The 288,358-nt window shown below is 40.3% G+C and overlaps 6 protein-coding genes and 3 long non-coding RNA genes across 13 annotated transcripts; 6 read left to right on the top strand and 3 right to left on the bottom strand.

Annotated features, from left to right (window-relative positions):
• Positions 1-12,266: 12,266 nt before the first annotated feature.
• LOC131737062 (uncharacterized) lies at positions 12,267-13,124 on the bottom strand. The gene is made up of 3 exons (XR_009328627.1): positions 12,988-13,124; positions 12,582-12,669; positions 12,267-12,425 (listed from the first exon to the last, which is right to left on the bottom strand). It is a non-coding gene; the product is annotated as an uncharacterized LOC131737062 (long non-coding RNA).
• Positions 13,125-19,253: 6,129 nt separating this feature from the next.
• LOC131737061 (uncharacterized) lies at positions 19,254-22,148 on the top strand. The gene is made up of 3 exons (XR_009328626.1): positions 19,254-19,336; positions 20,251-20,379; positions 21,359-22,148. It is a non-coding gene; the product is annotated as an uncharacterized LOC131737061 (long non-coding RNA).
• A 24,969-nt stretch (positions 22,149-47,117) lies between these two features.
• Positions 47,118-52,858, top strand: LOC131736939 (uncharacterized). Its single transcript, XR_009328530.1, has 6 exons — positions 47,118-47,536; positions 48,818-49,034; positions 49,501-50,555; positions 51,081-51,249; positions 51,964-52,107; positions 52,691-52,858. It is a non-coding gene; the product is annotated as an uncharacterized LOC131736939 (long non-coding RNA).
• A 28,022-nt stretch (positions 52,859-80,880) lies between these two features.
• On the top strand, positions 80,881-84,783 carry LOC117400131 (protein Mis18-alpha-like). Its single transcript, XM_059022772.1, has 5 exons — positions 80,881-81,202; positions 82,261-82,327; positions 82,727-82,849; positions 84,271-84,370; positions 84,654-84,783. Exons 1-5 carry the CDS (start codon positions 80,995-80,997, stop codon positions 84,726-84,728), a joined length of 573 nt encoding a protein of 190 aa, XP_058878755.1. The 5' UTR covers positions 80,881-80,994; the 3' UTR covers positions 84,729-84,783.
• A 6,250-nt stretch (positions 84,784-91,033) lies between these two features.
• Positions 91,034-209,894, bottom strand: LOC117400205 (neurobeachin-like protein 2). 4 transcript variants are annotated; one of them, XM_059022770.1, is made up of 55 exons: positions 209,829-209,894; positions 176,031-176,119; positions 169,359-169,568; positions 164,050-164,131; positions 161,538-161,650; positions 159,723-159,805; positions 152,077-152,162; positions 149,287-149,617; positions 148,692-148,798; positions 147,552-147,638; positions 144,196-144,279; positions 141,745-141,843; positions 140,536-141,134; positions 138,447-138,579; positions 137,338-137,457; positions 136,390-136,714; positions 134,229-134,311; positions 133,673-133,765; positions 130,019-130,190; positions 128,550-128,683; positions 123,579-123,738; positions 122,998-123,100; positions 122,478-122,631; positions 121,870-122,028; positions 120,227-120,386; positions 119,520-119,608; positions 118,665-119,363; positions 118,155-118,333; positions 114,668-114,827; positions 114,035-114,172; positions 113,356-113,664; positions 112,693-112,842; positions 111,319-111,476; positions 109,942-110,066; positions 109,414-109,534; positions 108,721-108,878; positions 106,776-106,909; positions 105,509-105,616; positions 105,105-105,200; positions 104,572-104,696; positions 103,343-103,483; positions 103,076-103,206; positions 102,291-102,400; positions 101,651-101,768; positions 99,085-99,182; positions 98,607-98,720; positions 98,071-98,160; positions 97,518-97,627; positions 97,063-97,235; positions 96,127-96,221; positions 95,734-95,850; positions 95,203-95,364; positions 94,785-94,933; positions 94,356-94,491; positions 91,034-93,611 (listed from the first exon to the last, which is right to left on the bottom strand). In XM_059022770.1, the coding sequence occupies exons 1-55, from the start codon at positions 209,841-209,843 to the stop codon at positions 93,504-93,506; spliced, it is 8,382 nt and encodes a 2,793-aa protein (XP_058878753.1). In that variant the 5' UTR covers positions 209,844-209,894; the 3' UTR covers positions 91,034-93,503. The 4 variants fall into 4 exon arrangements, with proteins under 4 accessions (XP_058878753.1, XP_058878751.1, XP_058878752.1 ...); XM_059022768.1 differs by lacking the exon at positions 209,829-209,894 and adding an exon at positions 205,777-206,383; XM_059022769.1 differs by lacking the exon at positions 209,829-209,894 and adding an exon at positions 178,041-178,112.
• Positions 209,869-230,140, top strand: ccdc12 (coiled-coil domain containing 12). Its single transcript, XM_033999073.2, has 7 exons — positions 209,869-209,999; positions 219,662-219,732; positions 225,215-225,294; positions 226,164-226,225; positions 227,820-227,854; positions 228,156-228,232; positions 229,015-230,140. The coding sequence occupies exons 1-7, from the start codon at positions 209,916-209,918 to the stop codon at positions 229,092-229,094; spliced, it is 489 nt and encodes a 162-aa protein (XP_033854964.1). The 5' UTR covers positions 209,869-209,915; the 3' UTR covers positions 229,095-230,140.
• A 19-nt stretch (positions 230,141-230,159) lies between these two features.
• Positions 230,160-252,148, bottom strand: LOC117399356 (cyclic nucleotide-binding domain-containing protein 2-like). The gene is made up of 14 exons (XM_059023435.1): positions 252,049-252,148; positions 249,444-249,479; positions 248,731-248,862; positions 247,633-247,710; positions 245,105-245,268; positions 244,534-244,690; positions 243,836-243,987; positions 243,196-243,304; positions 241,456-241,567; positions 240,819-241,044; positions 240,376-240,517; positions 234,114-234,343; positions 231,877-232,075; positions 230,160-231,163 (listed from the first exon to the last, which is right to left on the bottom strand). Exons 1-14 carry the CDS (start codon positions 252,109-252,111, stop codon positions 231,020-231,022), a joined length of 1,944 nt encoding a protein of 647 aa, XP_058879418.1. The 5' UTR covers positions 252,112-252,148; the 3' UTR covers positions 230,160-231,019.
• A 2,735-nt stretch (positions 252,149-254,883) lies between these two features.
• On the top strand, positions 254,884-261,857 carry LOC131736938 (calcium-binding tyrosine phosphorylation-regulated protein-like). 2 transcript variants are annotated; one of them, XM_059022767.1, is made up of 6 exons: positions 254,884-254,998; positions 256,876-257,046; positions 257,168-257,221; positions 258,391-258,996; positions 260,389-260,823; positions 261,449-261,857. In XM_059022767.1, exons 2-6 carry the CDS (start codon positions 256,899-256,901, stop codon positions 261,475-261,477), a joined length of 1,272 nt encoding a protein of 423 aa, XP_058878750.1. In that variant the 5' UTR covers positions 254,884-254,998; positions 256,876-256,898; the 3' UTR covers positions 261,478-261,857. The 2 variants fall into 2 exon arrangements, with proteins under 2 accessions (XP_058878750.1, XP_058878749.1); XM_059022766.1 differs by having other exon boundaries at positions 260,389-261,508.
• Positions 261,858-267,572: 5,715 nt separating this feature from the next.
• LOC117399713 (FAST kinase domain-containing protein 4-like) lies at positions 267,573-284,748 on the top strand. The gene is made up of 11 exons (XM_033999062.3): positions 267,573-267,723; positions 269,412-269,894; positions 270,378-270,701; positions 273,185-273,359; positions 273,607-273,764; positions 273,844-273,954; positions 275,373-275,517; positions 277,717-277,962; positions 278,106-278,217; positions 278,486-278,600; positions 284,575-284,748. The coding sequence occupies exons 2-11, from the start codon at positions 269,463-269,465 to the stop codon at positions 284,674-284,676; spliced, it is 1,920 nt and encodes a 639-aa protein (XP_033854953.3). The 5' UTR covers positions 267,573-267,723; positions 269,412-269,462; the 3' UTR covers positions 284,677-284,748.
• The last annotated feature ends 3,610 nt before the right edge of the window (positions 284,749-288,358 follow it).

The raw sequence follows: 288,358 nt of genomic DNA, 5'->3' as shown, positions 1-288,358 counted from the left end.
GTTGGAGCAGCAGGACAAGCTCGCCATCCCGCCCGCTGCTTTCCTGCTCACCAAAACACAACGCACCCAGGGGAGAGATACCATGGTAAATAGGTAACCTATTTACCATGGTATCCCTCCCCTGCGGCGGCTGCTCTTGATCTCCGTGAACGCACCCGCTGTCACATTGAAGCGCTTGAAAACACAGCACAACATTCCCTAATAACACTTGCAATGCATTATGACTTCAAAGGTATGACTTTAAGTCTATGACATTATTATTTATTGATTTTATTTTGTTTTATTTCTTTGATCACCAACTGCCACGACAACACACTCGTTTTTTTTTTTTTATGCAGTACTCCTGACGAACTTCACCCATTGCCCGCATCGTACCGGCTCTTAAGGTAGCTTGTGTTGGAGCAGCACGACAAGCTCGCCATCCCGCCCGCTGCTTTCCTGCTCACCAAAACACAACGCACCCAGGGGAGAGATACCATGGTAAATAGGTAACCTATTTACCATGGTATCCCTCCCCTGCGGCGGCTGCTCTTGATCTCCGTGAACGCACCCGCTGTCACATTGAAGCGCTTGAAAACACAGCACAACATTCCCTAATAACACTTGCAATGCATTATGACTTCAAAGGTATGACTTTAAGTCTATGACATTATTATTTATTGATTTTATTTTGTTTTATTTCTTTGATCACCAACTGCCACGACAACACACTCGTTTTTTTTTTTTTATGCAGTACTCCTGACGAACTTCACCCATTGACCGCATCGTACCGGCTCTTAAGGTTGCTTGTGTTGGAGCAGCAGGACAAGCTCGCCATCCCGCCCGCTGCTTTCCTGCTCACCAAAACACAACGCACCCAGGGGAGAGATACCATGGTAAATAGGTAACCTATTTACCATGGTATCCCTCCCCTGCGGCGGCTGCTCTTGATCTCCGTGAACGCACCCGCTGTCACATTGAAGCGCTTGAAAACACAGCACAACATTCCCTAATAACACTTGCAATGCATTATGACTTCAAAGGTATGACTTTAAGTCTATGACATTATTATTTATTGATTTTATTTTGTTTTATTTCTTTGATCACCAACTGCCACGACAACACACTCGTTTTTTTTTATGCAGTACTCCTGACGAACTTCACCCATTGACCGCATCGTACCGGCTCTTAAGGTAGCTTGTGTTGGAGCAGCAGGACAAGCTCGCCATCCCGCCCGCTGCTTTCCTGCTCACCAAAACACAACGCACCCAGGGGAGAGATACCATGGTAAATAGGTAACCTATTTACCATGGTATCCCTCCCCTGCGGCGGCTGCTCTTGATCTCCGTGAACGCACCCGCTGTCACATTGAAGCGCTTGAAAACACAGCACAACATTCCCTAATAACACTTGCAATGCATTATGACTTCAAAGGTATGACTTTAAGTCTATGACATTATTATTTATTGATTTTATTTTGTTTTATTTCTTTGATCACCAACTGCCACGACAACACACTCGTTTTTTTTTATGCAGTACTCCTGACGAACTTCACCCATTGCCCGCATCGTACCGGCTCTTAAGGTAGCTTGTGTTGGAGCAGCAGGACAAGCTCGCCATCCCGCCCGCTGCTTTCCTGCTCACCAAAACACAACGCACCCAGGGGAGAGATACCATGGTAAATAGGTAACCTATTTACCATGGTATCCCTCCCCTGCGGCGGCTGCTCTTGATCTCCGTGAACGCACCCGCTGTCACATTGAAGCGCTTGAAAACACAGCACAACATTCCCTAATAACACTTGCAATGCATTATGACTTCAAAGGTATGACTTTAAGTCTATGACATTATTATTTATTGATTTTATTTTGTTTTATTTGTTTGATCACCAACTGCCACGACAACACACTCGTTTTTTTTTTTTTCATGCAGTACTCCTGACGAACTTCACCCATTGACCGCATCGTACCGGCTCTTAAGGTAGCTTGTGTTGGAGCAGCAGGACAAGCTCGCCATCCCGCCCGCTGCTTTCCTGCTCACCAAAACACAACGCACCCAGGGGAGAGATACCATGGTAAATAGGTAACCTATTTACCATGGTATCCCTCCCCTGCGGCGGCTGCTCTTGATCTCCGGCTGCTCTTGATCTCCGTGAACGCACCCGCTGTCACATTGAAGCGCTTGAAAACACAGCACAACATTCCCTAATAACACTTGCAATGCATTATGACTTCAAAGGTATGACTTTAAGTCTATGACATTATTATTTATTGATTTTATTTTGTTTTATTTCTTTGATCACCAACTGCCACGACAACACACTCGTTTTTTTTTTATTCAGTACTCCTGACAAACTTCACCCATTGACCGCATCGTACCGGCTCTTAAGGTAGCTTGTGTTGGAGCAGCAGGACAAGCTCGCCATCCCGCCCGCTGCTTTCCTGCTCACCAAAACACAACGCACCCAGGGGAGAGATACCATGGTAAATAGGTAACCTATTTACCATGGTATCCCTCCCCTGCGGCGGCTGCTCTTGATCTCCGTGAACGCACCCGCTGTCACATTGAAGCGCTTGAAAACACAGCACAACATTCCCTAATAACACTTGCAATGCATTATGACTTCAAAGGTATGACTTTAAGTCTATGACATTATTATTTATTGATTTTATTTTGTTTTATTTCTTTGATCACCAACTGCCACGACAACACACTCGTTTTTTTTTATGCAGTACTCCTGACGAACTTCACCCATTGACCGCATCGTACCGGCTCTTAAGGTAGCTTGTGTTGGAGCAGCAGGACAAGCTCGCCATCCCGCCCGCTGCTTTCCTGCTCACCAAAACACAACGCACCCAGGGGAGAGATACCATGGTAAATAGGTAACCTATTTACCATGGTATCCCTCCCCTGCGGCGGCTGCTCTTGATCTCCGTGAACGCACCCGCTGTCACATTGAAGCGCTTGAAAACACAGCACAACATTCCCTAATAACACTTGCAATGCATTATGACTTCAAAGGTATGACTTTAAGTCTATGACATTATTATTTATTGATTTTATTTTGTTTTATTTCTTTGATCACCAACTGCCACGACAACACACTCGTTTTTTTTTATGCAGTACTCCTGACGAACTTCACCCATTGACCGCATCGTACCGGCTCTTAAGGTAGCTTGTGTTGGAGCAGCAGGACAAGCTCGCCATCCCGCCCGCTGCTTTCCTGCTCACCAAAACACAACGCACCCAGGGGAGAGATACCATGGTAAATAGGTAACCTATTTACCATGGTATCCCTCCCCTGCGGCGGCTGCTCTTGATCTCCGTGAACGCACCCGCTGTCACATTGAAGCGCTTGAAAACACAGCACAACATTCCCTAATAACACTTGCAATGCATTATGACTTCAAAGGTATGACTTTAAGTCTATGACATTATTATTTATTGATTTTATTTTGTTTTATTTCTTTGATCACCAACTGCCACGACAACACACTCGTTTTTTTTTTATGCAGTACTCCTGACGAACTTCACCCATTGCCCGCATCGTACCGGCTCTTAAGGTAGCTTGTGTTGGAGCAGCAGGACAAGCTCGCCATCCCGCCCGCTGCTTTCCTGCTCACCAAAACACAACGCACCCAGGGGAGAGATACCATGGTAAATAGGTAACCTATTTACCATGGTATCCCTCCCCTGCGGCGGCTGCTCTTGATCTCCGTGAACGCACCCGCTGTCACATTGAAGCGCTTGAAAACACAGCACAACATTCCCTAATAACACTTGCAATGCATTATGACTTCAAAGGTATGACTTTAAGTCTATGACATTATTATTTATTGATTTTATTTTGTTTTATTTGTTTGATCACCAACTGCCACGACAACACACTCGTTTTTTTTTTTTTCATGCAGTACTCCTGACGAACTTCACCCATTGACCGCATCGTACCGGCTCTTAAGGTAGCTTGTGTTGGAGCAGCAGGACAAGCTCGCCATCCCGCCCGCTGCTTTCCTGCTCACCAAAACACAACGCACCCAGGGGAGAGATGCCATGGTAAATAGGTAACCTATTTACCATGGTATCCCTCCCCTGCGGCGGCTGCTCTTGATCTCCGGCTGCTCTTGATCTCCGTGAACGCACCCGCTGTCACATTGAAGCGCTTGAAAACACAGCACAACATTCCCTAATAACACTTGCAATGCATTATGACTTCAAAGGTATGACTTTAAGTCTATGACATTATTATTTATTGATTTTATTTTGTTTTATTTCTTTGATCACCAACTGCCACGACAACACACTCGTTTTTTTTTTATTCAGTACTCCTGACGAACTTCACCCATTGACCGCATCGTACCGGCTCTTAAGGTAGCTTGTGTTGGAGCAGCAGGACAAGCTCGCCATCCCGCCCGCTGCTTTCCTGCTCACCAAAACACAACGCACCCAGGGGAGAGATACCATGGTAAATAGGTAACCTATTTACCATGGTATCCCTCCCCTGCGGCGGCTGCTCTTGATCTCCGTGAACGCACCCGCTGTCACATTGAAGCGCTTGAAAACACAGCACAACATTCCCTAATAACACTTGCAATGCATTATGACTTCAAAGGTATGACTTTAAGTCTATGACATTATTATTTATTGATTTTATTTTGTTTTATTTCTTTGATCACCAACTGCCACGACAACACACTCGTTTTTTTTTATGCAGTACTCCTGACGAACTTCACCCATTGACCGCATCGTACCGGCTCTTAAGGTAGCTTGTGTTGGAGCAGCAGGACAAGCTCGCCATCCCGCCCGCTGCTTTCCTGCTCACCAAAACACAACGCACCCAGGGGAGAGATAGGTAACCTATTTACCATGGTATCCCTCCCCTGCGGCGGCTGCTCTTGATCTCCGTGAACGCACCCGCTGTCACATTGAAGCGCTTGAAAACACAGCACAACATTCCCTAATAACACTTGCAATGCATTATGACTTCAAAGGTATGACTTTAAGTCTATGACATTATTATTTATTGATTTTATTTTGTTTTATTTCTTTGATCACCAACTGCCACGACAACACACTCGTTTTTTTTTATGCAGTACTCCTGACGAACTTCACCCATTGACCGCATCGTACCGGCTCTTAAGGTAGCTTGTGTTGGAGCAGCAGGACAAGCTCGCCATCCCGCCCGCTGCTTTCCTGCTCACCAAAACACAACGCACCCAGGGGAGAGATACCATGGTAAATAGGTAACCTATTTACCATGGTATCCCTCCCCTGCGGCGGCTGCTCTTGATCTCCGGCTGCTCTTGATCTCCGTGAACGCACCCGCTGTCACATTGAAGCGCTTGAAAACACAGCACAACATTCCCTAATAACACTTGCAATGCATTATGACTTCAACGGTATGACTTTAAGTCTATGACATTATTATTTATTGATTTTATTTTGTTTTATTTCTTTGATCACCAACTGCCACGACAACACACTCGTTTTTTTTTTTTTATGCAGTACTCCTGACGAACTTCACCCATTGACCGCATCGTACCGGCTCTTAAGGTAGCTTGTGTTGGAGCAGCAGGACAAGCTCGCCATCCCGCCCGCTGCTTTCCTGCTCACCAAAACACAACGCACCCAGGGGAGAGATACCATGGTAAATAGGTAACCTATTTACCATGGTATCCCTCCCCTGCGGCGGCTGCTCTTGATCTCCGTGAACGCACCCGCTGTCACATTGAAGCGCTTGAAAACACAGCACAACATTCCCTAATAACACTTGCAATGCATTATGACTTCAAAGGTATGACTTTAAGTCTATGACATTATTATTTATTGATTTTATTTTGTTTTATTTCTTTGATCACCAACTGCCACGACAACACACTCGTTTTTTTTTTATGCAGTACTCCTGACGAACTTCACCCATTGACCGCATCGTACCGGCTCTTAAGGTAGCTTGTGTTGGAGCAGCAGGACAAGCTCGCCATCCCGCCCGCTGCTTTCCTGCTCACCAAAACACAACGCACCCAGGGGAGAGATACCATGGTAAATAGGTAACCTATTTACCATGGTATCCCTCCCCTGCGGCGGCTGCTCTTGATCTCCGGCTGCTCTTGATCTCCGTGAACGCACCCGCTGTCACATTGAAGCGCTTGAAAACACAGCACAACATTCCCTAATAACACTTGCAATGCATTATGACTTCAAAGGTATGACTTTAAGTCTATGACATTATTATTTATTGATTTTATTTTGTTTTATTTCTTTGATCACCAACTGCCACGACAACACACTCGTTTTTTTTTTATGCAGTACTCCTGACGAACTTCACCCATTGACCGCATCGTACCGGCTCTTAAGGTAGCTTGTGTTGGAGCAGCAGGACAAGCTCGCCATCCCGCCCGCTGCTTTCCTGCTCACCAAAACACAACGCACCCAGGGGAGAGATACCATGGTAAATAGGTAACCTATTTACCATGGTATCCCTCCCCTGCGGCGGCTGCTCTTGATCTCCGTGAACGCACCCGCTGTCACATTGAAGCGCTTGAAAACACAGCACAACATTCCCTAATAACACTTGCAATGCATTATGACTTCAAAGGTATGACTTTAAGTCTATGACATTATTATTTATTGATTTTATTTTGTTTTATTTCTTTGATCACCAACTGCCACGACAACACACTCGTTTTTTTTATGCAGTACTCCTGACGAACTTCACCCATTGACCGCATCGTACCGGCTCTTAAGGTAGCTTGTGTTGGAGCAGCAGGACAAGCTCGCCATCCCGCCCGCTGCTTTCCTGCTCACCAAAACACAACGCACCCAGGGGAGAGATACCATGGTAAATAGGTAACCTATTTACCATGGTATCCCTCCCCTGCGGCGGCTGCTCTTGATCTCCGTGAACGCACCCGCTGTCACATTGAAGCGCTTGAAAACACAGCACAACATTCCCTAATAACACTTGCAATGCATTATGACTTCAAAGGTATGACTTTAAGTCTATGACATTATTATTTATTGATTTTATTTTGTTTTATTTGTTTGATCACCAACTGCCACGACAACACACTCGGTTTTTTTTTATTCAGTACTCTGACGAACTTCACCCATTGACCGCATCGTACCGGCTCTTAAGGTAGCTTGTGTTGGAGCAGCAGGACAAGCTCGCCATCCCGCCCGCTGCTTTCCTGCTCACCAAAACACAACGCACCCAGGGGAGAGATACCATGGTAAATAGGTAACCTATTTACCATGGTATCCCTCCCCTGCGGCGGCTGCTCTTGATCTCCGTGAACGCACCCGCTGTCACATTGAAGCGCTTGAAAACACAGCACAACATTCCCTAATAACACTTGCAATGCATTATGACTTCAAAGGTATGACTTTAAGTCTATGACATTATTATTTATTGATTTTATTTTGTTTTATTTCTTTGATCACCAACTGCCACGACAACACACTCGTTTTTTTTTTATGCAGTACTCCTGACGAACTTCACCCATTGACCGCATCGTACCGGCTCTTAAGGTAGCTTGTGTTGGAGCAGCAGGACAAGCTCGCCATCCCGCCCGCTGCTTTCCTGCTCACCAAAACACAACGCACCCAGGGGAGAGATACCATGGTAAATAGGTAACCTATTTACCATGGTATCCCTCCCCTGCGGCGGCTGCTCTTGATCTCCGTGAACGCACCCGCTGTCACATTGAAGCGCTTGAAAACACAGCACAACATTCCCTAATAACACTTGCAATGCATTATGACTTCAAAGGTATGACTTTAAGTCTATGACATTATTATTTATTGATTTTATTTTGTTTTATTTCTTTGATCACCAACTGCCACGACAACACACTCGTTTTTTTTTTTTATGCAGTACTCCTGACGAACTTCACCCATTGACCGCATCGTACCGGCTCTTAAGGTAGCTTGTGTTGGAGCAGCAGGACAAGCTCGCCATCCCGCCCGCTGCTTTCCTGCTCACCAAAACACAACGCACCCAGGGGAGAGATACCATGGTAAATAGGTAACCTATTTACCATGGTATCCCTCCCCTGCGGCGGCTGCTCTTGATCTCCGGCTGCTCTTGATCTCCGTGAACGCACCCGCTGTCACATTGAAGCGCTTGAAAACACAGCACAACATTCCCTAATAACACTTGCAATGCATTATGACTTCAAAGGTATGACTTTAAGTCTATGACATTATTATTTATTGATTTTATTTTGTTTTATTTCTTTGATCACCAACTGCCACGACAACACACTCGTTTTTTTTTTTATGCAGTACTCCTGACGAACTTCACCCATTGCCCGCATCGTACCGGCTCTTAAGGTAGCTTGTGTTGGAGCAGCAGGACAAGCTCGCCATCCCGCCCGCTGCTTTCCTGCTCACCAAAACACAACGCACCCAGGGGAGAGATACCATGGTAAATAGGTAACCTATTTACCATGGTATCCCTCCCCTGCGGCGGCTGCTCTTGATCTCCGTGAACGCACCCGCTGTCACATTGAAGCGCTTGAAAACACAGCACAACATTCCCTAATAACACTTGCAATGCATTATGACTTCAAAGGTATGACTTTAAGTCTATGACATTATTATTTATTGATTTTATTTTGTTTTATTTCTTTGATCACCAACTGCCACGACAACACACTCGTTTTTTTTTTTTATGCAGTACTCCTGACGAACTTCACCCATTGACCACATCGTACCGGCTCTTAAGGTAGCTTGTGTTGGAGCAGCAGGACAAGCTCGCCATCCCGCCCGCTGCTTTCCTGCTCACCAAAACACAACGCACCCAGGGGAGAGATACCATGGTAAATAGGTAACCTATTTACCATGGTATCCCTCCCCTGCGGCGGCTGCTCTTGATCTCCGTGAACGCACCCGCTGTCACATTGAAGCGCTTGAAAACACAGCACAACATTCCCTAATAACACTTGCAATGCATTATGACTTCAAAGGTATGACTTTAAGTCTATGACATTATTATTTATTGATTTTATTTTGTTTTATTTCTTTGATCACCAACTGCCACGACAACACACTCGTTTTTTTTTTTTATGCAGTACTCCTGACGAACTTCACCCATTGACCGCATCGTACCGGCTCTTAAGGTAGCTTGTGTTGGAGCAGCAGGACAAGCTCGCCATCCCGCCCGCTGCTTTCCTGCTCACCAAAACACAACCGTTAAGAGCTCTTCACATCCTTTAGAATCCCCCAACCTCAGAAGTGTAAGTGCTTTGATAAATCACTCAATTCAGGATGCCAACAATTTATTTATTAAACATTTATATAACAATTTATTGTTTTTACAGGTTAAACCATTAGAGTAGTTTCAGGTTTAGTTATATACAGTTTTACACCGTTTTATTCAACCTGTGTGTTTTTAATAATTAAACCATATTATTTACACAGTGAAAAAAAGGGTCTCGCAGCAAACTGGAAAATAAATCTATGCATCCCACAGATTTTCCTGAAACTTACACAAAATACATTTTCAAGAACATGTAATAGACCTTGAAAAAGCTGAGATAAAATGTATATTGAAACTGATGAACGTGGGTTTCTTTTTTCTTATTCATTTTTTGGTGGCACAAATTAGAAGAGCTACAGTACAGTATTTTGATCAGAGCTTATTATGAGTTTATGATATCTATAAATTAAGACTGAATGTTTATTAGTTTTTTGAGATCAAAACTTCTATTAAAAACAATTTACATTTGTTATAAACAATTAATTTTCTAATCAGCCATTTACATTTAAAATAAATACTTTTTTTTGATATGTACAATTACATTTTTATATCAAATATTCTGTTTTTGTAATCAAATTAAATAGTTGACACAATAAATTCATTTAATTTCAGATTAAATGTTAAAATGGCATTCCATCAGATCAATATAATTATTCCCCAAGTAAAAGTGCAGTTATTTGACTGTACCTCTTTAACACTGGCAAAGGTACTTTGTCAGAGATACTCGGCTTCATGAAGTACCTTTCCATGAAAGTCAGACCATTTTTTAGAGCTTTAGGATACTCAATGCCCAAGGAAAAATAAAGAGAAAAAATACATTCAACAGCAAGGGTGATATCCATTCCTGGATAATCACTGAGTATCTCAATTCCATCAACACAAACAGAGATGTCATCTGCTGCCAATGGGCTTGTTGTTCCCTTGAAAACGATAGTTGGCGTAGGTGATGGTGGTACCTGTATAGATTTTAAAATAATAATTAATAACTTTATTCAACAATAAATTATGTGAAATTGTACTTCAGCAGCATCTCACCATACCTACAAGCAGTGGCGGCTCGTGTGGTGGGGCTGCGGCTACTTTAAAGGGATTTCGTAATATTCCTCCCTTTAAAAACATTTTAACTGTCGGATCTCACTTAAAACAGCGAGGAACGTCTTAAACTCCTGTTAATTGCCTACAAGTCTCCCTCATAATTCATTAAGTACACATTTATGGCAAGCCAAATTAAGAGATACCTTTAAATATTTAACAGATATCTTTAAATATTTCAAAATATCCTTAAATCAGTTGAATATATCTTAAAATATTTTTAAATAATTAGAGATATCTTAACATATTTTAAGATATCTCAAAATGGTTTACAGATATCAGGAATTAATTTGGAGATATCTCAAACTCATTTTGAGATATCTCTAAATGATAATTTGACTTTGTATTTAACATTGAAAACATCAATTCAGTTAAGCTACATTTAAAAAGTAGAGCTCAATTAACTTACTTGGTCAACAACAAACAACAGATTTTCCCTCTCTCGAAACAAAGCTGGCAACAGCAACAATGCAGCATTCATTCTCAGTCCTACAAATAGGGTATCAGATCATATACAAAGTACAAAGCAAACGGAAGAATGTTGAGCAACCCTGGTCTGAGAGGTACAGGATCTTTGGCTTTGCATTCCACCAGTGCTCTCAGTTACATTCATGAATTCATTATTTGCTAAACTGCACAGATAAAGAATAGTTTAAATGATTTAAAGGTACCTAAAAAAAAAACACACACACGACTGTAGCTCTCCAGGACCAGGACTGACCACCACTGATACAAACGTTATTGTGGATTGGAGCAAAAAAATGTTAAGAACATTATCAACAAAGTTTCTAAAAATCTGTTCATGCAGGTTTTTCGCATTGGTTTTTATGCCCCTGTGAGAGTTAAATACCAGCTATCTTCCCCATGAAATATTATGCTCCAAGTGTATGAAATGAAGTTGCATCATTTTCTGTTTAATAGTTATTTATAGATCCTATTCTGAGATAGGTCAAAACAATTTGATGTACAATAAATATTTCTTATACATTACCATTTCCCTGTGTCTTATCTGAAGCATCTTCAATGTAGGACATCACAGTAGTTAGAAGATGCCCACTAGAAAGTCTGAAAATAGCATCTACCATTCTGGATAGGCCACTCATTAGGTTCCGTTCCAAGTTTACTCCAAAACGTAGTTCTACTTCGTGCAACAGCTAAAATACAGATGCTAAAGTTATTATTATATTTATTTATTTATTTATCATATGCCTTTATCCAAGGCGATATACACAGCTGTAAAAAAGAGTTGAATACTTACAAATAATGTAGTAGTTAAAAAAATCAATAAATAAAACAAAATCAAACTAAACTGAATGCGAGCAGAAAGAAGTTGCATGGGAAAAACCAGGAGCAGTGGAGTTTTGTAAAAGCTGGAGCAGGTGGATTGCTGATGCAGAAAGGTCACCTAGGAGGACTAATTAAAGTGATTATACATGCTTATAACTAAAAATATTAATTTCTGATCAATCACCATAGTAGAATAAAAACTAGTACCTACCAGTTTAGGATGCTTTAGGAATGGAAACAGACCAAGGACTTCTTCAGTGGACTTCTTCTCCATCATTCTTTCCCGAGTGTGTACAGTTCTATTCATGCTGTCACATATGGCTTCAATGTTCGGCCTCAATTTCGTTATTTCTTTTCTTATGGAGTCCAAGTGTTTGGCAATACTATGCTCGTCTTCTCCTGGGAACTCCTCACTTTGCATCTGCAATATGTATCATAACGTTAAGTAATTCAATACTTATGATCAGGCATTTACTGCATGTATTCTCTGTGCTTTTCTTTACTCTGGAAAAATGCTAAAGATCAAGTACTCTCCATGAAAGCCAATTAGCTAATAAACTACACAATCGCATGTATGTACATATATAAAGTATGTAATTCTATTTCAATCTATTTCTGTCAATGCAGATCCAAGAGTTAGGCTTACAGATTCTCTTCTCTTTTTCATGAGCGGTTGCTGTTGCTCTGGTGCACGCTTCCTTCCTCGACCCACAGCACCAAACTTTTTTTTCATGTCTTCTACAGTCTCCACTGAAATAAGTGTCTTTCTCTCTTTTTTGAATTTATTTCTCAGTATTTCAAGTAGAGTAGCCTGAAACAATGATAGAAAGTTAAACCTATGTCCATTATCTGGCTATAAAAAATACATATCAACTAGTAAAAATATATTTAACGCTGCATAATTTTGACAAATTAATGTTTATTCGACTATTTCTTTTATGAATATAACTACTAAATGTATACTCACATATCCATTTTGGCTGTCATCCCTTAGAAATCTGTACTTACAGCACAAAGTACTTAGCACAGTACTGTACATTATGTGGTCTGGATACCTAAATATACAGATTAGAAAATAATATAGGCATATGAATTGTAAGTGAATTGTAAGAAAAATATATATTTGAGAAATAATGTCATGAAATACAGTTGCATTTTACAATTGCTTTAATTTACAAAAAAAACATGCTGAAAAGCATTATCAAAATGAATTTAATAAAACTTTTTCTCTTGAATAAAATATTGCTGTTATGATAGATTTTAAAAAAAAATAGTAATCATTTTAAAAATGAATATGCTATTTTATGTTATGTAATTATTCTAAAATTGGTTGCCTATGTATCTAAAACAAACACCGAAATCTCAGTTCTTACAGCGTATATTTGCTGAGGTCATCAAACAGAGTCTGTATTAGAGCTGCACGAAGGGCAGATTTGTCTTTTGATTTGAAACCAATGTCCTTTCTATCAAGGGCCATCTGTACAACTGGAGGAAATATAGGCAATGTATAACATGCGGTCCAAACATGAACACTTGTTGAGGTTTGTGGCACTTCTCTGCATTCTACTGGTAGCACCTTCTCTGAAACAATATGCTCATTTGCTTTTGTTCTATGAAAATACAAAAAACAACAAAAAAAACAATATTTCATAATTTTAATCACCTGAAAATATCTAAAGACTTGATATTTAAACAGAGCCTTATAATATAACAGCCATATTAATTTTCTACACAGAAGTTTAAAACCATACATTCCCAGTCCTCATTTTCAGGAATTAAACTAGTGAAAATACCTCTCTCTCTCTCTCTCTCTCTCTCTCTCTCTCTCTCTCTCTCTCTCTCTCTCTCTCTCTCTCTCTCTCTCTCTCTCTCTCTCTCTGTGTTTCCATAAAGAAATGTACTCCCATAATATACATCTTTCTTACAATACAACATTACAATACAAAAAGCGTACTGGTAGTAGTAATTTATACTTTTCAAAGTGATTCCTGTATAGTATGTGGTATTTAAATGTAAATACTAAAACACAACAATAGACTAACATAATGTATAATATATTTGTCATTACATACCTTTTAAGGTTCTCGAGAGCCTTTAAAAATTTGACTTGGTCCTTCATAGTTCGGAAGATCTTTCCAATCATATGTTCTGTCAGACCTAAAAGAGTCTCACCATCTATTTCTTCACCTAATGAACAAAAAAACATAACATTAATCAGAAAAATAAGCACCAATGTTAACCTGCCATTGTAATTAATATCACAGTTTTAAATGCAAGCAGTACCTTATACACAGTATGATGAGGTGCAATATATAAACATCCATCACTGTCTTCATAAGCATCTAGTGCATGGTAGTCAACTTCATTGCCAGGTGTTAATGTACACCACTCATGCAAAGCCTCTATTTTGAAGGCATGAAGGTGAGAATTAAATTCCAGAGCAAAATACAGTTTCCCACACAAAATCCATGTACACCTAAACTGAATGATATGCAAGATTTTGAAAAAAATGGGTAAATCCTCATGGACTACATCGACAATGAAGTAATCCTTGACTTCGTATTTCACGTGATCCACAGTTAGTTTCTTTACTTTCAGTATGGTTTCATCAGCTTCAAGTTCACTGGCTTGAATATTGCATTTTTCAAGAATAATGTCTTTCAAAGATGTAGATGATAGCTGAACAACACAAGACCCTTCTTGCTCATATGACTGATGCAAAGCATCTGCACAACAAAAATCCCAACACTGTCTTTGTTGATGTCTTTTTGCTAAAGTAAAGCAGATGTTCCAGAAGTTGCACACATTTCTTGCAAGCCGCTTAAAGTACTGGTGCTTTCCTTCAAAACGTAAGCACCAAAGTGATCGAAGTGGTCCAAATTCAGCTAGCAATCTGGGGTAGTGTACCAAGTAATGCAATTTTGGTATAAAATTACCAGGATACAGTCTATTAAATTCGCTGAGAAATTCTCCAATTAAAATCTGCAAATGTGAAAGTGACGACTTTTTCACAACAGGAGACATTACAAAGTCTACTATTTCACGCACCGGCGTAGATTTAGCTAGGGACGGTAGGGACATGTCCCTACCAATGTCAAGGGACCGTTGAATTGTCCCTACCAATAATTTTGATAAATCTTAAACGTCTTTTGTCAAGTCATTTTATCTGCTCCACAAAGGGTTAACTCTCTCAAGCCCCCCGCCCCTCCCCCTCGTTAGTCCTCCCTCCTCCAAAAAAAACAAAACAAAAAAAAACGCTAATTTGATTGACTTTGGCCCTTCCATACTGCATCACTGTAACACGGACTCAGTGCGTGGCTGACGTCAGGGACCAGCAGTGTGTGTTGTTTTCATTGAAGTGCGAAAGTGCACAATGACTCGGGAGTGAAAGGTAAATCTCCGGGTTTAAAATAAAAAAAAAAATTCTAGTCATTCTTAAACGGTGTACATTGTGCCACAATTTTCACATTTATTTTAAAAAATAAGAATAAATATAATCAGTTTAATTCGATGTTTGTGTTTGTTGGTTAATGCGTTGTCATATTATTTCAATCCTCCTTCCTCCCTTTGTAACTAACTTACTCCTTGCTTGATATTTTTGTATCGTGTGTGTAAAAAGCGAACACGAACATATGTATTTGATTGAATGGACAGTGTGACTATCCAGGCGGCTAAATAAATGCACTATATTATATAGGCAGTAATAAAAAATATATAAAAAGTCAAATTAATGGGGGGGGGGGGGACAACGACAGATATACAAATAAATTTCAGTGTGGCGTGAGTAAAAAAAAGGTTGAGAACCGCTGGTTTAGGCTGGACTCTGGAAAGACGCTCATCTGAAGTTGCCGCTTGCCGGTCAGGCTGATATGAGTGTGAGCCACTGACTGAATGAAAGCCAGGTGCCGCGGCTGAAGGTATTGTCAGCTCGTCAGCAACATAGTTTGAGAGAATAAAGCTACCTACCTACCTACCTATTACGTTAGCGACCCATTGCTAGCTGCTAACCCAACGTCCTTGGTGGCTAGCTAGCTTGTTTCACAACTAAATCATTATGTGTGTGTGTGTGTGTGTGTGTGTGTGTGTGTGTGTGTGTGTGTGTGTGTGTGTGAGAGAGAGAGAGAGAGAGAGAGAGTGCGTGAGCATGTTTTGATATCGTCATTCAACTAACGTTAGCTAATCACTTCAATTTGGCTTTAGGTGACTAAAGCATAATAGCAACCAAAAAAATAAAGATGGACATAAGGAAGTTTTTTTTACAAAAAGTCAAAGTGTAAGTAGGAAGATGTTATTAAAGTAATAAACACAATTGATAATGATTCTCATAGCAAATGAAAAAATAATTTACTAATGAAGTTAACAGAGTCATACTTTCTCTCTAAACAGCATGCATCAATTTATCATTTTATCAGGCGAGTGAAGCAGTGCAGCCTGGTAAAAGCAGTACAGAGGCAGGTGGAGCAACAGGGTCGCAGGTGGGGTCTGTAATGGCTTAGTGATTATAACAGTGAAAGTGTTAGACTCAGTTTTGAGATATATTATTGTTTGAGGCACATTGTGATATAATAGTAGGCTAATGCTGTATAGTAATACTCAGCAAATAAAGTTAGCATAGCCATATATTTTCTCTCTATATGGCATGCATCAATTTATTATTTTATCAGGTGAATGAAGCAATGCACCCAGGTACGAGCAGCAGCACAGACACAGGAGAGGCAGGCAGAGCACGTGAGCGTGCATGTGCTCATGCTTGTAGCGCCAGGGGTATTGGTACGTTACAGTAAGGCTGGGATAGGTTATAATTCAGGTTATTAGTAATTCTACAGCAGGGATGTCAAACCAGCTTCCAGGAGGGACACTTTATCATAGTGTTTTAAGTGTATACCAGCCAACTTCATGTCAATCAAGCTGTCCTCGATTCATGTCCAGCATTCATTTCAAGCCACCAGAAGTTACCATTTAATAGCTGTCTACTAAAAAATTTCTTCACGGGGGGGCATGCCCCCGAACCCCACTAGCGACCGTGACTCCGCCCCCCTACAAAATTGTGTCCCCACCAATGTTCAAACCAAACCTACACCCTTGAACTCCGGAATGAAGCAACCGGAGGTGGATGGAAAGACTCAATATTGCAGCTACCGGGGCATGCAAGACTCCATATCGTAGATACCGGGCATGCAATTATATATATATATATATATATATATATATATATATATATATATATATATATATATATATATATATATTCATGTTATTTTTTTTTTTTTTTTTGGATGTTTGGAGTTTTACTCGCGCATAGTTTTGTATGTTATTTCCGAATTTCTCCTTAGACATGTCTGAAGGGGACACTGTATTACTTAAAACGTGAATTAACGTATTAAAACGTGTTAACTGTGAGCAGTTACTTTGGGATTACACACCAGGTTCAGACGCATTGATTGGACTAATGTATCTGCAGGCGACCTAAGACTCACCGTTTCAACGGTGTCAGTAGTGCTCAACAGAAAATAATGCATACAGAAAAATATTGTATACTGGCCATGGGCTTTGGTTAGCATACAGTGTCCCCTTCAGACACTAAACAGTGGCCTACAGTTTTATGTTTGTCTGAAAAAAACAACTACAATTGGTATTTTTAATAATCATTAACATGTTCATTATTTCAATATACAAACATGCAGTATTTTGCAATTATTTAAATCCAATCTTCTCCACTGCAGTTAAACTATGGTTGTTTTTCCTATGCACTTGATAGTGGTGGTGGGTGTTTTTGCCAAAAACTGCTTTAAGTGTGTGATGCAGTCTTGTAAGATTTATTGACATTATGTTGATAATCAGAACAACAGGGTTCACCAACCTCGACTAGGTCAGGGTTAACACAGTTGAGCTCAGATGAAACAGCCCATTTGCAATGTACAGTACTGGGTGGCTATTGGTCATTCAGCAGTGTGATGCAAATACCTGCAGTTACCACAAAGCGCTGACCTGAGCACACTTGCTCATTTGCTATTCTAGTTTTCTCCCTGGGATGCTCGTACTTAAATATTTAATATAAATGGACTTTAGTTGGTATATAGGGGGCTGGTGTCTATAGAGTTAACACAAACTGTTTTACAATTTCTGAAAATGAAATTAAGAAGTTGTGAGCGATGTGGATATAAATAGGCCCAATTAATCCCACACCTGCCGCACACCTTCTGTGAATGATGCAATTGTCAGCAAATGATTTACTGACCATCCCAATATAATTTAGGAGCAAAAGAAACTGTAATTGGCGTAATTACAGGGATTAATTATAGCATTGTTTCTTTACCGAATATCTCAATCGTCCTGCCTGGGGACAGACGTGAAGTTATGTATATATACATTTAGTGTGCCCAATTATTTTACCCCCGATTTTCTCCCCAATTTGGAATGTCCAATTATTTTTTCTCCTCATCGCAGCAATTCCTTACACAGCTCAGGAGATCCAAAGGTTCAGTGGGCGTCCTCCGATCCCACAACCAAACTATTATCCTCTTTTACACCCAGGAACTCGAGAGCGGATGTCAGCGAGCTACTGACCTCTGGAGGACAAAGGCCAGCCCTGCAGGTGTCCGCTTTTGAGCTCACAGGGCGCCTGGCCAGCAGGGTTCACTGTAGCGCAATGAGGAGAAACAGTCCCTTTTGTTTTTGCTTCCCTAACCCACGGGAGTGCCAGAGCCAATGTTACGCTCCCTTTGGAATTCACAGCGAAGACCGACAACTTTGCACAGCCAGGACGCGAACCTGTGCTGTATGACCACACAACCACGCTTTTACCAGGTGAGCCACTCGAGGACCCCCTGATAGTGTTTTTGAGGTTAAGATTCATTTAAAAGTTATAACTAGCTCTTTATTTTATATATATATATATATATATATATATATATATATATATTGCACCAGGATGACTGAACAAAAGGAAAAGTGAAACGAAGAAACTGTAAAAAATGACGACTGGACACCAACCACTAAAAGCTGGTAATTTTAAACTTTAAAGAGATAGTTTATACCCTCTAAGCGGGCAATTTCTAATCTCTTTATTCATGCCACTGTCTGGTGCTCCAAGGGAGACTACAGTTGGATTTTTATACCAGCTCTGTTATCCCCAGCTGGGGATGAAATCCATTGCGAAGGGGATGAAGTGGAGGTGGCTGTACACACACACACACAATTTGTTACAAACTGTTTATCCAATTGACAGGAAACTTAGCATCAACATTATAGAGTATACATTAATGATAATATACAAGATTGTGAATGTCACACAGTTTTACATACATCTGGATAATCCCTCATCAGACTGTGATTAAACATTTCATTGCTAATTCTTATTCTATCCTGTACATACTGTTGATATGTCATGTTCATCGTTTAGAGTTTACGTGGCAGGAGATGTATATGTATACATAAGCATGGGCAAATTGTAAGCATGGCAAATTCTTTGTTGAGATTTAGTAATGTCTTTCTCAAAGAGACCCAAGTGTAAATGTTTGTCGTAATCACCATGGATAATAGCATTTACATAATGTCCCGTGACAAGAAATTACATCTAAAATACAAATGTATTTTTTTCAGATTTGTAAAAAAAGACCTGCTTCTCCTGGTGTTGTATCCTTGCTGGACGGAGATGGTGAAGATGCTGGAGGCGGCCAAGCCAGCACAGTATGGGGTAGATTTGACAAGGGACAAGAAAAGGTAATTAGAATTACAACGTGATGTTTAGGAACCCGCATTAGAGAGACAGATAGATTCAAATTATTATTTTTCTCTGTCCCCTTACATTTGTATGTTGTTTGAAATCATATTTTTGTAATAATCTGTGTTCAGGATATGCCATAGACCTAGGTTAGATGAGCCAAAATGTCTTTATATCAGTAGTAACTGTGTATAGCCAGGTATACAATCGGAAACTTAATTCACTTTTGAGTTATTGTCTATGTTTGGTACACAGCTTATCTTCCTGATTTTATTTTTTTTTTTTTTAACTTAGGTTCCATTACCAGTGCTGTCCCATAAAAATAAACCATTTTCCTGCCACATTGTTTCACCCTCTGGACATATCAATGATTCAGATCTTTTACACATATCCATCTTATATGGATGTTTTGTGTTTTGTTTATAAAAAATGTGTAAATGTGTAAAGGACTAGGGGTTGTGGTGTTTGTCTGAAGTAAGAGAGTGGTGGTGTAACATCAAATCATTTGCAGCACGAATAAGTCACAGTCACTGGCCATGTCATGCACACTTATTTCTAACTCATTGGTTGATCGAAAATAAGTTTAACAGGCAATGGAGTAGTTCATTGGTTTTATACGCTCCCTTTAAAGATGTAATAAACAATCTCATCCAGTGGGATCTCTTTTCAGAGTGTGCAGTAGCAGAAGGGGATTGTGGGAATGTGTGGAGCTAAGGAAGGTAGAAGGAGATGCGCAGTAGAAACCCTGGGATATGTTTACACAATGAACTAATTTGTGGATGAATATCGTTGGTGTTAATTAAAGTTAATAAGACAAAATATTTTAGTGTAAAATTATACTTGATGGTGGGGTACTGCCTTTTTTAATTTTTACAGAGATGTCATTTTTTAAATCTTATTGCTATCTTACCAGAAGGCCACCTCCCCTCCAGACATTCCGATCAGACAAAAGAGACAATTCGAAGCCAACCCAAAGAGACGTCCAAGACCTTGTCTGGGCTGCCTATCTGTAATATCAGCTAAAAAGGAGGCTCCTGTAACAGTAAGTTATCTTTCCTGTAGCCATTCCCTAAACTGCAGTGTTATGTGGCACTTCATTACCAAATCAATCAGAAAACATGTCACCTTCAGTTAGTCCATTTTTTTTATTTGTTTTTTAAAAATCAATTAAAAGATATTTAAACTTGTCAGTTTTTGTTTACATTGCATTATTTTGGAACTCTTAATACAATTATTGATAATAGAAACAACTTTGCAAATGCCATTACTATTTTTCAGATTCCTAGGATGAAACCGTTGGCCATAGCAACAGGAAAAACTGATTTAGCACACTTTGAAAAACAATATTGAAAATATTAAAACAATCAGCTCTATCACAATGACCTCAGTGAAACCCAGCGTGGTTGCGGGATGATACAAAATCCATTGTAATGAACAATAAGTGAAATGCCGGGGGTCCCGAGTGGCGGATCCAGTAAAGGCACTCCACGTGCAGTGCAGGATGTGCCCTATAGTCTGGACATCGCGAGTTCGAGTCCAGGCTATTCCTTTGCCGACCGAGGATGGGAGCTCCCAGGGGGCGGCGCTCAATTGGCCCACGCTTCGGAGGACAGCGTGTGTTTGTCTTCGCCCTCCAGAGTCAGCCCTGGGGTGGTAGCGGTGAGCTGAGCATAATAAAATAATTGGCCATTCCAAATTGGGGAGAAAATAATAAAAAATAATTGGCAACGACTAAATTTATAAAAAAAAAAAAAAAGTGAAATGCTTCAGTTTTTACAAGCTTGATTAATATGCCCCTATTTACCAGATAGAGGGGTCTACTATTCAATGGTTCTATAGAATGTTGACACACGCTGATGAAAAAATAGCACCATCTAGATTTCTTCCTTATCAAGCAACTAAATCAGACACCATATATCTTGTGATCGTAGCAGATTTTGCCCATTTTGAGGATAAGTGATACCAAACATTAAACAAACTACATGGGAAGTTTTATTAAAAGGATTCTCACCTTTCCCCAGCATACAGCTGATCCTGTCCTAATGTGAAGGTGGATCCAACAAGTGACGTCGTGATCCTGCCAGTCGAAGTGCAGAAAAATCACAGTCAAATGCATGTTGGCCTGATAACCAAATATTGTTCTTTTTTTTTTTTTTTTAAATCCTGCGCTAGTAAATCATGTATCTGTGTCAGGATAGCATATACAGCATGCTCATGCCTAAGTAAACAAACATTTTAAGAACATAAGAAAGTTTACAAACGAGAGGAGGCCATTCGGCCCATCTTGCTCTTTTGGTTGTTAGTAGCTTATTGATCCCAGAATCTCATCAAGCAGCTTCTTGAAGGATCCCAGGGTGTCGGCTTCAACAACATTACTGGGGAGCGGGTTCCAGACCCTCACAATTCTCTGTGTAGAAAAGTGCCTCCTATTTTCTGTTCTGAATGCCCCTTTATCTAATCTCCATTTGTGACTCCTGGTCCTTGTCGAAAAAGTCCCCTGGGTCGACATTGTCAATACCTTTTAGCATTTTGAATGCTTGAATCAGATCACCGCGTAGTCTTCTTTGTTCGAGACTGAATAGATTCAATTCTTTTAGCCTGTCTGCATATGACATGCCTTTTAAACCCGGGATAATTCTGGTCGCTCTTCTTTGCACTCTTTCTTGAGCAGCAATATCCTTTTTGTAACGAGGTGACCAGAACTGAACACAATATTCTAGATGAGGTCTTACTAATGCATTGTAAAGTTTTAACATTACTTCCCTTGATTTAAATTCAACACTTATCACAATATATCCGAGCATCTTGTTGGCCTTTTTTTATAGCTTCCCCACATTGTCTAGATGAAGACATTTTAATAAAGAACAAAAATAAAAAACACTTTGTTCTTGAGTTTATTTTGGTATCTTTTGAAATTGGTATTCTTCTTGTGTGTGTTTGTGTATATGCATGTGTGTGAAGGATGTGGGTTGGTGGGAGGGTGTTCATTTTAATGGATTTATGTCTTTTTAAGACAGAATGCTTTTGACAGCTGTTTTGTTGAGTTCACAAAGCTTTAACACTTGAGTAAGTCCTTGAGAATTTCATGCAATCTTTTAAAGGTTTTCTGACCTGTAAATTAGTCCTACAACCACACAATGTCAGTGGAGTACACCTAATATGTGTAATTAACAATAATTAAACATTACCAATTTTGGCATGATGAATTAACACACAGAAAAGGCTAATGACTAATCAAGCTTTAAATCCAATTTCTTAAAGGCTTAAAAAAATTAGAGTGGTTATCTTCTTTCTTGGATTTGGGATTTCTATTATAATATTTTTATTTAAGTATTTCTTCAAGATATAGGCAGTGCCATTTACAGTGTGGCCCTGAATCTTGGATTACTAGCCTCCTTGAGGATCTTTAAAATACATATTCCTGCTCGAGCAATATTTTAAAAAAATATATCTCTGGTTGCAATTTGGTTTTTAACATCAGGGAAATGATTCATCTATATGCTAAGGGTTGCAACTTTAAGATCTCTTTTTTCAGTAATTTCAAATGTCTGTCTACTAAAGCCTTTCTATAATGTTCTAAAGATAAATGGCAGATTATGAAAAATATATTGTCGTCACAGTGCATGACTGCAAATGGGTACTGATGTACATTTTGTAATCTGGCACAGTCATGTTTTTTTTCTTTTTCTAAAACCAAAAGCCTTGATTGCCTCAATTTCTATAGCTATAATTACTCATTAGCCAATAGTTAATGTGTTAATAACTTATTTATTCTTTAGATCAGTTTATGGGGAATTTGTATTTGGTCATGTGGACATCTGGAGGTTATAGGAAGGACAGACTTATCATTATATATATATATATATATATATATATATATATATATATATATATATATATATATATATACACACACACAGTGACACTCAAAAGTATTCACCCCCCTTGGACTTTTCCACATTTTATTGTGTTACAAATGGAATCAAAATGGATTTAATTAGGAGTTTTTGCTACTGATCAACACAAAAAGTGAAAAGTGAAAAATAAAATCTACAAATTGTTCTAAATTAATTACAAATATAAAACTGAAAATAATTGATTGCATAAGTATTCACTCCCTTTGCTATGACACACCTAAATAAGCTCTGGTGCAACCAATTGTCTTTAGAAGTCACATAATTAGTTGAATGGTGTCCACCTGTGTGCAATTAAGGTGTTTCACATGATTTCAGGTTAAATACACCTGTCTCTGGGAGGTCCCACAGTTGGTTAGTACATTTCCTAACAAAAACTACATCATGAAGATGAAGGAACATTCAAAGCAAATCCGGAATAAGGTTCTTCAAAAGCACCAATCGGGTAGGATATAAGAACATTTCCAAGGCATTGAATATCCCCCGGAGCACAGTAAAGTCCATTATTAAGAAATGGAGAGAATATGGCACAACTGTGAATCTGTCTAGAAAAGGCTGTCCTCAAAAACTGAGTATCCGGGCGAGAAGGGCACTAGCCAGGGAGGCCACCAAGAGGCCTATGGCAACTCTAAAGGAGTTACAGTCTTCCACGGCTGAGCTGGGAGACACTGTGCATACGGCAACAATAGCCCGGGTGCTTTACAAAACTGGCCTTTATGGGAGAGTGGCAAAAAGAAAGCCATTGTTGAAAAAAACTTGCATCAAATCTCGGCTAGAGTTTGCCAGAAGGCATGTGGGAGACTCTGAGACCAAGTGGAAGAAGATTCTATGGTGTGATGAGACCAAAATAGAGCTTTTTGGCCACAACGCTAAGCGCTATGTTTGGTATTATTAAGTATTATTTAATCCATCAATACTTCAACATTCGTAAAAGATCTTCACTCCAAATCTCACTTTATAGGCTTTACAGTACACCAAACTGCTATATCATTCTCTTGCTGTTTTGTGAGGTTTTTGAAATTGAGAGGAGCCCTAAGCTAAACTGCTATATAACATCCTGCAACATGCTTGTGGTTCAGTGTTGAGCTCTGAAGATGAGGTCACTGCTGCTTGTCTGCCTGCTTGTGGTCACACTGACTGTGGCTATTCCTGCCCCTATGTATAGGGGTCTGAAACAGACAAAACAATGAAGGTTGGTAGAAATAGATAAAATTGTATTCTTAAAACTATGTATTTATTTGCATTACTTATTATTTAAACTGAACAAAATTAACTCTAATGAAACTCGTATTTCTAACTTGAGACATAGTATCCATTGAAAGTTAATTTCTGCAAATATATGGTAGTTCCATTCAAGGTGAAACAACTTCTAACGTAAGAAAGAAAAACATTTTACTCACTTGCAGGCAATATTCCCATATTCTAGATATTTATCTTCTAGGGTAAAACCACAAAAAACTAATCCAGGTAGACCAGAATTTTAACTGAAGTCCTTATCAACCTTGCCTATATGTTGCTGCAGGTCTTCAAAGGATGTTGGGTAATGATTACTGTGAAAAACGTTTTCTCATTTCACAGGAAGAGCAATTCCATTCTACCCAGTGTAGGGACTGTGAGCATGTGTTAATGCCATTCATGCAATCTTATTAGGTGTGGCTGAAACACTGAAATAATAAGGAACTTGCAGCACTCTCCTCTCCCAGATCACCAAAGATGTTTTACTTTCTTTTTTTGTGTGTGCTGAAAGTCAATTTCAATTTCTTATGTATATTATACTGTATCTGGATAATCATTTAAACAAATCTTGTTATATCATGATATTTTAATATATTTTATATAAATGTTTTATTAGGCTGTGTGGTCCAGTGGTTAAAGAACAGGGCTTGTAACCAGGTTCCCGGTTCAAATCCCACCTCAGCCACTGACTCATTGTGTGATCCTGAGCAAGTCACTTAACCTCCTTGTGCTCTGTCTTTTGGGTGAGACGTAATTGTAAGTGACTCTGCAGCTGATGCATAGTTCACACACCCTAGTCTCTGTAAGTCGCCTTGGATAAAGGCGTCTGCTAAAATAAACAAATAATAATACTATTCTTTTCTTACCCAAGTGTGAACTATTTAAATAATATCCCTGATACCGATATAGTAAATGGAAGTGCACAACAAGTAAGGTTTATGAAATGATGTGGTTAACCCCACCCACTTTAAATGGTTTGGTTAGCCCCACCCACTTTAAATTATTTGGTTAACCCCACCCATTGGCGACTCATGGCTTCTTCTTTTTTTTTTTGATGTTAGGAGTTAGAATGGTATTTATCGTTTCAACGGTGTCAGTAGTGCTCAACAGAAAATAATGCATACAGAAAAATATTGTATACTGGCCATGGGCTTTGGTTTTGCCCAGCGCCGTAACTAAGCATTTAGCTACCGGGGTATGCATAGCCACGGATGAACGCCTCCATCGCCAGGTCTTCTTGTACAGCCGGAGGTAAACCAGGATACCCCCTCCGTGCCAAGTATTTAGTGTCTGCGGCCAGTATCCCGAGTTTCTCGACACTGACTCTCTCTATATATATATATATTATTGTTATTATTTTATTATTTTTGGGATGTTAGGAGTTAGGATGGTATTTACTCGCGCATAGTTTTAAATGTTATTTCCGAATCTCTCCTTTAACATGTCTGAAGGGGATACTGTATTACTTAAAACGTGAATTAACGTATTAAAACGTGTTAACAATGAGCAGTTACCTTGGGATTACACACCAGGTTCAGACGCATTGATTGGACTAATGTATCCGCAGGCGACCTAAGACTCGCCGTTTCAACGGTGTCAGTAGTGCTCAACAGAAAATAATGCATACAGAAAAATATTGTATACTGGCCAAAGGCTTTGGTTTTGCCCAGCGCCGTAACTAAGTATTTAGCTACCGGGTATTGGCGACTCATTGCTTGAAAAACTGGTGGGGCACAGCACCCCCATCCCCCCCCCCCCCCCGAAAAAAAAAAAAAAAACGTGCTCAAACCCGATGCCCGATTTTAACCATTTTTATGTAAACATTAAGCTAGCTTTCTAACATTACCAGATATTTCATCACAAACAGTTCTACGCCAGATTGTCACAATCAAGAGAGCTGCAAACAACACTTTACAGGCAAAAGTCTCTTATCGACAGACATCTACACCTGCACTAACCTGAGCGTTTGAAATGGAAGGATCGTCACACTCTTGTGCTGTTCGTAACATTCTGAACTACAGAAGAGTCAGGTTCGGTTTCTGTTGATGTCTCTGGCGTTGGAGGTTTAGCTTTTTTGTTGTAGAAAAACTCCAAACGTAGCTTTCTTTTTGCCATTTTAACAGGGCTCAAATTCACTCCGTTTTAGCACATATTTTCGCTGACTGAAAAAGTGAAAGTCTCACACGAGAACAAATATAACGGTGAAGGGTCTTAGACACTCTTTGTTATGTTATTATGTTTTGAAAGTTTGAAATAAACTGCGCATTTTTAAATAATAAACCCTGGCAACAGTGGCGTAGCCAGGATTTTTTTTCGGGAGAGGGTGGCAATGGTAACTTTTTTAAGGTGAATAGTCACAGTGGTGAAATTGGCAACCTGATTTCTTATTAGTGCATTGACGTTTTATTTTCGAAAAATAAAGAACTTTTTTTTTTTTAACAGAAGATCCAATAACCAAATACACTGTTGTGCAAAATAGTTAAAACGAGAGATTCAGTTCAGAACACTTCCGTTTAAAAACTAAAAAGGAAATACGAAGCAAAGGACTTGAACTTTTATGGTTGTTCATTTAACATTTGGTGTTCAAAGCAAAGCAAACCATTTTATTTAATTTCACAAATCCTGACTAATGTAATTACTCTTTGACTGACGCAGGACTGCCGATGGTACCTAATCTTCTGGAGGTTCGGGGGAGGAGGGACGTGTACACAGTTGCATTAACTACATTGTATAACTACAGCGCCTTTAAACACAAAAACATGTACAAACAGCTGATCCAAAAAAAAACTTGGGTTGATTGACAGCAAATCCAACCACTCATTTTTTTTGGTATCACACTGCACTGACATTCGCTAGTTGAGCTGACGGACACGCTGTAGCCTAAACAAATAATCAGAATGAAAACAAGTAGGTAACCGAACTCAGGAATTGAAACAGTTTTGCCGGTTTTCTCTCAGCAGCGTCCAGAACTGTTTTCATTCTGATTTATTTCTTTAGTTATTCAATTAATAACAGGTTGTACATTTACCACCACTCCATCTCCAAGACCTGGATGGACTTGGTTACCGTCCCTTGATGAAGCTGGCTGCACAATCCGTGAAAAATAATAATCTTATTAGTAGGCTGGCTGCTGGAGAGGTCAGCTGGCAATAAGATATGTCATGAGGCGAGTGCATTCTATGTAAATACATAGGCTACTCATTACATAGTAGATGTCCTCTACCACATCTATGTGTGTAGTAGCTAGGCTACATAGCATATACAGTAATGATAGCCTATATGTTTCATGCATCTGTGTTTGGGGTTGAGCAAGTACAGCTTGCTTATGTATTCTCATTGGTTGATAGCAACGCGGTAAATAAAAAAGTTCTTTCCGTGAGCGAAAAGAAAAATCAGCGCCGCCCATGCCACGTCCGCCCCGCTATAATGGGAAGCGAAAAATATAACAATATTGCAATTTCTTACACATGTTTCAGTGTGAACGATCCTAACACAGTGGCTAAGCCACTCCCTGGCAGAAATCTGGGGGGGGGGGGGGGGCAACGGTGTCAGTAGTGCTCAACAGAAAAGAATGCATACAGAAAAATATTGTATACTGGCCATAGGCTTTGGTTTTGCCCAGCGCCGTAACTAAGCATTTAGCTACCGGGGCATATATATATATATATATCCCGGGCATGCAAGACTCCATATCGTAGCTACCGGGGCATGCAATTATATATATATATATATCCCGGGCATGCAAGACTCCATATCGTAGCTACCGGGGCATGCAATTTTATATATATATATATATATATATATATATTATTACTATTATTATTATTTATTTCTTAGCAGACGCCCTTATCCAGGGCGACTTACAATTGTTACAAGATATCACAGTATTTTTACTACAATTACCCATTTATACAGTTGGGTTTTTACTGGAGCAATCTAGGTAATGTACCTTGCTCAATTGTACAGCAGCAGTGTCCTACACCGGTGATTGAACCCATGACCCTCCGGTCAAGAGTCCAGAGCTCTAACCACTACTCCACTACTTGTTATTTTTTTTTTTTTTGGATGTTAGGAGTTAGGATGGTATTTACTCGCGCATGCAGGTTCAGACGCATTGATTGGACTAATGTATCCATAGGCGACCTAAGACTCACCCTTTCAACGGTGTCAGTAGTGCTCAACAGAAAAGAATGCATACAGAAAAATATTGTATACTGGCCATGGGCTTTGGTTTTGCCCAGCGCCGTAACTAAGCATTTAGCTGCCGGGGCATGCATATATATATCATTGCATGCACCTCCGGTTGAAGCAACCTGAGGTGGATGGTAAGACTCCATTTCGTAGCTACCGGGGCATGCAAGACTCCATATCGCAATTATATATATATATATATATATATATATATATATATATATATATATATATATATATATATATATATATATATATATTGTAGCGAGCACAGGGATTAACGGAGACACGCACACAATAGCTCTTTTAGGTAATGCAGTTTATTAAGCAGCTAACAGCAAGTCAGCGCCCTCTATGAACACACACACACAGCCCTTCCCCACACCAGAGCACTACTCTGCCTCTCAGGGTGACATTCACATATATATCAAACAACACCGGAAGGGTAATAACAATTACAGGGAAATGCATAGAACAGTACGCAAACTTTTACAGTAACAACAAATAAACACAACAACAATAATTCCGTTTCTCCCCTACCATAGTTCGTACTCCTAGCATCCACGGCTGCACATTAACCAAATGTAGGGGACTGGCTCCGGGCACAGCGCCCTATTCGACGACAGGTGGCAACGGCGAGTCAGTCCAGCCGTGCCCGTTACACAGCCCCCATCTTAGGGCCGAACGTCCCGCTGGCCCAACACTTAATGTCTCACAAAGTCAGAGAGTCCCGGGGGTGGTCGACGGATACGCTGGCCGCGCTGGAGCACAGGTGCAGCGGGCTGGGAGTCAGCTGGAGCCGGAATGCTCCTACCTGGGCCACCAGCTGGTGAACTATTCGGTGGTTGCAAGGGGGAAGCGCTTTCCCTGTCCTGGGAGCTGGCCTCCGGGCTGGCTGCAGGGACAACCGAGTTTGTTCCGGGGCGGTAGGGGGCCAAGCGGTCTTGGTGGAGCACAACCGCCCGGCTACGGGTCCGCAGCCGCACTCGATAAGTCACCTCGGAGAGCCTCTCCAGAACAACACAGGGGCCCTCCCAGTTACTGGCCAGCTTGGGGCAGAGTCCCTTTCTTCGCCGAGGGCAGTGAACCCAGACCTGCTGCCCAGCTTGAAATCCCCGGCCCTTGCAGTGAGTATCGTATGCCCGTTTCTGACGCTGGCCAGCTGAGGTGAGGTGCTTCCGAGCGTAAGCATGGGCAGTGTCCAATCGGTCCTGTAGCTGCTGGAGGTATTCCGGGCCGGTAGGTTCCGGAGTGTGGAGCTGAGGTGGCCGGCCAAACACAAGGTCCACTGGGGTGCGGAGCTCTCTCCCAAACATAAGAGCCGCTGGCGTGCACCCTGTAGATTCATGCACTGCAGTCCGGTAGGCCATTAGGACCAAGGGCAAGCATTGATCCCAGTCACGCTGGTGCTGGGAGGTCCACATGGTCAGCTGGGTGGCAAGGGTGCGGTTAAACCGCTCCACCAATCCATCGCTCTGTGGGTGTAGTGGGGTCGTCCTGGTTTTCTTAATACCCAGCCGCCTGCACACCTCACCAAACACCTGCGCTTCAAAGTTACGCCCCTGGTCACTGTGTAGCTCCTCGGGAACCCCAAACCGGCAGAACATGCCTTCCAGCAGTGCCTCCGCGCAGGTAGTCGCGCTCTGATCGGGGACTGCGTACGCCTCGGGCCATTTAGTAAAGTAATCCATGGCCACCAGGACGTACCGGTTGCCCCCCTCCGTCCGTGGAAACGGCCCTAAGATGTCCACACCGACGCGCTCTAATGGTGCCCCCACCTGGTACTGCTGGAGCGGGGCATGAGAGCGGTCCAAGGGGCCCTTCCGGGCGGTGCACTGGTCACAGCGTCGCACATAAGTCTCCACATCACGTCGGCACCGTCCCCAGTAGAACCGCTCCCGAAGCCGACCCAGGGTCTTGGCAACGCCGAAGTGTCCAGTGGCTGGTCCGCCATGCACGGCTCGCAGGACGGTCTCTCGGAGAGCTTGAGGAACCACCACTTGTAGCCGCTTGCGCCCTGTCGCAGGGTCTGTCCAGAAACGGTACAGCACACTTTCCCGGAGGCTCAAACATTCCCATTGCGCCAACAGCACTTTTACCTCCAGGGAGAGGGCTGACACCGCACGTCTGGCTGGGCGCTGACCCGCCGATAACCAGCGGATCAGCGGTGCCAGCTCAGCGTCCAGACCCTGCTGACGCTGGATCTCCCCCGCTGGCAACTCAAGGGGGGTCTCCACAGCTACAGTGGCAGCACTTACTCGCTCCTCCATCCGATGGCAGTGCTTACAGTCCTCAGAGAAGCAGGGGCGACGGGACAGGGCATCTGCATTATTGTGTAGGCATACCCTTGCAGTGTCTCTATCCAGCGAGCCACCTGTCCTTCGGGCTCGCAGAAGTTGAGCAGCCACCGCAGTTAGGCGTGATCCGTGCGCAGCTTGAATCTTCACCCGTAGAGATAGGGACGAAAGTGGTGCACGGCCCGTACTACAGCCAACAGTTCCCGGCGAGTCACACAATAGTTCCGCTCTGTTTTACTAAGAGCTTGGCTGTAGTACGCGACCACTTGTTCTCCGTCCGAGCCTTCCTGGGCTAGCACTGCTCCGATCCCCACATCGCTCGCGTCCGTGTCCAGGATGAACGATTTTTGGGGGTCAGGGAACGCCAAGACTGGGGCCTTCACAAGGGCCTCTCGCAATTCCCCAAAGGCAGCTGCGCAGTCGGTGTCCCAGCTGAACCAGCCCCCTTTCTCAGTCAGGCGGTGCAGGGGCCTGGCGATCTGAGCAAAGTCCTTCACAAAGCGGTGGTAATAAGACACCAGGCCCAGAAAGCTACACACCTCTGTCACAGTCCTGGGGACCGGCCAGTCCTTTACAGCAGTCACTTTAGCAGGGTCTGTGGCAATGCCGTCTGCCCCGACAACATGTCCGAGGAAGTGTGTTTCTCTTCTCAGCAGGTTGCACTTCCCAGGGTGGAGTTTTAAGCGAGCTCCACAGATGCGCTCGAACACAGTCCGCAAGTTCTGCAGTGCCGCCGAAAAGGTGGTGGCGTGAACCAGTAAGTCATCCAGGTATACAACACAATGGGTCCGTGGAACTCCGGTGAGCACCCGCTCCATCAGGCGCTCGAACGTTGCTGGGGCATTGCACAGTCCAAAGGGCATCACTGAAAACTGCCACAGACCCTGGCCAATGGAGAATGCAGTTTTCTGTCATGCCTCAGGGGCCAGCTCAACCTGCCAGTATCCGCTGCGCAGGTCGAGGGAGCTGAACCAGCGGGAGCCTGTGATGTAGTCCAGAGCTTCATCGATTCTGGGGAGGGGGTACGAGTCCTTGTGTGTCACTGCATTCAGTTTGCGATAATCCACACAGAACCGCAGTGACCCGTCTTTTTTTTTACTAGCAGGGCTGGCGCGGCCCAGGGGCTAGCCGATGGTTCAATTACCCCGGCAGTGGCCATTTCCAGAATCATGCCCTCGGCCGCTTCCCGCTTTGCCAAGGGTAGCCGCCGTGGCTGCTCCCGGATCGGAGCTGCGTCTCCCGTGTTAATGCTGTGCTGAACTAATCCAGTCCGCCCACAGTCCTCTATGTTTGCAGCAAAAATGTCCAAGTACCCCCTTAATAGTTCCCATAACTGGTCCCGCTGGCCCTGAGATAGACCCTCCTTACTCCTCTGCCACAGCGCTTTCACCGCATCAGTTATCCTGCAGTCCTGTGTTCCACCGGTTGTGGTTGCAGGGGGCGGTGAAAGTTCTGCAGGAGAGGGGGCGGAGACAGTTGAAGCCCTTGCAAACTCCGTCGCCGATGTCCTGTCCTCTGCTTCTGGGAGAGGCCGGGTCCTGCCCCCCTGCGTCCGACAAACCTCCCTCATCTGGCTATGCCGCACGGTGGTTCTGGTGCGGCGTTGCTCCCCTTCCTTCTCCCGACCCGGAATCAGGCGCAGTTGGCTCTGGCCAAGGCACAAGGTTCCCTCAGCCAAGTCGATGGTAGCTCCTACTTTGTTCAGGAGGTCCAGGCCCAGAATGCAGCGATCCTGTATCTCCGCCAGCCAGAATTCGTGTTGGATCGTGCAGTCTCCGAGCTGGATCTCCAGATGCCGTCGTCCCAGCATGGACGCGACCTGGCCGCTGACAGTGCGGAGGCGAACCGTGGTGGGCGTCCAGCCTTCCAGCCATCCGTCACTTTCTCTGGGGAGGACCCCGGGCTGCAGGATGGAGATGGTGGAGCCTGTGTCGACCAAGGCCTTGCACTGCACCCATTTAAGAGGCAGGGTGCATGCAGACTGTTGCCCCGGCCAACACGGCCCACCATTGCCACGCGTCGTTCTCTTTGTCTCTATGGGTGGGGGAAGGAAGGTGAAGGAGCTGCGGTCCCCCGTTTACGCCGCTCCTTTTTCGTTTCCCGCCCATGACGTCTCTTCTTCAGATGGTACTGGGTGACGGCGGCGGCGGCATTGTGCATGCAGGTGACCCGGGCTTCCGCAGTTCCAGCAGCGCCTTACAGGAGTGGTCTGCCTGACAGCGGCGGTATCCTCGTCTCCATCGCTATCTTCCTTTCCTCTGACCGCGCAGACTTTGGGGATCCGGACTCTCTCGCCCTCCTCGAGCACGGCCTCAATCCTTAGGGCATGGGTTAAAGCCTGCTCTAGGGAGGTTGGGGCAACGAGCCGAACCTGTTGTCAGAGCGCGGTGGGCTTCAAGCCACGGATGAACGCCTCCATCGCCAGGTCTTCTTGTACAGCCGGAGGTAAACCAGGATACCCCCTCCGTGCCAAGTATTTAGTGTCTGCGGCCAGTATCCCGAGTTTCTCGACACTGACTCTCTCTATATATATATATATTATTGTTATTATTATTTATTTTTTTGGATGTTAGGAGTTAGGATGGTATTTACTCGCGCATAGTTTTGTATGTTATTTCCGAATTTCTCCTTTAACATGTCTGAAGGGGACACTGTATTACTTAAAACGTGAATTAACGTATTAAAACGTGTTAAAAGTGAGCAGTTACCTTGGGATTACACACCAGGTTCAGACGCATTGATTGGACTAATGTATCCGAAGGCGACCTGTAAGACTCGCCGTTTCAACGGTGTCAGTAGTGCTCAACAGAAAATAATGCATACAGAAAAATATTGTATACTGGCCATGGGCTTTGGTTTTGCCCAGCGCCGTAACTAAGCATTTAGCTACCGGGGCATGCAAATACATAAATCTGTCTATTAAAACGTGTTAACTGTGAGCAGTTACCTTGGGATTACACACCAGGTTCAGACGCATTGATTGGACTAATGTATCCGCAGGCGACCTAAGACTCACCGTTTCAACGGTGTCAGTAGTGCTCAACAGAAAATAATGCATACAGAAAAATATTGTATACTGGCCATGGGCTTTGGTTTTGCCCAGCGCCGTAACTAAACATTTAGCTACCGGGGCATGCATATATATAATTGTTATTTTTTTTTCTTTTTTTTTTTTGGATGTTAGGAGTTAGGATGGTATTTACTCGCGCATAGTTTTGTATGTTATTTCCGAATTTCTCCTTTAACATGTCTGAAGGGGACACTGTATTACTTAAAACGTGAATTAACTATTAAAACGTGTTAACTGTGAGCAGTTACCTTGGGATTACACACCAGGTTCAGGCGCATTGATTGGACTAATGTATCCGCAGGCGACCTAAGACTCACCGTTTCAACGGTGTCAGTAGTGCTCAACAGAAAATAATGCATACAGAAAAATATTGTATACTGGCCATGGGCTTTGGTTTTGCCCACCGCCGTAACTAAGCATTTAGCTACCGGGGCATGCAAATATATATATTTGTGGCACACTCTACAACCCGGTTTCTCAGAGACGTCGGATTCAGCAGCGAAGAGTTGCGTCGCACAGTGAAGAACTTATCTGAAGCAGCAGAGAGGAGCAGCAACTGGCTGTGGTTGAGACGGAAAGATTCTGGCTGGGGATCCCAAGCACAATAGAAAGAAAGAAATGCTGATGTACAGGTAAGTAAGCTGGGCTGAGTTGAGTGGGGGACGGAGGGGGGTCATGCTGGGACGCCAGAATCACCGTCGAGCCCTCTTGAAGTGTCGTGGGCTAGTCGGCGAAACACTGAGGATGGAAGGTGCCCACTTGAAAACCCCAGAGATGTACCCTACTTAGCTCAATCCAGACGGTTGTCATGCTGATGCGCTGGGGAGGCCGCACTTTGGTTGATCCCCGGAACCAGCATCGCAGCCGTCGTGTGTGCTGATGCGCCAGGGAGGCAAAATAAGCTGATCCCTGGAGCCAGCATTACACTTCAGCCATTAACACCAGACAGAAGGAAACGTAAATGGATGGAGACACATATGGATCACATTAGTTTACTGTAAAGCTACGTCTTAGTTGGTGCTTATCTTGGCGAGAGCCGAGTTCAAATCAGCATGAAGTTTTAACATCTACTCTTGTGTAATGGAAATCATATATATATATATATATATATATATATATATATATATATATATATATATATATATATATATATATATATATAAATTGCATGGACCTCCGGAATGAAGCAACCGGAGGTGGATGGAAAGACTCAATATTGCAGCTACCGGGGCATGCAAGTCTCCATATCGTAGATACCGGGACATGCAATTATATATATATATATATATATATATATATATATATATATATATATATATATATATATATATATATATGATGGAGAGGCATATTCCCATTCCCTTAATAGTTAGGATGGTATTTACTCGCGCATACACTCTAAATCTGGGGTTGATACTGTGGAGGAAGCTTTTAAGGTGCTTCGAAGAACCTTTTTACTAGGGTTCCATGAGGAACCTTACAAATAAGGATCTTTTAAGAACCTCAAGGTTCTACTTGGAACCTTTTATGTTTATTTACAAACTTACATGCATAATATTATATATATATATATATATATATATATATATATATATATATATATATATATATATATATATATATATATATAATATGCGTGTCTGCATAATTTGTCTGGTTAAATAACATGCTAGGAATTACTGGTTTGCAATATCAATAAAAACAAAGAAATACTTTTTATAGAAACCCTTTATTACGGGTAGAGCAATAAAATAAATAAATACAGTATAGGAGTTATACTTTTAATTATAACACATAAATGCATACAAATAAAACAGTCTGTATATGTTTCATTACCCTTAGAATAACAAATACACAAATAAGTGAAAGGCTGACAACATTTCTTGACAGGTAGATATATAAATATATTAATTATAACTAATCATAATATATTATCCATAATGTAATTAATTTAATTACAAACAAAACAAGCAAAAACCTAACTTTAGTCACAAGTATTTTATAAAACAAGTATTATAAAAAATATTAACACATTTATTTATTTTTATTTATTTATTTATTGCATTTATATAGCGCTTTTTATACAAAAGTATCGCAAAGCACTGTATAGTACATAGCAGGACAAAAATCACAATCCGTTTGTATAGCAGGTCACACATATAACTGCTACACTCAGCCCATTTAAATACAGATTTAAACAGTATACAAAATACAAAAGCACCAATTTTAAAGTTACATTAAAACCCACTAAGATAAGCGAGCCATTTTATAAAAGTGTGTTTTTAGTCTTGACTTGAAAACTGTAATGGACCCAGATTTCCTGATAAACGAAGGCTGAGCATTCCAGAAAAAAGCCCTGCCTCCCGTGTTGTTTTGTTGACCCTAGGAATAACCAGCAGCCCCACATCCTGTGATTTCAGAGTGTGGTTTGGAAGATACGGTGTCAGTAACTCCTGTAAATAATGAGGTGCTAATCCATTCAGGGCCTTATAAGTTAACAGCAAAATCACCATTTAAAAAAGTACATTACAATAATCAATTCTAGATGAAACAAAGACATGTATTATTCTCTCGGCATCAGATACAGAAATAATTAGAACATAAGAAGGTTGTTTCTTTTATTATTTATTTCTTATTTCTGTTTGTTGTTAGTAGCTTATTGATCCCAGAATCTCATCAAGCAGCTTCTTGAAGAATCCCAGGATGTCAGCTTCAACAACATTATTGGGGAGTTGGTCTAAGTTTGGCTATATTTCTCAAATGGTAAAAATATACTTTAGTAACTTCCCTAGTATGAGTCTAAAATGATAGATCAGACTCAAAGATTACCCTCAAACTCTTAATTTCGACTTTAAATTTTGATGAGAGACTGCAAGGGTCGTGCTCATGTAATCCTACATTTCCTTTTAGTTGGTTCTGTGAGCCCACTAGCATAACCTCTGTTTTATCTCAATTCAACATTAGGAGATTCTGTGACATCCAATGCTTGATGTCTGTAAGGCAAGTAGCTAATAACACCCAGGCAGAAGAATGTCCTTGCTTTAGGGACAGATAACAGGTGGTTATCATCAGCATAGCTGTATACAACTGTAAGTTGCCCTGGGTAAGGGTGTCTGCTCAAAAGAAAAAAAAAAAAAATAGTAATCCCTGAGCCTGTGGTTATTATAGCACAACCAACACCCTTATTGCTTTCCCGACCTGGCGCCTGACAAAAGAAAGTTTACTATTCCCACTATACTAGGTGGAGTTTTCTGATCTTTTTGGAGTACCCAAAATACATTTCTCAATATAATATTAGGCTGTTTTTTCTCTGTGGGTATTTGATATTGTACACAAAATACAAGGAAAAAAGAAGCCCAAATCTCTGGGTGAGGGCCTCAGGTTATTATTATTTGTTTATTTAGCAGACACCTTTATCCAAGGCTTACAGAGACTAGGGAGTGTGAACTATGCATCAGCTGCAGAGTCACTTACAATTATGTCTCACCCGAAAGACGGAGCACAAGGAGGTTAAGTGGCTTGCTCAAGGTCACACAATGAGTCAGTTTGGCGAGGTGGGATTTGAACCGTGGACTTCCTGGTTACGAACCCTTTTCTTTAACCACTGGACCACACAGCCTCCTCAGCAAGTAAATGTTGTCCATTCATTCTCAGACCAATTTTTGTATCAAGATGGAAGGGGTTTCCCCAGATAATGACAGGTGTGGGAGTTGTAGGGTCCTTAAAAAATAAAAAATAAAAAAATAAAAAACAGAAAAATAAATCACTTACACTGTATTTTAAAAATAAAATGCTGACGCAGCATCTTACGTTATATTGTGATCATCTTTATTTGCATATTCCCATTCCCTTAATTCTTCAATTTCAACACCATCCCTCTCCCCTGATGTAATAATTTATAGCTGTTAGTTTTTAATACTTTTCATGTATTGTATTTGATGCCATGGGCTAGAAGAATTGGAGGTAATTCTATTTATAAATTCACTGTTTGGCAACAGCAGTTCAAAATATATATATATATATATATATATATATATATATATATATATATATATATATATATATATATTCCGAATGTTTTCGTTAGAGACAAAAATCCAAAGTTTTTAATACAGGTGATTTATTTATTTACTTATTTATTTATTTATTAATCATTTTCAGCATCTTTAAACAGCTTGTTCAGTGGTAACCACGCACTGGATACTGAAGTAAACTGCAGCTACGTTCCAGCATGAATGAGACACGGACAGTGCACCACGTTCAACCTTGACCTCTGTACACCAGAAGCAGTTTAAAGTAGATTTATGTACATTTAAAGCAACATTGTCTTTGTTCATGATGATATATGATAAGTGTATTAGTTTGGTTCTCAAACAAACAAACAAAAAAATCCTTGCATGTTTTTTGCCCCGCCCCAAGTGTAAAACCAAATATTCTCTGACAGCATATAGACAGTACGTGTTTTCCGCAGCAAACAGATTCTTACGGTCTCTGTTCATGATGACAAAGAGTTTAACTGAGTGCATTGTTTCGATATGTTTGATTGGTCTCGCAGCAGTATGGGTAAAAATAGACTGAATGGCCTTGCCCTGCTAATATGTGCGGACATGTCCCAGGAGGAAGTGTTACAGCGTTTCGATAGATCAGGCCATAGGAGGATTAGCAAACCCTGATTTAAAGTAAAGTCTTCTAAATCAGTTTTTAATTGTGGCATCATACAGTCTCAGCAGTCCGATCAGTCTTAGCATTAGTATCAGCAATCTTACCAGTCCCAGCAGTGTCAGCACCGGTCTTACCAGTTTCAGCACCAGTCTTACCAGTCCCAGCAGTAGCAGCACCAGTCCCAGCAGTGGCAGCACCAGTCTTACCAGTCCCAGCAGTGGCAGCACCAGTCTTACCAGTTCCAGCAGTAGAAGCACCACTCTTACCAGTCCCAGCAGTAGCAGCACCAGTCTTACCAGTCCCAGCAGCACCAGTCTTACCAGTTTCAGCAGTAGCAGCACCAGTCTTACCAGTCCCAGCAGTAGCAGAACCACTTACCAGTCCCAGCAGCACCAGTCTTACCAGTTCCAGCAGTAGCAGCACCAGTCTTACCAGTTCCAGCAGTAGCAGCACCAGTCTTACCAGTTCCAGCAGTAGGAGCACCAGTCTTACCAGTTCCAGCAGTAGCAGCACCAGTCCTGCCAGTTCCAGCAGTAGCAGCACCAGTCTAACCAGTTCCAGCAGTAGGAGCACCAGTCTTACCAGTTCCAGCAGTAGCAGCACCAGTGTCAGCATCAGTTCCAGAAGTAGCAGCACCAGTCTTACCAGCTCCAGTTGTAGCATCAGTGTCATCAGTGTCAGCATTAACTTCAATAGCAGTGAACCAAACACATGTCTCTCAATGAAGGTATAAACCCATCTACGTGTTCATATCTATAACTTCTATTCTTCTTGTCCTTTTAATATCACATATTTCTAACAGTGTGAATAGGGTAATTTTAGGAATTTGTTGTATCGCTTTGCAGTTTGCATTAATAGTCTCCAGGCTTTAAAATATGATATATTTCACCTTCGTAACATGAACAGGATATGCACAGGGTTTTGTTTTTTTTTTTAGACAAAAATTTGATTTTTGCCTCAGTAAAAATCTATTCCTAGCTAAGCCCCAGGTAACATTAAACTGGTAAGATGGACCATGTCTAGGCAAAATGATCACATGCTTGACATGATAAAACAAGCCCCACCTTGCCCAGACTTAGAGCCAAAGGATTGTATGAACATGTGCCCATACTCACCTTGCCCAGTCAAGCAAAAGGATCAGCTGTTTAATATCATACAGCATAATGCATCTTGACCAAACAACATGGTCAATAAAGTCTGCTATGTGAGCCAATTAATATATATATATATATATATATATATATATATATGTTTCTCTACAGCAGTTGAATTGACAGTAGAAAGTTATGTAAAATAGTTTTTTAAAGAAAACCTTTTTTTCATGAAAGAATATTTGTCTGTTAGTTAAAAGGACAGCTTGAAATTGTGTTTAGTTTTTCCTGAAGCTTACAGTACTCCCGAAAACATTTGTGGATCACTCACTTTTTTCCTTTGCACTTTAAGATATATGCTGTTTGTTGGCAACTGAAACTGCCCCTCCTCTAAAGTGATCAGATTGATTAGAGGTACAGTACTTGTGTCTCCCAATACCAATGCATCAAATTAACTTCATATGCAGAATTACATTGATTTTTTTCTATCATGTAATTGAAAAACTCTGTTAGAAATAATATGTAGTGCCTCTTTTTCTTATTAAATCTGTTTGTGTGTTTAATGCCTGGTGACATACGAACAGAAAAATAGCTAAGCTTTTCTCGGCAGGCAAATGTTTATGTTTATAATGTTGTGTGCGAGCAGGAAGGCGTGGCCACTGGACTGCGTGTGTGCGTGCGCGCTTTGTGATTTGTGATTTGGTGTTTAATGTTATGTTAATGTTCTGTTGTTAGGCACACTGGACCTGCAAGGCGGTGTAGCCTACATCCTAGCCCGCGAAAGAACGCTTACTCAACTGTTCAAGTGATGCGCACCATTTCAGACGCTGTCATATATTGACACCGTAAACTACAATACTTAATGCTTTGTCACACAATTACCAGGAATTATTATTCAGTACTGTATTTTAAAGTTGTTTTTTTTATTTTTTAAAGTAGTACTAAAATAAAATTGTTTTCAGTTTGCATGAGTGACAAATTATATTAAACACCATGGTTTTAAAAGAACGTCGATAAAAAAGTCTCATTTAATCAAGAGAAAAAGATAGTAATTTGTGTTTTATTATTTTCGTACCAGAACCGCCCGAGAAATCGTAGCAGTGAAGCAAATCTTATGTTTACCTCATACTTAATACTCATGTATCCTAGAAATCGTCATTAAACAATAGACTTAATGAAACATTTTACGTCAGAAAGTTCCCAGAAGTATCATAAGTATTACCCTTTTCCTCTCTCAGTTCAGCCCAATTGATTATCGTCATCAAGTTTAGTAAAAAAAAAATAAAAAAAAAAAAATTACCTCAGAAATTCTATCATTGACCCGCATCATTAACAAAAGCAAAATAACCTTTTTTTATTTTACTCGTGGATGTTGTAGAGCTGTCTGTACGTCTTTAGTTTATATTTTTTCATTCATTCACACAAATAAAGATAATTAGCGTTATTAAAAGGTTTTACTCACCTCTCAGTGAAGAAAGCTCTCCCGCCTGTGAAGAAACGTTGAACACCTGCCTCTCGCTGTGGGTTGCGATGGCAGCTGATTGGTTGAGAGGGCAACCGCTGTTGCTGGGGCATTTCTTCGTCGACCGCGCTTTTTCTACTTTTAGTAGTTAAAAAATTTCAAACAGCCTTTTGCCAGCGATAGCATAATGCATTTATTTATTTATTTATTTATTTATTTATTTATGTTGTATTGTGTTGTGCAGGGGCATCTTGCCCTGAGGTTTTATTATTGTGTTGAATGTCGTATGGGTGTCTCCTACATATTTATCCAATTAAAGGTTCTTTTCAAGATGGATACAAATGGAAATAAACTACAATACACATGTTATACATACATATACTATTATAAATTCTAGTTAAATATTTGGAAGTAGCAGCACCAGTCTTACCAGCTCCAGTTGTAGCATCAGTGTCATCAGTGTCAGCATTAACTTCAATAGCAGTGAACCAAACGCATGTCTCTCAATGAAGGTATAAACCCATCTACGTGTTCATATCTATAACTTCTATTCTTCTTGTCCTTTTAATATCACATATTTCTAACAGTGTGAATAGGGTAATTTTAGGAATATGTTGTATCGCTTTGCAGTTTGCATTAATAGTCTCCGGGCTTTAAAATATGATAAATTTCACCTTCGTAACATGAACAGGATATGCACAGGGTTTTGGGGTTTATTTAGACAAAAATTTGATTTTTGCCTCAGTAAAAATCTATTCCTAGCTAAGCCCCTGGTAACATTAAACTGGTAAGATGGACCATGTCTAGGCAAAATGATCACATGCTTGACATGATTAAACAAGCCCCACCTTGCCCAGACTTAGAGCCAAAGGATTGTATGAACATGTGCCCATACTCACCTTGCCCAGTCAAGCAAAAGGATCAGCTGTTTAATATCATACAGCATAATGCATCTTGACCAAACAACATGGTCAATAAAGTCTGCTATGTGAGCCAATTAATATATATATATATATATATATATATATATATATATATATATATATATATGTTTCTCTACAGCAGTTGAATTGACAGTAGAAAGTTATGTAAAATAGTTTTTGAAAGAAAACCTTTTTTTCATGAAAGAATATTTGTCTGTTATTTAAAAGGACGGCTTGAAATTGTGTTTAGTTTTTCCTGAAGCTTACAGTACTCCCGAAAACATTTGTGGATCACTCACTTTTTTCCTTTGCACTTTAAGATATATGCTGTTTGTTGGCAACTGAAACTGCCCCTCCTCTAAAGTGATCAGATTGATTAGAGGTACAGTATTTATAATGTATTTATTTATTTATTTATTTATTTATTTATTTATTTATTTATTTATGTTGTATTGGGTTGTGCAGGGGAGTTTTCCCTTCTCGTCGGGTCAGGCAGCATCCTCTGGCTGCTGGGCAACGTAGAGAGGGAGACATGAGAAGAGCAAAGGATTAGATATAAACACTTTCCGCCGGGTCAGACAGCATCCTCCGACTGCTGGGTGACGTAAAAGTGAGAGAGAGAGCAAAGTTTAGACATATAACATACAACAAACTGACTCTCGCTCCCGACGGGTCAGGCAGCATCCTCTGGCTGCTGGGCGTTTAGTGGAGCAAGAGACAGGAAGGGGACGAACAGGACAAAAGGACAGATCCTTCGCAACTCAGTGCAGCATCCTCAGGCAGCTAAGCTGGCAGCTGGGCGGCGTGGAGAGCTTAGGAAAAAGTGTCTCGTGTCCGTTTAGGAGAGATGAAAACAGAGAACCCCCCCCCCCCTCGGTCGGGGCCCGCTCGGCAGGTGGAGGCACGGCCTACTGCATGAGGGGGCTGAAATGGTCCTGGACTTGAAATAGAAGAGAGGAGATGGGACAGCAAGGTTGAGGCCTGGAAGGCTTAGCGCATAAGCAGCAGAAGAATAGGATGTGGCCGGGGGTCCCCTCAGGCCGGCGAGGAACAGCCGGGCGGCAGTGGTTGAGACGAGAGGCCGACCCGGACAGCCGGGGGAGTGAGACTCACTTCCCCCCCTGAGGGAGTCCTGTGTGGACAGTGCGATATGGAAAGGAGCAGAGGTGGGGAGGAGGAGGAACAAAAAACAAACACAGACAAGGAAGCGGAAATAGTGCTGGGTTAAAGTAGAAAAAGAGAGCGAGATAGACAGGAGGGGCAGCCAATAACACATATGTGGAGCAGTGCTGGCCATGCCCTAATAATTGACGAGGCGAGCGCTGCATTGTGCGATTGGCTGGAAATACTAAATGAGGCTGAACTGGGATCAGCTTCCACCCGGAAGAGATCGCGGACGCTACCGGGCAGGATGCCACGGAGGGAAGGTAAGATAGGCTAAAGAAAAGGAAATAGGATAAGAAGAAAAAAGGAGCGCAAAGCGGGAGAGCGCCCTCTACGACATCCCCCGAATTACGCCTAAAGGCTAACATTAAACTACAATACACATGTTATACATACATATACTATTATAAATTCTATTTAAATATTTGGCAAAATATTATCTGCCCTTTGATTTCCTCTCAATACCGTGTACACAATTATAACCATTTATGGTGTTTACCTTTTTATGACAGACTTTTTCTCTCATCATGTATTGTGTATTAAAAATTGCGATTTGCACATCAATATTGTAGAGCACAATTTACAATGTATTGATATAAAGAGTTCTAAGATGAACCCTTTGCAATATTATATTAGACACAGCAACCAGAGGTTCCCAAACGAACCCTTACTGTGAAAAAAAACTTGCAATAGAACCCTAAGGTTCCCTGAGGAACCCTCAAAGAACCCTTACTTTTTAGAGTGTAGTTTTGAATGTTATTTCCGAATCTCTCCTTTAACATGTCTGAAGGGGACACTGTATTAATAAAAACGTGAATTAACGTCTTAAAACGTGTTAACAGTGAGCAGTTACCTTGGGATTACACACTAGGTTCAGACGCATTGATTGGATTAATGTATCCGCAGGCGACCTAAGACTCGCCGTTTCAACGGTGTCAGTAGTGCTCAACAGAAAAGAATGCATACAGAAAAATATTGTATACTGGCCATGGGCTTTGGTTTTGCCCAGAGCCGTAACTAAGCATTTAGCTACCGGGGCATGCAAATACATATATGTGCTGTTCGTAACATTCTGAACTACAGAAGAGTCAGGTTCGGTTTCTGTTGATGTCTCTGGCGTTGGAGGTTTAGCTTTTTTGTTGTAGAAAAACTCCAAACGTAGCTGTCTTTTTGCCATTTTAACAGGGCTCAAATTCACTCCGTTTTAGCACATATTTTCGCTGACTGAAAAAGTGAAAGTCTCACACGAGAACAAATATAACGGTGAAGGGTCTTAGACACTCTTTGTTATGTTATTATGTTTTGAAAGTTTGAAATAAACTGCGCATTTTTAAATAATAAACCCTGGCAACAGTGGCGTAGCCAGGATTTTTTTTCGGGAGAGGGTGGCAATGGTAACTTTTTTAAGGTGAATAGTCACAGTGGTGAAATTGGCAACCTGATTTCTTATTAGTGCATTGACGTTTTATTGTCGAAAAATAAAGAACTTTTTTTAAAAAAAAGAAGATCCAATAACCAAATACACTGTTGTGCAAAATAGTTAAAAAGAGAGATTCAGTTCAGAACACTTCCGTTTAAAAACAAAAAAGGAAATACGAAGCAAAGGACTTGAACTTTTAACATGCGCATCAGATTTCAAATTCACATTATGATAATAAGTAACTATATATAATTTCATTCGTACTTATGGTTGTTTATTTCACATTTGGTGTTCAAAGCAAAGCAACCCATTTTATTTAATTTCACAAATCCTGAATAATGTAATTACTCTTTGACTGACGCAGGACTGCCGATGGTACCTAATCTTCTGGAGGTTCGGGGGAGGAGGGACTTGTGCACACAGTTGCATTAACTACATTGTATAACTACAGCGCCTTTAAACACAAAAAAAATGTACAAACAGCTGATCCAACAAAAAACTTGGGTTGATTGACAGCAAATCCAACCACTCATTTTTTTTTGGTATCACACTGCACTGACATTCGCTGACGGACACGTTGTAGCCTAAATAATCAGAATGAAAACAAGTAGGTAACCGAACTCAGGAATTGAAACAGTTTTGCCGGTTTTCTCTCAGTAGTGTCCAGAACTGTTTTCATTCTGATTTATTTCTTTAGTTATTCAATTAATAACAGGTTGTACATTTACCACCACTCCATCTCCAAGACCTGGATGGACTTGGTTACCGTCCCTTGATGAAGCTGGCTGCACAATCCGTGAAAAATGATAATCTTATTAGTAGGCTGGCTGCTGGAGAGGTCAGCTGGCAATAAGATATGTCATGAGGCGAGTGCATTCTATGTAAATACATAGGCTACTCATTACATAGTAGATGTCCTCTACCACATCTAAGTGTGTAGTAGCTAGCATATACAGTAATCATAGCCTATATGTTTCATGCATCTGTGTTTGGGGTTGAGCAAGTACAGCTTGCTTATGTATTCTCATTTCGTTGATAGCAACGCGGTAAATAAAAAGTTCTTTCCGTGAGCGAAAAGAAAAATCAGCGCCGCCCATGCCACGTCCGCCCCGCTATAATGGGAAGCGAAAAATATAACAATATTGGAATTTCTTACACATGTTTCAGTGTGAACGATCCTAACACAGTGGCTAAGCGACTGACTGGCAGAAATCTGGGGGGGCACGTGACCAGGCGTGCCCCCCCTATGCGTCGCCACTGGTTAGACGTATCAGAGTGTTGGGAATAATGTTTTAGTTTCACTAATTGCAAGACACAGTACAGTTCCACTTGTGCAATTACGATACATACTCCTAACAAGAACACACACCCTTCATGTACAGTAATACAAAACAGCTCACGTCTTAACCACGATCATTCTTCATTGCAAGTACACATTTACTATCAACTGCAGCTTCAATACACTGTAAAAAAAAATGCTGTATTTTTAGGTGGGATTAACCTTAATTTTTACATACATTTTTCAGTTTTTTTAATTAAATGCAAAACATTTCAATATTACTGCAAAATACTTTTTTTAAAAATATGTACTATTAATTTTACGGAAATATACACTGAAAAACATGTACGTATGTAATTTGCTTACAAAATGATAAATTCCGTTAAATTAAAGAAGATAACTTTTAAAAAACCGCACAAGCTGTATTTATAACGACACAAACTTTAATGTTAATGTATGTAACTGTTATTTAAAAAACTGTAAATTACTGCTAAATTAATTATTTAACAGGCTTATCTGAGTTGAATTAAATAATGAAAAAAGCTAAAATTGTTTACTTTTTAATGTCGTTCAGATTTGTTAAAATGAGTTGTGCTGTAGTTTTCTTCTTAAAATAATAGGCCTACTTAATTTCAATGACTGGAAATAAACAAGAAAAGCTGCACATTTCAAACTCAATTCCCGGAGGCCGTGTGTAGACTACGCTTTTCGTTCCACCCAAGTCCTCAATTACATAATTTGATTAATTATTAAATTAGCTAGATACATTTAACACCTATCCAGGCCCCAAACTAGTATATGAGGATCGGCAACTGTACCTTGAATCAAATGCACGTTTCAACCATCAATTTAAAATACCTCGCAATTTAAAAACAATGTGTCTAATGTGTGTGTGTGTATGTATATATATATATATATATATATATATATATATATATATATATATATATATATATATATATATATATATATATATATATATATATATATATGTTAAATCGAATGAATAATTAGATCAATTAAGTAATTGAGGACTTGTGTGAAATGAAAACTGAGTTTGACACTCCTCTTTTAAACCCTTCTCTCAAATATGGTTTGTGGTCGCTGTGGTCATTTTATATCGATTTAAAAATCGTTGCATTGATAACAAGCCAGCACTGCTGCACAGCCTCTCTGACAAAGCCGACGAGCTGACGAAGCTCTGTTCACCACCACCATGTTATCAGTAAACTTTTTTTTTTTTTTTTAAATGTCATATTGATGATTCATGCATTCATTTCTAATATTAATTGTACCTGAATTATTCATTTAAATATAAATGTTAACTTAAGTTTTTAGAAAAACTTGGACTTTCTAAAATCTCGCGATACTATCAAGCCTGGATGACGAAATGTCCTGGACATTACCTCGTGTGAAGGAGAAACAACGTTTGTGAGAAGCCATTTTATTTTTACCGATGCAAAACTCTGCTCGACAGAAAAACTTGAAAGGTGAGTTTGTGTTTGTCAACACAAAATGTTGTATGAATGATATTTTAATTGTACCGAAATGAAAAAAAAAAGTCTGTATTTTAATTACAGCATGTCAGGAAATATGAATTAAAAATAGTGGGAGATTTAGGGATAGCCATTATTCACACATTTTATACAACTAAAGACAGTGTCCGTGCTTAGACGTGGTGTGTGTGTGTGTGTGTGTACATATACATATATACATATACATATATATATATATATATATATATATATATATATATAGTTGTATTACTTGAACACTTATAAGAGAAGGACATATTTTAAACTGTATCCCTCTACAAAGCGGAGCATGTGCTCCCTTTGCCAGACTACTAAGTACAGGCCTAAGCAATTTTATTTGTTGTATCAGATCTACATTAATGTAAGTGTGAAAGACTGACTAACAAGCGGCATGTGTGGAAGTAAGACTTAACTGCACATTTTTATTTTTCTTGTGTACAAAATGTTAATGTACGAATAATACTGTAAGCCCAGGAATATTTGCTAGCCTTTTATTACACGAATTTGACATATGAAACATTTTTGGCGCGAATAATACTATTGTAAATGCTTTCAGGATAACACAGGTCGTCTTGTGTAATTCACCAGATATTTTGGCCACGATATTTCTGGACTTACAGTATTTAAATTTTACCCAATGAAGAAAAAAATACTACTGTGTAGGGCATGTTAAGAATTCTTGCATATTTAAAAAAAAAAAAAAAAAATCCTAATTTTAGGGAAATTATTTTTAGAATTTAAAGTGGTCAAACTTAGCTAAGTATATTGCCATGTCGTTGTAATGTGGGTGAACAATAAATAGTAAATATGAAAATGTGCTCCATTTTGTGGGCATATTAGGAATTAAACTCTTATGGAGGTAATTATTCGAACATTTAAAGAGTCCACGCCTATATGTGTGTGTGTGTGTGCATATATATATATAGATATATATAGATATATATAGATATATATATATAGATAGATAGATAGATAGATGCATAGATAGATAGATGCATAGATAGATAGATAGATCTCCCTCCATTTGGTTGTATTGTTTTATGAACGATTACATAGTTAGGCACCCACTAAATGGCATAACCAAACATTTGAAATATAAATTGGTAGAAAATGATATACTGTAAAATGTAGACAGCTAATATGTTTATTTATTACAGAATAGATATTTTTCAATCAAAATGCAGACGGTAATATACCCCACACACACTTGCTTCTGTATTTTATTTTAATTGACAGATGGAACAGGAAAGCACTGGGGATTCTGTTTTAAACTCCCACATTAGTTCTGTGTTGCCAAACCTCACCACCTGTGTGCTGAATTCTGTTTTGGACACACTCAAAAACCTGGGTGTAGAAACCCTGGATGATTTCAGATTTGTAAAAGATGATGATCTCCTGATGATCCTCAAGCCAATAGAAGTTCGAAAACTCCTAGCCAGCTTTACAGTCACATGTGAGTATATTACAGTTTAGTCAATTGTCTTCAAGTGCTTAATTGGCAGTAAACCTATTTATTTTTTATATATATATATCTATATATTGTGTATATATACATACATAAAACCTGCATTTTGTATTTTGTCTCTTGCCTATATCATTGTCTATACTTTTATTTAGAATTGTTGAATGAGAGAAAATAATGTGGCAATTACATCACATAATCCTTTAACAAATGACAGAAATGTTTACTGTTTGGATGTACATACATTGCTTATTGCTAATTTAATTAATAAAAAGCCAGTTAAAATCAACTAATTGTGTATTACGGACAAACTTAACCAATTACAAAACCTCTAAGATAATTTTGTAATTTTAAAAAAATCTGGAATGTGTGTGGGGTGTGGGGTGTGTGGGGGGGGGAAACAAAAACAAAAAAAAAATGAAATAATAACTTAATGTTTTTTTCTGTAATTCTGAAGGTGAAACCACGATTTCCAGCAGTCCGTGCTCATCCAGAACAGAGACCTCAACAGTCTCCAGCCCAGGGTGCTCTTTTGCCCAGAGTTGTATTGAGTTGGATGAATCACTTTCACCTTTGGAAGCTGACTGGTTCCTTCGGTTTGAGATACCATGGGAAAAACTCCCTACTGACCTCCTTTACAAGTTAGAAAGGCAAGAAAAAACATCGCCAAAGCAACGCAGAGAAATGATACGACTCATTATTAATGAAGTCACAGGGGTCTGCAAGAGGCCTTCAAAGAAACATCTTACAGATATAGCAAGAAGAATTGTGGCAAAATATCCTAAATCTTTGCAGGATGTTATCGAAGGCCACATAGTTGGCAGTGGATATGATTCCTTGGTAAAACAGCTGCAGAGCAGATAATGTGAAGCGTACACAGTTTTCTACCCCCAAAAGACAGTTTCAACACAGTAGTGGGAGTGACACGGAAGAAGTTCCTGCAAAGGAACGAGCTTTACCTCAAGACACTTACGGTTGCATAAACTGGGATTCCGAGCACCTGCCAATCACAGAGACACTTGCAAGTCAAAAACAGCAACAAGAAGAAATGAAAACCATGTTCAGAGAAAGAAACTGGGATACACAGATCATCACCAAAAAAATGATGGCAACGTACTACACTCAGAGAAAAGACATCATCCGAGGTATGGAAACTGAAAAAATAAGGAGGGAGTGGCCATTTCTGTTTGAAATGCCAGGATTACAAGCACACTTCAGGGCACGTACAGGTGTACAATTAGAAGGGACATTTTTTGAGACCATAAACAAATCGCACAGAATTCTGGCCTACATGGACACTCAACAAAGAGAAACTGCAAGAGTTTTGGCACAGATCGAAGTTGCAAAGAAGGACACAGTCTAAATTACCGGAGATGCCAGGGTTGGTTTTGCTGCTGCTTGCTTACTTTGGTGAAGACGACAAGCAAATGTTTTTCCAGGTGGATGACACTTGCTTACCTTCTGAAGTGCCAACATCTGATCTGCCTGCATCACCTTGCATTATTTTCTGTGGTATGTGTTTTGGTAATCCATGCATTTGTTTGACATATGCTGAATAGTTTTATTTTATTTACTTTTGGCTGAGGAATAAGGGGACGAAGTATAATCTGAATTTAATCAGCATTTTTAGTATCCCAGAGAAATGACTGAAGAGAAATGCTTTGTGAACAATCTGCTTACATCCAAATTACATTTTAAATAATTGTGTAAGGTTCATGAGCAGTTTTGAGTGTTTTAATTTAGTTTCTTCTCGAATAACTAAATAACTAAATAAATCATATCCAGGTTCTTTTAAATACGTAAGTGTTTTGTACACAACTCTCTTGCTAGAATTGCCTGGGCATTATGTAAACTGCTAAGGAATGATTTAATATGAAATTTCAGCAGCCCTAAGGCTTTCTGTAAATTATATGATTAATTGTAGCGGGTTTGAGTGTTTATGTACGTATGTTTGAAAATGTTTGTCTTCAGAATGAAAATAATGCAGTCAATTTAACAAACGTCTTGAATTTTATTTTTATATTTTTCCTGCTGCAGGAGATTCCCTTCTGACTGCATCCCGCTTAATGCTGAGCATTGATAAAGTTGTCGTTACAGAACAACAAACTAACTTTGTGGAAGCTTTGCTTATGATGTTTGCATCCTACTACTGCTTGAACATCCATTACCCATCAGAGTTGGGAGCAACACTTGAATTCCTTCAAAGGTACAGTATATAACGCATGGATATGTACCTTGTTTTCGCTTTAACCTGTTTATAGTGGAGCGATTTAAACTTCTCAAACATTTGTGACACCAGTAATGATCAGTCTAATACAATGGTAATTTTCATATTTTGTATTTGAATGTTAAATTACCCACAGTTGACACTTCAAAGAGCATTTTAAGCATGTGTAAAATAAAAAAAAATATATAGATTAAGCTATTCATTGTAAATACTATGCCCATGTTTTATCTTTTGTTATGGGTGTTTTAAAAGATAATGAATGTTCCCATATGTTGCTTCAACTGTTTAAGGTGTTAATTGTGTGGTGTGTGTTTTATTATTTTTTTTTTTTTTTACATCTCAACCACTTTACACTTTTGAATTGCAGCGTTCTCTTGTTCTGTTTCCAAGATGTCTTTGCATGTATTTCAGAACTACATTTCCACATCATCCTCCCAATCACTGGTAAATCCATCTCATTCACATTTTTTCTGAAATACATGCGAGGCCATACAAAGCCATCTTGGAAACGAAACAAGAGAACGCTGCAATTCAAAAGTGTAAAGTGGTTGAGATGTTAACATAATACACACACCTTACCTAAACAGCTGTAGCAACACATGGGAACATGTAACACACACACACAAATAAAATACACTTTGTTACCCTTTAAGAATATATAAAATATTTGCATTTTTTTTTCCTTTCTAATAGATGCATCTTCAAAATAAATCCAGACAAAGGGACGAAGGTCGAACGGAAGCCACATAAGAGGCAATATGCTGTGAATCAGAGTTCTTTCCCTCATTTCTGCAATTGCTGATTTTGAATGGAGAGAATAAAATGCAATTGTCAAAAGTAAGTAATCTTGCAGTAAGCTGTAATGCTAGGTATGTCTTATTTATAGGTCATATAAGCACTCTGAAATATGGGCTCCTGAGTGGCATATCTGGTAAAGGCCTCAACCTTGAGTGCAGGATAGGAGAGAGCGAGGTGGTCTCCTGTGCCATTGTCCAACATGGCAGAGAGTTTGCAGTGGGGGTGGCACACAATTAGTAGAGCATCGCTGGGGTAGGGAGGGTTTGAATCAACTAGGGCTCCCTCAATTCACAGAGCTCGAGCAACTCCTGTAGGTTCAGGGTGTTAGCAGTTTCCAGCTACATTGAATCCTTCGATCAAAGTGTTAGTTGGGCTGTGGCAGCTCTGGGCTTGCGGTGCGAAAAATAGGTATGGCTTTGACGTATGTACCGGAGGACACATGCTTTGTCTCATCCCTCATGAGTGGCACAGAGTAGTTGAATTGGTAATTCCAAATTAGGGTGAAAAGAGGGAGAACAAAAATTGCCGGTTATTTAGAAAAAAATATATATATATTATTATTTATTTATTTATTTTAAATCTAAGCCTGTTTCATTGGTTTTTTTTTTATCTTTTTATACAGGTTTTCAGTCACCAGCATGTCAACTGCAGCACAAAGCAGCTTCTCCACATTTCACTCCTAGGCTGGGACCTGATCAAAACTTTGATGACCCACCAATCGCACTTTACAAAACGGAATGTTATCGCTTTTTGGTTTTACGAGTAGGAGAAATTGGATATTTACGAAAACAAAAAAAAGCGATAACATTCTGTTTTGTAAAGTGCGATTGGCGGGTCGTCGCAGGTTTTTTTTTTTTTTTTGAGCAGGTCCCAGGCCCTAGCCTGCTCAATCAAAAAACAGCAGTTTGAACACTATTTAAAAACAAAAACATCTGTTGTGCTACTGACTCCACTATTACGGCTGTGAAAAAACCATGGACTTGTTTGTGAGAACTGTCCAACAAGGCCTGGATCAACATTATTGCGGAAAACACTTGGTATCTGTTAATAGTTGATTTGTCTGTAGAAATATGCTAAGAGAAAGCGAGGGCACAGTTCGGTAGCCAGTTTTAGTATATTTAATATGGTTTTATTGTTTTACTGTGTACTAGGCTTATCATTGTTGGTGTCCTAGCAGCTGGTATGTTAACATTTAAAATAATAACTCAGCTTGAGGAGTGATTGAGCATTTTTTGTTAATTCCTGCATTTTTCGAAAAGGTTGTATAGGGGCTCCATGACACAGAAGCTATCATGCCTAATGAATATGTATATTTTGTATTTGCTCAGTAAAATGCTCAATGAAAAGTTGTAAATTCTGAAAGCTTAAGGAATACTTGTTAATGTTTTTCATTATTTTCTGCTGTTTAACACTTGGTGTAAATTAACTAATAATTAAGCACATATTTGAGCTTTTACAAATCGTACAGACACTATCCTGAAAATGAATGTATTCCATAGTAAAATGACTAAACTTAACATTAATTATAATGTATAAACCATCATTCCACAGTAGAAAACTGCTAAATAAAAGTATGCAACTTATTTAATAACTACATTTAACATTAATTACAACATGTATAAACCATCATTCCACAGTAGAAAACTGCTAATTTAAAGTGCATAACCTATTTATTAATGAAGATTGAAGTAAAATGAAAGGGAAAAAACATTTATTTTAGTTTTTTCTCAATTCATTAACAATATAAGTATGTATAACTAGGGTGAGGTAATGTTATATGAATGTTTAAAGCAAGTAGAACCACAGAGAATTATATTTTGTTTTTTTACAATACATTTACGGTTGTAAACTATAGTGTTTCAATGAAAATAACCATTTATTTTACAAATGAAACCGTAATTCAATTTACGGTTCGGATTATTATTTTACAGTTATTCACCGTGCAGCTCGGCTGCCAGACAATTACCGTAAAATTACGGGGTTTTTTTACAGTGTATATTCCACTTTCGTTTTTTTTCTTCAGTAAACAACCTCTGAATCCCGTAACTTGAGAGAGCACTTATAAATGAATAACACTTCTCTTGGTTCTTACCTCATTCACTTACAGAAACGTCTTCTTCATTGTCGTAATACTAGAAGCTTCGTGTTGTCGTAATACTAGAAACTTCGTATGAACTTTGTGCTCCTCAATGTTTCACAACGGCAGTTTAAACTTGTTCCCCGTGCTATGGTGACAGTTTAGTTCAATGGACTTGTTTTATCTCCTCTTTGACGATGGTTTTGTTTATGCATTTCCTTTGGGTGGGTTATTTAAAGGGTCTTCCTTATTACAAACCTGTTTCTTCGTTCCTTGCTGATAGTGTTTGTGTAATCCCAGACACCACTGACCTTAGTGGCAAACAATTACAACAGTGAGCAGTTAGTTAGTGCTCAACAGAAAAGAATGCATACAGAAAAATATTGTATACTGGCCATGGGCTTTGGTTTTGCCGAGAGCCGTAACTAAGCATTTAGCTACCGGGGCATGCAAATATATATATATATATATATAAATATATATATAATATAAATTGCATGCACCTCCGGAATGAAGCAACCAGAGGTGGATGGAAAGACTCCAGATCGTAGCAACCGGGGCATGCAAGACTCCATATCGTAGATACCGGGGCATGCAATTATATATATATATTGTTATTTTTTTTCCTTTTTTTTTTTTTTTTTTTTTTGGATGTTAGGAGTTAGGATGGTATTTACTCGCGCATAGTTTTGAAGGTTATTTCCGAATCTCTCCTTTAACATGTCTGAAGGGGACACTGTATTACTTAAAACGTGAATTAACGTCTTAAAACGTGTTAACAGTGAGCAGTTACCTTGGGATTACACACCAGGTTCAGACGCATTGATTGGACAATGTATCCGTAGGCGACCTAAGACTCACCGTTTCAACGGTGTCAGTAGTGCTCAACAGAAAAGAATGCATACAGAAAAATATTGTATACTGGCCATGGGCTTTGGTTTTGCCCAGAGCTGTAACTAAGCATTTAGCTACCGGGGCATGCAAATATATATATTTTATTGGGTTTTTTTTTTTTTTTTTTTTTTGGATGTTGGGAGTTAGGATGGTATTTACTCGCGCATACACTCTAAAAAGTAAAGGTTCTAGTAAGAACCTTTTAGGGTTCCTGGGGTTGATACTGTGGAGGAACCTTTTAAGGTGCTTCGAAGAACCTTTTTACTAGGGTTCCATGAGGAACCTTACAAATAAGGATCTTTTAAGAACCTCAAGGTTCTACTTGGAACCTTTTATGTTTATTTACAAACTTACATGCATAATATTTTATATATATATATATATATATATATATATTATATAATATGCGTGTCTGCATAATTTGTCTGGTTAAATAACATGCTAGGAATTACTGGTTTGCAATATCAATAAAAACAAAGAAATACTTTTTATAGAAACCCTTTATTACAGGTAGAGCAATAAAATAAATAAATACAGTATAGGAGTTATACTTTTAATTATAACACATAAATAAATGCATACAAATAAAACTGTCTGTATTTGTTTCGTTACTCTTAGAATAACAAATACACAAATAAGTGAAAGGCTGACAACATTTCTTGACAGGTAGATATATAAATATATTAATTATAACTAATCATAATATATTATCCATAATGTAATTAATTTAATTACAAACAAAACAAGCAAAAACCTAACTTTAGTCACAAGTATTTTATAAAACAAGTATTATAAAAAATATTAACACATTTATTTATTTTTATTTATTTATTTATTGCATTTATATAGCGCTTTTTATACAAAAGTATCGCAAAGCACTGTATAGTACATAGCAGGACAAAAATCACAATCCGTTTGTATAGCAGGTCACACATATAACTGCTACACTCAGCCCATTTAAATACAGATTTAAACAGTATACACAATACAAAAGCACCAATGTTAAAGTTACATTAAAACCCACTAAGATAAGCAAGCCATTTTATAAAAGTGTGTTTTTAGTCTTGACATGAAAACTGTAATGGACCCAGATTTCCTGATAAACGAAGGCTGAGCATTCCAGAAAAAAGCCCTGCCTCCCGTGTTGTTTTGTTGACCCTAGGAATAACCAGCAGCCCCACATCCTGTGATTTCAGAGTGTGGTTTGGAAGATACGGTGTCAGTAACTCCTGTAAATAATGAGGTGCTAATCCATTCAGGGCCTTATAAGTTAACAGCAAAATCACCATTTAAAAAAGTACATTACAATCAATTCTAGATGAAACAAAGACATGTATTATTCTCTCGGCATCAGATACAGAAATAATTAGAACATAAGAAAGTTGTTTGTTTGGTTGTTAGTAGCTTATTGATCCCAGAATCTCATCAAGCAGCTTCTTGAAGGATCCCAGGGTGTCAGCTTCAACAACATTACTGGGGAGTTGGTCTAAGTTTGGCTATATTTCTCAAGTGGTAAAAATATACTTTAGTAACTTCCCTAGTATGAGTCTAAAATGATAGATCAGACTCAAAGATTACCCTCAAACTCTTAATTTCGAGTTTAAATTTTGATGAGAGACTGCAAGGGTCGTGCTCATGTAATCCTACATTTCCTTTTAGTTGGTTCTGTGAGCCCACTAGCATAACCTCTGTTTTATCTCAATTCAACATTAGGAGAATCTGTGACATCCAATGCTTGATGTCTGTAAGGCAAGTAGCTAATAACACCCAGGCAGAAGAATGTCCTTGCTTTAGGGACAGATAATAGCTGGTTATCATCAGCATAGCTGTATACAACTGTAAATTGCCCTGGGTAAGGGTGTCTGCTAAAAAAAAAAAAAAAAAATAGTAATCCCTGGGCCTGTGGTTATTATAGCACAACCAACACCCTTATTGCTTTCCCGACCTGGCGCCTGACAAAAGAAAGTTTACTATTCCCACTATACTAGGTGGAGTTTTCTGATCTTTTTGAGTACCCAAAATACATTTCTCAATATAATATTAGGCTGTTTTTTCTCTGTGGGTATTTGATATTGTACACAAAATACAAGGAAAAAAGAAGCCCAAATCTCTGGGTGAGGGCCTCAGGTTATTATTATTTGTTTATTTAGCAGACACCTTTATCCAAGGCTTACAGAGCCTAGGGAGTGTGAACTATGCATCAGCTGCAGAGTCACTTACAATTATGTCTCACCCGAAAGACGGAGCACAAGGAGGTTAAGTGGCTTGCTCAAGGTCACACAATGAGTCAGTTTGCTGAGGTGGGATTTGAACAGTGGACTTCCTGGTTACGAACCCTTTTCTTTAACCACTGGACCACACAGCCTCCTCAGCAAGTAGATGTTCATTCATTCTCAGACCAATTTTTGTATCAAGATGGAAGGGGTTTCCCCGGATAATGACAGGTGTGGAAGTTGTAGGGTCCTTAAAAAAAAAAAAAAAACCAGAAAAATAAATCACTTACACTGTATTTTACAAATAAAATGCTGACTCAGCGTCTTACGTTATATTGTGATCATCTTTATTTGCATATTCCCATTCCCTTAATTCTTCAATTTCAACACCATCCCTCTCCCCTGATGTAATAATTCATAGCTGTTAGTTTTTAATACTTTTCATGTATTGTATTTGATGCCATGGGCTAGAAGAATTGGAGGTAATTCTATTTATAAATTCACTGTTTGGCAACAGCAGTTTAAAAAAAAAATATATATATATATATATTCAGAATGTTTTCGTTACAGAAAAAAATACAAAGTTTTTAATACAGGTGATTTATTTATTTATTTATTTATTTATTTATTTATTAATTAATCATTTTCAGCATCTTTAAACAGCTTGTTCAGTGGTAACCACGCACTGGATAGTGAAGTAAACTGCAGCTACGTTCCAGCATGAATGAGACACGGACAGTGCGCCACGTTCAACCTTGACCTCTGTACACCAGAAGCAGTTTAAAGTAGATTTATGTACATTTAAAGCAACATTGTCTTTGTTCATGATTATATATGATAAGTGTATTAGTTTGGTTCTCAAACAAACAAACAAAAAAATCCTTGCATGTTTTTTGCCCCTCCCCAAGTGTAAAACCAAATATTCTCTGACAGCATATAGACAGTACGTGTTTTCCGCAGCAAACAGATTCTTACGGTCTCTGTTCATGATGAGAAAGAGTTTAACTGAGTGCACTGTTTCGATATGTTTGATTGGTCTCGCAGCAGTATGGGTAAAAATAGACTGAATGGCCTTGCCCTGCTAATATGTCCGGACATGTCCCAGGAGGAAGTGTTACAGCGTTTCGATAGATCAGGCCATAGGAGGATTAGCAAACCCTGATTTAAAGTAAAGTCTTCTAAATCAGTTTTTAATTGTGGCATGATACAGTCTCAGCAGTCCGATCAGTCTTAGCATTAGTATCAGCAATCTTACCAGTCCCAGCAGTGTCAGCACCGGTCTTACCAGTTTCAGCACCAGTCTTACCAGTCCCAGCAGTAGCAGCACCAGTCCCAGCAGTGGCAGCACCAGTCTTACCAGTCCCAGCAGTGGCAGCACCAGTCTTACCAGTTCCAGCAGTAGAAGCACCACTCTTACCAGTCCCAGCAGTAGCACCACCAGTCTTACCAGTCCCAGCAGTAGCAGAACCACTTACCAGTCCCAGCAGCACCAGTCTTACTAGTTCCAGCAGTAGCAGCACCAGTCTTACCAGTTCCAGCAGTAGCAGCACCAGTCCTGCCAGTCCCAGCAGTGTCAGCATCAGTTCCAGAAGTAGCAGCACCAGTCTTACCAGTTCCAGTTGTAGCATCAGTGTCATCAGTGTCAGCATTAACTTCAATAGCAGTGAACCAAACGCATGTCTCTCAATGAAGGTATAAACCCATCTACGTGTTCATATCTATAACTTCTATTCTTCTTGTCCTTTTAATATCACATATTTCTAACAGTGTGAATAGGGTAATTTTAGGAATTTGTTGTATCGCTTTGCAGTTTGCATTAATAGTCTCCAGGCTTTAAAATATGATAAATTTCACCTTCGTAACATGAACAGGATATGCACAGGGTTTTTTTTTTTTTTTTTTTAGACAAAAATTTGATTTTTGCCTCAGTAAAAATCTATTCCTAGCTAAGCCCCTGGTAACATTAAACTGGTAAGATGGACCATGTCTAGACAAAATGATCACATGCTTGACATGATAAAACAAGCCCCACCTTGCCCAGACTTAGAGCCAAAGGATTGTATGAACATGTGCCCATACTCACCTTGCCCAGTCAAGCAAAAGGATCAGCTGTTTAATATCATACAGCATAATGCATCTTGACCAAACAACATGGTCAATAAAGTCTGCTATGTGAGCCAATTAATATATATATATATATATATATATATATATATATGTTTCTCTACAGCAGTTGAATTGACAGTAGAAAGTTATGTAAAATAGTTTTTGAAAGAAAACCTTTTTTTTCATGAAAGAATATTTGTCTGTTAGTTAAAAGGACGGCTTGAAATTGTGTTTAGTTTTTCCTGAAGCTTACAGTACTCCCGAAAACATTTGTGGATCACTCACTTTTTTCCTTTGCACTTTAAGATATATGCTGTTTGTTGGCAACTGAAACTGCCCCTCCTCTAAAGTGATCAGATTGATTAGAGGTACAGTACTTGTGTCTCCCAATAACAATGCACCAAATTAACTTCATATGCAGAATTACATTGATTTTTTTCTATCATGTAATTGAAAAACTCTGTTAGAAATAATATGTAGTGCCTCTTTTTCTTATTAAATCTGTTTGTGTGTTTACGTCTTTGTCTACATGCCTGGTGACATACGAACAGAAAAATAGCTAAGCTTTTCTCGGCAGGCAAATGTTTATGTTTATAATGTTGTGTGCGAGCAGGAAGGCGTGGCCACTGGACTGCGTGTGTGCGTGCGCTTTGTGATTTGTGATTTGGTGTTTAATGTTATGTTAATGTTCTGTTGTTAGGCACACTGGACCTGCAAGGCGGTGTAGCCTACATCCTAGCCCGCGAAAGAACGCTTACACAACTGTTCAAGTGATGCGCACCATTTCAGACGCTGTCATATATTGACACCGTAAACTACAATACTTAATGCTTTGTCACACAATTACCAGGAATTATTATTCAGTACTGTATTTTAACGTTGTTTTTTTTTTTTACAGTAGTACTAAAATAAAATTGTTTTCAGTTTGCATGAGTGACAAATTATATTAAACACCATGGTTTTAAAAGAACGTCGTTAAAAAAAGTCTCATTTAGTCAAGAGAAAAAGATACAGTAATTTGTGTTTTATTATTTTCGTACCAGAACCGCCCGAGAAATCGTAGCAGTGAAGCAAATCTTATATTTACCTCATACTTAATACTCATTTATCCTTGAAATCGTCATTAAACAATAGACTTAATGAAACATTTTACGTCAGAAAGTTCCCAGAGGTATCATAAGTATTACCTTTATCCTCTCTCAGTTCAGGCCAATTGATTATCGTCATCAGGTTTAGTAAAAAAAAAAAAAAAAAAAAAAAATTACCTCAGAAATTCTATCATTGACCCGCATCATTAACAAAAGCAAAATAACCTTTTTTTTTATTTTACTCGTGGATGTTGTACAGCTGTCTGTAGGTCTTTAGTTTTTATTTTTTCATTCATTCACACAAATAAAGATAATTAGCGTTATTAAAAGGTTTTACTCACCTCTCAGTGAAGAAAGCTCTCCCTCCTGTGAAGAAACGTTGAATACCTGCCTCGCGCTGTGGGATGCGATTTATTTATTTATTTATTTATTTATTTATTTATTTATTTATGTTGTATTGTGTTGTGCAGGGGCATCTTGCTCTGAGGTTTTATTATTGTGTTGAACGTCGTATGGGTTTCTCCTACATATTTATCCAATTAAAGGTTCTGTTCAAGATGGATGCAAATGGAAATAAACTACAATACACATGTTATACATACATATACTATTATAAATTCTAGTTAAATATTTGGCAAAATATTATCTGCTCTTTGATTTCCTCTCAATACCGTGTACAAAATTATAACCATTTATGGTGTTTACCTTTTTATGACAGACTTTTTCTCTCATCATGTATTGTGTTTTAAAAATTGCGATTTGCACATCAATATTGTAGAGCACAATTTACAATGTATTGATATAAAGAGTTCTAAGATGAACCCTTTGCAATATTATATTAGACAGAGCAACCAGAGGTTCCCAAACGAACCCTTACTGAGAAAAAAAACTTGCAATAGAACCCTAAGGTTCCCTGAGGAACCCTCAAAGAACCCTTACTTTTTAGAGTGTAGTTTTGAATGTTATTTCCGAATCTCTCCTTTAACATGTCTGAAGGGGACACTGTATTACTTAAAACGTGAATTAACGTCTTAAAACGTGTTAACTGTGAGCAGTTACCTTGGGATTACACACCAGGTTCAGACGCATTGAATGGACTAATGTATCCGCAGGCGACCTAAGACTCACTGTTTCAAAGGTGTCAGTAGTGCTCAACAGAAAATAATGCATACAGAAAAATATTGTATACTGGCCATGGGCTTTGGTATTGCCCAGAGCCGTAACTAAGCATTTAGCTATCGGGGCATGCAAATATATATATATATATATATATATATATATATATATATATATATATATATATATATATATATATATATATATATATATACAGTACTGTGCAAAAGTTTTAGGCAGGTGTGAAAAAATGCTGTAAAGTAAGAATGCTTTCAAAAATAGACATGTTAATAGTTTATATTTATCAATTAACAAAATGCAAAGTGAGTGAACAGAAGAAAAATCTACATCAAATCAATATTTGGTGTGACCACCCTTTGCCTTCAAAACAGCATCAGTTCTTCTAGGTACACTTGCACACAGTTTTTGAAGGAACTCGGCAGGTAGGTTGGCCCAAACATCTTGGAGAACTAACCACAGTTCTTCTGTGGATTTAGGCAGCCTCAGTTGCTTCTCTCTCTTCATCTAATCCCAGACAGACTCGATGATGTTGAGATCAGGGCTCTGTGGGGGCCATACCATCACTTCCAGGACTCCTTGTTCTTCTTTACGCTGAAGATAGTTCTTAATGACTTTCGCTGTATGTTTGGGGTCGTTGTCATGCTGCAGAATAAATTTGGGGCCAATCAGATGCCTCCCTGATGGTATTGCATGATGGATAAGTATCTGCCTGTACTTCTCAGCATTGAGGAGACCATTAATTCTGACCAAATCCCCAACTCCATTTGCAGAAATGCAGCCCCAAACTTGCAAGGAACCTTCACCATGCTTCATTGTTGCCTGCAGACACTCATTCGTGTACCGCTCTCCAGCCCTTCGGCGAACAAACTGCCTTCTGCTACATCCAAATATTTCAAATTTTGACTCATCAGTCCAGAGCACCTGCTGCCATTTTTCTGCACCCCAGTTCCTGTGTTTTCGTGCATAGTTGAGTCGCTTGGCCTTGTTTCCACGTCGGAGGTATGGCTTTTTGGCCGCAAGTCTTCCATGAAGGCCACTTCTGACCAGACTTCTCCGGACAGTAGATGGGTGTACCAGGGTCCCACTGTTTTCTGCCAATTCTGAGCTGATGGCACTGCTGGACATCTTCCGATTACGAAGGGAAGTAAGCATGATGTGCCTTTCATCTGCTGCAGTAAGTTTCCTTGGCCGACCACTGCGTCTACGGTCCTCAACGTTGCCAGTTTCTTTGTGCTTCTTCAAAAGAGCTTGGACAGCACATCTGGAAACCCCTGTCTGCCTTGAAATTTCTGCCTGGGAGAGACCTTGCTGATGCAGTATAAATACCTTGTGTCTTGTTGCTGTGCTCAGTTTTGCCATGTTGTATGACTTTTGACAGTAAACTGTCTTCAGCAACCTCACCTTGTTAGCTGAGTTTGGCTGTTCCTCACCCAGCTTTATTCCTCCTACACAGCTGTTTCTGTTTCAGTTAATGATTGTCTTTCAACCTACATATTGAATTGATGATCATTAGCACCTGTTTGGTATAATTGTTTAATTATACACCTGACTATATGCCTACAAAATCCCTTACTTTGTGCAAGTGTACCTAGAAGAATTGATGCTGTTTTGAAGGCAAAGGGTGGTCACACCAAATATGGATTTGCTTTAGATTTTTCTTCTGTTCACTCACTTTGCATTTAGTTAATTGATAAATATAATCTATTAACATGTCTATTTTCAAAAGCATTCTTACTTTACAGTATTTTCTCACACCTGCCTAAAACAGTACTGTATATATATATATAGGAGAGATTCGGAATATATATATATATATATATATATATATATATATATATATATATATATATATATATATATATTATTGTTATTTAATTTTTTTTTTTTTTTGGATGTTACGAGTTAGGATGGTATTTACTCGCGCATACACTCTAAAAAGTAAAGGTTCTAGTAAGAACCTTTTAGGGTTCCTGGGGTTGATACTGTGGAGGAACCTTTTAAGGTCCTTCGAAGAACCTTTGTACTAGGGTTCCATGAGGAACCTTACAAATAAGGATCTTTTAAGAACCTCAAGGTTCTACTTGGAACCTTTTATGTTTATTTACAAACTTACATGCATAATATTATATATATATATATATATATATATATATATATATATATATATATATATATATATATATATATATATCTATATATATAATATGCGTGTCTGCATAATTTGTCTGGTTAAATAACATGCTAGGAATTACTGGTTTGCAATATCAATAAAAACAAAGAAATACTTTTTATAGAAACCCTTTATTACAGGTAGAGCAATAAAATAAATAAATACAGTATAGGAGTTATACTTTTAATTATAACACATAAATAAATGCATACAAATAAAACAGTCTGTATATGTTTCGTTACTCTTAGAATAACAAATACACAAATAAGTGAAAGGCTGACAACATTTCTTGACAGGTAGATATATAAATATATTAATTATAACTAATCATAATATATTATCCATAATGTAATTAATTTAATTACAAACAAAACAAGCAAAAACCTAACTTTAGTCACAAGTATTTTATAAAACAAGTATTATAAAAAAATATTAACACATTTATTTTTATTTATTTATTTATTGCATTTATATAGCGCTTTTTATACAAAAGTATCGCAAAGCACTGTATAGTACATAGCAGGGCAAAAAATCACAATCCGTTTGTATAGCAGGTCACACATATAACTGCTACACTCAGCCCATTTAAATACAGATTTAAACAGTATACACAATACAAAAGCACCAATTTTAAAGTTACATTAAAACCCACTAAGATAAGCGAGCCATTTTATAAAAGTGTGTTTTTAGTCTTGACTTGAAAACTGTAATGGACCCAGATTTCCTGATAAACGAAGGCTGAGCATTCCAGAAAAAAGCCCTGCCTCCCGTGTTGTTTTGTTGACCCTAGGAATAACCAGCAGCCCCACATCCTGTGATTTCAGAGTGTGGTTTGGAAGATACGGTGTCAGTAACTCCTGTAAATAATGAGGTGCTAATCCATTCAGGGCCTTATAAGTTAACAGCAAAATCACCATTTAAAAAAGTACATTACAATAATCAATTCTAGATGAAACAAAGACATGTATTATTCTCTCGGCATCAGATACAGAAATAATTAGAACATAAGAAAGTTGTTTGTTTGCTTGTTAGTAGCTTATTGATCCCAGAATCTCATCAAGCAGCTTCTTGAAGGATCCCAGGGTGTCAGCTTCAACAACATTACTGGGGAGTTGGTCTAAGTTTGGCTATATTTCTCAAGTGGTAAAAATATACTTTAGTAACTTCCCTAGTATGAGTCTAAAATGATAGATCAGACTCAAAGATTACCTTCAAACTCTTAATTTCGAGTTTAAATTTTGATGAGAGACTGCAAGGGTCGTGCTCATGTAATCCTACATTTCCTTTTAGTTGGTTCTGTGAGCCCACTAGCATAACCTCTGTTTTATCTCAATTCAACATTAGGAGATTCTGTGACATCCAATGCTTGATGTCTGTAAGGCAAGTAGCTAATAACACCCAGGCAGAAGAATGTCCTTGCTTTAGGGACAGATAATAGCTGGTTATCATCAGCATAGCTGTATACAACTGTAAGTTGCCCTGGGTAAGGGTGTCTGCTAAAAAAAAATAATAATAATAAAAAAATAGTAATCCCTGGGCCTGTGGTTATTATAGCACAACCAACACCCTTATTGCTTTCCCGACCTGGCGCCTGACAAAAGAAAGTTTACTATTCCCACTATACTAGGTGGAGTTTTCTGATCTTTTTGAGTACCCAAAATACATTTCTCAATATAATATTAGGCTGTTTTTTCTCTGTGGGTATTTGATATTGTACACAAAATACAAGGAAAAAAGAAGCCCAAATCTCTGGGTGAGGGCCTCAGGTTATTATTATTTGTTTATTTAGCAGACACCTTTATCCAAGGCTTACAGAGACTAGGGAGTGTGAACTATGCATCAGCTGCAGAGTCACTTACAATTATGTCTCACCCGAAAGACGGAGCACAAGGAGGTTAAGTGGCTTGCTCAAGGTCACACAATGAGTCAGTTTGCTGAGGTGGGATTTGAACCGTGGACTTCCTGGTTACGAACCCTTTTCTTTAACCACTGGACCACACAGCCTCCTCAGCAAGTAGATGTTGTCCATTCATTCTCAGACCAATTTTTGTATCAAGATGAAAGGGGTTTCCCCGGATAATGACAGGTGTGGGAGTTGTAGGGTCCTTAAAAAAAAAAAAAAAAACAGAAAAATAAATCACTTACACTGTATTTTAAAAATAAAATGCTGACGCAGCGTCTTACATTATATTGTGATCATCTTTATTTGCATATTCCCATTCCCTTAATTCTTCAATTTCAACACCATCCCTCTCCCCTGATGTAATAATTCATAGCTGTTAGTTTTTAATACTTTTCATGTATTGTATTTGATGCCATGGGCTAGAAGAATTGGAGGTAATTCTATTTATAAATTCACTGTTTGGCAACAGCAGTTTAAAAAAAATATATATATATATATATATATATATATATATATATATATATATATTCCGAATGTTTTCGTTAGAGACAAAAATCCAAAGTTTTTAATACAGGTGATTTATTTATTTATTTATTTATTTATTTATTAATCATTTTCAGCATCTTTAAACAGCTTGTTCAGTGGTAACCACGCACTGGATACTGAAGTAAACTGCAGCTACGTTCCAGCATGAATGAGACACGGACAGTGCGCCACGTTCAACCTTGACCTCTGTACACCAGAAGCAGTTTAAAGTAGATTTATGTACATTTAAAGCAACATTGTCTTTGTTCATGATGATATATGATAAGTGTATTAGTTTGGTTCTCAAACAAACAAACAAAAAAATCCTTGCATGTTTTTTGCCCCGCCCCAAGTGTAAAACCAAATATTCTCTGACAGCATATAGACAGTACGTGTTTTCCGCAGCAAACAGATTCTTACGGTCTCTGTTCATGATGAGAAAGAGTTTAACTGAGTGCACTGTTTCGATATGTTTGATTGGTCTCGCAGCAGTATGGGTAAAAATAGACTGAATGGCCTTGCCCTGCTAATATGTGCGGACATGTCCCAGGAGGAAGTGTTACAGCGTTTCGATAGATCAGGCCATAGGAGGATTAGCAAACCCTGATTTAAAGTAAAGTCTTCTAAATCAGTTTTTAATTGTGGCATCATACAGTCTCAGCAGTCCGATCAGTCTTAGCATTAGTATCAGCAATCTTACCAGTCCCAGCAGTGTCAGCACCGGTCTTACCAGTTTCAGCACCAGTCTTACCAGTCCCAGCAGTAGCAGCACCAGTCCCAGCAGTGGCAGCACCAGTCTTACCAGTCCCAGCAGTGGCAGCACCAGTCTTACCAGTTCCAGCAGTAGAAGCACCACTCTTACCAGTCCCAGCAGTAGCAGCACCAGTCTTACCAGTCCCAGCAGCACCAGTCTTACCAGTTTCAGCAGTAGCACCACCAGTCTTACCAGTCCCAGCAGTAGCAGAACCACTTACCAGTCCCAGCAGCACCAGTCTTAACAGTTCCAGCAGTAGCAGCACCAGTCTTACCAGTTCCAGCAGTAGCAGCACCAGTCCTGCCAGTCCCAGCAGTGTCAGCATCAGTTCCAGAAGTAGCAGCACCAGTCTTACCAGTTCCAGTTGTAGCATCAGTGTCATCAGTGTCAGCATTAACTTCAATAGCAGTGAACCAAACGCATGTCTCTCAATGAAGGTATAAACCCATCTACGTGTTCATATCTATAACTTCTATTATTCTTGTCCTTTTAATATCACATATTTCTAACAGTGTGAATAGGGTAATTTTAGGAATTTGTTGTATCGCTTTGCAGTTTGCATTAATAGTCTCCAGGCTTTAAAATATGACAAATTTCACCTTCGTAACATGAACAGGATATGCACAGGGTTTTGTTTTTTTTTTAGACAAAAATTTGATTTTTGCCTCAGTAAAAATCTATTCCTAGCTAAGCCCCTGGTAACATTAAACTGGTAAGATGGACCATGTCTAGGCAAAATGATCGCATGCTTGACATGATAAAACAAGCCCCACCTTGCCCAGACTGAGAGCCAAAGGATTGTATGAACATGTGCCCATACTCACCTTGCCCAGTCAAGCAAAAGGATCAGCTGTTTAATATCATACAGCATAACGCATCTTGACCAAACAACATGGTCAATAAAGTCTGCTATGTGAGCCAATTAATATATATATGTTTCTCTACAGCAGTTGAATTGACAGTAGAAAGTTATGTAAAATAGTTTTTGAAAGAAAACCTTTTTTTCATGAAAGAATATTTGTCTGTTAGTTAAAAGGACGGCTTGAAATTGTGTTTAGTTTTTCCTGAAGCTTACAGTACTCCCGAAAACATTTGTGGATCACTCACTTTTTTCCTTTGCACTTTAAAATATATGCTGTTTGTTGGCAACTGAAACTGCCCCTCCTCTAAAGTGATCAGATTGATTAGAGGTACAGTACTTGTGTCTCCCAATAACAATGCACCAAATTAACTTCATATGCAGAATTACATTGATTTTTTCTATCATGTAATTGAAAACCCCTGTTAGAAATAATATGTAGTGCCTCTTTTTCTTATTAAATCTGTTTGTGTGTTTACGTCTTTGTCTACATGCCTGGTGACATACGAACAGAAAAATAGCTAATCTTTTCTCGGCAGCCAAATGTTTATGTTTATAATGTTGTGTGCGAGCAGGAAGGCGTGGCCACTGGACTGCGTGTGTGCGTGCGCTTTGTGATTTGGGATTTGGTGTTTAATGTTATGTTAATGTTCTGTTGTTAGGCACACTGGACCTGCAAGGCGGTGTAGCCTACATCCTAGCCCGCGAAAGAACGCTTACACAACTGTTCAAGTGATGCGCACCATTTCAGACGCTGTCATATATTGACACCGTAAACTACAATACTTAATGCTTTGTCACACAATTACCAGGAATTATTATTCAGTACTGTATTTTAACGTTGTTGTTTTTTTTACAGTAGTACTAAAATAAAATTGTTTTCAGTTTGCATGAGTGACAAATTATATTAAACACCATGGTTTTAAAAGAACGTCGTTAAAAAAAGTCTCATTTAGTCAAGAGAAAAAGTACAGTAATTTGTGTTTTATTATTTTCGTACCAGAACCGCCCGAGAAATCGTAGCAGTGAAGCAAATCTTATATTTACCTCATACTTAATACTCATGTATCCTAGAAATCGTCATTAAACAATAGACTTAATGAAACATTTTACGTCAGAAAGTTCCCAGAAGTGTCATAATTTTTCCTCTCTCAGTTCAGGCCAATTGATTATCGTCATCAGATTTAGTAAAAAAAAAAAAAAAGAAAATTACCTCAGAAATTCTATCATTGACCCGCATTATTAACAAAAGCAAAATAACCTTTTTTTATTTTACTAGTGGATGTTGTACAGCTGTCTGTACGTCTTTAGTTTATATTTTTTCATTCATTCACACAAATAAAGATAATTAGCGTTATTAAGAGGTTTTACTCACCTCTCAGGAGGTATGACACCGGCACGGTTTTTGGGATGGAACCGCATAACAGTCTCTCTTTTTGATTGGTCCATGTCTGTCACATGAATAAGTCGTCACACGAGTGGAAAAGCTTGCAGGCATTTTTAACATTGTGATCAGAGAGAGAGAGAGTGATCTGCTTTCCACAGCCTTGTCATTATAATATAATGTGGTATTACGCTGTACTGATATAACAAACTATGGGTGATTACTTTATATGAATTATCATGTTATGCACAAATGTAAGAAATGGCTTTCTGTGGTGGTGTACTTTTTTCTTTCAAATAGCATATATCTATAATCGTTTTTGCGATATATTTTAATATAAAATGTATACACTATTGCAGTTTTGTTAGAGGATACATTAGTTTATCGCTAATGTAATAACAGTTGTAGATATAGACTGCCCCTGTTTTAATTTACGTCGCAAATTCTGGGCCGCTTTGCTTTTCAGATAATGTCCCAAATTCTAGGCCGATTTGGTTTTTAGATAACGTCCCAAATTCTGGGCCGCTTTGGTTTGCAGATAACGTCCCAAATTCTGGGCCGCTTTGGTTTTTAGATAACGTCCCAAATTCTGGGCCGCTTTGGTTTGCAGATAACGTCCCAAATTCTGGGCTGCTTTGGTTTTTAGATAACGTCCCAAATTCTGGGCCGCTTTGGTTTTTAGATAACGTCCCAAATTTTGGGCCGCTTTGGTTTTTAGATAACGTGCCAAATTCTGGGCCGCTTTGGTTTGCAGATAACGTCCCAAATTCTGCATTTTCGAATTTAGGCCAGTTTTTGAGATATTCTGCTCAGCTGACAGCCGAGTTTCTAAGTCATGCATGCACAATTTACCATAAACTGGACCGTTAATTCATTTAATAGTAACCCTTAGTACATTAATCAAAGTTAATGTATTTTTACTCTCCCCAGAAAACATTTAGGAACATGGTATACCAAAAAAAAAAAAGTACATCTCATTTGCTTATGTAATGTCCATAAATACATAGTGAGGCATTGGGGTTTATCAGAACTTCTGGGTTTAAGAGACCAGTGCCCTTCAACAACTTCAAATAAATCCTATTGTATTGTATTAGTCAACATTTCCCTTATCTATTCCTGATAGTTTATACTGAAGGTCAGGGGTTTTCAACCTTTTTTTGAAACTGTACACCTTCTATCTGGAGGTTTCAGCTCGAGTACCCCTTTACAATTTTCGCTCAACTGAATGGTACCTCAGTTACAATAAAATGGAGAATAATCTGATGACCCCCCCCCCCCCTGTTTATTTAATACATTTGGGTGACAAACTGCTGGTTTAGGACAGAACAACAAAGAGTAGGCTTAATTCTTAAAACTTTTAACTACAAGTATTTGGATGCACAGAATTTAAAAAACAAACAAATATTGGGTTAGGAGCACACCTATTTTTTTGTAACTTTGACGGCCTTTTTTAAATTCTGACAGCCTTTTGTAAAAGTGAAGGCCTTTTGATACCCAGCATACACTGCAATACCCAGCAGTTATACACTGATATTCTGATAGCACAGCAATTCAAATGAAGTTTGTAATTGGTTGTGTCCCTCAAATACACAATAAAATTGATATTTATAGGGTATACAGTTATACAGCGATACAGTGGTTTCGGACATCTAAGAACAGGTACTGCGAGCATCTGGATTCATACCCAGAGGTTCTCTGTAGCCTCCTAGGACATTCACAGCTTGTTTGATACCCTCTTGTAGTTGCCCGTTTCTGTATATAAAGCAAAATGCTGTTTGTTAATCTCTCTTTTTTCTTATAAATCAGTCTTTGCAGGAATCATTCCAAAAACACTTGAATCAGTTAGGGACTACCAGTCTGACACTACAGGCCTTTAAATTGCAGTACCAATTTGCAAGTTGCTAAGTGGTTGTGTTCCTCAAATTTGCACTGCAAAGTGATATTTTAAAGAATAGGGTATATAGTGCTTTTTTTCGCCTCTGCTCGCTTTTGGTGCAAATCTATACTCCTATACACTCAAGCTGATACTGTGATCACAAAACACTTGGAATGGACTTAAATTGGTGCTTCTGTTGCATAAATACACTACAAAATGTGCACATTTCAGGTCTTATATGTAATGGACATTGTTTGTATGTATTTTGCTATAGGAAATCGTGGTCGGGGGGGGGGGGGGGGTCCTTCTGTGGTACCCCATGAGTCCACAAATCCTGGGCCAACAAACTCGCTAGTACTCTCTTTAGATGCACAACAGTCTTAGCTAAAGAAAATGGGTTCCTTTGAGTTCATACGACCCACGACCGCCATTGGCCGAGCGTTACCCCAATGGTGTTTTTATAATGGAATTTCCCATAGGGAAGGTGGTGGTCTCTTATTGTATCCGTATCTCCACGACCCCTGGGCCAACGAACTCAGAAGGGCACTCTTTGCGTGCACAAGAGTCTTAGCTAAAGAAAGACATCAGCCACGGGTTCGTACGCCACCCCACCGCTAGATGGTGGGCTTTGCCCCAAAGGGGTTTTATAATGGGATTTCCCATAGACATTTTTCAGGGTGCTATATATCGGGTTCCAGGGGTCCCCGAAACTTGAAAATCGATACCGAGGTCCACCTCGGGGCCCCTTTTGATCCCTCCAAGCGAAGTGTCCCCAGCTAGAAAAGACACCAGTTTAAACTTTTTTTGCCAACCTGGAGCTCAAAAGCTATTGGAAATGCAACCTTGACATGCCATCATGCTGAAAATGTGTAAATTTGTTGAAAATGTAGCATTTGAAAACGGGTGGCTCCCTGTGAAAGAGGGCCCCCATTCATGACCCTAGGAAGTTCAACCCGGTTTCTAGGCCCCAGGGTCATGGAGATATGACCCCGAAAAGGGTAGTTTTTGGACATTTTTGACAGGGTGTATCTCGGGTTCTGTGGGGGTTAGGAACTCGGGTTGCCTGAAATGTGTTTTTCAACCCTGCTATAGACATGAATGAGGCTGAACACCCTGAACGCCCTAAAAATATTTTTTGCAAAGAATTGCTACGAAACTGGGCATATTACATTCAGGCTGGTCTAGAACCCTTCGAACGGTGGTTATAGGTGCTCTGGTTCGAGAGATATGACTGAAAATGTGTTTTTTAACACTTCCATAGACATGAATGGGGCTGAATACCCGAAAAAATATTTTGCAAAGAATTGCTACGGTGGGTGTATGCGTGCAGGTGTTGCATGGTGGTGTCTGCGTGCAGGGATTGCATGGTGGTGTGTGCATGTAGGGGTTGCATGGTGGTGTGTGCGTGCAGGGGTTGCATGGTGGTGTGTGCGTGCAGGGGTTGCATGGTGGTGTGTGTGTGCAGTGGTTGCATGGTGGTGTGCATGCAGGGGTTGCATATTGGTGTGTGCATGCAGGGGTTGCATATTGGTGTGTGCATGCAGGGGTTGCATATTGGTGTGTGCATGCAGGGGTTGCATGGTGATGTGTGCATGTAGGGGTTGCATGGTGGTGTGTGTGTGCAGGGGTCTTATGGCGGTGTGTGCGTGCAGGGGTTGCATGGTGGGTGTATGCCTGCAGGGATTGCATGGTGGTACACGTGTGTGGAGGGGAATTGGAGTTCAGGTTTTGCGCAAAAGAGGGGCGGGAAAAGACTGGGAAGGGTAGGGTAAAAGAAAAATTACTACAATCATTTATTTTCACTTTCGACTCCCAGTCTCCTTTCCCTCACTTTATGATTTTATTTTGTGATTATTTAATTATTGTCAAAATAAACGGCCTTCATCTACTCACAGTTGCAGTCTCATTTCTGTCCAAAAATAACCTGAAACACTACAATATATTGATGGACGTTACATTAGAAAATGAGATGTCCTTTTTTCGGAATACCATGTTCCTTCCCAAAAATGTGTTTTAATATTAGCCTTTAATAAAGGAAAACGACTGCTTTAATTAATTTTCATGTATCTATTTCAGTGCAATGTAGTTTCTTCACGTAATAAGAAATACGTGTTTTTTTTTTAAACATTTACATTTTATTTGTTTTTTCATAAAAAAAAAAAAAGATTTCTGGGGAGAGTAAAAAATACTTTAACTTTGATTCATGTACTAAGGGTTACTCTCAAATGAATTCACGATCCAGTTTATGGTAAACTGTGCATGGAAACTCGCTGTCAGTTGAGTCCCCAAAACTGGGCTGAATTCGAAAATGCAAAGCGGCCCAGAATTTGGGACGTTATCTAAAAACCAAAGCAGCCCAGAATTTGGGACGTTATCTGCAAACCAAATCGGCCCAGAATTTGGGACGTTATCTAAAAACTAAAGCGGCCCAGAATTTGGGACGTTATCTAAAAACCAAGGCGGCCCAGAATTTGGGACGTAAATGAAAACAGGGGCAGTCTATATGTACAACTGTGATTACATTAGCGATAAACGAATGTATCCTCTAACAAAACTGCAATAGTGTATACATTTTATATTAAAATCGCAAAAACGATTATAGATACATGCTACTTGAAAGAAAAAAGTACACCACCACAGAAAGCCAATTCTTACATTCGTGCATAACATGTTAATTCATATAAAGTAATTACCCATAGTTTGTTATATCAGTACAGCGTAATACCACATTATATTTTAATGGTAAGGTTGTGGAAAGCAGATCACTCTCTCTCTCTCTGGTTACAATGTTAAAAATGCCTGCAAGCTTTTACACTCGTGTGAAGACGTATTCATGTGACAGACATGGACCAATCAAAACGCGAGACTGTTATGCGGTTCCATCCCAAAAACCGGGCCGGTGTCATACCTCCCTCTCAGTGAAGAAAGCTCTCCCGCCTGTGAAGAAACGTTGAACACCTGCCTCGCGCTGTGGGTTGCGATGGCAGCTGATTGGTTGAGAGGGCAACCGCTGTTGCTGGGGCATTTCTTCGTGGACCGCGCTTTTTCTACATTTAGTAGTTAAAACATTTCAAACAGCCTTTTGCCAGCGATAGCATAATGTATTTATTTATTTATGTTGTATTGTGTTGGGCAGGGGCATCTTGCCCTGAGGTTTTATTATTGTGTTGAACGTCGTATGGGTTTCTCCTACATATTTATCCAATTATAGGTTCTGTTCAAGATGGATACAAACGGAAATAAACTACAATACACATGTTATACATACATATACTATTATAAATTCTAGTTAAATATTTGGCAAAATATTATCTGCTCTTTGATTTCCTCTCAATACCGTGTACAAAATTATAACCATTTATGGTGTTTACCTTTTTATGACAGACTTTTTCTCTCATCATGTATTGTGTATTAAAAATTGCGATTTGCACATCAATATTGTAGAGCACAATTTACAATGTATTGATATAAAGAGTTCTAAGATGAACCCTTTGCAATATTATATTAGACAGAGCAACCAGAGGTTCCCAAACGAACCCTTACTGAGAAAAAAGAAAACTTGCAATAGAACCCTAAGGTTCCCCGAGGAACCCTCAAAGAACCCTTACTTTTTAGAGTGTAGTTTTGAATGTTATTTCCGAATCTCTCCTTTAAACATGTCTGAAGGGGACACTGTATTACTTAAAACGTGAATTAACGTCTTAAAAACGTGTTAACAGTGAGCAGTTACCTTGGGATTACACACCAGGTTCTGACGCATTGATTGGACTAATGTATCCGCAGGCGTCCAAAGACTCACCGTTTCAACGGTGTCAGTAGTGCTCAACAGAAAAGAATGCATACAGAAAAATATTGTATACTGGCCATGGGCTTTGGTTTTGCCGAGAGCCGTAACTAAGCATTTAGCTACCGGGGCATGCAAATTATATATATATTATAGTGAACAATCTGTTCTGTATTTTAGTGTGGTAGCCAACTGGCAGCATGAGAGGTGACACCGAGGCACTTGGTAGGGTTGAAGAATAGGCATTTTTATTATTTTCTTAAACAAAAGTTCAAAGTCTCAACAGAACGTTTATGAAAATAAACAAAACAAAAGAAACCCTGCCCACTAATCTCACTTCTTCAACCCTCTCTACTGCTTGCACGAGCTGTCCTCGTTGCAAGGAAAAACATGTTGCTTTAGCATAGAGACCAGTCCAAGTTCCATCCCGACGCTGCTGGTAACAGTGAACCTGGTCTCGGAACAAAAGTCTCGCCAGGTAAGGGTCAATGATTCTTTATAATCCACAAGGGCTGCTGGGAAATGTAGTTTGTAATCCTTTTCCAGGTGAACAGGTAAATCTTCCAAGTAATCTGTCCCTTGGTCGCTCTCTGCTGGTGAACTCCGACACTGACAGCCTGCTGCTTGGCTGGATCCTGACGAACTAAAACAAACAAATAAAACCCAACTACCACCGTCCGTGTGGTTGGTTTCCTTCCTGGGTATATTATTAAGCACAGTTCATTAAACCAAACAGTCCTGGTTCAATAGACAAAACAAAACACCAGTCTGGGTCTTCACTTTAAATCCCAGACAATTACAGCGATTTCAGGGTCACACTGCTTTTAGAATTAAATGGCGTTTCTATACCTGAAATTAAGCAGCCAGCCTCACTCAAATAAAACACAGTCCATGAAAAGAATGTAGTTGCTTAAAAGAACACGTAAAATAACAGTCCACAAAGCACAGGCTTTTATAAATTCAGCGCGTGCACCCTATACGCGCTGGTATAAAACTTATTCAGTTTGGCAACAATTAATACAGCTGTAGAAAACGGGTTGAACGCTGCATACAGCAGGCAAGTAAGCAGGTGAGTAACAGTCCACTTCATACGGTGACTTTCTTTTAAAACAGGTAGACACAGAACGCTGTCTTTCTTTTCAAAGAAACCAAGCACAAATGGATCCCGCAAGTCTGCGGTCTCGGTTACCTCACTGGAGAGATCTGTTTGGCGAGTGCACCAGCTTCACTTCATTCCAGGCTGCAGACGCGTTGCAGCTTCCTCCGGCCAGACCTAAATATAAGCCCTACTCGCTTTTTATTTTGGAGTCACTCCACACAGGTACCTTCGGTTCTGGAATAAAGTAATCCTTTCTGGTCACCAACACTGTCGCCCTTTTTAATCTCTGTTCCCGTACTTCTGCACAACGAAGCACGCTGCTCTTGTCTCTGTTCCACACCACTTAAACAGTTGCTGTACAATCTGTACCCAGCTAATGAAACGGACCGACAACACCACTCGGTCTTTCAAAACTGCTGCTATACAAAAAAATACCTTTCACAATTACCTCCCCCTTTCTAATTGCTGACCTGCCTTTTAAACCCCCTGGATTCCCGCGGACATGTCACCTGACTACTGACCTTCAGAATCATGGGAGTTGAAGTTTCTTTATTTATTATTCCGTTCTGCCAACGTAACGCCCGTCTTTTTAGTTTTGAGCTTTGGGGGAAGATATCAGCATCCCCACGTTTCTGATACCTTCCTCGTGCGCTCAACACTGACGGTCTGTTACAATATATATATATATATATATATATATATATATATATATATATATATATATATATATATATATATATATATATATATACAGGCCCGTATTAAGGTATTTGGGGGCCCAGGGCTACTGACATTTCAGGGGCCCCCTTGGAGAACCCCCCCCCCCCCCCAAGCACAAACTCATACAATACCAACACAATAATGTCATTCGAATAGGCAGTGGACAGCATTACCACTCACATCACAGTAGCTATGGCATGCAAAATAGTATGGTAGTCAGTACCACTAGCTCTCATTACCGACCGCATCGTTTCGAATTAAATCAACGCTGACATTAGACAAAAACATAGTGTAATCGGCGCTACTCTCAAGCCTCCTTAACATTGCAAAGTATAAAGACACATTTGACTTACCATTGCTAGATCTTATGCTTTCTTGCCTTAAAACTTAAAAAATAATTCCTTACTAATGTCCGTGAAGTCCAGTTGGCGAAGCAGGTCATGTTCAGTGAACATGAGAGTTAAATGATTGAGTCATTAAATTCAGTAATTCATTAAATTCTCTCTGAGGCGGAAAAATTACTGTCTTACTGGCAAATAAGGGGACACTTGCTCACCTAGTGCGACCTCACCTCCTCAGTTATCGGACCCCAACATGCCGTATCAGAGCTAGCAATAGCATTATCTGTTTCGTCAGTTTCTCTCGCCTTAAAAGGCAGTTCAATGGCTGGCTCTCGTTTTTCTCCTCTGCTGTAGTGGCTGTGCACCCAGCGCTAACCGACTCGCTGCTCTCTGCTTGCTCCTCTGACTCATGTGGCTCTTCCTCACTTTCATTCTTCTGACACTGACTTTTAAAGAGTTTAGTGAGTTTTGGGGTACTATTTATAACCTCCTCGGATTTAGCTAGTTTGAGTTTAGTGATTTTTCTTTTTTTTCGCACCGCTACTCATCTTTTCTTATTTCAGTTAGCATAAGATTTTTTTTATTTCGTCAAATAACTACGGCATGCCAAAAGGACACAAAAATGTTTTAAAAAAATAGGCAAATTGTTTAGTTTAGTACGTGCTTTTTTATTTGCCAACCGTTATAGTTTGACTTTACAGCAGTGGTCCTCAAAGTAATTTGGGCACGGGCATAAATTGATCTTACTTGGCTGTTTGCGGGCACGCTGACTATTGCATAGGTTCTTATAGTATAACGTTATATAGAGAGTTTTAGTGGGAGTTATTCTTTGTTTACTGTGATAAGGCCAAGTCTCAGGCAGTAATTGTGCGTGCTGCGTTTATTTTTTAAATAATTCATATAAAATACGCAATGCAAATATTTTTAAATAACATGTTTACATAGATAACCATGAATAAACTAAAAGTAAAATAAGAGGATAGATAGCGTCTCGCTTTGTGTCAATTTGTCAAATCTGTCAACACTACTCTGTTTTAAAGATCGCTTATCTCCCAGTGCAATTATTCAGAGAAAGTGGATTTGTAACTAAATCTACTACGGTGTTTCCCTTGTCTGGTGAAATTAAAAAATATGTATAGAGAAAATTAAATTCTAAATACTGAAATGTATTATTTTTCTCAATAACAGTCGGCGAAATTCAGTGGTTACCCGGCATATTAACAGCCCGCCTCTGCTCACGAATGATTGGACAGCTGTCGGATCTTTCACTTTCCCATTGGCTACTAACTCGCCTTCAATTTTCATGCAGAATACCGTGAACGGCCTCTGCTTAATTATGATTGGACAACTGCGTAAACTTGGCAGATATTTGACTCTCCTATTGGTTAAACTTACTGTCAGTACCTGCAACTGAAACAGACACAGTTAATGTCCCACCCAGCTAATTTATGATTGGGCTACCGCAGAGAAAATGCAGATATTCCGTTGGATGATCGTATCGCAGAGGTCCTTCAGGAAAAAAAAATATATGTCGAGTACGTACAAGCACAGCATAAGCGAGCAGCACTGAATTTGCCAGCGGGCACCACTTTGAGGACCACTGCTTTACAGGGACGGCGGGGGCCCCCCTAGGAGGCGGGGCCCTGGGCTTCAGCCCATGTAGCCCATTGGCTTAACACGGCCCTGTATATATATATATATATATATATATATATATATATATATATATATATATATATATATATATATATATATATATATAAATTGCATGCACCTCCGGTTGAAGCAAACAGAGGTGGATGGAAAGACTCCAGTAGCTACCGGGGCATGCAAGACTCCATATCGTAGCTACCGGGGAATGCAATTATATATATATATATATATATATATATATATATATATATATATATATATATATATATATATATATATATATATATATAATTGTTATTTTTTTCCTTTTTTTTTTGGGATGTTAGGAGTTAGGATGGTATTTACTCGCGCATAGTTTTGAAGGTTATTTCCGAATCTCTCCTTTAACATGTCTGAAGGGGACACTGTATTACTTAAAACGTGAATTAACGTCTTAAAACGTGTTAACAGTGAGCAGTTACCTTGGGATTACACACCAGGTTCAGACGCATTGATTGGACTAATGTATCCGCAGGCGACCTAAGACTCACCGTTTCAACGGTGTCAGTAGTGCTCAACAGAAAATAATGCATACAGAAAAATATTGTATACTGGCCATGGGCTTTGGTTTTGCCCAGAGCCGTAACTAAGCATTTAGCTACCGGGCATTGGCGAGTCATGGCTTGAAAAACTGATGGGGCAAAAACTCCAAACGTAGCTGTCTTTTTGCCATTTTAACAGTGCTCAAATTCACTCCGTTTTAGCACATATTTTCGCTGACTGAAAAAGTGAAAGTCTCACACGAGAACAAATATAACGGCGAAGGGTCTTAGTCACTCTTTGTTATGTTATTATGTTTTGAAAGTTTGAAATAAACTGCGCATTTTTAAATAATAAACCCTGGCAACAGTGGCGTAGCCAGGATTTTTTTTCGGGAGAGGGTGGCAATGGTAACTTTTTTAAGGTGAATAGTCACAGTGGTGAAATTGGCAACCTGATTTCTTATTAGTGCATTGACGTTTTATTTTCGAAAAATAAAGAACTTTTTTTTTTTAACAGAAGATCCAATAAGCAAATACACTGTTGTGCAAAATAGTTAAAAAGAGAGATTCAGTTCAGAACACTTCCGTTTAAAAACAAAAAAGGAAATACGAAGCACAGGACTTGAACTTTTAACATGCGCATCAGATTTCAATTTCACATTGTGATAATAAATAAAAATAATTATATATAATTTCATTCGTACTTATGGTTGTTCATGTCACATTTGGTGTTCAAAGCAAAGCAAACCATTATATTTAATTTCACAAATCCTGACTAATGTAATTACTCTTTGACTGACGCAGGACTGCCGATGGTACCTAATCTTCTGGAGGTTCGGGGGAGGAGGGACTTGCACACAGTTGCATTAACTACATTGTATAACTACAGCGCCTTTAAAAACAAAAAAAAATGTACAAACAGCTGATCCAACAAAAAACTTGGGTTGATTGACAGCAAATCCAACCACTCATTTTTTTTGGTATCACACTGCACTGCCATTCGCTAGTTGAGCAGACGGACACGCTGTAGCCTAAACAAATAATCAGAATGAAAACAAGTAGGTAACCGAACTCAGGAATTGAAACAGTTTTGCCGGTTTTCTCTCAGCAGCGTCCAGAACTGTTTTCATTCTGATTTATTTCTTTAGTTATTCAATTAATAACAGGTTGTACATTTACCACTCCATCTCCAAGACCTGGAAGGACTTGGTTACCGTCCCTTGATGAAGCTGGCTGCACAATCCGTGAAAAATGATAATCTTATTAGTAGGCTGGCCGCTGGAGAGGTCAGCTGGCAATAAGATATGTCATGAGGCGAGTGCATTCTATGTAAATACATAGGCTACTCATTACATAGTAGATGTCCTCTACCACATCTAAGTGTGTAGTAGCTAGGCTACATAGCATATACAGTAATCATAGCCTATATGTTTCATGCATCTGTGTTTGGGGTTGAGCAAGTACAGCTTGCTTATGTATTCTCATTGGTTGATAGCAACGCGGTAAATAAAAAGTTCTTTCCGTGAGCGAAAAGAAAAATCAGCGCCGCCCATGCCACGTCCGCCCCGCTATAATGGGAAGCGAAAAATATAACAATATTGCAATTTCTTACACACGTTTCAGTGTGAACGATCCTAACACAGTGGCTAAGCCACTACCTGGCAGAAATCTGGGGGGGGGGGGCACGTGACCAGGCGTGCCCCCCCCTATGCGTCGCCACTGGTCCTAGTATATGTGCTTCCGGTGTAAACCTCGGGTGAATGTTTACGTTTTGGAGTTTCAAACAGGGCGGGAGATTTGCTGTGACGGGTGATTCGGTACCATGGAGTCTCCAAAGAAACTTTATGCTGGACATGAGCTCGAGGATGAGAGCAGGACATTGATAGGGACTTCGCAAGAGGGGGGCGATGACTGCGAGGAAGACGGAGGACCTCCCGCCGTGTTTCTGTGCGTTAATTGCAAGGTACCCATCGGGGACTCCTTGGCCTGGCTCGGGAGTGAAGATGAGACGGGCACTATATGGCTGAAAAGTTCGTATCTGGCAGTGTTTATTTTTGTGTGGGCTAACAGTACTTGAATTGGTAACGCTGTATGGATTCTGTTTCATGTTAATGCATTACTGTTTACAACATGGTGTCACCTAGTATCATTAACCAGTATTAGCAACATAACGCATTATTATTATGAGCATAATATTTTAAATAAATACACTCTTTCTTGTAGCTGTACAGTCAATTCTCGTTAACACGAATTTCAGTCTCCAGGAATTGAGTCTAGATTAAATGCATACTGTCGGTTTTTATTGAAGTTACAGTAAAACTGAAATCAAATTATACAGAACAATTAAAAGTCTTATACATTAAAAGTACTGTGAATTTTATTTGAAAACACGGCTATATGTGAATACGTGTTCACGGGAACGTATTGTAATCTGCAGCAGGGAATCAATGAATTATCCACCGCTTTCAACACTGTTTTTTTCCTCTGTTTTGTAAGGGTAGTGCACGTTTTTGCGTGAGCATAGCGGGCAACTCGAAATGCATCATAGGGTCTGTAGTCCCTAAACAGCACTAACATACAGTACAGAAGAGCTAATGTGGATGAAAGTTAATACATTTCCCGACCAAACATTAGTGATTCGTTTTAGTTCAAATTTTCTTCCCTGGGATGGATCCAAAGTAATTCGCACTAACAGGAAATTCGGGTTAAGCGAAATAAGTCACTTACAATAAGCAGCTGCTGAATTTATCAGGGACCTTGTAGAAAATTCGTACTATCAGGAAATTCGTCTAATCCGAGTACATTTTAAGGAGAATTGATTCAGTACTGTTGTGCTTAATCACATAATCATTAAGTGTTGCAGGTTTTTTGGAATACCTATAAAAGAGCCTATACATGGCACATGATCTATCTCCTGCACAGCCCTAAATTGAAAAACGGTTATTATTTTATATTGTGACACAACATACAAAGTAGCCCACCAGTCAAACATATCTTGCTGTGCATCACCTTGTTAATACATATACTTTGTTTATTGTCCACAGTATGTATTTGATTTTTGTAATCCTTTTTTTTTTCTTGTTTTCAGCAACCACCAACAATGTTGTTGTCAGTAATGAGAAGCTTGTTTCTACAAAATTGAATGAATGTGACTGGTAGGTATATCTTTACACAGCAGATGCATGTAAGTAGTGGAAAAGTTTTACAAAGCTAGTCCTGCTCTTGTACATCCAGTCAGAAGCTCTGATGCAGTTCTACAGATATGCAGGTGTAATAAAACAACTGAGACATTTCCAGGTTAAATCCACTTGTACCCTATTCACCTTACCTAAATGAAGTGTGTGGAACATTGAAACCACGGGACTGCTATTCAGTTCATTCAGTCATATTTTTAAAACATTATCTGTTTTTTTTAGGGTTGTGTGAATAGGGTATAATAATGTTGTTCAAATTCACACCCAAATTATGACTTGAATTTTGCCGAATTGTTGCACACCTGCCCATTTACTTTTTACTTCAGTCGTATTAGTTTGTTATTTCTGTATTTCTTTCAGTATATATTCATTGTTGTCTTGTGGTGGCTGCTATTCTGAACTGGGCAAGATCTACACATGTACACCGAAGAATCTGGACTACAAAAGAGATGTGTTCTGTTTAAATGTCATGTCTGTTGCAAGGTATGGGCTGCTTACTTTTCAATCTTAAGCTTGTACTGTAGCTGCTGCACATTAGTCAATAAAACAAGGCTTGTGTTTTTTGCTTAGCACGGATATTGTAAATGTTTGCAACATTCTTCCACAGATTAATCATCTGTGCAGTTCATGTGTGTCCAGTTTGTTTGTTTGCGTACTCAGATGTGTTGAGTATTTAAATGTACAACTTGCAGGATGTGATGGGGTCAGCTAGGGAAGTGGTGTACTATAGGTCAGTAGTCACCCTATACAGCCCCCCCTACTATCTTCAGCTAAACTGTAGATTTGCTGTTCTGTCTAGTTGCCAGAGCAGTAGGTCACTTAAACCAGCCTGCTGTTCAATCTACCATTCTACTGTTCAGTGTAACAGGAAACATTGTGACATTTTAAAATGCTTGGCGATTCACATATTGCCACATGTGGCCCCCAACATTTTTTTTTAGTTACTTTTGTGGCTCAAGTTTTTTTGAATAACATTTGAACTCCACTGATGTTGGTTTGGAACTTCCACACGAGACACCAATATTGAGTTTGAATTCTAATGCAACATTCCCTCGTAGGGGTGTTCCTGTAGGGAAGGGCTAGGCAGCTGTCCCTTCCAGTCCAGGTCCTTGTTCCATCCCTGTTCTAAATTGTTAAACTGAACCAATTAAAGTAGTTTTTAAAGGAGTAAAGTAGTTATTTAAAGGAGTTCAGTCATTTCAAATCATCCTCCCGCACCCTTTCTCCAGGGCAGCTGGCCACAGCAAGGGCCATTCTAGCCTAGATATTTATTACAACCATACCCTTAATTACTTAAACCAATTAATCTCAAATCTGTGAATTATTTAATTTATAACCTGATGTGTCATGGCCCTCAAGGCGGAGTTGTGATCTGCTACTCTTGGGCAAGCTTCTGTTGCAGGGTCAGTATGGAGACTGTCAACAGATTGATTGGCAGCTCCTTTTATATCATCCTGACTGTGATGTGGTGGCAGCGCCCCCTTGTAGTCATATGTGGCAGCCATCAGAGTTCAGTTCCCATTTTTTAATTTCCCTTACTGGATCCTGCAAGTAAATTTTAATATGGTCAATAAATGCAGCTACTTTATAGACACCCTGCTGTTTTCATATTAGGGGCACAAGCATCTCCCTCATTCCCTATTGACCCCTGTTAACACTGCTTCACCTTGTGAGCCAACTAGGTATGCTGCTGCTAGCACTAGTGCGACAGTAGGAGGTTGTCAATGAGAATTACTGATTGAAGAGGCATCTCTGATACTAGAGCAGAATGTTCATATAGCAAGGTACATAAGTACTGTACAGTGTAGTTTTCAATATTCAATAGACCACACAGGCAATTAATTCATTGTGTTTTTCAATTTGAATCAAAAACATGTTTTCTAACCTGGCATGTTAATGTTTAGTTATGTGCTAGGGTCCACACCCCATAAAGTCCTAGCAGATGAAGATGACGAACCAATCACTGTCGAATCCAGGATGCTTGTAGAAACAGATATACAAAGGGTAAATCTGATCAACTTTCACATTGTAAATGTATTTATTTTTTATAATTAACCAATAGACTTCCAGACACTTTATTTAGAATGTTGAGGGTTTTAGTAAGGCATTTCTAATATTGTTCTGATAATTTCAAATCTGTTTCATTTTTTACGATTGTATTTCTATCTCCAGCACAGGCCCTGTGATAACAAGATTAATCTGGGGTAAAAAAAACTGTAGATAACAGGGACTTGTAGTGTTTTTCTCTGTTGAAATACACTAATTGTTTTTTTTTCCACTTTGGCAGATAAAATCTGTTCTGATGACCTTGGAGGAAAGACTGTGCGCACTTGAATCTAACTTCCTACCCAAAGGGCAGTAAAGACAAAAGCAACAGTGTTTTTTTAATAAAAGGAATTATGACATATCTAATGACAGATCCGTACAAGTTTTTGTTTGTTGTTCAAATCATTATACGTAATTTGTTGTTTATCTGTTACTTAATGTATTAGAAGTTGACTTGTCCAGGGGATCGCAAAAGGGAATTTATTGCACATTTTCAAGTAATGTTTTTTACTGCTTGAAAATAATTTAATTTATTAATTTGACACGATTTACACATTAGTAAGTTCCTACATATAGTTGTGTCTGTGCAGGGCCTATTATGACTGCCTTGTTACGGTCATGTGACTTAAGTTTATGGGGTATAGAGACAAAACACGTTTTGGTACTTGGCTGTATTCTATGAAGTTGTCCAGGAAAAATGAACTGCCACATTTAAACCTCATAACAATGATGCAGGCTGAGATACTGGCTTTACAGTTAGTACAAATGAAGAAACAACTTTTTGATTCAAGCAGGATACATCTCTGTAGTAAATTTCTATAGAAAAAAGTTTTTCCAATTTGGAAATGAAGACAGAATGCCTGGGATGCAGATACTTGTGTACTCAAGTACCAACTTGCAGAACATGAAACTAAATATTGCATATACAAATGAGAAGCAAAATTAAAATGTACTGACTAGGTCAGGGCTATCCAATCCTGGTTTTTGTTGTAACTGTACCCTAAATTAATTAATTGGGCCAATTAAGCTTCTAATAAGCACTTAATTGGTCCAATTAAGTAATTTAGGGTACAGTTAGAACAAAAACCAGGAGGGACATCGGCCCTCCAGGACCAGAATTGGAGACCCCTGGACTAGGTAATAATGAAAAATAAAATAAAACAGGCAATATAGTTTTGCAAAACTATATATATCTATACAGTTGATTTATTTAGTTAAGAGAAAGCTGCTGAATAAGCTGTTCTGTATTTATTTTAAAATTCCATAAAATTAGTATAAAAGTTCCATACAAGATTACTCTGGTTCAATATGCCCACCTTACATTTTGCAGGATGAGCTGGTGTTTTTTTTTTCTACATTTTATATCAATAGCTAAACCTCTTTGAGTCCCACCGCTGTGATTCCACAATCCAACTCAAGCTTGAAGAAGTTCTCGTACACTTTTACTGTACATTCCCTGAAGCTGGCTCAGGTAAAGACAGTAGCGCTACATTTCCACTGACAAGAACCCCATTCTTTACCCCATTGTCAATGTTCTCTGTGAGTATGCCTAGTAAGGACTCTATTTCCCTGTCTTGCATTAATCTAAAGTTGGGAGTCCCAGAAATGGCAAAATATTTAGCTGTAAATGTAAACTGCGTACTGTAGAAGAATGAACGGACACATGCTATGATTTCTAGAGTTAACACCACAGCGTCAAACCCCATTTTATTGCATAAACCACTTATTTTTAAGGGTAATCACAGATAAGTTATTACAACCCCATCCTCTCCCTTAAAATTAGGTAACCATTATTCCCAATTACTCAAAGTAGCCAACAAATATTTAGTAGTTAGCATATGGATAGGACATTTTGAGATGGTCAAGTGGGAACTATTGGGTGCCTTGATATGAAATAACTCCTTTACTGGCCAGTGGGTTTCTAGAAAGTGAACACAGATTTATAGAAGTGCTGTGTACTACCAGTGTGTCTCCTGGGTCCTGTGAGTGGGTTCATTTAGAGCTGGGCCACTCTCACAGATCCAGGGCAGTGGATTATTACACTGATAGGTTGTGGCTGACTTCTGATACAATAGAACACAATTCTGTAAAAATTGGGAACACTTAGTCAGAAAGCTGTTTAGACCGACAGCTCACTGGAAACTCAAACCATTTTGATTTGAAAATTGAACAATACAATACCATTTTGTGTAAGCAAAAGTATTTTTGTTTCCTATGAACAAATAAAAAACGTGTTTCATGTTTATAAGCAGTCTTCTATGTGTTTATTACCCAGTATTGAATATATTACTTTTTCATTTTAGTTGCGCATGTTTTAGTATTGAGAGAGACAGAGTTTCATTGAACGCACTGTTATCCACCCAGAGCCATTCCCCCTAGTTGCCTTCAGCACTCAGTTCAATTGCATAACTAGTACTTTGTTTCATCTCGTCTCGGAGAAACCCCTGTAGAGATTACCAGATAGAAGTGTAATGTGTTGATACACAAACAGTAATAAAGATATACATTGCATGCAGTGAACGCGAAGAGTTTTCAATTTTTAAGTTAAGCAATTTAAAACAGTCACCTCGTTCTTGATTTTTCTTCCATTTCGTCACTAAAGGCTGGAGTTCCTGTCTGTTATTGAGCAGCTAAGAACTTTTATTCATTTCAATTGCACGTTATTACAATGCCTTACAGCAAGTATCAAAGTATAGAAACATTTTAATGAATTTTTGAAGTTTAATGATTCCTAAAGTTCTGTAATTTGTATGGAAATCAATATTATTGGCGATTATGCCTTGTGTGAGAGACTAAAGGTCATGTCTTAAAGGTACAGCGCTCAAAACATAACATAATTGTCACAGTCTAGTAATATGAACAGACATGTTTTTACGTCTCCTTTGACACGGAGATGGGCTACCGGAAAGAAGGGCCCTTAACTTGGACCTGAGACGGACATATTAAATGAATTGCAGTGAATTCAACTAAAGCAACTTCAGCCTATCCCTGTGTGAAAGGAGGCATAGTCACATGTCCATTCATATTAACAGCAGTTAATGTTAACTTCCACACATTTCATTTTGTCTTCCGTGACGATGCCACTGCCGAAATTATCGATTGCTGCAAAAAACCTGGTGATGCACGGGGTGCTATTTTGAGCTCTGCAAATTGAAAGAAAAAAAGAAACCTATCCATTCCTTGATTGGTTTGATGCTAAGCTGGGCTGTAATATTTGTCATAGTTTTGTTGTCACCAGAATGCAGATGTTTTGAAGTTGGGTATAACAGCAAAAATCTCCGGGCAGGAATTAAAATCTTTGCATTAAAAAAAACAATAGAACACAAGAAATCCAACGGTCAAAACAAGGCAGCTGTGAAGTATCCAAGGCCACCTCATGAAGTAAACAGAGAGCGGATGTGCACCAGGTGAAAATCCAACACCTTCAGATGAAAAGCTGAAATAGAGGGAAGGTACACCTTGGTCGTGGGCATTGTTTGCCCTGATCCAACAAGTGCTGTAGGAACTGAAATATAGCACTGATGGGGCTATGCAGAAAGTCAAAACCCTAACACCAGTTGGAAAAGATCTTCCCTTCATAAGAGAGTAATGGTAGATGGCGCCCTTGAGGCTTGGAGTGTTTATGACCTTCTCGGAAAGGCCTAAAGTGAAGAAATGGCACCGTTCAAAGGCCAAGTCCAAAGACTGAACTTCTCTGGATGGCGATGCCGAATCTTGCCTTGGGACTGCTGAAGCAGATTGTGGTGGACTGGCAGAGGCTAATAATCTCCTTTGAGAAGGGCTATGAACTGGGAGATTCAGATATTCATGGACCAGCAAGATACAACCATTAAGACCTGGAAACAGGAAGGGATGAATTGGGCTGAAGTGTTGAAAGGAGAACAGGAGGCCATCTGGCCACACGGTAGATGGCATCTACCCTGCCAGACTGAGGATGCAGATGGCAAGAAAACCACAGGAAATATTTTAAGTTGTCCAGAGAGATTGGTAAATGGAGTGCCAAACTTCTCCCACAGCATATCCACTACAGGCTGAGATAGCAATCACAGAATTAACTTGTGGTTCAAGTTATGTTATATTCCATTGGCACTGCCATGACTTGCAGATACAAGACACTGGAGGTTACCTCCATTTTCTTTAACACTACCATGCTCCCCACCATGCTTGGAAAACACAGTTTTCTTTTTCTGTCTTTTATGATAAAAAAAACAGAAGAATCACAGACTAATTTGTAAATGCTTTACTTCCCACCTCACTCATGTCGCAGCGGCAATACACAAACCTGACATTTCACATATTGAATTTCCTTCTGTATTGTACAGTATACACACTACCCAAACAAGCACACAACCCTGCCCCTCCTGGACATTGGTCTTCCAGACTTTAGACTTGGAGCATGCTTATCATAGAAAAAAGAAAAGTTAACTGTTGGTGGGCAGGAGACACTTCCTGGCCCCCAGTTGACCATGCTTGAAGATGAGCCAGAGCAATGGGCAAGGTAGGCCTATCTAACCTGCAAACCACATGGCTAACAGGACAAAGACAAGTAGCTTCTTTATTCTTGTAAAAGTAACAACAACACTATTACACTACCAAGGTGCTAAAGCAGTAAGTAGCCAGCAGAGAATGTCATAAAAGCACACAAAATAAAGCAAGGTAAAAGAACAAATCTCTTTGGAATATCTGGTCCTTTCTCAAGACTGAAAAGGAAAATGGTAAGGGTTGGCTGCTCGGCCACTTCCTCTTACAGACCTGTCTCTGTCATGAGAGTGGCTTGTGCAGCCAACCCAGTTAAAGCTTTAGTATGTACCTTTCAAGAAAGACTAATTTTAGGAAAATTACTCATTCGTAAGTGAGACTGAACTTTGTAGAAACACTGGGATCATTTAAGACCCAACTTCACAAAACACTGAGATCAATCAGCTACTAGGAACCGGACGAGCTTAAATTAGCTGAATGGCCTCCTCTCATTAGTAAATGTCTGTATGTGCTTACGTCCATTTCGGACAGCTTGTGTTTTTTTTTTTTTTTTCTGGGATAGTTTTGAAGTGTAATGTGCTACAGTATATTGATCAAAAATCTTTGTTCATCCAATTTTTTTCTTTGCTCTTCACGTGACACGTTATCTGCTGTATCGCACAATACATATTGTTTTAAACCAGGTCTTCTCAAACTCGGTCCAAGGTACCCGCTGTGGCTGCTGGTTTTCATTCCAACCGAGCCCTTAGTTACTTAACTAGACCCTTAATTGAACTGATTTGCTTAATTAGACCTTTTTACTTGTTTTCAGCTCTTAAACAGTTGCATATTTCAAGTTAGCTACAACATTTGATAAGTAACTTGAACTGCAACTGTTTAAGAGCTGAAAACAAGTAAAAAGGTCTAATTAAGCACATTATTAGATCAATTAAGGGTCTAGTTAAGTAATTAAGAGCTCGGTTGGAATGAAAACCAGCAGACACGGGGTCCCCAGGACCGAGTTTGAGAAGCCCTGTTTTAAACGGTGAAAGAGAAGCCAGGGACAAAAGCACTGGAATTGCAGATTGCAGCCAATGAGGGAAAATGTAAATCTGCAGAATTCTGAATCTCAAGCATGTGAAAATGATAAATAACGATAAATTATGCCCACTGTAAATCAAGTGTTGATGAATTAAACATTAATATGCAACAGGTTTTAGTATTTCTTTAGCCTAGATCAGGGTTTCCCAATCCTGGGGACCCACTGTGTCTCTTGGTTTTCATTCCAAACCGAGTTCTCAATTACTTAATTAAACCCTTAATTGAACTATTAATGTGCTTAATTAGACCTTTAATTGTTCTCAGCTCATAAAAAGTTGCCAATATCAAGTTACTTATAAAATTGTATAGCTAACTTGAAATATCCAACTGTTTAAAAGCTGAAAACAATTAAAATAGTCTAATTAAGATAATGAAGTTAAATTAAGTAATTGAGAGCTCAGTTGGAATGAAAACCAGCAGACACAGTGGGTCCCCAGGATCAGGATTAGGAAACCCTGGCCTAGATTATATTGGAAACACCTTTTCAAGAGAAAACACTTTGCTGTAGTGACAAATCTTGGCCTGGATATCACAAAAGCAGCTGCTGGAAAATTGTTGATAACTTTTGCCTGCGTTGTATCCTTAGTTTCAGAAACAAGGGTGTCAAATCACAAACTGCTTATAAATAAGTGTAGAACAGATAAATACTGTACAATACAGTATAAAGACCTAAAGACCTCTCAATTGGCACGTTATGAAAGACCAACACAATTACAAGACCTTTTTGTCAAAGTCACTTCTGCCAACTGAGAAAAAATGAATAAACCAGTAATGTGAGTTTGAGAACAAAGACAAAACACCCTGAGGGCATAATTTAAATGTTTTGGCATATCTGATGAAAAGGTTTGTAAACAGGAAAAAGAATGGATATGTGAAATGTACTCTATCATAGATATGCCCAGAGGTTAAAAAATGCAGCAGTGAAAGGGGTCATTTTTACTGGACACCACACCTGTAATGGAACATCTGAGAGAATCATAGAATACAGAAGTGTACCAACTGGAAAGACAGACAGTCTCAAAGCAAGTGGTTAAAAGAATGTAAAGGAAGAGGCCGACACAATTTAATAGAACCATCTTTTATTTTTTTCCTGTTCGTTCTAAAGGAACGATCACAAACATCACCACAGTAATTAAACAAAGACAGCGATATCGTTCAAGGTAAGGCTGGCTCGTCTGTGTTTAAGGCATCCTTTAAATGATTGTGCTCTGCATTTTTTTTTTTTTTTTACAAATGTATACAGACAGCATTAGCATCCTGGAGACACACAGAGCTGAGTCACATAGTTTTCCTTCCCGATAAGAGTTCAACAAATCATTAAACCAGGAAAAGCACCTCACAACAAAGAGACCAAGTGAAAATCAGGTATCACAAAGGAATGAGTTAACAATATATATAAAAAAACGGCGCCACATTTACCCAGTTGCTACTGCATTAAAACTTGCAGTGCTCAAGTACATTGTGAGAAAATAAAAGTATTTAAAAAAAACAAACATACAGAAACAGGAGGAACACATTCAGATATACATCAAATTCCAACCTCTGCATGCAAGTCCATACAAAATCGTTTTTACAGTAAGAGATATAAAAATACCCCTCTCAACATATTGATTTATTATTTTATTATTATTATTATTGCACAACACCCCCCCCCCCCGCGCGAGAAGAAATCATCCTTACATGGTGCAACAGTGACAATTTAAAACAGTGTTACAGTGGTTTAAAAATACAGATACATAGACAACCACAAGCACCACAAGTGTCAATACTGTGGCATGAAAGTCAATACAGCGCCTGAATACATTTTACAACCCTGTTTCATATGGCTTGCTGTTATAAAGAGTTATTTGCAGTTTGAGTAACAAGATGAGGCAGGCCCAATACACTAACACACAGACAAACAGGCACAGACACTATCATTCTCCATCTGGCACTGTTTCCTCAGCCGGCACCCTGAAGCTCTCGCTGGAGAACCAGTACTACAAGACCAACAGACATTAAGTTGACCTTACTGACAATAGCTGTATCCAGCATTTAGTTAACGTAAAACTGCAAAATAATCTTTAAAGAAAACAAATCAGTAGTATTTTGGCAAGACGGTATAATCAGTAGTTTCAAATACCTTTGTTAAAGCATTGATGCATCTTAACAAAATTCATGTACACAGAGTGTGTTGGGTGCTCTTTCCTCATCACGCCACTAGGGTGCCAACAGCGACCCCTACAGCTGCAATGTGGAACAGCAGATACAAGTGATGTTGTCTCTGACAACATGTTGGAAACACTACTGGCCACCGGGGGCGCTGTGGAACAAGCATTCCTGTCTGTGGAAGGGACATTATTCAATATGAAATAGTAGATTATGTTAAACGGCAGACGGTAAGGTGGGGCTGAGCTGGGGTTAATTGCCTAACCATGATTAACTGACTAATTTAGGCCACTTCTAGGTTTTCCAGAAATACAGATTCTGCATCTATACAAACTTAACCTTTTGTCTGCAGCTTTGATTGCCATTCACACTTCACAGTAGATCAAAACCTGACCTGATGCAGGCCCATGTCTGTTTAAATTCAAAAAGAAGAAAGGGGAATGTAATGAGGTTTTAGACCCTGAACAAAGACAACATAACAAAACAAAGAAACAGCAGGACTGTCCACACTTTCCATGTAGAGCTTCCTCCTAAACCCACCAGGTTTCCCCAGTGCACACACTCCAGGTCTCCCAACACCATCCACCTGTTCTTCTGCAGTGACTGAACATGCAAAATTCCTATCCCTGGATTATTATTATTATTTTGTGTGTATATATATATATATATATATATATATATATATATATATATATAGACACACACACACACACACACACACACACAGTATGTTTATAACTCGTATGTGTGCCTGACACTGAATGCAATCATTTCTACACACAGAGACATGTATTCGTACAGTATAGTGGGAACTGTGGAGATTGTATAGTGCAAAGTGAATTTGATCCTACGGGATCCGGTTTTCTCCCTGAATACAGAGCTGTTTAGTTTTTCCCCCCTCCATGTTCGCTTTGTTTATCTGTGTTTGTAAGTCTTTGAACACAGATTCAATGCTTTTTAGGGGTAACAGTATATATGGAGTAAACATGCCCTGTATGGTCACATCACGTATACAGTACAGTATGTATGTATGTGTGTATGTATGTATATGCATAAACAAAAATACAGGTGGTCTTGTCTTGGTGATAAAAACAGTGAACTTTCAATGCAATGGGAATGTGAAGTTTTTTGAAAAAGAATATAAAAACATTTAAAATAAATAAAGAAACACCTTCCTTTTTTTCCTGGAAACTACTCCAGAAACCACTCTGAAGTGGCAAGCAGGCGGCGAGAGAGCAGGAGTCAGGGTCTCCCCCACCCAGGCTTGTTCTCTCGGCTGGCTGTGGAGTCTTTGGGAGGGAGCTTCCATTCCATTTTAATCTGACAAGTGCTTTGCGCTGGGATTTCTCCCCAGCCTCCTGTCCGGTGCGTTGTGGCTGCAGCTTTATTTCTCAGCAGTCTCTGTGGGGTTGTACTCTGTCTCCCCCGAGGAGATCCGAGTGATGCGGCGCTTCGAGCCCCACAGCTTCCGAGTGAACTGGCCCGTCTTCACCTGATCACATAGAGAGGGTGTTAGGAATAGGGGGGTAACGATACACTCTTGTCACGATATGAAACATATTGTGCGATGCAGTTTGCGACACAAATGTGATGGTCCTGATGGGTCCCTTGTATGATGTATAATAATATGTTAAAAGACAAAAATCTAAAATGTATAGGAAAAGTATGTACAAACACACGTATTCTTCATTCAAGAACCATTTGGTGAACAACAACATTGTGCTTTTGGTCTTGTGTCACAATAAAAAAAGATACATACGACATAGCATGTAAAGAAAGTATCACTATTCATCTATACATGATGAATCGTTACACCCCTATTTAGCAACTTAAATAACAAAAACAATCATAACCAAGGCTTAAACGTAGCAACATAAAATCGCTGGACTGCCTGTGCGCACAATCTCCTGGTTTGCTGAAGATCATTTTCTTTGTTAAATTACAACACAATCATAGTTGCTATTGCTTCCTGGTACTTTACTGGATTGTGTCAGATTTAGTCCAACAGTGAGATCTTCAGCTCAATACAACTGTTTTTAATGTAAGCTAATGGGATGTAAGAAAATTGGGCAGCTTTTATTAGCTCTCTTTTAAAAGATTCTCAAGCATGTCCAGGCAGGATTCCAGCTTGTGGATACTCCCATACTCCACGTCCCCCTGCCCGATCATTTACTCCCACTGCACTCTCCCAGTCGCACCAGTGTGTGGCCTGTCTTATCTGCCCTCTCTCTCGTACCTCAGAGGGCTGCCCGGCCCCCACCACAATGAGCTTGCCGTCTCCCAGTCCCACCAGGATGTGGCTGTTCTCCTTGGTGATGGATACGCTGTGGACCGGTACCTTCAGCGCCAAAGGGCTCATCATCAACTTCAGACTGGAACACAAACCCAAAGCAAGGTTACAGCTCAGCACAGCCAGAGCGCTGAACAGTCACTCAGACAAGTTGCTGGCAGTCCAACTGAATTTTTGGCAGGACATTGGATTTAGCGTTGAATTAGACATGGAAATGCCTTACCTGACAATTTCCCGTTTTCCAGCTCTTACCATCAAGTAAAACATAGTTTTTGTGTTTAATACAATTCAAATCGAAAAGTCTTTCATATGTTCTAGTTGCAACGTTTGTCTAAACAGTTCTTCTGATAGGCAGCTGTACTGTGCTGCTCCTACCTGTAGAGGTCTCGGATGCAGAGGGAGCCCTGCACTGTACCCAGGATGACGTGCTCCTGAGACAGGCACATCGCCGACACCTGCTCCTCCAGAACCACCGATGCAAGCAGCTTTCCGTTAATCGAGTACACGTGCAGGGAGAACTTGTCCTGAACAGGAGAGAGAGAGAGAGATGCGGTCAGACAGGGAGCACACACAGTAACAGACACAAGCATGCAGACACACACGTAGACACAAGACACAGGCACAATATTACTACTACTTCCTTCTAAACTGAAGACGATGTTTTGTTCTATATTGAACACTTACAAGTGATGAAACTAAAAGTAACTCTCTAGAAGCAACAACAACAACAACAACACTAAAAGACATTTCTTATTCAAGGTTTAGCACACCTCCCTCCCCTCCATCCTGTTACCTTGACGGTGCTCCTCCCCTGCAGGATGGTCTGTGTGACGATATGGCCCTCCAGCCCCACGACCAGGTCAGAGATAGTGACCGGGAGAGAGCGCTCACAGGCTGGCTGCAAGGTCCGCATGAACTGCCCCCGCCGCACACTGTGCACGATCAATGAGCCGTCCTGAGAGATATGGAGATAGAGGGAGAGAGAATGGGAGGGAGAAGGAGAAAATTAGACATCAAAAGACAGCACGCAGAGGAGGGTGTCACCGAGTTTACAAAACAAGACAGAGTAGGATAGCTCTCGCATAAAATCTGCAAGAGAAAAAAACTGCAAACAGCTTACCAGAAATGAATGAAAGAAAAGATCTATTAGGTTCCACAGTAGCAAGGACAGTCATGTAGGTGGGCTGCTCCAAGATAGTGTATCAGCAATGGCAAAATGAAGGGAAAGGTTGCCAGGAATAACATGCATTTTTCCTCCATCCTGACCCCATGCTAGTTAGATACTGGCTCATGTTAAACTCTTTAGAAGGACATGACCCCTCACCTTTGACCCCGAGACCGCCATGTCCAGCTCAGTGCTGATGGCCACACAGGTGACCTCATCGTTGTGTCCATAGAGGACCTGAACTGGCTTTGGAGCCAGACCACAGGCAAAACCACCCTGCAGAGGGGAAGAGAAAGGGACTGGCTATCACTGCATTGCTTATCAGAATGAAGGTTGTAAACATTTAAACAGTAAACAAATACAGAAGTAAAAATAAACAAAAAAACAAAATCAACATACTTTTTCAAGTAAGATTTGTACGAGAGTTTACAAAAAACACAAAAGGTTTACATGCTTAACATGTAGATTTACAGCATTAATTCTTAGGACTGATTAGATAGAAAACGTTATGGAAGTGTATGCAACCCTCCAACAAGGGCTGGGCATGTGTACCTGCTGTTGGACCTGCCACACCATGCAGGTGGTGTCCCGTGAGCCAGAGATGAGGTAGATTCCACAGAGGTCCAGCGCCAGGCATGTCACGATGTCTTACAAGAGAAGAGAACACCATTAAACCAGCTGGCAGCAAGGTCTCCTCTCTTACAAATTGTACTGAAAAATGATTCATGAGAATCGTGTTGTTATCAGCAATAATCATGTTAGACTTTCAGCTGTATCATCTTTACACAGAAAGTAACATGTTTATAGAATGGGTTACCTAGCCATGGTGTTGATGCTGAATCACTGGGAAGTTTTTAGATTAATCACATACTGGGAACTGAAAGGGTGTGATGGGCTGATTGGCCTCCTCTCGTTCGTAAACTTGTAAATTCGTTATCCAAAGCAACTTATAAGTGTATGAGAAGTGCAAGTTATAAATAAATACAACAAATAAACAAATAGAGCAATACTGTAAGAAGACATTATATACTGGAAGTAATGTTATATTTTATTTTATTTATGTTAGTATTAGAAAAAATGATTTTATAGTTTTGTGTGTACATATACTCGTTTACACCTGTTTACACACTAGTTTCTTCTGAATTATAGTTATAGTTTATAGTTTTATTTTTTATTTTTTGTAGTTTTATGTTTAATTTTCCATTTAAAAAACAGTGTTTCTGCTATGCAAATGTTAGATATGATATTCATGAATAAAACTTTTGAGTTGTATTCGATAGTCTGTCTTTCACTTTCACGTTGAAGCTGTTTAAAAATGTTCCGGTTAAAATGACTGGCACGACGGTTCTAGGTAGTAAGAAAATCAGGCGGTTCTAATGTTCTAAAGGGTCTAATGCAACAGAAAGCACCACAGGAGTCAGGTGCCTTGCAAACAGAGGTCTCTTCTCTGAAGTTCCCCCAATGTCCCCTGCTTCTGGGCTGACGTACCGATGTGCCTGCAGAGCTGCCCAACCACCTTCCCCTTGCCCAGTGCAGTCACCCGCAAGCTGTTGTCCCAGTGCCCCCCGCTGAATAGCAGCTTTCCGTCGTGAGACACCACCAGGATCTTTGAGGTGAGCTCCACATCAGGGGACAGGGGTCCCGACAGGAAACGCTGGGTCCTGCAGAGAGAGAGGAGGGGTACACAACTTCAATACAGTATTTTAAAGAGAACTCTGTAGTGGGGATCAGAACCTGCCCATTCAATAGAGTATAGTTTAGAGAACTCAGTACAGAACAGGGGATCGATCTGAGAGCCAGCTACTTCAATAGCGGTATTGTAACAGCAGTTCAGTACTGGGGATCTCACAGCTAGCAACTTCAATACAGTATAGTCTAGCAAATTCAATACTACAAAATTACAGTATGACAGCAAAGCAGAGCAGTGAGAGAGACTTTCATACTTGGGGTTGGAGACAGTAGGGTCCTTGCTGAAGCTGAAGTAGTTGGCAATGTTTTTATCATACGGCAGCCAGCTGTGAGTTCCCAGCAATCCACTGGCACTGACTGTGACCTGGGAGACAGGGGAGAGCAAAGGGTTATGGGAAGTGGAGTTCAGCCAGAACTACCAAAACAATAAGAAAATGTCATAATAAAAATACAGTATCATATACTGTTAATATGCACAGTGGTACAACGAATAATCAAAGAAACATACAGCTATTGTATTAAACAAGGTTAAACTATTATTTACTCCATGTCAAGTAGAAGCCTGATTTTTTACAACTTGTAAAGAAATTGCTTCTTATACAACATTAAAAGAAAATTTATGAATAATTCAGGTTTAAATAATTTATTATATTTATATTGTTTTGATATAAAATAATGGCAAGGAAAGAGTACCCGAGATATTTAAGCAATGAAGCAGAATAATGAATATAAGACATAGAGAGAAGTTAGGAAAAAGAGAAGACAGAAGCAGAGAGGAAGTTCCCACTACGGGGGTCTCATCTTTACCAGCAGGTCCGGGTAGCCCTGGGTAATGAAAGAACGGGCCTGGTTTTTGGGAACCACAGCCTGCACCAGGGAAACGTTATCACTGATACTCTGGAAGAGAAACACCATGTCATTAAAACTCATCAGCAGGGCCAGCGCTGCCTGAATGAATACAAATTTCACAGCTCACTCTCACAATCTAGTAACAATTCAGTTTCTACCTCAGGTATTAGAAATACTAAAAGAAACTAAAATTAAATGACAAACGTTTTCACTAGAAAGAAGTCTTTTACAATGCAATACATAGTAGACATTTGTCATTGAATTTTAGTTTATTTTAGTATTTCTAAATTCCGCTCTGAGTGTTTTACAGTTATGTTTTAATAGTTATTTAATAACTCTCTCTCTCTCTCTCTAGGACTCAATAAAATCATTTTTATGCTAAATATAAATCTTTCTTAATACAAAAATGAAGCCTTTTTTTGAACAAAAACATGAAATTAAAAGGTTTCTCTTCCTTTAACCTTGTCCCCCACAAACTCCCTGGTAGTAAGCACCTCTACGAAGGCCTTGAGCTGAGACAGGTGGTCCAGGAGGTTGGGGGGGTTGTTCTCAAAGCGAGCCAGTCGCCGCACAGCGTTCTCCGCAGACAGCCGGGGAGGATGGGGCTCCTGCAGACAGACAGACAGACAGACAGACAGACAGACAGACAGACAGATACTGGGTTACAGAATCGCACTGAAAGGTCCTTCCATGGAAAAGTGTAAGCATAAATATTAGTCTCTGGCAAGCCCAAGATTTGCTGGCTCAGTTAACATAATAGTCCAACATTCACAACTTAAATAAAATAAAATAAAATCTTGTACAAATCATCTTCTGGACAACAAATACCGTTCAGGTTAAGTGTTTGTTCTGCGTTGATTGGGTGGCCTTTAACAGAGATAGGTAGGTGATGAAGTGAATGGTGAAAGAGCTGGCTGTGATAGGCCGCTCCATGGAAATGGGTAAGTCAGCACTATCAACATACTGGCTCACCCTCAGCAGCTGGCAGGGAGTCTGTCCAAAGTTGCTGATGATCCCCTCCAGAGCCTTCCTCTCTGTTTCATCTGCAATGGCGTCCAGGTCCACAGCACCTGCAGAGAGAACCACAAAGTCAGCTATACACAAGGAAGGGCAGGGCAAGTTTTCTCTTACTCTGATGCATTGCATGGCTTTTGGATGCACTCTGAACATTAAAACAATAATACATCACCTGAAAGTATGGGGGTGAGGGTCACCCATACTGCAGCAGTGCACAGGTCAGAGAGAGATGCACCCTGGAATAATGCCCAAGAGGTTGTGAGGTCTCTTGTGGAATGACCATTGACCTTCTAGGGGTAGGTTGGCAAGCCAGACAGTGTCTGCAATCCACTCTGACAGCTGTTGTTTGGACAGGGTGTGTCAGTGGAACTCATAGCAGATACAGAGCTGCTCTGTTTGATGCTAACCCTGAGTTCGGTCAACATCGTACGCTAATGCCCTAACTGGTCAGAGCGTGTGGAGCTTCCTCTCCCTGTCAGATTGGAAAGGTGGTGGATGAGAAGCCTCCAACTCCACTGACTGGTTGACATGGAAAGCACAGATGCTTTCAGGGAGGAAAGCAGGGTTAATACAAAGCATGACCTTAGTCCTGGCCTCCTTGAAAAATATAGATGCTTTTGCGATGGAAAATGCTTGCATTTCACCTACTCGCTTTGCATAGATGATTGCTAGTAGGAAAACTTTAGGTTATTATTATAACCCTGGTTCCCTGAAATAGAAATGTAACCATTACCATATAGGTATTTACCTCCTAAAGGTGGTAGTTACCACCCAGCTGTCCATGGTGCACCGACGCCAATGCTAAAGATGGCTCCACGAAAAGCCCTGGGCTGCGCCGGGTGGCAGAACCTTTCAAAGCCACCTCTGGCAACAGGCGCAGCCAGCTGTGCCTGTCTTTGAGGCTGCTGGGGCCTTGAGAAGCAAGCGAACCAGCTCCTTTGTGAATTCCCACGCATGGTAGCAGTGCAGGGCAGCAGTGTGGAGTAGTTGTTACCGCTCTGGACTCTTGACCGGAGGGTCGTGGGTTCAATCCCAGGTGCGAGACACTGCTGCTGTACCCTTGAGCAAGGTACTTTGCCTAAATTCCTCCAGTAAAAACCCAACTGTGTAAATGGGTAATTGTATCTAAAAATAATGTGATATCTTGTAACAATTGTAAGTCGCCCTGGATAAGGGCGTCTGCTAAGAAATAAATAATAATAATAATAATAATGATGAAAGTGATGCAGGATCTCGTCCACCGAGGGACCAAACGTATGCCCTGGTGTAATAGGGACATCCAACAGTGCTTTGTCCCTGTCAGGCACGTGTGCCTGGGAAAGCCAGAGCTGCCTACGTGCGGCTATCAGCCTACAGCCTGCCCGTTGAGCTTTGACACACGGAGCAGGGTCTTATTAACCAGGCGTAGCTCATCCAGCTGTTGTGGTGACTGTTAGGAAGGGACCTGAATACTATTATAATTGCCTATTATAATTTATGTTGCTGGATCCCCGGGAAGGAGCGACTAAGCCACTGGCTTCACGTGGGGCACAAGGCCGCATTGGGATGTAACAAGCAACAGGCTGTAGTGCACAAATTATGCGTAACTAGTGAAAACTATTACAGCGATTATTTTAATATCACATACATTTTGTGTAAAAACACAATAAATGCTTATCTGAACAAGGCTCTGCAAGCAGCTTTGATAAATCTTATTTAGGTAATGGGGTCTTTAAGAGGTAAATACCTATATGGTAATGGTTACATTTCGTACTTGAAAGGGAACTGTCTTCAAAGATAAATATTTCAGCTCTGCTGAATACAGGTGCTCGAATGGTGGTTTCGTAAGCATGTTAAGCACCACATTCAACCGCCATTGAGGGATTTATCCCACATAGCCTCCAGACCGTTTTTTTTTTTTTTTGTCCTTTGCATCAGTAATTCTAAGGAAATTGTCCTCCTCTGTTTTGGTCTGGGTATTGACATTGAGAGAGGATGAAATCCTTCTCAAAACAGCGTCAGCATTGCTGGATACAGTAAAGGGGCCTCTGTATACTCCATAGTGTCATCGTCAATCAGATCAGTTGCATCCGCGGTGTAGTACTGCTGATCATGTGCAAATCATGGGTGTTGCGGTACCAGGGACCGCTGTAGGGGCTACAGGGTGTGGAGACCAAGCCTGTTAAGAGCTTCAAATTCCTCTAGTCACTGGATCGTGACCTGGGAAGAAGGTGGCTGAGCAGCGCAGGTTGGAATCTCCACAGTGGCTGAAGCTGGTTTCACAGGCGTGTCTCTCTCCCTGCTGTCACAGGAATGCATAGACTTGCAAGACCGCTTTCTTGGGGGAGACATGGCTGAGTTCCGCTGTTCCTGAGGCTGCTCCAAATTTTTGTTTATTTCAAGGAAGACGACGAGCTGGCTTATTTGGTCGCAGAGCAGGGAGCGAAGGAGCAAAGGAGCAAAAGGAGCAAAGGAGCAAAGGAGCCCCCCACCCAGTCCCCACCCTAAATATCAACATCCCCTCTCCCTCCCCCTCCCTCACCCTCGTAGGTGCAGTAGTAGAAGACGTTGAGTGCTTCCACCGCAGCGGGTCCCCTCTGCTTGTAGCCGAAGATCAGGTCAATCCACTCGTGCAGGTGGCCAGACACATGCTCACACTCCTGCAGGGGAAGCAAAGCCAGCATCATTATCTTAGTGATTCCATACTTTTTCCACTGCCATGCACATCTATTTAGAATTTAAGTTTCAAATGTTCAGTTTAGAAACAAAGTATTCAGAAATACTGCAAACATTTTAGCTAGAACACTGTGTCGTTTAACACTACACTGCCTTCTTGATTATATTTTAGAAATTGTTATTTTGGATCTGTCTATTTCTTTACAGTAATAATAATAATAATAATATTAATCATTATTATTATTATTATTATTAGAATCGAATTAGAGCTGTGAAATTGTTTATATGATCTTCCTAATCAAGAAACCTCCTAAAAAGATATCATTCAACCTGTTTACCTGTAAATATACAACACACATTACTGAACTGTTCTGTAAACACCAGATATTAAAGGGGTGAAAAAGCACATTTCAATGCTCGAATGTGGAATATACTTGACAGTGCATCTCTGGACTGAGCTGATCTAGTAAAGCTTCCACAGACAGGTCAGATACTGGATGGCATACCAGTGCTTTCCTGTGCTTCCGGATGAAGTCCTCCCTGGATTCAGCCCACTTTGGTAGAACAACGTTGTGCACTTTATCTAAAGACATCTGCAGGGAGCCGAGGTCGAAACCTGAGGAAGAGAAACAGAGGAAGAGGAGCGGCGATCATTAACTAGGCACACAAACTCCAGCACAGCGCTCTGCGAGGTCAGCTGGCTTACATCAAAGCAGGTAGAATTCCACCTAGCGCTGCTACAATGTCACCTGGTAAACTATTCTGCATAAGAAAAGCCTTACTACCTGCCAATCTAAACTTATCTACTCAGCTTCCAGTTGAATTTGTGACTTGGGTTAATCATATCCAATCCATTTAAACTTCAGTTAAATCTCCCCCTGTATCTACCTTTTAATTTTCTGTTGTTTATTTATTTTAAACCCAGCAACAGTACACCAATGGCGCACAAATCTGGTCCTCCAGGGTTTATAGGTATCATGAAATAACTGACTGATTTAGACCTGGACGGAGGTTAAATTGGTATAGTTAAAGTCATTTAGGGTGCAGGTGGAACAAAGACCTGGAGGGCTCCGGACCTTGAGGACTAGAACTGTGCACCCCTATGATACACACTTCCTAAAAGTGTCTGGTGTTGGTTAATAGCATGAACTCAGAAGAGCAGTTGTCTCACACAGGGCTTCAGATCACACCCTCCAGCTTGTCAGATCACAGTAAAGCTACACAGCCGAGACCGGCACAGGGACCACGGGCCAGTCCCTCTCCACTGCAGGGAGCCAGCTGCTCCACTTACCGTTCATGTTCTCCAGGAACTCTGGGAAGTAGAAGAACTCTGGGATTAACTCCTTCACGTCCACGGGGTTCTCCACGCGTGCCTGCCAGGCTGCGTGCACAGAGTGGAACTGCCTGTCTGCACAGTCAAACCTGGGGAGCAATGGCAGCACACCATCAGAAGGGGGAGACACTGCACCACAGCAGGAGAAGCATTTTATTAAATTCATTTTGCAGCAATTGTATGAAGCCGGCTGTGTATGCAGCTGTATGCTGTGCTGTGCCCTACCTGCCGCTCTGCAGCTGGATGTGCAGGGTGGTAAAGGGCTCAGTCCGGATCATATAGTGCATGACTCCCGCTGCGTTGGAGTAGTGTGTGCCGTAGTGGAATTTATCAATGGTGCCTGTGGAGTCCTCAAAACTCTCGTACCTGCACACAGAAACAAAGACACACTGTGAAAGTAGTACAGGCAACACATTGTTATTATGGCCTAGCCACTATGGTTTAAGGGCTAGCAAAATGGGTTGTTATTTACATTTATGCAAATGTTATCTATGACATATATCTAGGGCTTCCGATTTTTGTTTTTAATCGATAATAAACACAATAAAACACCCCTCATACAAAAAAAAAGAAATCTGTGCATATCTAATAAACACTGGAAATGGTTACTCAGTTCATGTTGACTTGACCCCTTTTCTCTGTGAAAAAAAAATACCTACAAAAAAAGAAAGAATCCCAGTTCAGTTGGGCAATGTCCCTCCTTCCTGACTTGTATCTCACATTGATTCATTCTGAATACTTTAAACCCACCCCAACTACTGAGTGGCAGCAAATTCATACATTTCTATTGTAGGATTGTAACAAGCTTGCGAGATTTAAAACAGACAAAAACCCCAGAAGAATATGCCCGTGACCATAAGGATTTCGTTGTGGAAGACAGAAAAGGAAAGAAGGTACAATTAAAAGTACTGTCGAGTTACTATACCTATTGTGACAGAAAAAAACGAAAGTAATCAAAAACAATAATTTCATACAGTATATAAAAAATGAAAGCTCTGGGAAAAAAAAAAAATTATATAAAAGTCGAAAATAACTAAAAATAAGCACCGAAAAATTCAATTAATAAAAACCGAAAAACAGACGCCTTACATATATCCTGCGAGTCATTAGGAAACAAGAAGAACATTATGGTTGCATACTGTTTATTTATTTTTTTATTTGTGATGTAGCCAGCGACATGGCCTAATAATCATAATTTAACACAGACAGACAGCAGAAGTTAGAATGACAGATTAATAGACAGAGCTTGACAGAGATATACAGGGGTGGGACAACACATTGGAAGCATTTGTTACACAGGGTGTCCCATAAGTCAAGCATCATAGGCAATATCAGAGATTCTGCCCATTAGGGTGCTCTCTGTTAAATCGGGCGGCCACACCCCCGCTGACTATCGGACCACTTCAATGAGACCCGCTGCAGGAATAAGAGTCGGTAATGGAAAGTGTTCTCACTTTTCCTTCACGTCCTTGGCGTGCCGGCTGTTGACCACTCCGATGGGTTTGGAGAGGTCACGGAAGGTGGCAGGGTTGTCTAGATCGAGAGTATCAGAGCTGTAATCATACAGGATCCAGGGGAACTAAGGGAACACATCGACCAACAGGCAGGCAGTTCAGACACAGTTCAGACACTGAAAACTATAAAAACACTCCATTTTGTTAAATTTAGTATTGCTAAGAGAAACTTTAAAAATGTTAACATTTGTCATTGAATTTACTTGGTTTCTTGTAGTATTTCTAAACATTGCAGGGTGTACAGACATGCTCGCAGGCACTCTCTAAAACCACCGACTTAAATCGACAGTTGAGACTGACAGACAGATAGACAGACACTTGCAGGAACTCTCAAATCACACACTACATTTACACTCAGATATTCTGCCCATTAGGATGGTCTCTGTTAAATCGGGTGGCCACACTCCTGTTGACAGACATGCAGCAGCTCACACAGAGACTTCATTAGCACTGGGTCCAGACAGACAGCTTACCACAGGGTACTGAGAGAGGTCGTTGTAGGTCCTGCCAGCGATGGTGTTCAGCTGCATCAGGTACTCGAAGTTGGAGATCTCCCTGAACACCCATTTCTGAAAGGAGTCAAATAAAAACATGCAGCTGAATGACAGGACAAGTATTTCTCCCTTTATAAAAGTTTACCACGGTATTCTTGCAGTTTTACCATGTTTTTCCCATGTTTATACTATGCATTTACCATTGTTTACCATGGCTTGCTATGTTTATTAATATGCTTTAAAACAGCTCTCAGGGCTTTACAATGCTTAGCTACGCTTCATTACACTTGGCTATATTTTACTATGTGATTTTTTTTAATAAGGGTCTGCAGAGACACACAGCTCAGTCTATGCAGAATTGTGAGTGGGCGGGCAGCGCTTACCTGTGTGAGCCCGGACGCTTTGAGCAGCTCCTGGGGTGAGCGAGACCCAAAGTAGAAGAGGTTGGGAGGGCGGAGACCCAGGATCCGAGAGTACACTTTGTTTCGAACCTGCAGGTTAGACAGGCAGAGAAATGATGTCAGAAAGAGAGCCACACACACACACACACACACACACATACATTAAGCTTATAAGACTGTGCCATTTCACCAACACTGGTAAAGTATGTAATTGTATGGTATATCTTGGATCTTTTCTTTACTATGACTGTAAAGTGGATCAGAGCTGGTCAGTGTCCGCCATGACTGTGTCGGGCAGCAGTGGCTCCGGAGCTGTGATGGGCTTAGCCCGGACTGGTAGGCCCAGCTGCGGACACTGCTGCTGGAATTCAAAAATCTCTTTGCAAACAAGCCGGAAGAAGCGGGTCGTGCCCACCTGGTGCAGCATGGCATTGATACCGGCGATGCACCACCCATCAAGCTGAGGCCCCCCGCCGGCTTCCCCTAGAACCGGCAGGAGGTTACAGAGATGATCCTGGCTGAGATGCGGGAGACGTGGATCGCACCTGTAGTCCAGAGGCTGTGTGAAGCAGTGGTGGCAGCACTGTCCAGTGTAGCAAAGTCAGAGACAGCAGCTGCAGCAGGAGCAGGGGGGCGTGGCCCCTGGACTGCGTTAGTTCTCATTGGCTGTGTTATGTCTGGATTAGTGTGTTTTCTGAGCTTAATTTAGATAAATGTTTATTATTTTATGTCTGATTGTCCCAATGGTCTGCATGAGCTGTACATAGGAGAGCGGTGGCCTGGTTGGGCTGCTACAACATTATAATTATTATTTGTTTATTTAGCAGACGACTTTATCCAAGGCGAATTACAGAGACTAGGGTGTGTGAACTATGCATCAGCTGCAGAGTCACTTACAACTACTTCTCACCCGAAAGACGGAGCACAAGGAGGTTAAGGGACTTGCTCAGGGTCACACAATGAGTCAGTGGCTGAGGTGGGATTTGAAATGGGGACCTCCTGGTTACAAGCCCATTTCTTTAACCACTGGACCACACAGGACAGATGTGTAGCATTAGCAGGGTAAATATGTGTAGTGTTAATAGGGTAGATATATGCCCTATAGAAACTCAGAATGTCACAGTCTCAAGCCCTGAGGAAGGAGTGCAGTGAGTTTAGAAACAAGGTATTCAACTTGATAGATGTTTCCTGGTTAAACATTTTAAATAAACAAATACATACATGAATAAATGAACAAATGAAAAGGCACCTTCTTCTTGAAGTTGATGAAGTAGTGTGCCTGGTCGATGAAGAACAGCTCCAGGGCTGACCTGCGCAGGTTGTAGCGTCGCAGGTGCACCTCCCTCAGCTGGGACAGAGGCCGCTTGAAATCCAACCCAATTCCTGCAGACAGTCAGGGTTACTCAGGGTTACTCATGCATCATCCACAATTAAACCACTACTGTCAGAGGAAATATCAGAACATCTGCGGTGGGTAAATCATTTCCCCAGGCGACAGGTGATTTAGAATCCCAACGTGTGGTAGCAATCCAACTTGGAGAGCATATATGACTGAAGCAAGGGGCTTTTGTACCAGGTGATATAAACCAGACCACCACACACAGCTTGCATACTGATTTAACCCCTTCAGCTCCAGGATGCACGTCAAGGTTTGATATATAAACTATGGGCTTACGTTCAACCTGGTCTGTCAATGTGCATGCTGTATAGGCAAACGTTTCTCAAATGAAACACTGTGGCAGCATGCAGGGAAATCTCAGAAATCTCCACCCATTTTGCTTTTTGTTAGTACTCATTGGTTGACCAACGTGAGAAGACTTTAGTAGAGCAACGTGAAAACAGCGGTATGGAATATTATTTCCTTTAGTGCAGAGAAACCGAATATTCCAACGAACACTGCTGCACATGAATTCGAAGACACAAATACACGTCTGTGTCCACCATCAATTACATACCGGTAGTTGATAGATATTAGAAATACGTCGCACAACATGATTAGCCTTGCACCGATTTACCACCCTGACAGATTCAATGGCCAGTGATGTGTAGGATTAACATAAAAAACAGGATCAATGAAGTGCTGCTTCAGATTTGGCAAGAGTCTCAAAATCGGGGGATTTCCAAAAACTGGCCCAACTTTCTATTTTCTGTTATGAGTAATAAAAGCCCCTTTTCCACATTTATTTTTTTTAGTGCGTTTATTTAAGTCACAATCGAGTTTTCACTTGAGTGTACAGTTAAAAAGGGCATACATAAACCTCAGTAATGTTATTACTTTATAAAAATGTGTCTTTTGCCAATTTGTTTATTGCAAAGAAACTACAAAGGTAGAGATTAGAAAAATGTGTCTACTTTTGTACTGTTTCTGCCTGAAATACAGACGAAAAAATGTAGAGCTTTAACTACTGCGTTAGTTAATTCAGTGGGGCAAAGTAAAGCCTTCACAGCCTATTATTCTGGAATATTACAGATTTGCATATAATTTTATGATATAACAGCACTGCAAATCGTTCTGCTTTTGTTAGATTTAGCTGGAATTGTGCAGCATATACAATAATACAATAAATAAGTAATAAAAAAATAAATCTAGCAAAACATCTGATTGTCTTCAGTTTATTATTAGAAGGACCTGGGAATTAAGATCCAGTAGAGAGTTGAGAGGGGCTGCTGCATTTTTAAAATGAGAAACACTTTGGTTTTAATATAGAAATAAATGAAAAGTTCATGTGTCAATTTTCTTCATTTTTGATATGGTGTATTTGTTTTTTTTAGGAAACATTAGCAGTGTGGCCACCAATAAGTGTTGCACTCTGAGGTCACCAACATTTGTTTTTTTGAGAACCACTGGAATAGGCTAAGTTGGTGGTGTTTAATTTGTTATTGGCATTCCCCCCCACTAAATTACCTGCAAAGATAGTTTCCATAAAAAATAAGAACTTGTTCACAATAATATATTTTATACAGGAACATTGGGAAACACTTATTGAAACAATTTTGTTAGCTGTATATATTTTTGTAAATGGGGGATGAACTGTAGGAGATGACAGTACATTCTGCTGATGTCCACTCTACAAACAATATAATCATGATATGCCGCCCACTAGCATATATTTTCTTTCAAGTTTTCTTTTTTAAGAAATGATTTATTTTACTTCTCAAGTTCATACTGCTGGTTGTGCACAGGCCACACCCACCTTCCTCAGTCTCCTCCTTCTCCGTACTGCCGTCGTAGAAATAGATGTGATGTGTGGTGACCTCCAGACGACCCTGTATCACAGCAACAATGGTGATGAGCTCACAGTCCTCTGAGATCACCAGCTTCTCTTTCTGATTCTGCTCCTCCTCATCCACCCTGCCAGACAGAGGAGAAGGGGTGATAGAAAGCGAGGGAAAGAGGAGGAAGGGAAAGAGAGTGTGGGAGAATGGAGCAAGTGGGAGAGAGGGAAAGAGTAAACACAATCATTCATAGACACATTCCATTAGGTAGCTGCCTGTTTTCTAAGCCTCTCAGTGTGTTTTATCCTACTGTTTCAATGGGCTTTTCCGATTCAAGAGTAACTGTTGAAGTTTAAGCAATGTATCAATAACATGCATTTGCATTTAGGCCTGCAGTTCACTACCAGAGCAAGCAGTGATGAAAAAAATAAATGTTCCACTATGACCTACACCCACAGTATCTACAGGACGGAACTTCACGCCAGACTGGGATTTCTTGTGACATTGAAATGCTTGGTATTTCAGGGCAGATTTCCTAGATATGGTTCGGTGTTCAGGTTCCAGGTTCGTGCACATTAGTGTTGTTCTACCACACTGATGGTGCTGTGTTATCTGCAGTGTATAATAACCCAACTACACAAACACATTCACTGAGTTGTGCAATGACTTACTGATTGTCCAGAAAGACCAGGTCCTCATCTCCCAGTTGGTCGTCCTCCATCTCGCTAACCTTAGCCTCTTTGGCCACGGCCAGTGGGATAGACTCTGTGGGGCTGTGCAGGTGGTCTGCACCTAGAACACGAGGCAAACCGGACATCACATCAAAACTCTGTTTCACATCGTCATTTACTAGGATCCAATAAAACGCTGGAAACTACAGAATTACGTGATTTTATAAGTATTCTGGCTGTGCAAATCGTTTTCTTAAATTATCAAAAAAAAGTTGTAAACCCAAGTTGAATCAGAAATAAAGTAATACCAAAAGAAACTTAATCAATTCAATGACAAACATTCTGACTAGAAGTCTTGCTCAGTGTCTTCAATGTAGAAATTAATTTTGATTCACATACTTATATCGTTGGATCACGTGGACTCCATTCACAGTTGATAAAGTGTAAATGATATCTTAATGGTTTCCTGTCGAATCAGAAATTAGAGTAGGGTAGATAAGAGTGAACTGAAATCAGGTGTGTGCTTACCCATGTTGTCCCGCAGAGCACTGGCCACAGAATGAGAATCAAAGCTGTAATTGGGGACCAGCTTCAGCCTCATTTTGGAGTAGGTCTCTGCGCTCGACAGCTTCCACCTCACCTCCACCTCCTTCCTGTGGGGAAAGCCAGCAACTTCATGAGTAAAGAGACTCTTCATTCTTTAAAACACATGCAAACACACACACACACACACACACACACACACACACACACACATATATATATATATATATATATATATATATATATATATATATATATATATATATATATATATATATAGATATATATTAGTCCCCCGTGAAAAAAGTGATCACAGATCGCGGTGCGATTTCACGGAATGCACCCTGGGCTATAGAATTATTGATTTTCCATGGCAACAAGCCTAACTTAGTATTCATAAGAACAAATTCAAGTTTATAAACATTCCACAAGGTGGCGCAGTGAGATTTTTGAATACCTATGCTTTGTTTATCTTGCTCAATCTGCTCTTAGAAAAGCAAACCACTCATTTTAGACACCAACGTGCTGTAGCTATTAAAATCCTGAGCTAACATGGATACATTTGCTAAGAGCAAACATGTGTCTGGAAGCAAAAGCCACTTAGGAAATAAAACAGCAGCGGGTCGTGCTGGGGAATATCCGAGACACTTGTATGAGGATGGGGGCAGACTGTGCAACGTTGTTTCTGAAGAAACTATCAGAGCCCTGTTTCCTCTACTTCAATGGGAAAGCAGGACTTTAAAACACCAGAACCAGTCCTGAGAAAATGGAGAACATTTTTAAAATGTATTTTTATTTTTCTTTCAGTCAATTTTATTCAGAATCAACACTATTTGAAGGAATATGACATTTGAAGGAATTGAGCAAAATATTTTCAGTATTGTTTCTAATTGCAGTTGCTCACTTTCAAAGTATTTTTTCCTTATAGCAGTAAAAACGCCAGTATTTATTTGATAATTTATTTTACTTTTCTGCTTGCTGACTGGCCTCACAATTTTGTTTTTGGAATTAATAAAAGTTATTAAAGTTTCAATAAATGTTTTTGTGGTTTCATTCTGCTACTTGTTTTAGCATGCACTGTAATAAACTTTGAAAACAGCTCTATAAAAAAAGAAATGAACAAAGAACCAGGTTGGTTTTAACTTATAAAAGGCTACCGCAGAATTCAAGAATTTGTGTTGCAGAAATCATGGACTCTTGCCGCAGAATTTGGAAAGATTTGCCGCGCTTTTCACGAGGGACTAATACATACACACACACACACACACAGTGTAGTACCTCTCAGGCAGATGAGCAGTCTACTCAAGAGTTTCACACATACACATGTACTCGCATACACAGAGACAAAGAGTGGTACTGTACCTCTCTGCCCAGGCCCCTCTCTGGCAGGTCAGCAGCCTCCTCAGGGATCTCCACTGTCGCAGCACAGCACTGTGGTGGTTGTTGATCTGCTTCAGCATATTTGCATAGCGCAGGTTCTCAGAGCGCATCCTCTTCAGGTAGGGCTCCACAATCAACTCCTGCACAGTACACATAGAGTGGGGTTACGACACAACAGAAACACATGCACTGCGTTGCACAGCATGGCACGGCACTGTACTAGACCAAGTAACAGAGCACAGAGCAGCTGGCACTAAACTTCTCTTTGAAAACAAATACAGTACAACGTCGCATATCTGACCCCCTGTGGACTGGGGTATAGGCGGATATGTGAAAAAGTTGGATTTGTGAACGTCTATAGAAAAAGCATCTACACATCCATAAATAGGTTAGTGAACAAAAACAACACGTAAACTGCTTTAAACATGGGGAAATGTTTTGCTTTAAAAGTAAGCAAATGTAAACGGGATTAATTAGCCTACAAATACACAGTTTTGCTATGCGGTTTGCTAAAGCCATCTCCACGCAAAGCTTTTTTTTTTTTTTTTTTAAATAAACAAAAAATAGAAAACAAAAACGGTAAATGTACAGTAACCTGCAACCGATGGCTTCTTAACTCTAGAAGTCCCTGCTTCCCTGGTCCTGCTTTCTTCATACCTCTGTCACGGTACTTTGCGCTCTTTCTTGATATTGCCAACAGCCGATAAGCAGCTTGGTTTGAATATTGCTTCAGATATTTTAAACAAACGGCCGGTAAGCACTGCATTTATTAAGCTTGCTTTGTTTAACTCAAATGCATTTAAAAGCTACAACAACACGCTGTCAATATCTGCAAGCGTGCGCTCCATCATATAAACACATTGCACATAAAAAAAGCTTTCTCGACTGGTGTACGTCACTGAAATGTCACTGCTACATGCAGCTGACTGACACACGCACACAGCATGTCTCTCTTAAAGGGGAACACACCAAAAAGCTGATTGCTAGAACGCTTTCTTTCTATTTCCATTGCGGAAGCTACACTTGCTGCCAATGCCATTATTTTCGTAGTCTACTTTTAATATTTAATTATTTACTTCTTTATTTAGCGAGGCAGTTAATTGATCAGGGCGGTTATATGACGATCGGATATGTGACGTTCCACTATGTTATCATATTTCTCTGAATCTGCCTTTAGATGGTTTTGAGTTAGGCTGGAGAATCTTAAGTGCTGGGCACTGGACACGTGACTACTTACTGTTTAAGGCGGCAGTGGTTTCGTCATGATATTGTGGATGAAGAATTCTGAAGTATTTTTTCCAATGAGGGACTTTATGAGCTCAGAGGAGTTTGTGTCTGCCCCTGTGGAAAGTGTACCTGGAACTTGGTCCTGCTATCAGCCTTCTCCTTCTCTCTCCGCAGAGAGCTGCTCATCAGTGCGTCGAAACAAGAGTTCCAGAAGTTAGACATCAGGTCGTGGCTCTTCCCAAACGTATCATCTTCATACTGAGCCATGACAGGCTGGACCTGGAGGAGTGCAGGGGAGACAAGGAGAGAGAGAGAGAGAGAGAGAGAGAGAGAGAGAGAGAGAGAGAGAGAGAGAGAGAGAGAGAGAGAGAGAGAGAGAGAGAGAGAGAGAGAGAGAGGAGGAGGAATTAAGAAAGAAAGAAAGAAAGAAAGAAAGAAAGAAAGAAAGAAAGAAAGGAGAGACAGATAGGGTAAATTACCTATTAAGAAAAAGAGGGGTAGGATTTGAAAGTGCTGGTAAACAATGCCAAATAAAGATGAAAAACACTCAAAAGTGATTGAAAAGTTTCATGCGCATGCGTATCGAATCTTACATACTGTAGGCCCATTCAATTTTTCAAATTTTGAGGTAATTTTTCCTATTTTGCCATCTTTAAACAGCGTCAGCCTTTGCCATGTTGATTAAGATTATGAGATCTGATAAATATAAAAAGATTATATTGCTTAAATATGGTTTAAATCGGCTGTGCGGTTGGAAGCGGATTGGGTAGAAAAAGAGCTGAGGAGCCTCACATGCTTCTCGATGAAGGTCTGCCACTCGACGGTCCTGCAGTAGTTCTGCAGGTCCTCAAACAGGGTGGCGCTGCCATTGGTGGGGGGCATGTTGGGCAGGAGGTGCTGCAGCTGCAGCATCTCATAGTGCTGGTCCAGCAGGGTTCTCACTATAGGAACCAGGTACGTGAAGGAGTCTGCATGCCCAGCCGCCAGCGAGTGAGAGAGCGGCCCGCCCAGCCTGCCCAGTAGGAAGCAGACCTCCTCCGTCCGCAGAGACATCACTGTCTGCAAGAGACTGTGCAGCTTCACACAGGCCATCGCACACACCTGCACAGGGGAGAGGAGACCACGTCAGTACAGAGAGGGTACACCGCCTTTATAAGTGCAAAAATAATCAACAAGGGAAGGAGGGAGGAAAGACAAACAGTCGGAAGCATTGCCGTTGTTGTGGGGAGCCCTGAATTCTTGGCAACACTGCTACTGAGAGTGGCCTGAAGTATGAAAAATAAATAAAGATGCTTTGGAACACCCAGAGGCGTATATATAAATCGTATGCAACAGCAATGCAGCACAACAAAATATATAATAATAATAATAATAATAATAATAATAATAATAATAATAATAATAATAATAATAATAATAAATCTGGAGAGGAAATGAAGAAGACAGAGAACCGTGGGACCAGGGTACTGACCTGTGCATTCTGCTGCTGGATGTAGCCAGTGATGATGCGCAGGCCGATCTGGGGCATCTCCCTCATGTCTGTGGCCCCGTTCACAGGGTAGTACCAGGCCTGCAGCTTGTCCAGCAGATTTACCACCCCTTCAAAAATCTGACAGCAGTGGGGAAAAAAAGTTATTTTAGAGACCGCCTCAAGAATTGAACACACAGGTATGCAGGAATCACTTTGTAGAGAATAACAGTATGAGGGACATTTTCTTCAATGGGACTGGCTTCCCTAATGCCTGTTTCCCCTTTTGTCTGCATTTAATATCCCAATCCTCGGCATCCAGTCTTCTTGTTTGGTATCCTTACCCTCCTTTCCCTGCGTTTCTCACAAGACATTGCAATCCCTACATTTCATGTCTTCTTCTGCCCTAGTCTACCAACGGAGCTAAAGACGACTGACAAACCAGATGATCTAATCCAACTTCTCAGGGTTTGGGTCATCGGGAACCCGGAGTCTTAAAGCGTTCACCAAACAAGTACAAATCTGAAAAACAGTCTCCTCGTGTACAGTCTCAACCTTAGTATAAACTCTCCAGTTGACGTCACAGTGTGTCAGCAGAGTATCCTCTCCTTACAACCTCCAGTCCACGTCTCCTACCTTCTCACTCCAGAGCGCCTGGTTGGCGTGGCCCTCGGCGAAGAGGAAGTCCTGCAGAAGGCGAAGCAGCTTGACCACGTTCTGGAGGTGGCCAGGCAGTGCGGCCCCCGTGGAGTCCTTGATGTCTGAAAAGGCAGACTCCAGCATCATCTCCAACAGGCTGGGGAGAGAACATGGCCGATCACTCAGCAGCTCAACCCAGGGCAATGTCAGGAACATTCTAGACATCAAGATTTGCCCATGCAACACCAGGCAATCTTTTCAAGCAACTTGACTGGGACATTTCTAAGCAAATTTCACTATGTGAATACAGTGGTAGCCATGGCCAGCTATTCACCTGTCGTGAAACTGCTGCAGTGCAATAAAAAAAAAACTCAGCGCTTTTTAATATCACAGTGATTATATTAATCCATTGCTTTCTTGTTTTATTTAATATGGTTAAACTGGGCAGTTAGGTAAAGTGACAGCATGTAAAAAGTGAAACTGAATTCCCAAATACACTTGTCTATTTTTTATTTTTTTTTGTATCTGCAACTGAATCCATTCTGTCTTGCTAAGAGCTGAATTTACTGATTTAGACCCACAATAAAATGTGCATTGATCAGTTTCCATCAGTACCATTCAGTTGGTTATAGAAAGTGCAAATGACACATGCCAGAGATCCACCGGTATATAGAGCGTTTTTATCTTACAGGTTCGGATATGACAGGTTCTACTGTATAGCCTAATAGCCTAACCATTAAAAACCTACAATTACAAAGGTTAGTATTATTATATTTTTTTTGTTTAATTAAATAAACACAATATTATCACTAGAATTGTATTTTTAATAAAGAATTTGTTTAACAACCCCCCACCCCCCTTATGCCATTTGGTTAGTATTTGTCATGGTGATAAAGTAAAAAACAAAACAAAAGCCTCTCCCCATATTGAAAAAGCAAAGCAGCCTCATATGACCAGTGAGAAGCTGATGTCATAGCCTGTCTCAGTGTGGACATCATTGAAGATAATGCAGGTACTGTAAGGAGGCAGTTCAAAAAATTAAACGATACACTCAGGTTTACATTTGATTAGTATTACACAAAAACACAGTTTTAAGATATTAACATGGGCATGTATAGTTCAATTGATACTACAGTTTTGCACTTTGTACACATTTATGTTGTAAAAAGAGGGGGGTGGGGGGCTTTATCTCGCCCACGTCTGGCTTTCACTTACTCCGCAGATAGAAAAGCTTTCAGTTAAATTATTCTTATTTGTTTATTTTTTAATGAAAAAGGATAACCTAATATATATATATATACACACACACACACACACACACAAACGCAGAGTTGTAGTCAAAACTCAAAAAATGCTCATTCAAAAGTATTAATACCCTTTGATGCTATGATAGTATTGTCTACAAGGTGCTAGAAATTTAAATATGATAATGCGGAACCTAATTCTAGAGAAGTTTAGAAAATTCTGGATTGTAGGTGAACATTCTTAGAGAGTATAAAAGGGTTAGGCATAGGATGACTGCTGTCATTACCAATAAGTCAATATGGGAAAAAGTAAAGATCTATCTGGAAGACCTTAGGCAGAAAATTATTGTCATGAAGCTGGAGAAGGATACAAGAAGCATTTGACTATCCCAATTTCAGCTATTGTTTCTATTATCAAGAAGTACAAGACTCATGGTACTATCACAGCGCTCCCTCGGTCTGGAAGAAAGAAGGTTCTTTCACCAAGAACAAGTAGAAGAATTGTGAGGAAGGTTAATAACAATCAGAGATTGACCACCAAAGATATTCAAAGTTAATTGGCTGCAAGTGGGACTGGGGTTTCTATTTCAACCATAGGTCGAGTATTGCATGGTGAAGGTCTCAATGGTCGCAGGCCAAGGAAAAAGCCACACTTAGGAAAACTTCATAAGGACAATCGCTTGAACTTTGAAAAACAGCATTTGGATGATGGATATGAGTTCTGGTCAAAGGTTTGGTGGAGTGATGAAACAAAAAAAAAAAAGAGCTACTTGGTCACGCTTATAGTCATTACGTTTGGAGAAACTCTGTTGAGGCGTACAAAGAAACATACACCATACCTACTGTCAAGCATGGAGGTGGTAATACCCTTCTATGGGGCTGTTTTTCTTCTAATGTGTGACTAAGGCGGCTGTAGGGGTGACGTCAGACCCAGAAGACACACAGTACTGCGAGTGAAATGACAAATGCGCTGCTTGCGCGTTTATTAAATGAACAAAATAAAAGGTTTAAACAAAACACTTCTACAAAACAAACGGCATGTTGGCCAAACAAACAGACAAACAAACAAACCAACAAACTGTGGACAAAACAAACAAACAGATACAGAACAAGTACCGTGCTGTTTCCACTCCCAACACGCGTAGCAATTGTTGTGATTTTATATTTTATTTCTCTCCTCTCTCTCTCACGTTCACCACTGCGAACACACCAACCCTGTGTGCATGAAACATTCATTCTTTTATACAGCTGTGCCGAGACTCGATTGCTAATCAATCATTCAATTGAATCTCGGCACAGTCTGCACGTGGACTAATTGTGCACTTCCCCATGCTGAAGTACCTGACCCGAACCTGTAACTTGGCGATCAATTAAGCCCAGCCACATGTTATAATAGGAGCCAGATCCTTTGTTGAGAGAGAGAGAGAGAGAGAGAGAGAGAGAGAGAGAGAGAGAGAGAGAGAGAGAGAGAGGGGAGAAAGAGAGGGAAAGAAAGAAAAAGAAAGAAAGCATCATGTTATAGTTTGGAGAATTTGATTCTTTTTTTTTTTAAACCTTTTGTTTAGTTTTGTAAATTATTATTATCAAAATTATCAAAATCCCCTTAAACCAATTTATAAGCTATTCAACTGATTTGCACTCCACTTAACATCAGTTCAAACTGCATGAATAATCACTTGTCCTGTCATGCAGCAACTGCTGGCTGTGGTGTGTCTGTTCTCACTTCAGTGTTTAGTTTCAAAAAGGAAATTATTTGGACATAACCAGAAAGTCTGAAATAATTGCTCTGTCAAATCAGACCAATGAGAGAATTTTGCTTTGGGAAATGAGTGTATATGCCCTACAATATACGTACTGATATTTAAAAAAAATATATTAAATCACAGACCTGAAAGATAAAGCACTAAGCTACAGTATATTCAACATCGAACTGTTTGAAATATTAGGTTATTTGTATGTTTTTGATCAAGATTTGTAAGATCAAATTAAAAAGTGTAGTATTTTGTTTTAGAAGATGGCCTTCTGTAGTGACCTGATCTTCGGCGTGTGACACCTCCTGAACTCTCCCCCGTTCCCATTCTAAGTTTTGTTTTACTATTACAGTATGTAGCTCATGATTGAGTTTTAATCAGTTCTTAGTGACAGGAGAACACTTTTAACACACCAAACCTTCACGCTCTCTCTTTGCACCCCACCCCCCTCACTCCCCTCTCCACCCTCACCCCTCACCCCTCACCCACCTGCGCTTGATGTCGTCGGGGGGCCGGACGAGCTCGCAGGACGAGCCCAGCTTGGTGAGGACGGAGAAGACCTGCCCACGCTCCTTCCAGACAGTGTCGTCACTGCCTTCCACCCCACGCCATGTCACAGAGAACACGATGTTAGTGAGCAGGTTACATAGCTCCTCCTCCGGGGTTTGCTGTGGAGACCAGGGACAGGGAGAATAACTGGTAAGAAAGCGAGTCAGGTAATGAAATGTACAGCGTAGTGGCCTACAGGAAGCATCCAGACACTTAGCATGGTACAAGAGACTGCTGCATGTAAAATAGGGCAAATTCAATTAAATTATTCACAACTGCCTGGGGACAGGTAAGAGGGAGATTGACTACATGTAGTCATTTTCATCCCACACTTAGGGTTACTGGTGTGGATGAACTGTTATATAGACACATATATAAATATTTCTATACAGACGAGTATATGTGTGTTGCTGGTGTCAGACACAAACACAGAGCGGCCCAGCTCAGTACCTGGGGGTTGCTGGTGTTGGAGGTGTTGTCCCCAGGATGGGGCTCCTGGAAGCTGCTCTCATCCAGCACGTTGGACAGACTGGAGCTCTTGCGTACCCTCATGCCTGGGAAGGGTTTGAAGGCCTCCAGGGGGGAGGGGGTGTCAGCCTGGCTGACGGGGGTGTGGCTGCCGCTCTCCACGGTGGCCAGCGAGCCAGTGCTGGCCAGCTCCAGGCCCAGCTCAAAGGGGGAGGACCCAAAGGGAGAGAATGGGGAGTACAGCAACTCCTCCTCCTGGGCCCCGGGGATATCAATGGTGTTGGAGGAGGAGTGGCTGGTCACGTCCTGGGAGTCGAAGGAGTTCCCGCACGATTTTATCTTTATCCTCTGGGGGCAACTGCTGTTGCATGGAGACAGAGAGAGGGCAGAGAAGCCTTCAGAGACATTCAAGTCGGGGGACTCATAGCCGAAGGGCAGGAAGACGTCGGACAGCTCTCCTCCCGTTCCAATTCCCTTTGCCCTTGTCTCCTGGGGGTTCTCCAGCATGGAAGAGTCCTGTCGTTGCAGGTCCAGTGTGTCACTGTTTAGGGAGCTGGAGAGGCTGGCTGCCCGAGACTTGTACGACTCCTTCACGTACAGCATGGTCAGAGTGTCCTGCCAGCCAGCCTGCCGCGCCAGCTGACGTACGTTGTCCTGGTTCGAGTAGATGAGGTGGAAGAGCTGCGGGAGAGGAAAAAAAAACAAGACAAGAGGTTGGTAACTATTTGAGGAGTGAAGCGTGAAAATATTTTGGGATACAAATGTAGGCATAGAAGGGTACTGCACATAGTGGAAATTAACCTGAAATGCAGAAGCAGGAAGATGTGTTAAACGTACCTTGCGACAGACATCCAGTCTGACAGTGAGATCCGCTCTGTGAGACAGGTACACCACTGCGATCAGATCCCGGTAGTTGGGGTTCACATCTAGGGTGAGGGGGTGTAGAGAGCAGGTTAATAAGAGCAGCACAGGGATTTAAATTCTCAAATGAAACCATGCAGTCATCCCAACTCAGGTGGAACCAATTCTGGGAAAGTGTTACATAAACTACATGAGATGGAGTAAAGGGGTTCCAGGGCAGGTTTTGTCTGTCCATCCAAAAGAAAAGCAGTAACTCACACACATGGCGAAAAACAGCCTGAAAGTGTTAAAAATGCTACATTCTATGACATTTTTTTAGACGTGCAAAAGGTCTTACAGCAACAAAAAAGTGATGCAAATCAGTGTCGCAAGAGGTTGAGTTACCCCTGTTGATCCACCTGAGCTGGACCTAACTGTAAATGAATAATAAAAAAACTAAGGCACAGGAAGGAGCTTAGAAATCAGACGTAAAAGCAGTCTATGTGTTTATCTTGTCTTCGGGAGTCAGGGATAACAGGTTTCATTGAGTAACATATTTCTGAGCAGATACAGACTAAAATCCTGGAGCAGGACCGACATTTTTACAAAATGCAGGCATGTTCCAACGCAAATCTTAGAGAGAGGCTTCAAGCATATAATCTCCAGATAAGTTCAACTACAACATGGCAAGAATAGGGGGTCACCTGCGACGAGGACCTGCTCTGAGAGACAGCGAATGAGAGACATGGAGACTGGGACCTCGTTTAGGCAGCTGATCAGGCCTTGGTAGCCAATGTCCTTCAGCTTCAGACGGTGCTTACTCCTCTCGGGAACCTTATCAAACTTCAAGATCTTATACAGGATCTGGAGAGAGAAGGAGAGGGAGGAGAAGGGGACATTTAGATGTAAAAGGTCAGGGTTACTTTTCTGAAGTTAATCAAAAGGGCCTCTGAGTTTGCACGGCCCATTACAAATGTAATGGGGATACATTACTACAAGGTAGCTCAATAAACGACAATGTCCAAGTCCATACTGTATGTGGATTATTCTCTGTATAGGGATACCAAAAAAAGTCTATCCAATGTAACATTCATAACATATTTTCTCTGGAAAATGGCATTATCTTTAAAACAAAGAAGTAAGAAAGATACATAATGTAAAAAATAGAAAATAAATAAGTAAAGGCACTCTGCGTGTAGTGCAGGATGCACCGTATAGCCTGGAGGTCGCCGGTTCAAGTCCAGGCTATTTATTATTATGTATTTCTTAGCAGACGCCCTTATCCAGGTCGACTTACAATTGTTACAAGATATCACATTATTTTTACATACAATTACATTTTTTTTTTTACACACAGTTAGCCTACCCATTTATACAGCTGGGTTTTTACTGGAGCAATCTAGGTAAAGTACCTTGCTCAAGGGTACAGCAGCAGTGTCCTCCACCGGTGATTGAACCCACGACCCTCCGGTCAAGAGTCCAGAGCCCTAACCACTACTCCACACTGCTATTCCACTGCCGGCCCTGGACGGAAGTTTCTAGGGGGCGGTGCACAATTGGTCGAGTGGGGAGGGCTTAGGTCGGCTAGGGTGTCCTTGCCTCACTGCGCACCAGCGACCCCTGTAGACTGGCTGGGCGCCTGCAGGCCTGCCTACAAGCGGCCCAGAGCCGCGTGGTCCTACGACACTGTAGCTCTGAGGTAGCTGCATGGCGGGCCTGCAGAGTGAAAAGAAGCGCACACGTTTCGGGGGACGCGACTGTTTGTCTTTGTCTGTCCCGAGTCAGCGTGGGGGTGGCAGCGGTGAGCCAGGCTTATGAATTGGGCATTTTCAAATTGGGGAGAAAATGGGGTAAAATACAATTGGCGATTCCAAATTTTTAAAATAAATAAATAAAATACAAAATAATAATAATAATAATAATAATAATAATAATAATAATAATATAGAAAACAATGTTTAAAACTGGTATATTTTAAATTGTGAAATAGGGTGTTTGTCTTTTTCAGATCTATGTTCTATGGTCTGATGTACCAATAACTGGAACACATTTTTCTTTTCATGGTATGTTATTTGTGTATTTACTCTCAGAAAACGACCCATATACGGTGCTCCTTGCTACTCCTTATGATTAGGTAATTTGGTTAATTCAGTTATTACGCAACCCTGATTAGCACCAATACTGAACTACCTGACTGATACATATACCTGCTGTATATTTTACTGTACAAGGTTTCTTCACTAGTTCACAGTTTTCAATATTTCATATATATGGAGCGCAGTTCATAAATCTATAAATATTCCCTCTGATGTGCCCATCACTTTGTCCCCTCTCCCTGCACCCTCACCTTGAAGACCCTCTCCCTCAGCTCGTCGCTGTATTTCTTCTGCAGGAGGAGGGAGTACAGCACCTCGATGTGGCCTGTGTCGAAGAGCAGTCCAAAGAGCTGCTCCCGTGTGGGGCCTCCGCGTAGCAGCCCGTGGATCACCTCCAGAACACCGCACACCTGGGGCAATGAGGGGCAAATGCAGGGGCTTCAGGACCCTGACAACTTCTGGACCAGGGGTTCACAAATTTGTTTGTTTGGGACACACACACACACACACACACACCTTTTTTTTAAAAAAAATATTTGAATAGGGACCCCCAAAATTGAAAACTGAGGAAAAGGCAAAAACGCAAGCAAAAAAGAACTACTGTACTGAAGCGAAAGTGATGTTTATTGTATATTCTCTGTATGTATGAAAAGGTACGGAATTTAGAGCACTGGTTCCCAATCTCTCCCAGCCCCTACAACTATTTATCCTGTTCTTCAACTCTTTTCCAGTTTACCCTAACCAGTTCCTGCCCTCTTCTCTAATCCCAATGTATTTGCAGTCTTTCCATTCCTCTAATCCCCTGAATACCATGACCCCCAACCCCCCCCCGCCCCTCGCTCCCAGAGGCCCCGGGTACCTGCTGCTCGTCCTGGACGGCGGCTGCATATGACAGGATGCTCTGCAGCTCCTCCGGAGCCACAGCCCGCGATAGGAACTCTCGGACCAGCTGGAAGAGAGAAGTCTGCACCGTCCGCACATCATCCATTGGGACCGCACCGTCCTTCTCACCCCTGCACCACAAAGACATGGAGATGCAAACACAGGAACACACGCCCAATTTGTACCTATTCAGAATCTGCCTGTAACTATTCATTAGAACATCACTCTAAGTAGGTTGCTCCTTTTCAAAAGTTTCTGTTTTTTCCCCCAAGGGGCTCACAAAATCCTTCTATGCAGATAATATATTGCTACTACTACAACTACTACAGATATTATTATTATTATTATTATTATTATTATTATTATTATTATTATTAATAATAAGCAACTATAGACTGTGAATATTACTGTACTAAAGGCTTTTAAAACCTCAACTGTGAAAGTGCTGCACACAATGTGGCGATGTTCATACAGTTCTGTATCAACCCCACCCTCACCCGTAGTGCGTCCTGATGGAGTCCAGGACGTACTGCACTCCGTATTTCCTGCGGATCCGCTGCTTGTTGTCTTTGATGATGGACGATACATACTGAATGTGTCCTGCAGAACAGAGCAGCAAATCCACAAATTGCACATTAAAACACCCTGTCATTGTGCTGCTCTGACTGGACAACCTTCCAGGAGAATGCCAGCAAAGCATGCAATCCTGTGCCATTCCTCTTATTTTTTTACTCAATACTCCCTCTTCTTCCTCTTGCTCTTCCGCCTCTCCCACCCTCTTTCCCTGAGCATCACTAACCTCCACCCGCTACCTCCCTCTCTCTCTCCCAGACTGTGCTCTCCCCATGCCACCTTTTCCCTCTGTCTGCTGCTGCCTGACGGTCACTCCTTCTCCCCTCTCCTGGGCATCACACCCATCTCCAACCCTAAATCCCTCGCTGTGGTGGTGGTCCCATCCTCCTTCTCCCCCCACTTCTCCTCATCCCCCCTCCCGTCCCCCTCCTCTCCTCCGTCCCCTTCCCCCTCCCGTCCCTCTCCCCTCCTCCTCTCTTCTTCTCTCCCCTCCCCTCCCTCATACCGAGGCGGACAGCGAAGTCGCCATGGCTCCAGATGCGGAAGTCAAAGAGCAGGTGCTGGTAGAGGTAGTGCAGCAGGACATTGTTCCCCTCACTGCACGTCTGCTCTATCAGGAACTGGCACGCCCTCAACACGTTCATGTCTATCAGCTGGCTTGGCACCTGGGAAAGGCAGAGAGAGAAGGGCAGTCATTAACAGACCAGTCACAGAGCATGTATTTGACCATTAACAACTGCCAATTTTAAGATCATTAAAAACACCCGTGACACTCCAAAATAGTTCCAAAATAATTAAATTTTTAACACTTATTTAAAAGTTTTTGAAAAAACAAATAAAACTTAAAAAAAACTCTAAACATGGTTTATGTAATGTAATTTTAATTAAATAATGGAAAGCTGAAAGAAAAAGAAAAAACAAGAAATATATTTTATTAACAAAAACTAAAATTATTTTACTGCCACAAAAGGTAATTTTTCTTGTACAAATCTCCACAACTAAAACACGACCAACAGAATCATAAAACACAGTTATCAAATGCAGATAACAAGTCTTTTTTCCTAAAAGCAAAAGTTACATGACCCCAATACGGCAGCCATCTAAGGTCATAGGACAAAGTGAAGGACACCTTTAGATTTTGCCTGAGGTGTGTCTACTATGTGTAAAATACGAAGTAGGCAACTCAAAGGGTAAAACAGATAGCTGAAGTTGAACTACAGACAAGGGCTGTGGCTGAATCACCATTCAGCACATAGGAGGAGATGCAAAGCCAGATGCCTCGAGGCAGCACGTGACACAACTTTCCCAGTCCAGTCTCAAACCACAGTCCTGTTAAGTAGAATAAAACCTGTTGAGCAATGGAAAGCGCACAATGCAGAGGTGGAAAATGTGTGCAGTGCCCCCAGTCTGAGAATCCATCGCTCTGTGTGAGCCATTCCTCCCAGGGGAGTCCAGTGTGTGTGTGTGTGTGTGTGTGTGTGTGTGTGTGTGTGTGTGTGTGCAAAACATCCTACAAAGGGATGACGGCTTTCCCAGAGGATGCACCATGAGCTCAGCAGTGGCTATGTTCACTTGCCGACTGCAGTATCCCTCAACTGTGACTTTAGAACTGGCATCAGGGAGGAGTGCCTCAGTGCAGACTTCCTTTGTGTTTACACCTGAAACACTAATTGGAAGTCCAGAAGTTCCTTTCCATATGTATGTACACTTTTGAGATCACCTAAAGACTGTCCCGTTTACACTCAGATACTGGGTACAATCCTAAAAGGAGATGACAAAGTAAGCCCTAGCCAATACTTTATGCACAGCTCAGGAGACAAGGACCATGCAGGGGACAAAGCTGCAGTGGAGACAGACTTAGGACAGAAGGAAGGAACCCATTTTTATATTTATTTATTTATGGTGACAGATGGAATGGGTTACCAAGCAACATGGTTGCTGCCTAACAACGGATAAATTAGCCACCAAGAACTGGGCAAACACGGATGGCCATACGGCTGTTTGTGACTTTTCTGAAATTCTTATTAAGCCAATTAGTTTCAACAGAAGCAGCAATCTTCTGGAGCACATTGCTGACTATTTGAAGCCCAGCTGCTGGGATGAACTCATCGCGCAGTCCTCTGTTTCGCACTGGTGCCCCGATCTCCTGCATACTCCTTAGTATGTACAAAAGTTGTCCCCTACATAAAGGTAATAATTAGCAAGGTTAGATTTAAAAGCATGTGGGTTTCATTCTTTCCCTCCTTATTATTATTATTATTATTATTATTTATTTCTTAGCAGACGCCCTTATCCAGGGCGACTTACAATCGTAAGCAAAAACATTTCAAGCGTTACAATACAAGTAATACAATAAGAGCAAGAAATACAATAACTTTTGTTCAAGTAAAGTACAAGTTTGACAAACCACAATTCAATAATACAGCAGGTAATAGTGATAGTTACATCAGGATATGATTAAATGGTGATAGTTACATCAGGATGTGATTAAATACAAAGTACTACAGGTTCAAAACTTGGCAGATTAGTGTATTCTGAAGTACAGGATTAAATGCAGTAAAATAGGGGCTGATAAGAGCAAAATAAAGCACATTTACATGAAGGGTGATAGTGTCCCAGGATACAAACAGAGGAGTTCTACAGGTGCTCTTTGAAGAGGTGAGTCTTAAGGAGGCGCCGGAATGTGGTCAGGGACTGGGCACTTATGCATAACTCAACTGAGGTATCCCACCCTGTCTCCACTGGGGATGGCCATTCTGGTCCTACTGGTCCTATTAACAAAGACCCTTCAAAACAAACAATTATAAATCAACCACGTCTTAAAATTCACAGCTGAGTATGGCTAGGTATTCTTTTTTAAGATTTCCCACAAAAACAGCAGTGTAATTTCCAGCTTACCTACTTACATGACAAGCTGATATCTCTTGACTTCAGCCTAAGAAGCAGGCACGGTAATTTAAGACGTTACCATATTGAAAAACAGTAAACGTAGTGAACTAAAGCAGGGTTAGCTGCTGCAAGGAAAAAAGTTTATTTGAAACTGATCATTTTAGGAACGTTGACAGCAGAACGCATATGGGGAGGGGGAACCATTAAAAATGAAATGTACAGGGGGCTCCCAAGTGGCGCATCCGGTAAAGGCGCTACCTATAGCCTGGAGGTCGCCGGTTCGAGTCCTGCTATTCCACTGCCGACCGTGGACAAGCACTTCCAAGGGGTGGCGCACAATTGGCAGAGCGTCGCCTGGGTGGGGAGGGTTTAGGTCAGCCAGGGTGTCCTCAGCTCACCGCGCACCAGCGACCCCTGTAGACTGGCTGGGCATCTGCGGGCTTGCCTGTAAGCTGCCAGAGAGCTGCGTTGTCCTCTGACACTGTAGCTCTGTATCTGGCTGCATGGTGGGCCTGCAGTGTGAAAAAAAGCGGTCGGCTGACGGCACACGTTTCGGAGGACAGTGTGTGTTCGTCTTCGCCGCTCCTGAGTCAGCGCAGGAGTGGTAGCGGTGAGCTGAGCTTAAAATAATTGCCTACTTCAAATTGGGAGGAACGGGGTAAAAATCAATTGGCGACTAATAAATAAAAAAAAAATAATAATAATAATAATAAAAAAAAAGAAAAGTATTGCCGCTTACTTGATTGCAGAAGAATCTAAACTTAGCTTTCAGATTGTGGTAATGAAAAAGAGATGTTTGGAAATATCTAAAATATATGATATTGTGTTTACTGAGGTGTATTTAACATTGTAAATAACTGAACGAAGTCACAAACTTAAACTTGTTTTTTACTTAAACAATAAATGGGTACATGTACAGTAAAAAACTTAAGAGCTGGCTGTGTTGCATGCTCTCAGACCAGGGCTCCACTAACACTGAGCATGCGAGCTGCAGCATGCTATTTCCCATATTACAACTGAACACAATCAGAGGTGCCGTCACCAATTCTATACAATGAGTTAACTGCAGTCATCAGCTGCATAGATTAACCATTCAACAGAATGAGGCAACAAACAAGTGAGTACTTATATAAGTTACTGTTTTAGTATCACTGTAGTGTCTTAACAAGTTGTTGTATTTTAAGCAGTTGAATGTGGTAGCAACCAACTTGCTCCTAAGGTGTACACATGCCAACAGTCCCTATATGGTCGGGCTGTGCACTTTATGAGGCTGACACATCTGCTGATCACTAACTTACCGGTATACAAAGGTAAGAACGATTCATTGGTGTCTGTGTTTACTGTCATGCTGGTCGTGTGATGTTGAGTTGAGGGGATTATTATTATTATCATATTATATGATATTGTGTTTTTTGCATATGACCCCTCTTGTGTATGATGCATATAGCACAACCCCCCCCCCTCCCCCTGAAACCTCGTATAAAGACAGTCAAGCCCTTGCAAACCTGCAAGACTTGTATCTGTTTACTTACACAGCTTGATTGACAAGCTGTTTGCTTTGAAGAGAGTGGCTTTGATTGGTGTTGCAGCTGTCACTCTCTCACACACCGACATTCCCAGATCTCCAGCATAGTTTTTTTGTTTTTTTTGGCCCAACAAAAACATTCTCTCTGTATTTTCTGTTTCAAAGGACAACAAAAAAAACCCATCTCAAACATGTACGTAATTAATTTGTGTAATTTTTGTAATTGCAATTTCAGCAAACAATTCTGCTGTAATTGTAATAGTAATTATAAATATAATTGACTCCAGGTATGTTGAGCACTGTGCTGGAAAGCAAGAGGAGCTCTCAAGGGTTGTCTGGAGCCACGCCATTATCAGGACACAATGTTCCCTGGGGGAAGGGATTGTTAGCGCAAGCAGGGTCCGCTCAGGATGCACCGCCCTGCACTGTGCAGCTTAAACACTTCCTGTAGATCGGCCTGACCCCAGTGGAGCTCTGGAACAGCCTGGACTCTCCTTTCCGCATTCTAATAAACAACCAGGCAAACATTCCTGTGGCGCCGCGGCCAAAATACAGGAGAGCACGAGCAGTGCAAAACAAAGGACTGCGCGATGACTTCATCCCAGCAGCTGGGTTTCAGATAGTCAACAATGTGCTACAGAAGACTGCTGCTCCTGTGGCTACAAACTGTTCTACACTGAGTGATACACCATGCTTACAAATGCATAATTCTACCTCTCCTTAGCTTTGGAAATGTCAAAATGTATAGAAATTATAGATCAGATTAAGTTTAAGTAGCTGCTTCATGGGACTTAACTTCTTGTGCTGTAGAGAAGTCCCTCGCCAGTGTTCCAACTGCAAACAAACCATGTGACCTACAGCACAGGAAGTTATTAGGCACCAGGAAGTTGCAACTGATGTCAGGGGGTGTTTGCCAACGCGTGTAACACTTTAAAATAAAATGGCCATAGATTCATAACGAATTAAAGGGGAACACTACAGGACTAAGGGCTACTCGACTGGAATTCATTTCTGAATTGTAGCCAAACTCACTTCTATAGAACTCATTCCAATGAGGCTCACCTTCTGCAACAGCGCCCCCATGATGGCCGGCCCCTGACACTGCACCAGGCTCTCCTGATTGACTGGATGGTGTCGCAGGAAGTTCTTCACCATCAGCAGGAAGGCGGCCACGCTGTTCCGCTCCAGCCTGCCCTCTAGAGGAAAAAGCAAGAGGAGGCACACAATCAATTCAAGAACCAGCATCTGTAAATAAATCTGCTACTCTTGAGAAATGTGCACCAAAATGTACCCCCTTCAGTGGCTGGTTAATTCAGTTTAAACAGTATTTCAGTAACTATATGGACATCTTATTATCTAATGTAATTTCATTTAAATTACACATTTATACTGCTGTGTCACTGCATCCTGCAGGCTTCTCATTTTTGATGTTTAGATTTTATCAACGTTGTGTGCAGATTGTCTAGGACCTCAGAATAGCTGCTCAATTACAAGACAAAATGCAAAACAGTTCTAGTACATTAGAAAATGCAATGCTTTCTGTTTATTCTTCTAGAGTTTCACCTTATGTGCAATGTGTGTTCAATCACAAAGCAAACATTGTTCACAACTATTGTTGGAACACTATGAGCCCTGCACCATCAAAAGCACCGCCTTCTGAAACCCATTTTAAAAAGGAATTTTTTGAACACTGCAAACCTTTAGTTTTATAGTCATGAATATCTGTTTATACCACAAGCGTGAGTATATCTAGCATGGGATACTCGAGCAGGACACCATGAGTGGGATAACATGCTTACTGGGACTAGTTTTGAAGGTGTCTTTGTTTTCATTCCAAACCTGTGGTCTATTGCTGAAATTCAGGACAGAGCTGTGCTCAAGATTTCTGATTACAAATTTCTATTATTGATTTGGACTCCGATTTCCTTGAGAACTAGTTCATTCAAGAAATGTCTGTTACTGATCTGCCTGCACCCGACTCCTCCGAACAGCCATTAGCCCCTTCATTACCACTAGCAAACCAACAGAGCGGCTGCAAAGGGACAGACTGAGCTCAAGGATCTATCTAAAGAAGGCTGTGAAGAGGCCAGAAACAGGGAACGAAATGAATCCGCATCAAAGCACACTCTGTTGACAGTGAAAGTAAAGATCCCTCAGGTAAAATAATCCCTGAATTAATTGATTTAATATAAATAATGTAACAACTGTACTGCTATTTATTTTAAATATATAATTGTGGTATAAACATAACTGTCCTTACATAAACAACTCACTGCTGATGGGGCTCCTGATTTCCTGGGACATCTTCCTGCAGCAAATACAAATCGTACATACTACGAACGATCATTCATTATCTTGTATCTATATGTATGTTTATCTATATGTCTCAAATATCTGTATGTATGTTTATCTATATGTCTCATAAGTCAGGTCATAGACAATTGTGCCTGTGAAGTCTGATTTATGGGGCACCCTGTAACGGACACGCAGGTTCTGGGGTAGTAGGGTGGAAGAGGGGAGGGGGTACTGACCTGAGGACTTGCCCAGCGGCAGCAGCATGCTGGGGGTGTTGCGGGAGGAGGTGAGCTCGGGTCCCACCAGGTCTGTGGTTTCTTGTGGGGTCTCTGACTCCTCCACCTTGCAGCCCACCTGTTCCAACATGGGCAGTAGCACACCCATCCCTCCCACGCAGTTTATCACATCCTGAGACGAATGATAAGAGACGGTATAGACACACACACACAGAGAGCCCGTTCAGAGTAGAGCAACCACTCAGCAAACACATCACGACAAGAGGGAAGACTAGAGAAGAGAGAATATAAAGTGAACACACTGCAGAGCACCCACTCCGAAAACACATCATAAGAGACAAGAGACCAGAAATTAGGGGGTAAGAGAAAATAGACTAGAGGGAAGAGGCGAGACGAGAGTCAGTTTAAACAGGTCAACACACTGTGGAGCACCCACCCAGAAAACACATCATAAGAGACAAGAGACCAGAAATTAGGGGGTAAGAGAAAATAGACTAGAGGGAAGTGGCGAGACGAGAGTCAGTTTAAACAGCTCAACACACTGTGGAGCACCCACCCAGAAAACACATCATAAGAGACAAGTGGGAATTAACTGCCAATCATGAAAACAAAAGGCCAGAGAAAAGCGCTGGATCTCAATAACGTCTGTTGAATAACTGTTATTATTACCAGGTTTCATCACAAGTGTTTTTCCAGATATATGCAAATATGTTAACGTGCCATACAGATGGACCAATGTAGGGAGAGACAGACACCCCCATGTACCCCCAGAATATAATACCAAGTTTCATCACTACTGCATAAGTGGTTTTCCTGATATAAAGTGTGACATACTGCAGGGGTTAATATAATTAGTATGAAACTAGCAAGAAACTACTAAATGCAACGTCCCTTTTTCCAAAGTTAGTTTATATATATATATATATATATTGTGAAGGGTTTTTAGTCCTTCGGGTTCTTTTCCAGCACTTAAAATGACCCAGCCACACACAAAACTTGATTTTTAACAGCGCTGTTGCGCTAATTTTTTAATAGTCACAAAACCAAAATAAACACAATACAAAACAAACACCTAGCTCTGTACGAGCACTAACTACACCTCAGGAACACCCTGACTACCAGTGGGACAGCTAGGCTGTTTCCCCACTACACAATAAACACCACACAGGTTTCATACAACGTACTTTTACCTTACGACTGCTGGGAAGCAGAGTACCTCTTCCTGCCTCCTTCTACTCAGCAGCCTAGAACAGACTGGCTGCTCTCTTTAAATACCCTGCACCTGGCTCTAATTTACAATGATCACCAGGTGCAGGGGATAATTAAATTAATAAAACAAAACAATTACCTCAACCAATGTGCATTTGCACATGTTTTCTGCAGGGAGTATTTTAACCCCCTCCCTGCTGTGTTACAATATAGACACACACACACATACACACTCATACAGCATGTGCCTTTACCTTTAACTATCCAGAATCTAGCTCACAGCACGGCACCATATCAATAGTGTAGCCCAGGCCTGCAAAAGGACCAGGGCTCCACTTTCTCACTTGCATACACTGTGCTTGCTAGTCTGCTGTCAATCCCTAGAAACCAGAATTCAGCTGAATTCAACTGGAGATTTTCCAGAAATCTTGTTTGAAGGATGGCTTACAAACAAACACAATCGCATTGGTTTGCTTTATACTGCCATGCACTCTGCCATCTTCCAGGGGACAGGACAACAGTCAGGCAAGATATCTGGATCTTCAGTAATAAAGAGAATTGTTTGGCTTTACAAAAACGTTATGACAAAACTGTCCACTTTTTAGTGTCTATCATTATTACAGCAGATGTTACTATGAAGTGTTACGTTGAAGTTATATATGACAAGACACAAATGGATGGGAAAACATATTAGGCATCTGCAAATGTAAAATAGTTTAAGAAAAACATCCACTGTCTGGTGTTGCCGTGTTCAGGTGCGTGCTCAGGTGTGTTCTTGTTGAGCTTTGAGCTCATGAGCCTACAATGAACAGTAATCATTTCCAGAATGGGAAATTATATGCAAGTCTGATGGGTCAGAAGCTGATCTCAAAACCCTTTTATCACTCATACAGGTGCACAGCACAGACCCTTAGTGGTCTGTTCATGAAGGGTTAACGGCTGTAGTAAGAGGAAAACAGGAGCACATGATCGGATTTCGACCATAGCCGTTTACTTAGACCATTGCTATTCATAAGGGACAACTGACATGCGTCGTTAAGCGCCAAGGACATTCGTTCCAGAAAGAATATTTTAAACAAATTGAGGTTAACAAATACATCATTACATGAAACGACCTAAAGACCTTATCTAACTTTCACACTTCTTCATACAGTAGATAACCACAGAGCAAAAGCTGGTTCACAGTAGGTTCACGGCCAGGGAGAGGCAGGGCAAGTGGGACCCCTTAAATAACAATTCAGTGCAGTTCCTTATCCTAATCCTAAAGCACTTCTAGTCAGTGTCATCCTAATGTACACTGTGCCACTCAATTAGATCAGTGTACTGCAAGTCTTACTCTCTAATGTATGGATTTCCTCTCTATGGTTTGTATAATTAAGCTCCCAGTAAGTCGGTTTGTGATCCATGCACCGATTCCAAAAACAGTAATCTGACAGAGTAATGCAGTATCCAGCTTGCTATTGGAGTGATGTCTACATGTTTCTATCATCGGCAACTAAAGTTTTTTTTTTGTTTTTTTTTTAGCTTTAAAAGAAAGAGAAGCTGTGAGCAAATATAGAATGAGCGATTAAACAATCCCAGTAGATTAGTAACAAAGGACAAGTGGATAAATAGAAAAACAATCACAATAGTGTTTAAGAAACTTGCAGCACTACGTAATACACAGGAGACCTGAACAGCAAGCAGAAAAAATGTAACACATATTGTATTCGGCAGCACTTTGAGGGACCTGGCATTCTCTAATAATCTATTTATATGGTTCTGTAGTTCCTTTCATTAACACATTTCCTGGACAACCCCCTCTTCCCCAAGTAAGTGAGTACAGTTATGCAACTTCTCTAAAAATGAGAAGTGCATTCTTTTATCCTTCTTTCTAAATAAATGGCAACTGGTTTAAAACACCTGAGGATACTTGTAAAGGGAGAAACCTCAAGCTGGTGCCATGTACTCATTGTGCTGCCATATAGATCGGTGTAGGACCCTTGCTGTTTCTTATGTACATTAATGACCTCGATTGGGGGATAATTAGCAAGCTTGTAAAATGTGCAGATGACACAAAGCTTGTCCATTTTCAGCCACCCAGTAAATTCAAAAGGATTTAGACCACATACATAACTGGTCAGAAAACGTTGCAAATTGTAATTCATTTGGGATTCAAATACCTATAGTATGGTATAGAACTAGAACAGGCCCACCAAGAGAAAGACCTTGGTGTTGTACAAGACTTATTTCTGTCAGCAATCAGACAGTGTGAAGAAGCAATTACAAAGTCAAACAGAACACCTGGTCCTAAAGTCAAACGTGTACAGTACAAATCAAAAGGAGGTTATGCAGAGGCTGTATAATGCACTGGTGAGACTGAATACTGTGTTCAGCTCTAGTCCCCATAAAATCAAAACGGTTCAAAATCACACAAACCTAATTAAGTTAATTAACCAGACCCACCTTGACGTCCCAGTTTACCACTTTGTGCCCAGTCAGTCTTCCATCATACTGGTGGTTAGGAGACAGGTCGAGGCAGATGTGGTTTTTACAGGCCTGGAGGAGAGAGCAAACTGGTAGGTTACAACCAACAAGGTTTCATAAATCTAATAAAACCCCCATTCTACTCTAGTGTAGGGAGCAAAGTTTCCACTGACCACATCCTCTAATACTGCTACACATGGAGAGCTACTGTATGGCAGGAAGTGTCTATACATAACTACCACTTAGACTTTCTATAGCTGCTTTAAGGGAAGAGTTAAGTCAACGAGCACCAGATTTCAATGCTGTGGAGCTGGTCAATGCCTGCCCAGTTGCGATAAACCCTGAACATTGGCGCTGGATTGATAAGGCCTCACCACATTTCTTCTTCTGGATAAGTAACTAAATCTACCCCGTCACAGCATTGCCCTGTACAGAAAAGATGAAATAAAGAAGCACTGGACTGAATCCCTGAACTGAACTGCATGATGGGTCTGTTGCATCAGGCACCCTGCCTCCCACTCCACTTGGTCTGTACCTTTGGAGTGTAGCAGAGCAGCAGTTTGCTGTTGAGGTCCAACATCTCCCCGTCTGGCTTGAAGGGGGTCACGCTGTTGGGTCCTGTGCGGAGACAACAGGGAGAGACACTGAGACCAGACACAGAGTGCTCTTTATTATGGTTTATTCATTGCTACTCCTTTAGCTCTCTAAGGGAGAAGGTTATAACCAAACAAGGGCTGTAAGAGAAAGTGCAGGAATTTTTAAACTTATTATTTTTCTGTTTCAAGCATTAGTTACAAGGATTTCCCAAATTTCTGTTTGAAGTGTGTTATAAACAGGCATAGGAAAATATGCGTCTGCTATACTTGCATCATTAATAAGTGCAAAGACGACATTGTCATGCTCTTCCTTAGATCAAAACTCCTCTCCTCTCCCCATGGAGTCTTTGCTATTCTAATAACTTTTACAGAACCCCCTGGCAGAACTTATATTTCTCCTATTAGACACTCTCCAAAGCATCTGTCTAAGGGGAAATACAGCCAGTCACAACCAGTCAAACTGATCTCACCTTGCAAATTAATCACTTTCAGGCATATTTTAATTAAAATGTTGATTCACTTCCTACTACATTCTGAGCCATTCGATTAGTTTGGTTTATTCTTAAGGGTCAGATAGCTACAGGCCTTTGTTTTTTCTAGCTTCCTATCCACCTTGGTCTTGAGATTTTGAGAACAATCTTTAGTTAGATATCTGTGAGATTACTCACTGAATAACACAAGATTTTGCTTGGAAGGCGTTTTTTTAATACTGTGTAATGTTTGTTATATAATTAAACAAGTGTAGAATATTTAGGTTGCTATTTGATGTGTTATTGTATTCTGAATGCAGCAAAAATGATGGTACTCTGTTGTGTACTGCACAGCTGATGTGGTACTGTAGCTTTAATTGGAAGAACAAAGCGCACTGTGACGTTGCTGCTCATTGCATAAGCTAGGTTGTGTCTTTGGATGATCTTCTTCAGATCGGGTTTGGGTCACGTGAATTCTCTGCATTGCAATGGGGTCATTCTCAAGACGACCCCACCCGAACAGGAAAAGATTTCGGGATTCTAAAAATGTTTATTAAACCCAGAAAAGCCCCACAGGCATTTAGTGAACATTAGCCACTAATTAAAACGATAAAGCAAAATACTAAATTGTTGGTAGTTTAACAAACAACATAACAAAAAAATTTAAAAAAAACACATAAGCTTATGTTACATTTAATATAACTCACTTAAAAATATACTGATTAATTGAAAACCATTACACAGTCATTAAGATGCATTATAGTCAATAGCCAGAAAAAGAGGTAACTGTTTCCAAAATCTGTTGAAGAATTTTTCAGCAACACAGCAGATGGTCAAAACAAAGGAGTTGGATTCACATTTTGAGAAAAGCACTTGTAACAAACTACAACAAAGGAAATGGCTACAAAGCAGTATCAAAGAAATATGGAATACCAAAATCCACAATCAGAGCAATAATCAAGAAGTATCACAGAACAAATTCAACTGAAACACTTGAAAGAATTGGCTGTCCAAAGCCAAGGAAAGAAAGATTTAGAAGCACTGGTCATTATAGTGCACGAAAAAACTGTACAAAGGCACCTGAACTCGCAAGAGTTGTATACTGCAAAACACTTAAAGAAAATTCATAAAACAAGAATTTGACAAGAAATACAAACAGGAATCTGAAGCCTTCTTAACAACATTCTCTGGTCCAATGAGACTAAAACATATCCCAAAATTGGACCACTATGTTTGGGGGAAAAAAAGGCAAAACCTTGTACCTATAGTTAAATATGGAGGTTATTCGATCATGATATGGGGGTGTTTTAGCTTTTCAGGGACTGGAGACATTCATGTAATTTAAGCCATGTATAAAAAGATTCTACAAAGTACAATGATACCATCTGTTTGCAGGCTGATTGGCAGACAAAAACAAAAGATAAAAGTTCTTGAATGGCCTTCACAATCATCAGATACCAATAGAATAGAAATGCTTTGGACTGATCTGAAAATAATATATGTGTATATACATTTCTGATATATACTGTAAATTATATGCTTCGTGCAGATTAAAAGGTACTGTGGTTCAGTGCAGAGGTTAAGCAGTCATGATACCTTGCACAGACTACATTGACACTGCCTGCCTCACCTGCGCTGTGCAGAGCCTTGACCTGGGCGGGCTGCAGGGCCTCGTGGCAGACGAAGGCAGTGCCCAGCATGCCCCCCAGGGAGGAGGGAGTCCCCCACTCTGCGTCCTGGTTCCCCGCAGGGATGGTGTGGACCAGGCAGTCCCGGGTGGGGGGTCCGGAGAAGGAGGCTGGGAAGGACTGGGAGCGGCTCAAGGGGGGTGCGTGGCTCGGGAAGGAGAAGTCTAGGGGGTGCGAGGAGGAGGGCAGGGTGGGGGTTGTTGTGGTGGGGGTTGTTGTTGTGGTGGTTCGGTGGCCGGCAGATCCAATACAGCAGGAGGTGAAAGCCTGCAGATAGAAATAGAGAAGAAGAAGAATTCAAATTGAAGAGAAATTAACCTGCTGAAAGTTCTGGTCTATCCTGCATAGCTGTGATAGTTAGCGATTTTCAGCTGGTCATACTGGTTTAAGAGACTTGATGTTGGTTGAAGTGCGGCTGTAGTTAATCTCGTGCAAGGTAATAAACAGTCAATTAAAAAATCCCTTCCTGTAAAACTGAACTGATGAAACAGAAGGAGGCTAGAAAAGACATATCCCAATACGTTTTTATAGGAAACCCAAGACCGAACAGATATTTTTCCATACTGAGGTTGCTGGAGAAACTTAATAACCCACAATTTGTTTTTATTTAGATACGCTATCCTTCCTATTACCAACTATATACAGTTTTCTGAAAACTGAAATGTTCATGGATTATAAAGTTTTTCCAGAAAATAGTTTTTCATGGTAAAAATGACAGAAAATGAGATGATTCTCAAACATGTTTTTTCAGGACACTCCTTGAATTGCTGAAATCTGTACGAGGAACTTCAAACACCAGGCTTTCAGGAGGAGCAGGTGATGTGGGGTCTCGGTTGTAAGGCCCCTCATATTGATTGGAAGCCTGTACACATACAGTGCCTCTTCCTTACCTCACTGAGGGACGGGACTCTGAGCTGAGCAGACTTGCACAGCAGTCCATCCACAAAGATATTGACCAGGTTCTGACCGAAGGGGCGCCGCCCGGCAATGTGCACAATATCTACCGAATGCTGGAGAGAGGGGAGGGGAGGTCAATACATTTAAAATCAGCAAGTTCTTTTTTTTTTTTTTTTTTTTTTTTTACTGTCCTAATATCTTTTTTTCTTGCAATTACTGGTAATACACTGCTGAGCACAAGAGGGTGCTGACACAAAAAATGGGACACTTGGCTGATCTAGCCTAACTATTACATGTCTATGGCAGGTAACTAGAACATAAGAGAAACTCCAGAACTCACAACTGGAGAACTAACTCAGAATGGTTGTGAACATCAAAAAAGCTAAGGGTATGACTTAAAGAAAAAAAAAATTCTTGGGAGGGAACCTTTTTTGTTTTTTGACAAGTACAGAAATGTAATAATCCATAAATCATGTCAAAGGAAGCTGAGAACACCTGTTTGCAAACAGTGGATGGAAATGTTTACTATTATAGAGTTAGTCTGAATATTTTCTTTAATTGCTGCCACATGCAACAAGGTTTTAGAAGTGGTGTTGCCTTGTTGTCATTCCTCATGTGGAGCACAAAGTAGTTGTGCCAGTTTTTGAGGGCATAGAGCAGGGCTGCACAAATCCTTGAGATACAGAGTCGTCCAGGTTTTATTATTAAATAATAAACTAAATAAGACTTTGGGAAGAAATTAAATGAATAATTTAGGGTCATAAGACCAGGAGGGCTCCAGACCTCACAGAACTGCTGAGGCTGATTTTAACCCTGTGTTTCATAGTTCAAAATTGGTCAAACCCCCCCAAAAATCCAATCCATGTCATTTTTTTCTTTTCTTCTAAAAGTTATTTTAAAATAAAATACAATACAATGATTACCATGAAGAGTATTCAAACACAGCTTACTGCCAACAACAACAACAAAAAACACTGTCTGGATGACTGATTTAACAGTCCAGTATACAGGATGATATACAACAAAGGGCTCATCTCCAAGAGGCTCAGAACTCTAAGCATCAGGCCTCAGCCTCTCTATTCAGGGGGCTGTAGTTCCTCACCCAGGCCGAGTCACTGAAGGACACCTCGGGTAAAGCGACGGTCATGTAGTCTTTCTTGGTGCAGACTGCCACCACCAGCATACCCTCAGCCGTGAAGAAAGCCTCGATCCCAGTCCCGCTCGCCGTGAAGAAACTAGAAGCGAAAGCAGAGACAGACTGAAGCCATTTAGGAAACTTAAATCATTAGCCACATAAGTTTTTATTCAATTTATTTCAACTTGTAACCGAGAGAAACAACTGGAAAATGATCCTCAAGGTTTACAAACTGATGATGTAAAAATCTGACAGCAATGGCAGATGACAGATGACAGATGCACCTCGATTCTGCAAAGTAGCAAAAGACTGGGACTGCATGGTATCCGACTACCTCTGCTTTCTGTGAGGGAGCGCTTATTTAACCATTACTGATTACACCGTGTAACAATTTTTTTTTTTTTTTGGTTCCTGGGTAGTAAGTGTTATTTCCTAATTGCTTATGCCTCAAAAGTATAGAAAATGGCTATTATTCCCCAAAAACTTTGCTTTTGTGACCAGGACAGTGATATTTTGAAATTTACCTATTTTCCAGAACATTCCAGATAGATTCAGTGCTGAGTAAACTTGGAGTAACTTTCTAGAACTTTCCAGTAATATAAATAGTAGTATAAATACAGGGACCTTAAGCCCACCAGTTCAGTTTAGTTCCAGCTGCCTGGTGGATACATATCTGCATTTTTCTGAGATGGCATCAAGAGGCTGCAATGGTGGCATTCCTGATGGGTCTCCAATACGGTTTTACCAAGTTTCCCTGCTATCTTTGCCTTTGGGACAGCAGGGACACCAAGGCGCACTACCACAGGCGGGACTGGCCACAGCGGACCGAGTTCTCTGTGGGGAGGAACAACGTCAAGTGGGAGCCACTGGTGGACCCCCGGAAGGTGCTGATGCCACCACTGCACATCAAATTGGGCCTTATGAAACAATTTGTCAGAGCTCTAGATAAAGAGTCGGCAGCCTTCAAGTACCTTCAAGACTTCTTCCCTAAGCTGTCTGAGGCAAAGGTCAAAGCCGGTGTCTTCGTCGGACCACAGATAAAGAAGATCCTGGAGTGCACTGAATTCCCCAAGATGTTCACTAGTAAGGAGAAAGCGGCTTGAAACAGCTTTGTCGCAGTGGTTCGGGGCTTCCTGGGCAATCACAAGGCCGAAAACTATGTGGAGCTGGTTGAGACTCTGATGAAGAACTACGGCACAATGGGCTGTAGGATGTCCCTCAAAGTCCATATCCTTGATGCTCATCTTGATAAATTCAAGGAGAACATGGGAGCGTACTCGGAGGAGCAAGGCGAGCGCTTCCACCAGGATATACTGGACTTTGAACGCCGCTACCAAGGACAGTATAACGAGAACATGATGGGAGACTACATTTGGGGGCTGATTCGTGAAAGTGATTTACAGTATAATCCTAAATCTCGAAAAACTACTCACTTCTAAATCTTTTGTGGTCATTTTTGTATTACTTTAGTATAAATACATGTTAATTTGGATTCATATGTTGTTTTTTTCAGACTTTATGTGAATGAAAAGACACAAATTTGCCAGTTTTCTCATTGGAAATAGGTCAATTTCAAAATATCACTGTCCTGGTCACAAAAGCAAAGTTTGTGGGGAATAATAGCCATTTTCTATACTTTTGAGGCATAAGCAATTAGGAAATAACACTTACTACCCAGGAACAAAAATTGTGTTACATAGTGTTATTCAATGAATTTCATTTGAAGCTGAAGTACCCACATTGAGAACAAAGTTTTGTTTACAATGAGGTCCTGGAAGGTCACTCACAAAACACACAAAACAAAAGATAAAATAAAATTAGAATCATGTATGGTATCTACAGCCATTACAGTAGACAGAAGGGAAAAACATTTAAATAAAAAATAAAATAAAATAAATCAGGAACCAGTTATGTAACTAATCCAAATCACAAGTTTATTCAGAAGTTTCTTTAACGGAAGTGTTTTTAACGGGGGAACTACCTGACTCAGGACAGCTAATTCTGCACTGGTTAACTCTTGGCCCTGAGCTGCTCTCCCCTCCTGTTTCCCATTTACCTGTAGAGCTGTTTCCTGCGTGGTCCTTTGCCCAGTCTGCGCTGCGGGGTCAGCCCCTGTGGACGCTGCATGTTGAGGCAGAGCCAGGCGTGGAAGGAGAAGCCGTAGCCAGGCCAGCGCTGGATAGCAGGGACCATGATACCGGCCATGCTGGGTGTCAGGTCGAAGTACTGCAAGGCGCTGTCCACCCCCTCGTGCCCGGCCATGGCAGACAGGGCCTGCACCATGCGGTCGCAGTAGGGGTGCGTGGCCCCTGGGGCCTCCGACTCTGGCCTCAGCAGCAGGAGCAGGCGCTTGAGCTCCCCGGGGGGTAAGGAAAGGGCACCCAGTGACTGCAGCAGCCCGATCAGCTGGTCTGCACACTTCCTGTCCAGGCAGTGGTGGTCAGAGAGCACATCCAGGAGAGCACTCACGAGCCCTGCCTGCACCGCGGTGGTGCGGTCTTGCAGCGTGCCCCCGCAGGCCCGGCCCAGCCAATCAGAGAGCAGCACCTGCAGGTCACGGGAGGTGAGCTTAGGGATCCACTGCACCAGCAGGAGGAGAGGCTGCTCATTGTTGATCCGCACAGCCGGAACCTGAGTGTGGTCTCCTTCCACAGCCTGTAGAGACAGTGCATGAGTGTTGGTCAACACACAGAACACAACAGGAATACAGGCTACAGCACTTAGCACCACACCAGATATCGGTCAGTAATGGACATGATTCAGGATATTCACATCTCAGTGGTTCGAGATCAGGAACTGGGAGTTAGTGTGGTTTAGTGGTTAGAGCTGAGGGACTCAGAAGCAGTGTGGTTTGGTGGTTAGAACCGAGGGACTCAGAAGTAGAGTGGTTTAGTGATTAGAGCCGAGGGACTCGGAAGCAGTGTGTCTAGTGGTCAGAGCTGAGATTCTAGGAGGCAGTGTGGCCTAGTGGCTATCCTGAATCAAAAGAACGTTACACTGTACAATCTAATATCAAAGGCAATACACCAGGGAACCGTCTTTAATCTACAAGCTTATGATAATTAGCTGTTGGATTTCGAAAAAAAATCATTCATCTTATGAGTCACACATAACCGCAGTATACTGTATAAATGGGTTATACAATTAATGCCTATTCTACAACCTGCTCCAACACTGCAGCAGATAGGAGGCTGACAGCTGATAAGCCCCTCACGTTTGAGAGTGCATTGTTTTGTTACTGATGACTTGGCGACAGCACCGTTACCATATTCATGAGCTCCTGGAGGAGTCGTCTGGTTGGCTGGCCCTGGCTCTGCAGCACATCATAGAGGTGAGAGTAGCCAACCCTCTCCTTGAAAACCTCCTAGTGGCGGGGCAAAGGGAAAAGAAGGAATTGTCAACAAGTATATGCAAATCAGTAAAAATAAATAAATAAATAAAACTCGTAGAATCATTTGGAAATGTACAACCTAATTCTTAATGAGGATGTTGAATGAACTACATTTTTAGGCAAAAGAAACTACAGAGCAAAAATACAGTTTTTTGTATATGCTAAGTAAGGAAAATAACCATAATTTGCACTGCTGTCACCACCGCTTAGAACAGGTGCGTTTGTGTTAACGTGATTCGCCCACAGTAAGCGATGGACTGTATAAACTCCCACACAATAACCTGGCACTCAATTTGTCCCCCAATCACCAGTTCAGTGCTCAAAAAAAACACGCAAAAAATCTTTAAGACACTGTGACAGTCTGGCTCGCAGTGGTGACGTCACGGACCAGGAAGTAGAAACCAAAACAATGGATGGGCGGTTGAAGCTGAGTGCAACGGCACTCAGCGTATTTATTAATAAACAAAACAACAAAACACAAAACAAAAGGGCACGAGGGCCAAACGAATAAACAAACAAACAAGTAAGTGTCGTGCTGGATAATCCAGCACATTTTAGCAATTGTTTTTTTAAATGTTGCTCGCTCTCTCCGCTCCCTGTACTCTCCTCTGTACACCCAACCTCGAGTGCAGAGAGCTGCAGGTTTATATACTCTGGCCGAGGGATTAACTAGTTGTTAATTATCTTATTATCCCTCGGCCAGAGTCTGCACGCGTTTGGTAAGGATGCATGACTGTCAGCTAGTTAAATAATCAGTAGCTGATCAGCCATGCATCCTCACTGGGTTTTTAAATATAATAATAAAAGACGCGGCGCTTTTACCCGCGCCGCAAAAAATACAAATAATAATACATAGGGGCGGGACACTCCGCCACAGACACTCATTACACTAATAAAAAAAAGTATTAAAACCTACAAATGTAATAAAAAGTAAGTGCAAAAAAGTAATGCAAGTGCAGAAATGTACAGAACAGGGAGGCTGCATTGCTGCAAATTGTTTCCACCAAAGAACTGTGATACGCATCTGGAAGGACTGTTTTTGCATGTATGGACGGCAAACTTTGTCAGTGTTTTCTAAAAAATCCCAATTCGGCTCTACATCCGGATGCTGCTCCACTGCGGTGTAGACTGGATTGATGGTTAATAACACAGGCATAGCAAGGCTTTTGTTCAAAGGGGCGGGGGGTGCTGGATCGAGATTTTTGCACATGACTGATATTTTTTATTGTCCAACATAGTTGAATAATTCATTTCGGTGGGGGGGGGGGCTCAAACCCCTAAAACCACCCCCCTAGCTACGCCACTGCTGCTCCATAGCACGCCACTTTCCTGGTCACCAATGTGACACAGCTGAGAATTCTTCCTCCGACATCCCCTCTGGTGTTGTCATAGTTTCAGTTTCGGTTGTATTTTCGTCAGCACTCTCCTGCTTAACTACAGAAAACTAAGTTCCAAGCATGCTTTAGTGCACAGCATCTAAACAGAGACATTTTATTTACACACTGAATTTTCGTGCTGATGCGCATTGCTTTTCTCTTTCCAGCTATGCTTGCTGATGCAGTCAGTGCTGATTTTACCAAGATACAGTACAGGGGTAACCGCTCAGTAACGCGGTGCAAAAAGCTGATTGATTGATCTGAGCAATTACTACAGTATAAGCAGTGTGTTTGTTATTTAAATCTATGTGAACGGTACATAACGAGATTCAAAGAGCTGAGTTTTCCCGAAATATATGGCGTGCTTAACATGGTATAAACAATGCCTATTATTGAAATCAATGGGAATAGCAAACGCTATTTGTCCGAAATAAAAAGGCTGCCTGCAATAACCCTGGACGGTGTAATTGGTGGATACTGTAATACTACATTACTTTGTCCGAAAGTGATGCATACTGTTATGGCTTTATAGACAAAAGTGCATCCTTACATTGAGCTCTTGACTATGTAATGACATACACAAAATCTAAAGTTTAAAATCTGCACAGTACATATTGTAAAAAACAAAACAAACATCAGGGAATGATTAACACTGAAAATAAAACTGGGATTTGATGGGAATAAAAATAAGTAAATAAATAAAATAAAAACTCCAGCTTCACTCTTGTTCATTTATTTCTCCTTCAGATCTCCCTGTGTTGTAAGAATATTCCTTGCATCTTTTTGTATATGCTGAACTCAACAGCAGTAAACCTGCAGCATATGTTAATACGGCACTGCAAACAGTCCTATCATAAATGCTGTAAAACACTGTAGAACTTTAGTCCTACTTAGCCACAAGGGACAATCAGAAGATGAATGTGCACGATAACTATGAATCCAGCATTACCTTTGCAGACGGAGAGCTGGTCATGATGGCAGTGAGGACTCTGAGAGCGTGGACAGTGATGGAGTCTGAGCCTCTCTCAAACACCTAGAGACACAACATGCTGGCATTAGGTACTGCAGGACTCACTGTGTGGTCCCCGCTCTCCATCAAACAACACAGTGGTGCACGGCTCCGACCTTTGAGATCCATTCCTGTCTGGTCTTTGTTCCAGTCTGGTCGTAAATTTGTTATTTGACCCACACTGTAGCAGGTTCACTTAACCAATTGGAATAAAGACCTGAACTGGAATGGATCCTGAGGGCCTCATTTGGCTTCGAACTAACAGGTACCAACAAAACAGAGAATTATTGTGAGCTCTGAATTAGGTAACCCAAACAATAGATTATAAAAACTGATGGGAATAGTAGGCCATTTCTTTTGCTTTTTATGGCAGAAGGCATACACTTACATGATCTTCCCACACAAACTGATGTGACTTTGAAATCTGTTGGTTACACTTGCGATGTTGTTCTCCAAAAAAGAGTTGAATGAATATGAAAGCTTTTACTGAGAACACATTAATGTATTAACTCTGACTTCAGTGTTTCATAGTTCACTAAATTTAAATTGACCAAGATCAATTCAATAAGGAGAAGAATGTTCAAGTGTAAGATTCTTATCTTTAGGACTCGAGCATTTATAGGTGAGAGATTAATAAGTTAGATATTCTCTTAAGGCATTTTAGATATATTTCTTAGAAACTTGCACAATAACACTGAGCCCCATTATTGCTATTAATTTTGCATTGTAGGATGATCCAATGTACCTTTCAGTTCTACAGCCAATAGGAACAATGACTCCACAAACACCTTGATTGAAACCAACACAAAAAAAACCCTGATGTGGCCGGGATCCCTCCACCCATCGCAGTAGACCTCCAGAGCACTATCACTATATAATGCAGTATAGAACCAGTATCTGAATGGCACCTGCTTGTTCCTTACTCTCTACATGAGTATATGTTGCAGGCCATCTGGTTCTGGTGTTCTTGGTGCTTTCCCAGTGCGTACTGAACCAAGGATGAAAGTTGTGACAAGAACAAGAGTCCTTAACTGTCAAATGAAACACTGTACAGATATGGCCAAACGTTTTGCATCACCTAGAATTTTAGGATTAAGACATAATTAAACAAAAAAAACCAAACAAAAAAAAAAAACACTATATGAACATAACTTAGATCTTTTACTTAATATCATGAAATAAAAATAAAAAAAAAACTACAAAATGATATCGCAAAAGTCAATAATAGCCATAATAGTAGTACAGTATTTCATGTTAGATTTCAAAATGTCACATTTTTTTCTTCTATTTTTTGATAAGTATATGGGAAAACTACAAAGCGTAATTCAGTATGTTAACGTAACATTAATCAGCATGTTCAATTCGTCTTTATGAAGAAAAATTAGTTAATTCTACAGGGTGATGCAAAACTTTTGGCAATAGCTGTATTTGTTCAGGCTTTACACGCAGAGAGAAATGTCCCAATATACAAAACTAGTTTTAAAAAACCTTGTTTCCACATGCTCTCTTCAGCAGGCAAGCCTTCTGCCACAATCCTCATGTCTGTGGGGCACTGAAGTGATGACCAAAATGGGTTACAATTGCACCACAATCACTATGTATAGCACATTTGTGGTTAAATGGCAAGCAGCTGCTAACCACGTCTACTCAGTCAGGCTTGTGGAAACACAGCTCCAGGTTAGACCATTCATTTGGGATGGTTGCACCACACGCTCTGGTTTCCTGGAGGTCTACTGTAAAGCGGCACCCAAACAAAATTCCAGCCTATGTTGAGTTCGACTACACCACTACCCACCCTGAGTAAACCCAGCAGCACACCACCACACATCACTACCTCACACCAGGTCCATGCTTTTCATTATCGTTCAATTCAAAATATGTTTAATTAACCACATTCCTAAACAGCATACCAAAACTGAAAAATAAAGAAATAAAACTTAAAAAATAAGATATATATTTTTTTAACACAAGCTTCATGCAGGGTAGTGGCACTATCTGAAGGTCTTCCCCATTCGGGGGAGATGAGAGGACTGAGAGAAGGGAACACGCCACCACCTGAACACAGCAGCTGCATCAGCAGGACTCTCTTGACATGTGATCACCAACTTCTCATGAATATTCAATGAAAGTATCTTTATCCCACTAACATTAAATAAGAAAAATCTCTAATAGCTTTTTATGTTTTTATTATTACAATTTACACAAATATAACGCAACTTAATCAAAGTCTGCTTTTTTAATAGATATAGTAACCTTAATAAAACTGACCTATTACTTTTCTCCTAGCTAGCGCTGTCTTAAGGCTGGTTTATACTTCCGACTGCGACCCAATTTTTGTGCTCTCCGACGGTTGGAATGACATCATCCACACTGCCGCGAGCTGCGTCTTTTTTGAAAAGTTGTTCAGCCTTTTCTTGTGCGTCTGCGACCACGAAACACACAGGGTCGGATGAGGTTGAAAAAATCCAACATTTGTCGCATAGTCGCAAGCCAGTGAAGCGCGATAGAGCAAGTTTATGAGGAACCCAATAAACATGATCAGAACAGGATTTTAAACTTGCCTCTAAACTGAATGAAATTAAAGTGTAAATGAACCTCTGCTAAAATGAATATATTGGTGCTCACATAGGCTACCATGCGCAGCAGCCAATTGTATAATAACAATAATAATTAATACAATGTATTATTTGTATTATTGTTATTCTTTTTATATATTTGAGTCACTAATAAGTTAACATCGCAATTTACTTTCTGTATGCAATTACTTTCCCCATCAAATCAGTAGCGTTGCTCACTTCATTCATGAGATGGGCAATTTTAAAATCCCGTCTCAAAGTGTCATGGGATTGTGGAGCCTGTTGGCAACCCTAGTCACAAGTCGACACCGGCAGTAACGCAGACTGGCTGAAAGTATGACCGACAGCTACGACCACTTTGCTGCATCAAAAAGTCTGTTAACTCGGGGTGCTTCAGTCCTTCTGGCGCACCCATAGAAGTGTCTGCAGCTGACATACGGCTTCTGTCTGTGAGAGAAGTATAAACCAACCTTTAGGCTTACACAAACCAGATGTTCTGTGACCTCTGCACAATTTTCATATTATAATCTGTGTGTGTTGCAGTTCTAAAATCTGCATTCCACAGAGACTGGGAAAACTGAAGTCTGCAGAGAGACAGAAGACGCTGGTACTAGTCTCACTCGAAGGGAGATCAGAGAGTTTCCCGCTAACAGCAGTGTTCTGTGACAGGTGGGTGGGGGTGGGGGGGGGGGGGGGAGGGGGGGTAGAGAAGATTAATACCTGGTTGATATCAATTTCTGTCAGTAACTGTGCAGTGAGATCACATGCACCATTGCACTCCATCTTACACCTACTGCTCACATAGAGCTGTTACAGAAGAGTTAGAGACACAGGGGAAGGAGAGAGAGAGAGAGAGAGAGAGATACACACAACATGAGCAACATGAGCAAAGCACTTTCACCTGTTATAAGACAGAAGAATAAAACATGTTCTGCAAATATTTAGTGTACAATCCTCTGTACCCACATAAAAGACACCTGCCTTCTCCACACACTCAATTCCAGGCCCATTGTACCTCTTCCACTGTACAACTGAGCCGTGCAGGGTTGGATCAGGAGAGATAGGAGGAGCCTAGTTGTTTTTTTTTCTACTGCAGAGCCCGAGTCGTCACATGTAGATGATGCAGTATTAAGAAGCTGTACTTTTCTCTCCTCTGACTTGTTTTAGTCAAAACCTTTAATCCAAGTGCCTGATGCTTACAGAGAAATAGAGGTCAATATAAAATCAATGGAATAACCCTACATGGATTCCACTGGAGTTTCTTCCCCCCAGGGGTGATTTATTAACCTTTAATATCACTAAAACAGTGCTGTTTTCTACTACATTCGGTTTTACTTCCTATTTTAGGAGAACTGTGATGTGATGTGTTTTCATTTCCTCATCATAGCAGAGGAACCTCTAAAATCAAGTCATTTCCAGTCATTGGAAGTGGTCTTGAATTCCGGCAGGGGCCTCATACTCCAGAGCCCTTGATAATTCTATTGTCTGTTCAATTGAGCTAGACTACGGACAATCTAAACACTGTGTGCAAAAGGTTATGAAAATCAAAACACCTGAAAGTGCGAGCGAGTCTCCTTAGTGTATTTCAATCTGTAAATATATGTAAAATACCAGAGGATCCTATTTAGTGACTTAAAGGACGGTGGTGTTTAGATCCATTGAATACAACTCCCTTCCTATTAGGGGACACCTTTAAAATTCAAAAGAAAAGGGGTTATAGTTATTCCAGTAATAATCTTAAAACACGAACACCGTACAGCATGTATAATAAAGGAAAATGTAGCCATAGCATAACTTTTTGTGGCTCTATAGGACTGTACTCACAGTCCACACAGACACACACACACAACTCCACCCCACCTTGCTGTTCTGTATCAGTCTCAGAATGTGCTCGAAACAGTTGTTATTCAGAAATATGGCCTGAAGAACCGGCCGATCAGCGCAGTTTAACATCTCTGGGATGGCACCTACAAAACAAGCACATGCACAAATAAGATCAGTCCATTACACAAAACCTTTGCAGGTAATACTGCTATGTGCACATATCACAGCTATGGGAGTGAGCAGCTGTATTGCATCAACTCAAAAAATTACTTAACATGAGCAGATTTGCACTTGTGGGCCTGCATAGCATTTGATACATATGTTCAATAGTAAATATATTTAGTTTTTTTACTTCACTTTTAGGAAAAATTCCCATATTATAGACCCTTGTCCTTTATTCCTTAAAAATGCTATTTTGCACACTTCTATACCATATATACACAGGGGTATATATCCCATGAGCAAACTGGTGGTAGTAAAGATGAGGAGGCCAGTGCATGCTTGCACATTATCACTGCACTATACTGTATGTGTGCTGGTCGGAACAGCCTGATATTTACTAGAGCCTCTGTGTCCCTTGTCCTTAGAAATAACTGGGCGCACGCACAAGGCCGGCTGGTGTGGGACTCACTGAGCATACTGGTGCGGAGGGTGATAAGCCGGTCCTCCCAGTCTCTTGCCTCCCCCTCCCCAGCCCCAGCCTCAGCCGCAGCTCCAGCCCTTGCACCAAGGCGGTCTGAGTTGAGGACTCGGAAGTAGCTGTCCAGCACGGTTCTGATGTCCACTTGCCGCTGGTCCAGGTTGCTGGCGTGCAGGAGGTGGATCATGGCAGTCAGGCACTTCAGGGTCAGCTGCAGCAGCCGGGGGTCCTTCATCTCCTGGTTACCTGTGCAACAGCAGGAACTGAGGACCCCCATGAGGTCACCCACTGATGAGGGGACGATGGCCAGCAGGGCATTACTCTATGAGAAACACAAACACACTCAACAACAAATGTCCAACCACAAGACAATAATGTCTGGACATGCACAACAAACGGAAGTAAATAACACGTATCACTTCAAGATAATTCCCCCTAGTTTAAAACCGCAATTCTTCTTGCAAACTTCCATCAATATCTGATGAAAGTACCTGACTTCCTGTTTCAGGTTTTAAACAATCCTACCATGGGCCAGGTGGCAAGTGATGTTTAAATATCAGGCACCAATGAAGCTGCTTGTGTGAGAGTGCTTGCTTGTGTTTGAATTCAGATCACCCCCAGCTCTGAAATGTGAATGAATACAGACGCTTCTTTGTCGAAGGTTCAACCTGCAAGCATACATTTTCCTATCAACTTACACATGCAAATGAACTTCCTGGAAAAATCCAGACTGGAACATCCTCGCAGTGCCCTTCCTCCTTCTCCACAGGGTATTAATTACACTCTGTTCACCTACACCACTGCTATATGAATTTGTTGAGTTTTTTCCTGACACAATAATGACAAGGAAGCGTGAGAAACAATACTATTTTATCACTTAAGCTCCTGCCACCAAGATAAAACCCTTGCATGTTTTCATGTTGCACTGTTTGTATTTTATAAGTGATTGCACATTGTGTCAAATAGCTTCAAGAGTGAGCTTTATAGTTTGTAACCTACAGTGCCGTGACAAAGTATTTGCAGCCTGTCTGATTTTCTGCATTTTTGCATATTTTTGACACTGAATGTTATCAGATCTTCAACCAAAACCTAATATTCGATAAAAGGGACCCTGAGTGAACAAATAACACAAAAATTTGATACATATTTAATTTATTTATTAAAGAAAGTTATGCAACAACCAATGCCCCAGTGTGAAAAAGTAATCACCCCCTTAGACTCAATAACTGGTTACGGCACCTTTAGCAGCAATAACTGCAACCAAACACTTCCTGTAGTTATTGATTAGTCTCTCACAGCGCCGTGGAGGAATTCTGGCCCACTAGTCCATGCAGAACTGCTTCAACTCAGTGACATGTGTGGGTTTTCGAGCATGAACTGCTTGTTTCAGGTCCTGCCACAACATCTCAATGGGGTTTAGGTCTGGACTTTGACTAGGTCATTCCAAAACTTTAAATTTCTTGTTCTTCAACCATTCTGATGTAGACTTGCTTGTGTGTTTTGGATCATTGTCTTGCTGCATGACCCAGCTCCGCTTCAGCTTCAGCTTCAGCTCACGGGCAGATGGCCTGACATTCTCCTGTAGAATTCTCTGATACAGAGCAGAATTCATGGTTCCTTCAATGATGGCAAGGCATCCAGGTCCTGATGCAGCAAAGCATCCCCAAACCATGACACTACCACCACCATGCTTGACCGTTGGTATGAGGTTCTTACTGTAGAATGCAGTGTTTGGTTTTCGCCACACATAACAGGGCCCATGTCGGCCAAAAAGTTCCACTTTTGACTCATCTGTCCATAGAACATTGTTCCAGAACTCTTGAGGATCATCCAGGTGCTTTTTGGCAAACTTGAGACGAGCATTCATGTTCTTCTTAGTGAGCAATGGTTTCCGCCTTGCTACTCTACCATGAATCCCATTTTTGCCCAGTGCCTTTCTGATGGTGGAGTCATGAACACTGACCTTAGCCGAGGCGAGAGAGGCCTGCAGATCCCCGGATGTTGTTCTAGGGTTCTTTGTGACTTCCTGGACGATTTTACGCCTTGCTCTTGGAGAGATTTTGGCAGGACGGCCACTCCTGGGAAGATTCACTACTGTCCCAAACTTTCTCCATTTGGACAATATGGCTCTGACTGTGGTTAGGTGGAGCCCCAGAGCCTTAGAAATGGCTTTGTAACCCTTTCCAGACTAATAGGCATCAACAACTTTTTTCCAGAGGTCTTCAGGAATTTCTTTTGTTCGTGGCATGATGTGCCTCTAGAACCTGTGTGCTGACAACTTCACCCTGATGGTTGGCCTGGTTGTTAACCAAAGTACTCAAACAGCTGACCCTAATTATCCCTTTAATTGGGCTGAGTTAACTAGGTGGGGGCAATAACTTTCACACCTGAAGATTGCATGTTTGATTACCTTGCACACCAAACAAATGAAAGAAGCACCAAACTTTGGTGTCATTTTTTCTCTCTGACTCCCTCTATATACTACTACAACCCACAAAAAAATCTGACCAAATACAATGTGAAAAATGTGCAAAAATGCTAAAAATCAGCCTGACTGTCTTCTTAAATTCTGTCAAGCATCTCTTAATTCATTATACATCATCAAATTCTCAAATAGAAATATAAATTCTGTGCCATGCACAATGAGAAGTACTGCGGTCTTGCTGCAAAAGAAAACACAAAAACAAGACAGACATTCACAGAGCTCAATGGAGCCTTATCCGTCAGCCTTATCCGTCAAATCTCCATACAGACTGAACTCTACAAAGAGAAGCGGGTTACCTTGCAGCCACTGATGATGGCACCATACAGATGGACCAATCGCACCCTCAGGATCTCTGGCAGATTCTCACTGTCCTTGAAGCTCTCTGTGGAAGCGGAAGAAGACCTCATTTAGAGACTGGCTGAATGCAGCTCCTGCAATTACTCTGGGTAATGGAAATTCTTACGACTTGTATATAAGTCACTACTGTGGTAGATTATTTTTTAATGAATGTTGAATAACTTTTAAGTAAAAAGTTTAAAAACTGTCTAAGCAGAAGATATAGTCTTCATTACTCTAGCCAATTGGAGGTCAGAACCAATAAAATACACATACCAAGTTTAATCTCAGTCTGGCAGGTGTACATGGATGCGAGCCTCCATTATATTCCTGCCACTAGGTATATTAATTTCCCCGTTGGGGAATAAACAGACATAATTAGTTGGGTGACTTGAGAGAATGTCACTAGCATTGGTTTACAAATTCCATCCACTACAAATTGCATTCAGTGCAGAACAGCACTGCACTCAGAATAGAAACAATCACAAGACCTCTTCAATATGAATGTGGGCTGCTAGAATCATTTCTTATTTCACCCGTGTGTATATGGCTCAACACCTGGGGATGTTTCAGGGTGAAAGTGTTCAATACACTCCATTAGCATTATCTGTGTCTGGTCACCTGACAAATAAGACTTCCTCTGAAATTAAAACACTATCAATTTCATATTTCCCAGGACTGAAGTGGTTTAAGTGCTTTTTAAAAGCCCCGGCAGAGTCTAATTCTAAGAACAGGCATCATGAGATTCAATTTAAATCAATGCCACATGTCAAAAGTAGTTTCATGGAACATCACATGGATGTTCCTACAGTTACATCTCTCATATTTAACATACTGCCCACACCAAATAAAAACAGCATCATGCTAGAGGCCATTTAAATAGGGGACTGTGCCTAAAGGGGTAGCCTTTATAATATTCACAACATATTTCTACAATAGATCATTATCCAACATAATCCTTCTGCAAAGATTCCTAAAGGTTGAGGTGGTGGATGCACATTAGTGTTGTGCTGTGCATGCTTTTCAGAATCTCCGGGTAAAATTAGCAAGCCTGTCAAATAATGACCTTACCAGAAATCTTGAGGGAAACTAGGGAAAATGACTAGTGGAGCAATCAGCAACCTAATTTCTTATTCGATTATCGTATAGGCATTTCTCAACGATAAATCGATGCATTTACGTTTTATTTCTCAAAATAAAGAGCAAACTTTCTTTTTTTTGTTTTTGACTTGACGACTTGAGTTTTTAACAACTGAAAATATGCGTGCATCCGATGTCTGTTTACAGTGTAATAATAATACAAAAAATACCACATGGACTCCCGAGTGGCGCATCCAGTAAAGGCGCTTCTCGTGGAGTGCAGGATGTGCCATATAGCCTGGAGATCGCAGGTTCGAATCCAGGCTATGTCATTGCCAACCGTGACCGGGGGTTCCTAGGGGGCGGCGCACAATTGGCCGAGCACTGCACGGGTAGGGAGGGCTTAGGTTGGCAGGGCAATCCACGGTTCACCGCGCACCAGCAACCACTGTGGCTGATAGGGCGCCTGCGGGTCTGCAGTGGAGCCATTCAGATCTGTGTTATCCTCCGGCACTATAGGTCTGGTGGCTTCGCTGTGGATCCGCAGTGTGAAAAATGACGGATTGGCAGGAACACCAATCCGTCATTCGGAGGATGTGTGTTTCAGCCTCCGTTTCCCAAGTCGCTGGGGGGTTGCAGCGGTGAACCAGGATAAAAAAAAAAATACTATATTTAAACAGAAGTCATTTCTATCTGAACTATCGTTGTTCATTACTGTTAACATTTTATGTCCAAAGCAAAGCAAAACATTTTAATTAAATTTCACAAATCCTGACTAATTTAACTACAGTACTCCCTTTCCTTTGCCCCAACAATTACCAATCTTTGACAGTTTCTTCCATTTTGAAAGAAAAAAAAGTATTGTCTTAATTATTAAATCAAGAAAACGTGAATACAATAGGTCTACTTCTGATTTGGCTTGTCCAGCGCGAATGTAGAGGCCTAAAGTGCGTATCCTAGCAAAGCGCCGACATGGTTTCTCTACCGTACTAGCACTCATGGTTTTAATGCAAACTGGGTTCTGATTTGATGCATCGATTCACCAATATGTAATCAAAGCTCGGGAAATTTAAGGACAGATCAATAAATCGATGCATCAATTAACTGTTGCACCATTTACATCTTGCTATCAGTCTCAGCATCACAATATGGGAGCGCCTAGCGAGTGATGTGGAGTGTAGATTCGGAGAGATCTGTGCATGGAACAGTTCAGCTCCAAGGAATTCAAAATATGCCTTCTATTAAAAGGGCAGAGTGATCCTTGTTCCTGTGTCTTTCTCTTTGGCTGTGTGTTTACTGCTGCACACCCAGTGCATTGAGTCACCAGAGAAAACCACACAGCACAGCTAGGGTCTCCCAGGAGTACTGACCCAGTGATACAGGCGGACACACTGTCAGTTTGCCTCAGCCCTGCGCTAGTAGGACCCACCACTTTAGGTTCAAAGCGGGCAGTTCAGTATCCGTGGCTCATCCAACCTTTGGCTTGTTTTCCTTGAAACTGCCAGCAAATGATGTCAGGTAATGTCAAGTGTGATGGTGATGCTGTGATGTTATTAAGATCAACAAGATCCATTGTGCACTCCTTAAAAACAGTTTAGTGAATCTTCTATGCGGTTTGGAATTAAACTCTAAAGTGAAAGTCTCAATATCACAATGTCGCCAGTCTATTGTAGAAAACATGCAGACCTCAGCGCACTGTAAAGCACAGCCGTGAGGCCCATTTTCTGACCACTACGCTGGATAACAAGACCAATTTTGAAACTGGTATGAAATATCATCAACTATGTAAATCGGTTGGTATCATAAATCTCGATTACCACTGATCTTGGAATATCTAATGTTATCTTCGGTAAGGTAGTCCACCATTAGTGGTAACCGGGGTCTGGCACAGATTCAAATGTCACTGATCAGACATGTTATTAGCGCAGAGCTCCCGCCAGGACTGGAGGTAATAAATTCTGAGCAGCTGGCAGGAGCGGCGCTAATTAGAAGAAATGAGCTCCAGAGAAACTGACACTATTAACAACTTTCTCAAGAATTAGGCCTGGCTAAAAGGGTAATGAGGGCAGACTTCAACTCTTATCAGCTCAGCTTTTGGGACGCAGTTGAAAAGAATGTAAAAAATAAAGTGTGCTGCACAAAGAGGTGCCTTTGACATACTTGAAATAAGGATTGCGCATACCAAGATCACACACTATTGCCATGAACCGTTCTGAAAAAGTAGAAGTGTGGCATACCTAGGACATCTCCACCACACACCCTCCCTGGGATACTGATCCATTGCACCCAGGGATAATAACGCAGGCAGCACAGAAATATGAGGGACCATCTGCGCTCTTGGTGTGCAGTGCTCTAGAAACAGCCAAGTAGCACTGGCTACAGACAGGCTCACAGTTCCCCTCACAGCTATGGACTGCCCTTGTTTCTTGGTCTTTCACAGGCCGAGTCAGTTCTGTGGAACCGAGTGGTGTTTTTCGATAAGTGGACTAGCGTACGACCCTTTCATAGAACAGGCACAGCACAGCATTCAAAGAGGGTGTATTAAGTTTATGTTTAATTTCTTAAACATGATTAAACAATCTGAAGTGGTGTGTAACTAATCAGAAAAGTTATTTTAAGACAATCAATTTTATTAATTACTGCACCATGTATAAGACTGCACGTTTACAGCACTTAATTGTACATGGAAAAGAATGTGAAGAGATATTGAATATGAAATAAGACGAAGATTACCTGCAATATGGTTTCTTCGTAGGATGATGAACTCCACACAGAGTTAACTCCTGGTCTCCATTTTGCTTGGGTCAGGAGAACAAAACAGATCTCTAACCCAGAGATCACTGCAATATAGTCCTTTTTGGCACCAAAGTAGGTATACTTCCCCCATAAAACCCCGTTCAAATAAGCATTGTCCAAATTTCGAAAAATAAGACAGTAAAAAAAGAAAAGTGGGAAAGGAGGGTGGGATATAGGTGAGTGGAGTTCATCATCCTATGAAGAAACCGTATTACAGGTAATCTTTGTCTTCTTACCTCGTCTGATGAACTCCACGCAGAGTGAACTATAGCAAAGCAAATACACAAGAGGATGGAAGGTTACATATTAGTAGAGGATGCCACAGATAACACTGAGTGAGCAAAAGTAGGTTTAGAGCAAGACAAATCTAAATTATAATGTTTAATAAAAGTCTAGAAGGAGGCCCAAGTTGCAGTATTGCAGATGTCCTGTATCAGGACAGATTTTAGTTTTGCCCAAGTAGTAACCACTCCCCTCATTGAGTGGGTTTAGATGGATCCTGGGGCTGATTTGTTATCAAGAAAGAAATGCAAGAAGTAATCCAGTTTGAAATTGTTTGTTTAGAAACTGGTTTGCCCTAGGTTTGTGAGTCGAGAGATAAATAGTTGCTCTGTTGGTCTGATATCACGGGTCCTGTGAACGTAAAAATGTAAAGCTCTCTGGACATCAATCAGGTAAAGTCTGGCCTCTTCCTTAGATTTGTGAGGTTCTGGGTGAAAATCCAAAAACATTACCACTTGTTCGAAATGAAACTCATTTACCACCTTTGGTTAAAACTGAGGCTTAGGTCTGTAGACAATCCTATCCTTAAATGATTGAAAATATGGTGCTTCGATGACCAGGGCTTGAAGTTCACCTACTCTTCTTGCTGATGTTACAGCGACTACAAATGCTGTTTTCGACGTAAGGAACATCTGTTCACATGTGGCCACGGGTTCAAATGGCGGTCCCATGTGTTTCCTAAGTATTAGGCTGAGGTTCTATTGTGGAACAATGTGTTTATTGGGGGGTCTTAGATGGTTAATCCCCCTAATAAATCTAGACATCATAGGATGAGAACATACCTGGTGGCCATCCCAGCCAGGTAGAATGCTGGAAATTATAGCAGTATGAACCTTGATGGAGGAAAGAGACAGATCCTTATGAAACAGGTGACCGAGGTAGAATATAAATTCAGACAGAGAGACGGATGTATGGTGCAAGGATTCTGAATTGCACCAACGGACAAATTATCTCCATTTGCCTGTATAAGCCTGGAAAGAGGTGGTTTCTTGGATGCAAGATGGATGTTTATTACTTGCTCCGATAGTGCTTGTTCTTTTAACAGTTGACTTTCAACCTCCAGACAGTCAGCTGAAATACCTGTTGTTCTGGAACAGCAGATTACAGCAGTAGGGGACCCGCCTCGTCCATTTCCAGGATTTCTTAAAAACCAAAACCTTTTGTCTCCCTGCTGCGTTAATCCGCGATATTGGTTTGGGACCCAGGTAAATAGGTTGCCTGGATTGTAATGGCCTGTGCTCTACACCAATGTCAGATCTTCATGGATAGGAGGCAAAGCTCCCAAGACTTTGTGCCCCTGAATGATTTACACTGACAGCAGACAGTCAAACTCTTACTTCTGGCTGCCTGGGATGGAAAACTCATAGAGACAATCAATCACATTGCACGAGCACAACCTGTCCAAAACTGGATCACCACATCTGTAGCTAACTGGTGGCCTTTTTTGTACTTTCCACAAACGCCTCGCTGCATATATGGTCCTTTGATCTCTTTGGTTTGTTGCACAGTCTCGATCAGTGGAGGCTCATCATAAGAGGCTATGGAGGCTAAGCCTAGGTATAGCTTTGAAAAACTAAAAAAAAACGCTTTCCAAGGTCTACTGTATTGCTATTGGCTAATGTAGCCTCAAAAAGGGTGGGATTATGTGTGTCTTCAACCTGGAATAACCCTCTGTCTGTCAAGTTTTAATGTATTTGTATTGGCTACACGATGCAAGTTTGCAGCCAGCCTCTACTACTCATAATTAGATTTAATATTGACATCTGCCATTAATATCTGCCAGGCAGATTATGGGTCACGTGGCTTGCTTGCTTAAGTTTCGATTTCCATAAAGTACATTGTAGATTTTTTTAATTCTTATTTTTTCCTCAATTGAAAGCGAGAATTAAAAACAACAATAAAAGGTCATCCAAAAGCCTAAATTGGACCTTCTTCAACAGGCAGGACCAAAACAAAACAGCTTTTTTACACGAAAAAACAAAAATGGTTGACAGCGAGTATTCACTGTTTGGTTTTACAAAACGGCTCTTCACTTCCCAGTGGATTTTTGTGGGTTAATTACAGTGTTTAAAAAAAAAATTTCTACAGACCGTAAAAATATTTTTTCTACAAATGACATCACTCAAGAGTCAACAATCAAGTAAGTCCACAATGTCTTTGTTCTATTCTGTTGCTTGCCTTATGTGCTGCTTATACTACTACTGTATTACAGTTCTTATTAAATTACAAAGTACCTTTTGAAACGTACGTTTTAATGTGTACAATAAAAAATAAACAAACAAATAAATGTATTTATTTTTTTAGTCTCCCCACTTAAAGTCAGGAGCCACTACTGGTCTTGAACAGCGCAGCACACCTCCCTGCCACTTCAGAGTGCAGATAAGATTTCTGATACAGTCTGATAAACAGATAATGTTCCTGCATATGCTTTTCAAATGATAGCAGAGTATTACAGTGCCATTTTATATCTTGTGCCGGAACAAACAAGGATTTTTCACGCTTGAATATTTTTTTTAGACATTTAACACTTTGATTTTAGAAATAACTGGAAAACAAAAGTATAACTAGTACCATATTACATCTCTTAGGTGTAAAATATACCCCAGCAAGTTACCTATTAGAGAAAGGCTCTGTATAGTAGAATGCATGTTATTTATTTCAGATGCCATTCATGTACTGGTTTCCTTTGTATTTTTTTGATAGTCATTTACAAATTCTATTATATGAATTAATCAATGAATTAATACAAACACGATCACTAGGCCACTGAATATATTTCAAACAGTGTTTGTTTAGATATTCAAATACCTGTCCCAGCACTATTTACATAGACAAAGAATTGCAGAAGTGTGTGTTTAGGACACCAAACTGTCAACCCACATGAGGAACAGCTTTACATTTCAACAATGGGTTTCCATTTCACCGTTTTCATTAGCTATCGTACATCAAAATAAAAAGGAATGGACAAAGGAGGAGAAAAACCTGTAAATAGAACGTTAAGAGTCCCATCATCAAAACACACATGCCTCTCCCTTCCCTCTCCAGAGATTCCCTGCTCCGGCTCATTCTCACACCTTTCACGCCACACTCCACACTCCCTGCTGCTCTGTCAAGACTTGCCAAGAAATGTCAACACATTCCCACTTGGTAAATGCTAACTTACAAAACAGAAGCGACACCCACTCTAGAGTATTTTTGCAGAGAGTTTTGCAGAGCTTCACAAGTCCTAATTGGAGGGTGTTTCATAAGTCACTGCATGTCTCAGATTGTCTCCAGAGGTTCTTCCAAGACAGCCCCTGACTCGCCCAGCCAGTATATAACAGAGTTATATGCGTATGGGTTATATCAACACATGCAGAACCTGGATCCGCTCACTTCTACCAGCAATAGTCATACACAGGAATTCGGGGTGGTGATGATTCCCGTCCCCTCTCCCAGAGCTCCTTACCGTGGAAAAATGCTGTGAACTCCTCTGGCAGCGAGACGGGTGAGAACTTGTACTTGCTCCTCTCCTGCACGCTCACAACCTCCCTGCAACAGAGCACGTTATAGTTACAGGCGGTACCTTTACAGGGGGGTGGGATCCATTTTATGGCTCTTATTTTTGAAGTCCTAAAATGACAAGGCTCCAAATAAGTCAGTGGTTTGCAAACTGGGGTACGTGAGCTCTCATCAAGGGGTATGCAAGAAAAATCCTGTAATGGCGGACAATGCTTTTTTACCACATTGTAGTACTTGGTGACTTAGAAATCAAATCAACAATGTTGAATGTCCTTTAAAATAAAACCACAGCCGTACTGGTGTACAAATGAATACAGCTGGCTGCTGACAGTGAACATGGTTGCCAGATTTCGGACAGAAAAATAGCGACCTTGATCTTCAAAACGAGCCCAAACCAGCCCAACCCATGTTAAACGTATGGAGTTTATGCAAATTCCAACTCGCGACTCTCAAAAAAAACAAGCCCAATCCTGCTTATTATAAGTGGACTTGGCAACTCTGACAGTGAGTGAGCGTTGAGCGCACACATCCCTAACTTATAAATAGCAAGGCGGTGGTGACTGCAGTCTGTGAGCTAAAATAATAATAAAAAAAACCCTCAAAGATTGTCATAGTATGATGTTGCTTCTTTTAAAAATCTGTAGGATTTACTGGGTAAGTTTACTTTCTGGAGTTTACATGTTCAGTGTTAGTAGTTTAATCAGTTCAGTGTTTTATCTACCTTTACGTTTTTAAATAACCGTATTATTGAGCTGAGCAGGCAGCTGGGCCGCCCTAGTTAGACCGTGAAATCACTCTCTTGTTCTGCGCTGGAGCTGGAGTGACACGACTGTTACCTTTACTTGCAATGCTTTTTTTCATTATTAATTAATTTGTTGAAGAACTTTGTCGTGTGAGTGCATTACCCTACACCTCCGCATCGGTAATTATTACTAAAAGCAAAAGCATGATATTATTACAAAAATGGAATGCCGGTATTAAAAAAAAAAAAAATCAATCCCTTGGGAAGTGTCTGGAATTGGACTCCCTACTCCAGACCTATTGAGTGTGTTCATATCATACAGCGAGTCCCCATCAACAAGCTTTAATGGTCTTACAGCTGATTAACACGAACAGACTACTGCACTAAACACTTTTTTTTTGTTGTTGCTAAAAGTCATTTTTGACTGTCTGATATAAATATAGTGCAGCAGTTCATTTAACTTAGGGTTCTTTTATTTTTCTCTCCGTACCAGTCCGGCATGCACGGGCCCCTAAAAGACTAAAATTTCGCGGTGACCCCTCAATTCCCCGATTTCCGCAAAATCCTGAATTAGTTAGACCCCTAATTATTACCCTATATCAGATGGGGGTACGTGGTAGACTAGATTATTTGGAAGGGGGTAGAGGGCATAAAAAGTTTGAAAACCACTGAAATAAGTGATGTGGTTCAACAGATGTTCATAATTGTTTTGTATCGTATGCGCTTGTTATCACTCTCAGTACCCCAGACTTGAGCAGTTCAAAGGGTAAGTGTTCCTCTGTGCTCCATGAAGCACGTTGCTGTTGGAATATTCTGGCCCCACGCATCAGAGATGCAATGTGTTGGTTCAGGAGGAAAATTCCTGGCTAATCCCTGCTAACCAGTCCTGGTCTTGAGTATGCTCTTGTATAACATTTTCCATACACATTTAGTTAGATAAAGTAGTGTGGTCTTTCTGGGGAGCTAAAGGCTTGTTTAGCTCTCCTGTAAGATTGGTGGTAGCTCACAGCCATCACTTACCCGGTCAGCTGCCTCCTCCAGGTCTGGTAGGGGTCGAACACACACTCACACAGGTGCACACCATACAGGACCACTGACTCCAGGGGGCCGTTCTCCCCTGCAATGCTCTTCAGCTGCAACACAAAACAAGCAATACATTACTTAGACCTACAGTGCTAAAGAGGACTTTGATTTAAATCAAACACATCTGTACTATAAGTATACTCTTACTGCAGCATGTATATCATAATAGTGTTTGAGCTTTTACTGATGCCACTGTGAAAGAAAAAAGAGTCATTATACCCAATGAGGTGCAGAGCCATCCTTGGCACCAAGTGTTCAGAGTAAATCACTGTAAATTTCAGCATTCCTTTTCAAAGGGTTTAAATTCTCAGAAAAAAGTATGCATTTAAAGGATTTGCTGAAAACACACTGGAGGTCAGGGTCTCTGACAGTTTTATTGAGAAAAGGCAGCAGCGCATTGGCAAAGTTATTATGAGAACAAGAATACAGTACAGGCAGCCATAAATGGAGAAATCACACTTGTATAAACTGATATTTTATCAAATGATGCAGTATTTAGGTATATATAAAAATAGGACAGCTGTATAAAATACAGAAGTAATTGCTTGATTTGAGCTACCTAAAAATGTTTTTTTTTCCAATACTACCAACACAAATGAATACTGAATGCATACATTAGTATCATATTTATGTATTTATTTACACACACACACAGTAAAACAGTACCAATATATTTGGTTTTACACACTGTTTAAAAAGTATTGCCCTGCTACTGGTGTATCCAGTATTATAGGATTTCAGTAGTACATCTTTGTCATGCAACACATCTTATAGGTGTGCAAGCTTGGAGAGTTGTGCTTGTGATCAGAGCAATATCCCAGGCACAACTGGAGTCATTCCAATGGTACAAAAAGCAGCTACAAAAGGAACATACATTAGAGAGAAATGTATTGCCACCACAATACACAAGGCAAGGCATCATACATATCACTAATGTGGATTCATCCTCAAGATCTTATTTTACGGTCAAGGGGGAGTAACGGTCAATGTATACAGTTTCATTTTTTGTCTGTCCTTTCAGTAACAACATATAATTTTTTTTTTTTTTTTAGGATTTGAATGTTGGTGTACGTCCCAGCTCAGTGGCCTGAGAATAGCAATAATCTGGGGGAAAACTGTGCCATGACTGGTCAAATTAGGAAACTAATCTACCCCCCCCCCCACCCCCGCAATGCGCTCCGCAGCTCCCCAGAGACCTAGCTTTCTGTATCAGCATGAAAGTGAACAACACTGTCATTTCCCTGTACTGTCAGTGACCACTGGAATAGCCCACAGCTTGTTAAGTAGGTGGAACACATGCAGCCATGAACTTTACACAGCTGGGGAAAAACAACTGCTATAATAAGACTCAAATAAAATGTATGAAAGTTACAAAGTAGCAAGTTGAGACTACTTTGCCTAACAGTAGAATTTACAGAAGTTAAACTATGCTGTCTGATACAGGGGTGGGGGTCGGGGTGGCGGGGATTTTTACAATACTTTACTGCGTGAAGACAGTTACACTCGGCTTGAATAGGTTACCAGCTTTATAAAAAATGGGTGAATACCAGTCCTCAACAGTATAGGGTCAGCAATACACATTTAAGAAAACATGCCCATTTCTGTGGCAGCAAACTCTGAGGTAGTTACATATTCCTAACAACATTCTGCAGTCAGAAAGGGGCATGGTGAGGTTGCGGCGTGACTGCAATCCTGTATCTGTACATAGTTAGTATGCAATATGCTGCACTTCCACTGCTTCAGTAGTCATGAATACAGCACTAACACAGCTTTTGCCCATCTGGTTTAGGTAGGAGTTGCTTGTCTTGTTTGCTCTCAAAGGAAAAGCCCTTAGGCTGAGTGAGCTGCCCTTTGGTTAACAATAATGAGGTATGCTTAGATCATACATTTCACTGACGCTTCATGTGTACAACTGGGCATTGCAGAATCATAGAGTTCACATTTGTCAAAAGATCAGAGAGGTAGCTTTCCCAGTTACCCATGTCAGCTCCCTCGCAGCGAGCACCATACTGGGGACAGCACCTGATCCCTGGTTGGTTTTAATTACACCCTTCACATTCTTATATGTGTTACACTTAGAGAGAGCAATTAGGGAGGTAGTGGCATTCATATGGCTGTTGCAAAGTCTTGTTATTATTATTATTATTTATTTCTTAGCAGACGCCCTTATCCAGGGCGACTTACAATTGTTACAAGACATCACATTATTTTTACATACAACTACATTATTATTTTTTTATACATTATTTTTACATACATTTACCCATTAATCAGTTGGATTTTTACTGGAGCGATCTAGGCAAAGCACCCCGCTCAAGGGTACAGCAGCAGTGTCCCCCACCTGGGATTGAACCCACAACCCGCCGGTCAAGAGTCCAGAGCCCTAACCAGTACTCCACACTGCGGTTTTATAGTTATGGATGTACAGATCATGGAAACACTGTCCTACCTCAGTGATGCAGAAAGAGAGAAGTCTCATTGTCTCGTAGATGAAACCTGGAGTTTGGTTAGCTTCAATATTCTCAAGATTCCTGTCAAAAGAGGAAGTGAGAGGACAGGAGAGGGTTCATTAAATTCACTGCTGCATCAGCTGAAGCCACCACAAGCACATTTCAAAAACTGATTTATAAATACAGGTATTGAACCAATGGGAGCTTTTCAAAACAGCACAGTACTAAATGCTGCTGGTGATCACAGTAATATTCAAACTGCTGAGATGTGCCAAGAATTAACTTTCTAGTATCAAAATGTGCTTTTTCAGAGATTCCATAGTGGATAAATAAACAGCTGCCTTGTATGGCTTGATTAAAATATGATATTATAAATTGCAATATTCAATTACTGTTCCAATCCCGCACCAGAGCCACCACGGTCGTGCAGGGTTGCAGCAATAAACAGGTATCACAATACAATACTAATATTTCCTTGTCTTGACTGTAAATTGTACTGAATATTTATTAAAATGATAAGCATTATATTGTTGATTATCATGATCCTAAAGATAAAACAGACATGCACCAACACATTTTGTTCCTCTCTTGTCCTGCATACAACCTACTTGTCTTATTTGTCCATAAAGAGATACGGGGGGGGGGGGGGGATGAAATGAGAAAATTCCTTCAATTTCAGTCTCTACTCGGCTTTAATGAAAAGAGAACAGCATACGAAAAGCAGACAGAGAAAGAAACACAGTAAGGGTGTGTGAGAGAGTTAGTGGCAGTTAAATCATGATTAAAGATAAATCATCATTATTAGGCTAATTTTTAGCCAAGAATTAATAATTGAAAGTGTCTGACAAGAATGAATGTCCTGTGCTGTGCTGTAGTGAAAGACCGCAGACACAAAGGGAAAGGGTGTATAAAGGATAATCTTCTTATAGACCGACTTCATATCTGGACAAACTCATTAAAAGAACTCCCAGAAATGGTATTGCTGTTCCACACATAAAGCATGTGTGGCATTGTAACACAGAAACACACATGCAGGAGAAAGCACAGGCAGACAGGCACAGAGACACAGGCCAAGCACATGTACAGCAATGGAGGGGCACAGTGTGTGGCTGTCTGACACATTGAGCAACGCTGCGCCGTGTTTCCTGTCTGACAGGCGACAAGAGATGCAGTCCGCGTTCCAGTGTCTCTGCAACGGGCAGGCGAAATCAGCTCTGCTCACAACTTCCTTTGCATCCGCCACAGCGACTGGCCTCACAGTAGTGTCAGGGTAGCACTCCGTGTACAGAGATAAACTTTGCTTGTTAACTTATGAACAGCACTGGTAAATCAGGAAGGGCCTCATTATTATTTTTTTTAATTCCAACATGTGCACAAATACCTTTACATATTTTTTAAAAATCCTTTCATTTAAACAAAGTAGCATAAGACCAGCTTACAGTACATTCTAACAGACACCGGTCTCTACATTATGGAAGATCTGTCCTGGGTTTCAGAACTACCCTCAGTTCAGCACTGCATATTATTTCAAGAGCCAGGAGTTTGTTGTTAGATAAATTTTTCCTCCCTTGTAGCTGCATGAACAGCTCAGTAGTAAACCGACAGACTCAGGTGTGACTTATGCTTGCTGTGATGAGAAGTGTAATCAGTTCAGAACAGAATTACCAGGGGCCTGACTGCCCAAACTCTTGGCACTTGGTCATTTCAATAATACACCTAACCCTGGAAAGATCTTACACCCAGGACATATTGTAGATATATTGTACACAATGTTGGTGCATTTAAATAGAGATACATTCATTATTAGATCTTATAATACAACTCATTAGATTGAATTTACTATTAAGGTAAATTTTGTTTAAATTTAGGTAGAGAGAGACAAAATCTTTCTGTCTTGAATTCTGGTCAGAACCTGAAGAGCCGATTAAGATCTTTCAGTTGTTCCTGTTCTTACTCTAAACAAAAGGATGACCATAAGGTTGTTCCAGGACAGGTTATCTCCTGTCCTTGCTTTGACTAAAAGGTTAAAATTACCTTCAGGCTTAGGAACAAGTTTGGTTTATGATGGTGTCGTAAAAGCTAGCCCCTTCAGGGAGATCTGGACAGTGTTAGATACTTGGACTGATTAAGAGATTGTATAACTGTAACCAAAAGAAACTTGTCATCTTATGAATGGTTTAAAGAAAAATCACAATGTCACTGAAAGACTGCATTTAAACTGAGAATACTGAAATGTGTTTTGTATTGCTCTGATCCGTGCTTGGAAAGAGTATACCTGCAAACTGTTATAACCATGTAACCTTTAAGATGTCTGGTTGTAACTTTACAAATCAGAACTTTTATCTTCAATAAACTACACTTATCTAGACTCGAAAGCAAGAAGCCCGCAACTTTTATTTCGCTGCTTCTTTTATTGCTTATCACAACACATAACCCCACCATCCTCACCCCCAGGTGCAGACTGCTACATTGACAGTGTATGTACCCAGCATAACACAAGAGCATGATCACTACCTAGATTCAGAAATAAAATGTGGGTTTTAACATTGAGAACGAAGACCATGTCATTGGTCAGGACAATGGGGAGGGGGGGGGGGGGGGGGGGGGGGGGATTCCAAGAGCCTAATTCTAGGAAGCCTGCCAGACAGAAATGCAATAAAGCTGGAACAAGACAATTACATTAGAGCGAGACAAGGCCGGTGCCAGGGCTGCTTCTTATGAATGTGCTGGTCCAGCCACAGACCTGCATTCCTGTCCCTTCATCAAAGTGACATTGGGAGAGAATGAACAAGCGTCAGTTTTTCAAGGATTCATTCTGAAACTGAACTTGCTTTTATTTTATTTACATTTTACCAATGCTATAACTGAATTGGCTAGATGAAGTCAGACAGAAAGAACAAAGGACTGTATGTCAGTAATACCTCCCAAATCTTAGCTGTAAATACAGAATCAGGGGCTTGTTTCTGTGTACCAATACAATGCTGTATCAGGTGTGTACGATGTCGGGAACACATTATAAAATAGAAGTAGTGTATCTATATAAAGTTGACCACACTACTTGATCGTATTAACAGTCGCATTCCACCGACACCTACTAAGCTCTCGCATTACCTGCCCTATGAATACGACAGGTGGATGGATCAGAGTCATTTCCTACACTGAACTCTGAGAAACATGGCTGCTCTAATTCATGCCGTGTGTTACATGCGCAGTGACACACACAGCAGCAGAGTGCATCAGCTCACATGGTCCTTATTCATTTCTACTTCTTCCAGCAGTATCTGTAAGCTGCTGTAATGTTTCTTCTTGCTGGTGTTTGGGCTTTATTCATTTTCCTGTTTGCTTTGTTTAACACAACTACGATTAAATTGAAAATCGATTTTTCAATCGATTTCACTCCTCATTATATACATCGATATAAACACTGGATAATCGATTAAATAAAGTTAATAACATTATTTAAGGTTATCAACGAAACTGCACCGAACGCGCTGCCTTGCTATTTACAGTATTTCTGCCAGACAAGTAGTGGGTGTGTTCTTCTTTACCTGCTCGTGTTAACTAGCATCTGATTTGCTGGTCCCATCCTACCAGCGAATCAGTTTTGGAAAGGAGGCTGTGTGGTCCAGTGGTTAAAAAAAGGGCTTGTAACCAGGAAGTCCCTGGTTCAAATCCCACCTCAGCCACTGACTCATTGTGTGACCCTGAGCAAGTCACTTAACCTCCTTGTGCTCCGTCTTTCGGGTGAGACGTAACTGTAAGTGACACTGCAACTGATGCATAGTTCAGTCTCTGTACATCGCCTTGAATAAAGGCGTCTGCTAAATAAACAACGACAGGCTTGTATTCCTAGCAAACAACATGTTTGGAGTTTCAAATGAACTGTTTAAACCTGGGAATAATAGCGTTACGTTTTTTTACGATGCATTTTTCAAACTGGGCTGCGTGCTCCGTCTGCATTTACTGATTGATGAACACATGCAAGTACAAGTACAAATCAGTGCTGCCTACAGCTGATAAAACAAATGATGTGCATTTGAGGAGATTTTTGGAATCTGTCATTGGAACCGGGTATTCTGAGTCTGATTCTGGTTCCCAAACTATTTAGAAAAACATGTTTGTATGTCAATGGGTGAGCAGAAGGAAGGGGAGGGGGGTTGGCATCTTATATACATGTAAACAAGCACTAGTGCTACAGTTCTACATCAGCATAAAAAACATTGGATATGGGCGGTACAATCATCGACATCGCTGCCCAATAAATCAATTGCCATTTGGAGGCTTAACTGACAGCTCTAATATGTTCTAACTGTTTTTATGATTTTTTAGTTAGATATTAGCATTAATAAATACAAATCTGTATTGGTCTATGTGACGAGGTAAAGCGATCTTATGCTAAAATTCGACCTCCCAACCACCAGGGGGCTGTGAGCCAACCTCGAGGCTTTCAACAGAGAAGGCGTGACGCGGAAGTTCCGGCTTTTTGGGCGGAAGTCCCAAAAGAGCGGTCGCCATCTTTGTTGGGGGCAGCAATAGGAGAATGTGCTGGAAAATTCCAGAATCAGCAGGCAATTTAAATATCAATCGCTGATTGGTGTTCCGCTGATTGGGGGGTGTTCCAAGTCACATAAAAGGGATCTGGTTGCAACACTCTGGGTTGGTTCATGGGAATGCGTAGGACTCGCATAAAAGGGAATTAATCATAATACCAGCAGAGGTGAAATCTTTTCTTTACAGAGCTGGAAAACCTGGCATGAGGAAAAGGATCCGGAAGCCAGACGAGGGCCTAAAGAAGGAGATAGTCGGAAGACCTCTGGCTGTTTAATTTAGTTAACATTTCCCTTATCGCATGTTTGTGTAAATTTGAGTTTTGTTTTGTTATCATTTTTTTAAAATAATAAACCTGGAAGTATCTCCACGGAGGAGTAAAATTCTGACTCCGCTAGTTTTTCTTGACGGCCATCCTGTGACAGTCTACTAAAACACAGTACTGTGTTTACTGTACAGTTCCAAATAAGTAAATTACAAAAAAATTAAATAATTACACATACAGTATCGGTATGAATAACGACTACACAAAAGCAATTTTCAAGTCGATTTTAAAAACATCTTTTCCTTGTGTTTTCAGATACAGACAGCATGTATAATGGGAGTAGCTTTAGCAAGCCTACCTGTCGTATTGAAACACCACACCAATTATGATTCGACTGGAATATAGAAGCAGGTGATAACTGATCGATAACATCTCCCATGGTATTTGCTGAGTCATGCCTCTGTGACGGGGGGGTTGGGGCGTGGGGGTGCCTACCTGCAGATGATGATAAGGAACTTGATAAGCAGTAGGGCCTGTCCCACTCCACTCTCCTTCTCCTTCTCCTTCTCCTTCTCCTTCTCCTCATCCTCATCCTCATCCTGCTGCTTGCTGCTCAGGCGCTGGGTGCTGTGGGCAAGCTGACTGTTCAGAACTTGCAGCAAGTCTCGGGGGAGCAGGGGGATCTCCGAGGCAGACTCCTCCGGTCTGGGGGGAGGGAGAGACACAGGTCAGATCAGTTCAAATTCAATTCTTCAGTATTTAACCAAGGTGAAAACCAATGAAATCTGCATCTCATTTCCAAGCTATTTTCACAGGCTCCCTTTATATTTTGCTATTTTCAACAAACACATTACAGAATTTAAAAGTTTAAAACTACTGCTTCTGGGGAGCTTAATCAGACATGAAGCAAAAAAAAAAAAGATAGAAACACAAGCAGCTAAATCGTTTAATTAGACTTACTGATAGAAACTCAAATGCATTTCTGACACATGTTGTAACCCTACTAGCAATCATGACTGCTAACTCTGAACTTAAATATTGGTTATCATTGACTTAATTAACTTGCCAGGCATGTGTTAAGATTCACACTGCATCAGGAATTCCAAGACTTTGAAAACAACAAGAGAAAGGACATTCCGTAATCACGAATGATGTAAGGGGTATATATGGCTAGATGTATATTCAAATTATGAAGTCACTTAACAATTAGTATTGCGGCAGGGCAGAGGCCTGTATAGAAACACAGTGTTGGGTTATGTGTTGGTGGTGGTTGGCAGGGATGGGGTCAGTTTCTGTCCCTGCAAAATAAATGTGAAAATGTGGGTTTTGTGTTTGCACAGCCACAGGTTTAATTGATTACCGGTTTATAGTTTAGGGATTGTGAAGAAGAGTTTAGTTTAGCACTCCAATGGGAGTTAGGTTTTTGTTTTGTTTTATTTCTCTAAATTAAAAGTACCGTTCAGTGTGTGGGTCTGCTATTTTAAAGGGTGCAAATCCTTTGTAATGTCATCTTCTTAAAATATCATATTTATATGCTATAACAAATAGTAGGTCTGAGGTTGATATATAAGCAAGCTTGCAATTGAGACTAAGTTTGTTTAAACAATAATGATTTGTTCATACAACATGACAAAACAAACAATAGCATGCGGGTAATCAGTCAAAGCAACTTCTATAGTACAGTATTAAATATAAGAGATATTCTCTCAAAATCACTTTGCTTAAAACTGTAAATTTCATGCAATTACAATGGGGACTCTTTCCTATTTTCCAATAAACTAAACAAACAAGAAACAAACAGTAAGTTGTGGTTCTTAAAAGGCAATACTTTATTCGTGAAATATCTAACTCCATATCTAAGATACTTTCCAGTACTATAGCATGTGATTTTGATAACATTACATAAGACATTCTCTAAAAATGGCAATGGATACTTTAAGTTTACAAGGAACAGGAACTCTCATAGTTTCCTCAGGACAAATCCAATTATACTGGATGCAATTAAGTTAATAAAATAATTATTTCTAGAACAGCTTTTAAAAACTAACATTTATACAGCAAGATATTTGTTATCTAATCACATACACGCAAATATTTTAACTCTATCATGGCTCACCTCTCCTTTTAAGTAACCTAATAAGCATACCTGTATGTAAAACTTGCACCTTGTTGTGTTGTGTTGGTCGTATCCTCTTGGGTAAAGCAGTAAGGACTTATTTTAAGGCAACAGACTGGGGTCCCCCTGTTCGAAGCAGCTTAAAGACCGTGGTGCAACAATAACATGCTTTACAGCTGTTTTTGAAGACGTGGAGCAGTGGTACAACTAAACAGCTTGGAAGCCATTTTGAAGAAAAGCTAAAGCTCTTGTTTTAAAGTGGTCTGGAACAAAGGGGGCTAGAGGAAGTTTATGATTGGCTAGTTCATATCAGAGTTGACACTTTCTCAAGTAAAAGGTGTTGAGCACTGTCTCCATTGAGTCTGTATGAATTTAAGAAGGACCTTAAAATCAGTGCTTATACTTTAAGGAAATATAACTTGCCATATCACTCTGTCTATATTAGAATTTTATTTATATCTTTCTATAAAATGTAACTATTTTGGCATATAACTTGTCAGGGTCCAATTCAGGTGTACTAGGGCTTTACTTTAGTTCATTTTAGTTATTCTTAATGTTATCTTATTTATTACTGATTTGTTTATTGACTTATTTATTTAGTTTCACTGTTTTTTCAATTTCTATGGGCTTTCCTTATTACCTGTTTTGTTTGAAATCTTCTAAAAATTTTCCTAAATATCTTTTCCAATTTTCCTAAATATCTTTTCCAATTTTCCTAAATATCTTTTCCATTTCGAGTGTCGTTAGCCACAGTGTCTCGTGCCTAACGGCACTCGAAACGGTGGATTATTTTACCGATTCAGCACTTACCGTGGTTTATCCCTTACATAAAGCACTGCATGGCAACAGCAGGCAGAATGCAAAGGTTAGTAACCTGTACGGGTTATCAAAAAGACTAAGCTATTATTGAATTCTATTAAATTAATGTTGCTGAAGTAGCGAAGGTCACTGCAGTCAGCAGCTTTGCACACAATGGTATGTTCAGGGTTGAGATTCACTGAGAATCTTGAATTCAAACAGGTTCAACTCCCACTAAGAAGCATCACACTAAAATGACTGGTGCAGCAACATGGAATAATAATAATAATAATAATAATAATAATAATAATAATAATAATAATAATAATAATAATAATAATAATAATAATAATAATAATAATCATCATCATCCCTTAAAAAACGCAGCTAATCACCACTTCTGATAGATGTCACTCTGGAGATGTCCCGAGCGTGCAGGAAATTGCACACAGGAATTCTGCAACCCTCGGTAACTGTGTTGAAACTGTTGTAATGCACTCTGCTGGTGTAAGCTTTGCTACAAGGATATTTTAATATGATGTTGACAGTTGTGTTGAATTTCATGTCAAGATGAGGCTGTTTCTCTGTGGCATCTATACTGTACTGTATGTCTGTAAAGACAGGTGGACAAGGATCTGACCTATGCAGATTCTCATTCTCTCAAATGGTAAATAATGCCCTAATCAAGCTGCGTCTAAACTGGATGGGTGGTTCTCCACATTTGTCTCCACTATATTGGCCTTGCCAGGGATATGCATTCCCACTGGGGAAAATAATATTTCCAAACACCTGTTCCAATGAATAGCAATATGAATGAGTAGAAATTATGTCTTACAAAATGCATCTTCTCTATATAGGATTACCTATTAAAACGTAGAACTATTCTGAAAGTCCCTAGATAAAATGGAGAACTATCAGAGTTCTGGAGGTCACTGTGCCTATCTTATTCTTGCACATTTTTTAAGGTTTGGTAACATGAGATTCTTCCATTCTTTAAAAGATGGAACATTTGTGGATTTCCAGTAGTCCAGTAGCTTCACCATCAGAAGCAAAACTCACAACAGCATTTACAGCAGTGATACACAAACCTAAAACAAAACATTTATTTTGCACAGTCAGTCTTTTCATTTTCATTTAAAGTAAGAGGCAGGTGGGTATGGGGCTACGTAGCACCAGATGAAGAGCTAGCTATGGTGGACGATGACAGTGAACGGCGAGACGAACTTGAGCCTGCGGATACTGCTGACAGTGAACGACAGAGCCTGAGATACACCGGGAGTGAGTGTTTGTGATTGTTGCATGGAGGGCAAATAGTGTAGCGTTTCGTGCTGATGTGTGTGTGTGTTGTTATTGTTTAGCAGATGTAGGGCCCTATGAAATCTATGTTATTATTTTGCATTTTTTTCTGATTTCCGTTTTAAAAATAACCAATTTCGTATTTCCCCATAAAATTAAACACACACTAAAAACCCGATCAAAACAAAATGCCTAATATATGAAAAGTTACACAAGGAGGCAAGGGGGCTTCGTGAATGGGTGGGTGGGTGACGGGTAGGCCCGTCAGAAGTTTGTGCCCAGGGCCCCGGATTTAATAAATCTGCCCCTGGACTACTTACTGTAGAAATCATATTAATGTAGTACCCTGGACAAGGGTTAAGTTATTAACGTAGATTGTATACACACCATTTAAGACTTTCAATGTAATACTCTTGTAGCTCAGGTTTGGCTAGAACGATCGATGAGCCACGATCGATGAGCCAACCATACAGCTGGCGAGTGCGTGGGAGTAAAACGTTTCGAAGTGGAAGCAAACTCAGAATTAACCCATTCATTAATGCCTACATTTGATATACTGTGTATCTATGTTTGCACCGCATCGCTTATTTTTTATTTTTTTTGTTTGTTTTGACGCGCATTAGACAGTTCCACACCAGCACATCTATACCCAATCGTCAGTTCCCTTTCCCGAGAAAAAAATTAATTATAGCATTACATTTAGCGTGAAAATACACCCACCCCCCCACCCCCCACCCCCCACCCCCCTGTTGCCTAATATACAAAGAAAATATGGCTGTGTTTTGGGAAGACATGGAAAGTGTGACACCAACAGAAAAGAATGAATAAGAGATTCGCACTGAACACACATTTCCATTTGACTTGAATTTTTTAAAAAGGGAATTTAGATAGTGTTCTAAAAATAACTAACTTAAGTACCGTGCCTATTTAAACATAGATAATCACAGTATGTGTTTATGCGTATTTGTACGTGCGTGTGTGTGTGTGTGTGTGTGTGTGTGTGTGTGTGTGTGTGTGTGTGTGTGTGTGTGTGTGTGTGTGTGTGTGTGTGTGTGTGTGTACTTTTTATCTGCATTTTGTGTGTAAACTGTCAATAATATTAGTTGACCACAGTTTTTACAGCATCTGATTATGCAGCAAAAGATCTGACCGGTACATCTTGTAGCTCATATAGTGCTATGTTTAGTTTAATAAAGATTGAATCTGCAAAACAAAGCTCATACAAATAAAATAATCTGTCATATCCATTAAATTCAAATATCATTTCCTGAAATAACTGTATATGCTAGGTTTCAGATCGATCTTCTAAGTCAATATATAAGGCATTTTACAATGCTATAACATATACTGAATGCATTTTGTACACTTGGAGACAAAAAGGCGGCCTTACATAAACGTAGGTTGTTTGTTGAAATAAATATGGTTCTAAAGTCAGTAAAACAGTACTATAAATGGAAAAACGACTACATTTAAGTTACCATTGAAATCGTAACTGTACCAAAAACATAGAACACCACTATTAACGTGGTGCTCCTTCATCATTTTTTTCTGCCGTCCTTTTAAACACTTCTGCAAATCTCTGTTTCTTGTCATCAAGCTGTTTTACGACTTTAAAATCCTTAATAAAAGTGATGTCTCCTCATCAGACCAAAAGTAGCTGCGTTTTCTGGCACGTGCCATCATGTTTACTGCTGTGAGTATTTGTTATTGTGCGTGTCTGTTGTGGGTTACTCTTCATAGTCGGAATATGCTGTTTACATGGCTTTATATTCCACTAGTATTCCGGATATGCAGAGGTGGAATGCTGTTTACATGGCGGAATATATATTCAGATCGTTGAGTATTCCGAATACTAGTGGAATATTGCTGGCCATGTAAAACGTACTGTATGACTAATAGAACACACCTGAGCTTGTTTGTTACACATTGTGGCTAATGATGCTTGTAGTAAAACCTGGAATGGGTGAAATTGTTATGCAATAGGAGTCTTTTTTCCACCCCTGAAAGGTGACCTGCCCAGACTACAGACAGGCAACCTACCATATTGTAGTTATGGTTAACCCTTACAACATACTGTACTACAGATTTTATAGCATATAACAGAACAAGCAGGACAAAACAAACAAACAAAAAACAGGTCTCCTTAGTGACTAGAACCCCGCCACACGGAATTATCCTCCCAGAAAGAAACTGAACTGCAACATGTGCTTACAGTGAGACAGACGGAGTAAATAACAATTTCTCACCTACCCAGTGTTAAGAGAAATAGAGCATGTTTGTTGTTGTGCACAACAGAAGAAATATGTGATCTTCAGAACAAATCAGAGAGGCCCAGTACACAAACAGGCCTGCGAACCACAGACTCGTTAACGGTGCAGTCTACTCGGTAAGCTGCAGTAGAGAGGTGGAAAATCACATAGCTGTGCACCAAAATGGGAAGCTCGAGTACGGTTCGATAGTGGGTTTCCATTTATGTAATTTTAATCTGTGTTTAATCTCAGTCCTTAACACACCCTGCCTGCCATCCAGTCCAGAGCCTCTCTCTGGAAGCACAGACAATGTGCGATGGCTTTGTGAGGATTACACAAATCTCAGAGGCTAATAGTTTGTTAGAAAAATGATAATACATCCTTACAATGTTCTCTACATTGCTATAAAACATATTTGGTTCATACTGTATTTATTACTGAATGTCTTGTATAAACCCATTTTCACAAAGATCAACAGTGGTACCTACAGTAGCTGGTGTTATCTACAGTAGGAGATACCACTCACCATTTCTGATTCCTCTTCCCTAGCTAGCTTCACTCCAACAACAGATGCTGGTGTTACATGTATAGCCTAGTCTGGGGCACAACTGATTTGTATTAAAGACATGACATCAACTAAAACAGAGTGGCTGTGCAGGATGACAAAGTGCTAAACATACAAACAAAATAAAAAGCTCTTGTACTCACCGCCTGGGATCCAAGGAGTTGACATCAATGATTTTCTCAAACGAGGTCACAAACACCTCCAGCCACTGCTGCAGGTAGACAAGGTCCTTCTGAGAAGCAGTAGAAACAAGCCGCAGTTAGAAAGGAGAGAGCAGGGAGCAGCCTTTCTTATATATGAATCTCATGTGCTGAAAGAATCTATTGCGAGCAACTGACTGTACACAGATTATTTAGCCAATCATAAAGCCAGATTCCAGAACAAGTGTCATCTCGTGCATGACAGACTACCAACTGATAAAAAGACACGGATAACAACATCTACTATGTACTAGGTTCTTCTATTTTTTATTTTTTTATTAAGACGCGATTTATAATAAGTTAATACGTCCAGTTCACCCTGTCTTCTTGGGAGCATTTTGGTTTTGCGGTCCTTTTGCCCACCCAAAGTGTTCAAGGGAAGACACTCTGATACCATAGGCGACAGGGTCAACTGGACTAACCAGTATGAGACTTCATCTTCAATCTCCCCACACAGTACAATTAGAAAAAACAGTGAAGATAGAGTCAGAACTCCTTCTTGCTCAGCTGATAAATACAGTATAAAGGTTCCCTACAGAGGTGACTGCCATGAGCTGTAGCTGTATCTGTGTGCAAGGCAAGCACTGCTTTCATTTCCTGTGCATGACCTGAACACAGAATGCATTGCAGCACAGCTAACTAGCACAAACTTAAACTCAGAAGAGGAGACAGCTCTGCTGTAATGCCTAGACAATGCTCGAGCCCTGAGACCTGTTTGTCATCATAGGAGGACATCAAATGATCAGAAGTATGGGTAATTCAGACATAACACTGTACTGTATTTGAACTCCAGGCCCTCATGTTCTTCTAGAAGGCAGTGGTTCAGTTTAAGATATGGAGGTGTGCTGGCAGCTGAACAAAGCTCACACAGTGACTACTGTAACTACAATACCTACAATAGTTCCAAGGCAGAGTGGCTTTGTTATCCCATTAACTGTACAGGAAACCCCTGCAACACAAAACCCCAGGTGCAACAGCGTTACTGTACAGGGGGTTGACTGACTGTGAATAGAAACCTCAAGAGTCTCATCCTCAGGTCTTTCCCTTCCTCTCTTTCACTTCTCACACCAATCTCCATCACTTTCACAAATTCAAGTATTTGAACAAGCACACTGCTTAAAAACACATTTGTATTTGTAAAGTGACTATCAAAAAGATATTGTGCAAAGGAAACGATTGCATCAGTGACGTCAGAAATAAATGACACACATTTTACTGTGCAAAACAGTGTTTCTCCCAACCAGGGCTGCAATGAACATGTGGGCTGCTGTACTTTGGTAAAAAACTTTTTTGGTAAAGGGTTTTACTTGAGATAAAAATTTACCATGTATCCACAGCATGTACAAATCACATTTATTAATCATTCAAGAACCATTTGATGGACTTCAAGTAGCTCCTGTATGTAGTGCTTTTTGTCACATACCTCAAAAGTATTTCTTTCCTCACTACTGCTTTTAATCCATTATAGCACAATTGTCCAGATAGTCACAAAACTTTGACTGTTTTAAGGAATATATTGTTGAGTTGTTTTTTTAACGCCTATATTGAATTAAATCTAGTTTACAGATCATGAAACCCATTTTTAACTGTTTTAGAGGAAGTTAAAATGTAATTCATATCTTTGAAAAGCACATTTTATTCTAATAGTGTTTATAGGCCTATTAAATAAATAAAAATAAGTCACTAAAAATAGGTCTTGACACAGTGCTGAGGTTTTTGGATGGTATTCCACAAATGCAAACTGTTGTTTTTATTCCCCAAGTTCTTACCTTTCCTATCTCTGAAGCTCAAACTCACCCTGCTTCAGTTTTTGTCAGTTAACTCTGCTGCTCTCCTGGCCACTTTTCTCTCTTTCTCTCTCTCTCTCCCTCTCTACACTTCTGTTCTTCCATCACCTCCCCATTACAGTACCTCTATCACCCTCTTTTACGTAGTGCGTTCTCAGCAGTTTACCTCGAGCTGTGTGAGTGAAGGCAGCTCCATGGTCCAGTCAACAAACAGGGCCTGCACTGAGAGCCTACGCTGCTCTGAACGCCACACAGCAAGGATATGCCAAGTCACTTTAACCAAAAGGAAACTAAAACACACTTCCTTTACAGTAAACCGCTTCTCAAACCCTTCCTTTGTGAGATGTGTGTGTGTGTGTGTGTGTGTGTGTATTTAAATATAGGTGTGTGCTTTTGTGCATGGGTATATATATTTATATTACTTTATGTGTCAGTAGAATTTCATCATCTTGTGTGGGTGTCGGTGGACCAACATTGCAAAATGTTTCACTAATAAATTCAGGCACATCATTTACTGTAACTTACAAGTTTCCATTACATTTTTTTTTTTTTTTTTTTTTTTTTTTTAACAAATTGCTTGTATTTTATCACTTATGTCAAGAAGGAGTGTAGTATATCATTAACAGCAAAATGATAAATTGGTTTCAGATGCCTACTTGAATGGAGACATATATAAAATATACTTAAAGCAATACAGTAAATGAAAATATGGATAATAATTACAGTATTAACATTCGATAAAGGAAACATTCACCTAAGGAACACATTTCATGTATCTGTCTGTCTGGGGGGGGTCTTCTTATACTGCTCACAGGGCAAAAAAATAGGATAAGATAGGAAAACCTGACCAGACATATCCCTGTAATGTGCATACATGTTTCCAAAAAAAAATAAAAAATAACACAGCTGTCACCATGGGGAAGTATTTAAGATCCATTCTGTTCCTGCTCAAGGGCAAACAATCCCCAACACTGCTTCCCTCCCAGCCCCTCAGCTCTAACCACTACACCAGACTGCCTCCCAGCCCCTCAGCTCCAACCACTACACCAGACTGCCTCCCAGCCCCTCAGCTCAAACCACTACACCAGACTGCCTCCCAGCCCCTCAGCTCAAACCACTACACCAGACTGCCTCCCAGCCCCTCAGCTCAAACCACTACACCAGACTGCCTCCCAGTCCCTGAGCTCAAACCACTACACCAGACTGCCTCCCAGCCCCTCAGCTCCAACCACTACACCAGACTGCCTCCCAGCCCCTCAGCTCCAACCACTACACCAGACTGCCTCCCAGCCCCTCAGCTCCAACCACTACACAAGACTGCCTTCCAGCCCCTCAGCTCAAACCACTACACCAGACTGCCTCCCAGCCCCTCAGCTCTAACCACTACACCAGACTGCCTCCCAGTCCCTCAGCTCAAACCACTACACCAGACTGCCTCCCAGTCCGAGCTCTAACCACTACACCAGACTGCCTCCCAGCCCCTCAGCTCTAACCACTACACCAGACTGCCTCCCAGTCCCTGAGCTCAAACCACTACACCAGACTGCCTCCCAGTCCCTGAGCTCAAACCACTACACCAGACTGCCTCCCAGTCCGAGCTCTAACCACTACACCAGACTGCCTCCCAGCCCCTCAGCTCAAACCACTACACCAGACTGCCTCCCAGCCCCTCAGCTCAAACCACTACACCAGACTGCCTCCCAGTCCCTGAGCTCTAACCACTACACCAGACTGCCTCCCAGCCCCTCAGCTCTAACCACTACACCAGACTGCCTCCCAGCCCCTCAGCTCTAACCACTACACCAGACTGCCTCCCAGCCCCTCAGCTCCAACCACTACACCAGACTGCCTCCCAGCCCCTCAGCTCCAACCACTACACCAGACTGCCTCCCAGTCCCTGAGCTCCAACCACTACACCAGACTGCCTTCCAGCCCCTCAGCTCAAACCACTACACCAGACTGCCTCCCAGTCCCTGAGCTCCAACCACTACACCAGACTGCCTCCCAGCCCCTCAGCTCAAACCACTACACCAGACTGCCTCCCAGTCCCTGAGCTCAAACCACTACACCAGACTGCCTCCCAGCCCCTCAGCTCTAACCACTACACCAGACTGCCTCCCAGTCCGAGCTCTAACCACTACACCAGACTGCCTCCCAGCCCCTCAGCTCCAACCACTACACCAGACTGCCTCCCAGCCCCTCAGCTCCAACCACTACACCAGACTGCCTCCCAGCCCCTCAGCTCAAACCACTACACCAGACTGCCTCCCAGCCCCTCAGCTCCAACCACTACACCAGACTGCCTCCCAGCCCCTCAGCTCAAACCACTACACCAGACTGCCTCCCAGTCCCTGAGCTCTAACCACTACACCAGACTGCCTCCCAGCCCCTCAGCTCAAACCACTACACCAGACTGCCTCCCAGTCCCTGAGCTCTAACCACTACACCAGACTGCCTCCCAGCCCCTCAGCTCTAACCACTACACCAGACTGCCTCCCAGCCCCTCAGCTCTAACCACTACACCAGACTGCCTCCCAGCCCCTCAGCTCTAACCACTACACCAGACTGCCTCCCAGCCCCTCAGCTCCAACCACTACACCAGACTGCCTCCCAGCCCCTCAGCTCTAACCACTAGATCACACAGACTCCTCAGAATGGACTGAGGTCTTCGTTCTTAAATTGTTACAGTAGCACTTGTCAAAAACCTTCCAAGTATGGATGGCAGCACATAATACAGCATCTACCTGGAGACTTGTTGTCAGAAGAGTCCGATGATGGGACATGATGCAAACAAGCAAACCGCCCTACAACTACAGTACACCACAGTATAGTGCATAACACAATGGATTGCTCAATTATAACAGCCAAAATTCACTGACTTAACTGAAGACCTCCCCCCCACCTTCTTACACTAAGCTGTGTACCATGCTACTTATTCTGAGAAATTGTATAAACAAGACTTACTAAACAACACAATGCAGAGTGGTGTGAGCTGAAGGGCTAAGGAACAGGATATCCTGCTTCTGAATCTCAGCTTAGCCATCAGTGCAGCAGGACACTAGCACCTTCCATGATACACACAAAACACAACAGGGGGAGAAGAGGAGAGGAGGGGGCGGGTTCTAAACAGCTTTACCAAAACTGTACAAAATTTATTTTACATCTTTCTTTATTTTTTCTTTAAGCTTTAAGCCTCAATACAAAAAATGAATGCACCAGAATGCTAACCGAATTGTTTTAATTGGTTAACCTTTAGCCTAGGCACCTCCACAGAAGTGATGGGTGGGGACAATCATTATAATCTGCTACTCTCAATCTGTGCTTTTGTTCCTTTTAATAAATCTAAACATTTCATTGCCCTTATATTTCACATTTTGGAATAAGTAGAGAGAAATGACAGTAATGGGCATACACTCAACCTTACAATGGCAACTTCATTGTCTTTTCGTGGGGTAGAACGACTGAAGGGGAACTAAAACCGTAAATAAGTGAGGTCAGAAGCACTTTATGCATGGTGCATTATCTTTCTCTGAAAACACCAGCAAGTACTGCAGTAAGATCCAAAAAGTAAGGTTTTTTTTTTTTTTTTTTATCATTTGAGACATGTAGTTTAAATTTAGTCTTCCTGATTGTTCTGTTTGAAATCCCCCCCCCCCCCCCCCCCCTCCCGAGAAATATCTTAACACATATACACACTTTATTTTATTTTTGTATATCTAAACAGGATACAAAAAAATGTGCAAACCCACATCTTGTTTACAGAGGTGTCCGGTGGCAGACAGCAAGTACAAAAACTTACTGTATAAACTGCCTGGATACTAATTAGTACATTTCTAGCCTATTTGAGTTGGCATTACTCTGTTCTTCTGATATACCCATGGTCCCTTTATAATGCTTCTGTCCACCGTGACAGAAACGGATTGAGGAGCTTTTGTCATCCCAATCCTCTCTGCCTACTACTCTGCACCAGTTGCATGAAATATAAATGGATGAACATCCCTCGAGGCACCTTCCAGCACCTTGTGGAATCTATATAAATGGATGAACATCCCTCGAGGCACCTTCCAGCACCTTGTGGAATCTATATAAATGGATGAACATCCCTCGAGGCACCTTCCAGCACCTTGTGGAATCTATATAAATGGATGAACATCCCTCGAGGCACCTTCCAGCACCTTGTGGAATCTATATAAATGGATGAACATCCCTCGAGGCACCTTCCAGCACCTTGTGGAATCTATATAAATGGATGAACATCCCTCGAGGCACCTTCCAGCACCTTGTGGAATCTATATAAATGGATGAACATCCCTCGAGGCACCTTCCAGCACCTTGTGGAATCTATATAAATGGATGAACATCCCTCGAGGCACCTTCCAGCACCTTGTGGAATCTATGCCTGATCGTGTCATGGCTTTGATCAGGGCAAGTGGTGGCCTAACCCCCTATCGGGTATAGGTGCTAATAAAGTGGCCAGACATTAAATCACAAAACAAACCATCATAACACATACAACTGATCTCACATCTAGAGCAAAATCCTCTTGAACTGATGGACTTTCTCAATCGACAATCAATGCAATCCACATTAAAAGACCCCTTCTGCCTGTTTCTGTCACTTGTAATTCTAGCATGTTTCATAAGTTTAGTGACATGTTGTGAAAATGTTTCTTAACATACTTATTTCAGTTTCAACAGGCCTCAGAGGACCCATACCCAGAGCTTTCCATTTCAAGTAATTCCAGATCACGGAAAGACGCAGCTGTCGATACAAAGCCTTGAGAAGGGAAAATGATTTCGCTATGTTAAAAAAAATTCCCAGCTACTGCGCTTCATGATAAACTACTGGAGAGCAAACTCTTGCAGGTTTCCAATCCCCCCACCCCTGCTATTTATACCATATTATTTCCTTCCATATGAAATCTTCATCACACACCGGAATAAAAGATCTCCAAAACATACAAACCATACTGTGAAAACATAATTACACAAAAGTACAAGTGATTTAGAAGATGTGCAAGGTATTTCATAGACCGGGACTGGTTCACCACAGATCCTGTTGAACTTGATGTGGAGTGACCAAATCAATGTTGCTGATTTTACTACATGTGTGGATGTTCCAAAGTGTTTTTATTTTTCATATTTATTTAATGGCCAGCTTGTAAGGTTACATTGTGATGTCACAATTGTGGTTTTAACAAGTTTTAAATCTAAGCTACCACAGCAATGGCAATGTTTAATAAAAAAAAAAAAAAAAAAAAAAAAAAATCTGTCCTACACTACACCGCTGCTAAACTCCCTCCACTGGCTCCCTATCGCTGCTCGCATCCAATTCAAAACTCTTGTACTTGCCTATCACTGTCTCGACCGTTCTGCTCCCTCCTATCTCCAGACTACCACACTCCGCTGGTCCACCACTGGCAGATTAGCTGTACCCCCCCTCTGCTCTCCCGCTTCCACAGCCCGGTCCTTGTCCCTCAGTGGTGGAACAACCTACCCACAGATATCAGGACTGCTCAGTCCTTAACCACCTTCTGGCGCCTCCTCAAGACACACCTGTTCAGACAGCATCTGTAAACATCACAACTCTTGACTATACTGGACTATATGGCACCCATTTGTACCAGTACTTGCATCGCTTGTACTTGCACTGAACTGCTCCATACCTTGCCACATTCTACTACTGCTCTTAATTATAACTACTTCCTGTATCTGGTACTTGATTTTACTCTTATAGGTATCCGTATTCACGTTTTTTGTAATTGCTCTTATTTGAAATCGTTCTTATCCATTTATCGTACTTACTATGTGCTCTTAATGGACTTTACTCATATAAGAAAATATTTTTACTATAAGTTTAACTGCTCTTAGTCAAACTTGCTGTTAAATGTAATATATACAGTATTCCTTATTTTGCTCTTATTTGTAATTTATCTTTTCTACTGACTTTATTGTACTTTAACTGCTCTTATCTGTAATGCGATATCCTTTAACGTGATATCCTTTAACGTGATATTCTTTAATGTGATATTCTATAAATGTGATATTTTGTACTGTGATATTTTGTAACAACTGTAAGTCGCCCTGGATAAGGGCGTCTGCTAAGAAATAAAGTAAATGGCCAATAATGCCCCTCTGTTTTTCGTTCACTCACGTGTGTTGATTATTTTTGTGTTACCCACCATTCATACTGAAAAATTATTGAAAGTCAGAAAATATACAGTACATTACATTTATATGCCAAAAATTAAATGTATTTACACTACAAACATTTTAAAAACCTGTTTGACACAGTTAATAAATGAATTACCAGACGTATAGTTAAAAAGTTAACAATAGTCAACTAGTTTTGCTGAACAAGACAAGAGAAAGAACGAGTAATATAACACGCTACTTTTTTATAAAGTAATAAGCAAGGACATTATATTACTCTTTCTGAAGACACGAATAACGAGTAATAAGTTACTTATTTTCAGTAACGTGCCCAACTCTGGTAAAAAGTTAATATATAGTTTTAAGTCCTGGATCTTGCTTCTTAATGTGCCATCTTGACAGTTTCTTCAACTTCAACTGTTTCATATTTTAAAAACCTTAAATATTTGAATGCTAATCTGACAGTTTCTGCTCCTCAAAAACAAGTTAGCAACATTATACAGGGACTCAAACTGCACTATAAGTGCTGTACTCAATAACCTCCTTCAGTACCATGATCTTTTCACTAGTGTGGCTACAGTTGTGTTTAGCTGAATAGAATCAGATGTAGATACAAGATAAATCTCTCGAGTTATTTATTTGAAAATGTTTATATAGTGTAGATCAACCAAGCTGCAGCTGGGTCGAATGAGTGATTACGGTACTTTTATTTATTTTTGGCCAGGCAACGGGGATTTTATTTAGGCCATAATTATTTTTACTTTTTCATTTCTATTTCAGGGAACCAGGGTTATGATGATAACCTAACATTCCCTTTCAAGTACGAAATGTAACCATTACCGAATGGGTGAGTATACCCAAGTCGTCGCAAGGGCATGATTACAGATGACTGCAATACTAAGACTGCCCTGTGTGTTACCATTCGGAACCCTAATAACAAGTAACTAGGGTGAACAAATTTGAGGGAGTTTCACCTTTATACCTGTGTTGTAAGGGTTGACTGAGAAATCGCTCTTAACACTCGGTTCCAAAACCAAGGTTTTGAGGATCCAGGACATTAATATAAAACCTAGTAAAGATTTTCCTGACTGTGTCTGCGATCCACTTGGACAGCCGCTACTTAGACAGGGCTTGACCATAGGACTTTGCCCTATAAATTGTTCGGACTGCCTCCAACTTTTTGTCCTGTCAACACAGTATGCCAGGGCCTGAACTGGCCAGAGCATATGGAGCCGTCGCTCCATGTCAGACTGGTTGACATGGAATGCCGAGATAGTCTTCAGCAAAAAGGCAGCATTGGTAAGGAGCGTGTCCTGGCTTCACTTTACGGAAAAAAAGATGCTTGAAATGATTAAAAATGCAGCTCCGCTGAACGCAGGGGCTCAAATGGAGGCTTCATGAGTGCATTAAGCACTACGTTTAGCCCCCAGCGAGGAACAAAGTCCTTCAAAGGTGGAGTTGGGATGCAGGTGAACCGGCTCTTTAGTGCAGCATCTTGTCCACCACGGGACCAAACATATGCCCTGGACTGATCGAGGCTTCCAACAGCGGTGCTTTGTCCCAGTCAGGCATACATGCCTGGGAAAGCCAAAGCTACCTGTCCATTGAGCTTGGACACACGGAGCCATTGTGGGCGAGGGCCTGTGGTTCTCACAGAGGGACCGCAGCAAATGCACCTACCAAGATGCTGTTATATATCCCTACTCGTGCGGAGAATGCACTGGCTGAATATGCTCTCTTGAGGATCACCTCAGAAACCCTGCACTGCTTGTTAGGGCAGGCAGCGTCCTTGGATAGGAGCGCCAAATTAGGCACCTGGACCAAGGCAGCAATAGAAGTCTCAACCGGCGGAAAATGGGCCAGGCCCAGCTTTTCCGCATCATGCACCATATACAGGGAGTCGACTGGGAAACAGCAGGAGCTGTTGCCGAATGGTTACAGGAAGACTGGATTTCAAAGAAAAAATCCAGGTGAACTGGGTGGATATGGGAGAGGCGGTAGGCTCATCGTCCAAAATTGAACACCAGCTCCTGTTCGCCCACCTCCTCAGGAGGCGGCGATGGACAGTATGTCCTCCTGTGGCCAATCTGCGCTCGCAGCCTGTGAAAGAAATACAAAGAGCTTTGGTTGTAAATTTCCCTCCCAACCTGTGAAGGCGCTAAGCACTGAAAGTAGTGTTCTTTGGACGGACTGGCCTGACAGTTCTTTCCCCGGGCCGGGATGTCGGTCAGTCTGGAAGAAGGCGAAACTGAAATGATGTAGCAGCTGCAGATAGTAGAGACAGCTGCACTCGTTTAACAAGGGGTCATGCGTGATAGCATAAAAGTGGACGGAGAATCGCTAATCTACTTCTTCGCTTGGTTTTGAGAAACCCCAAAAGAAATATAAAAAGGATTTGGGAGTGTTTTTGTTTGTTTGTTGCTGTTAGTAATTGTCTTTTGTTTTGTAAATCACTAGACTTCTAACACGTATCCGGAGCTGTCGCCTTGTGCCAGCACTACCCAGAACACCACTACACCACAGTCACTGTATAATTGTTATCACCCACCACAAGCACTACTGCACGCACCCGGACTAGTGACCGTGTACTGTATTATTGTGGGGCGGATAAAGTGTGTTTATTGTTTGGACTGCAATCCATTTATTATTGTTACCTCCGTGCTTTACACACTGGTGTGTATTACCAGAGGTTTATTGTTTGGTCGCCAGACCGGGAGTTACAAATAAAATACCCTTTTTCCAAAATGGTTTATAGTTTCCTGGCTTGTGATTATTTCTGCACTGCATCACTTCTGCACCTGTTTCCAATCAGCAGCCACTTTGCTACACAGCCCCATGGGGCCCCAAGGGGACAGGCGGGGCAGGTGGTGCCAAACTTTCCCATAGTAATTCAGCGAGAACTGTTCTTTGATGGGAAAAAGCTGCCCAGATCTTTTCCATCTGCTCAGAGTTTTGCCGATCGCCTAGAACGACGACTCCTCTTCCTCTTCCGTGGGGGAGGGGAAGGAGAGACAGAGCTCAAGGAGGAAAACCGTGAGGACAGTTACCTACCTGGGCTACTTTCCCAGGTGTATCATCCTCTCTCCCTTGGTGCATTGGGGAATAACGGTGCGCAGGAAAGGGATGCAAAGTGCTCCTTAGAGCTGCGTGAGAACCTCTTCTCAAGCGTGGGCTTGGAGAAAGGGGCACAAAACTTGCAGAAGCTGCAATTAGCCAGTGCTCCTTGGCATGCTCTGGCCCCAAGCAGGAAAAGCACCTGTCTGCTTGTCCTCAATAGGCAGACTGGCCTTGCATGTCTCACAGGGATAGAACTCGGCCATGATGCAAGGAGCAAGCAATGCAGGGTAGAGTATACAGATGTACAGTTGCTTATAGATCTGCTTATAGATATCGACCGTCACCGGTTTGGTACCAGACCAGTGACTATCACCAAGTTGGTACCTGTAAACATAGTATCTGTAAAAAACAGAAAAAACACAAAGAGAAGATTTTCTCAACAAAGAACAGTAAATTAAACAATTGGATAAATAATATAAAACGTCTTGTGTGGTGCTAAACAGTAAAAACGAGAAATAAAATAAGCACCAGCTGGAGCTGTGCAGCCTGGGGGGAGAGCACAAAGTCAGCTGACTTATGTTGCTGGATCCCTGGGAAGGAGTGACTTGAGCCAATGGCTTCACGCAGGGCATAAGGCTGTAATGCACACAAATGCGCGTAATAAGTTAAATAATATTACAGCGATTAGTTGAAATATCACATATAATTTGTGTAAAACACAAAAAATATGAAATACATACAAAAGATAGAACCAACAAAGTACTTATCTGAACAAGGCTCTCCGAACAGGTCAGTCTTGAAAGGAAAAATGGCGGCAAGATCTGCGAGCGCAGTCCTCTTGTGCCCTTGGGACCATTACTGTGTCACAGGTTCAAAGAGCAGCTTTGGTATAAACTAAACTATTCAGGATTCAGGTCTTTAGGCGGTAAATACCCATTCGGTAATGGTTACATTTCCTACTTGAAAGGGAACTATAAATATTAGCCGATATTACTCCAGTTCAAGAACAAGCACCATGTGAAGGGCTGCTTAATGATGGAAAGGAGAATATAGGTTCTGTGAATTTAGGGTTACCATATGACCCATGTTCACTGGGACAGTTCAGGTTTTTTAACTCACTCCCCAATGCATTCTGGTAAGTGTAGTCCTGGTTGTCTTAAAGAAAAGAAACAAGCGATAGGTACCGGAGATGTAACAAAGCGTACCAGAATGCATTGCAATGGTTTGCTAAATCAGTTTGTAATTCGTACATTGGAATGGCTTTCGAGTTTTTTCAAAGTGGATGTTTACTGGTAGACAGTTGCTATTCAGTATGTCTGTGTGAACAAAAGTACAGAACATGCTTGTTCCTTACCTGTCAGCATCTAGATTGATTTCTAGTAAAATTGAATGCACTGTCCATTACAGTGGTCAGTGTGTAAGAAAATGGGTTTTTTACTTCACTGAGTCCTGGACTAGATGCCTAAAGTGAAGACAACAATGAGCGACTGAGCATTCTTTTTGAGAAGTGAATACCAAATTTCAACTTTGGGAAGGTTATTGTGTAGGAATACCAGAGTCCACCCTCTGGAAATCCAACAGAAAATCTAAAAGGCAGAATGTCAGCTTTAAGGCTTTTGGTTCTTTTACAAGCAGCTGGAATTAAAATACAGACATGTTCCGAATATGTAACTAACCTTGTTTTAAGTGGACATAGAGTGCTACCCATAATTACCCCCCCCCCCCCCCCCCCAAGATTCTCAAAGTTCTTTACTCCAAGTCGTCATTTGCAATATTTTTGACAGGAAAACACCCCATTTACATTTCTAAAACAATAGAAACTCAAGGCTACTCACAAGCCCCAGCATCAAATGTCACAGTGGTTTATTTCTGGTTTGGTAACTTTACTGGGTTTGTTATTACAGTACTTTGTGAAGATTATATCATGCTCATGATATTTTGAAGTAAATAGCATTGAGAATCTAGCCCCCTATGATTTACCATTAATCATTTGACTGCTTTAATGTAATGCTAGTTAATTAAATACTTCCATAACAATGCATGCTTACCATAAACCCCAAATAAAATGAAATATACTTTGTTTAGTAAAGAAATGTCTTGGTCATAAATTCCAACCACCCACTATAGTGCATCATTTGTTTTGATTCTAGTAAGGGGTTAATACTTCAACTGCTGGTGAAAACAGGTCGCTATGGCAATAGCAGACATGAAAACTTCACTTGTTACATGCATCATGAATACTGAAGACACTGAAAGAGACATCCAGTCTCAACATTTGTCCCTGAACTTAAGTTTCTTTAGCACTGAGAACAACAGACGTCAAGTCATGTTTACTGGCACTGCAAACCCATGAAGGTATGTAGAAAACCAAGGTCATAAAATACAGTAACACGCTAGGTTACTTGTGGTTAATCAGACACAGAGTGCAGCTCCTGCAGAGCACTCAGTGTGGAACTGGTACAGTAGCCCACCTAGGCACCAATAACATTAACCCTTTGAAGACATGATTAAAAAAAATATTAAAATAAGATTATATTAGGCTCACACAATTTTTTTTTATATTAATATGTATAATCATTTAAAAAAAATGCTGCATTGCTCCCAAATAAGATACTTTTCTTAAAAAGGACAACTGCAGCATTGGAAAGAGTCCATCGAAGAGTAAAGCAGACTAACCCCAAGGCTTAAAGGAATGAGTAATGAAGAGGATGTTGACAGAACTGAATCTATTTAGCCTTGAACAAAGAAGGGTTACAGGACACTCTTTTTTTATTATTCTAAAAGGAGTTGACAAAATTAACCCTAGGGAATACTTTAAGTTCAGCACAGAAACCAGGACCACAGGCCACACTTAAGTGGAGAAATGAAGTGGAGATAAAACATAAGACAGAGAGAAGGAGACACTTGTTTACATAGAGGGTGGTGGGGGGGTTGGAATGGGTTACCAAGCCATGTTTTTGGTGCTGAATCAATAGGATCCTTTAAGAACCCACTAAATAAAGTTCTGGTATCCATCAACTACTCAGAACCGGACGAGCATTGATAGGCCGACTGGAGTCCTCAAGTTTGTACATTTTCTACTCTTATGTTCTCATGCTTTTTAACAGTGATGCTGTATCAAGTGATCCTATCTTGAATCTTTATCAACAATGAACTGAGTTGAAGCACAAATCATTAGAGCCAAAGAGATCCTCCTCAGAGATACTGACAATCATGGCAGCAGTCATATGTTATAAACCTAGCTGTTCTGTACATGTACTGTAATGTTCTCTCCACAATTATATTATTCCAGTTCAAGCTTTCACGTCATAAAACAAGCATTCTACGTGGGTGGTCATCGACTACTGGAGCGGAGGCTAAATCCACAGATCTACCATTAGGGTATCAATCCAAGATCCCTGCTAATTGGGGTCTGTGTAACCAACAAAGAGAGTTCTATTGGAATAAATCTGTGTAGTAAATGGTGTTCTATATCCTTAATGGTAATAAATTGGGCCTTAATTTGCATGACAAAGGTTCAAAGGGCTCCCGATTTCAAAATGCATATCTTGTTTATCCCCCCTGAATAAAACCCTGAATTTCAGTGCAGACCAGAACAGCAGACTCACACCATCAAGAAATATGTCTGAGATGCCTACGGAGTTACAGAGCGCATCTCAGTCCTGTACAAACAGGCAGAGTCCAGGCACCAGGCAAGCCACATCTGTTGCAGAACCTGCCAGCCCACTTCCCCCATATTGACATACATGAGTGTATTGCATTGTTAACCAAGCCTGTGGTCTGAAAACAACTCTGCTGGAGCAACAGGTAATAATGAAGGAATGAATCACTGTGCAGAACCTTTGTGGGAGATTACAACATTAAGACTTCACTTCGGTCAACATGCAAGTCCAGCATCACCCTATTACTGTACACTTAGAACTTTGCAGAGTGGCGTCACGGACAGAAAATTCTAAACGGTTAACACATTGAACATTCCATACAGAACTGCTTAAAATACGCAACTTAGAGTATCTACTCAAATACGCTACTCAGCTACTCATTGAGAAAGTCAACTTATTTGTTATAATCTTACATTTCTTTAATCCTTATTTCACAAGGAAACAAATATTCCTAGTTATCAAAAGTTATTCGTCTACATAGTGTTAAAATCCCTCAACGCAAAAAAAAACAAACACTTTATACATGTACTGTATACAGGTATAAAGGGTCCTGGAGTTCAGAGTGGTGGCATACTGTATGCAGGCAGACAGGCAGTCATCATTTACACAGACTTCATAGTCAGGCAACTCCTCACTGTCAGACAGGTTTGCAGGACTGCATTCCATATCCTGGAAATTCACAGCTGAACTCCATACTGTACATGCTTTACTTTTAATTCTTTAAATAAATATCAGTTATTTACGTAGCACATGTAGGCTATGTAGCACGAGTGCTGTAATTTGTACTTCGGCACAGGGATTGCAGATAAAGTACGTAATGGTATGTGAGCACGGGGAGTGCACAAATTAGTTCATCATAACAACTGCCACGCATGTTGGGAGTGTAAACAGCACGGTACTTGTTCTGTATCTGTTAGTTTGTTTGTCTGTGTTTTTTTGGCCAATGTGCCATTTGTTTTGCTTAAACCTTTTATTTTGTTAATTTAATAACCGCGCAAGCCGTGCATGTATCATTTCACTGGCAGTACTGTGTGTTCTTCCGGGTCTGACGTCACCCCTACAGCCACCCGGGTCACAGACTCTAAGTACCAGTGTATGTTACAGAGTTCTGCCAGCCTGCAATCTTAACTGGGGTTGACTGACAGGGTCCGGATTCAAAATGATTTAATCTCGGTCTGCAGCGGATTTCAAACCCCTTTCCAGACAGACAATCTCAGTGGCAGGTGGAAACATGGCTTGGCTGAGACTCTCTGCACCTCCCAGACCAGCCTTCAGCAGCCAGGTCGCACAATGCAAGGGGCTCATGACGAAGATGATTACAATGACAACAGAGCCTAATTATGGAAGGGAATTACCGGCTTTCATGTGGACTGGTTATTGCTTCACTGCATCCTCCGAGATCACTTGCAACAAATCATTACAGCAGTTTATTATGACTAATACTATTTATCAAATTCTAGTCCTCTTTGTAAGGCTTGATTCTCTTAAGCTCTCGACCCACAGCACTGCATTCGACACATGAACTACAATCGATTCAACACGGTTACTGTGTATTGATCTCTTGGTGTTTTCAGTACGAGATCATTAGTTTTTCCTTCTCCAATATTCAGTAGGAAGTGTTGAAAAAGGAAATGTTTTAAGTGTCATACTATGTAAAAGTTCAAACTATTCCAGGTTATTCTGTGTGTTAACCACCCGGCTGCCCATTTATTTTGGCAATTTCCATGTTAAAAATGCTCTTTTTTTGCAGATGTTTCATTCTTAGCCCTCAAACAAGCAATCTGGACAGTTTTCAAAACAATTTTTAATATATATTTTTTTAAATACACTTTTTTATTGTGATTATGATAAATGGAAATACAGTATTTCAATAGAACTTAAATAACAACAATGTGTTTACAATTGTAGCATTATAATATAGATCACAACATAATCATTTTTTCCCCCCAGTGGTAGCAATATATAAGCAGACGCACGTCAAACCCTCATCAATGCTAACGTCTTTATCTAGCACATGTACATCAGGAAACTTTGCAAATTTTCAATCACGTCATATACAGTATCTTTCCCAGTTTCAGTAACGGGTGTATAGCGCTGTTATATGAATTATTATTATCGGTACAATAAATAAATAGGTCATTTTGACCAGTACTAAACCTGACAAGGCTTCCTTACAACCTGTAACACCAACAAATAAATAAAGAAATCTTGTTTTATTCTCTGTAGATACACAGGCATCCATTTTTCACTCTTAGCTGTGTGTATACAGATGACCCGGTCTGTCAAGCACATTTCTTAGGGACTGCTGCCATCTGCCAGTAAAAAACAAAACTGCATACACTTTTACAATACAGTTTTCTTATTTTTTCATGGAAGCACGTTAAAAAGACGTGTTAAACTTTACAGATGCACTTATAAGCACCTGCACGCTATTTTCACGGGAGTGACAAATTTGGACTCGCATGCACTCCACGTGGAAATCGCGGGATAAGCAGCTGGGTGGTTAATCAAATTTCTTTCCCCATTAGTACTGGTATAGCTTTTATTGTGCTGAGAATCTGACAAAAATTAATCCAGGATACACAAACATTTCAAATACAACTCTATAGATAAACTGCTGCCATGGTATGATTGCAGCTAGACCTAGACCACTGGAGTGACTTTGAACTACAACACATTACCAGGGAGTACCAGAAAGCAGCAGCTGATTCATCCGTAGCTGATCTTCTGTCCAAGTTCCTGCAATACGTATAGTTACAGGCTAGATTACCCATAGTGTCTTTATATTAAGATCCACTGCCAGCACCCTCTTTTGTACAGCAGTCTACTGCCTAAAAATACTTAACAAAAAAGAACTTGATCCTAAGTGTCAGATCAATAGATTGCGTTGGCTCTTAATTCTACAAAGACAATTAGCAAGTGACACTTCCATCTGTGGCAGCCAACTAGAGCTGAAGAGCAGCTTCTAAACTCAGTCAAAGCTTCTTAACACAGCATTTGAGTAATTGCAACAAGAATGATTGCATTGCAACCATTATGCAAAGTAACGGGGGCAGTAAAAAAAAAAAAGAAAGGAAATGCATATTGAAGATGAAGTTTAAGATTCTTGCTCTTTAAATAACTGGGGCAGATGTGTCCTCCATTTCATCAAACAGGGTACAATGCTGTTTTGTGAATGCCAAGTCTAAACGTGCTGCTGAACTGTATCCCTAGGAGACGGTCCTCAGTGGTGTACGACTGGCTGGACTTGGATCAGCTGTGCAATCAAAAATGTGATCCTATCTATAGGACATGCCTCAGCTGCACACAAAACAGATAGGAAGAGCAATCTGCTGCTTTCTATTCTTTACATGCTAAATCAATTAGGAATTATCTTGAATACTTTGGAAAATATGAATATTTTTAGGCCGCCTCAAACTTCACTACCAGGACATTGTTATTGCTTCCTTGGGTAAATATGCTGGGGGAAAAAAGGGGCACCAGTCAAGCCCTTCCATTCCCTATGCAGATCTCACATGTGCAGTTTTGAAAGAAGCACATGTCATTGCCAACATGTATTTACTTTTTTAAATCATAATATTGTGTACCATACTAGGTTAAAAGAAAGATCTCAGTTTGCATGCCTGTCTTTCAAGTATTCTGCTACCGTTTCACTTCCAGGTCATTTCACTTCCTAGGTATAAACTTTTTTTTTTTTTTTTTACTGTAGTAGTTAAACTTGACACTTTGAAATTGTACGCAGGTATTTTATTTGCTTTATACTGCATGCTTGCATTGTTGCAATGGTGAGGATGTATTATAATGTGAAGTCTGTTTGTGTCCCAGATGATGATTTCAGGTACTTGCCCCCTGTGGGAGCAAGCAAGCTGTGCACAACTCTCAGCAAAAGACAAGAAAAAAAAAGACACACCCCTCCCAACTAAACTGATAATAAATAAGCAAATCAAGAACTGGAGGTTCCACGCAGACTGCTGGATTTAAACTCGTAAGCAATGCTGCATCACTGGGTGCAATCTCTGTCAATTTCTCCGGTGCTTTTGACCCAGAAGACGATCTCAGCTTGACGTTTTTTTGACACAGATGGAAATGTTGATAAGGCTGATAATGTTGCTAGTTTGTAAATACAAGTCTGGCTCTTCAGTACATTTATACCTCAATAGCTCCATTGTGACTGGGGTTCTCATGTGTATTGATAAATTACCCCGTGCAAGTGAATTAGCAGTTTGTGTAGTCTTATCACAAAGCCTTGCTTGTTACTGGTAATATAGATACCACGGTTGCTGAAACTGAAAATATTATAGGGGTGGGCGATATGCCTCAAAAAAGAAATCGCAATATTTCAGATGTTACAGCCGATATAGTTAACATTTTCATCATTTTATTTATTTTTTACTATTGTAATGGGGTGTGTGGTGCAGAGGATGGCAAGAACGCATGATATGTGGTGATTTGGGGATTTTTAAGCACTTTTCTTGTGCAATGTTATTGCGTGCTGTGCTTTACAATAAACTCCCCAAACCCCCTTCACCCACAAAACAACTGAAACCGGAATGTTTTTATTAAATAATACCCTGGCCCCTTCCTCAATTGTGTCTGACTCGGGGTAATTAATTACTTTACCCCGAGGCAGACTTATCATGGAGCTTTTCATTTCTACTCAAGCAAGCCAAAAATATTGCTCCTTTTTGTAAGGGATTGTAAAGATTTAAAGTAAATCAGCCAAATGATGTTATTTTTGCAAACAATTTATGCAACTGTACAGTGCTCCATCGCTATAAGGATCTCGGTTATAACGTAACTCGGATATAATGCTCCTACAGCATGTCCCCCAATTCCCTATATTAGCGAGTCATGCAATATTTCTACAGTAAATACAGTACCGGTGTTGTTCAAACTATAAACAACTTCTCAGTCTAACTTCCGTTTCTGTCTCTCCCTTTTGATACAGTAACTGAACTGAAGAAAAGCTGCGCTGGCACTTTCATCACAGACATCTTATTCAGCATTCATTTTGTAATTAAATAAATATTAGGCCTATTACGTGGTTATCTTTCCTAATGTATTTACTTTTTTGCTGCAAGAAGAGCTGCGGCTTTCTCCAGGAAACAAGACGCTTCAGCCCTGCTCTGGAAGCCGAACCTGGGGCGAGCCCATTCCCTCTTCCCCTCTCCCTCTTCTTCTCGAACTTGGTTTGCTTGTCTGTTGCTTCGAACTGAACTCCCAACCGCCGTTTAGCCAGGCTATTTATAGTTTAAAAACTGCTAATTAAAATGATCCACGAGTGGGAATGTTACTCCCTTTTTTTTTTCTTCACTATATGTGCATTATAGAGAGGGAGTTATTTTATTTTGTATTTAATTCAGATGTGTGTTATGTGTCCCATGGCACACCCCACCCCCTCCTCCGTTTATAACGCTCTTCGGTTACAACACTCATTATTATTTATTTCTTAGCAGACGCCCTTGTGTCCCCCGAGACCTGTGTTATAGTGAGGGAGCACTGTATATAGTTATTTTTAACCTGCTAATAATATCTAATAGGCTGATGCAGGACGAGATTTTTAACGTAGAAGCACTTTTAAAAACTGCTTTTATATAATATGATCCCAGACTCTCCTAATTCTGTACATTTAAATAGTTTACAAAATATAACATGATTTCCTTTGTAAGATTTTTCATGTAAGGCCATGAACAGGCTGGGAAATATTTTATCATATCGCCATGGATACAAAAAGTATGTTTACTAATATAAAACAGAAACATTGGGTATGTAAATATAGTTTAATATTCAATATTAAAAGTAAATCATTTACGCTGTTAATATAAATCAAATAAAAGACTAACCGATAACAAGGTGAAGCCTGTGTCCAAAACAGTTTACTTCCGAACTCCCTAAGTTTATACATATTGGGGAGAGTTCATCGAATGTGGTTTAAATGACTGTACTAAAAGTTTGACGTGACTTGATTGATTAAATGGTTGAATGGGTGCATATTGTATAAAGTATTAGTTCTGTAATTAAAAATTGAAAAAATATTTTTTAGTAATAAAAAATAATACCAATCTGTACTTTGAGACCTCCCTATGAAGTTCAAATGGATCAGCTCAATGTGCACGGGACACAAGCTGAGCAGGGCAGCAAATTGAAACCAATCCGTCTACACATCAATAGGTTCCATTTTTCTTTTAGGACACAGCCTAATGTTTATGTTTTTTATTCGCTCTGTTTGCGCCTGATGTGTACTGGCTCAAAAAAACAAAAAAAAATACCAGGTCACTGCCACACCTTCTACCCCAATAGCAGGTTCTGGGAAGTAGTAAGTTTTACTGCGGTTTACGTTTTCTGTACAAATGTGTATCTTGTTCCACGCCTACCTACTTAGTGTGTCACTGAGATCAGATCTGCTTATGCTCCCCACCTTGCCCTGGATTGGGGGGGTTGTGTAAAAATATTGTTATTAAAAAATACCGGTATCAACGATAACACCGGTATATCTCCCAGCCCTACTATATTATCATCCCTGTTACCTTTACAGCCAATCAGAGTAAGAATTAGGAACATTTCAAAACTACTCAGTCACTGTCAACAGTTGAAATGGCTTGTACCCCCTGGTATTAAAAAAAAAGGTGGCTATAATATTTAACAACTCTTTTATAAAGTTATGGATTTGTTTTAAATTAATGCATTTCCTTATTTTATTTTGATGTGAGCTTGTAGGCTATTCCATGGTGTCTTAACACTTTAACCGAGATGAAGAACTTCATGTTAAAATACAGGCCTTAAGTAACGTAATTATTTGCAGTCGGGTGTCATACCTCAATGAAAAAAAATGTGCCCAAGCTGATAAAGAATCTTGTACAACACAAACACAGGGTTGTAAGAAAGCCAGCTGCTATATGCAGTGTTTGTATTAATGCTTATGAATGTATGCACGGGAAAGGGGATAATAAAAAAGCTGATGACAGCCGACGAGTTCGATGCAGAATGTGGATAGAGTAAAAATGTAGAACCATTGTAGGTTCTGTTCGTATTTATGTACAAGTACTTCCGATATTCCAATCACAATGATATGATATCATCGAGGCAGCATAAAGGTAAATTTGTATGAATAAAAAAAAAATCTAGGGCTTGCCATTAGTTGGAAATGAAGTGTGGAACAGTTTACATCCTGCAAACACAAACACATTATGAACCTGAAAGAAAGTGTCACTGCCCTGCACAGCACATTGTAGCTGAAACCACGGAATTACAACTTCAGATAGAGCTCAGAGTAAATATGACTTTTTCCCTGTTTGTGTGCTGTGTATTGTAAAATAAGCTATTGTAACACTAAGTATCTCAAACATAATTTATTGGCAGCAAGTATACAATATTACATTACTAAAAACAAAAACTGATAAACATTCTGCAGCAAAAATACTCCTACAGTCGTTTCTTAGAGCTTCTTAATTTATATTCCATGGGTCTCCCTCCCCTTTGTCTTTTAACAAAAGCAAACTACACCCTCAAAGAGTATTAGAGATGATGTCCCATTTCCCGATCTACCTGCAGGTGTTTACCTACAGTCTTCACCTGTACTGTAAGTAAACACAAGTGACTTTCCAAACCAATTCCAGCACTTGATCATTAGATATACACAGTAAAATTAAACTGAAATAAGAAAATGTTCCAGTGACATGTGTTTGTCAGTTACTTTTGTCTTGTTTTTGACAATCTTAAAATCACTCTACTGCCACAATTTAGAGAAAGGCTGCAAATCTATACTGAATACAAAAACCTAAGGTTTCACAAATATATTGATCAGCACTAATCTTGGACTACCTGACATGACATAGGTTAGGTGGTCCAAGATATAGTGGTCCAAGATATAGTGCCCTCCAGAAGTATTGGGACAGTGAAATCAAAATTGCTATTTTTGCTGTACACTCAAGCAATATGAAAATATGTCACCTTTTATTTCTGGTGGTTTCAAGACATACATGTTTTACCAACTAAGAATAACATCATTTTTAGACTGAAAAGAGGATGATCCTTGTCATTACTTTGTGTTACAATTCCATTATTTATTTGATATGGGAAAACAGTTCTATGTCTATGACTTAGACAATAACATGTCAGTTTTTATTTTTTATTTATTACAGATTAATTTAGAAGAAGAGGACACATAACTAAAACACTTGATTGCACTCTATGACCCCGTTCACACTACTGGTCTGGCCCAGTATTTAGGTCTGCAGCCACATATTTAGGTCTGCAACCCAGTTCACATTTGCGGTTTAAGGAGCCTTTGCACGTTCACATATGTGACTTAAATGCAGGCCTAAAATGCAGAAATTGCTTTATTTATTTATTTATTTATTTTAAATAGTGCGATAGCCTGTACTCGGAATGGAAGAGCTATCGGGATATACAGTAATCACTGATTTGTAGTAGATGTTTCTTATTAATATATATTTTTTCAATGCAGCACAATGGCAATTTTATGGTATATTAAAATATATATATATATATATTATATTATTGACTGTTTTGACTTAATGTTATGGTGTATAACGGGGTGCCGGTCCGAGCTTACCCCCACCCAAAAAACAAACAAAAAAAAGCCTTGCATGTTTTTGCCCCTCCCAAATGTAAAACAAAAAAATCTCCGACATCATAGAAAATCTGCGTTTTTCCGTGTTGTCATATAAAATCTACTTGGTAATGTGATACGAAAAGGCAGTCTAAGTCTGCTTTGCGTTCATGCATATGTAAAGGCCGGCCCTGGTCTTGGATTGCAGGCCCTGAACCACATCGAAACAGCAGCCTAAATCTAGGCTGGCCCTGGACTTTTCTTTTTTGGAGCGTTCACATACGAGAAATAGCATAGAACTAAATAGCAAGTGTGAATGGGGTCTATGTCCTACCCAACCGAACAGAATGGGAGTGGCTGTATGAAGCAGTCCCATTCAGCAGTTAAAGTGGCTCATACATCTTACCAGTTTTGCACTTACATTCCCAATGAATTCCTCAGCTTTTAAACATTAAAAGGTATTTTCATTTTAAAACATCATATCTGGTACTACATTCAGCTAAAGACAGTTCTGTTTCCATGCTTTATTCTCAGGAAATCTGTAACACTTGGTTATTTCACCTCAGCAGTGTCTTCTAGATCAAAGCATGTTATTAGCTGAAAGCACAAAAATACTGTACAGATTTGCTTTGACATGTGTTTCTTTCAAAACTGCACAAATCGAGGCCTACTATATAAAAACGAATGGATGTGCCCAACAGGTTTGCTTTGTGGAATAACTGTTTTAGTGACAATACAGTTACTTTAATTCAGTCTGGAAGACACTATTGTACAGGGCGCCCATCAAAGGACATTCCATTAAATGTTTGTTATGGTGGATATGTCATCACAATATCAGATTAATAGGAAGCGCTGAGCTTTTTGGATGTTCAAACTAATTCACCATCAAGATAAAAAAAAAAAAAAAATCTAGTGCTTGCTGTTAGTCAGAAGTGATGTGTGGAACAGTTTACATTCTGCAAAGAGTGTAGCCAGGAGAATTCTGCAAACACAAACACATTATGAATCTCTTGCAGATCCTGCTTTCTGAAAGAAAGCGTCACTGCCCTGCACAGCACATTGTAGCAGACACCACAGAATTACAACTTCAGATAGAGTTTAGAGTAAATATGAAACCACTCACTGCCACACCTTTTAACCCTAATGGCAGGTTCTGGGAAGTTGTAAGTTTAACTGCTGTTTACATTTTCTGTACAAATGTGTATCTTATTCCACGCCTACCTACTTAGTGTGTCACTGATATCAGATCTGCTAATGCTCCCCACCTTGTCCTGGATTGGGGAGGTTGTGTAATTTGTTTAGTGAGATGTGTGGGTTCACACTGGTTCTCAAATGGGGGTAAGGGTCAAAGTAAGGCACTGCTCCATCACAAGCAGACCTACTGTACTACAGTCAATGGCTACAGTGCATTCATGCAAGGCTGATACAGGATGCAGCTCATTGCATTTCCATATCAGAATATTGGTATTTCTGCTTTACTATTATTATTGTATGTGACTTTTTCCCTGTTTGTGTGCTGTGTACTGTAAAATAAGCTATTGTAAGTATCTCAAACATAATTTATTGGCAGCAAGTATACAATATTACATTACTAAAAACAAAACTGATAAACATTCTGCAGCAAAAATACTCCTACAGTCGTTTCTTAGAGCTTTTTAATTTATATTCCATGGGTCTCCCTCCCCTTTGACTTTTAACAAAAGCAAACTACACCCTCAAAGAGTATTAGAGATGATGTCCCATTTCCTGAGTAAATTGATAAGCCAAAAGGTCTTTATTATAAATCATATCAACAGGGATGGAAATAAGACTCCCATTAATAGCAGTTTGAGCCATTACTGGTTTTAGTTTAATTTTAATAAGACATACCTGGGCTTCTTACATATATGCCGTGGCTAATCAAGCTTGTAGTAAAACCTGGAATGGATGAAAATGCTATTGAATAGGAGTTTTATTTCGATCCCTGAACAATGTAAAATGTGCCCATAAGAGTGAAGAAAATGTATAGCTGTGCTGAATATCTTGGTTTTCCAGTCCTCTTTCTAACTATTTGGGGATATATCCATATTTTGTAAGTGTACCTTTCAAACAAGTGTGTTTCATCAAAACCTCTCAAAAATGTAACATAGCTCAGACAATCAAGTGTCAGCGCTGTGCAAAAGTAGGTCACCCTAAAAGACTACAGAGTACGTTCTTGTACTGAAAGATGCTCACATGCTTCCTCCACTACTTCTCATTAGCAACTGCTCAGCTTGCCCGCTGAAGGACGCCAGGAAGGTAGGCCAGTCCAGGAAGTGGTTTTCTTTTTTGTCTTTCAGGTTGTACTACGTCAAGGATACGAACATCACAAAGGAAGTGGGCTCTTTGGCACAAACTGTGCAGAACTTAAAAGACGATTAGGTAGGAAGGCGGTTTATAACTAGAAGTGCCACTTTGTTTTTTATAGGAAGTGGCACTTATTTGCCAGTACACACGATTCACATTATGTCACTGTGTGTCATTCTGATTCTAATGTAATTACTGTGTAAGGTCACCAGTATCACATTCAATATGAAGCTGCTGTCATGCTACTGACTTCTGTTTTAACATCACATGTAAAAGTCCCAAAAATATCCGACTACACCGTAGCAAAAAAACACACTACTTTAGAGTGAAGCCTGAATTAACTGCTCAGTAAAGACTGAACCCTTCTAGCTGCTTATTCAAGGTCCTTCTGCCATTCCCTTGCACTAGGAAGAGCAAACTGGCTATTAAGCAGACCTGGGGTCAACTACAATTCTAATTGTGCAATTTGCACACCTCCGTAATTGTAATTATACCATATAATTGATTAATTGCACGTCAATTACGCATTTATTTGTCATTCGATCGTTATTCTTGTATTGTTAAAAAAAAAAAAAAAAAAAAAATGATAGTATGTTTTTTGTATTTGTACCTGTGATTATTGCTTGGTTATTTAGAGAAAACGTGTTAAATGTGTGTAGTTGTTAATGTTACTTTTTACTGCAGTTGCAATTATAATTGTAAATACTGCAGCATAATTGTAATTCAACGAAATAGCATTGTAATGGTAATTGCAATTTCAGCCAACAATTCCACTGGAATTGTTAAGAGCAGGTTATAGCCGAGTTCAACACGATTGTAAGCACTGGCTTCACTTCCCTAAGTATTTACTCAGACAAATTATATTACGTAATAAAACTTGTGATCAGCTCTCCAGATAAGCTCCATACTGGGTGTTTTACCCATTGAAAAAAATATGAATTACGTATGACATTTAAATTTAATGCATAAACAATACGCAGAGCCGCATGTTATCAAGCTTCTTGTGCTTCGTTGGTTCTCCAAGTCTCGTGGTCAGTTGTGAATATACTGCATGCAGTAGCTAGAGAATGCGTCATAGCAATGCCGGGACAGATAATCGTAGACTGTCTGGGAATTGCCAGAAACACGTGACCAATAAATTCAGGTTTTCATAAAATAAAAAAAAAAGAATACAATTAAAATGTACGGTTGAATCCACACGCTTGCAATGCGTGTTTGTGACTGGTGAATAAGTGACTGGATTAATCACATGCTAAATACTGCCCAGTAAGGGAGCTCCCAAGTGGCACACCTGGTAAAGGCACTCCGAGTGGAGTGCAGTATGAGCCCTATAGACTGGAGGTCGCAGATTTGAGTCCAGGCTATTCTATTGCCGACTGCAGACGGGAGCGGTGCACAATTGGCCGAGTGCTGCCCGGTGGGGGGAGGGCTTAGGTTGGCCAGGGTGTCTTCGGCTCACCACGCACCAGTGACCCCTGTAGTCTGGCCGGGCACCTGCGGGCTTGCCTGTAAGCTGCCCAGAGCTGCGCCGTCCTCCGACGCTGTAGCTCTGAGGTGGCTGCACAGTGAGTCTGCAGTGTGAAAAAAAAAAAGTGGTCGGCTGATGGCACACACTTCGGAGGACAGCGTGTGTTCTTTGCCACTCCCGAGTCAGCGCAGGGGTGGTAGCGGTGAGCGGAGCCTAAAAATAATTGGATATGCCAAATTGGGAGAAAATAATTTTAAAAAATAAATTGGCGATTACTACATTTAAAAAAAAATTAAAATTAAAAAATGGCATTGTTTATGGATATGGTCCATAGTGTTTAAATTTGTTGAGTAAATTACTTATCCTGCAATTGAGGCTCATAGGAAAACCTAGAATGGCTCAAACTAATACACAACTTAAATTATTCCCTGTATTGAATAGCTAGATTTTACAGTACAGTGCAGATCTCAGTGTGAATAGACAGCCCTGCCTGGCTGCTGTTCTCTACAGTGGTCAGTGTGAATAGACAGCCCTGCCTGGCTGCTGTTCTCTACAGTGGTCAGTGTGAATAGACAGCCCTGCCTGGTTGCTGTTCTCTACAGTGGTCAGTGTGAATAGACAGCCCTGCCTGGCTGCTGTTCTCTACAGTGGTCAGTGTGAATAGACAGCCCTGCCTGGCTGCTGTTCTCTACAGTGGTCAGTGTGAATAGACAGCCTTGTCTGGCTGCTGTTCTCTACAGTGGTCAGTGTGAATAGACAGCCTTGTCTGGCTGCTGTTCTCTACAGTGGTCAGTGTGAATAGACAGCCCTGCCTGGCTGCTGTTCTCTACAGTGGTCAGTGTGAATAGACAGCCTTGTCTGGCTGCTGTTCTCTACAGTGGTCAGTGTGAATAGACAGCCTTGTCTGGCTGCTGTTCTCTACAGTGGTCAGTGTGAATAGACAGCCTTGTCTGGCTGCTGTTCTCTACAGTGGTCAGTCTGAATAGGCAGCCCTGCCTGGCTGCTGTTCTCTACAATGATTCGTGTGAATAGATAACTCTGTTTGGGTGCTGTTCTCTACAATGCAGATCTAGTGTGAACAGACAGCCATGCCTGGGCCCTGTTCCCTGTGCAGACCTTAGTGTGAACTGTCTGCCAAGCCCTCAGAGGCAATAAGGCTGTGCTTGTCAGAGCATGCCCAAAGGAGCAGCTGCTGAATAAACAGAATTCAATGCAAGGAAGCCCAGTGCTGCACCCAGTCTTTCTCTACTGTGGCATCCTCTGACATATACACACAGACACAAGGGAAATGGGTGCACTTCACACGCACAATCACAGGTAGAAGCTGTGCCAGTGTAATGTATGTGTGTGTTGTGTCTGTACAGTATATGTGTGTGTGATTGTGCAGCAAGTCATATCTTAATCTGTCAGTATGTGTCCATACAGTATCTCTTTATAAATGTCAATGTCTGTGGCTTTTATAGTAAGAGAGTCAAATACAGCCCAAAAAAACCTGGTCCTGTGGGAGCATACCACTGAAAAACACTTAAAGGGTTAAATCAACCCTGTGGTCCAAATAATGCTCTCAGAATCATATTTAACCTCCAAGTACATCAGTTACACCAGAGTGCAGCCATTAGCCTGCCCCCCCTGCAATATTCTGACCCTGGTAATGTATGAAAGAATTTGTTGTGAACAGTCAATAAAGAAGGTGGGGTAAATCAAAACACAATATTAAACACTATTAATGGTCTTCCTAAAGTATATAAAAAAGCAAGCAAAGGTTTAAATTACCACACTCAAGAGCAAATGTGGTATTTCTTACACCCACTAAGGAATGGAGTGCTGCAGAGACAAGTTAATGGCTCTGGTGTACCTGGTGTACCCTGCTTAAGAGTTAAGACGTGAATTACCAGGGTGCCATTGTTAAAATGTGATACAATGGGAAAATAAATATGAAGAAGGACCATCAACAACACTGTCACTATATACTGTAACATAGGAGCAGTATATATTGCGTTTTAATGCAATCGATCAACACATTATCAAACATCATAAATGTGTAAACGTAATAAGACAACTGTATGTATCCACCGTCGGGAAGCAGAACTAATTTGTCATTATCAATTTGCATTAATAGCAATTCCGATATTATTGAACGGGTTATTTAATATGTATCGATATCGTAAGGGCAGACATTTAGGCAGCAGGACAAATCACCTTTGCTGTACCTTCTCTGTAGAGATAGTGTGTGCTCAGTAAACCTATCACCAGGAAGTGCCAATGCACTGTACACAACATCAAAACAAGCACGCGATTGTTGCATTCCTTGTAAAAGGAAAATAATTCAAGCCACTGTTAAAACGCGACTCTGCAAACTTACCACTGTAAATAAAAACGACTACAATGCTACAAAAAGGCCGATTACGGTTAATTATGAAGGTCGCAAAATAATTAATCACTTACGCTGAGCTCTCCATACGACGGCGACGGTGACCCCACACACAGCAGCAGCTTGAATTTTTTTAAAAAAACAAACCCGTTTTTATTTTAACGTGGAGAGTTTTTTTTTTTGTTTTTTTTTTATGAGATTTTATCTGCGACCAACAACTGTGCACGACATGGTCGCTGTATGTATTAATCTAGATCAACACTGAAATCCACAGGTGGTGTGTAACTTAACTCACCTTGTTTAAGTACAGCATCCACAGTTCGTATAATCTTTCCTTCGAAGCCATTCTCTTCGTCTTGCTTGGCGTTCTTCACCCCAGTGCTTGTTCCGCAATACACGTTGTATTATTAGTATCTTCTTTATTGAGGCATTATCATTTCCTCCAGCGCTGACGCCTTGCCATGCAATTCTTCTGCACGGTTGCAATTAAAAAAGGCAATAATGGTACACATTAAAGCCAGTATAAATATTATTCACAATTTCCAGCTACATAAAAAAAAAAAAAAAAACTTGTGATAATTCACTACAGAAGGCGAGTGCAAGTCTTGCACACTTGTCTTTCCTTCCACGCACGCGAATAACACAGAACAGGTTTCTTCTTTAAGTTTCCTTGACTGCTGTGTTGTTAGTTAGCTGACCCTCTCTGTGCCATGGCTGCATTTGTAGTGTCAATTTGTAAAGTATATCACCATTGTCCAGTTTTTTTTTTTTTCTCGCTGTCTGTGTTGTTTGCCTGCTCGCTGCCGCAGCTCTCTCTCTCTCTCTCTGTTTCTCTAACCGCTGACAAAAAGAAACTCGCTCCAAGCCAAGCCTACCAGAACATAGGGTTCGTAGTTCGTACAAGCACAGGTAACTCCTTAAAGAGACAGTCCCTTTTTTCCCCCGCAACTGCCACACGTTGCTGGAATGTCAAATCCAACAGAATCAAATATTAAAAACGGGACGTTAAAAAGTCAGAAACAATTAAGTTTTTATTTTGTATTATTGCTATGTTTTAATTATTATTATTTGTTTGTTTATTTTAGCAACACATGCCCAAACTAAATTATCCAATAATGTAAAGAGAGTTTAATTGTGTAATGTCTTCCAGGCTCCTATATAGACTGACTGACCCTGCCTATTGAAAAGGCAACCCTGTCAAGGCAGTTTAAATAACTCATGTTATGTTTTTTTTTTTTTGTTTTTTTTTTGTGTTTTGTTTTGTTTAATAACATCCATTGGGAATAGCTAGGTTATGCCTCAGTAACCCTTATCAAGGTCGTGTGGCAGAACTGAAATGATAGCTGTTCCATTGATGAGACCAAACCCCTGAGATTACCTTTAATATTTCATAGACATGTCACATCACACACAACATATTGTTGCATTCCTTTCCCTGCTTAAAAGACTGAAATCCAGCCAGCACTTGAGCGAGACCTTGGTGAGCTGTGCCATACATGGAAAACATGCCTTTCTCGTTCGGTTAGATTATGGTTCAATTATTTTAAATTAGCTTGGATTTAGTTTTGAATTTATTTGTAAAGAGACTGATAAAGACTATGTCACAGTGTTTGTCTAAATTGTTACAAAGTTTATTTTTAGTAATGCTATAGAGATCACATAGGACATTAAAAGTTGTATAGGTTAAACCTAACAACGAATGTACAGTATATATCATGGTAGAGATCCTAAGCCAGTAAGATTATAAATTCTACTGCTAGATGCCTGTTGAAGTTTCTACCTGTACAAATGCAATGTTCCCAGATTGGGGTCTCTACAGGCAGCTAGGTGTCATATTATGACATGTAGGAACAGACAAACTCAATTATAATTATTTTTTATTAGACAGGCATACAAATATACCTGGCTTCAGATATTATTATTATTATTATTTATTTCTTAGCAGACGCCCTTATCCAGGGCGACTTACAATTGTTACAAGATATCACATTATTTTTACATACAATTACCCATTTATACAGTTGGGTTTTTACTGGAGCAATCTAGGTAAAGTACCTTGCTCAAGGGTATAGCAGCAGTGTCCCCAACCAGGGATTGAACCCACGACCCTCCGGTCAAGAGTCCAGAGCCCTAACCACTACTCCACACTGCTGTATTACTTAGCGAAATAGTTTATTAAGATTAAATGACTATGTAGAAACACTACCACATTTTTATTTTAGGGGGGGAGGGAGGGGTGGGGGCAATACAATACAATACAATACAATACATTCACATGTGCAGAGACACTAAGAGACACAGTACTTGGCTTGTAGAGTATCGCATCTCCCCTGAGCCTCAGCTCCTCGTCCACTGAGCAAAGGCCCTCTAGCAATCCCAAGCAGGCCAGGTCAAGTGGAGAGTGGTTTAGGGATCCTCACTGAGACAGACATACTATATTACAAGGGTCTTTCAAGAGAAACCTGTCCTGGAGGGTGGACAGTAACACAGAGTGGAAGAGTGCCATTAGCCTTATTACTCAGTGTACTAGTCTTTTTCCACCGATATACACTTGCCCCATTGGTGCAGTGTTTGGAGCTAGTCCAGGATGCAAGCTTTCTCATCTTCATTAGACCTTTAACCACATGTTTCACAGCTGATGGTGCTCACCCTTCAGAAGTGGGTAGTTCTGCCACATCCAGTCCTTCACCCCAGGGATTTCCACCTATTGGGTCCAAACAGTGCTCTTGCCCTTGTATGCTGGCCAACTACAGAGGGCCATTGCTGAATAAGAACTTGGAGACTAAAGTTACTGTATTGACTGTGCAGGAAGGTTGCTCACTTCTTCTTGGACTATGGTGTACATTGTTCTCCCAGAGCCAGACTGACACAGTTATATGGGTATCTCTATCTGTGGAATGTCAGTCTGAGGTTGAGATATGTCTGTGCACCCCCAAATTAAAAGAGATACAGACCAAACATTTCAGCTCATTCCTTCAGCTGTGTAATATGTGATAGATATTGCAAGTGCCTGTTTCTTCTTGTGTCATATGCTGCAGGTGATTCATCCATCATTTGAATGACCCAATCATTGGTAAAACTATAATGCTGTCAGCAGTGTATTGAGTTGAACTGCAGAAGTTTACCTTTAGAAAGTCTGTATAATTTTACAAGAAGAGCTAGCTTGGTTAGAGTACTGTTTCGCTTTGTATTTGTCCACTTACTGAACCCAACAACCCTAGGAGTCTACTGAGACCTGAATTTCTCAGCACACATACATGATACACATAGACACACATGCATGACACACACACAGGGGCAGGGTAGAGGTGCTGGGGTATGGTGTGGATACAGGCCCTAAGAAAATAACTGATTGATATCAAAACAAGATAGGGTAAAAGCAAACAGGAGAACAAAAGCAAACAAAATCTAAAGGGGTTAACTACTTTATACAGTGTAAACACTCAGTGGCTGCTTTCTCTGCAGAGGAAACTGGGCAGCCACCTCCAAGAGCTCTGCTCTTTTAAAAGCTTGTACATGATGAAGACCATTTTCATAACCAGCAACCCACCCACCCCGCTACTCCTTAACATGCAGTGAAGTGACATTACATTGAGTTTAGTAATATTTGAACTCAGAGCTCTCCGAAAGCACTTAAGTCTTGAAACACTAAACTTCTATTCACATAACATGTGTGAGGTCAGAAAGATCTTCCTAGTGCAAATATTTTAATTAATATAAATAAATAAATAAATAAATAAATAAATAAATAAATATATTGGATTTATAGTTATATAGTTTATTGGTCCTTTTATATCTGAAATATAAATCAGATACATGTAAAAAAAAAAAAATGTAGTACACTTTACATGTCCAGTATATAAATTAGTATTTTAATGTTTACAATATTAAAATACTATATCACTGACCAAAAACATGTTTCAGATATAATTTGATATTTCATCGATTTATTTTTTCATATACATATATTTAGAATATCTCTATATTGTACGTTTATTAGTGTTTTTAAAATTATGTTTCTTTTAATTAAAATAAATGTACTTAACTAAATAATGTACACTTTTTACACGGTAAATACTGTTAGGCAGCAGTACACACAGAGGCCAAAACCTTTTACTTCAACATGTAAATTAATTACTCGGTTTTTTTTTTCAAAAGGATAAAAAATACCTGTTAAACTTACAAATTAAGAACTAAACTGTTAGTACTTCATTTTAGGCAGTTTCAGTTAGGTTGCTTACTTCTTTTTTGGGAACTTGAAAGTATTTACTTGCTATTTGAAAAATAATTGAGTAATTGTGGAGTAAATAGTTTTGAAAATGTTCTACAAAGTTTTTCAACGCCTACCTTGATCGATGGCATCAGCGCTCCATTCTCTCTCCTATATCGATGCTCTCAATCTCGCCTGCCTAGTTTGCCGTGTGTTGTAGGAAGATGGAGCTGGGCAAGGGGTCTCTGCAAGAGGAAGCCTTAAAGAGAAAAGAAAGATTGAAAGCTCTCCGGAATAAGCAGCTGCAGGTCAGCACTTTGCCAGTATTATAATAACTGTGTTACTGGTGATGTAGTTTTATATCCCGAGTTCTGAAAAGAAGCCAGGCGGCCGTTTAGGCCTACCTCTAGTTCCGCAGCACAACACCAAACAAGCGATCGATTCAGAAACACCATTTACAGTTCCTATTAGTCTTTCATCGGTATTAAAAAAATAGCTTTACGTTTTGAAAAAACTGAGATAATTGTAAGTGTTTTTGGGACAGATGAACTCCCATTATATCCTTCGAGGGTGGGTACATAATTGGCAATGTGGTAAAATAAAATAACTAGGCTACATGCCGTTTTTCATGTAAATTACGTACCTGAAATTACAATTTAAAATGTCGGGTGGTGGTAAGACAAATGGCAATAACTAGTTTTACACATTGGATTAACACAATAATGGCATTGAACAAGATTTGTGTTTTTGCGGTGGTATGATCATGTGACATGAATCATTCTCAGCGATCAGAGGTAACGTTTTGAGCTGTTTTTGAAAAAAACTGTAGAAGTGTAATTAAAAAAAAAAAAAAGTGATTTATATCTTGCCAAAGTTCTGGCAGGGTGTCAGAAAATGTCCCTTTTTCATAAACAATTGTATGTTTTTTCAAACATTCTGTAATATCAACCCGTTGCAGAATTCTGATTAACTCAAAACTATGGAGATCTATGGAAATTGGAAAGCTTTTTGTCTCACACATCATGGTTTTCTAGATGTTCATAGGTAGAAGAAATATGCATGTGCTCCAACATTTGTGTATACATGTATTTCAAATTTGAGTATACATGTATTTCAAATGTAACTTGCCAAATCTTGACTTAAACTCAAATTGCAAAATTTTACCATTAAAACATTTATTGCTATTCAATATTTCACACTCGATAGGGAAAATACCTATCAACAGTAAACAAAATACTACAGTGAACAAAATACCCAGCTCTGGGAGTGAGTAGTGGCACAGTTCTATAGAACTATAAGATATTCTGAAGACACTGCTTGGTCCGTACACACGTGATTGGGGCATCTGTATTGTTTGAAACCGTTGGTAAGTTTATTAAGATTAAAACGTCAAAAGTATTGCTTGCAATTTTAAAAGGTATGTGTATTATTTGGGCTGTAGCAAAGGGTACATTTTGACTTTTAAAGTTTTGGAACACATTACAAGACAGTGTAAGAGAAGTGCTATGGTAGAATATGTTTGAAACATACAAAAAATAAAAATGTGTTAAATGCCCAGACGACCAAAAACAAAGTTGAATGCAAACTGTGTAAGCGTCTGTTGATGTATCATGGAGGCACATCCAATCTCTGGGGTCACTTTACAAGCGAAAGTTCATATTATTATTATTATTATTATTATTATTATTATTATTGTTATTTTTAGCAGTAATAAAGTGTGACTCTGAGGCCATGTCTTACTTGCCTCGGTTGACGAGCTGCCGCAGTACTTCACTCGCTTTCCTCTTCAAAGACCCAGTTTTTATCCAGTGATCCATTGTTGATACTTCCCACTTGCAGGGCGAACCACGTGGGGTTGCTTCTAACGTGCGGAGAGTAGCAGCATGTGACGTGATTTAGTCACCAGGCTACACACGTCACGCTGCAACTCACTGCAACTTGCTGCACATTTAGCCACACTTATTCAATGTGTGTGAAGTGTAATACAGCGGCAGGCGCTACGTTCTGCCGAAGATAATTTGCGTTGTGAAATTGGGGACTTGCTGATGTGAGGAGGTTATTTTTATTTTGTTTTCACGCGGACCCCCTCCGATGGCCTCCGTGGACCACGGGTTGGGAACCACTGCATTATGATCATGAGTCATTTTCTCGCAGGACGAGATTAGACAGAATTGAATTGCTGACACTGAGCAAGTTTGTGAATGGGTTGTAGATCAGATGTGCTGGTGCTGAGGGACACGGGCGGGCTTACAGACAACTTACAGGTTTTCTGTCATTTGATTGTGCAATATTTCATCAGTGGGCCATAATTTCACATAGCAAACAATTCCCGTAAAGCAGCAACAAAATGTTGAATAGACTCTGTGCTCGTTGACAGAATTGAGACAGGTGTTTCAAAGTGCTAGTTTTGGTTCCAATATACTCAGTTTCTGAACAGCCTCAACATACGTATCTGCAGGTCCTAACTAGCAAAGATGCACGGTCCTTCCAGCCCCAGGCAGTGCAATAATAAGGCCCTCATGCTTTTTTTCAGCACCCCCTTCCGAGACTGCGGCAAGCAGATACAGCTGAAACAAAACCAACCAATGGCCCCACACCACGCCACGTCACAGTGGGAACAGACAAAAACTGTGGTGGCGGGGGTAATAGTTGAGGAAATCATCCTTGTCGCCAATGTTGAGATTGAGAATTATTCAAAATAGTATTCTGAGACACAGGAGCCGAGTTCAAAACTTTACTTATAACAAGGAGTTGCAGGGGACAAAACATCAACTGGCTTGCACCAGAAGCACCTGCCAGTGTACTGAATCTTGTCATTGCATGGCATCAGAGGAGTGCCATAACCCATTCAATATACAGGATGATGAAGAGTGTTGTTTACAGTAGTCACAAGGAGGAAACATAATGCAAAAAGTAATGTGGTTAGCAGAGTCAGCAGTGTTTTTTTAAATAGCATCCTTTCTGGATTGTAGTGTCATTGTAAATAGTGCAGATTTTTGTTAAAACTGCAGTTTAAAATGTATTGACTATTATCGCATGTATGCAGGCCTATTTATTACCTGTATGTGAAACATAGGTCTGAAAAACGTAGATGGTGAACTATATGAAAAGAATTGGAAAGCCCCAAGCATACAACCAGTGGTTATGCATAACAGGATATCTGTTCTCAAACAGCATTAACAAAACTAACATTTAGATAGAATAAAATAACTTCCCATCTGCCACCGTGCCACACCCACGACAGTGTTTTCTGACCAGTGCCGAGTTTGCTTGATTGATGGGATGGCAGTTTGTAGAGAGTGTGGGTTGGAGTTGAAAACCCATGTTGAACTTTTAAAGTATAACATGACAGATTTGAGACAGAGGTTTTGAAGGGCAGATGACGACGATGATGATGATGATGATAATAATCAGCTTATTAGGTGACGTGAGGGGTGAGGACACAGCGGTTAAAGGTAGGGGAGTTATTTATAAAAGGGCAAGTGCACCATTAACTGCACGGAAACGTCAGGGAAACTTTACACAGAGGATGACCAAATTCACCGTGCCGCAACTGAATTTATGGATCCGGACTGTGCTGAGTTCAGTGAGAGGTATTTAGCTGTGGATCCATGGGTGATTGTCCAGAGGGACCTTTGATCAGTGTAGATTTGTTTGCTAGTGAGCGACGTGCAGAGCTGGGAAGGGCAACTTAGCACAGCTTTTTCACACGAGGCGACAGCAGCGGCAGCACCCAGCCACAGTCACAACCAGGCATGCCCTCCCCCTGGGCTCACCATAGATTAGAGCAGAGAATGAGGGTGACTGAGAGACTGTCAGCCAGGAATCTGAGGAGGGGCTACTCCTCTGTCAGCCCTGGTCTGTCTTATTTGTATTTATCTTCACCTTTCTCGCAGAGAATGTTTTACAGAATGGCCACCTAATAGTATAGTTGATTGGCCTACCAGTGAAACTAGGGAGTTGTCGCCACAGTGGTTAAGCAGAACCTTTGGAACTCAAACTCAATTACATATATACATCTTTTTTCAAAGTCTGTTTTTTACGAATAAAATACATTTTGAACTGTTCTTAAGGCTGTTAATGAAACTGCCAATAGTCCAAAATAGTTTCAGAAACTTGATTTTATTCATAAAAACAGACAGAAATAAAAAAAAAACAATGTACAAACTTGGTGACTAGAGTCCTATGATGCCTGGATTGAATGTTGCCAAAAAGATCCAGCTTTGCGAATAGAGCCCATAGTGTATGGTGTGGCTGGCACCTGCCTCGTTCTGCACACAGACAGTAGCAGTGAGTATTTGAGTGTCTCCCTGCTGGGGGTGAACAGGCTCATGCTAAGGCCTTGGAGTGCCTGATTAAGGTGATGATTGGCTTGCCTGTGACATCGGAGAGGCTGTCAGCATGTAGTGCTACAGAGGGCTGGCGAGCCCCATTGTCAAGGAGAGCTATGATGGAGCTATTGTTCCTCTGCAGGTATCGGGTTCAGTGTGTGCTGTGTGGAGGATAGAGTTTCCTTTCTTTTTATTTTAATATTTTAGGCTTTTAACATGCAAATAATAATTGTAATACTTCTAAAACACAACTTTTCTAATTCAAATTTTCCATATACAGTATATATAAATCAGTTAAGGTTTGAACAAAGGTACTGTTTAAAGTTGATTTTACAACCAGCAGATAAGGGGGGTAAAACCCCACCAGTATGCATGAACATTTTTATGTGTGGTCGGATGGGCAGGCTCAACAAACCCCGTGAATGGGGTAGCATTCAGTTGAATACTTTCATTTTTTTAAAGAAATGATTAAGACACTTTTTTATACACCTGTTTCTCAAAAGGTATAGCAAATTAAGCAACCACACTTGGCATACACATAGTCCCGGAGTGTAGATGTGCAACGGGGTATTCATATTTTTGGGTGGGTCCTAGTTTTACAGAAATTGAACCCCAATGGTAATGGTCTGATGTCGTTGCTAGGCAGAGTGTCTTGCGACCGTTCCGTTGCACTAAATAGGGAGACATGGAATATATAGTTCAGTACACACGGGTCACATCTGTGTGAAACAAAACTACAAATAAAAGGTGCTGCGTCCTGCAGCTTCCCACAACCATTGCTATCCGATGCGGTGCTGGTTTCAGCTATGCTTTGTTATTCCCTCGCTATACTTTCGGGGTTGCCCAACCTTCCCCAGCTAGTTGCTACGTATAACAATTTGGTAGTGGATTTTAATACTTTGTTTAAATAATATGCATTATACAAATCAAAAGATCAAATTTTTCATGCGAGTGGCATTTAATGATTTAGTATTCACACATTGTCAAACGGTTTCTGTTAATAGAGAAAAAAAAAAGAAAAAAACATAGTGCCTGAATGCCGCCTGACGAACCTTCAAAGGTTTAAACTACTTTTGAATTCCTGGCCAGTGAACGAACCTACAAACCTTCGAACACAGCCCTAGAATTAAGACTCCTATTGCATAGCAGTTAGTCGGCACCACCTAATCGGGATACTGATAATCGGGATTGCTGCTTAAATGGGATACAACTCTAGGAGACTGTTCTTCCCAATGCTATTGGTTTGGGAAGAACCGTCTCCATGCTATGTTGTTTAATTGGGATACAGTATTTTCAAATGATGAATGGAGATCGCTTTTCAGAGCAAGACAGGTTCGCATCGCACACGTAACGTAAATTGTGACGTAAATTGCGTAAACCACATTGAACTCTTGAAGGAGCCGAGTCTCCTGTGGTTTTTCAGGCTGCTGTTGCAAAGAAGTTGGCATGTCAACATTGCAGGTGCTTCGCCTTGTGATAAGATGTAATTTAATTATTTTTCATTTCATGTAGAAATAAATATTCACAGTTTTTTTGTTTAGGAATATAAAAAGCAATTGACTTAAATTTTAAATGATGTATTTAACATTTAATCATAATGTGATTTCATCCTTTTTCTTTTCATTTAGAAGATAAAAAGTATGAGTCGCTTATTTGGGATATTTTTACTTCTCCCGAGGTGTCCCGATTTAAGTGCCGCCGACTGTATAGGCTACTCGGTGAATCTTGGAGTATCCTTTCTTTCTTTCTTTCTTTCTTTCTTTCTTTCTTTCTTTCTGATCTGGCACTGGCAGGAATCCCTGTCTTTATTTAACCCTTTCAGGACCAAGCATTTTTCAGTGGGATGCTCCCCCAAGACCAGGCATTTGTTGGCTGTAGTTGGCTTCCTATAAAAATTCACTAAATCTTTTTTTTTTTTTTTTACAGCGGCATCTTGGAAATGGTGTCCTTTTTTCAGAACACTGTAGGGAACCATTATAAGTACTTCAGAAACCATACAAACATTATTCCCCCCCCCCCCCCCCCCCCCAAACACAATATTTGTTTTTTTCTGTGTTATTTATGTATTCTGCATCGAGATACATGTAGGAAAACATGTTATTATGTGACCTGAGGGACCTTACAATACTTCCTGAAAGTTTTGTTGAAAAATATTGATGTTTGGGCAGATTACAAGACATTGTTTCACGTGAGTGATTGCAGTGACATAATACACATTTATTCTCGGGGTCTTTTATAAGCAATAATGGACACTACTCTCGGTTTTTATTTTCTCAAAATAAATAATTATAAATAAAATAAGTTATTCATTCCATTATTATCGTTAAGGAAAAAAAACGTACCTGATGCATTTAGTTCATGAAATAGCATCTGCTTATCCACTCATTTCTTGATATTTAGAAATGTTGTAAAATCATATATATATATATATATATCAGTGCCTTACAAAAGTATTCAGACCCCTGACCATTTCTCTCATATTACTGAATTACAAATGGTACATTGAAATTTTGTTCTATTTGATATTTTATTTTAAAACACTGAAACTCAAAATCAGTTATTGTAAGGTGACATTGGTTTTATGTTGGGAAATATTTTTAAGAAAAATAAAAAACTGAAATATCTTGCTTGCATAAGTATTCAACCCCCACACATTAATATTTGGTAGAGCCACCTTTCGCTGCAATAACAGCTTTAAGTCTTTTTCCGGTAAGTATGTACCAGCTTTGCACACAGTGTCGGAGTGATTTTGGCCCATTCTTCTTGGCAGATTTGCTCCAGGTTGTTCAGATTGGTTGGACGACGCTTGTGGTCCGCAATTTTCAAATAGTGCCACAGATTCTCAATGGGATTGAGATCAGGACTTTGACTGGGCCACTGTAGGACATTCACCTTTTTGTTCTTGAGCCACTCTAATGTTGCTTTGGCCTTGTGCTTGGGATCATTGTTCTGCTGAAAGGTGAATTTCCTCCCAAGCTTCAGTTTTTTAGCAGACTGAAGCAGGTTCTCTTGCAGTATTTCCCTGTATTTTGCTCCATCCATTCTTCCTTCAATTTTAACAAGATGCCCAGTCCCTGCTGATGAGAAGCATCCCGACAGCCTGATGCTGCCACCACCATACTTCACTGTAGGGATGGTGTGTCTTGAGGCATGGGCAGTGTTAGGTTTGCGCCACACATAGCGCTTTGAGTTTTGGCCAAAAAGCGCTATCTTGGTCTCATCTGACCACAAAACCTTTTCCCACATTGCAGCTGGGTCACTCTCATGCTTTCTGGCAAACTCCAGACGTGCTTTCAGATGGTACTTTTTGAGTAACGGCTTCTTTCTTGCCATCCTCCCATACAGGCCAGTGTTATGCAGAGCTCTTGATATGGTTGACTGGTGCATCATTACTCCATTCCCAGCAACTGAACTCTGTAGCTCCTTCAAAGTGATTGTTGGCCTCTCTGCGGCTTCTCTCACAAGTCTCCTTCTTGTTTGAGCGCTGAGTTTTGAGGGACGGCCTTTTCTTGGCAGTGCCTGGGTGGTGTGATGCAGCTTCCACTTTCTGATTTATTGATCCAACTGTGCTCACTGGGATATCCAAACACTTGGATATTATTTTGTACTCTTTCCGTAATCTATGCATTTGTATTACTTTATCTCTAACTTCTGTAGAATGCTCTTTGGTCTTCATTTTCCCTCAGATTCACAGCCTGACCAATGATCCTTCAACAGTGGGGTTTTTATCCAGAAAATGTGACAGCAACTTTAATGGTTCACAGGTGGAGGCCAATGGTAAGGTAATTGTGTCCTCGTTAGGGCAATTTCTTTCATCGGTGTAAACTGGGAGCTTCCACAGCACAGGGGTTGAATACTTATGCAAGCAAGATATTTCAGTTTTTTATTTTTCTTAAATATTTCCCAACATAAAACCAATGTCACCTTACAATAATAAATGTTCTAATATAATTACATCAGATTCACAGTGTTTCCTCTTTTTTTTATTAGCTCTAAACAAGTTCCTGTGATTTGTTTCTGCTTTTGTCTCTGCCGGGCTGCTGTAAACTGTTTACTTCTTTTGATTAAAGGAAGTTGGCGCATGCCTTCTAATAGCAGATGATGAGCGCCCTCTAACACTCTTCTATAATACAATCTAGATGCATCCCCATTTTCCAGTAGTCTGAATATTTTGTATTATGTTTCTTTCCCTTTTTGTTTTCCTTTTCCCTCCTTCAATACGCTATGTATTAATTTATTATCCACCTCTGATGTATTCAACTGATTTATTAACATATCTCTTTGTTGTTTGAATTTACTACATTCTAAAATATAGTGTTGTACAGATTCCAACCTTTGACAATCTCCACATAATCCATCTGCATGTTTCCCTATTCTAAAAAGATGCTGACTCAATGCCATGTGTCCAATCTATTCATTATAGTTTCTTCCACCCTGTTCAATTCCCCTCTAAATGTTTCACTCCCTAATCTAACCATTGGCTGTTTATCATAATAAAACCTTCCCTTAGGTTTGTGTTCTCATTGATTTTGCTATAATTCCATGATTTGCTTAGTTATTGCATTTATTTCTGCCTGGCACAGAGTACCATATCCACTTCCTTTCTTAATTACTCATTTTTTGCCATAAAATCCACCTGTTCATTACCTAGCACCCCAGAATAACTTGGTACCCATGCTAATGTAATGTGTATGTCTCTGATTGCACAGTCATTTAATACTGTTAAAATATCAAATATAATATATTTTCTGATTCCACTCCCTGTCTCAATAGCATTCAGTGAACTCAAATAATCAGTAAACAGAACTACTCTGTCTGGTTTTATTTCCATCACTTTGTGTATCACACCTAACAATGCCAGTGCCTCTGCAGTAAATATAAATAGGTGATCATAATATTATTATTATTATTTGTTTATTTAAAAACCTGCAGCTGGGTCTTGGTTGTTGCTCCCAATACTTGACATCCAAAATCCCAAACACTCCGTACTGCACCTTTATATGTCATAGCTAGACGTTTCTGGTCTGCTCCCCAAGTCGTCCCAGCAGTAACTCTCCACAGATTCATACGTTGCTTGCATTTCTTCTCAATATCCTGTATTTCTTTATTCCATCTCATTTTCCTATCTAACTATACACCCAGATATTTAAAATCCTCAGCCTCTTTAAACTCCTGCATTCCCAATTTAACTGTAAACTTTTCCATATTTCCTTTTTCTTGAGTGTCATGTTTACAGACTTCTCTGTCAATCTGTTTAATTACTGGTATTATAGAGAGATGGAATGGTGTGTTTAAGACTCTGGCTGCTCTCTGGGTTTTATTAATGATTCTGGTGACACTGCCTGGGAGTGGATGATCTCCTCGAGCCCTTGAACAGTGAGATTAAAACAAGATACACTCCACTAGCCCCAGTCCTCTGAGTGTCAGGAAGTCAGTCGAAGTGCGTGTTTGTGTGTTAGCCTAATAAAGTTTTTATGCTGTCCAGAATTTTCGAAGTCTTCTGTAACCACTGCTGCAGGTTGAAAAGATTGCAATCAAATGCATTTGTTTTGAAGGCAACTGATCTTTCAAGCTGGGTTAAACCGGTTTTCCAGTGTACCCAGGTTTATTGAAAGCTACTGCTTGTTGTTGTTTTACAGAACAGAGACCCAGAGGATGGCGAGCCCGAGAGTAAGCGTTCTCTGGAAGAGATTGAGGAGGTGAAGCACAGGTGAGCTGCTGTCTGTCTGAGAAACTCAGTCAGTCAAAATGGGGAGATGCGACTCAGTATTATTGGTTTGCACTGTACTGTGTATTTACAGTCTTTACATCGTTTTAATAATTGCATGCAAAAATAGAGGCTTTGCAAAAAAAATGAACAACCTAACATTTACATTTCATATCTAGGGCTCCCCATTTTCAGTTTTCTTTTACTACAGTCAGCACTCGCATATCCAACACTATAAAATTTTGACTTCTGTGACACATATCTGATTATTTCATTTTGACCAGTTCCAAACCTTGTGCGTTTTTTCAGGGAACATAAAAAAGATTCAATGTCAAAAATACATAGCTGAAAGGACTGTGTTTTCAAATAAGTAGGCTTCCATTACATGTACTGTAGTTGGTTTTGTTGGTACAGTACTACATTTTCAACAGAAGTATTTTAATTCAGAATTATATGGTTCTGAAAATATCACTTGCCAAAACAGACGATACATGGTCTGTATTACATACAGTACATACTTTTAAATCCGGTATGTATTTTAGCAGTATGTAAAATTCCCCATTTAACAACACAACAACAAAATGAAATCAAAATTTTACCCATGCACGGAATTGCACAAAACGTAAAAGGCAATTCAATTCAACAAAAGATTTTAAAGAAAAACACCAGTTTCCAGAATTTAAACAGTATTCAAAGTCAGTATTCAAAATTGCATATATATTGCTTGCTAAGGCCCTAATGTCACAGTTCACTTGCAAATGAAAATGCACAAAAGCAACTAAAGATCACATATTAAAAAAAAAAAAAAAAAAGTCTGTGACCGATAACATGTACAACATTGTAACACTGAAGAGATGGGCTTTGTATCAGAAAACTGGTGAGTGAGTCGGAAATCGCGTGTGACGGTTAAGTGCATTCATTTGTTACATATATATAATGGGGATTGATTTTATTCTTAATACAAGGGCGGTAAAATGCAACTGACGTGTATTTGGGTAACGAATATCCGAGTGCTGGCTGTATAAGAAATCACTTGCCTGTTGGAGTAACATACCTGTGTTGAGCTACCTGTGGGGATATCCAGGTAAACAGGAAAGAAAATGTACCTAATGCCTTCTTTATTATAAATACTGTACAGTCAGACAAGGTAGGTGTTGGATGTGACTGACATCCTGCGTGTCTCTTATTTTCTTTGATATCTTCACCCTGGTCACGCACACAGCCAGTCAGTTTTCCACCAGTTCAGAAGAATAAAAGGATTTAGTTATCAGTCCGTGTCAAAATAAATGTTAGATGAGTGATGTTTTATGTGTTTGTGCACTAAGCTTAAGCACAGGTGTTATTTAAAAAAAAAAAAAATGACAAAAATGTCTATTTTCATGAATAAAATCAAGTTTGATATTCCTGAACTGTTACGACCCAAAAGCTTTTTGAATAGAGCCACCTTAATTCCAGGTACATCATTTTTAAATTTTTTGACTGTTACTAGACCTGGCACTACGTGCTGGTATTCAATGAACTGTGACAGAAGACTGACATTAGAAGGCTGGGTATTGAGGAGAATCCTGTGAGGCTAATGTAGTGGTGGCCAATACGTGGATCGCAAAAGATTTTTAGTGGATCTCGGGACAAATCAGAACAAGTACTAACATATAAACATACAACAGTTTTTGTTTCGGCTGATGGGCAGAGCCTTCTGTGCCGTCCAGTAGCACAGGTAAAAATATGCCGACAGTTTCTGCATACGAGACTAAAAATGCTTGTGCAAACGTACATTTTAATTTAGGTGCACGTGTGGGACTAGAAATTCTCATACTCAATCGTAATGTAGTTTTATTAGTGTCCACTGCCCACTGTTAATCGCACATTAAAAACTACAAATCTCATACCCCGCCAATTTCACTGATTTATCAGTGTGATGGCTACTCGTTTCCAGACAGTTTGAAAACTTGTCAAACCAAGATGAGGAAAATAACAAATTATTTTCATGTGATTGGAGAAGTATCAAAAGAAAACCACGATGAACAAAATTCAGATACATCGGCGTTTACAAGAAATGAGCAATGAAGGTATGTCAGAAGATGAAAAGATGAAAACTTCAAGGGCTATGTTAGTTACAGCATGTTCACAGTTTTAAGTAGCAAAAGAAAATACAAGTTCAACCAACAGTGGCTAAAAGATTTTCTCTGGCTTAAGTTTCACAGTGTTAAAAAAACAAAAAAAAATGTTTTGCACATTTTTGTCAGGATGCAGGGGAACTGATGGCAGGCAAGACTGCATTTTTAACAGGGAGCCAGAAGTTCAAACGTGAAAATATATTAAACACAGTGCTTCAAAACAGCACGCAATGTGCAGAGAGGCATACATCCAGTCCATTTATAATTTTGTTGATGCAAAAGTATTGAATTGCACAAGTGTTATGTGACAAAGGAAGAAAAAAAAAGATTTGTAGATATTCAACAATAAATTTGAGCAAAATTGTATTTTTTTTTGTGTGTGTGTGTGTGTGTGTGTGTGTGCCCCTAAATTTCAGTGCGCGTCTACATTTTTTAACTTGGGTGCACAGTACCTAAAAGAAAGTACCCTCTCCCCTCTGGGCCTGTTTCAGTTTTAAAGCTACCATGCCCTGCGGTCAAGTTCATTGTTACTTGTAGAAATTGAATGTACAATTCCTTTGTCTATTTACAACATTGATCCATAGATTTACTTGTTATGTTGCAGCACTGTTTTGGTGCCCAGTTCATTTGAAACTATTGTAGGATAAATCATATAAATAAATAAGTTATGTCACAAAGACGGCCGGAGTGGGTGGCGTCAGACCAGAAACAGGAACACAAACGACAGAGACGGTGGTGATGATGAGCTGAGTGCAATGGCTGCACTCAGCGTTTATTAACAAAATAAAAAGGTTTAACAGTACAAAAACAGGACACGGCACTGGTAGCCAAAAGAAACATATAAACAAAACGGACTAAACACTTAACAAACGGTGCACGGAGACAAACAAACACGGTGAGTACAAACAACTATTATATTTACTATCTTTTCGCTTTTTAACTCCTTCTCCACCCGTTCTCCACTCACCGAACACCTCACCCCGACTGCATGCTACGTGTCTCTATATATACTGTTGTGCTGGGATTCAATTACTAATTAATTATTCACTTGAATCCCAGCACGTGAATTAATTCTGTGCAACCCCGTGCTCACATATTACATTTAACCAGCACGTGAAGTGATTTGTGCTCTCCTCGTGCCTAAATACAAATCTACACTTTTTAAATATACGTGAAACACAGACCCGTTTATATCCCGTGTACCAATCTATACACCAACATTAACACACGCACGCAACATACAAATGCACACAGGGACGGGGCACATTGCCACAGTTATCATATGACACACACGAGGGTTGGTACTGGGCACACTGTCAAGTTTGTTTAAATTAACTACAGACAGTTTTAGCCGACACAAGCTTCCCCTTTCGTTATTGATCTGCTCCTGCTAAAACAACTAGAAGAGGGTAAAAATGTTCTCTTCAAACTCTTGTGAAGCTCTGGAATTAACACAAATTTAAAAAAGGGGATTTTGTGTTTTTGTTAGACTGATTTACATTTTATAATAAACAAGTACTTAGCTGGGCAAGGTGATAACTTATAAAAGAAAGGGGTTATAATTACAATTCTATTTTCTAACGTGCAAGACCTCAACAGAGCGAGGCACTGAAAAAGACTTCTAGGACAGCGATTTTCTGAGTTTCATCCTTTTTAATATGATTAAGTGTTTAAAGTTTTGTGCTTTTTAATATATTTTTTTATCCCCTCAACTCCATCTCCCTCCCTCCCTGCCTGCTTGCTGCGTCACCTGAGCTCCTGCAATATAAACAATTGACTTTATTAAACCAAGGTAGGCATGTCGTGTTTGTTTAGGCACCCATGCTGGTCACCTTAATCCAGGCTCCAGAGGATAGATAGGAAGAGGGCACCTTGACTCGCACTGTTCAGATGCTCTCCAGCTACAGTATACAGTATGCTTGTTATATGAGCTGACGGCAGTGAAATCATCTTGATAAGCACATACCACCCATGTCTATCGTGATTCCTCCTGGATAAGGAATGCCCATTCAGGTGCCAAAGTGAACCAACCCACATGTTCTGTGATAAATGTTTCAATTGTTTGTCTTGAAGGAATTCATCTCAAATGGATAGTTGAGTTGCTTATGAAGGTGAGATCAGTATTTAACTTCCTCATCGAATATTGGACAGGTAATAATTGACAATTTTATGTCAAATATTATTCAAAAGATATAGGCAAAAATGGTTAAAAAATCTAAATATGTAGACTGTTCATAGAAGTTGTTTTACTATAGCTTGTAACATGCATTATACATAGTAATACAAATAAAATAAGAATTGAGCAAAGTTTATTTTGAAAAAGTATACTGATTCTTCACGAAAGCCTTCAAATTCAACTCCAAACAAGCATGTGCTTATCAGTACACTTAGTAGTAATGATAAAGTGGGGTGTCCTCACCACGAAGTTTCACCTACTGATTGAACTGATGGTAGTACAAGAATTGTTCATTAGCAAGGATGTCTTCAGGTGTAGCATCTAGGCAGCAAGAGAATCTCTTGAGTCAGGGTTGTCTGTTTTTTCTTGTTGTCTATGTGCTGCTTCCTTCTGCTGGTGGAATGTAATTAACAAATACAGCTGTGAAAAAGCCATTCCTCTGTGCCTCTTGGTTACTTGTATTGTAACGCTTGAAATGTTTTTGCTTACAATTGTAAGTCGCCCTGGATAAGGGCGTCTGCTAAGAAATAAATAATAATAATAATAATACATCATAACTATACACTGTAGGGGTCTACAGGTGCATACTGCAGCCCAGTACTCTAACCACTGAGCCACTCTGACACACAGCTGAAGTCTCTCAGTTTTGTACACAGTGAGATGGCAACACATTCCAGATGTGCTGTGTTTATATCAAGAGCCTGGTTTGTTTAGAGTGCTAACTATGCTAGCAGACTTGGCAGAAAGGGGCAATGCAGGAAAGGATGCGCTAACATTTGTTTTCAGCTAGGTTTCTCCGTGTAGACTTGAATATGTTCTGTCTTCCAGCTCCCTAACGTGGTGTATGGATGCACTGTGTTGTGTCTTTTTCAGTCATGGAGATTCTATCGTGCAGCATTGCAACCTAATAAAAAGTCCTTGCAGCATGCATGTACCCCTGCAAAAGACCATGCATGCTCAATTCCAAAGAGACCATTTTCTTAGCCAGATATTGCAGTGGTAACTATGATTTTGCAGGATCACTCTACCACAGGTTTGTTGGGTATGATTAAATGATGAAGCACTGTAGGACCTGGCCTACGGTTTATTGATTTAAAGGCATGGTTAGAACAAAGAGCTGGAAGGGAAAGACTGGTCTCGTAGCAATGGTGTGCTGGCTGTTCTATACAAACAAAATCTCTTTGTTTTTCAGGGAGCTGAAGCTGCGGAACTACACCCCCGAGGATGAGGAGCTCCGGGAGAGACAGGTGCCCAAAGCAAAGCCGGCCTCAGGTGGGTGGATGCCCCCCCCCCCCCCCCCCCCCCATACCAAACCAACAGGAGGAATGCCTTGTCAGAATTTCAGATTCTTTTGAGATGTTAGTCTCTTAATGTTCCATGTTCTTTGCCTTTATGACCTGCTGTAACTAGCACCATTCACCTGGCTGCAAGGTTAGTGTCTAATGTGTGCAAAATCAGCACGCACACACACACATTCCTGTTAATGAGACCATGAAGGGATCATTCACACTTTATCAGTTGGGGGTGGAATCCACATCATCCCTTTCAACATTGAGAAAGACTTTCAGTTGAAATGTTTGTCATTGAACTTATTACCTTTCTTTTAGCATTTCTAAATTTAGCACAATTGAGTGTTTAATAGTTGTGGAAGATTGTTTTGAGAGAAAGAGGAACACAGCTGATATTCCCTTTGCTCTGGGTATTTAGGGTTCAAAGCCACTGTATATGCCAGAGACCCAAAAGTGTACCTCATTAATGTGCAAATGTAAACAGCTATTTTTTTTAATTTCCACTTATACTTGAAGGAGACTTTTGAAAACGTGTTTGTACATCATAGTATAAGCTCTACATAACTATTTCAGAAACTGGTAGCTTACATACTCCATTTATACTTCACCCATCTTCTACAACCACTGTCATTTCTTACATACCAATTTTACCCATTTTTTGTAGTCCCAAAATCACTAAGCAGAATCAGCCAGAGAATGGTTATAAGACACTTGAAGTTTCTGCAGTTGTCACCCTGTGCAGATAAACAAGTTGGTTAGAGGAGAGCTGCGAGGAAGCTGTAAAAGTGCAGCTTGCTCACTAGTTTGCTAACTGACCACCGTCCTAAAGGAACCGTTGTGCTTGTTTTCCAGTGGAGGAGAAGGTGCGGGACCAACTGGAAGCAGCCAATCCGGAGCCAGTGATCGAGGAAGTGGTAGGTGCACCTGTCTGCAATGCACACCTATAACAGGCTCTCCTGACTAGGGGGGAGTTTGAAAAACACTTACCTTTGAGGGTCTGTTCTACTTTGGTTTAGTATTACACAGTGCTTGTGGTGTTGCAAGTGTGAATTGTGTTTGTGAAATTGATACAAATCTAAAATATATATATATAATTTCCATGTCATTCACAGTTGTTTATGGTGGTCTAACCATCTGTTTTGATTTCTAATTTAAAATTAATATTGTGATATATATCGTAATCAAACATCAAAAAACTGTGCGTAATATTTTGAGGTATAGCACCCACCTCTAGTTCAGTACAAGTCATCTGGAGTGTGACGGTATCAAACCCTTCCAAGCGTTTTTTTATGGCGCCTGGTCAGAGCAGGAACCTGTTAACCCATATTATAATAGTGCTGGGACGAACACAGGATTTTCATGTTCGCATATTCGCTCATAATTTTAAATATCGTTCGTTTTCAAAAAGTAATAAAAGCCATTATGTTGCTCAGAACGCAGACAGCATAGCAGTAGGGGCTTGGGGGCGTGGCCCCTGTGTGTGTGCCTTTATTTTACAGCAAGACGTTCAAGCAGAAAAATCCCAGGAGCAAAGAATACGTTGTGTAGGCCTTACTTTACCCCAGTGAATTAACTACAAAACAAAGGATGCCAAATAGCAGGTCAAGTTAAATGTTGTTTTGTTTTGTTTATTTCCAAAATAAATAGTACATAAAGTTGACACCGCATTTCTATTTATTTTTTACTGTTTTTTCATTTCTTGCCATTGCCGCTTCTTTGCAGTAAACAGTGGCCATAGACACATTTTCATAAAACATGAGGTTTACTTGTGCTTTTGTAGCTGAACAAGCAAACAAAAACTGAAATGTAACTTTAAACACTTGAAATAAAACAAACGTGGAAATGGTGTTGTAAAATGAAGGGGGAAAAAAACTCACCGTTTTGGTTCTTGTTTATTACATTCCACATAACAAAGTCTCAACAAAAATATATATAATATATAAAGTCTATGTAAAAATCACTACACAACATTTCCAGCAAGTTAGGCACTGTTAAGCGAGGCATTTCAGAATGATGTGCTTGCATTTTTTCTGTCCCATGATTCTGGCTTCCTCTCACGCAGCACAATGCATTTTTGACCCAGATGGCCTTCCATAGAGATCACTGTGTGTGTGCATGCATAATGTAGTTTCTTTACTATTTGCTCCCTAAAACTTTTAAATAGAGGCTCAAGAGCTGCAGTGTTGATCCTGTGAGGTTTTTTTTTTTTTAAATGAATTATATATACTTTATTAATCTTGCATATCACATATCTCTTTTTCATTTGCCATTTTTGAAACTGTGATGCAACTTCTGGTTAGTGCATGAGAAACTCTCAAAAGACAATTTCAAATGTATTATATACAATGACGTAAGCAGACAATATGCAAGTGTAAGAGCAAAACTATACAAGATAAAGGAATTAAATAAACAAAAACTTTCATTGTATTAAGTCGCTCATTATGGCAGTACCATTAGTTTAGGCTACCATTGTAGTAGGTAACCTGTAACCTGTATTCTCTGCCGTAGGACTTGGCTAACCTTGCGCCCAGGAAGCCTGACTGGTAAGTACTAAATGTTCTAAATGTGTTTCTGTGCTCTGGAGTGTGTGTGCATGCGTGTGTACACTGTACAGTATGTGTAGAGGTATGGGAGGACATCTGAAGAAATTCACTCTTATTTTGCTGTCATATAAGAAGTCATGTCAAAAATTAGGATGACCGGTTTTGATATTTATTTCTATCTCAGTTAGAGCCAATAAAATAGCAATACTCTGTAAAGCATTAGTATCTGGTATATCAGGACCCACCCTCCCTCCCCCAACCCTCCTGTATGGTGATTAACATTTCCTTTTTTGCTGCTCAGGGATTTGAAGAGAGACGTGGCTAAGAAGCTGGAGAAGCTTGAGAAGAGGACACAGAGAGCCATCGCAGAACTGATCCGTGAGTGGCAGCAGCTTTGTCCTATCAACCTCTTCACTGTTCTTTACAACTACTAAATGTTTGGCAATTCAAATTGAAACTAAACGCAACGATATCCTGCTTTCTTGTCACCTTGAACAGTTTTGTTGTAGTACATTATGTATTGCTCTTTACTGAATTTGGAACATGCATGCCTCACAACCACTGTTATTGGTATCCATGCTGGCACAGTTCAGTTGGCCTCCTAAATCTGTTTTCAGCTGAGCTGTGCAATGACCACCTAACTCTGAAAACAAAGCACTGGTTCACCCAGTACACTCGAGTTGGTGTCACAAGGCTATATTTTTACATTACTGTGGGATTTTTACTAGAAGAGACAGGATTCAATCAATCAACACTTTTATGATCTTAGGAGTTTACCCTGTAGGATCAAACCTTTTGCAAGCTTTTAAAGACCCAGCTTTTTATCCCCCTCTGGTGAACCGCCTAACTGTTTATCCAATTGTTAAACTTGGTTAGGGCATTCTGAAGTTATTGAAAGTATTTGTGTGGACAATGTGGTGTTGGTCACAGTGGTCTACTTTTTCTTACTTGCTATGCTGTTTGCCCTTCAGGTATTACCAAAATACAGAAAAGTCACGCCTTGGAGGGTCTAACTTCCTCTCAATGATGATGTATTGAGTTTTTAGGAGGGCGTGGTTACCAGTAGTTTTAAAGTGCCCCATTGGCCTGTTACACTCAGGAATGGGTGCTGGTTGGCAGAATTGTAACGGTCAGCTTGCTTGCTTCTGTTTTGTTTCCAGGAGACCGGTTAAAGGGCAGTGAGGACGACCTGGCTGCAGCAGTGGGAGCAGTGAGAGGGGATGAGGGGGACTCAGACTGATGATTCTCATCCTGTCATTACGTGTGCCGCTTCTTAACAAAGTGCTGCCGCTCTCAATTAAACTGATAACACACAGGGGAGATGCATGGGCAGCAGCCACTGTAACTTCAGAACAAAAACATCAGTAGAAAAACACCAGCGGCGCAAAAAGATGCATCTAACGCCCTGTCCTATCCGGTTCTGTCCTGTTCTGTAGCACAATGCATCTTTCAAGATGTAATGTGCCTCTGGCAACTGTTGAAGCTGCTTCTTGTAGGTGACACTTTTCATTGGCAGGTTTCCCCTCTTGCTCAAATGTCTTGATTTTTTTTACTTGAGCTCGGGGGGGTTGACACCTACAGCTAGTTGTTACAGTACTTGCAACAAAGAATAAGGTAAAATAATAATTTGTTTTAATTTGGACTAAATTGGTCTGCAACATATCAACCTTTGTGGTAAACAGCATTGACAGGTATGAAATGTTTCATGTTGATACAATACAGTATGTTACACTGTATCTATACATTTCATACCCATCATGAATGTTGACATGAAACAAAAGTTTATCTGTTGCTTACCAGTTTTGACAAAATGTAAATGTCACCATTGAGATTATCAACATTTCAGATACCCCACTTCCTAAGGCCCTTATCCTTGGTCCTGTAAAAGACAGCGTATGGCAGACGTGTATACATATATGTTGCGGTGTGTGTGTAGATCCAGGTTTATACCCATGTATGTTTTTGTGTGTGTGTGTGTCTATATATATATATATATATATATATATATATATATATATATATATATATATATATTCATCAGTGTATATACACTTGTATTCACTTACTGGTATACAAGTACAGCGTGCCTACCAGTGTGCTTCAAACAATAGTTACATCCTTGTATGTTTTATATCAGGACCTTGCGCTGGAAGCCTTATACCTAAATTCCATTGCAGCAGCAAATTTATTACAGGAGCTGTGAACTTTGTGTTAAAATGTTTTTTAGTTTTGTTTTTACAGTTCTAGCTGTACATATTTTTTGCAATAAAACCTTTTAAAAAATGATGTATATTTGTCTTTCAGATTTGAATAGCTGAATTAATTATTATTATTATTATTAATTTCTTAGCAGACGCCCTTATCCAGGGCGACTTACAATTGTTACAAGACATCACATTATACATTATTTCACATTATACAGATATCACATTATTTTACATACAATTCCCCATTTATACAGTTGGGTTTTTACTGGAGCAATCTAGGTAAAGTACCTTGCTCAAGGGTACAACAGCAGTGTCCCCCACTGGGGATTGAACCCACAACCCTCCGGTCACGAGTCCAGAGCCCTAACCACTACTCCACACTGCTGAATTAATGCATACAATATTGATTTCACCACCATTTTGACGCACATATGATTTAATGTTTGATTTACAAGTTTCACACAATAGAAATCCATGTCCGTGCAGGAGCTATTGAATGCTTTTCTGCAGTTGGCACATGCCCAATATCACTGACATTGTGTTAATTGAATCTATAATACAATGCTCCAAATTTTCTTCACCTTGAATGTTTAATATTGCTTAGGTGTCAACCAGCCAGGTTCTTGCCAGTACATATAATGTGTTTGGGTACATTTTATTTATTTATTTAGTTAATTATTAATTGATTCATTAATGATTGATTAATTAGTTGCACCTCCGGTGCCACACATTGTCCTATAAATATACATTTGGAAGTCTGGCTTTGGGGTTTATTGTTGTTGTATATTACAGTACAGGGCTCCCCTTTCATGTTGGGCTTGGTCATTGCACCCATTTGTCCCTTCGTGCTATTCTGCTAGTACTTTTATTCTCAATGTAAACTGGACTTAACTGTGTTTACTACCTGTGCTTTTGTTACACACATTTCCCATTGTAATGGTCTGCCCCATGATGTTGGCTAGTAAATCCTGCTGCCCCAGGGTTTGGGGATGGCGATGGAGTGGATCAGTCGCAAGGCCTCCTTCCCAGGGGGTGCTGTCTCCTCTCCCTGCCTCTCCTGCTTCATCACTGTAGCCACAGGGCTGGAGGGGGCTGCCCAGATCTGCATGGGAACACAGTGAAAGATAGCAGCGGCCATGCCAGGTTTCATTTTGTGAGCAACTGTGGGCGCAATTGTTCTGCATTCTGTAATGTAAATTAGAAACCTGTGGGTCTGTGTTACACAGCCACACCTAATTTGAATGATGCCTCGTTGCTGCAAACTGACCAGAAGGACTGAATATCAACTGATCGCCTTTTTTCACCTGCCAAACTTAAGCAGCAGATATTGCTAAGCCACTGAACGCTGAAGGTAAGGGTTGCTGAAGTGCAGTCAGATTAACTAAGCCCAGATGAATTCTCCCCCTAACTATGGTGTAGCACAGGCCAGTGGTGCTCCTTGTGGGTCACTAGCGGAGATCGGCAACTTGGCACCAACAGGATTCGAACCACACTTTCATGACTAACCCTGTACTCCACATGGAAGAGATTTTATTAAGTGAGCCACTGGGGACCCTACTATCTGGTTTTATACTCCCGTTACTGAGTTTATTGCTCCACTGCAGCATGTTCTCCTGCCATTCGGAGAGATGCAATGACGGAGCAAGGGGTTCGTACGAAGGCTAGGGTGATGCATCAATGCATTTAATTGATGTAATAGTTTTTAATAATTTAGTAGCGATTCAGTATATTATCAGTAGCACTAAATGTAATACTTAAGGACTTCGATGGTAAAACAAAAAAAAAGAAATCGTCACAGCCTTAGTTTGCACCCACCTTGTCATGCGGCTGGGTACTCTGGGTGAGGTGCAGCAGTCCCAGGCGGTTGATGTCCCACTCGCTGTTCCTCTCTCCTCCCCTCCTGCCTTTACAGGGGCTGTCCAGACACCCTCCTCCCTGCACCCTGCTCAGTAGCTCCCCCTTGAACACCCTCCAGCGGTTCTGCTCCAGGAAGACCAGGCCCAGCTCGTCATCACTGCAGGACACAGACAGCCTGCTCACCTACTGGAGGTGCGACCAATTTTCTCGTCCCAATATCGGACATGTAATAATTAACAATAATCAATGCCTTGAGAAATCTTTGTTATTAAAAAGCAAGAAGTAAAAACTCCTCACTAAATTTACACAAGCATGTGTAAATTTGTATACATAGTAGTATACTATAACCATTGAGAAAATTGTTTAAAAAAATAAAATAAAAAGCTAGAAGAAAAAAAATGTAGCCATGTGCTGTTAATATAATGTATGTGAGGCTCCAAATATGTGGCTCCAATATAAGGCTCCAAATTGTCTAGTAGTTAGATCCCACCTTTGACAAACAGCCCTCAAATCTGTTCTAAAATAATATGGCTCCTTGTAAACCTACTCAAGTAAACTTGATAATGATTTATGTACTTTCACTCTACACATTCCTTCAACCTGCTATCATAGAACAACCACAGAGCATTATTAAACTATTCTTTTCCTTGTGAACATGACAGAGCTCCAAAATGACACTGATCCCTGATTTATTATCTGCATTACTTAAGTAGGTAAAGTATGAGTACAAACTAGGTTAACTACTAAGGGTGAGTAGAAACTGGTAAACACTACCTTTATTGTTATTTAATCATTTTAGAATCTCTTGTTTACAGATGTACACAGTCGCAGACAAAAGTATTTGGGCAGTATTCATTTAGAGATTCATCTTTAATAAAAGAACAAATTATTACATAACATGCATAAAATGAAAAATAACATGTACAAACTAATTTCATACTTGACAAAAATATTTGGCCAATCAACATATTTCGAATGAAACCCATTAGTTGTCAATTAATGACAATTATCATGATTGAAAACCAGCACCTGATGATAATTATAGAATTCAAAAAAGCAATAAAAATGGTTAAAACTAAAGAGTACAGCAATGATTTCATAATGGCAGTAATACAACTAAACGAAAAAGGAGAAACTACCAAAGACTCGGTTTACTGAAAAGCACTGTGTGGGCTATTATTGATAAACACAGGAGAACAGGAACTATTGCAACTAGCTCCAAGTATAGAAGACTAAGAAAGATTTCTGCAAAATCTAGAAGAAGAATCGTTCAAGCAGCCTGGAAAAATCCTTGGATTACTGCAAAAGATTTGACACAAGAATTGAGAGAAGATGGTCAAAAAAATTTCACGACTGAACAATTCAACGATACCTTAACAAAATAAATGTCATTGGACGAAAACCACTATGCAAACCTTTGTTAAAAACAATACACAAAAGAAAGCGATTGGAGTTTTTCATTGAATACTTGAATATTTCTTCAACCAAATTTTATGGTTAGAGGAATCCAAAATATAACTTTTTTCACCAAGAAAGCCACAATATGTTTGGAGGAAGAAAGGAGAAGAATTTAAAGAAAAGTTCATCATGCCCAGTGTTAAACATGGTGGAAGTTGAGTAATGGTATTGGCTTGTTTTTCTTCTTCAGGCAGTCATGACCTTTGTATTGTAGAAGGATCAATGAATGCTGCAAAATAGCAAGACATTTTGCACTCTCATTTGTTACCCAGTGCTAGAAGGCTTATTGGGCGGAAGTTTGTATAATGACCCTAAGCATTCTGTAAAGTCTACAAAGGAATTTCTGAAAAAAGAAAGATCACAGTTATGGATTTGCCATCTCAGTCCCCAGACTTGAATTCCATCGAGATTTTGTGGATTGACTTAAAGGCTGCTGTTGCAAAAAGGAAACCAAAGTCAATTGCAGAACTCAAAGCTGTATGTGTTGAAGAAGGGGCAAAAATATCTCTGGAAAGATGCCAGGAACTGGTATCAAAATACAAAAAAATGACTGCAAGCTGTAAAGGAAGCAAAGGGTTGGCACACAAAATACTAATGTAAGGGTGCCCAAATACTTTTGTCAAAGTATGAAATTAGCTTTTGCGTGTTACTTTTAATTTTATGCATATTTTGTAATAATTTGTTGTTTTATTATAAAGCTGAATCTCAACTTTAATTTATATTGATACTGTACGTACCTGGGATAGCTGTGGCTCCCTCTCTTCAGTTTCTCCAGTGTCTCACGATCCACCATCTCACTGAACTTGTCCAGCTTCACGCGGATCACCTCGCACCCCTGGCTGACGAGGACCATGGCCCGGGGGTCCCTGCAGGGGGAAGGCTTGGCCCATACATTTTGTACCTGCTGCGGTGGAAGTCTGCCATCCTTTCCCAGACAGCTTTCGACGTACTGAATGTCTACTGCCCTCTGTAGACACACGTTAGTGAGAGCTATGGCACGTGTGTGTGAGAACGGGGAACAAGGGAGAGTGAGATCCTAACCAAATAAACTATTTGTGACCACAAACTGCATAAACTCACAGGCACAAAAAAAAACTGGATGCCCAGAGAGGCCTGACACTGTAACCAGAGCGATAGCGGTGAGACTGAATCTAAAATACATTTAATTTTCCATTGTACAAAATACGGACATATTCTCTCAAGCCGGCACAAAGAGAAGAAGGTTTCATGGTGAAAGCGAGTGAGCAGGAACTCCAAATCTTTATTGGGGAAAAGAAGAAAAAGGTTGCAGAAATCCATTTTAAAACCTAATTACTAACTCCAAGACGACATTTTACCATTGACTCTGGGCCACCTTGCAACTAACAACCAATAAATTAACATTTTGTGCAGCCTGTCAAATGCTGTGTGGGCGGTCTTAACGGGATACAGTTCAGTTACAAAACACCAATGTCACCATTTTTTTTTTCTTTAACATAGTCAGTCTTATACAAATGCACACAGAAAACCAACAAGTGCAACACCTAATTGATGGCGCTCATCAATCGACAATTCATGCCTTTGTTAGATAATGACAAAAACTGTTTAGTTCCAGTTAATGATACAAAACGTATTTGTCCTGTAGCAAACTACATGCATTTGTTTAAATGTAAAGAATGACTAAATGTACAGTATTAAAACACTGCTCTTTAATTCACTGTTAGTTTCCGTTCTTTTTTTCTCGCACTCATAATGTGCTGTCATAGGCAAATGTGAAACCCGGTTTATATCATGACCTGCTTTATAGCACAAATTTTGATATAAAGCAGGTTCATCTGTATATATATATATATGTACAGTTGTAGTCAAAAGTTTACATACAATAGAAATTTCTCAAAAGCAAATCATTTCAGGAAAAATCTTTTGTAGCAAAACTTTTGCTTTTGTGGATGAAGGAAAAAAGTTACAAGAAATAGATTTTGCAATTTTTTTGCAAAACTCCAAAAATGTTAATTCAAGAGTATTCCTATCCTTTGATGATAGTATTGTCTACAAGGCGCTAGACATTTCAATATGATAATCCATCCAGTGGCCAATCAACCTGGACAGCATGTCTTTGGACTGTGGGAGGAAACCAGAGTACCCAGAGAAAACCCACGCAAACAGGGGGAGAACATGCAAACTCCACACAGACGTACCCTAGGCCAGATTTGAATCTAGGACCCTGGCGCTGTGAGGCAGCAGCACTAACCACTGCGCCACCATGCCGCCCTGCAATATGATAATACAGAACCTAATTCTAGAGAAGTCTAGAAAATGTTGGATTCTTAGAGTATAAAATGGTTAGGCATAGGATGATTGCTGTCATTACCAATAAGTCAATATGGGAAAAAGTAAAGAGCTATCTGAAGATCTTAAAATTAGTGTCATAAAGCCGGAGAAGGATACAAGAAGCATTTGAGAATCCCAATTTCAACTTTTGTTTCTATCATCATGAAGTACAAGACTCATGGTACTGTCATAGCGCTCCCTCGGTCTGGAAGAAAGAAGGTTCTTTCACCAAGAACAAGTAGAATAATTGTGAGGAAGGTTAATAAAAGTCTGAGATTGACTGATATTGACTGATATTCAAAGTGAATTGGCTGCAAGTGGGACTGGGGTTTCCATTTCAACCATAGGTTGAGTATTGCATGGTGAAGGTCTCAATGGTCGCAGGCCAAGGAAAAAGCTACTCTTAGGAAAATGTAACAAGGACAATTGCTTAAAGTTTGCAAAACAGCATTTGAATGATAGATATGACTTCTGGTCAAAGTGGAGTGATGAAAAAAAATCGAGCTATTTGGTCACACTGATAGTCATTATGCTTGGAGAAAGTCTGGTGAGGCGTACAAAGCAAAGAACACCATACCTACTGTCAAGCATGGAGGTGGTAATATCCTTCTATGGGGATGTTTTTCCGCTAATGGCACAGGAAATTTAGTTCCAATATATGGTCAAATGGATTCCACAGCATACCAAAAGATTTTGCCCAATCATCTGAAACCCTCCACTACAAAACTTGGTTTAAAGCGCAACTGGACGTTCCAACACAACAACGATCCAAAGCACACATCAAAATCTACTTCAGAATGGTAAAGAAGAATAAAATCAAGGTTCTGGAATGGCCTAGTCAAAATCCCGATCTAAATCCGATTGAGTTGAAGAAGGCTGTGCACAAGAGAAGTCTGGAACAATTTTGCATTGAAGAATGGTCAAAAATTACTACCTGCAATCAGCATCAGCCCATTGACAAATATCCTAATCATTTAAAAGAGGTTATTATTGCTAAAGGTGCCTCAACTAGCTATTACATTTCATTTTTTTCTTGTCAGGGTATGAATACTTTTGAATTGGCATTTCTGGAGTTTTGCAAAAAAAAAATAATAAAAAAAAAATGCTGAAATAAATAATTATAGACATCTGTTTCTTGTAACTTTTTTTCCTCATCCACAAAAGTAAAACTTTTGCTACAATTTGTTACAAAAGATTTTTCCTATAATTATTTGTTTTTGAGAAATGTCTAGAAATTACACATTTCCATTGGGGTATGTAAACTTTTGACTACAACTGTATACTGGTGGTCAAAACTATGGGGACACCTGTAAAATCTTACTAAAATCCTATGAAGAAAGGAAAACTATTTTATTATCCATTTCAGAAGGAAATATAAGTGGATACGTTTTACTGGCATTTTCTTCCATGAAACTATTATCCCTCTCAGTCAGAAGACTACATACAGCTTTGAGAACCTGAACTAACTGTTATTATTTGTTTATTTAGCAGACACCTTTATCCAAGGCGACTTACAGAGACTAGGGTGTGTGAACTATGCATCAGCTACAGAGTCACTTACAATTACGTCTCACCCGAAAGACGGAGCAAGACTGAGTGACTTGCTCAGGGTTACACAATGTGTCAGTGGCCGAGGTGGGATTTGAACCGGGGACCTCATGGTTACAAGCCCTTTTCTTTAACCACTGGACCACACAGCCTTGAGACAAGATAGCCATGTGAAAATATGGGTTCTTTTAAATGACGAGTGTAGAGGAGAATGTATAAGAACATAAGAAAGTTTACAAACGAGAGGAGGCCATTCAGCCCATCTTGCTCGTTTGGTTGTTTGTAGCTTATTGATCACAGAATCTCATCAAGTAGTTTCTTGAATGATCCCAGGGTGTCAGCTTCAACAACATTACTGGGGAGTTACCATGGCTCCAAGGAAGGAGATAAAGTATGAGGATTGTGTATCCATACTTACCCTTCACAAGGAAGGGTATTCCACGAGAGACATTGCAAGAAAAGTTAATGTTTTCATATGATGGAGTGCAGACTACAATCAACAGATACAGAAAACATGGTAGCTATGCAAACAAAAGTGACAGAAAGAGGAAAACAACTAAAAGAGAAGGCAGACTGATTGTTGAAAAGTCCAAGGCTAAATGGTTCCTAACCAGCACTCAACTTGCTGCCTCCCCAGTTGCCTAAACATTTCAACTCCATTGAAATGTTATGGGATGAGCTTGACAAGAGAGTTAAAACAAAGAGTGCAAACAGCACAAATATGCTTTGGGAGATGATTAGGACTGAATGGACAAAAACAGATGGTGATATACTGCTAAAGTTGTGTTACAGAATGCCTATAGTAGGAGCAGCTGTGATTGCTAACTGGGGGGATATTTTGATGAGAAAAGTTTGTAGAAAATGTCAGCAAAACATATCCTCTGTTGCATTTTCTTCTGAGAAGGTTAATACATTTTCATATAAATCAATAGTTTATGCTGATTTTTCCTTTCTTAGTTATATTTCAGTAAAATGTCCAGGTGTCCCCATAATTTTGACCGCCAGTATATATATATATATGAATATGAATGCAGCAGGTGGGACTGCATAGCACACACTGAACCTTAATTACATGCTAATTGTGTTCAATTTACTTATCATATAAAATTTACTTATCATATAAAATCTGTGTCGGTTTAGGCTACTCTTGACCAGAATGCTGTTTTGATCGGGACTGCCAGCAGATCTGTACTTTTTGTTTCTCCTGCTCTGAAGTCCCCACACCGTTTGTGATTTCCCCAGTGTGCTCGTTCAATGTATTGCAATTTATTTTTTGATGTAGATGTTTTATGGATTTTATTTAATTCCTTTTTTTAGGGCGAGCTGTGCGATTCTTTATAGATTTGTGTCCACTGCAACACGACTCACCAAGGTAATTTAACTAGGAGCTTTATTGTTTTAGATGCTTATGGTGGCGTGTGCCTAATTTAGTGTTTTGTATTTTAGGAGTGTGCAGCCACTGTTTCTTGTACACAGTTTCTGTTCTTCTACGTTTTGTCTGTCCCATTGATTGTTTTAACTGTAGAAAGGTATTGCGTGTTGCAATATTAACTCAGGTCAGAAACTGGTGTATTGGTACAATCTAGGCAAAGCTATTTGTTCCTGTTTTCTCTCCCGGCACTTTAGGACAGTATCTATATATTTTTTTTGTGATTATTTTATACCTTGTTACACGTTTGAGAATCATATTGTTCTCCTCTTTTCGTTCACCCTCCTGTACTGCTTGTATGCTGTGAGGTTCAGGCGTCATTCCATGCAAAAGCCTTTACTTGGATGTTTTTTCCCCTAGTGGACAATTCTAGTACTGTAACTACCATTATCTATTCTATAGTAAAACCTTATTTCTTGATGATCATTACCAATGTTTTTTTTTTTTTTTTCTTAAGTTTTGTTGTTGGTTCATGGCTTTGGGTCATATTCATATAATAAACCTTTTAAACTGCATTCTTGTCTATAGACTCATTTATTGGACCTGGTAATATTTATATGTGTGTTGGGTACATAGGGTTTCTCTCTGGCTCTATGGAATACAATAAACCTTTGAGAGTGGCATAGTGCAGTAGTCAGTAGGGGGTGCAAATACAGTACAGAGTCCAAATTGCAGCCCGCAATAAGGCCCGACAGGCCGTCCGTATACGTCGAATATATGTACACCTCAGGGCATTGTGAGAAGTCCGTAAATACAACGTATATGGACGCCCTAAAGGGCCTTATTGCATTTATAATCCAGGTCAAACAGGGGATTTTGAAGAAAAAAAAAGCATAAATCATGTTTAGGGCAAAATTTATTAGAGGTTTTTTTTTCTTTTTTAATGAAATATCCTTACACCAATAAAATAGTCCCATTTATAACTTTATAACACGACACGAAGTTAAGCTGAGTAATTTTTATTGGAACATGCAAAAGAAAGTACATCTGTATTTTTTTATATTGTGGACATTGCCATTGAAAAGATACACCATGGGGCGGAGTTGAGACGGCATGGAGTTATTTTATTTTTATTTTTTTCCCCCAGTCACTGACAGTGCAGACACACTGTTTGAACAGATGGGAGGAATAAAAATGTGTCTTATAACAGAAAGCAATTTTGAAATATTATTTATATTCTCAATATGATTCTCAATAATGGTCTCGATAATAAGCAATATCACATTTATTCTTACACGCTACCCTAGCATATTTGTCCATCCCATTGGTTAAACTCCCAATTATGTCCCGCCTCTGCTCACTCATGATTGGACACCTGTATAACAAGGGGCAGATCTTTGACTCTCCCATTAGTTAAACCTACGAAAGACCTTCAATTGTTTATGTCCTGTCTCCACTCACTTATGACTGGAGTGCTGTGGAGAAAATGCAGATCTTCTATTGGTTGATTTTATATACAAAAATTAAATTCTGCACGATTTAAATTGTTTAAAAAAACCAAAAAAAAAAAACACAAAAACTGATTTCTATAATTTCTAATTGTTCTATTGAAAGATATAAATTAGATTTAGCTTTATAATCAAAAAAATTACATAAGATGCATACAAGAAAAAATAACATGCTATATATTTATATATAAATATGTACATTTGCTGCAAACTTATATTACTTGTCATAATAAAGACCATTTGAATTTGAGAGAGGAGACTCACAAAGTGCTGTCTGGATCTCAGTGCGTCGATCCGCAGGTAGACCGCCGCCACCATGTCACTGGGCAGCTCTCCCTCTGGGCAGCAGAGACTGGCTTTACTCAGCCCCCTCCTCAGAGCCAGCTCCTCCAGCTGGGACATACCCCTGCACAGACATCACACTTTATGGGACTGACACACACAACTGCGAATGGCTGATGATTTTGAACATGCCCAAGCTTGGTTTTCTGTATTAATTATCATTCATAACTTTGGTAAAGGCACTTTATTTGTGATCACTATTTAATGTGCAAAAAATAAGCAGCTGTACTTCCATCAACCTGCAAGTGTTGTACATTTACAGAGCAGCTACTGTTTCTAAAACTATTTCAAAACAACTGTGTTCAAAAATAGATTATTTTTGATCCTACCACACTTAAATTGGGACCACATCCAGCTCCCCTCACCTTACAGACCCAAGCCCTGGCCCCAGTGCAGCTGCTGTCTCCCTGTCACAATCAGAGGAGCTGCAGATGAATCGAGGACTGCAGAGCCGTTCACCCAGGATCCTGTCTCCAGAGGCTTGGGACTCCAGTACGGAAGTCCCCTGAGCAAGTGAAGGCCGGTGCTGGTGAGTAAAACCATGCTTGTTGGCAGCTAAGGCCTGAGGTCTAGAATTGACCCCCTTCCTCTCTGTAGCGACATATAAAATTATATATATATATATATATATATATATATATATATATATATATATACACACACACATACACACACACACATACATACAGTGCACGTACATTTTTTATTTAAGGTTTTCAGCTTGCAAACTTTCCAACCATTGACATATAACTGATTCATCAATGAAAACAAAATGTCACTATAAAAACCTGTGTGTAACATCATACTGACCACCATGATTGACTGCCTTCTTCCCCCCCCCCCCCCCCCCCCCCCCAATCCAGGGCAAGATTCTATACCCCATTGATGAGATGAGCTCGATAATCACCAATGGAGATGAGTGTGGATCTTTTGCATAGTGGGTAAGTTGTCAGTTTGTGCCTAGCCTCCATCCTGTTACACAAGCACAGTTTACATCACTACCTGTCAGGCTGGAACGCAGTGATTTCCCCAGTAGCGCCTCCTGGTGTTTAATCCACCTGTGATAGGATGGGCACTCACTAAGATCCACCAATCGCAGCACATCACAGCGCCCCTGGGAGTGTGGTTATAGAAGAGGAGAGACAGAGAAAGAGTGTTTGAGAGTTCAACAAGCTCAGCATGACTCTGCACGTCGTCTGTGTGTTTGACAGGTTCAGTAATTAAATTGGGCCCCACTGTAATTGTCAAATGTGCTCACACAGGTGTCTCTTTATTAAAGTCCAAGCTCTATGTTTAGCTTATTTAGTTCTACATCTGTCTTATGCACATGTACAATTTACTGTCAACATGGTCTAACTGTAAGTAACATGTTTGCTGTAGCAACCATAGCAATGCGCTCCCGATACAGCATTAGATGAATGCGGTAAAGAAGTGTCAACAATAAAAAAATAACAAATATTGATAACAAATAATAAAACAAGCAGGCACATTGAAATCAGGAAACAGATTTTAACTATGTAGGAATGCCATTGGGGCCTGCTGTATAAGGGGGTACTATCTTTCCAATAGAACCCAATACATTTTCACACTTCTAAACTAGAAAATAGAAAGGCAAGTAAACGCCTGTACACACACGCTCTCCCCTCATAGGAGAGGTTTGGGGCATGCAGTCCTGGCAGAACAAGGTGTGTCCATTCCCCCTTGCACTGTCAGTGTGCTCAGCCTTACCTCTGACTAACATGTACAGACAGGCTCACAGACTAATAGTGAGAGCAGGCAACATGCACGGACACGCCACACAGCTCCCTGCTCAGATTCCACAGGCAGCGCTCAGCACCATACAGCTGCGGTCCTGAACACTGTGTGACTGAATCTGGCTTGCAGCAGGAGAGATGCAGCTTTTATATTAATAGACAATGTAGGGATCCCATTTGCTCATTAATCAGTCATGTGAGGGGCACTAAAGGGTGTGTTACTTACAATATTTCATGTGTTTCTGTCCAACAGAACATTACAAATGTACATTTATATATTAAATCTATAAGAAACTAAGTCTACTTAGTTTCTTATAGTTTTACCTTATAATTAAGAGCTTTCGTAATTATAGATGTACTTACTGTATATACTGTTGCATATACATTGGCCTCCAGTATCAGGGGTAGTGTACACACTATAGTTCACATGCATACATTCTACTATTTATAGTCTGTTTAAACATGGTAAGTGTATTTATTTTAGGTTGAATCCAGAAAGACATTGCTAACATAACAACAGGCTTATATGTACAGTAAGTCACTCCAGAGATCCTGTGCACTTATACTCCAACCTGAAACAAAGGCATTACTGTGCTGGCTTGTGTTCAGTATCACAAGACTCTGTTAATGTGATTGCTAGGTACTGCTCTTGTAAATAGAAAATCTTGTTTAAAAATTTAGTAAATATTTGATATGAGAAATCCTAACAGGTACCTCTGGTTAAACCTTATAAAGGTGTACTATTACAGGCAACAAGACCCAGCTAAAGTGGGACAAAGCATTAGTAGAATGGTACCACATTGGGCCTATTTCCATATCACAATGTTATGAACCAACACACAATTGCAATCCAGTGCAGTACCATGGTACCATATCAGTAACAGTGTGCTAGTGTAGCAGGAGTGCCATTGCTGGTGCTGGTATGGTTCTGCTAGGCTTTCTTCAGTTAACACACTGTGATTAAACTGGCTCTGCAGGAGAGTGTTACCTTAGTGATGAAGACGATGTTCTTGGTCTCACTGCTGTCTCTCAGGATCACCTGGCCATGGTTGAACTCCTCTGCTTTGCAGTGGTCTGCCAGAGTTGCCAGTGAGCTCCTCTAGAGTATCCAACCCACTGACACTGACCTGAATACATACACACACTGCTCTGAGGTCATCTAGAGCAGTGGTTCTCAATCCTGGTCCTCAGGGACCCCTGTGTCTGCTGGTTTTCATTCCAACTGAGCTCTCAATTACTTTAACTAGACCCTTAATTGAACTGATAATTTGCTTAATTAGACTTTTTAAAATTGTTTTCAGCTCTTAAACAGTTGCAAGTTGCTTATAAAATGTTATAGTCTCTGTGCTGGTCTCAATCGCTTCGCAAACAGTACTGACATAAACTGCAAACCACGGACCACCTGAAGGGAGTCGGCAGACCACCAGTGGACCACGGACCACAGATTGAGAACCACTGACCTAGAGTATCCAACCCTGCTCTGCACAGACCTGAATACACACACACTGCTGTGAGATCACCTAACATATAGAACTATGCTCCATTCTGATCTGAACACACATAGACAAATACATATATTCATAAAACTGTTTTGACTGCTGGGTTTTATTTTTGGTGTTCTGAAGCACCTGAAGAAGCTGTATCTCCTCTGAAACTCGCGGTGCAGCTCCTGGTCCAGCTGGTGGTTAAAGAAGTCCTCCCGGTCCACCACCAGCAGCTCCGTCTCCTCCATGCACACGATGGTGGCGTTCCTGCGCAAGTCCTTCAGCAGAGCCACCTCCTGAGATTTAACAGGGCACAGCGCCTCTCAGGAGCCTTTCTTTTGATTAGCTAACCCAGGAGGCATACTGAAAACCTCTCTGCTTTGACTCAATGGTATTATTTGTCCTCATATAGCTTCCACCTTATGCCATTACCACCTTTCCTTTCCCCCTAGCCTCTCGCTGATCCTACCAGCACCAGCAATGGCACTCCTGCTACACTAGCGCACTGTCACTGATATGGTACCATGGTACTTTACTGGATTGCAATTGTGTGTGATTCATAACATTGTGATTTGCAAATATGTCCACTGTGGTACCATTCTACCTATGCTTCATCCCACTGTAGCTGCCCTTGACCATTGCCCCTTAGTACGTCCGTTGCAGTGCCACTGTCTGGATTGCAGCTGGAGGGCATTTGGGAAGGGTAAGCTTACTTCATTAACATATTCATTGCAACTTTATAATGCTCTAGAGTACATGGTCCCCTCCCTCCTCTAGTGGTTCTGTGGTTTCCTTTGCTTTCTCGTTAGCCTAGCCTAGACTCCCTAGTTCCCTACACTCACCCCGAAGCTGGCCCCCTTCATCATGAAAATGGGCTCGGGATCAATGAAGGCGCTGCTGCCATCCTGGTCCTGTGTGACGGCGATCTGTCCCGAGAACACGAAGTAGAAGCTGCTCCCGCGGTGCCCCTTCCGCACCACCACCCTGCGCCGGCCAAACCTGGGAGCGAGCCAGACTGAGCATGGCAACAGCATGGAAAGCATTGCAACAGCATGGAAAGCACGGCAACAGCATGGAAAGCATTGCAACAGCCCTGCACAGTGCACTGTGACGTCAAGCTGGAGCTGCAATGTCTGAATTAAACTTTAAAGAATTAACTTTAAACTAAACTAAAGCAGACCAACTCAATCAAGTCAACACTGAGAAAGGCACTTGGCTAAGCTTCTTAAAGATTTAGTTCAATTTTGTTTATACCTTAGGTACGTAGCTGAGGTATATAGGCCAGAGCTTCTGACAGATTTAGCTGTAACATCTATTAAATTCCAGGTGTAAGGTTTGTTTAAAGACATGTAAAGCACCTAGCTCATGAGCTTGTTTATCTGGTGTGTTTTGCTCCCTCCCCCTCCCCCTCACCTCTCGTAGCGCACCACCCTCGCCAGCATGAGCTGCATGTGCTGGGAGTATCGGCGGAAGCTGGGGATCACCCTCAGAGTGCTGCGCAGGAACATAAGCTCTGCCTCTGAGCGACACTGTGGGGGGCACAGAGCAACCGCCATTGCACGGGCAGGAAACCGGAACTGAACGGGGTGAGGAGAGAAGAGGTCAGGAATACAGACACACACTGAGCATACAGAGGCAAACAGGGAGAGAGATGAGCAGTCAAGAATACACACACACTGAGCATACAGAGGCAAACAGGGAGAGAGATGAGCAGTCAAGAATACACACACACTGAGCATACAGAGGCAAACAGGGAGAGAGATGAGCAGTCAGGAATACACACACACTGAGCATACAGAGGCAAACAGGGAGAGAGATGAGCAGTCAAGAATACACACACACTGAGCATACAGAGGCAAACTGAGCAGGGAGAGAGGGGAGCGGTCAGGAAAATACACTGACACACACACACACACACACTGACACACACTGCCATCACAGGGGCACACAAGCACAGATACTGAGCTTACAGAGGAGATAAGCTGCTAGGGGCATGGACACAGACATACAGTACACATGGTCACTCTATTACGATTCCTAAAGCCAACTCAAAACAAATTCATACAGTGTGCAAGTAGAGGAAAAATAAAACTCTGTTGCACTATTTAGTTTTATGGAAAAACCTAAATCTAAGGGAGGACTTTTGTCTTCACATTTCCTCAATGTCCTCACAGAATATGAAAAACTTCCCACTTCTATAGCAGGATGAGGTACACAAACACACACACACACACACACACACAGACAATCATAAGACCAAAATACACCATTTCTGGTAGTTTAACAATCTGTATATAAAAAACCAAAGCAGTTCAGCAATTTCAAATATTTGTTCATGACAAAAGTATTGGCACCTGTAGTGTCTGTAAAACTTTTATAGAGTGAATTTAAAAACCATTACATGGTAACTAAGCTGCATTATGAAGCCAATAGCCAGAAAAAACTGTAATTACTTACAACATCTGTTGAAGAACGTTTTAGCATGAGTTGGATTTATGTTTTAGAAAAGCACTTGTTGCAAACTACAACAAAGGAAATAGCTGCAGAACAGTTTCTAAGAAATATGGAACACCAAAATCCACAAGCAATAATCAAGATGTACCACAGAACAAATTTAACTGAAATGCTTGAAAGAAGCGGACATCCAAAGAAAATTACAGGCACAGCAGGTAGGAAAATTATCCGAGCAGCTACAAAAGCCAAGGACTAAATGAAAGATTAAGAAACATCATTTTCTAGTGCACTAAAGAATGGTACAAAGGTACCTGAACAGAGAGACCTCAATGCAAATTACTTTTAAAGAAAATTCATAAAACAAACCTTCTTAAATAAGCCATAAAATATGAACAGGAATCTGAAGCATTCTTCATCAAAATTCTTTGGTCCAAATAGAACTTTAACCCAAAACTTGACCATAGTATGTTTGGAGAAAAAAAGGGGAAAGCCTGCAATGAAGAAAACTGTGTACCTACAGTTAAACTTGGGGGCGGTTCGATCTTGATATGAGTTTTTTTAGCAGTTCAGCGACTGGAGACTTTCATGTGATTGAAGATCGAATGAATGCAGCCAAGTATCAAAACATTCTACAATGTACAATGATACCATCTGCTCATAGGCTGATTGGCAGTTTATCTTCCAGCATGAACCAAAGTCAAAGTCTTGAAGAAAACAGAGATAAAAGTTCAGGAATGACCTTTGCAATCACCAGATCTCAATCCAATAGACTGATCTGAAAAAAAGCTGTAGCCAAGCATTGTGTATCCAATCTGTCTGAGCGGAAGGAAATATGCAAGACAGAATGGGCCCAGATTACTCCAACAAGATGTAACATACTGGTTAAGAATGATCAGAAATTCAGAATGCCATAATAAAAGCAAAAGCAAGACACAAAATACTAAAGCAGGGGTGCCAATACTTGATTGTTTGATGAACTACCAGAAATTGTGTATTTTGGTCTGTCATGTTAATTAGTGGCTAATGGTCAGTAAATGCTTGTATTTATCTTCTATTAAGTGTAGGGTGCCAATACTTTTGTCTACGACTGTATCTGAACACTAATAAGTTAATTTACTTTCTGTGTTTTCCATTAGACATATAAAGACTGCTGCTTCCCATTGCTGGGATCAAGCAGAGGGCGATCATTGGCAATCTGCTTAATAGAAACTATCTGCGTTTAATAAACTCGCCAATGTTCACGTCTTATGAAACACACTGCTCAGTACGTGCAGGCACTGACAAAACATTGTAGATTGGTACAACTGTGGCAGATACACAGAGCCAATGCTGCACATATTACTGGATTCAAACATTCTAAAAAGTGCCCACTCTGGGTTGCAGACATCTATCCCATGAAGGAATTAGAGGAGGCATCACACTATAAAGAGGGCTATGACTGGTGTTTAGTTCTTTGGTAAGATCTACAGACAACCCTGCTTACTTACCTCATGCTGGCTTTTGAAGCAGCTGGAGTCGAAGGTGGGTGTGGAGTCTTGGGACACTGCCTCTCCTGACCTCTTTTCCTGGAACAGACAAATAGAGATAAGAGTCCAGTTCCAGTATGGTGTTGTACAGTTAACCAGCCCGGCACAGATCAGCAACCCCAGCGCTCCTGGTATAAAAGTTTACAGTGCTATATTGCAGTAAAATAATCTACACTATTGTTCCAGAATATTGCAAATGCACGAATTTCAAAGAGAGACACCTCTTTTGGGGTGGGGTAATTTGACTGTTCTGGAGTGTACACTTACGCACATGTACAGTTTGCTGTGAACATGGTCTTGCTGTAAGTAACATGTTTGCTGTAGCAACCATAGCAATGCAGTAGATGAATGCGGTAAAGAAGTATTAACAATAAAAAAATAAACATTGAAATGAAGAAACAAATTTGAACTCTGTAGGACACTGTGGCAGGGACATTTTTAATGGCTCTGTCAGCAACCACAGGTGTGGCCACTCTCCAGTTAGTGCAGATTGGTGCTAATTGGGGAGTGGCCACCTGTATAAAAGCAAGCAGAAAGCCTGTGGTTTGGAGAGAGGAGTTTGGAGAGTGAATCTGTCTTAAAACACTAGATGGTTGTTCAGTGCAGCCTGGCATTTTGTTTGTGTTTTGTTAATAAACCTGTATTTTGGCCCATGTGCCTTTTTGTTTGTATCAACCTCAGGGATGCTGTGCTTTTGCAGGGGGCCTCTGCTGATGAAGGTACGAGGCAAAACTTGATTATGTAATATCCCTAAAAAGCATAGCAAACTGTAGTAAAGCACAAATATGCATGGAATGAAAACAAACAAAAACCCTGGTAAATGCACAGTACAGGACTCCCTCTTGATTTCACTATCTGACATACACATCAAAATAACATGAAATATTTAAAAGAGGGAATTAGTTAACAATTTACTGTTGACATGGCTTAACAGTGAATTAATCAAATTACTGAATTATTGAATGGTGAAATATTGTGAGCATTGTACAAACATGGGAGCTGATTTACCTCCTATAGGTGTCGGCACTGGAAACAACACTGGGCAATGCAGGTACTCACTGTGCTGCTGAGATGGCTGTGTGATCCGCGGTCAGCCCAGTATGAGAACCCGAGAGACTGTGCGGCACTAGAGGCGAGGGTGCGAGTGACGGAGCAGATAAGAGCCACCTTCCTCACTGCGGCCTGGAAACACTGAGGAGAAGGCGCGGACAGTCAGGACTCACTCTTCACTCCACTCACACATACACTGCCTGGGGAGGAAGACTGCCAGCAAACAGCAGCTTGATCACTTCTGTAATGTAAGCTTGATCATCAGTCACTCTTCAGTCTCTTCCATTGTTTTGTTTAATGTAGCATGTGTGTGCCCTTTTAAGCTAATGGGTAAACTAGAGTGGATTGAACTGCTCTTGAATGGGTTTCTTATTGCCATCTGGAAGATCATCCAAACTGTCTGTCTAGAAGTAAGAGCCATCTAGTGCACAGCAGTATATTTTCATTTGGTGGCACTGGCTCTTCTGTAAACACTTTGACAGATCTAGTCTAAAGCACCTTAACACAGACTTAAAACCTATAAGTAAGATTGAAAAAAGAAATAAGAAAAGGAACTTGAAGCTGCTCACACTTTAATAAGAAACCTTTTTGTAGAAATTAAAGAAGCCTCTTTTCATGACGTTTATATTAAATCCTCAATCAACATTAATTTATCATGAACAGGTGACTATAAACTGAAATTGATTTAAATAATGGCAAATAAAACAGCCCTTCACACTTACTTTTCGACTGTCCAGTTTGCTGCCATCTGTTTTTTTCTGGAAACAACAAAATACCAAAGTCATCACATCATACAGGGCAACGCTGAGCCTCGGGTCAGGCAGGTGGTAATCTTGCTGTTACACTTGTAAATGAAAAGATGTCAAGTACCATTGTACAAAATATATCAATCAATACACAATAGATATATACCTGAACCATTTTAATCCAGCTCTGGCTGAATCCAGCAGTGAATGTTTGTAGCAACCAGTCAGTAATTACACTGACTAACAGGACCTCTGAACCGTGGTGAGGGGGCTCACTGTGTGTGTGAGTGTGTGACTGTGTGTTTGTGTGTGTGTGTGTATGTGCTAATGAGCATCTAAAATGAGGTTCTCACTATAGTTAAGTGCCAATACTGTACACAATGCCATCACAAGTACAGTACTGTAGGGCTATGTCTGTGTGTCCATATGTTTGTGGGTGTCTGCTTGTATTTCTGTATAGAAATGACAACTTGTTTTGTCTCATACTGTACCAACAATTAAAAATCATCTGCCACGGCAATGCAATGGTTTTGGACAAGAGGCAGACATGGGTGCACAAAGGACAGCTACAAGCAGTTTGTAGAATGGCACCACTGTGAACCAGTATACAGTGCTGATAGTCCATTGCAGTGTTCCCATGCCATTGCGTTGCTGGAAATTCTGTGATCTGCTAATGGTTCTGCTTGCAATGATTCTTCAAGATAATACACTGGAATTGGAATGGGATCCTGTAACAGGAGAGGTCTGTGCTGACTGTCTGGCGCATGCGGGGTACTGCAGGAAGGGGGCAGCAGCCTCATAGATCCGCCTGTCAGTTATGGCAGTGACATGGAGAGGTGGGGAAGAGGGTGTGTTGGCTTTCCCTCTCTCTGAGTGACTGAGAGGCAGGCCTTGGGGGATTGCTGACCCTATAAGATAACGCTCTGGTGTTCCCTCAGCCTGCCCTCTAAGACTAAACGAGCCAGCTGGCCGAAGCGCTGCTGCGGGACTGAGAAGAACGAGCACAACAAATAATTAATTCGAAAAACTTGGGCAGAACCCTGAATTGTACGAGCAGGTTGAGGGAACGGGTGAGCATAGGATGGAGACCCGGGCCGTGCGGATAGCGACAGTCGGGGTAACGCTGCTGAGTGCAGCACCTTTATTTTGCAGTTTTATTATTGTGTTTTATTTTCCTTTTTTCTTTAGCCTTTTGTTTTCATTATTATTTTTGAGCACTTGTATGTGCACTGGACTGTATACCAGTATGGGTAACCCCGTGGTCCTGTTTACTGTTGCCAGTATTCAGGCCACGGACAACAGCGCCCTCTGTGGGTAAAAATAAACCAGTGCGCCTGAGTAGTGTTACAAATAAAGTTCTGTCTCTGTGTCAATGAATTGCCCACCACCCTTCCACAGATCCTGATGGGAAGTTTTTTGCAAAGAAACCTCACAGTCCTTTCCCTTAATAGTCCCAGCGAGGGAATGATTAAAACTCCCTGAATTTAAGTGCCACATTCTGTAAGCTGAAGACCCCCCTCCCCCATTATTAAAGAAAAACCTAATTTTGCTAAAAGGTTTTGAATTATAATGAGCAAAACCTGCATGATCAGTGATTCTGATCAGACAAACATATCAAAGCAGCTGTACATTTGCAAAGACAAGCATCAACCCAACATACTGCATATGAAGCAGCATAAAAAACAACCTGCAACCAGGGGACTGAAATGGGGTGATAACATCTAAAAAAAACTGTTCTGGTGAATGTCGCCATATTTACAAGTCAGCGACACTTACAATATTACCAGTGCAGCAATATGTCTGTTTTATCTTTGTATTTATTTTATTTATATCTCAGAAATTGATTTTGTAAAGAATATGGCCTTCTTAAGACTATGCAGTGATCTGATTCAAGCATTCAAAATTGTAAAAGGTATTGACAATGTCGACCCAGGGGACTTTTTCGACTTGAAAAAAGAAACAAGGATCAGGGATCACAAATGGAGATTAGATCAAATTTAGAACTAGGAGGCACTTTTTTACACAGAGAATTGTGAGGGTCTGGAACCAACTCCCCAGTAATGTTGTTGAAGTCGACACCCTGGAATCCTTCAAGAAGCTGCTTGATGAGATTCTGGGATCAATCAGCTACTAACAACCAAACGAGCAAGATGGGCCGAATGGCCTTCTCTTGATTGTAAACTTTCTTATGTTCTTAACTAAACCAGCAATTAAATTAAATAATAAAGAAGTTTGTATAAAGCTGCAGTATAAAACAGAAACAAATGCCTTTCTGTCTATTTTTTATATTTTCTTTTGCAATTAGGCGTGGCTGACTCGTAAATATGGTGACATTCACCAGAACCTTGCTTTACCCTCCCAAAAAAAAAAGTTATTTCTGGTGCAAAACCTTTTTTATGCGGCTGCAGTTTTTTTTAGATGCCACCAACCCTTTCTCTAATGTTTCCATCCCGTTTCAGTCCCTCTGAACTTCTCGGCCACCATATATACCCAACATCATGTGGAAAGAAAATAATAAGCTACATTTCAATTTTACTGTACCCCTCATCTCTCTCACAGAGTTTATAAAGAAAAAGCCTACCTGTTTTCTTACTAGTTTCTTACACAGCCCCCACTTGGATCCTGACACCAGGTCTTTCTGCATGGTGACTCAAGAGCTGTGCCTGAACGACTGGATAACAGCTGAGCTGCTCGCTCTCTTTGCACACATGCTGAAGGCAGGTCACCTCTGTGTGCTCACCCTGGCAAGTGCTGGCATGTTACACACAGCCTTATCACTGAGGATTGAGGAGGGTGTGGAATACAGAGAGAGGTCACTGGACGGCCTGGTCTAGAGTCACACTCTCTCTACAGAGCCACACAGCTCAAGATGCTTGTCAAGGACTGTTCAGTGTATTTATGCCTCTCTCATTTATTACAGAGAGTGGTGAGTCTATGGAATGGGTACCTAGTCATGTTGTTGAGGCAGAATCGCTTGGTTCCTTTAGACCCAACTTGATAAACTTTTGAGAACCAGACAAGCTTTGATGGGCCAAATAGCTTCCTCTTCTTTGTAAACGTTTCCTGTAGTAAAAGCATAGCAAAGTGTAGTAGAGCACTGTGAAAGCATAGTACAGCTTAGGTAAGCATTATAAAGCACAGAACGGTGTGCTAAAGTATATTAAAAGACATGTAAAACCATAGTAAATTATTTTATAAGGTTATAAGCTTTTATAAGGGATCTTTTATGATTATACAAATTCCATTGGATCCCATTATAACAGTGTTTACCCTGCAGGAACCCATTACCTGACTGCATCATTACCAGCTATGGCAACACAATGGATTTGGAACACATATAACACAATATTGTAGGGCAGTGTGTTGCTTTTGAAAATTGCTTGAGGGTATAGTATGCTCTTCTGTGTGTTTTTCCTAAGAAACTCTTTTTTAAAGTCCAGGCTTTATCCTGTTTTAATTTGTAGTTTGATTTGGGTTTTTTTTTAATTCATTACATATACCGTGGGGCCAGATTTATCAAGTCCTTTACACTGAAAAGCATTTTTTTTTTTTTTTTGCTGTAAAAGGGAAGAAAAGAGGTTATGTTAAAGAAAATAACAGTCATTTAATGAACCTTCTGGGTTGTTTGTTACTAGTTTTATAACATTGTCAGTTTTATTTTATTTAAATCAAAATATGTACAGATGGATTTGTAGTGTGAAGACCTTGAATAATTAGGCCTAGTCTGTTAAACTTGTCCCACACGTGAAGGTGCACAGTAAGCCTAAGCCCCAAGCCCATTCTTTAATACATACAAATAGTCCATGGTTCAATTTTTGTTTAACAAGCTCTACTGACTTAGAACAATATGATGCAACTTATTGACAACCACGTTGTTTTCTAGTACTTACACAAAGGTGCACCGAAGCAGAAGCTTTGTTGATATATCAACACCTTAAAAACTAGCATCTTCTGTCCCATAAACCTGCAGCTTCAGCTTGGACTTTACTGTTTGTACAGGTTTAAATCCTCCTAACTGCATTGTCCCCCAGTTCTCCTGACCCCTGCCATGGTTGTGTGAAAGATGTCAAACACAGTGGAGAGCAGGCGAGCACACCCAGCTCCATCGCCGTCTGTTTACACTCTGCACAAGGCAAACACACCGAGATCATACGGACTGAGGCAGCTAAACCCAGCCATTATCCTGCTAATCCTTTTATTGCTCAACACAGCCCAGTTAAACTGCAAACCAATTCCACTGAGCACTGACTAGTTTAATAGTGTCTAAAGAGCCGAATCAATCCAGCTTTGCAATACCGTTTTATGACACATTATTATTTTTCTTGCTCTGCAGCAACATTATCCGAATTCGTCTATAACTTCAAAACACTTAATCAAAAAAAAAAAAGTAGACAAAACATGTATACTAATGATGGCAATTGGTCTACTTCAGTTCGTTTCGTATCCAATGAGTGTTAAAAAATCTTGGTTGTGCTGAGTATTTGGTTTCTTAGAAACAGGGTATTCTATCAATGTATTGATCTGGATGGACTTGCACGTGCTTGGTTTGGCACTTATTTGTCAAACTGTTAGCAAACTGTAATTTGGCGGTCTTGAATTCTCCATGACTCCAGCAGGTGGTCCAAGGGGCTGTGTTCATGGACCTCTACTTTACGTAAGTCTAAATTTTCATCCTGTGCGTTTGATACTCAGGTTTACTTTGATTTAACCCGTGCCTCTAGGTTATCTTTGCTTGGATGATATTGCAGCCTGAATGTCCAGATTTATTTGACTGCAAGTAAAACTAAGCCATTACTAGTAGGTTTCATTGACTCTTATAAACGTTTACCCTAGAAAAATGCATTGCAAACTTAATGCTGCATATTGCAGTGAGGTATGGACACGCACATTAAAAACATGGTAAAAACACAGGATTACTATTGGAAAACTGCAAAAGAATCACTGCAAATTTACCATGGTAACTTTAGTTTAAGGGAGCCGACATAAACACTTGCTTACAGTAGTCCTATGTCAATAACGACATTTTTTAAGCAAAAAGTCAGCATTTGTCAAGGCGTGATTTCAACCACACAAATATAAATTATACCTACAAATGTAGTTTCTTAAATTAGGTAGATTTATTTTTTGTTAAAAACACATTAAATGTAGTATTCAAATACTGCCATTTGTTAAAGAAAAAAAAAACATTTGAAGTGCAATCGAATGAAGATAAAAAAAAAAAATTAAACATGAATTTACTTTACACCTAGTTAGATAAAATGAGAAATGTGGAATGGCGAAATGTCGAGTTTTTATTTATTTATTCCCTCACATACACGGCCCGAGGGCTCTTCAAACACATGATATACTTTTCACTGTAAAATACAACAGGCCACGCCCATTATTGTGATGTTTCAGTAAACCAAACCGGTTCACACGTGCAACGTGTGATTACATCAGAGTACAAATCAATATCACAAATCAACACGAATTTGTAAGTTGCACTTGTACCCCGAGGCTGATGCTGCAGCACTTGTTTTTCATTGCTGGAGGTGAGTTTCACGTAATTTAAAAGAATAATTTTGGAAAACACGCTTTATGAGATACGTATTGTTCTACGCAGTATACTGTGGAGATATGTGTGAAATTATATACATACTGTAGCAAGCAGACACATCTTTTAGACACACCAATAGTGCTGGTTGTTTTGTTATTTTAACGTGTATTTATAACGTTTGTTAATATACATTTATACGAAGGGGACGGGGGTGAAATTTACAATGACAGCGCCCCCTTCCTGTTATGTAGAATATTAAGTGATGCTGATCGTGAGTCCGCCAAGGTTGTTATTGCTTTACTGGATAATTGAAGCAGATATATCCTAAACAACAAGTACAGTTACCATCGTTGCCCTCACTCCCGTGCAACAGGGTATAACTGCGGACTGCAGGCTCGCCCAGCGTACCCCTATGAGGGTACCTCACTCATCGTCCTTCAGTCATGCGTGCGCGGCTTCTAATTACGTATAATGAACCCGAGCGCGAGGGTAGCTCATCCATAGAATTTTACCGAAAAATTACAGATTTTTTTTTAAACTGAATGTCGGTTTTTACTGATTTATACCCGATTTCTGTCTATTATTCAATATTTTCCCGGTACTATTTTCTAGGGAATACACACTATTTTAATCAAAATGCTGTTTTATTTTGATTCTGACATTGTAATAAGCAGCCTTACATTGTATCCTAGGATACAGCAGAGATTACAGGTCAAGTAACGTTCAAACGTGGTTCTCTGTCACTTCACAAACACATTATCACCTCATTATGTTTTCCAAGCAAAGTCTGATTATTGAGGCAATTGCTGGGCATAGTAACTACTAGCTTGATCAAAAACTAAATTGAAATACACGAAAATATAATATTTTTGGGGAGAAAATATAAATCAGTTTATGAATATTCAAAAGAAAACGAATGTTTCGAAGTATACAAAAAGCAAAAATAGCAGAAGTGGGTCAGATGAGGCAGAGGATGCAACGAGGCTGAAGTTGGCTTCTTATTCGCCAGCTTCTTATTCGCTGGCTTTTAGTGCATAAATGTATTTGTCTACGTTGAAGAAGTAGCCTTGAATTTAACTGGTTAAATCACGTCGGGCCACCGATTTCTCTGCAGGTACCTAGCGAGGGGCACCCCCTCTGCAAGCTACACCTGTATTTAGCCCGACCCAAAATGGTTTACTGGGGCAGAACAGCAGGCAAATATGCCAATCGCTCAGCTTCTTAGTCGCTCTTTATGTATCTATGTTGAATAAGTAGCCTTGCATTTAACGGGTTAAATCACGTTGGGCCGCCAATTTCTCTGCAGGTAGCTGGCGAAGGGCAACCCCTCTCAACCCTATCAGCTCACAGACATGCTTGTTATTGCTAATACTGCTAAAATACAAAAGTAGTATAATCAAGTTTATTTTACAATAAGATACAATACAACCTATACATACCAATCATTGTAAGAAACACCACACACTAAAGTATTATTTAACCATTTTATTCCATTGATTGGCTATTTGCATACTGCATTAAGTTTGCACTATTGGCCATCCGTAGAGTGTTGCCCTACTTAATATTTTTAGTGGTGCTGTGAGTCAGCATTTATACGTCATATTTGATATTGTATTGTAAATTTAATACACAGTTTTAATATTCTTCAATGTTTTGTAAGACTATATCATTTTCTCATTTCACAAAATAGTAGTTAATTAAAGACCAGAGTAAATGCTGTGAAAATTTGACCTAGGAATTCTAAGCCTTTTTGTGAGGGTACTGTTACATTTTCATGGTTATGTATTGATTCTTGTTTTTGTGAATAACAGTTAAATAATGTAATGATGATCCCACTTAATTAACTTTATTTTTATTTTTTATTAAACATAGCTGAATGCTGAAGGTATTTCAAGATGTCAAGTCATCACGCAAAGCTGGTCATTCCCTATGGCCTGAAGACGCTGCTGGAAGGGGTCAGCAGAGCTGTGATGAAGAGACAGCCAGAAAACATTCCAAAGTTTGCTTCTTGCTACTTTACAGAACTACTGAAGTTCAGAGACGGTACGTTCATGCTCTGTACCCAGTGTTATTGAAGCATCATTACTAATTATAAGTGTGAAATTTGTTGCTCACAGTTCCTTTAAAGCTGTTATTTTAACATAATATTTTTTTTTTGTTTCAGAAAATCCTTCTCTTGACATAATGGGCCTAGAAAATGAATTTCGGCGAATTCACGGTAAGGTGTAATATCTGGTCTCGATTTATTCGGGTATCTGAGAAAAAAAAAGCGAAAGTAAGTAAACAATGCATTTTAGGGTCTTTTTTATAAAGTAATGGTGTTTAATAGCGATGATCTGTTTTTAAGTGTAGTGAATTAGAATTCTGAATGTTTACCACCTTGTACACTACATTCAAAACAAGTTATCGCTTAAATACACAACAGTATTTGCAGTACAAGCAGTTTACAGTTTTTAAAAAAAGGATTATTTAAACTGAAACCTGTTCATAAATTGTTAAGCAGACGAGTTACCTGCATTTGCTTGCCACGACAGGAAAATGCTAGAATCTCCAGCACTTGCTGACACAGTTTTAAGAGATGCCTCTGTGCTGTCTCCAGAACCAATGTTACCCGATGATACCCATGAGATAACCCGTATTCATTATGAATCTTCATCCATAAGGGACAAGTCTGTTCCTACTAAAGGCTCATCAGGACACTCAACACCCACTAATGAGGTGTCGTCCTGTGCCCCCTATAGTGAAACCCCTGCAGATCAGTTGAGACATACAGTTATGGCCAAAAGTTTTGCATCACCTAGAATTTTTTAATTGAGACATAATTAAAAAAAAAAAAAAAAAACCTGTATGAACCTATTTTAAATATTTTATTTAACATCATGTAATCAAAGAAACTACAAAATGATATCGCAAAAGTCTACTGGAAGCCATGATTGTAGTACAGTATTTCATGTTAAATTTTGAAAGCGTAACATTATTCATCAGGTTTCATTAAACTTTAAGAAGCAAAATTAATTAATTCTATAGGGTGATGCAAAACTTTTGGCCATAGCTGTAGTTGCAGTTTTTCTTTCTATTTCCGAAAAATCTACAAAATCACCGGATAGCATTTGGCCACTACCTTCTCATGAGCCTGATGTATGTAAACCTGAGTCACAGATGGATTGTCCGGTTTACCATGAGACAGTAGCTCTGGCAATAAAATTCCAAGTTTCCAAAAATTTCAATCTGTTTACCAAAATGTTTATTCTGCTACCAGGCTTGTCTGTTGAGAAAACGTCTTTGGAGACACTGATAATCTGAAAATTGCTCGTATACACCATATCATTCTAACCGCAGGTCTCTGCATGCCTTGCGATCCTAATACTGTTCAATCTTTTTATGCAGATTTGGGGTCTTCGTTTGAGGAACACAGACTTGGGGTGGCAGCTTTTCACAATGATTCACCAGCTTCTGAAGAGCAGGGAACCCATTCCAATACGTATACTTTTGAATCAGGCATTGTGAGGAGCCCTTACAGTGATCAAGACCCAAACACCAGATGTGCTGTTCAGTCAGTGTTTGAAAGAGTGCCGTCAGGCATATATGAGGCCACCTCAAACTCAGTGTTACTTAAAACACCTGATGTTCCTCATGAGGATGTAATAACTGTTCATTCTGAGAATGTTCCAGAATCATTAATATTCCATAAAGTTAAGGAAGAATCTTGTACAAGGCAGAGTTTATTGGGTTTTGATGAATCAACTGCTAAACACAAAAATGCTCAGGACGGGGAGTCAGCACCAGGAAAGGAATACCAAGCAGTAGTGTTCCAAAGAGTTCCTTCAGCCATTCAGCTGGCTACTCCTTCAGCTGCTCAAGAAACAGTCAATCAGGATACACCTGTGAATGCTATGGAACATTCATCAGCAGAAGCGCCTTCCCTTCATCGCAAAACTTCAATTTCTGGTGTTGAGGTACCTCCTGAAAAAGCAGAGATTGAACAGGAATGTGGTAAGACCCATTACTTCAAAACGTAAATCTGAAAAAATCTCATTGGAAACTCAGGTTGACAAACGTTTCCACTAAACCTTCATAAGTTAGAAATACTGGTGAAGGCATTAGCCAAAATGTTTACTTCCTGATTTAGTTTTAATTTCTTACCTTTTGACTTTATGTTACATGTTAATACTTGTCCAACGTGTAAGAGACAGCTCATTAAACAGTATAAATCTATCAGAGACTCAGAGTCTCTGTGTCAGTCATTAAATCTTAGATTGGTATTGTTTACACTAAATTTGTCAACCCTGGACAGTAAAACACAAAAATGAAGTGCAAAGTGCTTAGCACTTGCAAGGAATTGTCTTCATTTACTCTAGTGCTTCTCTGAAAATGTAGGTTTGTATGAATCATGTATTTATTTAGGATTTTATGAGGCTGGTATGTCATACTGCAGAGATGTGTCTGTATCGCTTTTGCCATTTCCTAAAAGCTGTATTGGAGAGACATGAGTAAGTAGCTGGGTTCTGAAAAATATAACATTACACATCTCCTGTGTTGCTACAACTGTTTAAATAATGTACCTTTAATTTTTATTTTCATTGTTAACATCCTGACAACTTTTTACACTTATAACTTTAAAGTCTGTTTCGAAGCTCTGTTCAAAATGACCACTCTAATGCACTGGAGTTTGAGAGCTGTCCTCTAAATCACTGCAGGAAGAGCAATTAAACAAACAAACAAAAAACATAACAAGTGCTCAGGCTTTTCTTTTCCATACCACATCATGGATTGCTATGGCTGTGCTACCTGTTTGACAATGTGGGCAGTAATCCTGGCTAGAGCGGCCATTTTAAAACAGACTTTTAAGTTATAAGTGTAAAAAGTTTTTAGGATGTTAACAGTGAAAAGAAAAATGACAGATACGTTGTTTATATAGTTGTAGCAACACATGGGAATGTGTAACGCTATATTTTTCGGAACCCCACTACTTACTTTTTAAGCCTAAACTTTACCCATACAGTGAAAAGTTAAGATAAGGCACAGGTTATTTTGGAAATAGTTAGCTGGAATATGAACATTTTTAAAAGGTGGCATATTTTTTTCTTCCTGAAAAAAACCCATCTACCATAATTGTAAAAATGTATATTTTTAGTTTACAAATAATCATGAGTGTCTTTATACTTTATACCAGCCTTGCTCGTGTAACAGTGGTGCTCTGTGGCCTTTATGTGTTGTTAAAGGTCCCAAATGAATGTCTCCTGCTTGCCATAGTAATTTAGTCTTTGTATTAATTTAAACTTTACACTTTCCAATTAAAAGTCTTTTCAATGACTTATGTTATGAAAATGTAAGGGGTTGCTGTTGTATGAATAAGGCTACTAATAGATTAGCTTTTTCTTTCAGTCACTGCACAGCAACAGATAGCTGTAGATTTACCCACTGAGGCTGGCCGCCAGCCTGAAAACCCTACTCAGGATGATGCAGAAGAAGTTTGGATGCTTTATCGTCTAGCAGATTTTGGGACACTTGGAAATATGATGCAGGCTCATCAGTATGGTTCATCAATGCGACCATTTGTACCAGAAAAGTTATTGTCTTTTCACCCAATGTACCAGGGCATTTACCCAGTGCAGGGAGTATTCCCAGGAGCTGGTTTTATACCTATTCAGACTTTTCCAACAAGTCAATTGTCCTGTCCCAACCTTGCCAATATTCTTACACAAAGAAGACCAAGCGCCCCTCAGTTTGTTTTGGTAAATTCTCCTTCTGAAGAACAGAACATGAAATTAGTTGCTCCTCCTGCTGGTAAAACGACTAAAGTACCTTCACAGAGACCAGGTACTCCCAGATTAATTTTCTGTTTCCATACCTATTGACAAAGTTCAACCTCAAGTATGGGGACCTGGCCAATTGTCTTTCCAGGTGGTTGCTATTGAAATTAACCAACTTAGTCAATATGAATTGAAAAAGCAGAATATTTTGTGGCATACTTCACATACAGTTACAAACACTGGTTAGTTAGATCTTGCTGTGCATTTGCCAAACTAAAATGACTATACACTCAATAATATTAAAACATGTATGTCAGTGACATTCATCCAAATCTCTGTTTCTAAATTCAATATTATAGCTACTGGTAACATAAAAAACATATATAATAATAACTGCACATTTAATAACTTAGGGATAAGCTAATGCATCTCTGCAATATCTATTAAAATATCTATAATTTCAAAAGCTTTGGAAATATGATTCTCTCTTCTTTAGTATTGTATATCCCACATTTTTAATGTACCGTACTTTTCATCTTGAGAAATTCTGAATCACATTTTTTTTTTTCTTTATTTCTTACTTTCAATACAGTGTACAGGCAATATTTATTTTATCTGAAGGGGCAAAATCAACCCTTATGGAGATCTCATTATAATCGCATCAACTTATATTTTTATTGTCTTTGTAATAGGTACAGAGAAAAACAACGGGACTCATTAAACAGAGGACTGAAGGACCCACCCAATTCCTCAGCAGGTACATTTTAGTTTTTTGTATATTTAGTATTGAAAAATATTTATCCACAAATTCAGAAAAACTCAGTTGAAAGTTAAAGCTTCAGTTGATACAGGCAGAAGGTTAAATGTTTGTATGTAATGTATGTAAAAATATAACATGTACTGTATTTTAGGGTCAGCGTAGTCTTGAATGGATTGACATTCATATTAAAAACAGAAGCATCACAAACCATATAGAAACTAACATTACACAATGATTTGACATGTTTATAATAAAATGATCAAATTGTAATAGGTTACATAGAGGGTTTTTCACATGTTTGGGAGCTTTCAAATGCTGGAATGGACATAATGCAAACTATGGAGCCACTCATTTAAAAATTAAGTATGCATTCTTTATTATTATTATTATTAATAATAATAATAATAATAATAATAATAATAATAATAATAATAATAATAATAATAATAATAATAATATAGGATTTATAATATGTTTATAGGTCTTTTTTTGCCCTCCAGCACTTAGCTCTCGTAAGCTGAAAACGTAGCTTGACCCTGTAAACTATATAATCTTTACATTTTATTGTCACTAAAAACAGGCGCTAACTGCAATGCCAGCCATAAAGGAAATGTATAAAAATGCGACTGTGTGTCTAATAACAGAGCTGCTTTTTTCATAATAGGTTTGGAAATTCAATTCAAGAAAGACTTTTGACCTGTTTGGTGGACTATGACTTGGTAGATGTTCATTTTACTTTAGTCAATAAACTGATCTTGTGCAAAAAAATATATTCTTTGTTTTTTTTGGGGGGTGTGGCAAAGTGGTTAGTAGTGTGCAGGTGTAGAGGTGATGCTGTGCTCAAACAACGACAATAACACAGTGTTTACGGTCCAAACAGTTCTTTTAATTGTTGCCACGGTTTGGCACCATCAAATAATAATGCTGGCAACTACACAGCAATGTGTAATTGCACAGCTAAGCAAAACAGGGTGTCAGTCCCCAAATACTAACACAATAATACAAGCACGACTCTGCATCCTTTCTCGCGGTGCTCCAGTGCTGGTGGTGAATACACAATTATTGGTGACTAGTGTAGTATTTGGAATCCAGATTTAATGCTGGCTGGAACAGTGACAGCTCCCGGTTGTTAGCCGTCTATTATATAGAAATAAAAGGTGGTTAACAAAACAAATACAAACACGGTTTCCTGGTCCTTTCGTAAAACCATAACAAAGGAACAGATTCCATCGTCACATCCCCTAAAATACCCTTAGTCACGCCCCCTCCGATAGCTAATTCAATCACGTCTCCTCCAATCCATGACTCACACATCGCTTACTGTACTAGGGCGATGACTTCTGATATTGTGACTCCACCCCCTTCCTGGATGGCTGGCTTCCGACTGATACTGGAATGAACTGCTGAACCATCCAGTACGAGGCACACTGTTCCTGTTATACAGCGCCCTCACAGATCGGGAAGGAGATTTTTGACTAGGATTCATTTGCTCTTCGTCACATATCCCACCGCTCACAGTGGAGCCGAAGGAACACTTGGCTGAATCTACTTTCCCCTTTACACCCTCCTCCCGGGAAAAGTAATCAGCATTTTGGTGATCTTTCCCTGCACGGTGTGTCATAAAATACACAAAGGGTTGCAGCGCCAGATACCAACGAGTTGCTATCCTTCATCATGCTTAACCTTCTGAGTGGGGCGTGGTCAGTGACGAGATTGAATGAATGATCCAAGAGGTAGTATTGTAAGGTCTGAGTGGCCCATTTAATGGCCATACATTCCTTCTCTATGACGGAGTAGTTACGCTCCCGAGGGAGCATTTTTTTTACTTATATAGAGGATGGGGTGTTCTACTCCCGTCGACCTGCTGGGACAAGACTGCCCCCAGACGAGCATCCGAAGCGTCGGTGTGGAGGATGAATTCCTTATCAAAATCTGGTGTTATAAAGGTAGGGGCTTGGTTGAGTCATTGCTTAATGGTATCAAACGACCCCTGACATTCTCCTGTCCATTTTATTGAATTTGGTGCACTTTTCTTAGTGAGGTTTACTAGAGGGTTGACCACTGTGGTATACTCGGGGATAAATCGTCGGTAATAGCCGGCCAACCCCAAGAGAGACCTCACCTGGGACTTGGTTTTAAGGATTGCCGCGTCCATCAAAGCCTGGACTTTGGTGGCGACGGGTTTCACCTGCCCATGTCCCATAATAAATCCCATATATTGTGCTTCTGCTTTGGCTATCACAATCGGACTGCACCACTCGCTCCTGGGAGGCTCAGTCACCCCAAGTTTAAGCATCGCCCGCACCTCTCTCTCGAACTGTGGTACCTGGGGGAGTGAGAATGTCATATTCAACAAGGTTAGTTGTGCCGGGCACGTCAGAAAAAAACATCATTGAACTCCTCAATTAACTTTCGCAGATCTCTGCTGATCTGGGAATGCTCTAACTGATCTAACTGTTCCCCCACTGGAATGTTCTGAATGCTAGGGGCCTCTATACAAAATCATCCTCTACCTCACCTGGAGCTATAAATAAGGCCTCCCTTGCTTGCCAGGGCTTCAGTAAATTCACATAGTAAATTTCCCTTTCATTGTGGAACCCTGTCGAAGTATAAAATAAAGTGAAATTGCAACCATACTACTGAGTATATACAAAAACACCACGTCCATATAAGGTATTTCTAAAATAGACAGCTTAAAACTGGTTGCAACATGTTGCTATTAATATAACCTATTAGCAAAATAACAGTATAGTTGTTACGCAATTTGTATTACAAGGCCTAGCTGTGTTACAAAATAATATTCAGTAAGTTGACTTTGGTAAAAATGGGAGGAATGACACAGGCCCGGTTTTTGGGATGGAACCGCATAACTGTCTCGCGTTTTGATTGGTCCATGTCTGTCACATGAATATGTCGTCACACGAGTGGAAAAGCTTGCAGGCATTTTTAACATTGTGATGCACGCATACACCCACCATAGCAATTCTTTGCAAAATATATTTTCGGGTATTCAGCCCCATTCATGTCTATGGCAGTGTTAAAAAACACATTTTCAGTCATATCTCTCGAACCAGAGCACCTATAACCACCGTTCGAAGGGTTCTAGACCAGCCTGAATGTAATATGCCCAGTTTCGTAGCAATTCTTTGCAAAAAATATTTTCAGGGCGTTCAGGGTGTTCAGCCTCATTCATGTCTATAGCAGGGTTGAAAAACACATTTCAGGCATATCTCTCGAACCCGAGCACGTAGAACCGCCATTCAAAGTGATATAGACTCAGGGGAGCACCCCAAACCACCCCCTAAAACGGTGTGGTGGTTCACCCAAAAACTCATGTCATGACGAAAAAATTCACTTTGCCAAGCCGTCCTGGCATCTGAACCATGAAAATGGTGACTCCTTGTGTGGGGCCCCGCCGCAAAAAAAAATCAAGTTCCTAACCCTCACAGAACCCGAGATACGCCCTGTCAAAAATGTCCAAAAACTACCCTTTTCGGGGTCATAGCTCCATGACCCTGGGGCCTAGAAACCGGGTTGAACTTCCTAGGGTCATGTCTGGGGGCCCTCTTTCACAGGGAGCCACCCGTTTTCAAATGGTACATTTTCAACAAATGTACACATTTTCAGCATGATGGCATGTCAAGGTTGCATTTCCAATAGCTTTTGAGCTCCAGGTTGGCAAAAAAAAGTCTAAACTGGTGTCCTTTCTAGCTGGGGACACTTCGCTTGGAGGGATCGACAGGGGCCCCGAGGTGGACCTCCGTACCGATTTTCAAGTCTCGGGGACCCCCGGAACCCGAGATATAGCACCCTGAAAAATGTCTATGGGAAACCCCATTATAAAATCCCTTTGGGGCAACGCCCACCATCTGGCGGTGGGGTGGCTTATGAACCCGTGGCTGATGTCTTTCTTTAGCTAAGACTCTTGTGCACGCAAAGAGTGCCCTTCTGAGTTCGTTGGCCCAGGGGTCGTGGAGATACGGGTACGATAAGAGACCACCCCCTGTCCTAAGGCAAATTCCATTATAAAAACACCATTGGGGTAAGGCTCGGCCAATGGCGGTCGTGGGTCGTACGAACTCGAAGGAACACATTTTCTTTAGCTAAGACTGTTGTGCATCTAAAGAGAGTACTAGCGAGTTTGTTGGCCCAGGATTTGTGGACTCATGGGGTACGACAGGAGGACCCCTCCTCCCCCGACCGCGATTTCCTATAGCAAAATACATACAAAAAATGTCCATTATATATAAGACCTGAAATGTGCATATTTTGTAGTGTATTTATGCAACAGAAGCACCAATTTAAGTCCATTCCAAGTGTTCAAGTGTTTTGTGATCACAGTATCAGCTTGAGTGTATCGGAGCATAGTTTTGCACCAAAAGCGAGCAGAGGCGAAAAAAAGCACTATATACCATAGTCTTTAAAATATCACTTTGCAGTGCAAATTTGAGGATCACAACCACTTAGCAACTTGCAAATTGGTACTGCAATTTAAAGGCCTGTAGTGTCAGACTGGTAGTCCCTAACAGATTCAAGTGTTTTTGGAATGATTCCTGCAAAGACTGATTTATAAGAAAAAAGAGAGATTGACAAACAGCATTTTGCTTTATATGCAGAAACGGGCAACTACAAGAGGGTGTCAAACAAGCTGTGAATGTCCTAGGAGGCTACAGAGTACCTCTGGGTATGAATCCAGATGCTCGCAGTACCTGTTCTTAGATGTCCGAAACCACTGTATCGCTGTATAACTGTATACCCTATAAATATCACTTTTTATTGTGTATTTGAGGAACACAACCAATTACAAACTTCATTTGAATTGCTGTGCTATCAGAATATCAGTGTATAACTTTGCTGGGTATTGCAGTGTATGCTGGGTATCAAAAGGTCTTCACTTTTACAAAAGGCTGTCAGAATTTAAAAAAGGCCGTCAAAGTTACAAAAAAATAGGTGTGCTCCTAACCCAATACTTGTCTTTTTAATTCTGTGCATCCAAATACTTGTAGTTAAAAGTTTTAAGAATTAAGCCTACTGTTTGTTGTTCTGTGCTAGACCAGCAGTTTGTCACCCAAATTTATTAAATAAATGGGGGGGGGGGGGGGGGGGGGGGGTCATCAGATTATTCTCCATTTTATTGTAACTGAGGTACCATTCAGTTGAGCGGAAATTGTAAAGGGGTTCTCGAGTAAAAATACATTAACTTTGATTCATGTACTAAGGGTTACTCTTAAATGAATTAATGGTCCAGTTTATGGTAAACTGTGCATGCATGACTGAGAAACTCGGCTGTCAGCTAAGCAGAATATCTCAAAAACTGGCCTAAATTCGAAAATGCAGCATTCGGGACGTTATCTAAAAACCAGAGCAGCGCAGAAATTGGGACGTTAACAGAGTGCCCAGGAATTTGGGACGTTATCTAAAAACCAAAGCGGCCCAGAATTTGGGACGTTATCTGCAAACCAAATCGGCCCATAATTTGGGATGTTATCTAAAAAACCAAAGCGGCCCAGAATATGGGACGTTATCTAAAAACCAAAGCGGCCCAGAATTTGGGACGTTATCTAAAAACCAAAGCGGCCCAGAATTTGCGACGTAAATGAAAACAGGGGCAGTCTATATGTACAACTGTGATTACATTAGAGATAAACTAATGTATCCTCTAACAAAACTGCAATAGTGTATACATTTTATATTAAAATATATCGCAAAAACGATTATAGATATATGCTACTTGAAAGAAAAAAGTACACCACCACAGAAAGCCAATTCTTACATTCGTGCATAACATGATAATTCATATAAAGTAATCACCCATAGTTTGTTATATCAGTACAGCGTAATACCACAATATATTTTAATGGTAAGGTTGTGGAAAGCAGATCACTCTCTCTATCTGATCACAATGTTAAAAATGCCTGCAAGCTTTTCCACTCGTGTGACGACATATTCATGTGACAGACATGGACCAATCAAAACGCGAGACAGTTATGCTGTTCCATCCCAAAAACCGGGCCTGTGTCATACCTCAAAAATGGGGCTAATCGTCTGCTCGCTCTTTCTTTTCCGTTTCAATGGTGCTTCCGTGGTAACCCTTGTCACGTGATCGGGGCTATGTGGAGTCGCTTTTACACATGATGTCATCATCCCGCGACACAAACACTGTTGGCCCATGTGAGAGTGTCGTCTATCTGGCTTTAGTGTGAAAAGGTGAGTAGTGGTGCTGTTGAATAAAACATAAAACATAACGCTGTAGAATACTACACACAGCAATTACAGTATCGATGAATAAAGAGTACGTTCTATTATGGTACAGCCGCTTTTATCAGGTAATCGTGTTGTTGTATAACGGTGTATACCTCGTATTACTGGCAAGGTCAGGGGTTATCATTTTAGTCAGGAAGAAATAAGTCAGATTTAATGGTTAGATGTTTAATGTTTGAGCATGGTTATTAACGGTACTACAAAGTTGTAATTTCTAAGTTGTTAAAATGAAAGTTATAATTGCGTTTAGAACATTAATAACAAGCAAATGTTGTGTCTTCGCACTGTGTTTAGGCGGAACTGTGCTAATAGGTTTTTACTAAGACTGCCTGTGTGTGTCAGTCATATGCTTTTTACCTCCTTACCTGTGTAACACAGAGGGAATTTGTTTATAGTGTTGTGGCAGGATAATTATTCACCTGAATGAAAATTGTAAAGGACTTTTGTTATTACACCTTTAACTGGACCGTGCTGCAGTGTAAAGAACAGTTCATTTGCACTCGACATTCCATTCCATTCCATTCAAAGTGATAGTGATTGGATACGATAGCTCCGGGATGAAAATAAAAAAAAAACACCATTGCATAGCAGTTTGATCCATTCCTGGTTTTACTATGTTTAATAAGACACGCCTAAGCTTGTTACCTAATTATACACTGTGGCTAATCAAGCTCTTAGAACCTGAATTGTGGGAAACGGCTGTGCACATGTGTCTTATTTCCAGCTCTGCATCTTATTTTATTCGTTTTTCAAAATTGTAAATATTCACACTTTACTGAAAGATGTCTGATGAATATGCTGGTACATGTCTTGTCATTAAATAAGGCAGATGCTATTGTCTGAGTAGGATTTTTACTGGCATTAAGGCTGGGACCAAATCAAAACTTTGACAACCCACTAATCACACTTAAAACTGTATTAAATAGCGTTTTAATTTTATGAGTAGAAGAAATAAGATACTTACAAAAACAAAAAACAAAAAAAACGCTATTAAATACAGTTTTGTTAAGTGCTATTAGCAGGTCCCAGCCTAAATTCTAGTAGCTGCACAAAACAATTTCTTAAACTCTGGTAAAATACAACTATACATTTTCCTGCAGCCCTGATGGTGAACTACTTCCTTTAGATTTTCTAATGCCTTCTTGAAATTGATAAAGTTAATGCACAGTAGAGCATTCCACTCCAATGCTTTATGAAGTGACATAATGAAAAAAATATAAACTGTGTCTTCACGCAATGTTTAAACTGGCATTATAGGTTAAACTGTTTACTCGACTGCCCTTGTGTGTTTGCAATTAGCACCTTACCTGTAACACGCAGGAACTTACAACATTGTGACAAGGTAATTATTGGCTTTTTTGGGGTTTCTTACTGGCAGTAAAAATTTGTACTTGTAAGAAACCACCAAAACGTTGCAGCCAGTAGGTTTTCTACCAGAAAAACTATACAAAATAATGAATCTCAGTATTTTGGCCATTCATGCAACCCCTGCAATATTGACCAATAAATAAATAAATCAACATTAAATAATGTTCCCTGACAATACTGTGTGGTGCTAAAGTTGCACAGCTACCTTCAGCTATTTGTGGTATTTTCCTATTTCTTAGTAGCTTTCTCCTTCTCTCCCCCTCCAGGTACAGTGAGATGAGGAGCCATTGTTTTAGAAAGCAGTAGTTTGCATACTCATGTCCACTCGATTGTTAGTACGCTGCATTCGTCTCCTGGGGTCCCACTCCCCGGGGGTGTCTGCTCTCCCTGCTGCCTGCAGGCTCCCCCTTACCACGCATGCCCCTCCTCTGGCTGCCCTGACGCTGCGGCTGCACACTTCCGCCAGTGGGGGGCGCAGTGAGGGGCAGAGGCTGTCTCAGGCCCAAGCCCAAGACGATGGGGTCCTGCGGCAGCCCGAGCGCACAGAGCTGGATGATCTGATTGAGGGAGCTGGCAGTGCCGTGGAGCTGCTGCAGGTGTGGGCGGAGCGGGGGGGCACTGGGAACCAGGCCGCCACTGTCCTGATACGGCTCGCCCGTCTCTCCACAACCCCCGACGGCAAGACCAACACTGCAGAGCTACTGCAGGACCATAGGTTCCAGCAGCTGCTGCAGGATGTCGACACACAGGTACATGGGATGGGATTTTTTATACTGTCCTGTTTTTAATTTCATTATTATAAGATAATATGCACAGTTGACCCCGTCTATTATATTTTTACTCGTGTCTTCACTTTGGATGGGCAAGAGGACTGTGAAGTGAAACTCAGTGTCAGTCTTATAAGACATAGGGACAACGGTACATATTATCTTATTATGAATCTTGATTTAATTAAAAGAAAAGAACACAATACATATTTAGAATGTAATTGCTGCAGTTTTATGTAGCTTATTGATTAAAAAGGAAGGGGTGAATGGGGTAGCCAGTAGAGGCTCTTTCAAAGCTGAAAACACACATCTTGATAGTGGGTCCTCTGTTAGTTTCCCTTGTTGTGAATAAGTTTACCAGTAAACACTGTTAGCTGATGAGATTGTAAGATCTGCGTTGACTCTGTTGTTGGTTGACTCTGTTGTTGGTTGACTCTGTTGTTCTGCTGCCTGCGGTGCTGTCAGATCTCCTTGGTGTGGAACGGCACTCTGGTGAATCTGCTGAGGAGCCTGCCCCAGCTGGGGGTGTCCTCGGGGGAGCCTGCCCTGCGCTCTGTCCAGAATGAGGCTCACTGGCGGCTGCGGCGGCTCAGCTGCCGGAACCTGGTCTCGCTGGCGGACTCCTGTGCCGGCCAGGCCCACGACGACCAGCAGAGGGCACTGCTGAGCGACGTGGTGAAGCAGCTGGAGCTGCGCTGGACTGAGATCAGCGAGCCCCGCGACGTGGCTCTGCTCATGGGCAAGCTGGGGCACCTGTCTGGGGCACTCATGGACCATCTGGAAGACAAGGTAATGACAGGAGAGTTGAAGGGAAAATGGGAGGGGGGATGATTCAGGGATGGGTGGAGGGGAGGGTGTGCAGTAGTAGGGGAGGGAAGGAGGTGGAGGGAGAAGAGGGGCAGAGGAGGATGGTGGGAAGAGGTTTAAGTGATTGGGTAGAGGATAGAGGAGGGAAGGGAGATGTGCAGGATCACTTCACTCTTAGTCAGGGATTCAAAATGGAATCGGAAAAGCAACAGTAAACATGGAAGAGAAACAAAAAAAAAGAAATTAAATTAATTTATTGCGTTCTGGAACGAAAACAGTATTCAAGATTTTGTTTATCGGTTAATAACTTTTTTTTTGTTCCCTCTGTCTCTTTCCATTGTTTTCAAACATACAATAATTTAAAAAAAAACGCTCTTGCCATGGTCTTACACCTCAGTGGTGAACGACAAAGCGTTACATCACAGCCAGCTAATGAAATTCAACATTACATTTAGCTTGCTTTTTCGAAGCAGCCAGCGAATCAAATAGCACTATATTGCCTTCAGTTCAGGCTTTCACCTTGCGGTCGGCTACATGCTGGATCCACATTACATGATCAGTCTTGTATTCACTAAAAAAAACCAGGTACTATTATTAATGTATTAAGTTATGTACACAGAAAACAAGCTGTAAAAGTATGTGTGGCAAGTGAAGCGCCAGTGTTTGCTAGTTATATTCCTGGATATTAAGAGATTTTACCGTCGACTTGAGAAAACAGCCATGTTTATTGTATAACAGATTTATTTAGTTCTATTCTCAATCATTTAACAAATCATGATTTAACTGTTCAGTGTTTCATTTTCATTGTTATATTCAAAAGAAGTATGTAGAAAGGTTGCACGTGTACATGTTACATTGGTTGCATGTCTTACTGTGAAATGTGCATACTGATGATAACAATGTTCCCCATAGTGCTTAATAATAGTGTTCATACGTAATTGATTACTCGGAGAGGATTTTTTCTGTATATCTTCTGTTTAAAATTGTTTAAAGCTATACAATAAGTAATATGTAGGTTATTACAAAAATGTTTATTTGGTATTACCTTTCAAATATACGGCAGATGTGTAGAGCCCTGGAGCTTCCGGGGGCGGCGTACAATTGGTCGAGAGCCGCCCGGGGTGAGGGAGGGTTAGGTCGGCCAAGGAGTTCTCGGCTCACAGCTCACCAGCGACCCCTGTAGTCTGGCCGGGCGCCTGTGGGCTTGCCTGTAAGCTGCCCAGAGCTGCGTTATCCTCGGACGCTGTAGCTCTGGGTGGCTGCATGGTGAGTCTGCAGTGTGAAAAAAAGCGGTCGGCTGATGTCACAATCAAAAAAAAAAAAAAGTTGAGAGGTGGAACAGAATGGAGGAAAAAAAGCAAGTGGCATATTTGATGGAGCCATGCTCTCGATTAGCTGCAGGGTTTATTTCAGACAAACATCACATTAAGTTATTACGTTGAATGTAAGGACGCCAACCCACAGAGATTGTTGGGAAATGTTACTGTTTTGAATTGTTTAAAAAAACAATTTGTAAACTCGAACTGAGGCAAAAGAAAGTTGCAATGGAGGAAAGAAAAAAAAGAAGCAGACTGCTGTCATTTCTTTTAAGGCTGCAACATAGGCATTGTTGTTTCTATAGACAGGAAATAAGTGCATTTATTGATACAGACGAATAACTTGTCACACCGTTTTCCCTTTGAGTGCAGAGTTATCTGGAGTTTACTGTATTTCGTGCTTTTTTGTTTCATTTGAGAAAATTATTATTATTATTATTTGTTTATTTAGCAGACGCCTTTATCCAAGGCGACTTACAGAGACTAGGGTGTGTTAACTATGCATCAGCTGCAGAGTCACTTACAACTACGTCTCTGAAGACCTATGAACACCAATACTATAGCCTACTTGGCTAGAAAAAAAAATCAACCGGTATTAACCGGTATTTCATTCGAACCGGAACGGAACGAAATCAGACGTTCGGAACTTTCGGAACCAGAGCCGAAAATTTCGGTTTGGTTTGGAGTCGGAACAGAAAAAAATCCAGTTCTAATCCCTGCTCTTAATTTATTCACATAATGTGTCAAACAAAATAACGTGATAGTTATTGCTGTCCCATGTTATCTTGCTTATCCTTTCTGCTTTCACACTGACTTGCGCATACAGTGAAAACAGGAACAGTATAGCGATATTCATTGAAAACATTACTGCAGTTCTTAGAAATTCGAACTCCTGCCCTGTTGTAGACTGTACTTTTTTCCTCTGTCGGATCCCTTCTCTGCTCGTCTATTGACCCTGTCTCCGTCTTTCTCTTCTCTCCCCCCTCTTTCTGCTGACCCTCTCTCACTCTGTCTCCCGAACAACCTGTCTCCCTTTCTTCTCCTTCTCCCCACTCTCTCTCTGTTCACACACTGCCCCCCCTCTCCTTCTCTTTCTCTCTGTCCCTTCTCTTTCTCTCTGTCCCTTCTCTCTCTCTCTCCTCTCTCCAGGCTCTGGAGCTAGCAGAGCGGTTCTCTCCGGAGGATACCCGGCGGGTGGCCCTGGCCCTGGCTGCTCAGAGCCGGCGCTCGGTGCCCCTGCTGCGGGCGCTCTCTTACCACCTGGTGCAGAAGCACGGGATAGAGCTGCGGAGCGGGCTGCTCGTCGACCTCGCCTTCGCGTACGGTGAGTCACCACACCAGAGGCCAGGGTATCTTCGACGTCTCTGTGCCGTTTTAAATTGCTCTGCTTGGTTCTGTCCTGTTTTGTGTTGTATGTCGTTAGTGTTCCAACCTGGTCTATAACATTGTCATCATCACAAGCATGTTTTTTTTTTTTCAAAGAGCAAGTGTTTTTTTTAAGATATGTAGTACTCTATAATAGCATAATATTATGCTATTATTAACCACAGCAATACATATTTTGTCACCAGGCAAGCTGAATTTCCACCAGACCCAGGTGTTCCAACGCATTGCCTCAGACCTGCTCCCCCGTGTGCCTGAGCTGGGTGCCAGCGACATCACACGCTGTGCCAAGTCCTTCGCCTACCTCAAGTGGCTCAACCTGCCACTGTTCGAGGCCTTTGCCCAGGTGAGGAGCTATGGTGCAGTGGTTTATTCTGTTACCCCTCGCCTGACTTCTACTCACTATCACTCACTCTCTCTGACAGCATTTCCTGGTGCACAATGAGAAATACAACACCCCCCAGCTGTGCAACCTGGTCCTTTCCTTCGCTCGCCTCAACTACCAGCCCAGCAACGGAGATGCCTTCTACAGCAAGGTGGGGGCTGCAGGATTTAAAACTGCTTGAGAATAGAGATACAGCAACTGCACTTTTTTACAATAAACAAGGGGCTGCCTTTCTGTAGCAATACTACTTAAGAATAGGACTGTAACATTCTGTACATCAAAAACACTGATGCTGCAGCAAGGCAGGAGTTGCACCTCTGCTCTGTCCATGTGAAACTGCCTGACAGTATAGCTGAAGCTCAGTGTCACAACAACACTGATTATATAGCAAGGTGTTAGAGGCCGCAGCTGCATCATGTTTAACTGTTACTCAAGAATATATAGCTCCAGCTCTGCACTTACACACCACTGATTTGACAGGGAGAGGGGAGGGGACGGGAGTCTGCCCCTGTGAAACTGCCTCTCTGTACCATAACACCACTGATGCTTGGATATACTTTAAAGAAACTAAGTACATTCAATGGCAAACATTTTGAGTCTTTCTCAATGTTGAAATGAGTTTAGATTCACATTCTTATATCACTTATCCCAACTTATCTGTTGCCCTTAAGAGTAATGTGCGGGTGGCAATTTTGAATGCATAAGGCATTGACTCTGCAGAGTTGTGAATGGCACTATTTACAAGCGGCAAGTAAAATCTGAAACATGTAGAAAAGAAAAACCATAACAAGACACCTTCTTCAGTAATGTAATGGATTTATGTACCTCCAATGGGATTTTGAGAACACGTGTGTCTCTCTGAATAGCAATAACTAAGTTATGTGTTTGAGAAGATGACACCCCTCTCCCGAGCCATTGATATCGATAGTAAAGCAGGGTGTTTGAAAGTAGGGCTGCCCCTCCAGACAGTAACAAGTCTGAGGATCGGCTGTGTGAACTGCTGTGCTTGTGCAGTCAGATGTTGCGAGCATTCGGATGTGCATTTGTTTTATAATCTTCAAAAGTGCTAATCTACTTTCTTTAGTATTCCAATTAATTTTTTTTTCATTATTTAGTTAACTATTATTTAAACAAAGCCTATATTGATTTAGGGGTGGGGGTGAGGGGGCATGCCTTATTTAGAGACAGATGCCCACAGTTTACTGTTTACATTGTCTTTTTTATTTAACTGTATATGGGTGTAGGGGTCGATTTAAATAATTAAGACAATGTAAAGCACAGGGACGTTTTAAACCTAGCCTATACATTTTGTTAATTCTAAATGTATAATTATTTTGTTGGGTTAAATAGCCTTGTTAGTTCCATTCGTGTCATCTCAAGTTACAGTAAGTACATTTATTTTTAAATCACTGTGCCAGTGCCGCACCCCGCCCCCCCGGCTTTATATTTCCGGAAGGGTTGGAGATTTTGTACATTCTGTTACTCAGGCATAAGGGATGCTCTGTGCTGAAAGGCTTGGGGAATACTGCACTGACATGGGGTGCCCACTGCTCCTCTGTTCCCCTGCAGGTCCATGAGAAGCTGGACAGTGCTCTGGGGCAGCTGGAGCCCTTCCTGCAGACAGACGTTGTGTGGTCCCTGTGTGTCCTGCAGCAGGCCAGGCCTTCCTACCTGCAGAGCGTGCTGGAGCCAGACTTCTACAAGAAGCTGACAGGTGTGTGAGAACCCTTAGAAAAGTTTACCCAGGTAAAAGCAGAGCAAAGTGTAGTAAAGCACAGTGAAAACTTTGTAAAGCACAGAGAGGTATGCATATTGAAAACATACCAAGCAAAACATGGTAAAATGTAAAACAGCATTACTGTGGCAAACCTTTTTAAGGGCCTGACGTTATCCACGTGTAAATTCAGTCTGGTGTGAAGTCAGCAGTCGATATAGTAGCTGGGTGCAGTATGCTATTTAACCTGTAGGGCATAGTATCATTTTCTAAAAAGCCTTAGACTTTTGTTATGAAGATGCATTTAATGATTGAAGTGACGCACTTGATTACTTAGCAACTACAAACTGAAGGATTGAGAGGAACGGTAGTTCCATGCACCAAGTTATCAGCGAAAACTGCTAGACTCTCTATACAGCAAGGATAGTTTACGTGTTTTCAGGGTACTAGCGCAGCAAAAGTAAATCAACCAAAAGCATCATTTCACTTTCAATTTGTAGTAGAAAAAAAGTCTATACCTGTCATACAGTAAGAGAAATAAGTCACCAAAGTAAGGTAGAAATGTCCTCCTTCTTTTTCTCCCATTTTTTTGAAGACCCAAGGGAGTCTAGCATGCGTGGGATTTGAAACTATAACCTTCAGTTTGCAAGCGTGTTGTGTAACTGTCAGTGCTACATGATTAGTTGAGAAAACAAGCAGTATTTTTAAAAGATGAAGTCAGCCAGCTGAGAATTCGCAGGACTTTTTTTGCACTATTTTTTACATTTTGGAGTTCCTCCTCTTGATACTGGTTGATGAGAGTAACGCTATTTGTGGTCCCCACTGGATAAAAAGGAACGTTAATTTCGGAGAATTAACTATGCTGAAGGATAGCCTATATATTTGGTGAAAGTAAAACATAAATCAATACATTAATAAATATTGAAATAAATGAATATGTAACTCAATACAGACATTTATTTATTTCTTTATCTTAATATTTTTCTTTTTCACTATCAGATATAAACACTGCCATTTAATACTGTATGAAATTAAAATAAATATTCAACAGTTCGTGTTCAGTTGTATATTAGTGAAGATTTTTGTACATAAAGGTCATCATACTTTTATATATTTTTACTTTCAAATAAAAAAATATGTTGTAATGACCCAGACAATTGCTTTGTTGCAGGACTGGTTATCTGTTCAGTTTGTCTCGTCTGTCTTTTATGTTCCATGTATTGTAATGGGTTACGCTGTTACTTAGCATGGGAAGGGGAAGTGAGTGAAGGAGTGGGAAGTATGTGTTGCTGTTTTCAGGGGTTGCATAGTGGCGGGAAACGACCAGAGGTTATATAATAAAGGGGTGCACGAGACTGGGGACTGGAGACAGTCCAGCGCTGAACTTGAAAGAGAAACTGTGGGTGTGACTGAGCGAGCGTGTGAGCTGTGACCGGAGAGAATATGCAGTGAAAGTGCCAAGACTAAAACGTAGAGTTATTATTTTGGTGCCGTGAATTCCAGCCCCTGACAAAAGAAGTTATTAAAAGTGCCCAGCCATTTAAAGTGCAGATATCAAAAACACAAGGCAAGTTTCAAGAAACCACTGGGGCAACCTTGCCCAGCACAAAGCAAATAGGCACAACTGTAAAAGCGTTTGGGGTCAAGGTTGCCCCAATGGTTTCTACTAACTTGGCTTGTGTTTCAGGCACAATAAAAGCGGATTGAACTTGTAGGTAAAACACAATCCAAGTTAGTAGAAACAATTGGGGCAAGTGTACAACTTATTATCAAAATGAAACCATGACGTAAAGTTAAAAGCCTAAGCATATTGTTTAAAATCAGTACTTAACTTCCCAATGTACGCAGTGCTCACACAGATCATGTTTTACTCACGAAGACAGTTCAGTGCCGCTTACTGCTCAATGCAGAGCCGCTTCCTGCTTCATTGAGTCATGGACGATAAATTATTATCGATAATTATAATTTTCAACAAAATTATTGTGATTATTGATATTATCGATTATTTTTCCAACCCTGGAAGACACACTTGAGCTTGTTACCCATACACCACGGCTAATCAAGTTCATAGTAAAACCTATGTCAATCCCTGCAGTACAATAAATACTGAAGTCTAAGTTCCTTTCCTCACTGATGTGTAATCAGTGTGTAGCGTTTAGCTGACAGACTAATTTGTTTGTTTGTACTTGCTTGTTGCAGGCTCAGGTGGCTCCTCCTCACGTGATGAGAACTACATGCTGAAGCAGCTTCACATAAACACCACAGCGGCACTGGAGTGCCCAGAGTACAGGGGGCCGGCCCTGCCTGCAGAGGCCTTTGTGTACCCTGGGGAGAGGAAGGCCTCGGCGCTGCAGAGCGGACTGAGGGATGCGCTGAGGGCGCTGGTGGGGGAGCAGAAGGACTTGTACCGCACAGCTCTCAGCACAGTGTACGGATGGACCATTGGTGAGCACCGAGCGTCTCCCAACACTGCAAATCACATTGAAGGGGTTATAGCTGGAGATACAATCGTTTATCAGTTAAAGCAGCTTTCTCTTCAGGAACTGGCCTGTACTGCTTCCTGATTAAGTGCTCTCTTTCCCTTTAAGATGGTGAGTTGGTTCTGAACTCGGAGAGCAAACCTGTCCCACTGAAGGATTTGGCTGCTCCACACCTCCCAAAGGCAGGGGGTGCCACACCACTACCCCCAGGGGCCAAGAGGTGAGCAGTCAATGATAGACTCCTCGAGGGGGATACCTGACTACCGTGACAGTTCAAAACAGAACTCCACTAAGAACAGTAGCGTTCTAAGATCAAATAAATGTAAAATTATTTTAGTTTATTTTTTTCTGATTATTTTTTTTGTATCTTATGAGAGACAACACTGAGGTCTAGTCAGTTACTGTAGTAATCTGTTATAAGGGATACCTTAGTCTGAATACATGCCTTCACTAAAGCGCCTCCCTCCCTCTCCCCTTCCTGTTTGCAGGATAGCCCTCCTGGCCTGTGAGTTTCCACATTATAACTCCAGAAGCAAGGACCTTCTGGGACGGTTTGTGATGCAGAGGCGTCACTTACAGCTGGCCGGCTTTCTCACTGTGGATGTAAGTGCATTTTCAGCAGCTGGACTTTGTATCATCAACCTGTTATGTCAAAGCAGTGGCACTCAGGAGCTACAGTAGATATCAAATTAGCTGCTGCTTCTGTTTGTCGTGGGTGTGTCAGGGATATCCTCCATTTAGCAGCATCCCAGGTGGTGTGAGTGTCTGATGCCGCAGAAACCATGGTTCTGCAGTGCTGTCGATTTATTTATTATTATCATTTTTTTAAACCATGCAGGCAATACAATTGCGTTGTGTGAAGTGCAAGCTTCAGAATGTTGACGGGCTCAAACTCTGCGTTGTACAGTAGTTCCCGCTGTGGAGAACTGGAAAACATGGACCTGGGAAAGTCTTGGATCGGAGCGGACTGAACACTATATTGAGATGGGCCCCTGTGTACAGTTGCTTGTTTTAAATCCATTGTAGGCTTTTGTGGATCTTATTGCTGTGCCATTTTGTTCTTTGTTCTTTTACCAGTGTTTTTATTTAGTGGATTATATCGGGGGCATTAAAGTTATGGCCGAATGTTTTGCATCACCCTGAAAAACTAACAAATTTTGCTTTATAATTTCAAATGAAACCTGCAGAACAATGTTATGTTAACATATTGAATTGCATACATTTTTGTCATTTTTCAAATACTTAACAAAAAACTGACAAATTGAAAAATGTGACATTTCAAAATCTAAAATGAAATATTGTACTACTTTTGCTATATCGTTTTGTAGTTTCTTTGATTACATGATAAGTAAAAATCAGTTAAATGGTCTTAGTCCTAACATTCTAGGTGATGCAAAACTTTTGGCCATAGCTGTACATTATATTCTGTACTGTGTGGTACTGATAACTACCATTCGAAGTCAGTCGCGTAGTGCACACCGCTCATGTGTGCCTGGTTGGGGACGAGTGGTATCACACAGCAAAAATGCCCAGCGGTGCCGTGCCGCGTATGTGTGTTCTTGCCTTTAGCGTTGTTAATGGGTCTGTGCAGACCATTTTATATTTATTGCAATACAAGATAGATCATATGACTAGTCATTTCCTAAACTATTAACAATTTACGAAGTGATTATTCGAATAAATGATTACACGTGCCCATCCCTAGTAGAGAAAGACATTAGGATAAGTAAAAGGTATTATAAAATTGAATAAGATCTTTTCATAAATTCACAAAATAACTTGTATGCTCTATTGACAGGTACAAAAAAAAAACAACAGATGTGTAATGTTTTTTTCCCTTTTTCAAAAGCCAATTTTTCAAGTAAACCTATTACTAATGGGCTGCCTCTTGGTTCTATGCAATAACCTTTCTGACAGTTATTTATGACTTTATTTCCCCTCCAGGAATTGGTATTTCATTAATCATTTTGAAATAAATTTTAAAGTGTTCTCATATTTCTAATATTTGACCTGGCATTGATTTTTTAAAAACATGTCCCTCCCTTGACGTAAATCTCAAGGGTCCTCGGGGGTTCCACACCCTAGACTGCTGGAGTAACCCCATTCCACACGCACCTGTATATCCTGCCTAGCTTTCACAACAATATCTCAGTAATAGGGGTGCACCGATAAAGATTTTCTTGGCCGATACCGGTAGCTGATGGTTATCTACCCATATTGTCTGATACCGATAATAATAGATAGTGCAGGTAATGCATTGTAAACTACTAGAACAAGACATAGGGCCTATATTTAAACTGTTTTATACTTGTAAATGTTAAATTAATAACTTAATAAAACAAAAAAAGATGTTGTCAAAATATTACATTTCCGATTACAAAATTCAGTCAAACTTGAATTTGTTACTTAAAAAAAGACAGCACAATAATCAATTTCTGCTTTAAAATGCCGCCGATTACACCCGCAACCAATGCAGATTAAGCAAGATAAACAACAATTACAAAAAGTCATTGTGAAGTACATTGTGTAGTAGTAATAATAATAACGCAAACAATTTGTGTTTTTTTAGGATTCAAACTAAAAAAAGCATCAGAATAACATTCTAGTCACAGTTCATCGTTGGATTTAATGTAGTGTAAGACTGACATTTTTACTTTTATTTATCAGTTCAGATTTGGAGGACTGCACCTTTTTAACCCTTTGCGGTCCTATGTCGGACCTGGTCCGACATTGCAATTATTCCTATCCGGTCCAATGTCAGACCCTGTCCGACATCATCAAAAAGACGCAAAAAACGGGTTTCTAGTCCGGAAAAAGCTGAGAAAACCATTCAATGGCCGAGTGGGAGTGACAGGAGCCGAGACAAGCCGAAAAAAAATAAAAATACCAAAATAGGGCGTATCTCATGATTAGTCATACTTGCCCCTGGCATCAGACAACGGCGGCCATAAGGAAACAAGCTGGCTGCTACTGAATCAGTGCTCAGAGAATATCACGGACATTTGGAGAGGTTTTTTGAGATGTTATAGTAATAAAATAATGACTTGGATCGCATTATTGAGGAGTTTGGTGATAAAACGAGTGATCAGGAGATGATTGATCGGTATGTACGACTATTATTATTATTATTTTTTTCTTAGCATATGTGAAAGCTGTAGCGAACAAAAGGGTGGGGCGGGGCTGGAGATGCCTAGCGAGTGCTTTGTTGATATGCAGGCCTTTTAAAACCGTTTGACTGTGGGAAAAAAAAATACTTCTAAACAGCGCGTCTAAAATTAACTGCAGGTGTGAAAATTGGACCTGACGTGCCTGACACACACTTAATAAATGGACTGCAAAGGGTTAAGTTTTGTTTTGGACTATTGTGTTTACTGTAGAGAGACCTGACAAAGTTAGAGCAAACCGGATGTGACAAAAAGAGACACACAGGAAAAGCGAGAGAAAGAGCACTATGATATACTCCGTACCTACACTTTTGTTTTGTGTAAACTACGCTGTGTTCAGTTTAAGAAAATAAATAAAACCTCCATTACTGGAACCCTTGCCATCGCCCTGAATCAATACAAATACAACTTTACAGTAGCATCAAGTCTGTTCTGCTGCACACAACTCAGCTTTCCTACTGTTGTCTTCGGATATTAAAAAAGAAGTCCAAACACCACTCTTTTGAGACATATTTACTGTGCTGGAAGAAATTCAGGCATAAATATCACTGTACATTATTGGCTAAAATAAAAAAAAACTGGTGATTTTAGCCGGTTTGTATTTTTTTTTTTTTCTTCTATCGGTGCCAGGCTGATGGGCTCCCGATTATTGGTGCACCCCTACTCAGTAATAACAACTGAGTAAGAAGTATCTGCTAGTTTGTCCTCTAGAGCAGTGGTTCTCAAACTTTTTGGAACTCGCCCCCCTTCCTATTGTCTGTGGTACTTGACGCCCCCCCCCCCCATCCCACACACATGTACAGATACTGGTTAAAAAAACAAACAAACATACATTACCAGATGGCAGCAGACTTCATCCAAAAATATACAAGCTTAAGAGGCACCAGTCAGATTTGTTTTTTATTATTATTAAACTTTTACTAGGAAATCACACTGAGATTAAAATCTCTTTTGCAAGTGAGATCTAGCCAAGAAAGGTAGAAGCAATACAACATGTTACAATACAAAAATACAAATACAGAAATAAAATTCATTTAAAACAGACAAGTCATACTCAGTACAATAAACAATCAGTTAGTGACAATCAATACAGGTGTAATCAACTACTTAAAACAAGCACAACTCTCAATTAAATAATATTGCAGCTTACTCTTGAATTGTACTAAAGTTATTCGGGACTGCAAGTTAAGTTTAGACTGTAAGTCATTCCAAGACCATGGAGCAAAATAGACAAATGATCTTTTAGCAACCTCTGTACGCACTTTAGGAACCGTAAAATACATAAATGACTGCGATCTGAGACTGTAGTTACTACAAGCGACTGTAAAGTATTTATTTATGTATGCAGGTAGCTTACATAGAATAGCCTTGTATAAAAAAAATATACCAGTGCTTCAACCTTCACAACACAAACAATCAACCGTTTTGTTACAGACCTTCAAGTCTGACACACACAATTTTGTAAACCCTTGTAAAATAAATAACACAAAAATGCTTTACATAAAAAGAACAGTCCTGCTACAGTAGCAGGTGCAGTTTACGCTGCCTCTGCGTTTCTGATCTCATCATCAATTCCAGATTTAAGTCCTTTTGATGGAAATGTCCGGTCTACTTTTTGAAGCAAATAGGCTTCATCACTGCCGTTCTCATATCCACTTTGACACATTCTTTCTCTTGTCCAGTGCTTCTTTAATCTGGTCTGCAATCAGCCAGAGGGCGGGATCGCTACGAGCACAGTATGCAACCCTCTGATTGGTGGAAGTATTATTGGTGATCCAATCAAAACCGCCAATAAATCCAAAATAAATGATCCGCCCGTTATACAGTATAGGTTAAGATGAGCGCTATAATTAATAAAAATAAAATCCTGAACCTTCTAATGACCCCCCAGGATACAGTCTGCACCCCCCAGTTTGAGAACCACTGCTCTAGAGCGTCAGTTGTTTAATTCTTTATTGTTTATTGAAGCTCTTGAGATATGCATCTCTTTTTGCAGCAGCACATAAGTCCATGTTTAATCTCCATGCATTTTGTGTAATTTTAGCTTGTTGAATCCAGGGGGAAAAGGGAACAGTCCTAGCACATCCTGCTTTATCGGGAATCTCTTGAACAAGAAAAACAAAACAGTTCAAACTGTTTTGTTTACTGTTTTGTTTATCTCAAGCCTTGTTTACTTTGTTAACAAGGCTTTAGATTTTTGTAATTTAGAAACCGTTCCAATTGATTGCAGAGTAATTTATTTTGCCACTGCTGCCGTCTATGTATTCAGTCTGATTGTATTGTTACAGTGACGGACTGTAAGAACTTGTATGATTGGATGGAGGTGCTCCTGGAACCTCCTTGTATTATGATTGGCTGCACCCAATCAGAGGGCTGAACAATACTCTCCAGTCACAATGCATAGCTTCCAGGTGGATAGTAACATGTTTTTCATTGTGATTCGTAGAGTATCCCACATTAAAAAAATGTCCTCATTGAAACCTATTAGCATAAACTACATACACTTATCATTTTGCTGAGAGTAGATTTCACACTCAGAATGTCAATGTTAAATAATTCTAAACTTTTAAACCACAACATAATCTAAATAAACAGATTACATATGTTAATGTCAGCTTTTCGTCTTTTTTATTTCGATTTAATGACTTATAATATGTTTAAGTGTTTGGTAGCTACCTCTAACCAAGCTGAGAGTGCATTTTCTATTGCAGTCTTTGTATGACAGACCCGATACCCTGACACAGAAAAGAGTGTGAGAGAAATACACTCTCAACTTGATCACGGTAGCCACTGAAAACGTATAAACATACATTATAATGACTGTCAAAAATCCACCATTTTAAAATAAGTGCTTACTTGCTTGTGTGTGTGTGTGTGTATACTGTAGCACCGAAAACAAAATGGCCAAAACAGTTAAGCGCAGAAAAGAAAATCTTTTGTGACAAAAGCTGGAGCCTGGGGCTGCCTGTTAAAATAAAGCACATTGTTGAGGTCTCTTCATAGCAAAGGAGTTTAAACTCATGTACACATACACCCTTCCGGTGCAGCAGTAATTCACAAGTTCTGCAGCAAACCACAAAGCATCTTAATGTTATAATAAGAAGGCGAATGAAAGACGTGCTCCATTAAATCGGGGTCTGATATTTAGGTCAATCCATTTATCTCGCCGTGCGTGGGGAGAGGCATTTAGAATAGGTCATGCTGTAGGACCGAACAGCAGTAGTCTGAGTGCTCTGAATCTTTGCAATACAGCACTAATCTTCCAAATGTTCTTGTGAATTGTGCACATGACTGAGGAGTATAACATACCTTGAATAACGCTCACCCTTCGTTCACTGTTTACCCTCTGTAGAAATGATTAGCTGCGATTTTTTAAAAATAATTGTGTGTTTTCTCTGTCTGTCCCCCTGCAGGTACCGTACTATGAGTGGCTGGAGCTGAAATCTGATTGGCAGAAGGTGGCGTACCTAAAGGATAAGATGGGAAAAGCAGTAGCCGAGGACATGGCAAAATAAAAATAAAAAAATACCTGTGTACTGAAACATTATTTAATAAAAAAAATAAAATAATAATAATTAAAAAAGGAACTGTATTTTTGTAATCCAGTTTCACAATTCCTGTAAGGTTTCCAAGTAACCCTGCATCCCATTGCTAAGGTTCCAGAATCCACCCGTCACCCAGACAACCACCTGCTTTCCATGTTACCTTGGTAACTGGAGAAACTTGGAATAAATTATTGTGAAGACTATTTGTTTTGGGTGGGAAAGTCCAGAAGCTCCAGTTAATGGTGTTATTAATTTAGTGGCTGTTTGTCACATTTACAGGGAGAATACACCATGAAAGTTAATGGACTTGTGTAGTTATTCCACAAATGAGGATCAGTAAATGGTACACGAGCCCCAAAGGGGTCAGTTATTTTTTTACAATCCCCCCCCCCCCCGAGTGAAATAACCACAGCCTGCCATGGACGTCCATAGAACATTCTGTTTATATAACAAGTTAAATGTAAGGAGAAGACAGAATGTTCAAACCTGAATTCCTCCTTGTGATCATTGCGGCCCCACGATCTATCCATTCAGCAGCCTCCACCCTTTCCCCCAATATGGCCGACTTCAGGTTCCGTCCTACCATTGAGTCGGCCCATTCCTGTGAAGGTGTACCACCAACCTTATTTAGTGACCTTCCTGGTCAGGAGGTAAATTTGCAGCTTATATTCCTTCTCTCCCATTCACAATGATGTATTCGCTGAATTGATGTTTGCAAATCTAGGTTGCCACCTATTTAAGCATTCCAGTGAGACGAGCTTGCATGTTTTGTAAACCACCCACCACTGCTCTTTGAGCGTTTCATTTCTCATACGTCATTTCACATTCTGACTTCATATTTTCGGTGTAATGGAAACTCAAACGCTTTTGGTTTCAGAATTATTAAGACTTTGAGATATTGGCTTCATACCCAGTACAAAACTGTATTCTATGATTCTCTCTGTCAAGATCAATTGTGGGTTGTGAGTGCAAGTACTGGAAATTTATACAAATATCAGTAGTAAAAATTCTGAGAGAGAATGTTTAACTCAATGGAGCATAGGTGAGAGTGACTAGCTGCCCTTCAGAAACATTTAGATTTTTTCCATCTTTCTGTGTATCCCAACTTAAGCGGCCATGTGCTGCTCCAGCCATCAAGGAGTTAAGCCACTCGCCTTGCTGCTGTGGTTGTTTATGTAGACATTGGCTTAAAACACCTCCCTTGAAATCTGCTTAACTAGTAGCATTAGGAGCTCCTAAGCCAGCGTACTGACGTCAAAGGCAGTGTGTTTCAGGCAGGAGGGTCATGGTGAATAATGCGGTCTGCAGAAGACAATGGCGATTAATTAGGCAGGAATTCCAGTTGATTTGATTTTTTAATTTTTTTTTAATGCAGACAGGAATCGCTGATTTAACCATAGTAACTTAAATAGTTTGCGTTAGCAGGACATGATACAAATGAAATGTGGTTATCTTTGTTTGCTTTAATAAGATAAAACAATGATGGCATTTTTTTATCATAAAGCAAACCTTTTATGAATTCTACCAAGAATGAGACAAATGCACTAGCTCTTTTTGTCTGTACATCGACACACAATAAAATGTTTAACCTGTGGTTTAGAGGAGGAAGTTCCTATCCCTGTAATACATATAGCTATCATTCAAGAGCACCCCTCTGGATGTGTGATTCAGAACTCTGCTGTTTTGTGATGCTCCAAATGTTAAAAACCTGGTAAAGGGACAACCAACTGGAGTGCAGGGTGTCAAGAGATCGGGAGCTCACTGGTTTGAATCCTGGTCAGAGCGACCCCTAATGGTCACATGCACAGTGAGTCCAGATGGAGCCAGGCTGGGCCTTGCCTCCAGTGTTCAAAAGCTTGACAGTATTCATTCCTTTGCATCAGCGAGTGAAAAGAAGCGATTGTCTCACCTATTGCTCTTCAGTCTCCCAGTCGCCATTGCTACTTATCTGAACTCTTTTTCAGTAACCTGATTTCTATTTTTCCTACTCCTCGTTTGCTTCCTATGTCTCTGAAATGGGATGATGCAAGGAGTGCGCATTATTTTTTTTTCTTTACTCATTGCAAAATAAAAATTACATTAAAAAAATCTAATACCGAAATGTACTTGTCTTTCACATAGGAAGATTATAGAGACTATACATGAAGTGATGGCAACACACATTATATATCATTTACTGGAATTATTTGATTAACTTCATTTCCTGTAAGACAGCCATGCTGTCCAGGCCATTTGGGAAAACTGCTGAGAAGTGGTGAATGAGAGTGGTTCTAGCGATTGAGATATTACTGCATATCCCTCAGAGACCCCATGTTGCAAATGTGAAACATACTTTTCACCCTCCCCCAGGCAAAGCCTTATCACATATTCTAAATAAAAAGTAAATGTTTTATACCGTAAAGGCCCGTTGTTGCTGCCTTGCCACAGTTGGTGCGGCCATCTGCTGGCAAAGTGCGGTAATACCATTCAAAATAGAAACTTGATTAATGTGGGTATTTTCTCCTAATCTGCAATTAGGAATAATTTTTAAAATGAAACACTAGTATGTTTTGGGATCGTTTTGTGTTTGTTGCAAAATTACAACATCGGGTATGTGTGTGTGTGTGTGTGTGTATACAGTGCCTTGCATAAGTATTCACCCCCCTTGGACTTTTCCACATTTTGTAGTGTTACAACCTGGAATTAAAATGGATTTAATTAGGATTTTTTGTCACTGATCTACACAAAATAGTCCATAATGTCGAAGTGGGGAAAAAAATCTACATATTTTTCAAAATTATTTACAACTAAAAAACTGAAAAGTCTTGATTGCATAAGTATTCACCCCCCTTTGCTGTGACACCCATAAATAAGCTCTGGTGCAACCAATTGCCTTCAGAAATCACATAATTAGTTGAATGGAGTCCACCTGTGTGCAATTAAAGTGTCACATGATCTCAGATTAAATACACCTGTTTCTGGAAGGCCCAAGAGTTTGTTAGAGAGCATATCTAAACAAACAGCATCATGAAGACCAAGGAGCTATCAAAACAAGTCCAGGATAAAGTTCTGGAGAAGCACCAATCAGGGTTGGGTTATCAAAAAATATCCCAAACTTTGAACATCCCCCGGAGCACCGTTAAATCCATTATTAAAAAATGGGAAGAATATGGCACAACCGCGACTCTGCCTAGAGAAGGCCGTCCACCAAAACTCAGTGACCAGGTAAGGAGGGCATTAGTCAGAGAAGCAACCAAGAGGCCAATGGTAACTCTGAAGGAGCTGGAGAGATCCACAGCTGAGATGGGAGAAACTGTCCATGGGACAACTATAACCCGGACGCTCCACAAAGCTGCGCTTTATGGAAGAGTGGCGAGAAGAAAGCCATTGCTGAAAAAAAAAACATATCAAATCCCGTTTGGATTTTGCCAAAAGGCATGTGGAAAAAGGTTCTCTGGTCTGATGAGACCAAAATTAAACTTTTTGGCCTTAGCGCAAAATGCTATGTGTGGCGCAAAGCCAACACTGCTCATCACCCTGAGAACACCATACCCACGGTGAAGCATGGTGGTGGCAGCATCATGTTATGGGGATGCTTTTCATCGGCAGGGACTGGGAAACTGGTCAGGATTGAGGGCAAGATGGATGGAGCCAAATACAGGGAAATTCTAGA

This window comes from Acipenser ruthenus, chromosome 4, assembly GCF_902713425.1.
Source record: "Acipenser ruthenus chromosome 4, fAciRut3.2 maternal haplotype, whole genome shotgun sequence".
Lineage (NCBI taxonomy): Eukaryota > Metazoa > Chordata > Actinopteri > Acipenseriformes > Acipenseridae > Acipenser > Acipenser ruthenus.
The sequence above is the reverse complement of the archived record's forward strand: the minus strand, read 5'-3'. Positions and strand labels throughout refer to the sequence as shown.

Coding starts and splice junctions, on each gene's coding strand:
- LOC117399713 (XM_033999062.3), top strand. CDS start 269,463: ATGTCCACTCGATTGTTAGTACGCTGCATTCGTCTCCTGGGGTCCCAC. Junction 275,518..277,716: donor CTTCTACAAGAAGCTGACAG/GTGTGTGAGAAC, acceptor TGCTTGTTGCAG/GCTCAGGTGGCTCCTCCTCA. Junction 278,601..284,574: donor CCGGCTTTCTCACTGTGGAT/GTAAGTGCATTT, acceptor GTCCCCCTGCAG/GTACCGTACTATGAGTGGCT.
- LOC117400205 (XM_059022768.1), bottom strand. CDS start 205,827: ATGGCTTCGAAGGAAAGATTATACGAACTGTGGATGCTGTACTTAAAC. Junction 104,697..105,104: donor ACCTCTCTCAGTACCCTGTG/GTAAGCTGTCTG, acceptor GTGTTCCCTTAG/TTCCCCTGGATCCTGTATGA. Junction 102,401..103,075: donor GTTCCTGGAGAACATGAACG/GTAAGTGGAGCA, acceptor TCTCTTCCTCAG/GTTTCGACCTCGGCTCCCTG.
- LOC117399356 (XM_059023435.1), bottom strand. CDS start 252,111: ATGCAGAAAGACCTGGTGTCAGGATCCAAGTGGGGGCTGTGTAAGAAA. Junction 243,305..243,835: donor AGGAGATACAGCTTCTTCAG/GTGCTTCAGAAC, acceptor GATACTCTAGAG/GAGCTCACTGGCAACTCTGG. Junction 231,164..231,876: donor GTACCCAGCCGCATGACAAG/GTGGGTGCAAAC, acceptor GTTCCCATGCAG/ATCTGGGCAGCCCCCTCCAG.
- LOC131736938 (XM_059022766.1), top strand. CDS start 256,899: ATGTCAAGTCATCACGCAAAGCTGGTCATTCCCTATGGCCTGAAGACG. Junction 257,047..257,167: donor ACTACTGAAGTTCAGAGACG/GTACGTTCATGC, acceptor TTTTTGTTTCAG/AAAATCCTTCTCTTGACATA. Junction 258,997..260,388: donor AGAGATTGAACAGGAATGTG/GTAAGACCCATT, acceptor TTTTTCTTTCAG/TCACTGCACAGCAACAGATA.
- LOC117400131 (XM_059022772.1), top strand. CDS start 80,995: ATGGAGTCTCCAAAGAAACTTTATGCTGGACATGAGCTCGAGGATGAG. Junction 81,203..82,260: donor GGGCACTATATGGCTGAAAA/GTTCGTATCTGG, acceptor TCTTGTTTTCAG/CAACCACCAACAATGTTGTT. Junction 82,850..84,270: donor AATGTCATGTCTGTTGCAAG/GTATGGGCTGCT, acceptor GTTAATGTTTAG/TTATGTGCTAGGGTCCACAC.
- ccdc12 (XM_033999073.2), top strand. CDS start 209,916: ATGGAGCTGGGCAAGGGGTCTCTGCAAGAGGAAGCCTTAAAGAGAAAA. Junction 226,226..227,819: donor AGCCAGTGATCGAGGAAGTG/GTAGGTGCACCT, acceptor TCTCTGCCGTAG/GACTTGGCTAACCTTGCGCC. Junction 227,855..228,155: donor GCGCCCAGGAAGCCTGACTG/GTAAGTACTAAA, acceptor TTTGCTGCTCAG/GGATTTGAAGAGAGACGTGG.